Source organism: Stegodyphus dumicola, chromosome 2 (assembly GCF_044657685.1).
Source record: "Stegodyphus dumicola isolate Sdum_Otavi_A_Nest chromosome 2, ASM4465768v1".
Taxonomy (NCBI): domain Eukaryota; kingdom Metazoa; phylum Arthropoda; class Arachnida; order Araneae; family Eresidae; genus Stegodyphus; species Stegodyphus dumicola.
Window position 1 is genome coordinate 177,384,311 of NC_140769.1, and position 288,358 is coordinate 177,672,668.

A 288,358-nucleotide genomic window follows, 5' to 3' on the forward strand; every position below is an offset into this window, starting at 1 on the left:
CTGTCAAGTAGCAGATGATAATCAATGCTTTCAGAAATATAAGTGCAGTTAAAAAACAAATTTCCATGCAGACGAATTTTTTTTAAATAGTCTAAAAAGTGCGCTAAGAGCCTCTGTATTTGATAACTTTACACTTTCTGTTAATGAGCTTCGAAATTCCTCATTCTCAAATGAACCTAGCGTTATCGGCGAAAAGCTGAACAAGGTTCTGATTTGTGGCGTCATCTGAATCGAATGTTGTATCATAAAAATCAGTCACTATCAGTCGATTATGACACGCGTGGAAACACTTGCATCCAGATTCCAAGAAGTGTTTTCAATTCATCAAATTTGGGTATGATTTTGTTTCCAGTCTCCTACTAAAGAACCAACAAATGTTCGAATGTGTGTTGTCGCTAACTGGACAGTTTCAACGAATCCATTTTTCAGAAACCTCCAGAGCTCATTAATAGTATAATAACTGCATTTCATCCCAATAACGCGTGACCACACACAAGTTTGATCACCCGAGAAAACTTATTGAATTTTGAACGAAAATTGTTGCCACACGTATCATACTCACCTGATCTTGTGGCCTGAGAATTTTGCTTGTTTTACTCTCTTCAAAATTTCTTTCGTGGTATAACATTCAATTGAGAGGAGGTCGTAAATCAGCACGTTGTTCATGTTTTCGCTGATAAAGCTAGGTTCTTTTATGAATGAGTCTCTAAGCTCATTAAAAGAAATTAAACAGTTATTGAACAAAACGAGACATACACTATACTACTGATTTTTCATTTTTCTTTATATAAATAAAGGACCTATGACGTTTCAGACAACCTGATAAAATCGCAATTCGACAAAATCTTCCCGCGAACGTTTACAGCGAATCGCCACTGCTGTATGCGAAGTGAGGGCAGTCAATATTATTACGGAATTTTTCAGCTTCTTTTGCAGAAAACAAAATCCTTGTCTAAAATATGTAATTTTATATTTCCTGCAGTACATATCAAACTGAAAGAAGGAAAGAAAACTTTCAGAAGGGTGAATTGTGCTTTTTGTTTAAATAACTATAAGCAGAAATAGTTGATTGTAAAAGTGTTTATAAAACACGTCGTGTTTATAAACACGTAACGTTTATAAACACGTTAAAACACGTCATATGAAACGCGCTTTGAATGAAATATAATTTGCATCAGTTACATGAGCTATGCTAAGAAAATATTAGAGGTAGTTGGGCTTTTATAGTTATTTTTTCTTTGTCTCCACTTTGTTACTGAGGCCCACAAATGGGCACAGTTAAAGTTGTTGAACATTGGTAGTTCGGTGCAAGGTTCGAATCCCGGCGAATGGGTTGGCAGCATGGGCGGTTTCCGCGTTTTTCCCATGTATAATGTATATTCAAGCCAATGCCCCTTAGAAAGTCCTCCGCAAAGGCATCCCTTTCCTTATGCAGACAGCCCTCGCGTGCTTTTCGGTAATCAAATAAACCAAACCAAACCACTTCGTTAGTGATTGTTTTCGAATCGAAATCCATCTTCGGAATGCAGGCAAATGTTATAAAGGATACATCTAATGACGCATATGGGCAATATATTCTACAAGATTTCTACCACAGACCGTCTCTACTGTTATCTATACTCCTTATTATTGACTAGATTTTAAATTTAAGCATTTATAGATATCATAAAGAAATTTCAAATGCTGACAGATTATTTTAAGGCATAATTTTGTAATATATAATTTTCTTCTGTTGTTATAGTTATGTTCATTTTATCTTGTTAGAAGTAACGCTTCTGATTTCACCTGCAGAACCTAAAGATAACAGTCACCAGTAAGGTATATTAACAATATTATGTTTGTCTGGTGCTTGAAGGTAAACTAAGAATTTTGTTATTTTAATAAATAGTAAAATTTTGCAATGACAAGGGAGACGTTCCACAGGTACTATCAAGAATTATAAACATCGAATATGATCTACATTATTATGTTAATGAGCTTTAAAGCCAGAACACTTTAAAAATATGTTTGGATAAAATAAAATGAAGGCACTGAGTATAATAAAGTAAAACCATTTTTAGATACTTTTAGTATACTCACTGCTTTATTTTTAACGAGCTGCACTTACAAGGACACACTAATTTACAAAGAACTAGAATTTCCAGGAGTAATTTTTGGCGTTCTTTATTTAATCAGTTACTACATCTTAATATCATTGGCCATATCGGGAAACCTTTTTCATAACATGAGATCTGTAGTGGGCTGCAAAGTGGGCTCTTCTGGAAATACGCTATATGTTTCTACACAAATTTGGAGAGTCTCTTTCGATATCTGGAAAAAAAAAAAAAAAAAAAAAAAAGAACTGCAATAGAATGTTTGTCTCCTGGAACATTCTTTTTCGAGTAGAACTTTCTCATACTATTTTGTATTCCTCTATTGATATATGGACATTTTATGATTTAAGAATTAAAAGTATCTAATACAATTTTTTCAAGATATTACGTTTCATTAAATTTAATTCGATCACTTAATGCTGTTGCATCTTTTGCAGAGCTAGGCTTGGAAGGTTCTTTTTACTTCCTTGTACAGGCAAATTAAGTATTGTAATCGCGAAAAATTTTGGTGTCATACTTCAACGAAAATATCCGTTCTGACCGCTCTCGAATCCATTTGAATGATTTTTTTTTTCGTGACATTTGCCTGTACGGGCAGAACAGATTACTCATTTTTCCAAAACCTATTTTAAAATGGATTTACAATGAATTCAGAAGCGAATGAGCCAGTTTCTCTTAGAAAGTCCTCCACCGAGGCATCCATTTCCTTGGCAGATATCCCTATTGTGCTTTGCCGTAATTAAATAAACCAAGCCAAACCATTGAAAACTGGTAGTTAAACCCGGATTCAAAATCCGGCCAACGGGAATGGCTGAATGTATGTTTTCGTAGTTTTCACCATATGTAAAGTGAATATGCACCAGTATTCTTTTCAAATCCTTCACGAATGCAGGCGTACCAAAACTTAGATAGGTATCCCTTGAACGCTTTGTAATAATCTAACAAACCAAATCTATCTAAGGTAAATATTTATAAACCCTCAGAAGACTTTCTAATTTCTTATTTTCTAATACCTTTCAGATTTTTTTTTTTCGTCTTATTAAAAAAAAAAACAGGCCCGGTGGCGCAGTGACTAGTGCTTTCTCGCAGCAGCCCTACAGGTCCAGGGTTCGATCCCCGGATTGCGCAGTCGATTCATTCCTCGAGAGGGTCAAATACGAGTACCGAATTCCCTTGGGGACTAAACACCGGGGGTTCTGCGACAAGCTGACCACTTGTACAGGATATATGTTCATGCACCCTGAGCCCACGATCGAGAAAGCAGATTTCAGGGCACTGCAGGCGATGGGTAACTAATTAATGGTTGTTACGACACTGAGTTTTTTTTTTAATAAACCAAACAAAAAGAGTTTAATTTAATAAATTACAAAAAATAAAATCTGAAATATTCCATATTTTATATTACGCTCAAAGGAGCGTTTTTTCATGGAGGATTCCAAAGGAGATTTGATAAGTGATACATACATTCAATGTCATTCGTCGCAAAATACCGTTAGACACTGAAACGTCTTTACATTGCTACGCTACCAATATAATACTAGTAAGAAATATAAAGAAACCTCCCTCTTGTTTGAAGATGTACGCGATGTTAATTTTAATGGAACGCTTTGAAATCGTTGAGTTTATTAATCAAAAATTCATTAAAGGTTTACAAAATATGAAATAGCTAACAAAACAAATTCAAAATTCGGGCTTCCAAGTGCACATTTTCGCGTGGAGGACTACGTTATTCAAAATTTAATGTCTCTAGGTACCGTTGTTTTTTCGCAGTGCGAAAAACACACATTCGTGTAGATTCTTCATTATTTTAATTTCTTTAATTATATTTCAGAGTTCTAATATTTGGTGATAACAATTTGGAAAGCGATTCACTCTTATAGTGAACCAATGCAAAACCGAAATTAATAGCCCATATGGGCTAAAGGGCTTTGGCTAATAATTCCATTTGCAATATGTTACGCTTCATTCAAAAGCTTTCTTTATTGCTTCAACCAAATTCAAAGCGCATAACTGCAAATTCTTGACAAGCATTTGGGTACATTTTGGCAAATCTAAAACCTACTTTGCACTGATTCCGTGGAATATCATTAGTACTGTAGAATCGCAAAAATCTTGAAGCTGGGCGAATTTATGAACACTGATAAAAGACTCAGTAGATTTCCGTAATGCCTTAGTTTCATAAATTTTATAAATTATATTAATTAATTTTAACTCTATATCGATTCAGACTGCGGAATGCTCTCTATAATGAATGCAATATATTGTCCATTATTCTTAAAATGAGGCTAATTTGCACGAACGAAAACAAAACAAACTTTTGCACTATCATTTTATGACCGGATGGTGAGCCCTTGTGAGAAAGGTCAAGAAAACACATGTGCAAGTTTTAAAGAACTATCCGAATTTTAATCCATTTTCCATTAAGAGAAAATATTATTTCTTATTTTTATGAAATGAAAAAGTAAACAGCTCTTTCAAATTTTCTCATTTAATTGAAGAAATTATATTACTCCTTTCATTTTTCTTGACTACCGGCTGGGAGCGTATGCTTTTAATGTCGGCATTTCTCAAAAAGCAGAGTTATGCATCGCAGTTTGTTGTTGTTTGTAAAATTGTTTTTAAAATTTAGCTTTTTTTAAATATTACTTATATTATGAAGCTGCAATCTATTATTTTTCAGTGAGACGGAGGAAAAACCGACGAATGCGAGTAAAATATTAAGATAAAAAACTCAGATATAAATACGTAGTTTTCATTACTATCAATGTTAATTCGTTATAGTAAAAAATTACTTTCCACAAAAGGCTTCAAGATTGTAAAATTACTAACTTTTCGTCTGAATTTTGTTTCATGAGTTACTGAAATTCAAAATGTTTTTGAGTCCTCGCTTTAAAATAAACTCTGTAGTATTTCGTAAGTCTCGGTGCAGTTCGGCACCACGTTTTATTCCTTTTAAGCATCTTCAGCAGCAGCTCTTCTGTAAGATCATCTAATTCATTTTTATTGATACTCTCATTTAGTAGATACAAATAACATACTCGTATAAGAACCATTCGGCGAATGTTTAAGCACTAGCCTCAAGCTTTGTGGCCAAAGGGAGAAACCTTGATGGGTATTCGTAATAGCACATTCCTTAATATAATGTGTCAGGGATGGGGATATTTCCTAAAGTTTTTCTGAAGAGTCACTTGTGACAATACAACGAGAAGGACTAACTTGGAAATGGGGATTAACTTTGTTTCATTTGGATCTCTTCAAAATTCTTAGAAAACAGGGTGGGATTTTCAGTTTTTTGTGAAACGTTTTAAGAGAAAAATAATTTGGACCCGGCAAATTAATCCATCACCAGGGCCGGATTTAGACTTGATAAGGCCCTCAGCTATATGAGCTATCGGGCCTTTCATAATTCCAGATATTATACGTTAGTGAAAACATGATTTTCGGATACCTTATAAGGTTTCAAACCTAGAAGTTACTGCAACCTTCAGAACTGCCAACACCTTCTTAAACGTGCTAAGCGAATAATCGCTTTAGTTCAAAATGATAGAAGCGTAAACTTACGAAGGGTTGAATATCCTTTATTATTCCAAATAAAGTTTAACAGATGACTCCTTTCTTGGATCCACTCGGGCTTGAAGTCAGGAAACCAAGAACTAAAAGTTAACTAATAAAACTTAACTAAAAAGATATAGCCGAAGCTATCAAAATTCTAACAGAGTTGGTCCCTTAATGCTAACTAACGGCGAAGCTATCAAGGACCTAAAGTACAGCCAATCGTAATAATAGCTTGTGAGAGAGTATCGCCAAAAGCCTAACGGTCACTGATCAGAATCTCAGGCTCTCTAACGAAGTCAGTAGAACTTCGCAGTTAAATACTTCTTTTCCCCATTTGCATTCAACCGCGATTCTGAAAATACGTTCTGGCCGGAATTCGTAAGCTGAAATTCATTAAAGACAGAAAGTTACTTTTAACTAAAAATTAACTGTTAGAAAATTATGATAAACCTTACAACTTAGAGGGTTTTTGGTCCCTCCCCCCCAAGAAAGCGGGGGATCTAAGTTTTAGCTTGTATCCTTATACTTAAATCCTGAACTGTACATCACGGAGCCCAAAGGAGACATCTGATTGCGGCTTCAAGGCTATATACTCATTGAAGTCAGATGTCCCCAAAACATGAACTCCCTATTGTTTAACTCTAAACTAGTGACTTTAATGATTAATGACTATCAGATCGATACCACTGGAATTGTTATCTCCCATTTAAACTGAAGCATAGGCAATAAAGAGCGTTGGGGAGTGCCTCGATCTTCAATTTAGGTTTCTCTTGTCTCGTCTTACGAGTACCCACTCACGACAAACACTTGGGCATTTTTCTCTCCATGGAAACTACAGATTAAAGATTTGTAACAGCATCTCGCAATTGGACGCTCCTTCGAAGAGAAAAAGATAATTTCCTGAAGAAAAAAGATACTTGGGATTTTTCAATTATTTCAGGGAGAATTCCTGTCTACCAGCTTTGTTTCATTGTGAACACCATTTTTAACCTAAAATATGATGACAATTTGATCTTCCTTCTGTGGGAAACAGTAAGCTGCACTAAAAATAATGGAAAATCACTGAAAGAGAAAGGGACAACAGATTGTTTTATACTCTAATATTAACTTGAATAGATATATGCAAGTTAATATTAGAGTTTATCGAATATTAACTTGGATATTATATAATGAGTATAAAACAATCGTAAAGTTATCGAATATGCTTCGTGTTTGAAATTTTTTTTTTGTGCAGTGTATGAAAGTTATGAATCAGATCAAATGCTTTTATATAATCACATAAAAAGTCACTCTTTACAATACAAAAATAGTACAAAAATGAAAAAAGTAGTACAAAAAGGAATAATTTTTTATATTAGAAGAACAAAAAGTAAATTTTTGTTTATATTCATCCGCTAATTTAAGTCTTAAACTTGTCGCGCATTTCATTAAAAAACTATTTTATTTAAAAAAAGAAAGAAAGAAAGAAAAACTCATTCCTTATATGAAATAGTGAAATAAATACTTCGATTACTTTCTAAAAGTAAACTTTTTTTAACAGTTTTACGAAGTGCGTATACTTTATCTTACGACATACATAAACTTTAAAAATATTGAATATTGTTATTATGTAGTTAGATTGCAACGAGTGCAAAAAAAATTATTTTGAAATTTGACTTGACTTGTTTAACATCTGTGTGGAACAATATGTTATCTCCTGCTGAAAACATTTAATTTTTCGCTCTTGAGGCATAAATAGAATTGTGTTATGATTATTTATTTCTTATTCTTGTAAAATAAATCTCACACATTAGACTTAAAACAAAGAAATGTTGCTGTTGTTGTGACTAATCCCACTTCTGTGACATCAGAAGAAACCCATGAAATTCGTCGTCGGACCTTGGGACCTGCAGGTGAAGTTTGCTCAGTTCCGCCCTCAAATTGTGAAAAGGAGGAACGAGTCTGAGGGTCTTCCATCCCTCTTCCCCTATCACCAACCTCGCAAGAGGACTTTCAGCTCATCGCATATTTTGAGTGCCCTCATGCTTCACAGACACTATACATTTACAAACATCCCTACCTTCTCCAGGATTCGAACCCGAACCCTTTGGTACGACAGTTTGAATCACTGACCATTATCCAATTGGGTGGCAAAAAAAAAAATAAAAATAAATATGTAATTATTATAGCACAGCATAAGTTTGATTATAAAAACCTCCCTGAATCTCCTGGTCCAAGGCCAGAGAGCAAATTAGAATGATTTAGAAAGAAGCTCTTATTTATTCGAAAGGACAGGATAATTACAAACGTTTTTATGCAGTTCACTGAAGTAAAAATTTCACACCAAATGTAAAGAAGGATCAAAGAGAAGATAGAAAATCTTCTGAAATGTTATTAATTCTAAGTAATTACACCTTCACAACAACATGCAAGTTTTCTTTAAGGAACTGATGGATTGCTCAGTGTATTGTTCACAGATAGAAAAATGACAGGAACTGCTACACATTTAATAGAGATCAGGTTTAAAAAATGCTTTAGAAGTTTTAATTAATAAAAGAATGAGTCTGGTTTACAGATTAATGAAATAAAAGCTTATTTAAAATACTGCTGCAAATTCTTGAAATCTCGTAAAAATTTTTAGCTGAAAACAATCCTATTATCGAATTATAATTTGAAGGAAAGTAATAATTAATTTTAGCAACGTTTATGTATTGGGTGCGGCCTACACGTTCGTTGATGCCTCTTCAAATGATCACTCCAGATAAGCAGGAATAAATGAACAGCTTACCATAAAAATTCACGAAACACAGCATAATATATAGCTACAAATAGCACATGGAGCATGCGGATAATAAGTAATACTTAGTGCTTGAGAAATATCACCAATTATTAAAATCACTTACATAGTAGACTCCAGATCGCATTTTAGTTAACACTCAAATCGCTAAATCTCACAGCTGAATAACAACTAAATCGTCCTCTACTGGACTGGACCGTATACTGAACGGAGTAGCGAAAGACAAACTACCCTTGCTCCGTACGATATTCAAAGTATGTTTTAGGGAGGAAATTCAAAACTCATCTAAGTTCAAATTGTTCGGCCTAGTGGTAAATTAACTCGTCCTAACTTTTAATTCTTTGTTGTCGTTCTAGGTTTAGCCAGAGAGAGCTGAAAACATTCTCCGATTAATCTGGGATATGGACGATTGTCAGGTTATGACTGTGCCAAATTATGGATGTAAAAAAGAGCTAAAAAACATTCGTCCATCCGAGAAAATCATGAGACTAGAATAAATTAATTTGAATAAATTTGAAATTTTTATGATTTTATAGGCCATGTCTTCTGTTTAAAAGCATTTGTTAGGGTAGAAAGCCATCTCTGAGGATACGGGTAGTCTGTATCAAGAAGTTGGTATTCGAAGCTGTCAACGTCATGTTGTCTATAGCTTTGTTGAAGGAATTTTTATTCAATCTGGGAATGTGATCTACTATGGGATCAATTTTAATCTCTATGAAAAATTTTGCTGCTGACGAAGCAAGGTAATTTAATGATTTTCCTAAAAAAGATGTTTTGAAAAGTGTAAAACTTAATGAAATTTGCTTTGTCTCGGCACTTCAGGCATAAGAGAGAATAGGCGGGATGATTGTAGTGTAAATGCGCTTTTTGTATGTGAGGTTCGACACAGAATATCTATCAAGAGATACTTGATTTTGGAAGCCATCTTATTGGCTTAAACAATAGAATTGATGATATAAGCATCCCAAAGCAGAAAGTCACCGAAGCGGACTCTCAGACAGTTTGCTATGGCAAGAATACTTTCGTCAAAGAGAGTGAGATCTTGTTTGATGCGTCAGCTCCTATTTCTGTTGATTAATAACATTCTTTTATTTCGACGCCATGAGCCTACCGATAGCATGGTCAGGGTTTAGCGATTTCGAGAGTATGGCCAATGTATGTATCCACGTATAAACGGTGAGGCAAATTACACTCTTTTCGAACGTGGAAAGGTCCATAACATAAAGAAGATGCAGAACCGGGCCAATAATAGACATCTGCGGCACTCTGGGTGGAATTTCGATGTTGTCATAGTAGAAACCGCCTTGCTTCTCACTGAAGGTTCGGTCGCTTAGAAAAGAGTTAATCGAATGTCCATATTAATAAGTTTATATATCAGGCCCTTTCAAAAGCTTTCGCCACGTCTAGTATAAGGAAAGCTGCGACCTGGTGGCTGTAGATTGAGAGCGCGGACGAATTAAGCGACACGGATTCGGCACCAATGTAGTATAGAATCCTTTAATAAGTCCGAAAGCCTGATTGGGCAGTTCAGCTAGAATTGTATCTAGTGCTCCTCCGAGCTCTTAGAGCCACATTTATATAGTATAAAAAGAACATGGGTGTGGTATAGCACGGCTTCCAGATGCTTCAGGAAAAATCGGTCGCCAAGGCTCGTGAGGAGCCTGTCACAGAATGTGTGCAACTGGAGCATTTTACGGTTTGAATGCAACTGCGCTCAGAACTGAAAATTATACAGTTCTATGTAAAACAAAATATTCACAACATGTGGCCACAAATGCACAATAAACCCTAACAGCAACAAATAAATAAATAAATAAGTAAAATAATATTATAAAGCAATATTACTATATATAAGTAAAACAATAACAATACTATAAATAAGTAAAACAATTTATATTACAAAAATATAGAAAAACAACAGTGTCATAAAATGATTTAAGTATTTACTGAAATTTACAGCATTATGCATATCAGAAATGCATATTATATGTAAAAGGAGATTGTAATGGAAATGACTTTAAACTCTCATTAAAATCTGATGCAAAACCTCCTGGAAGAAAAATTTTAAATGACGGTGAAACAAACCATTTTTAAAGACGAAATGAAAAGGGATAAATTATTATGTAAAGGATAAAAGTCCGTCAAATACTAAAAAAAATTACGTTAGCGAACCCTGAAGCTCTTATCTTTAAATTACTGAAATCATCAAGGCTAAATTCTGAAGTCCAAATTTTATCCTTCAATGTCTGAAATGTTTTCTGTCAAATACTGAAACTTTTAAGTATTCTAAAGAGCACATTTAAAGGTCTCCTGCAATTCATGGTTATTCAAGCATCCTTTTAATAATCTTTTCCAATTACCTAACTTCGTTTAGGTAGTAGTTCAACTTGAAAGGAGATATAGATTTAGAAACACGTTTTGAAGGTTTAGGAAAAATTATTAGTTCTATGCTATTAAAAGATTTATGGAATTCTAACTAGTAAAAGAATTTGTTTTTTAAAAGAAGCACCAGTTCTGTGGTATTATATTACACTCATGTCCATAAATTAAGGATAATTCGGAGTCACGCGGAAATCGAACTCTAAAATAAATATATCATCTGTAAAATCACTACACATCAAAAATCTTATGCAAATTTCAAGAAGTAACCAGATGACACCGATGGTACGTCACAATGACGAAAGTGTAAGAGAGTGATATAAGGAATACAGGCAAAGAAGTAAAATTGTTCGCATAAGCTGCATAAACATTTCAGTGCAATAACCGAATAGTTATGACACAAAGGACGCATTTGGATGATTTTTTACGTGGTAGAATTATCGGCCGTCTGGATTATGGGCGCACCCAACTGGAAGTATCAGACGAACTTGGAACTGCCCAGAGTGTCATCTCCAGGCTTTGGCAACGATTCCAAGATGATGGTAATGTGAGTAGACGTTACAGCACAGGTCGTCCCAGAGTTACAACGCCGAATGAGGACCGGTATTTGGCAGTTACTGCCAAAAGAAACAGGCGGAGCACAGCTTCAGACCTGTTTCGTCAGCTCTGTTCAGCCACTGGTACGACAATTTCAAGGCAGACCGTGTGCAGACGCTTAGGGCAGCTTGGTCTATATGCACGTAGACCTGTCAGATGCGTTCCACTTACTGCAACTCACTGTCGCCTGCGGTTAGCCTTGGTAGAGAGCATGCATTGTGGACACCGCTACAGTGGGCTCGTGTGATGTTTTCTGACGCGTCCAGGTTTCGCTTGGAGTCTGATTCTCGCCGGACTTTCATATGGAGAGCTCCAGGTACCCGTTACCACCAAGAAAACATCATTGAACGACACCGTTACGGTGGTGCAGGAGTGCTCGTTTGGGGTGGAATTATTCTGGGTTCCAGAACTGACCTGCATGTTCAAATTGGAACCTTGACAAGCCAAATCTATCGGGACGCCATTCTGGAACAAAATGTACGTTTGTTTCGGGGCGCCATGGGCGCACAATTTGTGTTTATGGAAGGCAACGCCCGTCCTCACCGTGCAAACATCGTAAGCGAATGCCTTCAATCGGGGGGTAACACCCGTATGGACTGGCCAGCATTCTCACCGGACTTGAATCCAGTAGAGCACGTGTGGGAGATGCTTGGCCGACGAGTTGCAGCCCATCAACCTCCTCCTAGACGTCTACCGGAACTTCGGAGAGCATTGCTTTTTGAGTGGTGTAATATCCCCCAAGATCAGATCGATAATTTGACACTCAGCATGCCTAAGCGTTGTACGGACTGTATTGCGTGGTGTGGGAGACATACAATGTATTAACAATCATACCAAACATGTAATATTTTTTTTTTTTTTTTGTAAATAGTTTTTTTTTTGTAATTTGCTCCAGGGAGAAAAAATCGCTAATTTTTTTAATAATATCAAACATATAGCATCTTTTTTTGTTCTTTATCTTTCGTTTAATAAATAAGCTTTACAAATAAGTCAAATTTGTTTTGCTTCTAACTTTTCCTTTGCCTGATTTTGCATTATCCCTAATTTATGGACATGAGTGTAAATTCATAATTTAAAATGTATATAATTAAGCGGGAAGTTTTAGCGGAACGCGGCAAAATTCGTTCTTGTTTGGAGTTATCTTTCAGTTATTTATTTCGATACTAATAAAGACCAAATTTTACGTTTCCTGTCCTGTTATCTTAATATTTTAGATATCCAAAGTGCGTTGAGATAATCTGAATTCTACTGCATTCATAAAGTGTTCTGAAATCTACTGCTCACTATGGTTTAAAGAAACAAAACTAATCGATACTTTCGTAACATATATAACATAAAAAAGTTATATTAACATAATTGTTAATAACTAACTTGCGAAAGATGCCATGGCAGCCGAAAAAGCAAAATTTCTGGAACAGAGTAAAAGATCTGATATGGAAAAAATAAGAAATAGAGCCAAATTACAAGAGCATTCGGAAAAGAAAATGCTAGTCTGTAGTTTATCATTCGAGGAGAAGAACTGGAGATCAAACGACAAAAAAATTAGGAGCCGGCATTTTTTATACATGGTATATAGAGATAAGCCAGAATTCTAGTCAGTAAAAAATGGTGGAATATTAAAAGGGAATTTAGGATTGTTCATTCAAAACAGTTGTCAAAACTCAAGAAAACAATATGTGAATAACAATGCCGAAATTGAAAACGAGCAAACAAGTGTTGCAATTGTTTAAAACACGTAAGAATTGATCCATGTACAATAGAATCCATAAAATAAATATGTTTAAGTAAAAGAATAATGCATAGAAGTAGAAATATATACCGAAAGCAAAACTGAAGCAAAAATAAGGAGGGAAAAAATTACGTTTTCTGAAGTCGCTTTCATAGTGAATTAATAATGTAGAAAGAGGTATATTGGGTTATATTATAGCTAGAAACAGAGTAGAGATGTAAATTATTTATTATTGTTATAAAAGAATGGAATAAGAACCTCTATTTGGTTATATAAAATCTTAAAATGAAATAGGCCCAGTTATTACTGAAAGTAATAGAGAAGAAATTAATATATATATATATAAATTCCAGTACAGCTAGTAAGAATCTCTTAAGTAAGAATGGGTTAATATTTTTACATATATAAAAAACGTGTAGAGACAATCGGTACTTTTTGGAAGCATGCCCACCAGCGGCCGAGCGGTAAAGTCGCTGAACACTGGTAGTTCGGTCCGAGGTTCGAATCCCGCGAACGGGATGGCTGCATGGGCGTTTTCGCGGTTTTCCGCATGTGTACCGTGTATACGAGCCAGTTTCCCTTAGAAAGTCCTCCACGAAGACATCCCTCCCCTTAGGCAGATAGCCCTCGTGTGCTTTGCCATAATTAAATACACGTACCTTTTTGGAAGCAGGCAAGATGAAAAATTAGCAAACGCCTTCCCCGGGAATCGAACCTCGGACCTCTCAATTATGCGCTGAGTGTCCTGACCGCTATACCACGAAGGCATACTAAGAAGGCGGGGAGAAATACCTTATAAACGAAATCGGTTATAACGACCGAAGTGCAACTCTCAGTGTTATTTATTGATAAATTTAGGAAACATGTTTATTAATTGGCATATATTATTGGATACCTTCTATGTAAAAATCATTCTTATCTAATAATATGTTTGATTATTTTAAAGGAAAAATATTTTTTCATCAAAAAGTCTGGGTTTTTTATCTTTTAATTTTAATATCTAAGTAATAAATACTATATTTTAATTGTTTAATAAAAACTTTGCCACTTTGTTTAATAAAAATAAGTGGCAGGGAGATCTATGAATACTACTCAAAATTGCAATTCGAGAACTGAATCCGAATCTAACAAAATTTGATGCAGCTTCTGCAACTGCGATCTGACATAACAAGTGAATTCGGTATCCTGGAAGACGTAAAATTAATTCTGGTATAAACAATATCATACAGCAGAAAAGTGTTTCCGCTGAGAGGTTTTTAAATTGGATTTGATAGGAGTTAAGAAGTGTGATGCAACCTAAAACCAACTCCGGTACATAATTTTACGATCTGCGAAATCAAATCGGTTTCCTCGGAAATATAAAATATTAGCTTGAAATTGGAAAACGGTTGTGCCTAATTTAAGCTCTTTATGTATCTGCAAGCGTAAATCTGCCTTCAACCTGACAAATGCATCTACATCGCCCTCAGAGCATTCTGTAATTCTTCTTAATTTTGCTTCATACACTAAAAAGTCTGAGACATGTTGGCACTAGAGGGGTCTCTGAAAAGATTCTGTGCTAAGGGTAGAACAGTCCCATAATCTTGCCATGATTATAAAGATTATCCATTAAATTTTCATTTTCCTATAAAACGCATAGATACACTGCGAAAAAAAAAAAAAAAAAAAAAAAAAAAAACTGCGACAATTCTATATCTCGCGTTCTACTGGACCAATTGACAAAATTCAACTTGCATTTTTCATGTCAGAAAGCATGACTATATTATTCTAGCGGATATGTATTAGTTATATATATAGCATTGTTCTATTTTGACACAAAATCGGAATTTTTCTGAAATGACATGCCAATTTTTTTTCCATATTTCGATTCTACCACTCAAATTATACCAAACTCCCAAGTTTTGTAAAATCGCAGGAGTAGTTTTTAAAAAATTAGCTCTCAAAATTTTAGCTCCTTAATGTTAATTGAATCGATATATATTTATTAATACATCTTTTTTTATTAACTTACTTGATTCCTTCTTCCAGAATTCGAAGTTTAAGCTTAATCCAAATATAATTCGCACATTTTTATGATTTATTTTTAAAATTTGTATTTTAAAATATTTTTTATAAATTTTCTGAAAAAAATTTATATTATAACCTATAAAATTGTTAACATCATCTTAAAATAGATGTATTTTTAGGCACACCTACAAAAACGTAGAGTTTTTTATTCAAAATTTTCTAAGATATACGTGAATTTACATATTGGAGCGTTTTGAAATTTGGCATCGTTTTTTTGAGCGATAATAACGCCAAAGGTGGCTTACGCACTTTGTTAATATTAATTGAAAGTATGAACGATGACTTTTTTCCGCTCGATTGCAATGAAAGAAATGAATAGAAAATAGGTTGCTGTAAATTAAGTTCACCAAGTAAATTATTCCTGGCGCAAACTGAAAAAAATTCGCCAATATAAATTTTTGAATTTCTTCATAAGTTCCGCACCAAATTTTACAGAATTTAATATTTAGTCATAATTTGAATCATAAAATCGAAATATGGAACAACATTGGCATGTCATTTCAGAAAAAGTCCGATTTTGTGTCAAAATACCTATGATACATTAATGCTGTATATAAATCTAATATATATCCTTTTATTAGTATATCCCTTTATATAAGTCGCGCTTTCGAGACATGAAAAACGCAATTTGAATTTTGCCAATCGACCCAGTAGAACGGAAGGTATAGAAATGTCACATTTTTTTTTTTTTTTTTTTTTTTTTTTTTTTTTTTTTTTTTTTTTTGAGCAATGTACACATGATGGTAATCTGTTAATGGGATTTATTTTAATATTTCAGAAGAAATGAGTAACATCAGAAAATCGATGAGAAAAAATAGCTCATCTTGATACAAGGAAAGATACTAAACAAACAAACAAGGCTGTATTAAACAAACGATTTTGTACAAGTGTCGAACAAGCGTATTAACGTTTTTAAAATGTTAGCCAGAGACTTAATTGCAATGAGTAAATTATCCCGAGCATCGTTGATAATGATATTAAATAACATTTAAAATCACCTCTAAAGAGTACAATGCTATGTTAAAATTTGTGAATATAAATACAATTGCATGTTCCTTAAATTAATTAAAAAGAACATCTTAATCGTGATAACATTTTAAATTTCAAATTGCAAGTTATTTTATTTTAAAATTAGAATATGCTCTTAAAAAGAATATGCTATTTCGTTCTAAGTTTCCTATTTATATTGCCCTAAGTAGTTTTTCGTGTAAATCTAACCGTACTTTATTTGCAATATTATTATTTTTAATTTTCTACGATATGTGTGGCAAAAAAATAAATAATATACTCTTAATTCCCAAGACAGAATGAAAATGATGTATTAATAATGTATTGTTTTTTTTAATAATTTGTTATTATTCAAATTTTTATTTACCTTTAAAATTTTAACAGCTAAGTTGAATGAATATTCCCAAATCACAATAATTTAAGACAGGCTTCTTCATTTGTACTGTGGTTATAATATTGGTATTTCACATAAATGATTTCCAGAACATATAATGTAATTAAAAATACGAGCATCAGAGAGGAACTGCAAACAATCATAAAATTTCAGATTAGTTCTATGTATAATGCATTTTAATTCATTTGTCTTTATTTAAGAAATAATAAATGGTATTTCGTCCATACACATAAGTAAAGTACCGTGATTTCAGATCATTATAGATAAACACAATACCTTAATGGCATTATAGAATTTATTTCTTTCAAGATTGTTTGAAACGATATCTTCTATGGCACGTAGCTGTGGTTTCATTTCTAACTATTATAACAATATTTTCTGCTTTCAATATCAGCAGGTTGTAATAATAGCATAAGTTAATTAACATTAGTTACGGTTATCTATGATTCGGAAAATTCGATGAATATCACTTAACAATGTGAGAATTACAGAAAGAAAATTGTTAAGGTATAAAGTTTTTCTACCGCCTTCTTAGCATGCCTTCGTAGTGTAGTGGTCAGCATGCTCGGCGTGTATTCGAGTGCCCCGTGGGTTGAGTCCCGGCGGAGCTGTTGCTCATTTTTCATCTCTCCTGCTTCCAGAAAAATAACCTAATGTCGCTACAAAGGTAAAATATGAAAATAATTAAAATATAGAACTATAGCAATTATTAGGGATAATTTTCAGAAGCTTTTAGTTTTGATGGTCTATAAAATATTATTTAAAATATATTTATTGGCTTTACCAGAACTGAAATTAATGTATTCAAGTTTATTAAAATGTTTGTATTGGTTTTCCAAACAGTAGAACAAACGAAATCTAAATTGCATTGTACTTGTAATAAGTGTAGAATTGGCAACAATTTAAAAGTGGTGCTAAGCCTAACGAGGCCGTCATTTGTTTACATTTGAAACTCTTAGTAGAATAGTGAATTAAATCATTTTGTCCACCAAGTGCCTTTTTGACGAATCGGGCCAAAAGTAAATGTTTAATTCTGTACACGGAAAAATCTGTCTGTCTGCTCGCTGGCCGAGTTAATGGTTTTTGCATAGAAACTGGTTTTGCGTAGCATTTTTATTGTAAAAATCTTTTTATTGTTTTTCACTGCATTTAGTTTTTTATGTTTTTCTGTATTTTACAATTTTTAATGAAGATATTTTGCTTTTTTATGAATTTTTGCTTTGTCGCGAAGTGAGAACTGAATTTCATTGAATGAGGAATATATCTCTAATGAAATTTCTAAGAAGGAAGTTTCAATGAAATCCAGCAAACAATGTGTACAATTTAATAGGCCGTACAAGGAAGTCATGTTCTGTGTGCATCAGATATTATTAAATATGAAAACTAAGATATGTGCAAGAAAACATACAAATATTTCGCTCTTCATCTTAAATTAAAATTAATATGCGTTACTGCCAACTTATTAAAATAAATTCTTATTGCTGTAAAATACTATAAATAGAAAGATATAAACAAATTTAAAATGCATTTAAAAACTGAAATATATGCATTTATATGTTATGCAGTGTACATATTATATACATTACATACATATTACATATTACATTACATTCATTACAACGAAGAGATTTTGTTTTGAAGTAGGGGATAGCGTTGAGGAAAAAATAAATGCGTTTCATTCGACAAATTATAGAATATTAGCTTGGTTTATTGAGAATACGGAAAAGCACAGTAGGGCTATCTGCCTAAGGGTGGTGTGGTGGTGTATTTAATTAAGGCAAAACACACTAGGGCTATCTGCCTAAGGGGAGGGATGCCTTCGTGGAGGACTTTCTAAGGGAAACTGGCTTGTATACACGTTACACATGGGGAAAACCACGAAAACACCCATGCAGCCAGCCCATTCGCGGGATTCGAACCTCGGACCTAACTACCAGTGTTCAGCGCTTTTACCGCTCGGCCGCTGATGGGCTATATAGAAACCTGTGTTATGTTCGATACCCATGTAAAACATAACTGCTGTTTAAAAATATTGGTCAGGGGTCTCGGTAACATGACTTTTAAACTATTAATTTACCCTGCATAGAGCAACGTACTTTTGTAGTACTGAACAGAAATAAAGTGCACATTTTAACATAAATTAGGTATCGTTGAATGGGAGCAACATTTATCGCGGACACGAATTTATGGCCACTAAAACATTAAGTATATTGATTTCGTTTTTTGAGATGTTTAAAAAAGCTTTTAAAATTGTTAATTATTTTGAAATAATATATTCGGCAAGTCCACAAGCATTTAAAACGACGACTAGCGAGGTACATCAGTTTTGATAGATGTATATATCAGTTTTAAATATTGAGGTATATCAGTTTATCTAGCAAGGTACATCAGTTTTTAAATTTATCAATTTAATTTTTTATTAAAAAACTGAGATTTTAAATAATTAAAATACATTTTTCATTATAATTTTTTTATTGTTTTGATTTGAAAATAGAAAAAAAATCCCATAACTGTTTGAAAGGATGAAAAATTTCTCCTTCTCAAATACAGGTTTGTTGCAAATGAATATTACATTTCAAAAGTAATACTGATAAGTTGCTATTCTAGATCCGAGAGGCAATACTTTAGATAAGCCCAATCGCATCATCGGATGCGAAGGCATAAAAATGCAATGCAGCGAAAAGGACGCAATAGGTGGTAAGGATTTCGGCTAAAACACTCTCACGTGCAAAAACACGCTTTCTCTTCTTTGTTTGTCACCTGTGGCGTGAAAAGTACATCTCCTAATTGGCGACAAAACGCGCTATCTAGGAAACCAGCGCCAAGAAAACCTGACATTAAATCATCTTCGGCGGTAGATAATCTTTGAAGGTAAAGGTGGACTTAGTCGCGCTGCTTCAGTAGTTCTGAGTTCGTGAGAAAGGTCTACAATGTCCTCTGGTGTGTGGTTTGTGGTAAGCGTACCAACTGCATCTTTTGAGAGAAGGCTTAAAAATCCTGAGGATTTTAAGGAAAAAAAGGAGAATATCGGTATGTCTAACCTCTCTATTATATTGAGAATTAAAAAAAATCACATGTATTTATTTATAAAATTTTTAGGTTCGATTTCCTTTTCCTAAGTTTCTATAGGCCAAAGCAATTATAGTTTCTAAATAGGTGTAGATGTGTACAAAATTATCATGTTACGCTCTATAATCTCAACTGAGAATTACACATTTATTCATGTAGATTTTTGATGCAGAATAAAGTTTCTGTTAATCTACAGTTATTATAAATCGAAATTTTGTTGAACGAACATGAAAAAAATTAAATAATGAGCTCATTTTTATGTGGAAATTTCATTAAACCGATTCAAATTATTAGTAATCTAGTATGGAATAATTTCCAAAATAAAATAGCGATTATTTAAGATTACTTTATGATATTTAGATTCTTTGTATATTTACTGTTATCAACAAAATCGGATTTTTAGAATTAATGAATTTTTACTGTAAATAGGCGTTTTTAGTGAAAATGAAATATTATTTACTGTATTATTTAACTTTTTTTCGGAGGGAATGTAAATAATCTAATTTCTTGGTGCACAGTGTGCATTTATCTCTATCTCTATCTGTCTGTATGTAAAAACGAAATGTAAAATAAGTATTAAATTATAAATAATTATCAGTTATTAAGCATCTTAAGAAATTATTTTAATTAAAAGTAAATATAAAACACGCTAAAAATTACTTTTACATATCCCAATCCTACTCATCCTGCGGATGCCCGCAGGATGAGAAGGAGTCTATTCCATTATTTTATTTATTTTCAAGAGACATAAATTTTTATTCTCTAACATCTGAAAACACCCTTAAGGAATTTTTTTATTCATTTGTTTATTACTTCGTTGACACTTCTTTTTTGTATATATCCTTAAAATTTTCTTATCTTTGCGATGCGCAACTAAAGAAAACCTTTTAATTAAAACTAAAAAAAAGCTTTTAATTAAAATTTTAACCTGCATGAAAAGGCCCTATATCTAAATTATTACTTAGTTTTTCCCCACCCCATTTAAAATGAGAATAACTAAAAGATTAGATTAAGAATACATAAGTTGATTACCTTTTTGCGTGGATCCTTTGAGAAAGAAACATATTTTCAGACAACGAAGTTTCTTTTGAATAAAACAGGAAATTAATGATAAGAGTTAAACACGTTAAAATCAAAAAGAAATATTAAAGTTAAAAATGTCACAAATGAAGTAATAAGTTTAGATGTTACTCCAAGAAAACAGAACAGCATATGAAGTAAAATAATTTTCTTTGAATAATAAGAAAAAAATTGATTTAATGCCAGAGTGAATATTGAAAAATCTAAATTGTACTATCCAAACTTCTCGCGTATTACCGTAAAGATGTAAATTAAATTCTTATATTATTAAATCTCCGAATAATTTTACAAAAACATGTATAAATAAAAAATAGGTAATACAGCATAACAGACTGAAGTAAGAGTATCCTAGTTCTTAAAAATAATTGAGACGTAAATAAAAATTAGATTAAAAAATTTAGGAAATTAATGTGTCTAAGATAATAAATTCAGTGAAACGGTTGAGAGCAGTTTTGCTTTTATCTCCAGAGGATGCTTTTTAGAATTAAATGCTTATTATATAAAACCATATGCGGCTAAAATTATCGTTAATAATTACAAAAATAAATAAAATAAGTTTGTATAAAACGCGTGGACGACTTTAAGTAGTATGATGTGGTCGTTATATACGTTTCCTGGCCTTTTCTTTGTGTTTTTCGGTAACAAATAGCCGGATTTATTTGCTCGGATAAAGAGAACTGCAGAAATGATACAAATGACTGTCACCGAATAATATGCTTTCCCTCTTTCAACAAATTCTTTAATAAACACATAAAATAAATAAAACTGTGGATATCTGAACAAAATTTATATTTTCAATATATAATAAAAATTAAGTAACAAGGGTTTAAAAAATAATGTAAAAAAATAGAGGGAAGAAACGTTGGTCCAAATTTTATTTTCTCTATCTAATTATTGAAAAATAAGATTTTGCACGCATTGCAAAATTCAATAATATATATAAGGTAACGTAAATAAATTATCGCGAAGTATAAAAAAATAAGTGAAATTAAAAAAATAAGAATTTATCCAAGAATCTAATGTGGATTTGTTTATTAATTTTTAATGCGTTTACATTTAAAAAAAAATCAGATCTGTGTTCCCATTTTACGCTTGTACTTCACATGGTTTCATATTTGAATCCAGCGCCAAATTAGATTTACAGTTTCTCTCTGTTCCGTCACGGCTTTACATTTAAAAGGAAACCATCATTCTTCGTTCTAAACATTTGCACAGTAGTTAAAACTAATTCCTTGTAAAGATATACACTATTGTAATATATATTTTTAACATTTAATTACGACTGAACATCTTAAAATAACGAACATCATTATAATAATTTCCATGCGGAAAAACATGTATATTTTATCAATGCTTTTAAATACCTAATTGAATATGAGAAAATCATTGATTAAATTTTAATGTAAGTAAAATCTTTGATTATTCTCATATTTATGTTTCAATTTTTAATTACCGTTAAGCAATAAGATGTTTTGCGCTATGCAATTAAAGTCCATATGTAACTAAAAATACGTTTTGTTCGGTATTATTTCTATGACATTTTGCTGCCCCCATGATGAGAAGGAGATTTTTACTGGGTAAATATTATTCGTTAGTGCCCTCGAATAATAATTATGCTTCTTGTCAAAGAATTTGCTGGTAAAAATAGTAAAATATAGGCTATTGATTATTTGAATCAATATCAGTGTTTTCAATGTCCGGAAAAATAAATTGATATAAAGAGACTGAAAAATGAAATGGTGTACCTAAGTTAACGTAAATAAAATTAACATAGGAAAAAAATTAGCCGGTCCTTATTTAATTTTCTAAATTATTAAAAAAATATGCTTAATGCAGTAAAAATTAAATCGCCTAAAATAATACAAATTAATTTATTTTATTTACAATTAAAATGATATATGCAGTTAAAAAGATCTGATGCAAGTTTTTAAACCATTGTTTTATCTGAATGCAGAGCACGGTGAAGTTTTGTATAGTGTATTTGATTGAACATTGCAATTAATAATCTCCCGCAAGAATTATTTTTCCGAAATGTGTTTTAGAAGGTAAAAAAAATAAAGATTAAAACATTTGCAGCGTTAGGTGCCTAAGCAAAATGTAAATATTCGAACTTCGGAAATCAAATTTACTTTAGCATAAAATAGATATATTTTTAAATGGCTCTTAATATTTCTGGTTAGCGATAAGAAACATCATGGTGTAATATTTCAGTGCTAAAATATTTTGCAAATTAAATAAATAAATTATGTATTCCAATAAAATCTAATATAAATTTATTAACATTACTAACTCCAGAAGCAATTTTAAACTAAGGAATTAAAGATAGACATAATAATTCAAGGCACAGTCTTCATAAATTAAAAATACAGAACACAAAATTTAATATTTGAATTGAACTGTTCAAAATGGCAAACCTATATGGTACAGAAGAATTGCTATCGTATTATTTCACGGTCCATTTGTGTCATGTGGAAATTTGTATATTTATATAAAAGGAAAAAGGCTTGGTTTCTGAAGACTTAGTTCTGCATTTATTTTGTTTTATCTCTTGATCACGAAGGTCGCAACAAATGTTTCTCTCAAAAGGAAATACTTTTTATTTTGTGATGACATAAAATCTGCTTACTGAAAACAACAAGCACATCTTCAAAATATTTCTGTAACAGTGTCCTTTTTACTTCCTTGTTCGAAATAAAGGAAGTATTGTAATCACGAAAAATTTCGGGTATCATATTTCAATGAAAATATCTATTGTGACCGCTCTCGAATCCGTCTGAAGGATGTTTTGGGAGGACATCTGTACGTACCTACGTAATAAAGGACTACTGTTTTGAAATTATTATTAATTATAAAATTATAATTATTATATGATATAAATGATATAAATTATCATTATTATTATATGGATTATAAAATGGATTTAAAATGGATTCAGAAGAGATTGTTTGTGTGACATCTGTAGGTACGTACGTAAGTATGAATACTGCATAACTGAAAAATTAGTAGCCGTAGAACGTTGAAATTTTGTACACGGGACTGCTATAGCATCCAGTTGTGCACTTCCCTTTTTTGTTGCAATCAGCCCCACCAAACATATATATATATATTGTCGCTTAGCGCGGAGAGCTCAGTTTTTATGCTTATATGTTGGTAAATTGTGCATATTTTGCTTTGAAAGGGATTGAATTATATTGTTCATATGTTCCGTTTAAAGCTTTTATGCCTTTGGTTAATGTGCATGCAATAGTTGTAGAATTATCAACTTGCTGCACCAACTTCAGTGTATTTTTGTCTAGTGGGATCAAAAGTGAACTTTCACTTTTGTGCACTGAATATTTTGTCTTCCTGTAGCTGGCCACATATTTTTTTTATCTGTTTTTAACTGTATTGGGTGGTTTAGGTATTGTTGTACTTTGAAATTTTAAAGAAGATTAAGTTTTTACGTATTTTTGCATTGCCGTGAAGTGCGAACTGAACTGATTGAATTATAAATATATCTGTAATGAAATTCGAGGAAATACGTTTAAATGAAGTGCAGCAAAAAATGTTTATAATTGAATTGTCCGTACAAGGCAGTCATGTGGTGTTTTTATCAGATTTTTTTCTTTAGTTTTAATAAAACGTGAATGAGTAATGCATTTGTTTTATGTAAATAAACAATAAAGTCACTCCTTTGCTTTAGTATAGTAAAAAAAAGAAAAAAAAAACTTTACGTTTAGTTTTATACTTTATGCGAATGAAATTAATTATATTATTTTATTTTGATTGAAACAGAAATATATTACGTATTTAGAATGATAACTGTCAGTAAAAAATGTTTAATTTACTATAGAAATACAATATTTCATTTTTTAGCTATACAATTTATATATAAAGAATAGATGAAGAGAAAATAAAGTTCCATTACTCACATTAGCGTGGATATATGTTTGGGTTTAGAAAAGAGGATCACACAATTGTTCAAATTTTGTTAATATCCTGTTTGGCTTCAGTCCATAATCCGTGATACTATATAATCCGAAATAGCTATTGTAATTACATATAATTTAGGAACTAAAGGGAATTCTCATTAGGTATCACTATGCTTTCTTTTTTCCTCGTAAGGTATTTTCTCCTAACTTTCTGCATGCCTTCGTGGTGTAATGGTTAGCATACTCGGCGCGTTCTCGAGAGGTCCAGCTTCGAATGCCGATGAAGGCATTACATATTTTTTGCGTCTCCTGCTTCAAAAAAAAAATACCTAATGTCTCTATACTCTTTTATCTTTTAGCATTATGTTTGATTAGTTCACACAAGCATTTGCATAGCTTTTCTTTGCGTGCACTGAAACAAAATTTTATAACTAAATTTACATTACTTGGGAACTAAAAATTCTCTTTAGATGCTTTGAAACTGTTTTTAACATTACAAAGGTCTTTAGTGGAGCCTTCCATAGTTTTAGACTCTAACAGTACATTATTCCTCCCTTTATCACTCACAGAAAGTGGCAATCTATTTTGTGCCAAGCCATTTTAAGCCACTGTAGCAATTTTGAGAAACATGAGTTCTTTAATTTAACTTTCAAGTGGTCTACAAAATAACTAGTTTCCACAGCGTTGTTTTCAGTATGATATAAGATGGTATTAGCCCAAAAGGCGGTATCCCATAAGGGCTATCAGTCCCAAAGCGGCATTTTGTGGTGTTTTACTGTAAGTGGCGAATCATTTTTTAAATTGTTGCCACCAAAAATTATCGACCTGTACTATATTTAAAGAAATTAAATAATGAAGAATCTGCATAAATGTATGTATTTTTCCCGCTTTGCGAAAAAACGATGGTACCTAGAGCCATCAAATTTTGAATAATGTAATCCTCCACACGAACATGTGCACTTGGAAGCCCGAATTTTTAATTTGTTTTATTAGCTATTTCATATTTTGTAAAACTTTAACACGATAAAAAGAAAAAACATTTTTATCTCCAGCGCGCGAAACTGTGTATCGAAAATTCTAAAGAAATGCTCATTTTAAAATCATCTTGCCATTTTGCTGTTGAACTGAATTTTATGGTTTAAGTACGTAGAACATGATATTTAATAAATAAATTTAACATACAAAACGTTAAAAAAACGCCCCTTTGGACGTAATTTAAAATCTGAAACCTTTCAGACTTAAAAAATAAAACGAATTTTTGATTAATAAACTTAAAGATTTCAAAGCAGTTCGACTTTCAAAACAAGCAATGGCAACACTGTACGGAAAAAATAGCCCAAATGCTCTCGAAACGTGTATGTATATGTAAATGGAAAGAAAAACTCCCCTTTGGGTGTAATATAAATCTAAAAACTTTCAGATTTTATATTACACCCAAAGGAGTGTTTGGGCAAGCTTTCAGACTTTTTTAATTAATTTTTTTATTATTAGTCCAAAAGAGCTTTGTCCCTGAAGGACTATTGTTTTCATTTTGCGATTTTGCATTGGTTCACTATAAATGTCCGTTTCACTTTTCAAAACTATTGCCGCCAAATGTTAGAGTCCTACATTACATTTGAAGGAATTAAATAATGAAAAATCTGCATAAATGTGTGTATATTTCTCGCATTGTGATAAATAAACGGTACATAGAGACTTCGAATTTTGAATGACGTAATCCTCTTACGAATATGGGCCTTTCATATTTTGTAAAACTTTAACGAATTTTTGAGTAATAAACTCGACGATTTCAAAGTGAGCAATGGCAACGTTTTACAAAAAAAGCATTTTTTTCTCCAGTGCATGAGACTGTATCCGATATTCTAAAGATATGCTCAATTTAAAACTACTTTGTGATATTGTTCTTGAACTGAATTTTATTTTATAAGTGCGAAGAACGTGATATTTAATAAATAATGGTAACAGACAAAATGTTAAAAAAACGCCCGTTTGGACGTAATTTAAAATCTGAATTTTAAATCTTTCAGTTTTTCTTTATTTTAGCTGTATTGCTTAAAAATTCAAAGATTCAAAAGCAATAAACGCGCTTTTTATTATTTTAAATCCTTATTTAATATTTTGACAATATCAAAATGATGTAATTTGAAATCGAGCGATAATGTAATCAAGCGATAAAAATATGGTTTCTAATATCATCTACTACGTGCATCTTTCAGAACCATAATTTTGCTGTAAAATGTTTTAGTATTTATTACAGATGATTCAGAAAATCTTCCATCTGGTGAAGAAAAAGCTTCACGTAAATTATTATTTCAGAAGTAATTCCAAAAATGCATGTCTATAAACCTACCAGAAAATTAAGCAGAGGGAAAAGGAAACGTTGTAATAAAAATTCCTCTAGGATATTTATTATTTCCATATTAAGTGAGTATTGTTGTCCAGTAAAATGCAGGAAGACAAACCACAAATGCAAAGAAAAAAGGTAATCCCGAATTCACTGTACATTTTATTTCTCTTTGGATTATTTTACTACGAAAGAAGAAAACCACTATCTCAGAATATCTTTCCAAAAATGAGCGTTAGAATTTGATAACTCAATAAAAATGCATCATAAAAATAGCTACCATGCTTATATATAGGTATATAAAAACTGTGTTGTATTAAGTAGTTACGACTTAAAATCATAAGTCCTGACTTAGTCCTGAGTATCTGACTAAGTTAGTTATAAATTAAGAAATTAAATATGGATAAATAGGCATAAAATATGAAAAGTTAATAATCTTGTTTTTTCCTTAAGAGAGTGAAAATTAAATATTGAAATTAAAGTTTAAAAATTATTTTTTCGTTGCTTTGAAAATATTGTAATGAAGATAAGTTCGCTTGTGGCAATCGCCGTTGATTCCGCTAACGCATGCGCATGATATGCAAATTCTCTGCTGTGCAATACTTTTCTGTATCTAACGTCAAGATAAGTTCGTTTCTAATTTACTATTTTAGGCAAAAATTTTATTGCCTAAAATATAACTCGCCGGTTTTTAATTATCGGCAAAATTTTTGCCGCAACATAGCAATATATTATTTTGCCTCCTGGAAAGAAACAAACATCTTGATCAGAAGACGGAAAAAATATATGTAGAATGCGTACCCATAAAAGATACCATGCTTGTTGGTCTATATTTTAGCATTTAAATTGTTCATAATTTTGTATGTCTCTTCATTTCGAGGTTAATCAATTTAACATTGAGTTTATTCATTATTTTGTACGTTTTGACATCGGAAATATTTTTAGTAAAGTGTTTCCATTGTTGTAATTAATTAATTAAGAATTTAATTTTTAAATTATTTTGTACATTTTAACTTTAAAAGTACACTGCGCTAAAAAAAGGGGGAGGCAGTTCTATATTTCCCTTTCTACTGGGCCGATTGATGAAATTCAAATTGTGTTTTTCATGTCTCGACAGTGCGACTTAGGATATATACTAGATTTGTATATAGCATTGTTCTAACATAGATATTATGACCCAAAATCGGACTTTCTCTGAAACAACATTCCAATTTTTTTTTCATATTCGATTCTACGACTCAAATTATACCTAAATATTAAATTTTATTGTTTTAAATAATCATAACAATTTATTATTTTAAATTATAATAAATAAATAAAATATTATTATTTTGTAAAATATGGCGTGAAATTTACTGAGAAATTCAAAAATTTATCTTGACACATTTTTTTTTTTTCAGTTTTCGCCACTTGGCGCACTTCCTAATATATGGCAACCTATTTTCCTTTCCCTTTTTACATTGCGCACATCGTTCTTAATTTCAAATAATTTTGACAGAGCACCTAAACCACATTTGATGTTATTATTGCTTTCAACAAATAGGCTAAATTTCAAAACGCACCAATATATAAATTCACGTATATCTTCAGGAATTTTGAATAAATCTCTAATTTTTTGCAGGTATGCTTAGAAATACGGGCGAATTTTATTTGAAATACCCCTAAATTTCGAAATGTGAAAGGAAGAATCAAATAAGTGTAATAAAAAACGAGAGATTCGTAAATATCGTTTGCCAAATTCAATCAACATTGAGGAGCTAAAATGTTGAGTGCTAAGTTTTTAAAATCTACTCGTACGATTTTCACAATTTGAGGCAGTTTTGCATAATTTGAGTCGTAGAATCGAAATATTGAAAACATTTGGCATGTCATTTCAGAAATAGTCCGATTTTGTGTCAAAATACCTGTATTAGAACAATGCTATATAAATCTAATACATATTCTAAGTTGCGCTTTCGAGATATGAAAAACGCAAGCTGAATTTCGTCAATCGGCCCAGTAGAACGGAAGATATAGAACACTTTTTTTTTCGCAGTGTACCTATAAGGAAAGCTTTCTAGTTTGAAGATCACTATGTTATGTTGCACCATTGTTGTACATAAGATCAATGAAAAACTGCATATTGGCATAAAATAAATTCTTTAAATTGCCTTTCACGCAGTTTAGCCAATTATCAGTTTCCAGAGTGTTGCCATTCTATATGACATCCAATTAGTGGTAATTCGCGATAGCCCGTTATTAAATTTATCTGTAATTTGTGAGCCCCTTGTTCTGTTTTTTGACTACGTATTTACTCGAAAAGAGTTTCACCTCTTGTAGTTCATAATTATGCTTTGTCAGACACTAATTTCCTATTAAATTATGAAATAAAAATAAAATAACCCATTTTCCGAATTTCGCTGAGATGATTTTGACAGAGAAATTGCATAATGAAATTCTTAACAATGCCAAAAAAGAAAGTCACTAGGAAAACTGCCGCTATGCTGAAGCTGAAGTTAAACCAGTTTTTCTTTCATTAAACAATATTCTCTTAACAAATTCTTTCTCTGTATAGTATATATTTCAGATCTAACGAGAGTCTCCATAAAAAGGGAAAACTTTTGCAAGAATTTCATCCTAAACTTTTCACAAAAAATTTTAGAAATATTATTACTTGTCCTTAGAACTCCCAGAAGAAAAACTGAAGTGAAGAAGCAAAAAATAACGTTTTTTTTTTTTTTTTTTTGGTGGGGAGGAGGGGATTTCTGGTGCAAAGCTTGGCGCAGGCTTAAATTTATTCGTTTATATGTTAGTTATATTTTGTAATCTTTTTTATAATTTGAATTTTTTTTTAATTTTAAAACATTTATCTATTTATGCATATCTGTTTGTAATTTTATGATTTCGTAAAATGCGAAACATTTAATTAGAATTTTATATTTTGCTTTTCTAAGATAAAATTCGAACCCTTGTTAAAAGTTCCATAGCTTGCCACTACATAAGACCTTTAAATTATCTATAAAATATATATGTATTTCTTAACAAGCTGAGCGATGTAAGAGCAATAAATGTGTTTTTAATAATTTAAATACTTATTTCGTTTTTTAAATACATGCTCACCACATATATATAATGACTTAATTTAAGATATTGTATTTAACTTATGAAATATCCAACTGATAATTTATATGAGAATTTCCTGCGTTAGTTTAATGAATGGCAAAATGCTTCCGATGCTTTGATATCACGAATGGAAAATGCTTCTATATTAAGAATAGAATCTTTTGAAGCAGAATTTTTGGTTCCTTAATTATTTGCTAACCTCTTATTATTCGATATTTAATTATTTTAAAAACTGGGCATATCTTTTATACTTTTTGTAATAGAAACGTCATTAGTTGACTCTTTTCCAAATTTATGCCTTTTTATGATTGTTATGTTACCCCATCCTACAAATGACAAAATATTGCCATTGTGTGAAAGAGAAGATTTTGAATATATATTTCACGAAAGCTCGCAAGTAGCCGCGGCAAATAGCCAGTGTACACTTATTCAGAAGAGAGCAAATGCTTTAATTTATCTGTCAAATTTAATTCAACAGTAATTGCTTAAGAAACTGAGCAGCTTAAACAAACAAATCCTTATTAATTTACATCTTTATTTTATTTCTTAATCATCTATATATAAATTTCATAATTTAAAATGTATTTAGTTCGAACATCTAAATAACTTTCCTAAAAATTTTGAGCATTATTGTAGCTAACAAAAAATGTTTCTAACGTCATGTGCTATACGGCTTCGTAATAAATAGTTTTGTTTACTTCATACTTTCTTTATTTATTTCCTAGATTTGTATCCAAAATATAAGTGTATTTTTAATATTGTTTAAAAATTATATACAGACTTTAACTATTGTTTAAAACTTTTTTAATTATGACTTAAGGTAAAATTTATTTTTGAGACTTTCCTTTATGCCTCGTTTCGTCACGTCATCGCTCAGTCCCGAGGTTTATGGAAATTTTCTTGAAAGCTGCGTAGTTTAATTCAGAGGAAGAATCGTATACGGTATTCTTTGTAGAATAATTAGATTTTTTTTCAAGTCGAGAAACATGAAAAATCAGCAGTTCGGTCTTCCCGATTGCTAACCGGACGTACTTCCAATAACACCACGAAGGTACTCACTAAACAAAATTTTTAAAATTCTCTCTTACATAAAAAACAACTGCAAGGAAGGAGAACTGTGGGGTAACGAGTTATCGTCCATTGCATTTTAGTCAGGTGCCCACTGTGGAGTCTATTTAAAATTTTTCTGAAGCCGGAAGCGTGAGAAAACTAGAGATGAGGATCAAATCGGAACCCTTTGCTCATTGAAGTAACTCAGTTTCTTTTAACGATTCACCGCCCACTAATAATGATCTTAATGCGCTTGGAACAGGCGTGGATCAAGAGCGGTGAGCAAAGACGTGGGAAAAGCAGAAAGAATTGAACAAGAAATGGGATCGCTAGAATCAATTCAACCAAACCGCTCACTCTCTGGACCGATTTCTTTCAATCGTACTTTCGATATTCCTTAAAAATCTTTCTACGTAGAACAGCAATAAAAATTCTGGAATAAAAAAGTGCTAAAAGTTAAAAAATAGTGAAAACTAAACTTGCTTTTGTTAAAGATTACATTATTTTATTAATGTAATTGACATTTTGTTGCTACTACGAAGTACAGAGTAAAAATTAATGTTTAGATCGGCGGCAGATCTCAAAGAATAGGAAACTGTTTGTTGACAACACCGGCATTTTTCTTTCTTTTCTTTAATTTGACAAAATGATACCAAATATCGCTCGAGGTTCTTCTATTCTGTAGGGTCCAGATTTTGTTCTGCAACTTGAAAAAGTACGTTAAATGAAAAAATTTATGTTTATAAATATATACTAACTCTAAAGAAGACTGAAGAGTAATTCACAGCTCTTGATTAAAAGGCGTAGTAAAATAAGTAAATAAATAAAAATATAATTTATTATTTTACATAAATATTGCAATAAGATGGTATAAAAAGGTCATACCTAATAGACGTAGCTATACTGTGACACAGCGTTCAGAGAATTGAAATGGGAACTCAAAGGAACAGCTCATAGGAAGCGAAAAGAGCAAATAATCAAGACTCCGCAGGAGCCAGATTTGCGGCTGGAGCAAGAGAAATCCGTCGGAATCAGATTAGCAGATAGAGCAAGAGCGATGAAAATCGCGACTCCCAAGGCCCGAAATCTGCGACTAGAGACGGAGAACTGACAGCTAGAAATCCGAGTAACTAGTTCCTGTAATCTGCGTACTTTGAATAGATCCTTGCACTGCCAGATGAAAACAAAACAAAACAAACAAACAAACAAACAAACAAAAAAAAAAAAAAAAAAAAAAAAAAAAAAAAAAAAAAAAACCTCTATTCGTTTGCAAACGTGTTCGGGGGGAATCAGTTTCGCTGAGATGCATCGGTGTATTTAATGTTTTGTTTTTTAAATACTGTATGGAGCGCAAGCAAACCAAAAGCACGTATGTATACATAACGCACGTACACACATAAAAAATAGGTCAGAGACGTTTTCGGTAAATAACAAAGATAAGAATGCTAGTGTTTACACTAACAGAAAATAAATTTTTTTGTCCATCGAGAGCTTCCCAACAACAGCTCTCGATGAACTGTTAAAGAACTGTGTTCCGTTTCCTCTGGAGCGCTGATTATTCGTTTAGTAAAGAGAATCGGTTTCAGAGTGGATCTTCCATCTCCAGAAAAAAAAACAGCTCTTCTCTCACTGAGATTCGAACCTCGGACAGGGATTTTAGGTTTATGACAGAGATTCTTGACTGTTTTTATTGCGTGTTGCGAGAATAATTATTTTTATTAAAAATAACGGTGCCTTTTACTAGGACACTTTAAAAAATTTAGTTTCTTTAAAAACAAAATTATTACTTCATATACATTCAAAAAGCAAGGGACTAAAAATTGAATGATGTAACTCTTTTAATGCAACCTTAGTAGTCTCAAAAAGAAGTAAATTTTGCATAGTAGTAACAACATAAACAGTAAACTTGTAGTAAATATTTGAATTCATTTATTTGGAGCTTAATGGTAGCGCTTAATTGTAACTCTAATATGAAGCAATAAATGGTAATAGGTTATTTTTATTTTTAAATAACATGAAAACCTCTTAAAAGTGTTTATTGCTTTCATTTCTGGGATTTCGTATCCTAAAAAATATAAAATATTGTAACTTAAAGGAAATATTTGCTGCAAGCCTCAAGCACAACCGATTCGTTGAAAAACACTGCAGCTATGACTTGAATAATTAAGTGTCGTTTATAAATTAAATTCACAAATTTCCATGAAGCGTTTTTTTGCAATAAAATAGTAAAAATATGTAAGATTTCATGTTCTATATTTTTAACTTCTATAAGAATCGTTTCTAAATTAGTAGGCCTACTTTTCCTGCTTCGCTTACAATTTCTTTCCGGTCTTAGGATGAAATCTATATACAAAGACTATATTGCATTTCTTATTTAAACTTTTATATCTTTAATTTTTAATTGTTTTAAATTTTTTCAAACTTTATTGCTAACCTATTTGCTATTGTAGGACAAAAACCAGTTGAACATGATTGGATGTACTTCAAATGTGTAATTTTTTTCGGAGTTTTAAATTCTTGGAATTTTTCATTACTACTTACAAACTGAAATTTATTTAATTTCACGTTTAACATATTATTCATTTTATTTTTGTTTATTCCAGATTTCTAACCTGACTCTCTTAAACTAGTTCTTCATTCTTTTTTTCTGGTTCAGTACCTCTTTGTTTGACTATAATATTTTCTCCGTTAACAGTGTTTACGTCTTTATGATAAAGATATGCAACTACCAGTCACACAGAACTTCAAATTCTGAAAGACTAAATTCTTTTCTAACTGAAACTCTTTTCATCTATTTTTCTATTGCACAGTTTTACTTTATTTATTGATTTAAGTTATTCTCATTTAAGTTTCCATACACTTCCCACAGTTTCCATTTTGATTACTTCAGAAATGTAATGATCCACGTAATCTCCATGATGAACAAATTATTTTTCCTTACTTTTAAGCAATACATAGTTTTAAAGCACTTAACCTTCAAACAGTACTTGTTGGATTAACCTAATTTATTAACTTTTGCACAAAATAATTTCATTTACTTATTATTTTAATTTCTACTGATGTCTCTACCTATGTCTATTGGTATAGAACTCCACCAATAAAAATGAATCAATAAGTGAAAAGCTATTAGATAGGTTGTGTATGCAGGTATGAAGATCTTTCCCAATATTCCACGTAGCGACGTAGGCGAGCATGTTGGGCAAGTAGTACCTTTTAAATATGAGGTGTAATATTACGCCAACTGCGCCTCTTCCGGCAGAGTTACCCCCTAGTTAACCGTAATGTTTCACATCGTGTTCATCTCCCTGTAATAATTAAAAAGAAGACCACAAAAATAGATATATTCAGTGCCTAAAATTCAAAGGATGGGTACACGACTTAATACGCTGGAGTTGACAAGAAAATAAAAAAATATCTTTGTCATCAATTGTTGTAATTTGTTGCATAAATACACTAACTGAGAAAAAGAAAGTTTTATTAAAATTTGTTTAATTTTAAACATATTACGACTTGAGCTATATATGTAATACGATTGTCTAAGTCATATCAAGTTGGTGTTCATAAATATTTATTATTTTTATCCAAGTACAGAATTTGTATTGTAATAAATATCAGCAAAAACAACACAAGATATTATTACCACACGTAATTTTTACTTTTTATGGTTTCTATGATTTATACCTATTTTTTCTTGGGTACGGCTTACGCAACCTTGCTCTACTCTAACAGATGGCCAAGTCTGCAAAAGAGAAGCCTTGTTTTTATCATTTTCATCTAGATACTGCGACAATTGCAACTTTCACAAATTGAATTTTAGGCACGTCCGGAAAAATTTTCAAACCATAGGCTTTGAAATGCTACGATTTCAAGTTAAAGGCTTATTTAGCATTGCTGATTTTCTAGAAATTTATTAAAAGGCAATGATCAAATGGTGCTTCAGATATAAAAAGCTGCTTACGAGATTTAGTTCCAAAGAAACAACCCACAGGTTTTATCAACTTAAAATAGATTTCTTACCGAAATGAGTTTCTGAGGTTTGTTCAAAATTTGCATTGAGCTTCGGTGATACTGTTTTTTTTTTTTTTTTTTTTTTTTTAATTCTAAAATACAAAACACCTTTCCTACTGCAGAGGCGGCCCTTTTGTTGACTGAGTCAGCACACGATGATTGTCCGCATCGTCATACAAAATGTTGGAGAAAAAGCTTTATAAATGCACTCACAATATTCCGTTGAGTTTTACTGTAATGAATTTCACAATGCATTTCTTATAAATTATTAAAACTTTACACTTTTTAGTAATAACCATAAATTCTGATCGTTATGCCAATAGACTGAACTTCGCGATTGTTCTCTAATGGATTCGAATAAATGTATAACAGAAGTATTTAGGTTAATTCTAATGTTTCAGTAGTCAAAAATCCAGTACTTAATTAAATGTTTTTGCTCAAATAAATTATTATTATTATTATATAATTATACCAATTTTATAATTTCATTTATAATTAAATTTTTGAATTTTATGTAAGATGTTAAGATATCAGTGAATAGCGGAATTGTATTGAAACACGCTGGTACAGTAAGATGAAATGAGGCAAACAGTTCATATATATATATATGAGAAATGAGGAAATAATTCACAAGAACGCGCTGTGAGACGTAAGTATCGTGTTAAAAACATTGAAATTGCTTAGCTAAAGATGTTCATAAGGTCACCTCTCAATATATTCTTCTTATAAATAACAATGTTATTTTTGTTGTTGTCTTGCCCATGAATAACATGGAAGCAAGGTCTCCAGGGCCTCAGGTTGGACTTGTATTTCCACCCCAGCTTTGAGAAATAGAACGGTGGAACAAGCACGCTTGGAAATTTGACTGGTCATCAGAAATGCTACCTGCCAATACCACACGGGGTGCCGACTGCCCGATGTTATTAGGACTTACACTAATGACTTGTGCCTCTTCCCCCTGTGGGGTACCCAGACGAACCTGAGGAGGGAGAGGTAGACCGAGGATCTCCTCCCCCTACCCTATTACCAGTCCACACGAGAGGACGTTCGGCTCGCCATATGTTTAGACTGCCCCCATGCCTCAAAGAAACTTTACAAGCATGCCTTCTCCGAGATTCGAACCTGTACCCTTCGGTACATCAGTAGGCTTCCCTAGCCACTTTACCGTCTGGGCGGTGCAAATAACAATGAAATCACTGAATGGCAGTCGAGGTTCAAACAGCAAATATTCGGTTAAAAATCCTGTTATCAATCGATCTAAATATTATTTAGAGACAAGTTTCTGAGTGATTTCTTTTTTTCCCTTTTTCTTCATTGATAAGCTAAGTAATATTTATAGTTTGAAAAATGGATTAGAGAGCTTATGTTATGGTAGAATAGCAGCACGCTGTTCCTAGCAGGTCTAGCAATAAATCGAGACTAGCGCATATGTAAGAAGAGCAAAATTACCTTACTGAAGCTATTTCTAACATCCCTGTTTAGAAACAGTCTTGAATAATTTCATGTAACAAAATATTTGCGTTCCATAAATTTTCTTGAGATTTGTGCATATTATAAAGCATTTCAGTTTGTTCTAGTGTTAGAGATATTCAAAAATAAAAGAGTCGGTTGTCAGAACTCTGACAGCATAGCGACCAAACATAAACATTCTGCATGAACAGGTAACAGTTTGACTATTCGTGAGAGTCACCCATTGTTCTATTATGCGGTACATGAAATAATACCTAAAAAGATATGCATTTTTTCGCAAATTGGCGATTATGATCGCCAAAATGGTAACCTTTCCATAATGTAATCGTTGCATGGAAGGTAGTCCGGAGAAAGTGAATTTGTGTAACAAAAAAAGACCTGTTGTCGGCATCAGCAACGAGGATCATCACTCGTGGATCAGGTTAGCCGCCTCAACGAGCTTTGTGTCGCGTGTTGTTTGCAGAAAACAATCTCGTGAACAAAAATGTCCGGTGGTGTGTGGTTTGTGGTGTGCGTTCCAACGGAATCATACGAAAAACAGCTCAAGTATCCCGAAGAAAACGAAAATAAGAAAGAAATTACAGGTAAGAGTGATGAACGTCGTGTGTGTAAAGAAGCTTGCGTAAAAAAATCATGTTCATTTCGTGAGGAAATCTAAAATAATGCGAGATTTGGATTTAAAATGCATTGTTTTTATGCGGCTTTGTTTAAAAATTTTCTTTTCCATTTGGTATGACCTATACCTTTTTGCCAACAAACATGAAAAAATTGTAAATATATGACTTTTTAATTCTTTCTCAACTTAAATGAAGTATTTAGCATTTTTTTGTGTGTATTAGAAGGAACAGAAACTCCAAAATATATTTTCTTTATTTATTTAAAGATTTGCTTAATGTTTTGTCAAAAAACTGAAAAACGGATTCGCAAAGTACGAAACGATTTCATTATATGCGCAATAGAACTTTAGTTTTTAAACAAAATTAAATATGTAAAGATAAGATATCCTAAAAAGATGTAAGGGAAAGGGCAACATAAACAGAGCAAATGGTTTTCTAAAGGCGTGAAAACACAGATTTGAAGAAATTCGGAATTAAAAAAGAAAGAAAATAAACAAGTATTCACCTTTAAATAAAATACTTTTAAGATGCCAAGATACAGAGGTTATTTTTCCATACTAGCATTCAATTCATCAAGTACATCATATCGTAAATCTCTTTTCAACTGCGATAACATTCAGAATTTAAACTTATAATCCTATTTTTATATGTCTCAAAGGTAATACAAGTCAAAAATAACACTATGAGTCGAAGTTATTAAGTTTTTATAACACATCTTTAGGAATAGAAACAGTGCTACTTTTATACAAATAAACGTTTTAGTTAATGTTCTCTTAGTGTTTAGTTAACGTTACCTAACTCTGGAATACTTATCAGCATTTTCTTCGTAATAAGTATCAGAAAGTTTACATTCCGATTTTTCATGTCTGGTCATGAAGAGAGATATTTTATTTTACACGCATTTAATTGCGACTCGCATTTTGCTTTTCATTTTCCCTTTCAATGCTTACCAAGACTTAAAGAGTTGTCTTAAAACTCTCTTGCTATAATGTTAATGGTATAATAACGAGAGTAACAAAGTGCGTGAGGCATTTAAAAACGATATCAAAAACTTGTTAATAATGCATTAGTTCTTATAGATTGCAGCAGTATTGCTCATGATGGAGTATTCACCGTTTGACCTAAGCTTTTATGTGAATAGTTTTACAGATACCCATACCATCAGCATAATTAATAAAAGATGTTCCTAATGCCCTGTAATAGGTACCTCTACCTAAATTTTCGTTTTACATCTCCCACCTGTATGTTAACTTATGTGTGTGTGACTGGATCGAAAAAATATATAAAAAGTTAAATTTAAGATTTCGTGATTTTTACAAAATTAGTTTCTTGAAATTTAAAAACATTTATTTAGTTGTATAGTTGCATAGATACTGAGTTACATACTTGTATGAGTTGCTTAGTCATTACGATGTAAAATACGTAAAACTATATATTTAGTTGGCAGAAGTACTGACTCAGATACTGACTGGTTTTCAAATAATTTAAAGCATTTACTTACGTTTCGGTCTATTGAAGTACCTATACATTTATTTTCTTGCGCATTTAAATCGCTTTCTGTATTGCTTTTGTACCTTTCTTTTGAATTTCTGTCTCAAAATATGATTCAGAATCAACCATAAATTGCTAGCTCTCTAGAAACTGCTACTTTAAATTTTCTTTTCATTGTAGTAAGGTATTCTTTTCTTCTGGGTGTGTGTGTGTGTGTGTGATTATGGCAAAGCCTCGAGGGCTATCTCTTTTCTTCTGGGTCCGAATGTACCGATAATATTTTTTGCATGCGTGTACGGATTGCCATCTACTTTTGTATACGTAATACTCTATAATCTCTTATTTTATTATCTGAGCATTTGAGTAATTTAATACCTTTTGATAGTTTTGTGATACTTTCGTAGCTAAATTATAATGAAAATCCGGGGTATCAATTTTACATGAAAATGAGTAAAAGAGCAACAGTTTTAATGAATAGAATATATTCATTAAGTGAATATATTCATTAAGTGAATTCATTAAGTGGAATTCATTAAGTGAAAGAGTTATTTTATGAAGTTTCAAAGTAATAAAAATTTTAAAGCAATGCAAATTAAATATAAGATATGAAAAATTCAAAAATATGCCAAAACTAAATTATCATGCACTTCTTGCATGAGTCTTTTGTAAAAAAATATAACTTAATAATTATGTTTATATGTCATGTTTTTTGGTCCATTATACTATACCGTGACCACTTAAAGTCTTTACCAGCGTATATTTTTTTAACTGTTGGTTGGAGGCAGATACTTTCACTTGCAAATATGTTTTACGCAAATGTTCCCATTTTGGCATTTTTAAGTTTAAAGAAATCAATTTTATAAATATTACGAAATATAACTTCGTTATACGTTCCTTCGGTACTTTTACTTATGTTTAGAAACATTTCGTACTCGTTACAAAAATAAAACAAAAAAGTTGTAGAGCTATTAGATTTTTTGATGAACACTGCCTTCGCCGGGATTCAAACTTGGTTCAACCTTGGTAAACTCTCTAATGCCCGCCGAGTGTGCTATCATAACACCACGAAGGAATGCTGGAAGGAGTAGAAAATGCCTTATATACTCCCCTTTTTTAAGGGCGACTGGAGATTAGGGGATCTAGTCGCCAGATCTTAGTGATGACGAATTATTGTCCACCTTCCTTTTTTTTTAGGTAGGGTACCTCTGTAGTGTTATTAGGTTTTTTGATGCACGAGACATGAACACTGAGCAAGACCCTCCCCGGGGCTCGAACCTGAACATCTCGAATACGCGTCGAGTGTGCTACCGTTACACTACGAAGGCTTGCTGGAAAGAAGGAGAAAATGCCTCGAAGTACGACTCACGTGTGACAAAAATTGACCCAGATATTTGATACTAGAATCAGAGATTATACTTGGAATAGTACACAATCTGAAGAGCGAAATGTTTGTATTCAAACAATGTTTGCGAAATGTTTGTATTTAAACAATGTTTGCGAAATGTTTGTATTTGAACAACTAAGAATAAAATAGTATTTTAGGAAAAGGTTTCTGATTTTTTCAGACTTCAAAACTTATAAATCAATTGAAAAATATTCTTTTGGATTAAAAATATAACGAAATTATTAACTAAAGACGCTAGCAAATCACAAACAATGTCATTGATTGACATTTAAGGGCGAAAGTATCCACCTCCAATGATTTCAGTTTATTTATTAGCTGTCTCCCCAACGTAAATTGAGTATATGATGTCGTATACGTTCAAAAATCACAAATTTTTTTGAAATTAAATCTTTTTTTTTTTTTTTTTTTTTTTTTTTTTTGTCGTATGGGTGCTAAACATTCTGTGTTTTATTTTTTATAACGAGAAGAGAATTTTCGTAAGTATAGGGACAAAAATTTAGATTTCGTTATTTTTACAAAATTTATTTATTTAAATTTAAAACAGCCAAAACATGAATCACTGCTTTAAAAATTTTTGTAAGGGTAAGCATACATTTATGACCAATAGTTCCAAAAATAAAAGCCGAGTAAGGACTTCTAAGAACACGATGTGTAATCCATGCATGTGACTAAAAAGTAAAGATTTAAAAGTAAAATATTTTTTTACCACAGCTTTCTTGGTCACATCTGATTAAAAGTAAACCTAATGCATTGCTAACAATGACGCTTTTAAATCTAAGTTTTCAAATCCACTTAAGTCTGAATGTAATCATTCTTATGTATAATGATAATTTTTACGCTACCACTTCTACAAAGATGTCTCAATAATGTGCTTTCATAAAACTTCCAAGCTTTTTATTTGCATATGACTAAGAATGCTGTAATAGATAGTGCACTTAACTAGAGCCGTGTAACTTCAGTGTCTTTCGCATTTCTATTTCATAACACTTTATTTCAGATAAGGATAAAATGTTCTTGTTGTTGTTGTGAATAATCTCGCCTTTTTTATATCAGAGCAAGCCTACGAAATTCCGAGGAAGCAAGATTGCGCCTGTCGTTGGCAAGATCCTTTGCCATCAGACAGGTGACAGTACGACTTTGCTCAGTTGCATCCCCAGTTTTGAAGGAGAGCACCTCGGGAAGACCTGCCAGAGCGTCGCTTACCCCTCGTTCCCTAACACCAATCTCTCGAGAGGACTTTCAGCTCGCTGCATATTTAGAAGGCCTCCATGCCGCACTGTCACTATACAAGCATTTATGCCTTTTCCGAGATCCGAATCCGGACCCTTCGGAACGGCAATCAGCGGTGCTAACCACTATCCTGGTTGGGCGGCTACGATAAAATGTATTGAAGAAATAAAATCACTGTATCTGAAAGTATGAAAATTATGTCGCCTAGACGGTATAGGGTTAGGGGAACTTACTACGGTACGGAATAATCCTGGAGAAGACATGGATGTTTGTAAATGTATAGTGTCGATGCGGCATGGCGGCATTTTAAATATGCAGAGAGCCGAAAGTTCTCTTGTGTGGATTGGTGGAAGGGGAGGAAGGTGGGAGACCCCCGGATACCCCCACGTGATGCTCTTCCTTAAAATTGGGGGCGGAAAATAGAAGTCCAACGTCTCTTCGGAGTAGGCTGTGGCAAACATTGTTCCATGTAATATGGACAAGACAACAACAACATATGAAAATTATTTTCTAGGAATATCATTTCTTTGAGTATCATCTTATCTGTAAGATTACATTCGATTCACTTCAATTCCTGTTTAGTAATTTTGTCTCCGAAATAAATCCTTGTTAACAGCTAACAGCTCATCTACTAGTCTGGTAAAATTTCTTCAAAACTGGTAAATTACATTGATTCTATATAAGTAAGAATATCCGAGCTAGTCTCTTTTGGTAAATTATTTTCCGATGCAGCCTATGGCGAAACTTTAAAATTCTGCGGAGATTATTTTGATGGTTATGCAAAAACCCGCAAAAGCAAAGAAATCCGAAAAAATTCGCTTCAGTGTTAAACTTTAAAAAACTCTGTACATTGTGAAATATTAGACTGTTATCGCAAATATGTATGTGGGGAAAATTTTAAGAAAATCATTTGTTGAAAAATGGATCAAAAACTGTCTTCGACATTTAACCCAAACAAAACCACAGATCTAAATAAAACTTCGGGAAAACTGTATTCGGGTGAAAACTGCGAAAACATTAAGCACTAAGGAAGTTTTGCAGCAAATTTAATGAAATCATTGTACTGTTTTAAGGATTGAAAAATATAAATCTTTAGACTTTAACGATAAGTATTTACTTAAAAAATACCCACCTGGGATTTTTATATTGCTTATTTTTCTGTTTTTCATAACCTAGGAATAATGAGAAGGATTTTCAGGCATTGCATGCAAAATACTTTAGGAAGCAAAATAATGGAAGCGAATTAAAAATAAATCTCATTAATAAATATTATTATAGTGTTCAAAGGAAGTTAAAATATATATGGGGAACTCTTCTCCCTTTCAAATTAACTGGTGCCCTAGAAAACGAGCCCACCAGCGCTGAACCCTAGTAGTTCCAACCTGGGTTCTATTTCAGTGGTTTTCCCCATGTGTAACGTGTATACGAGACAGTTTCCCTTAGAAATTCCTCCACGAAGGCTATCTCTCCCCTTAGGCAAATATCCCTAGTGTGCTTTGCCATAGTAAACTAAACCAAACCCCTTGAAAATGATATCTTTTAACTGAATTGTATGTGTGTGTGTATTTAATTATGGCAAAGCACACGAGGGCTATCTGCCTAAGGGGAGGGATGCCTTTCGTGGAGGACTTTCTAAGGGAAACTGACTCGTATACACGTTACACATGGGGAAAACCACGAAAACGCCCATGCAGCCAGCCCGTTCGCGGGATTCGAACCTCGGACCGAACTACCAGTGTTCAGCGACTTTACCGCTCGGCCGCTGGTGGGCCACTGAATTGTATGAATTCATCCAAACTCAGAATTGCTTTTTTCCGTGGGGACATACCTCATCCGTATACTATATAAAATAACTTATAAAGAACTTAAAAGAATTTATAAAAATTTTAAATTTTAAGATACACAGTTTCCTAAGATACAAAACAGAAAATAATCCCACAAAAATTATATCGGTAAATGTCATCAAATGAAACGAAGGGTTTACTTTAATTAGAAGTACAGAAATATAGAAAGGACGGAAAAAAGTTACAATTTATACGTTGAAATAGAATTTTGTTTCTATTATAAAGCTTTATTCTTAGTATAAAATACACAGATCGAAGATCTATAGAGAACTTCCCTAACTGAAGCAGACGTTACACTCAGTTAATATACTTTTCTCAATTATCCGAGTAATGTAAGTGTCAATATAATAATTAATGCCAATATGAGATTTTGCCTTAGCAGATAAGCGTTAAATCTCAGTATGGAATTTACCTTTCAGACAGCAAATATTCTGTCAATAATCTAGCCAACTGAAAAACAGCTAAATGCTATTAAGAAATATAATATTTTTAAATGTTGCATTTCTTATAATAATATAACCTGACGTATGAATTTCGTGGGAATAAGAGCATTAGTAGGTAAATTAGTAAATCTGAGAATATAATTTCTGCTTACTCCATTATTTAAGTCTTAATGGTCTTGCCGACATTTTATGACTTTATTGATAATATAAACATCAGACAAAGATACAGTTTGCCCATAATAAGTATTTATACTTTGTATTCTTGGAATATGGTAAGTTGTAAGAAGGGGGAAGAGAACACTTGAAAGGATTATGTTAATTTTATTAACAGTTAAATTTTGAGTTAAATTTCTTTTCCTGTCGATTCTTAATTTTAACTTACCACTTCCGGCCAGAACTTAGTTTGAGAATCCCGTCTGAATGCTAATGAGGAAGAGCGGTATATAACCGCGAAGTTCTACAGTCTTAAAGAGAAAGATACCAGATATTCTGGCTGCACGCGTCCGCCTTTTTAAGGTACTCTCTCTTACTTACTTTATTTAAAAAGTATTCCTTCAATTTTGTTTAAAATAACCCATTTAATCTCTTAAGCTCTTATTTAATAAAAAGCTTGTGACCTATTATTACGCTGGGCCGTTCTTTAGGCCCTTGATAGCTTCGCAGCTAATTAACGTTAAGAGGCCAACTCTGTTAGAATTTTGATAGCTTCGGCTATATCTTTTTAGTTAAGATTAGTTTAGTTTAATTGTTTGTCTCTTAAGTTCAAGCCCAAGTGCCGGCTTTATTGTACCACACCAAGACGGAGTTTTGTTAAACTTTAGTTGGAATAATAAAGGGTTATTTCACCCTTCTTACTTTTTGTTTAATGTACACGAACTCAGGCGATTATTCGCTTACTAGTTCTTAAGCTTCTTCACTTTCAACTGTAACTTAGAATTACACAGTGGGGAATCCTACACATTATAAAAAAGATAACAGGCATTATACTCAAGATTAATCTGAATTCATCAATGCATGGGCATGCACGGATAACCTCAAAACACGAATATTCCAAGATCCTTTTGGTCCACCTTCCAGCATGTCTTCGTGGTGTAACGGTAGCAGATTGAGCGCGTATTCGAGTCCCGGCAAGGGCTTTCTTCATTTTTTAGGCTTAAAAAAAACTAATCATTCTATACTATATGCTGCATAAAACGAAATTACGTAAGACGTTTTAATTGCAGTAATTATGTAAAAAAGAGAAGAATGTTGTTAAAACAATTATAATAAGAGATTTTTCATTTTTTATCCTGAACAATGCCTGATTTCTTTTTATGCGCCCACCAGAGGAAATTGCTGAACACTGTTAGTTCGGATCTGGGTTCGAATCCAGACGAACGGTCTCGTTGATTGTCGTTTTCCTGTTCTTCCCTATGCGTAGCATCTTCATGAGCTATTTTTCCTTAGAATGTCCTCCACAAAAGCATCTCTCCCTTTAGGCAGATAGCCGTAGTGCGCTTTGCCAAAATAAACTAAACAAAACTTTTGTATTCTTTCTTTTTTGAGTGCTGATATTCTTTTAAGAAATATGATGAATACTACACAAAATGATAACGTCTTGAATTCAGTTTGTTTATTCAGTAATTTTATAGCATACAGTGTCTCACAGTGATTCGTTATAACATAAATGTCAGGCATAAAATAGTATAATACTCATATTATTCTCGCCGTCCTCTAGTGATTTCTTTAAATTTTCTTCATTTGCATTTTTAAATCTCTAAACTCCAGAGGTTCTGCTCATTTACAGTTGTTCACTACAAGTATGTTCACTACAAAAATTTACACTTCCTCACTACAGACCTTGTATGATATTTCATGATGATCATTTTTTTTTTTTTTTTTACTTCCTTGTGTAAATTAAAGGAAGTACTGTAATCGCGAAAAATTTCAGGCATCATATTTTAACGGAAATATTCATTTTTACCACTATCGAATCCATTCAAAAGATTTTTTTGCATGACATCTGTACGTATGGACAGAATGAAGGATCCTTTTTTTCCAAAATCCATCTTATAATGGATTCAAATGGATTCAGAAGGGATTTTTTTCGTAACTTGTATAGTACTATTTTTCTTCACTTTCCATTACTGAAGTCATTCGTGTTATCATATTGTAGAGACATTAGGTATTTTTTGGAACAAGATTGATGAAAAATGAGAACGCCTTCTCGAGAATCAAACCACGAACCTCTGGAATACACCCCCAACATGCAGATCACCATACCATGAAGGCACACTAAGAAGGCGGAAGAAATACCCTATAGGTTAAAATGATAACCACATTAAAAAGCTATACTAAGAGTATTTTCTGTTGAACAAAATATATAATGTCTACTAAGCAAATTACATTATACGCAAGTCTAAAACAAAATTCATATAACGGAAGTCAGAGTGACACAAAGCTCTAGAAACTCATTTGCTTCTGCGTATTTTAATTAAATTATAATCTCTTCCTTCAAACTTGATTTACTTAAAATGTTGTAACGTGATCAAAAAATATTTTATTATATGGCTTCTAAGTTTATATGCCCAGGTAACCTTTAAAACAGTTTATAGATGGTCATCGCAAGGTGTCTTCAAATTATAATGAAGTAAGGTCTAATAAGATTGCCAAAATAATCTTGCATTTTATACAGTTTTCGAAATAACGAGCTTTGTCAGCTCTTTAACCCTCTGAGCGGCCAGGGTTTTCGATAAGAAAGCACAGCTTTCACAAAACTACTATGAGAACAAATTAATTATTTTTATTTTAATGTAAAAATTCTCCTGGTATTTACATACCTGGATTTGTGTACTTTTGATATATTGCCTTAATTTCTTTGACATATTTTAATATGCACGTATTAATACGTTCTTACAGATATCACAAATAATATTATAGGCCGTATATATACGGCCTTGCCGCTTAGAGGGTTTTAATATATCCTATTCTGTAAGTCCCAATATTTCCTATTCTCAAAGTCTCAAAGGGATCTTCACTAACCCTATTTCAACTCACACAATAACGCCTTTTTTGAGGAATAAATGTAATGCTTATCATTCTCCATATTACTATGTGATTAAATAGCGCTCAAGACAAAATTGGTGTCCTTAAGTTTTAATGTTCCTCACTACTTTATGTATGATAAAAATTGTCAAGGAACCTAGTGAACTAAGTAGCGACTTAAATCTAAGTACTTACAATGTAGATCCGAGAAATGTCAAAATACCTTTTCTTTCACTCAAAGAAATACTAACAGATGGCCCTTTTCGGGCTTGCAGGAAAGCCTCCACTCAGACTTTTAAATTAGGATAAGAAAATAAGAAACACTAAAATACACTTAGCCGAAGCTAAGCACAAATATGTAACGTATTTGGCCATTAATTTAAACTAGCCGGAGATTATCAGCAGGAACGTACAATACGGCCGAGCGTGATATATTCAAGGACGAAGTAGCCAGAAGGCAAACACGCGCCACTAAACACTCCTTAAGCACTCCCTTTCGAAGTAAGTTGAACTTCTAACTCATTCATACTACTTCAAACTCATTTGCATTCAACGCGATTCTAAAAACTCATTCTGGTAGTGAGTCGTAAGTGGGAAACAAGAATTGAAAGAAAAGAGTTTCAAAATTAAAAATAACTGTTATAAAATTAACATGCACGTTATAAATATTCATTAATAAATGGCCTACCAGCAGCCGAGCGGTAGAGTCGCTGAACACTAGTAGTTCGGTCGGAGGTTTGAATCCCGCAAACGAGCTTGCTGCATGGGCGGTTTCGTGATTTTTCCAATGTGTAACGTGTATACGAACCAGTTCTCCTCCCAACGTCGTCCACGAAGGCCTCCTTCCCCTTCGCAGATAGCCCTTGAGGGTTGTCGTACTCACATAAACCAAACCAAACATTATTAAATGCGTATAGGCGATCACGTGAAGACAATCTTTTCCAGTGTTTGTCCTTGGTTCTTGCGAATAATACTGCAATGTATACTCACCCTATTATCTAAATATGGTTATTATCTAAATATGGTTCAGAGAATACGAAAATGTAAACACTCCGTTGTTCTCAGTCATCGAAACTAAATATGACCAAACCGTTATGATACCTCCAGAAACTTTAATTATGAGTCAAATATTCTCACAAGATTCTTGTGATTGCAAGACATTTTGACACAGAAGCAGAAAAAAAAATTGTTTATCTCAGTACTTGATTTCTTTTCATCTATTCTGCACCGAATTATTGCAGTTCTAAATACTCACTGAGATCCAGGCTCCTTTTAATTAAATTGATCATTCCTTCTAGTAACCATTTCAATTATATTATGTATTCTCTGTAAAAATATGCAAAAATATCATTAGAAGTTAAAAAAAGCAAGCATTTATCACATAAAAACTGAAATCAGTGCTCGTTTACTGGAAAAAAAAATTTCATGAATCATTCTTTAATGTTATGTTACCTGAATCATGTTTCGATTATTATATTAAAGACCGGTAAAACGGCCTTTAATATAATAATCGAAAGTTTGTAGATGAAATTCATTTTCATACGACTATGAATTATTTTTTCTACCTTCTTTAAATGAAATATTTTAAAAGTGTGGGATAATGCGTCACCGATGACCATAGCTAGTAAGACGTTTAAAACGTCTCTTATTGGTTAATGATCTAATGTTTCAAAATTTAAAAGATAAAGATATAAAATTATTAATTTTCATGTAAATATTATTGCCAACGTTGCTCTTTTAAATTTCTTATTAGTCCAGCAAAGTTTCGATCAGTGTTGTTAATTGACAGCAGTTTAATAGAACAATATAATAACAAGCAATATAATATAATAATATACATTAATATAATAACAAGCAATAAATTTTTATTTGTATTCATGAAGGCGAAGTCATATGACAATGTTGTTACTCCAAACAAAACCACATAAAAAGAAATAGATTCTATTATTACTAAAAGAGAAACGGGTAGAATGCAGAACCAATGCATTTTGAAAAATCCTTTAAAATATTTGAATATTATTGTATCTTAAAGTCTGATTCATCGCCTCGAAATTATCTTCAAACTTAATTCTCTATTACTGATATTTGTATTAGAAATAAATTATTAAATTATGTTTTGGAAATGAAGTTTTTGTTCGAAATGCAGAAATCCTCTAGACAATACTCCTCAGGCAGAAATAATGGGAAGAAACACAAGTAAAAATGAAATGCATTTCAAATACTAAAGACAAGCGTAAATTAAAAATACGAAAATTTAGAAACAGATTAAATACCTGGAATTATTATATAAAGAATAACACTCAAAATGTTACTTCCTTTATAGTTTATCTTCCAATTTTAATTCTTTCGTTCGTTTTCTCTTCCAAAAGACTTTGGGGAACATGACCTAAGGCGATAAGAAATAATTGTAATCCTAGATAGGACTTAAATAGGCCGATATACACTTTTCCTAGGACTTTTTCTAAGCGGATCGGCTGTCCTAGGATAGAGAAAAGCTCTGGATATTATTGAATTTTGAAAAGAAAAAAAGCAATTCAAGCATAGGATAAAACAGGCAGAAATTTCTTAAACATCATTAAACGATTTTTAAATTAAACTTTTAATACAAGATAATATATCTTTACAGCAAATTTCGTTTTTAAATGCAAACTTATCATGTTATTTGGCGAATTACCAAGAAAAAGTTAAGAAGAATGGAAACAACAGGTTAATCATTTCACTAGATTTAATGCATGAAAAACTGCGTTCATTCTATTTAATTTTTTTTCAAATAGATTTTTTTTCCAGGAAGGTAATGCTGTAAAGGACAAATAAGGAATAACATTGAAAATTTCTATGAATTCCCAGTTATATTTTTTTTACCTCTTTGCACCGCATTTCGGAAAAGAATCGAAAAAATATGTGTATAAAAAATTCAAAGTTAATCATTTCCTTGATTTTGCAAAGGATGTCTCAAGACCAGATTGAACTTCTCAGATCTCTTACGCCACGATAGGTAGTATTTCCTAATGCTACTAATGAATATCTACCTCCTTCCGAGTTTTGCCTCTAAATTCATTATTTTCTCAGTTTCTTGCGAAGGGATTTCCGCTTGAAGCTTGGTAGGTGAGTTATTTAAATGGGCCAAAGCAGCGGAGTTTTCGGAAAAACCGATTAACTTCAATAAAAACGATTTCATGTTACTTAGCTTTTCGTTGCAATCAATCCGGTATGCACCCACTGGATACTATTTAATTTTTAAACATCAGTAATTTATGGAGTTATAAAATTTATGATTACAGAAAACATTTATATAACAAGCAAAGTTTTAAGTCTAGCGTTATGTAAAACATTAAAGACCTCAGACTGAAAGAAAATAAAGCACTGAGAGAAAGCTTCTATGATGATACTTTTATTTTAAAAACTCTACAAATTCAAATATGTTGTTACAAAATGTCGCGTCTCTTCGATCTAATGCATTCATAAAAATAATTTTCCTTCCTGTGTCGTTCATTATTTCTGGACTTAAATGAAATTCTGTGTAAATAACTTTGCTTATTAAATAATGTCATGAATCACTTGAAAAGATATTTTGAAGAGAGCTACATGTTAAACTATTATTTAAACTTTTAAATGCTGTAATTTTTGTTTATTATTTGCGGTTACGTTTCTAATATTGCGACGTTTTCTAAACATTCAAAAGATGGCTGCACACTTCTTTTTCACTTGACACCTTTGGACTTGCATAGATACTCGATATCCATTATGAATTTCCGTTACACATGGAAGTTTGAAGAGATGGTTGGTTATTGCAGACACTGCGATGACATTTCCACTGAAATTCCAACACACAGGACATGTATCCTGTCGACTCAGTTGTAATATATTCAAACTCACGAATTTAGATGGCGTAGAAGTGTTGATCCATTTCAAACTGAGAAGCAATGATCAGGAAATTGGAGGCGAAGGTAGATTAAATCTTCAGTTTTATTTTCAGCAACATGTAGTGGCTACACACAAGTCGGCACATTAAATGTGCCTGTCCCAAAAAGGCTTACATTTTTGATAATTTTGCAGCAAGAAAGCAGAGCAGACAGACAGCAGTGCAGCTAAGCCAAAGCGTGGAAAGCAAGTGCGTAATGTTCAGGATGAAATCTTAAATCAAACTGAGTTAGTTTTAATTCTCAAAGCATTTTGATTGGATAGTTAATATTGCTCTAAAATTACTATTGGCTGGTTGAGTTTTACTTTCATTTACATCATCATAATTACGTAAGAATCCTATGGCAGAATAGTCTAGAAATGACGCAGTGCAGAGAGGGGTTACTATTTTTAGAATAGAGAAGGGAAATTTACATTGCTAATTTAATCTTTAACATATTCTTTATTTTTCTTACACATAAAAGGGGCTGCCCAGTAACTTCCCTCTCCGCCTCTGTATTGAATGACGCGCGTCTTTTTTTCGGTGTATGTATTTTGGTATTTATTTTTGTGTTCAAATATTTAACTTGGAACTGCCGCCAGAGCTGACAACACACAACAGCGTTTGAGGAACCAAAGGCCAGTTACTTTATGCAAGCAACGGAGGCCTTTTCAAGTAACTGCCTAGGTACCCTGGGCCACCAGTGCAGAGAACACACTGTTTAGCTCAAGAGGACAGCCCTATTGATGGATATGTTTGTTTAGAAGTTTTGCGAGGCCTTCCAGTTTGGTAAAATCAGGAATTGTAAATAAAAGATAATAAGAGTGAAACCATAATTTCTGAAACTGTTATTCATATTATATTTAAGGTGTTAAAATATAATTTATCAGTATGGAAATTAGTATCATAAATCTTTATGTGCATTACATTTAATTATAAGTAATGATTATGTAAAAGTTTATTTTGTGATATTCTGTGATAACAAGAACCTTCCCTGAAGAATTATGATTATGTGACTCTCAAACAAAAAGACTTTTGGACTGAAATGCTGAAAAATTCAATAGGACTCTAAAAATTAAAATTTATTTTAGAAAATTGATATTTATAAATTATACTTTACAGGATCAAAATTTTATGATTTATGCTTTTTCTTTTTCATTTGCTAGTGCTTTAACGTTTTCTCTTTAAAAAGAATTCTCTGTCGCTACGCCATTTTCATCTTGAAGGGGGGAATATGTAAGAAAAATAAAGAATATCTTAAAGATTAAATTAGCCACGTAAATTTCCCTTCTCTATTCCAAAAATAGTAACCCGTCTCTGCACTGCATCATTTCGAGACTATTCTATGTCATATGATTCTTACGTAATTATGATGATGTAAATGGAAGTAAAACTTAGCAAGCCAATAGTAATTTTAGAGAAATATTAGCTATCCAATCAAAATGCTTTGAGAACCAAAACTAACTAAGTTTGACTTAAGACTTCATCCTGAACATTACGCACTTGCTTTGGCCTAGATGCTCTGCTGTCCGTCTGCTCTGCTTTCTTGCTACAAAATTATTAAAAATGTAAGCCTTTTGGAACAGGCACATTTAATGTGCTGACTTGTGTGTAGCCGCTACATGTTGCTGAAAATAAAACTGAAGATTTAATCTGCCTTCGCCTCCAATTTCCTGGTCATTGCTTCTGAGTTTGAAATGGATCAACACTTCTAAATTCCTGAGTTTGAAAATATTATATATATAGGGTAAAGGTAAAAGTATGGGGAACACCAGCGATGTACCATAGGTCAACTGGTAATGTCTTCCCATACTAACTCTTAAAAAAAAAGGGGGGGGGATTGCAAGTTTTATAGGAATTTACATAGACTGAAGCTTTCCAAAAGGTCTAGAGTTTGCCTATTATGGTACATCGTGCAATCCCACAGTATGCCCTGCATCCAGTGTTTAATTAAAATAATGATGTAGGACATAAGTAGATTACAAAATAGTCGGAATACAGTTTGAGATTCACAAGATAAATTGAACATCTGATTTGGTGCAACAAAAATAGGAGATAAACATAATTAATAAACATTTTAACATAATGAGATAATTATAATTAGTACTGGCAACACAATCATTTTAGAATTGTAATAATAATGCTAAAGCGGTGGCTGTTCAAGGGTTATTTCAGATATATTGGTTTATTGCAGTTTATAAAGTTCAAGAGGTATATAATATATATATATATATATATATACCCATTCTGTTACTCGGCTTTTTTACTCTTATATGTCGGTAAATTGTGCATTTTTTACTTAAAAAATGATTCAATTGTGTTGTTCTTCTTATCTTCTGGTTAAGGTTTCTTGCCTTTAGTTAATCTGTATGCAATTTTTGAAAAATTATCAACAACGCGAGACACATAGATACATACGTAATGTATGCATCTCGCGTAACTCAAAAACAAGTAGCGACAGAACGTTGAAATTTTGTATATAGGACTGCTATAACATGTAGCTATACACCTCCCTTTTGGGTTGCAATCGGCCGCACCGAAAGTATATGAATATATATATATTATCATTATTATTGTTTAAGTGCAGCTAAGCCTAATTTTTTTTTTTTTTTTTTTTTACAAACGGAACTTAGCAAAATAGTAAATTAAGTCAATTTCTGCCCCTTTGGTGTCTTTTTGCCGAGTGAGACCAAAAGTAAACTTTCAGTTTTGTGCATCGAAAAGTCTGCCTTCTTGCACGCTGACCGAATTACTTATTTTTTGGGTAGAAACCCTAATTTTAATTGTAAAAATTGTTTTAACTGTATTTGGTGTTTTATGTTTTTCTCTATCTTTCAATTTTTAATGAAGATATTTTGTGGTTTTATGTATTTTTGATTTGAAGCGAAGTGAGAACTGAATTAATTGAATGAGAAATTGATTTCTAATGAAATTCGAGGAACAAGTTTAAATGATATGCAGCAAAAAATGCGTATAATTAAAAATTCCGTACAAGGAATTCATGCGGTGTCCGCATCAGATTTGTTTTTCTAATACAGTACTGATGTTTCTTAAAATGTACTTTAAATTATTGTTTGGAAGTAATTATCATCACAGTAATGTAATAGAAGATAAATAATGAGAAGTATATATATATAACCTGCACATATATATATGTCTTAACACTTGCTCTCAAATATCTATCAATCCTCTATTTCTTTTGTCTCGCCTTTCAGAAATATAAAAAAATGGCTTCGTGGTTTACTCAAAAAAACTCCTTGACAACACTGCAGGTTATTCAGTATTGCAAATCATTGTGTATAAAAATTCTTGTAAATTAAAAATCTAAATTATTTCTAAACTATAATAGGTTTGTAAACTCATATTATGAAGCAATTTTTGAATGATTCGTAAGGTCTATTATTACTAAAGTATTATTCTATTAAAAATATCACCACATTAATCTAAGGTAGGCAAATGTCAAATTATTCATAAAGTTCTTATTAGTGCATATTTGACGAGAAATAATATTACTGCATTTTCACGTACGGGCCAATTTTTAAGCGTCTACAACCGTTTTTTAAAATTTTAATGTAAATATATCAAGTTTCTCTTCCGTTATGTAATAAAGCGTCAGAAAAAAGGACTTTTTCATCAATGGAAAGAAACTGAATTTTAAGTTTATTCGTATGCTGATTACAAACCGGTCATGGGGTACTCTAAATATATGGCGAGCCCAAAATTCTCTCGAGAAGTTGATGGTAGAGAAGACCTTCGAAACCGTCCCGCGGAGTGTTCTTCTTCAGAGTTAGGGAGGGAACTAAGCAAAGTCGTACTGTCACCTGTATAGTGACCACGGCTCTTGCCAGTGACAGCCGCAATCTTTACTTTTTGCCAGGATGAATTTCGTGGGCTTGCTCTGATATCAGACAAGTGAGATTAGTGATAAAGACTAAACTTTCAAGCAGTTTATCTGCATTAATTTATCCTTAATTCTATAATTTAAGTGATTTAGATTTGCAATTAAATTAATAAAGGTTCTTTAATAAACCGTTAACTAGCTAACACGCGCCGAATGCTGCTGCGGTTTAGCAAAAATATAAAAAACATATAAAAAGGGAACATTTTAAAATCATATTCCATCGAAACAGTAGTATAAGACTAAGCAAAGGAGTAAGTAAATTATTGCAGAAAAAATAATAAACAAACTTGAAAAAAAAAATTAAACAAAATGTCTAAACAAGGGAGTAAATAAATTACCGAAGAAAAAATAATAACAAATCTTTAAAAAAATTTAAACAAAATATCATAAAGTCAAAGCGGTTTTTAGATTTCTCAGGAGCACCTTCATTACAAGGTTGGGGCTACAGAAATATAAAAATCATTACCCTTTTATGAGCTAATCAATGAAACTTGGCCAACACCAAATAATTTAATAGTACTTCAATAATAAGTTTTTTGATCAAATTTTTCAATAGATGTAAAATTCCTAAAGGTTCTGAGAGGAACAGAACAGCATTTAAATAAATATTATCTTAACTGTAGAAAAATTAAAGATAAAATTAAGGTGAAAATGGTCTTCGGGCACAATTTACGACACAAGAAAGAGTAACTTTGTTTTTGGATCATTTATTACTATTCAAACTCTCGTCTGATATGGAAATGTTTGGAGATGTTTAAGGAATAAAATGAATAAATAACATAACAGATATATAAGTAAATGATGAATAGTTACAATAATAAAGTACATAAAATATATAGTAAGCAAATGACTTGAGGAGTAATATTTAGCCTTTCATCCCTTGAGTGGACGATAAAATGTGTACCAACTTCGCTTGGGGACTAAACATCGGGGGTCCTGCCACAGGCTGACCACTTATCCAGGGCATATATTGACGCATCCCGGGGCCCAGGGTCAAGAAAGCAGATTTCGGGGCCCTACAGGTCGTAGCCCACAAGGGCTGTTGTGCCACTCAGTTTAGTTTATATATATATGTAAGTGGAATAAAAAAGGAATAAAGTTCGAAGTTTAAAAAGTAAATTTTCAAAATTTTGTTTCTGACTTGACAGTTTCTGACCTGAAAGAAAACAGAACTTGACAATTTTTGACTTTTGACTATTTTTATTTTTATTTATTTTTTATAATTTTGACTCATTATTTTGATTATTATTGCGATTTTTATTTCAACTTTTTTTTGTTATCCAACAGACTACTTTTCTAGTAATCTCTAAATTAAATTTGTTTTATTATCTGATTCATAATTAGTTTTTTCAATTGCGTATTTCATTCCGTCTGCTTATTTTAGGTTAGCTTGATTTTTAGAGTATATATATTTTACAGGAATTTAACAAACATTCTCTATTCATAAAAAGCAAATTTAAAGTTAATTAAATTTTAAATGAAATTGAACTAAAATCTTTACTAATTATTTTGAAACAAATATATTTTATAGGATCACTTTTTATATTTTAAATAGAGGGAAACTAAAAGGCGAGTAATTTAAAAAATAAAGAGCAATTCTGAAAGGATCCAGATTTTAACGATCACCGAAAAAGGGCAAAACGTTTAATGAGGTTTAACAATAGAGATTATCCATAAAAATAGATCAGGTTGAACAGCGAAGCATTTTGTAGGCTATTAAATTAATATGCATTTAGACTACCCTGGGGACGTTATATGTCTTCTTCATATTTGAAAAGGGAAAAAATGTATAATGTATTATATAAAAATATTTAATTTAAATTCATTTTTGTTTAAATTAATCAGATTAAAAAGCAAAATCTGCATCTATTGCTTTTAAATAATTTCTTTTGTTAATTAATAACAAGCAGATTACATATGGAAGAATTATAGCTTACGTTTATCCGAATTTCAACAGTCTCGAATGAAAAGTGAAAAAAACGCATTGAAAGGAAGCAACACAAAATCGCTGAAAATAAAGTAATAAATATGTCAAGTAATAGTTGAATAGACTAAATAATAAGGGATTTAAAAAATTCTGAATAAAAGAAAAAATAAAACAAGAATTAATAAATTGAATTAAATCCACAGTTGTGTTTTTGAAGGAATGTGGCAAAATAAACCAAAAATTAATACTTCACTTCTCCTCTCATCTTTTTATTTTCCTACTTTTTTGTCGTTTTTTGGTTGAATTTTGTCTGTATAATTTTTGCTACTCTGCAAAGAAAAATGCGTATGTCCTTTTACTAGCCATGTATGAATCTTATCCCTGGCTTAATATTCAATAAAACGCAACAAGCCCTTGATGAAACATTTTATAAATTTGCGTTTTCCCTCCTCCCTTGCTCGCAAAGCCTGTCTTCATGGAACTCCAGATCCTTTCATTGCGAAGCTACGAATTCATTTCAGCTCATTTTCTCAGCTCTGAGGTTCAATGGAGAGACGGAGAAAATTCAAATGGCAAACCTAAAACAAATGTCGCCATTCAAGCACATCTTTAAAATATTTCCTAAAACCTTGATTCATTGTTCGCTTATGTAAGTACGTTGAGAAACATGAATTACTGTCGTATTCTTTGTAATGTTATTAATCTCCAACAGTTAATTGGTGAGTCGTGGTTTCATAGAAATGTTGCCAACTTCTGGACATCGCTTTTACATTTCCGGATCCTAAAATTTCTGTTTTTGAAAGAATGACAGAGAAAGCACGTCTATCTAAGACATTAGATAATTTAAAATGTGCATTTTAACTTAGATTATAACATAGTATGCAAAGTAAAGTTATAAGATATTTCTCCCACTTACCTAGCGTGTCTTCGTGGTGTAACGGTAGCACGCTGGGCCGGTATTCCAGAGGTCCGTGGTTCGATTCCCCACGAAGGCGATTGCATGTTTTTCATCTTTTCTGCTTACCATTAACCTAATGACTCTACAAAGTATAATTTAGTGATTTTTAAAATATATACTCAGCTATGTTAGTGCAATAATGTGCACGCATACATTCTCTGCTGCTAATAGAAAGAGTACTAAACCAGTTTTAATTGTATAATTAAGAAAATTCAGCTTTAGACTGGAATTAATTTTAGAAAAATACTTCGTTTCCAAAGAATTTCACTCAGAGTTCTATTTATGAAGAAGCCGAGATTTTTAGCATATATTGCTTCCATTAACCAGTATTTCTAAAGCATATACTGTATTAGCAGTATACGTTATAAAGTGAATTCCAAAAAGAACTATCGATTTCAAATTTTTGTACTTTTTAAAAAATAATAGAATAATAAATATTATGTTAATGCGAATTGGAAAATACTTATGTAATGAATGGTAAATAAATAGCAGAGAGAATTTCTCTTTTAAAATGTACTTTTGCGAAAAGTAAAATGTGATCCAAACAAAAGAAAGTTGTTTGCATTCTGTCTTTTTCCCGGTGCCAATGGGAGGAAATGGACTAGATGACCTGGTTTTAAGCAGCTGGGTGTCATAGGTCTTCAGATTTTACCCTGAACGAATTCTAGGAGTTTGTGCAACATCAGGTGCTTATGCCACTTAAGCTCACAAGTATAAAAGAAACTTTAAAAAATGCATTTTTGCGGCTTTCTAAATAGTAACCATTGATATAATGAAACGTATCTGGTAAAAAATTATCACATCGCTTTGATATTATGCATGTTATTAAAAATCATATCGACCATTTGTAAATAATATTTAAGTCATATCTCTTTTATACCTGTTATTAATTATCATTCTGTATTATTTATTAATTTTCAGATTTATAAAAATTTGAAATCGAGCGATTCTTTCTGAATTAGCCTGTAGCATAATTTGTAGTTAAAAGAAAAATTCAATTTTACTTTTTTCGAGTCTTCTAATATCAAATTGCATAATATTGTTTGCGCTGATTTCTAGCCTAGTTACCAAACTTTTCTTTTAGACGTGGTTTTTGAGTAATCAGACGTTTAGCTTTGGAGAGATAAAATATCATAATTATGCGTGTGCAAGCTATTATTATTTAGGATAATTGCCTTAAAACAATTGTGAATGTTTTTGTTTTGTACCTGTATTACACCCCATTTTAGAATATAGAAGTGAATTGACATGCTGAGCGACATGCTGAGCAAGAATGCTTTATGATCCTTTAAAAGCACTGGAATTAGTTAGTATTTGCGATTTTCTGCTTCTAATTTGTTAAAAATCTCGTCTCTGCATTATTAAAACATTTACATGCATTACATTCAGCTTATATACATATATCTTCAAACTCAGAATAACACATTAGCACTTGATTTTAGGAATCCACCAAAGGTACTCTCCACAAATTTTGTGTCATTTATTCTGAAGCGTTTGCTTTTAAAAAAGATATTTTTCTTTTACTTCTCTTCAAAATATTTTCATTCAACCTAACTTATTGTGAAATGACAAGTTCGTTAGGGAAGCATTAAAAAGCTAGAAACTACATTTGTAATTCCTGAAGTAAATATTTCTCTTTTAATCCATAATTTAATAACATTAATAATTTATTCTTATTAATGTTATAAAATTATATTAGTTTCAAGTTATAGTTTCAAGTGGTACTTTCAAATCTTCACTAGGTATCATCAGTGTTTCCCTTACTTTTATTGTATAGCAAGACACTTCATACTTGTACTTTCAAATGGTACTTTTGCTTGTGCAGCGTGTGCGACTGATGCTAATAGATATTTATTTTTTTACGAAAGAGAACATTACTCTTATATTAGTTTTCGAATAATCTATGAACAGCTTACATTCTTCAGAATTTTTGGCCACGAAATATCAAGCAATAATTGTACGCCACTGCAAAATAAAATTCTATCCTTATTTAAAATAAATATTTTAAAACTGCCTCTTCCTGACTTTATAAAAAGCACAAAACTAAATACTTTTGTGCTTTTTATAAGATATCCTATCCTTTTCCTCTAGATACCATTATCTCAACATGACTTTTACAAATTAAGGTTAAGAAGAACGTCATTTAAGCCAGACTGATGAAAGTTAATATTGCTATGGGCTGGGAAAGGAAACTCATCTCACTTCTGATGTACAGTCAGAAACACGGTTATATGCTGGATCGCAGAGTTGTATGCCAGTATTAAGCTACGGAAAATGAGATAGCAATATTTAAAAGACAGTTCTTCAAACTGAAGAATAATACAAGGGTAGAACTGGATGGGTTACCATAATTTTTACATTAGTCGTATGGCTATTATTATCGCATTAACTGGGCAGCTACGAGCTTCAGGTTTGATGGAGACCCTGGGTGACGGATTCAAAGGTCTACCACCACTAAATCACTCATGAAGACCTTCGACTCTCCAGTATTTTAAGTGTACGCTTAGATACCACTTACTTACAAACATGCATGCTTTGATCCGAAGTCAGGCCTACCGTAAGCGCAGCCAATAGTGCTAGCCACTAATACTGATCAGGGAGGAAAGAACAATAAACTTTAACTACGTTCACGTTAAAGCTTTTTCCATGGCCTATTAGCGAATGCTTTCACGATCTCTTTGATGCTGTCATGCAGTCCGATCGCTGATACTGCCAGTCCTTTGCTGTTGTTGTCTTGTCCATATTACATGGAACAAATGGTTTCCAGAGCCTCCTCCGAAGAGAGGTTGGACTTCTATTTTCCGCCCCCAATTTTGAGAAAGACCACTCTGTGGGAGTATCCGGGGCTTTCCCACCCCTCTTCCCTTCCACCAATTCACACGAGAGGACTTTCGGCCCGCCACATGTTTAGAGTGCAGCCATCCTGCACCGACACTATACATTTACAAACATCCATGTCTTACCTGGGCCCTTCGGTACTGTAGTAGGCTCCTCTAATCATTATACCGCCCTGGACAACTTGCCAGTCATTTCAGAAGACTTTCTGAATGTTTCACATTGTAGGAATCAGTTTTCTCCATTTTCTTAGAGCCGATGAAAACAATTGTAACTCACATCTCACCGGGATCTCGGACGCTTTGTTTTCTTGTAATATAAATTAGACTATCATTTTACTATGCAAGTACCCATGCTGCAATGTTAGCTGACTGCCACCTCAGTTAATGATGTAAGTTGAGGCACCTGAATCCTGTACAATATAAAGCTAACACACTACTTTTATTTTAGATGTACAGCCATATTTGTGACTCATCCTATAGAAGAAAATGCCAGTATCAGTTTATATTATAAGAAAGCAAAGCCGAAAGGATATATTTTGAATTCATAATAAATACTAAAATATATTACACCATAAAACTGCTGTCCGTAGTCTTATTTACAAAACTGCTGTAATAATTTTATATCACTTTTCAAAATAGTATATTAAGTTAGTTATTAGCAATTTATATTGTCTGTGAAAGACTGCAAAAGTAAATATCTCTCAAATGATTAGTTTTAGCCCAGAGATTTGTAATTTTCAACCTTTTCCTCGCATGGACATGCTTGCTTTTAAAAGAATGATTTTCTTCATCGACTTCCTTACCTTTTTCTCTAATATACACCGTATAATAGAAACATAATTCAAATAATTGCACATAAAAATAACTTAAAGATTACAGTTAGACTAAGAATATAAAAAAAAGTTTTAAATAAAAAATTATAAAAAAATCTGAAAGCTTACAGTTTTTAGACTACGCCCAAAAGGTTATTTTTAACGTTTTGCGTGTTACTTTTATTTATTAAATATCATGTACTTCATAATGAAAGCATAAAATTAAATTCAACAGCAATATCACAAAATAATTTTAAAATCATAATACCTTTAGAATTTCCGATACACAGTCTTCCGCGCTGGAGATAAAAATGTATTTTTTTCGTATTGTCATTGCTCGCTTTGAAATCGTTGACTTTCTTAATCAAAAGCTAATAAATGCTTTACAAAATATGAAATATACAACAAAGCAAATTCCAAATTCGGGCTTCCAGATGCCCATATTCGGGTGGAGACGTACGTCACTGAAAATTGGATGGTTCTAGGTACCGTTGTTTTATCACAATGCGAGAAACATACATACATTTATGCAGATACTTCATTATTTAATTTCTTTAAATATAATACAGAGCTGTAATATTTGGTGGCAACAATTTGAAAAGTGAAACGCCGTTTATAGTGAATCAACGCTAAATCTCAAAACGAAACTAATAGCCCTTCTGGGCAAATTGCTACTAAATGATCCAATAAATCTGTTTTATTATTCCTTTTTTTTTTTACAGATATAAAAAAAATTTCAGAAACAGCATCACAAATTTTAATCTCATAAAATTTTCATTTTAATTAATATGATGGTTGTGATTGATGAACTAATGCAATTTTTTAACGATAAAATAGAATTTAATCCTTAAATCACATGTTTCAGAAATATTCAATCTGTTTCTTGTTTGCCCTAGAAAATTATTGACTCGACTAGAACCGGCTTCCACAAGGAATACGGAAAAGTCAGTAGCGTTTAATCGGTAACAACTCTTACTTTGAGGAAAAAAAGGCATATTAAATAATTATAGTGTACTTTTCCTTACATATTTTTATCCCCCTATTTATACAATTCCTTCTTCACTACATGATATAGTTTTATATCAATAAATAATTAATTAAGCATGCTAATTAATATATTCTTTTTGCAATCAGTGGCATCGTGATTGTGCCAGTCTATTGCAGAATCGAATTGATCATCATACACACCTTTAAAATTTTATCACCCCCAGCGGGTCCATACTGACCCAATTGATAACCACTGTCTTAAATCATTGTTTACAGTTTTAGGAAGAAATTAAAAGAGTAGACATTCAGAGTAAGATAATTTTGCTATAAGTTTTTTTTTTCTTCCTTACCGCTTGCCATTACTCTGTGACTGGACAGCCCGTGCTGCCAGCATCAAGTTTCAGGAGCTCCGAAAAGTTCTAAGGCTGGCGCCCAATGTAAAAGCTGGTTGGATTCGTTCCCACCAGGATTAAGCTACGGGGTCCCTTCCTCCCCAGTCGCCCTTTAACTGAGAGGGGAACGTAAGTGTTTCTCCCTCCTTACGACGCGCCTTTGTTGTGTAATTGGAAAACACGTTCGACTAGCAAGTGGAAGGTACAGAATTCGAATCCCGAAGAGGTAACTGCATATTTTTCACGCCTCTGCTCTGAAATAAAACTAAAAACACAATATGACACCTTTTAATAAAAATGTATAATATTTAACTTTTCACACGTGATCTGTTTTAAAAAACGTTATAAGGTATTTCTCCAGCCTCCTTAGCATGCCTTCATTGTGTAATGGTCAGCACGCTCAGCGCGTATTCGAGAGGTCCGAGGTTCGAGTCCTGGCGAGGGCATTGCTCATTTTTCATGTTTCCTACTTCCAAATAACCTAATGTACCTACAGTGGCGGCCGAACTAAAAAAGGTGGTGGATGATGATTCTCCGACACCAAGATTTGGCGATTGGGTTCCCTAATCCCTAGTCGCCCTTGAAAAGGGTCGCTTACGACGACCCCTTCCCTAGTCGCTCTTGAAAATCCCTAGTCGCCCTTGAAAAGGGTCACCTGGTCGCCTACGAAGGCATGCTAAGAAGGCGCCCTTTCTCCCGCCTTCTTAGCATGCCTTCGTAGTGCGTAGTGTAACGGCCAGCACGCTTGGCGCTTATTCGAGAGGTCCATGATTCGAGTCACGGGGAGGGCATTGCTCATTTTTCATGTCTCCTGCTTCAAAGTAACCTAATAACCTTTACAAATGTCGTTTAATATGTCGTTTTTGATTCTACTAAATATCTTTCTGTATTAAACTTAGTTCTGTAATATGCAAAATTTACACTAAAAAATTGTCAAATTTATATGGCATATCACTTATTGTTCGATAAAACGAAAGGCTAAAATATCAGTTTTAGAATAATGTTACGAATTTGCTATTTAAAAAGCTAATGTTAGTTCAATTATAAATTAAATGGTTTTATTTCTCGCGCAGTGCAGCGCGTGACGAATATTAAAAGAAAGCTAAGCCGGAAAAATTAAAAATACAAGAGCGCGTGCGTTAAATAAATAAATATCTCTTTTTGATTTCGAGAAAGTACTGGAAAATTCTAGCGCGTGATTTTAAAATCTTATAAAAGGAGGAAAACATCTCAGTTTGTAGTAGTTGCTTAGTTTGTTGTTTAGAAAACTACTGTTGTTGATTGTAGCGAATTCGCGGATTAGCGTTCTTTAGCTGTTTTGAATTACGTTCTATTGGACATTTGAGTAGTTAAAAGAAAACTACTGTGAGATATTGTAATACTGCATGATAATTTGAGAAAATTTAAGCATTTTTTTTGTTGTGATAATAATAAATTTTTGTTCATTTTTCATTGGACTTGTGCATTCATTTCATAACGAACCCGTACGCACGCAACAATTTTTGGTGTCAGGAGTGGGGTTTGAATGCCAATCACAAGAGCGATGGAAGAGCAATTAAGACAGCTGATATCAGCGTTTGCCTCGTTTAAAGAAGAAATGAAAGCAGAGATGAAATGTAATCAGGAAAAGATTGAAGCAGGACAGGAAAAGATTGAAGCAGGACAGGAAAAGATTGAAGCAAGACAAGAAGAGATGAAAAGAGAAATTACCAGCGTAATAGAAAACAAATTCGAGGTTATGGAAGGCAGAATTGACGCAGTTGAGAATAAAGTTGGAAACTTTGAAGAAAAAGTTTCTTCGGTAAAAGAAGAAATAGAAGAGAGAGTTTCTGCCGTGGAACAACAAATTAATGATAGAGTTTCTGCGGTCACCAAAGAAGTTGATGATTTAAAGAAATTCGTAGCGACGGCAGGTAGCAATCCGGAAGGTTTCAAATTTTTATCGATGCCTGCTCGTTCCGTTCTGAAACTGTCTACATATGATGGGAAGACCTCCTGGCAGGTGTATAGGACACAATTTTCTATCGTTGCGGATGCGAATGGATGGGATTCCCAAGCTAAGGCCTGTCATCTCGCCGCTTCTCTGAGAGCAGACGCAGCGGATATCCTGCAGACGCTTCCCGAAAATCAAAGGCTAGATTTCGAAGCTCTATCCGGCGCTTTGGAGCTACGCTTCGGCGAGAAATGTTTAAAAGACTAAGCAGGCTCCAATTAAAATCTCGTCAACAGAAGCTCACCGAAACGCTTCAGGAGCTCGCCACGGATGTTGAAAGGCTGTCACATCACGCCTTTTCGGAGTGCCCGACAGAAACAAGGGAAATCCTTTCCCTGCAATATTTCATCGATGGCATCCGGGACCCTGAAATACAGAAAGCACTGCGAATGGCGGATGTTAAAGATCTGAAAAGCGCTTTAGTGTACGCCATGAAATTTGAGGCAGCCCAGCAAGCCACCCGTCGAGACCGCCATCCAGTCAGAGCTGCTCAAGTCCAGGAGCCAGGGGATCAAGTCACTGTTCGTCTAGACGATATAACCAGACAACTCAATGACTTAAGAAGAAATATCAGTGAAAAGAAACCGACCTTAAAATGTTGGAACTGTGGAGCTGAAGGACATATACGGCGGAACTGCAGAACACCCCAGGGCACGGATGTTAAGACCGCTTCTAGCAAGCAGCAGGGAAACTAATGTATATGTAGCAGAGATCACTGATTCTTGCATACTCGGATTGGACTTTCTAAGGAAATACAATTTTTCCCTGGACTTTAAAAATAACGAATTGCATTCTACATCTGAGGACATAGCCCTATTCGGAACTAATGATGCAGTGAAATCTATCCACAAAATTATAGCTCAAGACGATATCACAATACCAGCAAGAACTGAGTTTTTACTTCCTGGATCCATAGCCGAAAATAGAAATTTCCGCTACGGCATCATAGAATATCCCAATAACTGTAATAGCCCAAAAGGAGTACTAGTAACGTCAACACTCGTCGACCTATCCAGAACGGTTATCCCGGTGAGAGTCGCCAATGTAACTGAGAAGGCGAGAGTTATTAAGAAAGGTGAAGTGGTTGCTGCATGTACTCCAGTAACCAGCGTTGAAAGAAAGAGTAACATCCAAGAATCCGTGTCTTCAGAAAGCATTACATCAGAGTTACTTCAGAATGCGCAATTAAGCGATGAAGAGAAGAATGCTGCCAATCGCGTCATTAAAGATCTTCAAGTTGTTTTCTCCCGCTCGTCTTCTGACGTGGGTCGAACTAGTTTGACACAACATAGAATAGATACCGGCGATCATCCCCCGATCAAGCAACATCCAAGACGTCTACCGTTTGCTAAACAGGAAGAGGTGCGAACACTGTTAAAAGATATGAAAGAAAGCGATGTCATCGAGGCTTCAGTAAGTCCATGGGCATCTCCCATCGTCCTAGTCAGAAAGAAAGACGGCTCAACAAGATTTTGCCTCGACTATCGCCGGTTGAATGAGGTTACGAAGAAAGACAGTTACCCTCTTCCTAGAACTGACGACATTCTAGACACTCTTTCTGGCAGCAAGTGGTTCTCAACACTTGATTTAAAGAGTGGGTATTGGCAGGTAGAAATACAGCCTGAAGACCGAGAAAACACGGCATTTACTACGGGACAAGGGCTTTGGCAATTCAAGGTGATGCCGTTTGGACTGTGTAATGCGCCGGCAACATTCGAACGTCTTATGGAAACTGTTTTGAAAGGCCTTTCCTACGAAGCCTGCCTCATATACCTGGACGACATCATCATCGTCGGAAAGAGTTTTGAAGAACATTTAGAAAATCTTAGGAAGGTGCTTCAGAAACTGAAAGAAGCCAATCTGAAGCTGAGTCCCGCTAAATGCAAATTGTTCCGAAAGGAAGTGACTTACCTGGGACATGTCATCTCTGCAGAAGGTGTGCGCACGGATCCTGAAAAGGTATTAGCCGTTAAATCCTGGAAACGTCCCGAAAATGTCCATCAGCTGAGAAGTTTTCTAGGGCTTTGCACCTACTATAGGAAATTCGTGAAGGACTTTTCTTCCATCGCAAGACCCCTTCACAAGCTGACAGAGAGCAACCAAAAGTTCTTGTGGACAAAAGAATGCGACGATGCATTTAACAACTTAAAGGAGGCTTTAACATCTGCTCCAATCCTGACGTATCCTCAGCTTGACCGACCATTTATTCTCGACACCGACGCGAGTAATGAAAGTGTTGGTGCTGTTTTGTCCGAAGAAATAGACGACCAAGAACGTGTAGTGGCATACTGGAGCAGGTGCCTGTCTAAACCGGAGAGGAATTATTGTGTCACCAGGAAAGAGTTGCTCGCCATAGTCAAAGCTGTAGAACAGTTCCATCACTATCTATACGGCAGAAAATTCCTGCTCCGCACTGATCATGCATCATTGACCTGGCTTTTAAATTTCAAGAATCCTGAGGGTCAAATAGCCAGGTGGATACAGAGACTCCAAGAATATGACATCACTATCCGTCATCGTAAGGGATCATCACACGGAAACGCCGACGCCCTGTCTAGAAGACCTTGCCAAGAAAGCTGCCGATATTGTTCCAGGGTGGAAGCGAAATACGAGCTGCTGACTCCGGTCGCAAGACAAATTACAACATCAACATCGGCTGATCGAGAACCGTGGAGTGATGATGAAGTCAGGAAAGACCAGCTGGAAGACCGCGACATTAAACCCATAATTGATTTAATGGAGTCATCAAACAGAAAACCTACCTGGCCGGACATTTCTATCTGTAGTCCTACAACCAAACAATATTGGGCACTCTGGGATTCACTTCACATTCGAAACGGCGTCTTATACAGGAAATTCGAATCGGATGACGGGAAGACGTTCCGATGGCAACTGATACTTCCAAGATCCCGCATTCCTGATTTCCTTAAAGAACTACATAACAGCCGTACGGGAGGTCACTTTGGAATAATGAAGACCTTACAGAGAGTTCGTGAGCGCTTTTACTGGAATAATGCAAAGGATGACGTGCAAAAGTGGTGCCGATCTTGCGATGCCTGTGCAGGTCGGAAAGGACCTAAGAGACGCAGCCGAGGCAAGCTGCAATGTTACAACGTAGGGGCGCCTTTTGAACGAATCGCCTTTGACATCCTGGGACCTCTGCCACGAACTGCTGATAGCAACAAATACATACTCGTTGTCGTTGATTACTTCACCAAGTGGCCTGAAGCTTATCCTATTCCTGATCAAGAGGCTGTCACAGTAGCTGAGGTAATGATACAGCACTGGATTTCCAGGTTCGGAGTGCCTCTTCAGTTACATTCCGATCAAGGAAGGAATTTTACCTCGGTAGTAATCAAAGAACTATGCAAACTACTCGGCATTGACAAGACCCAAACGACGACATTACATCCCCAGTCGGACGGCATGGTAGAGAGGTTCAATCGAACCATCCTTAATAACCTCTCATTAGTGGTTTCCAGAAACCAGCAGGACTGGGACAAGAAATTACCACTCTTTTTACTGGCTTACCGCAGTGCTGTCCACGAGACTATTCTCCATCACAGATGCTCACATGATGGCTATTCTCCATCACAGATGCTCTTCGGTCGTGACCTTCGTCTGCCTTGTGATCTATTGTTTGGCCGCCCTCCGGATGCTCCTTCATCGTCTGAGGAATATATTCAAGATCTCCAGGCCCGGTTTGAAGTGATGCACAACTTTGCATGAGAGCGAGTCAACTTGGCGACGGAGAAGATGAAGACCCGCTACGACACAAGAGCTACTGAACATCAGTTCCACGAAGGAGACAAGGTGTGGTTGTGGAATCCGACTCGACGGAAAGGACTTTGTCCGAAATTACAGTCACCTTGGGATGGCCCGTATACAGTCCTAAAAAGGCTGAATGACCTCGTGGTTCGGATTCGTAAGTCTTCGAACTCTAAACCTAAAGTCGTTCATTACGACAGGTTAGCTCATTACTATGGCCATAGTACATAATGTAAATAATTGTAAATAGTATAAGACCATGGTCCATTTTGTTTTTAAATGTGTATTTGATTTGATTTGTATTTAGTATTTGATTTGCATTTAGTGTTTGATTTGTATTTGATAGCATTTGATTTGTTTTATTTATTGCATTTATTGTTCATGTTGTTTAATATTGTAATTTAATGCTTATTAATGCATTTATGCCACAGTTGTAAGTTTAGCTTCCTGTCCAGGGATTGTACTGCCCGGGACGTGCAGTCCTTGGGAAGGGGGCAGTGTTACGAATTTGCTATTTAAAAAGCTAATGTTAGTTCAATTATAAATTAAATGGTTTTATTTCTCGCGCAGTGCAGCGCGTGACGAATATTAAAAGAAAGCTAAGCCGGAAAAATTAAAAATACAAGAGCGCGTGCGTTAAATAAATAAATATCTCTTTTTGATTTCGAGAAAGTACTGGAAAATTCTAGCGCGTGATTTTAAAATCTTATAAAAGGAGGAAAACATCTCAGTTTGTAGTAGTTGCTTAGTTTGTTGTTGTTTAGAAAACTACTGTTGTTGATTGTAGCGAATTCGCGGATTAGCGTTCTTTAGCTGTTTTGAATTACGTTCTATTGAACATTTGAGTAGTTAAAAGAAAACTACTGTGAGATATTGTAATACTGCATGATAATTTGAGAAAATTTAAGCATTTTTTTTGTTGTGATAATAATAAATTTTTGTTCATTTTTCATCGGACTTGTGCATTCATTTCATAACGAACCCGTACGCACGCAACAATTATAAAATTGAATTTCATCGGATAAACAGTTTCGAATTTTTGTATTTCTTCTTTTTGCTCTGTATTCTATGGAAGGAAGAAGAAATTTTTCGTACATCTTTGTATTATATAGAATACATTCTATGGATTACTTTGTATTTGTATTCATTGTAATTCTTTATATTCTATAGAAGAAAGAATAAATTATTTAAATATCTTCTTTCTTTTTGTTCAATTTATTCTTTCCATTCTATATTTCTTCTTTCTGTTCTACGATATTTAAAACCCATTCGTTGGTATTTAAGATCTTTTTAAAATAAAAGATAGCTCTTAAATTATCAGTTTTAGAATAGTATAAAAATTCAATTTCACCAGATAAATAGTTTCGAATTTTTGTATTTCTTCTAATGGAGATTTTACTTATTTAAACCTATTCTTTTGCATTCAAATTTTTACTTTTGCATTTAAAAACTTTATGCGATACAAATATTGTTAAAATCAACTAACGTATATCTGTCTGAAGCAACATTTGCATACAATCCCCATCAGGATATCTAGAAAACATTTACCGTTGGTATTTCATAGTCATTTTTACCCTGGGAAAAAAACTGCTTTTTGTTCCATTAATTCAATTAAAACATTTTTGTAACTCATGAGGCCCATATCAATTTCAGTTTTGTATATTTTTATTTAATTGTTGCACGTGACAAAATACAATAGTTAAAATACATATCTTATTGAATTGTTGCCCTTATCTTATTGAACAACTTATTGAATATTTATCTTAAATTGTAACAGTTATTTCAGGAGATATTTATTCTTAAGTATTTTACAATAGTTTCTTTAAACATCAATGTCATTTTTAACATTTAGTCATATTACTGAGTCAGCTAGTCCTAAAATGGCCTCATTTAACTCCAAAACAAGTTCAATCCTTCTAATAAATCTGAAATTGTTGTATAGTTTTAAATATAAGAATTAAATGCCATAGAATTACAGTTCATCCGGATATTCGTAAAATTCAGATAACGAATTTATTTTAAATTTTTTTATTAAATTTAATGGGCCCCTTACACTCTTACTGAAATGCAGAGTTAACAAATTTTGTTTTGTTGAATATTATGTTTTATTTGGAGAAACATTACACATTTTTTCGACTGAAACAGAACGTACGCTTGAATTATAATAAATGCAAACATATCAACAAAACCGTCGCATGTGTCATGCAATTAGTAGAATACACGTGGAGAGCTGTGAATTATCAACACTTCTAATTAGCTCTCCAATGGAGAAGAAACGAGCGGTAAAGCTTCAAGCGTGAAAAAAACATAGACTGATCTATAAATATAAATAAAAACAAATGCTACAAAATACAATAGCAAATAAAGTCATAATTGTTTTTCTTAATTAATCGAACATATATATAAATATTTATTGAAGAAAATATCTGTAGTTATTTATGCTTTTTTTGGTTTCTTTGCTTATGGTTTGTTTTCTCTAGTTTTCATTTCTGACGAAAGGATTTTAGCAGGTTTTAAGGAGAAGGATAAGTACATTTAATAAGAAATCGGTTATTTGTTCTGAATTTACTTTAATCTTTTATGAATTGCTTCTTAAAAAATTCAGAGGGATGCGAATAAAAAATATCTTCGAACTCAGTAGCTTCCATCATAAAAGCAGCTTTGACGTTTCATTCATATTTCTGTAAAGAGATCTAAGTTCAAATTTAACTTTCGAAATTATTAATATTACTTGAAAATTCAAAATATTTTGCCATTCGATACCTGGTTTTCCATTTTATTATAATAAGAATGTATACATTCAGTTTTAGGGTACTACATTTCAAAAATGAAGCTTCATTTACCAGCCCAAAGGGCAATTTTTCCATAGGGGCTATTAATTTCGTTTTGGCATTTTGCGCTGGTTCACTATAAATGGCGTTTCACTTTTCAAACTGTTCCCACCAAATATTAGAGCCCTGCATTGTATTTCAAGACATTACATAATGAAGAATCTGCATGAATGTATATATGCTTCTCTCTCTCTGAAAAAACAACGGTACCTAGAGGCATTAAATTTTGAAAAACGGAGTCCTCCACTCGAAAATGGGCATCTGGAAGCCAAAAATTGGAATTTGTTTTATTACGTAATTCGTATTCTGTAAAACTTAAACGAATTTTGGGTTAACAAATTCAACGATTTCAGAGCGAGCAATGGCAACACTGTACTGGAAAAAAAATTGATCTCCAGCACGTGAGACTGCGTATCAGAGATTCTATAGATTATACTCTTTTTAAATTATTTTTTGATATTTCTGTTGAATTGAATGTTATGGTTTAAGTGTGGAGAACTTGATATTTAATAAATAAAAGTAACATCCAAAATGTTAAAAAAAACGCCCTTTGGGTGTAATATAAAATCTGAAATCTTTCAGATATTTTGTTTTTTAGAAATTTGATTTCATAGAATTTATCAAAATTTGAGTATCAGAGAAATAGGGTTTTAAGTTTTTATTTTCTTCATATATTATCTGATAAAAAAAATTTATTTAATTTTTTCACTTCATCGCTCTAATTCTTTCATTTAGTCGTTTCGCTAGATTTAATTTCTTTTTTTCATTACATTTTAGCTCATTTTACTTTGCTTCCTATCATTCTTTGTTAATTTTATTCCTTCTGTCTGCTTTTCTAAGCGTTTTTTTTTTTTTTTTTTAAATTTAAACTGTCCCCTTGTTATGTTACTAAAAATGCTTGCTTTCAAATCTAGTTACAAATTTTACTACCCTCATAGTACATGAATCTTAATTTAGAAACCAAGTTATTTATCAGGACCACAAAATTTCTTACTCCCACTTTTTAACCATGCGTTCAATTTTCGGTTATTATCGCCACTCATTCTAACAATCTAGTTACAATAGATCACAACTTACTATAACTCATAGTTCTGTCTAATTTTTAATGTTAGACTGAAGAGAAATACATAAATTTTAACTTTCAAATTAAGCGATATCAAATATTACGTAATCTGATTTCACTGAAAAAGCTCACTATAATTTAAGGGATTCTTGACATTTGTCCATCTTAAAATAAATTAATTAAGTAAAAATACTCGTACTGTCAAAATGTATCATTTAAACACCAGTTGTATTTGTGTAATGTGCATCATACAAGTCGCTCATCGGGATAGTGGTTAGAGACGCTGAATGTCGTAATGTAGGACTCGTGTTCGAATCCCGGAGAAGGCATGGATGTTTGTAAATGTAGAGTGACTGTGTGGCATGGGGGCACTCTGAAGCACATTGATTCTTAAACTACTTTATCATGAGTCCCACTTGAACCCCTCTTAAAGTACATTGATTCTTAAATCACTTTATCATGAGTCCCACTTGAACCCCTCTTGAAGCACATTGATTCTTAAATCACTTTATCATGAGTCCCACTTGAACCCCTCTTGACGCACATTGATTCCTAAATCACCGTTTGTTTGAACCAAGTGAAATAATCACGCTTGTTTTCAACCTTTATGAAGAGAGGCTTAGTTCATATAGAACACGAAAGAGGTTTAGAATTTTGTCATCAGTTTAGTAAGTTTACTAATTTTTTGTCCATAATGATGACTAAAATATCGAATGCATTTCAGAAATGTTCTACATTTCTAATATTGTAAGCTTTATGGAAAATCTTTATCACTTTGATATCTTTAATATTGGCACATATATAACAAATGTAATTATCATATATAATTCCTTAATCCCGTTCAAAGCAAAAACAAATAGCGTTAAAATTTCTTTAATTTTTACTTATCCCCACGCTCTGATGTGTAACCACCAGAATGGATTCATATATCAGGTGTGAACTGATATACTTCGTTTGCAGGCATCTGTATACCTAAACGACTTTGCCCTCTATTATTCGAATTCTTATTGAAAATATCAACGGAACAGAACTCCGGAATCTTACACACATCTTTTATATCTATCATTCTGACGAGAAGACTTTCGGTTCCACAGATGTTAAGTACTTATGCCGCAAAATCACTCTGTAATTACGAGTATTCATTCTTCCAGGGCGGTCGGCCCTAGTCCCAGATACAATAGCTAGCTTTCGTAATCACCACGCTGTCCAAGATGGCGGGATAAAATTTAAAATATATATGTTCATATTTGGAACCGAACATTTTTCATATCGCAGTGCTGTCGTAAGTAGTGGTTTAATAACCTAGTTCAGCTATACATTCTTTATTTCTGTGTTAGACACTTTATTGTATTACGAAAACTCATCATGTTTCATGATCACCTTTATGCCAAGTGCTTTTAAATCATAAACACTAACGTAACTTTAACCATTGTTAGCATCCGATATGGAGTCTTTGTAATAATCTTTCCCGTACACTTGATAAATCAAGTGTTTCCCCTTTCGTTCCTCTTTGAAAGAAAATTTTCCGACTTAAAGCTATGCTCGTACATTGTTCATTCAGGCTTTATGAGAGAATCATGCAAATGCCACCATTAAAGTCATAAATTTGGTCTGGTATTCCTAGATGCGCAGAATTCTTGAAAATCGAATTTCACGCACTTTTTAAATTATGCGATTGATGGTTTCGGAAATGATGTGTACTTTCTTTCTTTCCGTCGTTAAATTGCCGTTATATCTTTCTGTTTTCAAACGGAAAATATTTTAAGTAACACATTTTTTGCAAATTTATTTATAATATAAATTATTATTAATTCAGTTACTATTAATTATTATTTATTCACATTTTAAATGCACTCTTGATTAACAATTTCTATATCTAATTAACTGCATTCAAATTAAAGTCTAATAATAACTAATGCATAATAAATAACATAATAATAGTACATAATACATAGTAACTAATACATAATAATTAATCTAAGTACTTAAAAAAACCAAGTTATATGTCTGAATTTTAAAGTGAACAAAACTCCGAAGAAGGATGTCTGAAATGTACTTCAATTTTCAGATGCAACAGATGCTTAGGAAAATTTACAAATACTTTTTGCGGAAAATTCCACTAGCTATTAGCATGTTCTGCTAAGATAACTCATATTAATGACAGCAAAAACCTGCTTTGAGTACTGTATGTACTATCAGTTCGATATTCCATATGATATGTAAAATATGTTTTATAAGAAGATTTCGGAACGATTTTTTTAAGCACTGCAATAAGTTGATATTACTGGTTCAAGTACTCATGAAATCCTGTGTATTATTGAATACAGACTTTTCCAATCAATGCTGCATAACTTTTCCCTTATCTGCGTTTTGACATCAACGTAACGAAGTTAATTATTAGGGCGTTAGCCCAGAAGGGCTATTAATTTCGTTTTGGCATTTTCCGTCGGTTCCCTTTTCAAACTGCTGCCACCGAATATTAGAGCCCTGCATTATATTTAAAGAAATTAAATAATGAAGAATCTGCACGAATGTATGTATGTTTCTCGCACTGAGGAAAAACAACGGTACATAGAGACATCAAATTTTCAATAAGTTGTACTCCATTAGAATATGGGCATCTGGAAGCCCTAGAATTTGGAACTTGTTTTATTATCTATTTCATATTTTGTAAAGCATTTATGAGTTTTTGATTAAGAAACAACTATTTCAATTCGAGCAATGGCAACACTGTGCCGAAAAAAGAAAACATTTTTTTTCCCCAGCGAGCGAGACTGTGTATCGGAAATTCTAAAGATATGCTCATTTAAAAATTATATTGCGATATTGCTGTGTAATTGAATTTTATGCTTCAAGTGCAAAGAACATGATATTTAATAAATAAAAGTAACACACAAAACGGTAAAAAAAACGCTCCTTTGGAGGTAATGCATAATCTGAAAGCCTTCGGATTTTATTTAAAATTATTTTTTTATCTAAGCTTCTCAACAGCATTCTGCATTTGATCTATATCCTGAATGTTGTTAAGAAAACAAGTGTCTAACATCTTATAACACATATGTTGTAAAATTCTGTTTTATGTTTTTGTATTTGCTGTCTTTCTGCATCTGGAATACAATGAATTTTTATTCCGGATGCGAAATGATATAGGAGGAAATTTTTTATTTGCGTATAATAGATTATAAACCGATTCTTTTCGCTTTGATCAAACTGGAATTGTTTTCATTTGAAGACTACTTTTTCTGCACTCATCTTGTGTTAGTAATTTCGACTGTTTTTTATGAGAAAATTTTTGTTTTCAATTTTTTACATTCCGTTTCTTACAAACGTTAGAAGATAGGTTTTAAATTCAGTAAAAAATTACGTTTAAATTTGTGGTGGTGTTTTATTTCAGGGCAATTAAGCAATAGCAATAGTTACACCTTCATAACACCCGGGAACTTTATGTTTCCAGAGTTTAAAATTAGTTTGTAAGTTAAGTTCTGTGCTTGTTATTTCTCATAAAATTTCACAGAAATGATTTGATTTTACCATTCATTGGCTAACGTAGAATGTTTCCTCTTGCATTTTGGCCTTTATATTCAAGAGAGTAAACACTGTTCTTACACTTTTTTGAATTATCAGATACTCCATATAATTAAAAGCGACTTGCTTCAATTTTGAAGGGTCCACCAGCGGCCGAGCGGTAAAATCGCTGAACACTGGTAGTTCGGTCCGAGGTTCGAATCCCGCGAACGGGCTGGCTGCATGGGCGTTTTCGTGGTTTTCCCCATGTGTAACGTGTATACGAGCCAGTTTCCCTTAGAAAGTCCTCCACGAAGGCATCCCTCCTCTTAGGCAGATAGCCCTCGCGGATTTGCCATAATCACACACACATACACAATTTTGAAGGAACTCGATCTTTGGTTATAAAAATAATGAATAATAATTGTAAGGGCAGCTCTAGTAGTTTTTGAAGTTCTCTTTCATTTTGAATTCTGTAAAAAAAACTGCTATATCAAGAACAGTTTAAATGCGTAACATCCTTACCTTCAATCCTGACCCTTCACGAGACTGGTGATGCAGAATCATTTTTCATTAGGCGCCCTTGAGGCAGTTACTTGCAAAAGCCGGAATACATCATGTAGTATACTCGATAATCATGCCATACAGATGAAGCTAGAGTTCAACTTTACATTAACCATTTCAAGAACTTTCCTAAACGACTGTTTTTTAGTCCAAAGGGGCTTTGCCCCTGAAAGACTATTGTTTTCGTTTTGCGATTTTGCGTTGGTTCACAAATATCCTTTTCACTTTTCAAACTGTTGCCACCGAATGTTAGAGTCCTGCATTATATTTAAAAAAATTAAATAATGAAAAATCTGCATAAATGTATGTGTATTTCTTGCATTGTGATAAAATAACGGTATATAGAGCCATCGAATTTTGAATGATGTAATCTTACTGCGAACATGGGCATTTGAAAGCCCAAATTTGAAATTTGGAATTTGTTTTATTATCCATTTCATATTTTTTAAAACTTTAACGAATTTTTTATTAACAAACTCAAGAATTTCAAAGCGAGCAATGGCAACGTTGTACTGAAAAAGCATTTTTATCTCCAGCGCGCGAGACTCTGTATCGGAAATTAAAAAGATGTGATCAATTTAAAACTTTTTGGCGATATTGCTCTTGAACTGAATTTTATGATGTAAGGGCGAAGAATCTGATATTTAATAAATAAAGGTAACAGACAAAACGCCCCTTTGGACGTAATTTAAAATCAGAAAACTTTCAGATTTTATTTATTTTTTTATAATCTTTTTTTTTTTCAAAATGATTTAAGAAGTGTAAATTATGAATTTCTTATTGTGTATGCTTACTTGCATCAGGCTTGGAAATAAAGTATTGAAATAACACAGATTTTAGGAAAAGTTGTCAAAGTATTTTAAAGTGTAGTCTGTTGCTTGGATTCTGAATAATGTCACAAATTTATATATTGTATTTATTACAGAAGAGCTTTTGCAATCTTCATAATGTTATTTCTAATATTAATTTCATTTATATTAAATATAAATGTATAATAAATAATATATTGTGATATTGTATTTAAATATGCATGAAGTGTTTTGTGACATGACTTTCCCGTTTAAGCCGCCGAGACGGTATAGTGGTTAGGGAAGCCAACTGCGATACCAAAGGGCCCGGGTTCGAATCCATGAGAAGGCATTGTTGTAACTGTCCATCCCTTCATAGGAGGCAAAGGTGGCACACCTATTAGGGGTCTGCATAAAAAATTACCATCGCTTCTGGCCTTAGTGGCCAACGTCTATGGACGGCTTGGGCCCGCCATTACGGAAAACACTTTACCAAAGGAGGTTAGAATAGACTCCTGTTCCCTCTTTATTCTAACCTCCTTGCACTTAATCTTTAAAAGGGATCATATTAGTTTCCGTATTGCATGATATGGAAAATTACTTGGTACCAAGAATAAGATAATGTAAACATACATTTTTTAAAAAAATATGTTATAATTTTAACTTAATGTGTTTAAATATTTTGACGTTAAATTTTGAAAATCTGCTTGATAACTTTTATAAGACATTATATTTGATTGAAATATTTTCGCTAGTTAATTGAATACATGGATTCTTTGACATAAAATCTTGAGATAGGAAAGAAACAGGCTTTCAAAATGTGACAGATCTTAGGTGAAAAATACGAAATAATTACACTCAAATGTGGATCATTATTGTATAAAAATATACTTGATTAAATGAAATTTTAATCCGTAATTAAGATTTCTTTTCCTGGGGTTCATTCTTATTATGTGTTTACCAGATGATGTGCATTTTAAAGGTGTAAATGGCTATTCATATAAAAATCCTAGCTAAGACTGGAGTTAAGAGCATATGCAGTAATTATTGTCTAGAATATAAGAAAACGACTTCTTAGTTTTGGTTGAAAGCAGTCACTTATTCTATTTTTTAAAAAATCTGATGTGTACACCACATGACTTCCTTGTACGGAATATTGAATTATACGCAATTTTTCTTGCATTTTATTTAAACTTATTCGATTGAAATAAATCTACTTCGCCGACAGCGCATAAACCACAATAGAATAAATGCATTCTTTAAATTTCACTCTATTTGTTTACCACAGCGACACTCTGGCGCTAGGTTCACGTAACAGTATTATATTTCGTTCATATTATAACACAGAATGCATAAAATTTATATTATTTAAAGAATTATCTAATCGTTGCCACATGTTCTATTCAAATACCATAATAAAGCTAGAACAATGTATGAAAGAAATTAAGCAAACAAAACAAAAACAAAAAATGTTTTCACAGACGATTCAGTATTTCTCATTCAATTAATTCAGTTGCAACTTCGCGACAAGGCAAAAATACATAAAAACTAAAAATATCTGTATTAAAAATTACGAAGTAAATCTTAAACACTTATTTCCTCGAAAAAATTCCAGAAAGGATAAAGCATAATTTAATTCGCAATAATAAATGAAGGCGTTATCTTTGTTGTTGCGAAGCTAAGTTTCTCTAGATTGGCAACAAATCCACTATCCTGCTGTTTCAAATGTAAACAAGCAATGGCCGCCATCAAAAAACTTTATTAGGCTTAGCGGCACTTAAACAACTTTAAAATTGTTGATAATTCTAAAAATATTGCATACAGATTTGCTAAAGTCATAAAAACCTTAACCGGAAGATAAGGACAATATAATTCAATCATTTTAAAAGCAAAAAATGTACAATTTACAAACATGTAAGAGTAAAGAAACTGAGCTCATTGAGCCGGGTAACAGAGTGGATATATATATAAATATATTTATATACATTTTGTGCCGCCGATTGCAACCAAAATACGAGGTGCACATCTACATGTTATAGCAGACCGATATACAAAATTTCAACGTTCTGAGGCTACTCGTTTTTGAGTTATGCGAGATACGTACGTACGTACAGACGCCACGAAAAATTCTCTTCAGAATTCATTTTAAAGCAGTTTTATAATTTTTTTGGAGGAAAAGAGTATTTTATTCTGTCCTTACGTACAGATGTCACGCAAAAACATCGTTAAATTGCATTCGATAGCGGTCAAAATGGATATTTTCGTTGAAATATGCTGCCTGAAACTTTTCGCGATTACAATACTTCCTTTTTACTTCATACAAGGAAGTGAAAACAATAACCATAAAGGTTTTAATTAATTGCAGACAGCAGTACATATCCATACAAAGTAATTAAAAAATAAACATCAATCATAAAAGTTTTAATTAATGGCAGAGAGCTGTAAGTTTTCTAAAAATTAATTAGTAAATAAAGAAGCAGTTAAACAAAATACAAATTTATTTTTTAAAACATTTATTACTTTCAGAAATTTTACAACAAATTCATTAGAAAAAATTTTTTGTAAAATTTCTGCATTCAATATTTTTTTTCTCTCGTAAAATTTCTAGTTTTTTATTTTTGCTTGCCCATCCTGTTAAAACGCTTTAACTCCTAAAAGTTATATAGATCTTTTTGTATACTTTTTAACGAAAAATATTTTTATTTAGATATTTATTACATAATTATGAAATACAGTACTCAAATATAAAATCCAGTTTTAACTACTCGTACACTTTTATGATTATTAACTTATATATATATATATATATATATATATATATAATTGAAAGTTGAAGTGAATGAAGGAGTTGAAGAAAACGATACAGGCTCCAGTTTCTTCATTCAGTTCAGGTTTCGATAGTAATATAGAAATAAACTTTAATATAGATCAAAATGACATAATAAAGTAAATCAAATAGTTCAGACTTGTAGAGAGTTGTGTATAAGTGATAATTATTTTAATGTCGACTTACACTTAAGTATATTTTCAGCAACATAAAAATCTTTGGAATTTATTTACATTCTTCTACGTAATATAGATCTGCAGTAAAGTTTACATAAATATATATGTATAATGTATTTCTTTAATTATAAGATGCACATCTACTTCCGCATAAATATTTCTAAAAGAGTGGTGCGTATAAGCATCGTAGTTTTTTCGGAATTTTCTTATGCTTTGTACACGGCACTTAAGCGTTATATCTTCAATGTTTTCGATGCACCGGAGGCGATATTCTCATGTACAAAAACATCATAGAAAATACTACTAAAGGAGTTCTGTTTGAAATGTAAAATATTATTGTGCAGTTATCTTCAAAGTAGCATCCTTTGGAAAACAAATACTCACTTCAGCGCTCCTGATATTCCTGGAAGCATTGGTAAAAATGCTTTTATTATCTGTCTTAGACTGCTCGTCGCCTTATTTTAGATAACTTAAATTGTCTTAAAGTATTAACCCTACAGAACCATTTTGATGGAGTACATCGGACGGAAAAGTGAGGAATCTAGTAAGTAAGGTGATTGTGGTATTAGAAAAATATGTTTCTGATGAAAGGAACCCCAGTTATTTTGCTTAAAATATGACATCACGCTCAATGGTCAAAAGATGTTTTAATTATGTTTGTGCTACAACACAAACAACGTTATTCTAAATGATTTTATTTCTTACTTTTTCTTTCTTTTTTTCTTTCTTTTTTTTATATAGAGAACGCTTATGCCTATCTACAGCCCAATTTAATTATTCCAAGCTTCCTGCACATGGGTTTAATTTTCCGCGAACGTTGTGTACAGTACAGTAAGACCCCGCTTAACCATGGAGGTAGGAAGTAAGAACGAGTCGCCCTAAACAAGTTTCTCCGTACCCTGCTCTGAAGCACCGGCGATCCCTACGTGGTGACCAAAACATTGGGTCATTTACCATTGAGTTCTATGGGATTTGACGCGTTTGGGTGTAAATATTTTGTAATTACGTCGCAAATATACATATAAATGTATATATTTTCTTTTTCTACAACACTTCAGAGTCCTAACTATGTGAAAACAACATATTTTTAAACAACATTTCATTCTGAACGGAATTAAATGCTATACTTTTCACAGGACAGTTTTCTCAGAATGGTTTAATTTGAATGAAATATTTTCACAAGTTTTCGTTAATTACATTAGAAAAAAAAATTAAGGTAATTCGATTTTATTCGGTTAAGGTACAAAAATTAAGATCAAAGTTTATTGTATTATTAATATTAAAATTATGCATTATTTCTTTTCTATTTATAGAGCTTCTTCCTAAAATACTTTCTCAAATATGACATGATTTTTTGGCTTCTTTTAAATCGAAAAATGTAAGTCAATTTATAATTAATGCTCTATTCGGTTCATTTTAAATTAGAGAATTATTAGGAAAATAGTATTTGACTTTCTCTGAACATTTCTGAAAAAGAATAAAATAAGATTTTTTTTTTTTAAGTATTATTTAAAACTTGTAACTGAGTTATTATAAAACGTAAAGGGAATAATTCTTTTAATTATACTTATCAGATTTTTTTTTTACCCTTCATTTCAACAATACATATTCCAAAACTCTTTATTACGTTCTTAAGTGCGCATCTCATGGCATTTGTTTTACAATACCTTTTAACAGATTGCTTTCCAATACGAACAATTCTTGCTTAAATAGTTTTATAACGTATTTGTGAACAGGATTTCAATTTATGTTTACAATTCAATATTAAGGTTATTATATATTTAGATAACATTTATAATCATTATAAATTAGATACATTTAATCATTAGATTTCTTCACAGTACTATCACAGTGAATAAATTCTTCATTTCAAATACATTTATTAATAATTTAATGAATATTTAAGTATTTTGACAAAGGCAGATACATGCTTTTTGCAAGCACATGCATAAATACGCATACATATTTCCTATTTATCATTTCCGGCATGTGCAAATCTTTAATTTCTGTGCATTCACTATATTTCTCGTGTAACGTAATTTACACTAATTTAGCATACACCCGAAAGTTTTACATAAAAAATATATATGAATATAATTTGAATGCAAATTATAAGTATTATTTTTAATACCCACTCAAAGGTCAGTTTTTCTTCAAAATTCCCCCACGATGGCATCTCTCTCTTTAGGCAGATAGCCCTTGCATGCGTTACTCTATTTAATAAAAACTTAATCTGACCTATGTGCCTAATTACAAATATTTTAACATACATAATTTTATATTTACATTTAGCCATCAAGTTTCAAACTTTTCAAATCTTCTAGAAAATAAATTTTGGCAGATCTCTTTTAGCAATTTTCTTAAAATCTATATTTTTGTAGTGCAACAGCTTAGAATTTTATAAAACAAATTCATAATCAAAATCGCTGTTGTTAGTTATCGAAAAATAACCAAGATGTGATTTTTGCGTAAATGTCAGTAAACTATACAAATTGCTATTATCCATCACACTATGAATGTTTCTTTCATGCGAGAGTGTCCCTTTTTCGATTTCTATGGAACTGTCGTGTGTTGAAATACTATCAGAATTTTGTCACGCGAGCTTCTGAATGTAAACAAAAAACACCCCGTCTGGTGACCCAAGCTTCAAAGCAGTGCTTCACTTCTAGCGCGGAATGGCCCCTCCTCCCTTTCCTACCTCCATGCGCTTAACGCGGGGGATACGTTCCATCAAAGTAGAGCGTAATGCGAAACAGCGCTAAACGAGGCTATCTTTACATGTAAATATTGGGGTTAGGGGAAGATGGCTAGGAAATTGGTTAGGTATTAAATTTAAAAAGTATGTTTTTTTAATAAAAATAAAACCAAACATTTATTTCTTAAAGCCCAAATTAATACCACATTATTATTTCTTGCAAAAATAAAAACAAAATATAAATAACAAAACGAATATTCTTATAAAAAACAAATAAACTTCTAAGTCAGTCATATTTAGTTAGCCTTCCGCGTTTTCAGTGTTCTGCCTTTTTGTGACAAAAGCATCTAATGTTGTTTGCCTTTTTCTTTTGCGTTGTTCTCTTAGAAGTTCTTCATAAACGGATAGAGCATCTCTAACACCACGCCTTACTTTTGAGCTCCTGTCAAAATTCGGATCATTTTCAATGAATTGATCCATTATTTCAGTTATGGTAGACAAACTCCTTTTTACAAACGCCATCGAAAGTGCTTTTTGCTCTTCTTCTGAATCACTGCTGTCAACATTTTTGTTTTCTTCTTGTTCAGTTAATTCCTTGAGCTCATCATTAGAAAGACTAGCCGCTGCTTCTTGAATTATTTCTTCGACATCTTCCACATTTACCCCTTCAAAATATGTCTGTACAATACCGCACCAAACAAGAAATACAAGTACACTCTTTCGGATATGTATTTGAAACCTATCGCTGCATAATATTTCGGGAATCCCCGTATGCTGCGAGCGATTTCGTGGAATCCCCGGGTTGAAATAAAAGAGCGCTAAACCGAAACAGCGTTAAGCGGGGTCTTACTGCAGTTATGTTATGGAGCAGTAAAGATTGAGTAAAAATGTACACTACATGTGAAGAACATTTGATAATGAGATACTAAATGGCTCAGAGGAATGAGTTTACGCTACTGATTCAGAAAAAAGTGAGGAGTAGGATATATGCTGATAATTAAGTACACATTGTTGTTTTTAGCGGAACGATTCCTCTTGTAATAAAAATATTTGAGAATTAATGAATCAATTAAATAAATTTAAATGTTTTATTGCAGCTATTTAATTTTCTAAAAAATCTAAGCTTTGTGTTTTTTGTCGGTGGTGCCTCTAAAATTAAGGGGTGCGTCTCACAATCGGTGACATATGAGAACCGAAGATTCTTACCATATATTTTCGAATATAAGCCGATATATTTGGAAGCTGACAGGTAAAGTTTTGTTTTGAAAATTCAACCAAAAGGGAAAAACTTAACTAGACTTAATTGAAAACTTAACTGAATGCTAACTTAACTAGATTCGTCAAATAAGCTTAAAAGTAGCAATTCACATTTAGCTTCCATTCGAAAAATAAGGGTGGAAGCATTATAGAAGCATTATAGAATTACATTATAGAATTATAGAATGCATTATAGAGACAGGAGCATTATAGAATGACAGGGCATTTTTGACGCGTATCTCTTCCTGAATTCATACATCTTTTGAGTATTTGTTTCATTAGCCTTTTAGGCAATAATATAATAATAATTATTCAACAGCGAGACAAACTCTCGCTTAGAAAGACTAGCCGCTGCTTCTTGAATAAACAACAACAGCGAGACAAACTCTCGCTGTTGAATAATTATTATTCTACTCTCAATTGAATAATTATTATCATGCAGTCACAAGAATTTCTCCCCCCCCCCTCAAATGCGCTCTCGCTTTTACGAATAAAATGCGATTTGTCATTTTTGCTATACAGTGAAAGTGCCCAGACAATAAAGGACGTCGTAACTTCGTATACTGTTAGTTTTAAAATAAAAGCTGTCACTTTTGTTCTGCGATACTACGACTGAATCTACAGATGATGTTATTTATGACACGAATGACAATAATGTTATTGGTGAAGTTGAGACCAATGAATATGACATTCACTCGGACTTACCTCAAACAAAGATTTCGCAGAATCGCTATAAAATTTCTAGTTGAATACCAATATTAAGAATTGGCTCAAAAATATTTTTCAATTATTTAAACACAAAAATCACAAATCACTTTAAATTGGTATATAAACAGAGCCCTAACTTTTAGCAACAAAAGCATTTTAAAAATTCTCGTTTTTCATCAATTTACTGTAGCTTATTGCTATCTATGTGTTTTTCCCCTGGTATGTCAAATACGCTGCATGATGCACCATAGTAAGATTTCGCTTAAAAAAGGGTTTCTAAACCTTGAGTGTTGTTTGGAATAAAATGGCATATTCTTTACTGATAATCTACTTAACACCATCTGTTTTCTCGTATGTATTTTTCGTTTTATTTTGAGCTAGTACACAATCCGTTTTTTTTTTTTTTTTTTCTTAAAAAGATAACCTTTAATCTGATCTTCTTATTTAAGTTATAATTTAATACCTGAAGGAGAGGTTTAACCTAAAACACAAAGAAACGCTGCTGTTACGATTAACAAATCATTGGTTGTTATGCATTTAAGAACGTAATTTCCTGGAGAATAAAGCAAACCATTATACGTCAAAATTCAGAGTTGTTGAATTAAATGATTCAATGTGTAAAACATTGTCATTCAGTCAAAAATACACTAGTGTTAAAAGTTTAAGCAACATTTCTGATTTTGGTAATAATTCGGCAAAACATCAATTAGGAGACATGAAATCCATAATACAGAGGCACAATACAGTACTTAAAAGATCAGGAGAGAGAAGTAGCATAAACATTAATAGGATGCTTACAGAATGGAACGAATAGAAAAAGGCTTTATTGATAGAATGGCGTTGGTACAAAAAGTCTGGCCAAGAGAACAATAAACCGAAGAACCTTAGTAAGGGATAGGACTTTCCCTTCAGGTGGAGGCCCACCAGCGGCCGAGCGGTAAAGTCGCTGAACACTGGTAGTTCGGTCCGAGGTTCGAATCCCGCGAACGGGCTGGCTGCATGGGTGTTTTCGTGGTTTTCCCCATGTGTAACGTGTATACGAGCCAGTTTCCCTTAGAAAGTCCTCCACGAAAGGCATCCCTCCTCTTAGGCAGATAGCCCTAGTGTGCTTTGCCATAATTAAATACACCACCACACCACCCTTCAGGTGGTTGCTTTGCACCGTCTGTCCATATTCAACACCAGACAGTTCTTGGGGTTAGAGTTCCCATTCCTTCTATTCCTTCACAGCATGAATGAGTCCTTTGTGACTGTTCATTGACATCCATGAAAATAAAATCTGAATCAGTGGCACCCCGGAAAAGACGCACGTCGGGAAGAACAACTTCATCACAGTTACGATTTTCGATAAGTGAACCTCTGTCCAATACGTGAAGTTCTGTCCGCCGTTCATAATACATCCCCATACAATCGCGCCAGGGCAACCACAACGGCGTTTTTCCTTGATGTTAGTGCGATGAAAGTATGCCCCACTCTCTCATCTGAACCATTTATCAGACTAAAATGACTCTCACCGGTAAAGAGGACGTGACCCCAGTGATGAGGTACCCAGTCTTTGTATTCTCAAAATCACTGGAAACAACATCGTCAATGGGCTGCTATCAATGGTACACAGCTTTCAGGACGGTGAGCGAATAGGCAATCTTTATGAAGTCGTCTGGCCACAGTAAACGCGACGCCTGTTGTCCATTTGCCGCGCGCAAATGCTGATTAATGTTACCGGCTGTCTGATTCGATCTCTTTTTGTCTGCAGGGTGTTTGTTATATCGGTCATCAGTCACCGTTGTTTTCCTTGACCGACCACCAATAATCTTTCTTAAACTGCACTTGGCGTTTGGAAGGCTTTCCAAGCTCGTGAAGTGACACTTCTTTCAGCTACAAACTCTTGACAGCAAACTACGTCCCTTCTCAAGCTTGCCAGTCATTCTGCTACGTATAAAGGCGTTTCATGCATCCTTGTAGCCATACTCTACCTACAGTCTCATTTTTACTTGCAGAAGAATGCCTGGAAATGCTCTCCTTTCTTCATTTTCAGTTGCCTTGCACTGAGGGTGCTAACTCCTCGAGTTTTGCGTATCCTGGCTACTAAGAGTTTGATCTGACATCTTGGTGCTGATATTTGCCTATGCGACACTTTTCTACTGAGTTGGTTTTTCATTGTACTGACCGCAAAACGACATTTCTAACAATTTGTGGCACGTTGGTTGGTTGTATGTTGTCATGGCTATATGTTGAAAAATGTTGCTTAAGTTTTGCATATCAGTGTAGAAATAAAAAGGAATTTGATTGCCACTTAAATGTATCATAATATTGTTAAGAATACTAGGATTTTATAATTTTGCACTAAATAAAGAATGATTTGATAATCTGGAATACCAGTTAAACACCTCCCTGTACAAATCTGGTTGAGAAAATATTCCACATTTTTGGCTCAATTGCCCAACTATGCCCACCAGCAACCGAGCCCGAGCATTAAAACCACTGAAGACTAGTAATTCAGTCGGGATTCGAAGAACTGCGAAAGTGATGACTGTTTTTGCGCTTTCGTGGTTTTCCCCAAGTGTAATGTGGATACGAGCCCTTAAAAAACGTCATCATATCAGTACTCCCTTTCTGTGTACTTTCTAATGGCGAAGCACATAATAAATAATAATAATTGCCCAATTATAAAGCTTAACGTCTCGACGACTTCTCAAATAATTAATTATCGAAATGGCTGCTCCGCTTATTTTTCGCAGAAAGCACATGTGAAAATAAAGTTCAATAGCTGTTCATTTCTCCAGGAGGTTTGCCTTGTAGGGATGCTAATCTACTACTAGGTGAAAACAATAACTCTTGCTTTCCTTTATTCAAAAGTGAAAAAAACCTGCACTTGAACACAGTTTTAAAAGATATGTATTTAGGATTACACTGCTACTGTATTTAGGATTGCATTAAAAATAAATATTAAGTGCTCAAAATGTTTCATTGAGGTTAAATTTGCATTGTGGTATGAAGAAGTTTATTATTCTACATATCCAGCCGAGTTCTCTTAAAATATTGGGTTAGCAAGAAAGTAATTTTGGTTTCACAAATAGATAGCTTTCTGTTCGTTTTGATATTTTCTGTCAGTCTAATGACTTTTTCTATATTTGGCTTTTAGGTTGCCATCGAAATAAGTCAGCACTGTGCGCTAGTGTTTACAATTGTTAGTTTACGGTGTTTTAATAAGAGATGCAAAATATACGTTTCCGACATATTTAAATTTTTACTTCTTTCTACGAAGTAAAGGAAGTACTGTAATCTCGAAAAATTTCGGGTATCATATTTCATGGAAATATTCATTTATACTACACAATCCAATTGGGCGGGCGTTTTTTTTTATTCCGTGATTTCTGAATATATGGCCAGAATAAAGGATACATTTCTACTTTTTTTTTCCAAAACGGATTGCAAAATGGATTTAAAAGGGAACCTGTAGTGATTTTTTTTCCTGGCGTGGTTGGTACCTCGCATAACTCAAAAACGGTTAGCAGCAAAACGTTGAAAATTTGTATGCGGAACCGCATCTAGTTGTGCACCTCTCATTTTATTGCAATTAGCCGTATCAAACGTATATATCTATAGGCCTTACCCGGCTAGGTGAGCTCTGTCCTTTTTTATTATTATGTTGGAATTATGTTGTTCTGATGCTCCGGTTAAGGTATTTATGCTTTTATTTAATATGAATAATACTAAAATTCAATTTTTTCTATGGAAAAAATTGAGCTTTATTTCACACTAAAAAAATGAAATTATTTTCTTGTCAACTTTGTAATTTCGCAGACTTTTCAACTAATGCTGATAATAGAAAAGTAAATTCTGGTGAATAAGTATATTTAATTGGCTAAAATACACTCCATAACAAAAAAATTGACGCGCCGAAAAGGAATTGTCTGATGGAGACAAAATTGGTGGATAGGAAGATTATATACAGAATAGAAAATGATTAAAATTTCAAAACAATTCAATGATTTATTTCAGAGTTACAAGTAACGAGCTCAGTAAGGTGTTGACCCATCTCTAGCCTAGATGTAAGCAGCAACACGGCGTGGCATAGACTGATAAAGCTCCCGTATGGTCTATTGCGGTATTTCTTGCCAAATTTTCTCCAACGTTCTGGCTAGGTCATCAACATTCCCTGATAGATGCAGTCACCTTCACATCGTATCTCAGACATGCTCGAAGGGAGAAATATCTGGCTATCTGACTGGCCAAGGAAGTGTTTGACAAGCTGCAAGACACTTGCCGTATGTGGCGCATATGCACATAGCAACACGTGCAACACGTACCTTACGTAGCATAGCTATACATAGCAACACCTGCCGTATGTGGTCTGGCATTATCTTGCTGAGAAATAAGGCCAGTGTATTGCAGAAGGAACGGTAGTAAAAAAGGTCTCAGGTTGTCGTCGACGTACCACTGTGCTGTAAAGCTACATTCAGACGGTGGTATAAATGTCATACAGACTTAGTCATAAAGGCATAAAATGCGAGAGTTCTGTTCACACCTGCGAGACATGGTTATAAGCCGTAGCCAATTGGAGAAACTGGATTTCCGCATGAGTGAATGTGTCTACAGCTTTTCCGCTCTGTTTTCCCGTTCGGGTTTCGCGCGTTCGCTCTGATTGGTCGACTCTTATACCGAATCCACATACAGTTCGAAACTTCAAACTTTATCCCAAATCCCTTAAACCAGTTTTTGTGATGTAGCAAGGTCTTTTGCCTAGCAACGAAGCTCGACTTAAACCAGTTATGACATTAATACCCTCTTATGAACGTGTGCTCCTAATGACAAACAAAGGGGTCCGGCTATCAAGGAAAATGGCACTCTAGACCATAACTCCTGGTTGAGGGCCTCTGTGGCTTACAGTAGTGAAAGCAGGATCGGCACGCTGCTCTGGGCATCTCCAGACACGTCTCGATGATCATCACGACACGGGCAGATTTCACTCTAGCAGCCGTCTGCGAATGGTTATGGTGAACACTTGTGTGTGGGTTGCACGTCTGATGGTTGATAGCGCTGAATCAGGAGCTGTGATGGCTGCTCTTACATTAACTCTATCCTCCCGATCTGTTGTGGTCCTAGTTCGACCGCTACCATCACGACGCTGAAATCTGCCATTGTCCACGCATTCTTGCCAGCATCTCTTGATCGCCGCATCGCTTCGACTCGTATGACGAGCGATTCTCGTGAGGGGAATAATATGTGTGCGTGGAGGAGAATGTTTGAGGTAATAAATAATTCTGCGAAGAGGATGGGTTCTATTCAATGCAGATGTGCACAAGAATGATAATCTAAAGTTTAGAGAAAAAAATTTTTTGGGTACGAATGTATTTCCGATCCGAATTCGCGGAATTAAGAGTCAGATGTTTTCTCTTTCTGTAGTCATTTGAAACCGTGATTTTGAAATGAACATCGAAGGCTTTAGTAAATCGGATTTGCTTTAGCTGAAATACAGTTGATCTAATCTTCCTTTTTGTAGCAAATATGGCTCCTGCCAAACGAGATAAACGCAGTGATGGTTTCAAAGTCATTCAATTTGAGAAAGAAAATGGAAATTATGCTGTAACAAAGATGTCTGGTATTGCGGCAAGCTCAATACGTGAATGGAAGAAAAATGTAATAGGCCAAAGAATGAATGTGCTTTGCTGAAAAGAGTAACGACATGGCCTATCCTAGAAGAAAGAGTTGAGAACTGGGTCCTAGAAAATCGCCAGAATAGCCAGTACCAGCATTAATTACTTGTAGAAATCAAATTTTCGTATGGTCATCTTTTCCTTATTTTTAAATCTAACGTTTTTTTACTTGCGGCGTATAACTCGCCCGCTTAAATTTCGATCTCATTTTTTGCATTAAAAGTGTGCATTATATGCCAAAATATATAGTATTCAAATTAACATTTTCATCCGCTGATAAAACGAATTTCTCCGAGGACCTTCAATAATCTTTCCCGCCTAGAGCGGACTAGTGTGTTCGCAGCATTAAGATTTCTCTGAAAAAGGAAAGAAAAGTGTTTCAAACAAAATAAATTTTATATTATTATGCTATTCATTTTAGAAATAATTGAATCGGCGGGTCTCATTGCTTTTAAATTTTTCAATCAAAAGCAAAATATAAAAAATTAGTAAGAAAATTGCATTCTCACAACTTCAGGCTAATGCCTCAAAGAATAATTTATTATTAAAAATGTTATTTTATTAAACATATATAAACGTTTTTAAAGTAAAACATTATTAAATTAAGAAATAAATGATTCTGTACCACTTAATTGTAATTATAAAAATTCAGATTATAAACATATTATTTATCATAAACATATAAACATATTTAACGAAGTTGTAAATTTTCATAAAAATTAACATTCGATTGTATTATAAATTAAATTCTTTTTGAGATTTTAAATGTCTAACGATAACTTTTCGGACCTCGTTTTAATTTTGTTTTCAATAGGGTTTATCATAAATTTTTAAAAAATACAGAAAAAAACTCTGTGTAAAGAAGTTCTGTATCATTTATCGTTGAAAATGCATAATACGAGATATAAGATAAGATATAAGGAATAATATTCAAAATATAGCCCTAAATATTTTTAATTTTCTTAAATTCCAAAAAAACACAAATTTACAGTAATTTTAAAAAAATCGATACAGTTTTAGTTACAGTTTGATACAGGTTGAGTTTTAGTTTTGACTTTTAGTTTTAGTATTGATAAAAAAAAAATTAGCAAATCAGGTATAATAACAGAAACAATTTCAAATAAAATATTTTTCTCAAACAATCAGCATCAATTTTAAAAGATTACAATAAAATTTATATTTTTACTTCATTGAGAGTAAATCTGACAAGTAAAAATAACTCACGAATTTTCATTTCTTGGCGTACATTATAATTTCCAGCAATATGTTACTTCTAATATTTACAGAAACGGGAGATCGAAAGAGCATTAACCTCACCAGTGATCCAATAGATAAGACCGCAAAATGCTGGTTGTATAACACACTTAGTTGGCTATATGGGCGTTTTCCTCGTCATACACGGGCTGGCCCCATGTGTAAAGTAGGCAAATTTATGTTAGAAAATCCCCCACGAAGGTGTCCTTCGCCTTAAGTGGATAACAGTCTGTGATTGTCATTGCCTTCTAAACAAACAAGAAAAATTATACCAAGACACGACGCAGTGGGCTACTGTTATTAAATGAGAAGAAACAGTACTTCAACAATTATTATTTTTTCTTAAAAAAAATATATCTATATTTGAAAACAGGGATTTCAAGAGATGTTTCGTCGTCTGTGCGATGGTTAGCATTTCATGTATAAGTAGGTGCTATTTTATTAATAGGTTTATAAGGTATTTCTCCTGCCTTCTTAGCATGCCTTCGTAGTGTAGTGGTCTGTACGCTAGGCGCGTAATCCAGAGGGTCGTGATTCGATTCCCGGCGAAGGCGTTGCTTATTTTTCATGACTTCTGCTTCCCCCCCAAAAAAATATCTAATCTCTCTACAAGTTAAATGATTAATATTATCACTTTGTATCACATAATACGACTTATATATAAAAATAATATCACGCGTACACTACCGTTCACAAATTTGAAAATCTCGCTTTTTTTAACCAATTTTAATAAGAAGTAGACCATAAAATATTGAAAATTTCAATGGTCTACTTCTAACCACTAGCAAGAGCTTTCAGTAGTTACATAAAAAAAAAAAAAAATTTTCATACTCTTCGATGAAGTTCGCTGACATTATAAACATGACGTCATCGTGCTTTCATGGGTCAAATTTTTGTCTCCGGGTTCAGGATTGCTACTCCATTGTTTCGAGCTTTCTCATTCTCTCTTTGTTTACAAATTAAACTCCAACATTATTTAAAAGAAGCTTTGGGTTAATGATTTTATAAAAAACAATATACGACCAAACAGACGCTTCCGAGATGGTAGTGGTGCCTGGGAAAGAATCTATAGCCTTCGTACTTATGCAACATGCCATTTGTTTTGAAGACTTTAACCAGCTTCATTGTCACACAAACAATCCTGTGCGATCTTAGATCACGTTTGTACTTGACCGTGGATATAGACTGATGCTACATCATTCACCAGCTAGTTCATGGACAAACGTTCTTCTTTTATTGAGAAACATTTCACATTTTTATTCTTCTATAAAAAGAACCTTTAATTAGCCTCTTTAGGACATTTTCTCCTGATTTTGGCTCCCAATAATCTCCTTTTTTGTCAAGAGTGCTTAGGTTTCTGCATTACTAATTTTATTCCTTCAAATCTTATGTTTACTGTGGTCTATGGCTATGGTGGATGACATACTATTCTGAAATCTAAGTAAAACTTAAATCTTTTTGTCAGCTTATGTTTGCATGTGATTCTGAAATGCTGATTTTCTTTTCTGAAGGTATATGAGGTCTATCTTAACGAAAACTCTTTCAGTTGCTTTTAGTTTCACTAAAACATTTTATTATTTATCCACAGTATCTATGGTCTACCAGCTGCAGAGTGGTGAAGTCACTGAAATCTGGTAGTTTGGTTTGGGGTTTGAACGCCTGTATAGACGTTTTCATATGGTTTTCTCCATATGTAACTTGTATACGAACCAGGTTTGGTTAAAATGTTCTCCACGCAGGCATTCCTCCTTTAAGAGAAATAGTCCTTCCCATAATCAAATAAACCAAATAAATTATTTTTAAGCAATTCCTTTGCGAAGCGAGATATAACGCTTTTTACTTCCTTGTACGAAGTAAAAAGGAAGTATTGTAATCGCGAAAAGTTTCAGGCAGCATATTTCAACGAAAATATCCATTTTGGCCGCTATCGAATGCAATTTAACGATGGTTTTGCGTGATATCTGTACGTAAGGACAGAATAAAAGACTCGTTTCCTCCAAAAAAATTATAAAACTGTTTTAAAATGAATTCTGAAGAGAATTTTCGTGGCGTCTGTACGAACGTATGTACGTACGTATCTCGCATAACTCAAAAACGAGTAGCCTCAGAACGTTGAAATTTTGTATATACGACTGCTATAACATGTAGATGTGCACCTCGTATTTTGGTGGCAATCGGCCACACCAAACGTATATAAATATATTTATATATATATCCACTCTGTTACCCGGCTCAGTGATCTCAGTTTCTTTACTCTTATATGTTTGTAAATTGTACATTTTTTGCTTTAAAAATGATTGAATTATGTTGTTTTTATCTTCCGATTAAGGGTTTTATGCCTTTAGTAAATCTCTATGCAATATTTTTAGAATTATCAACAATTTTAAACTTTTTAAGTGCCGCTAAGCCTAATAATGTTTTTGATGGCGGCCATTGCTCTTGTTTACATTTGAAACCGCAGGATAGCGGATTTGTTGCCAATCTAGAGAAACTTAGATTCGCAACAACAAAGATAACGCCTTCATTTATTATTTAAATCATGCTTAATCCTTTCTGGAATTTTTTCGAGGAAATACGCGTTTAAGATTTACTTCGTCATTTTAAATACAGATATTTTGAGTTTTTATGTATTTTTGCCTTGTCGCGAAGTAAAAACTGAATTAATTAAATGAGAAATACTCAATCGTCTGTGAAAAACTGTTTCTTTTTTGTTTTGTTTGCTTAATTTCTTTTATACATCATTCTAGCTATCTGAATAGAACATGTGGCAACGATTAGATAATTCTATTCTTTAAATGATATAAATTTTGTGCATTATGAGTTATAATATGAACGAAATATATACGTTAACTGTTATATAATTATTGGATTATATAACAGTTAACTTAGCTTCCGTTATATAATTATTATATAAATTAACTGATATATAATTATTAATACTGTTAAGTGAATCTAGCGCCAGAGTGTCGCTATGGTAAACAAATACTAGAGTGAATTTTAAAGAATGCATTTATTCTATTGTGGTTTATGCGCTGTCGGCGAAGTAGATTTAATTCAATCCAATAAGTTTAAATGAAATGCAGGAAAAAATGCGTATAATTTAATATTCCAATTTAATATTCCAATACAAGGAAGTCATGTGGTGTACACATCAGATTTTTTTCTTTGAAATTGTGAAAGAGATAAAATAAAAAAAGGCAGAGGAAAATCTGAAACTGTTCGGATTTTAACCATGGCCCAAAAGGATTTGTTAAAGTTTTATACGCTGTCGCAGAGCTCGCACTCTACTAGCCTACTGTTGTACTCACGCCAACTAGACCATTTCTTTGTGTCATTTTAGCTTTATTATTAAGCTTCATTTCCTTTGCACTTACGCCATATACAATAAGTGTCGGCATACATATGTCTATTTTTTTTAGCCTTTTCACAGTTTGTCATATCAATGTACAGTTTTGTTAGTAAGAATGGCTTGCCAATTTTTTTCTTTTCATTATTAACGCTTTGTGTGTTATTTATTTATTAATTATCACATTTTTCGCACTTACTACATAAAATTATTAAGTTCAACAGAAAAATCTTAAAATGTTTAAAAACAGCACATCTTTAGAATTTCTAATAGCCAGCCTCGTGTGGAGATGAAAATGTTATGTTCCGTACAATATTGCCACCGTTCGCTTTCAAATTGTTAAGTTTGTTAAACAAAAATTCATTAAAGTTTCACAAAATAGGAAACATAAAATACGAAGTTCAAGATTCGGCCTTCCAGGTGCCCATATTCGTTATTCTAAATTTGATGGCCCTAGGTAGGATCGTTTTTCACAATCCGAAGAACATACATACATACACGCAGATTCTTCATTATTTAATTTCTTTAAAAATAATACTGGGCGATAATATTTGATATCAACAATTCGGAAAGTGATACAGCCGCTTACAGTGACGATGCCAACTCCCGTTTGGAGACTAATAGCCCATTCGGACTAATAACCTTTTCGGCTAAAAATATGTCTGTTCTTATCGTAAGAAAAAACGATAGGCAAGTTGAATTCATTCTTTATTATATTTTCTGGAGATTTGAAGAATTCCATGAAAGGTGATACCTCGTGGTTGAGTTGACGTCGTTCCAGATCGTACAAGAATCGAGCCGCCGAATTCATACTCCAGTGGGTCCCGCGAATGGGTTTCTATATCGAGCGAAGCGTCTATTTGCAGCCGTTTGAAATACGGAGCCACCGGCGTGCAACACAATGGCAGGAGGAAACGCACACTTACTGGAGTAATTCTTTTTCGTCCAGTGTGGCGGCGACGAGCGTAAATCAGCAGATGATAGGCAGTATTCTTTTGTATGGCTGTTGCATACTTTTGGAAGCCGAAATTGCAACTGCTTTCGAAGGACATGCTCAAGATATAAAAAGGAAATGACAAACAGAACGAAATCTCTCTCTCTCTCTGCATTATTGTTTTTTGTCGCAATGGAAATTTTATCACATGCGTCAGGTTTGTTTCGAAAAGAGGAAGCTTTCATTTGGTGCTCTTCGGTTAATTTATTCGACTCTCAAAGTTGGTAATGGGTGTTTACGATATTTTGAAGTACCATCCGTATAAGATGTTGTATAAGATGTTTGTTGCCGTAGCGTTCTTAAGTTATAAAAGATGTGGCTTTTCAACTTCTCAAAGACCTTTTTCTATTCAAAATTACACAGATTCAATTATCTTAATTTGTATACACCAGTAAACATCTGAATCATGGGATACTCAAAAATTGGAATGGGTGTATGAAAACAATCGAACAGGAGCTGGGAAATTGAGAGACAGAGCTGACTAAAAAATCAGACAACAAATAAATTCTAGCAGTAATCATCATTTGAATTTAATTCTTTAAATAAATGCAGTTAAAAAATTTTTTTATCACCAATAAAGGTTGGAGATAATAAAAGGATATTATTGCAGTAAAACTGAAAATGTTTTTGTCCTTGTTGTCCTTGCTACTTGAAGCATTGATAGCAACTATCCCATAACTTTCTTTTAGTCGCCATGACACGTACTTTTACCAACTAGTGTAAAAAGTACTTGTGTGAAAGTACACAAGTATTTGTGTCATGGTGTAAGTACCTGTCATGACACAAATACGTCCGTTGGATGTTAATATATGTCGTAATACTCTACAAACATTATGAAATATTATACAGCGTGGGTCTTTCTAATGATACTTTGGTGTAAAAAGGGATACATTTCTTTACTTATGTTTGCATCATTAATCACGTAACTAGTAATATAAAATTACATTTTCAGATTAAAAATTACATTAAATTAAAGTAATCGAAGTCATTTTAAGTCATGTATGAATATAACTGAAAACTCTAAGAACAAAATAGAGAAATTAATTGTGCAATGAAAATGCGAATAGCTATATACTTCTAGGAAAAGAATTTAAACTTGCTATATTTAGCTTTACACTAAAAAGTGCTTAAATTATGAATGCATTTAAAAATGGTTTTCATGGAATACGTAACTTTATATCTTTTTTAAGTGTAAAGTTCTCATTTCAGTTTCAAGAACTATTATACTGAAATTTTCTTTTATTTTGGAAATATTAAAAGACTTTTCACTTGATCTCAAGCCGTAAGTACACGAATATACAACTCTACATAAAATGTTTGTACCATGATAAGATAAATGCCGTTTCGTGGTTTCCTTCAAATAGATAACATATCAAATATTTCGCATGCACATGATATTTAATACAGCGAGGTGCAAGATATTATTGTGCTAAAAAGAATTTTATTATCCTTTAAAATTTTTTTGTGAGAATTAGCATTAAGGTATTAAATTTCTGCCTCATTAATGCGGGCACTTTTTTTTTTTTTTTTTTTTTTTTTTTTTTCTGAACTCGGTTTCAGTTCACTTCATTCAGAAAAGAGGATGATGTGTGACAAACAGAATTAAAAACAGATGTGTCATTTTGAGGACATTTTTGATTAATGAAAATTAGTCTAAGACATTTTTATAACTGAAAATGTTTTCAAGAACAGTTTTATGTCTTTAACTGAACTAATAGTACATTTTTAAAATAAGATATTGTTACTTTTTTACTCCACTCCTGACACCAGTTGTTACGTTATTTTCTTCCTTCACGTTCGTACGGGGTTTGTAGATTTGGAGTGAATAACGACGACACTTGATGAATTATCGAAACACACTTTATTTAGCCAATATTAATCAGTACAGCTCCAATAACACTTTTTACAGTCGTCGAAGATCTACTACAAACACGCTGGAACAATCAGCGGCACAGCACTGGTAGGCAATAACGGTGGAGACAGCTTCACTGCATAGCACCGGAGTACAGCTCCCGCCTCTGCTCGGTTGCTCTCGAAACTCCACGTACTCTCGAAGCTCTCCACGCTACAACTCGCGATGCACTCGACGACACACGAGCACAGCTCCCGACTCTTCGGTTCAGTCGTTCCTGGAGCTCAACACGCTCTCTCGACGATGCACTAACCGCGATACACTAACAGACTCCTTCGGTGCACTCGACGACCCACTCGGCACTCGCTGCCCGGCTGTCAACTCGATCGACTCCGCACGGACTGACTCTCTAGACGAGGCGCACACTCGATACTATCTCGCAGTCCACACGAGGCACTATGACTCTCTCTCTGAGACACACTCACTGACTGCGGACCAGCAGGGTTTATATAGTTTTCGGCTTATGTTCGAGAACATGCTTGGCTAAACCGGTAAGAATTCGTTCCAGAAGGTTCTCCATCCGTCCATGGCATATCGCCAATTTTGTCGCCAAATGGGCGATTTCTCGCCGAATGTGGCAACCCTGCCTTTGCTTGCCATTTTATGGCAACCCTAAAACTGCTCTGCGGGGAAGCCATCTTACCGCTCCTGTACATTTCGTAACAATATCTAATTCTATATACATTATGTAACTATATACATTCACTAAATTTATGACGAATCTCACTTGCTTTTCAGAAACTTCTGCATATTAAGAATGGAGAGCGATTAAGGGATTCTGGGTCCTCCCTAATGCTTTCTTTTCCTGTTTTCATGAAGGAAAAATACACATATGAGAAGTTAATGACGGTTTTGGGGTCTTCAAAAATGTAGATCTTCTAAAGTCAATTAGTAACTAGGCCTTGATTAAGAATTCTGAATATGGCACTATTTCGGTACTGCAGATGCGGCAATATGAATGGACATATTGCAACAAGCATTCAAAGCACATTTTCAGTGGCTTACTAGCCTTCTATTATTCTATATGTTATTCCTAGTAATAAAAAAGCAGTCTATTAAAATTTAAAATGTAAAGTACAGTAAGAAATTTGTAACCATTTGTGAGAAGGAATGCTGAAATAGATCGAAAAGAAAATCTTAATCAAAACTCAGATGTTCATTCATGTGATATTATAAATCTCAAAACAAACGTTTGTAAAGTATTTATTGCTTCCTTGTGGTACCTTGATGTTTCCATATCAATAATTGCTGGTGTCTTACAGTGAGTTATCAATTCAGACATAGTTGGGTGATACTAATTTAAAATATCAAGTTATTTATTTTAAACCGTTAAATAACATGCATCATAAGAAATATCCTACAGCTAGTAGAATGACAAAAAGTTACAAACAAATATTTAAATAAACATAGTATCAATATATCGCTTTCCAGAGGCACTGCAACATGATGAATGTTTATATCTCGGTTGTGTTATGCAAGTTTCAAAATATAATTAGAGGAAAAATTTCAGCAAATATTTTCCTTTCTGTTAAGATAACTTTCGTTAAGACTTTCTCAAAATTTCAGTTATTTTTTTGTTTATATGTGGTGTTTTCTATATCGGAAAAGGTAGGTAACGTTGGCCTTAAACTGATCTCCTTAACGTTGTCACTGAGCTGTTGCCCGTAACTTTGTCACTGAGCTGTTGCCCGTAACGTTGTTATTGAACTGATGCCCACAACGTAGTCATTGAATTGATGCCCGTAACGTTGTCATTGAACTGACATGTTTAATAGCAATTTAATCACAGGCTTACGAAAAACCGATTGATATTTGTGTTTTATTGCTACAAAAACTTAATTAATGCAAAATTTATGGATTTATTCAAATAAAAATTAAAAGAACGTGATTTGTCAAATTGAGACTGGAGCGCAAGATGAATATCATGGTGGTACATGAATGCATTGAATGAACATCACAATAAATAGATGTTTTGAATGTCATCAATTAATATCTTCACGATCTTCACCTAACAGCATTCTGTGGGGTGTAATGTGCATGATTTTTAGGTTTCGTAAAAATTTAAATCAATACCCTTTGGGTCCTACCAGACTGAAAAGCGAGTTACCCTCTAGCCTGAATTAATACGACAAAGTACTACGAAGGTTAAAATAACCTTTTTATCAACTTCTTAAATTTAACAAAAGGTATCACTTGTGCTTGCAAACAAAACTTAATCATTTGTAGGTATTTAAAATAACTTGAGTTTGAAATTCAAATTCGAGGTAACGTAGTCGTATGAATACACAAAATGGTCTACTTAAACGATCTCAAATATTTTAAAGGAGCGTTTTGAACTTCAGATAGCAAAATGGCAAAAGCTGAATAATCTCTGGCAGAGCTGACAATAAAATGGTAACTGTAGATAATGCTTCCAAAATGTCTAACACTAAAACATTTAAAGCCTTTGACTTAAACCTTAACACTTTGCGGCACAGTGTGTCCGTTCTGGACACACCTAAAAATTTCCTTCTGTACGCACAGAAAAATTGAATGAAAAAGGATTTATGGGTTACTATAGGTTACTCTGCACCTTCTTTATTTATAGTGGATGGCAGCTCAACACAAACCAGTCCATATATTTTAGCCATGTTTAGTTTTTTAAGACCCTCATTTTTCAAAGAAATCTTCCAGATTTTTTTAGGGTATAAAAGAAATTGTTTGAAAAGAAATATTATTTTTTTGGCTGTATGCTAATCTCCTTATTCTATATTAGTTTTAAATTTTTACCTTGAAATCTTGCCTAAAATCAAACGGCGAACCCTAGGTGTACCCAGACCGCGCTCACCGATAACCTAGGATACTGAGAGTCTGTATTCTTTGTTTCTCCGCATCTCATCGGTCAGTTCATTGACAACAATGCTCGTTTCAGCACTCGTTTCTAAGCTCTATTCAATCAGTGTGCCCACTTTGGGCCAACCCACAGAATTAAAACGATAAGTGCTATCTTCACAAAATTTTACTGGTGTACTCCTCCAGGCCTAATTAGACTGCCTACCCTTTCTTTTATTAAAACTCCGACTTTAAAAGGTAGCGTGCCAGAAAGGGTTAAACAACTAAATTGTATTCTTATGAGAAAAGAAATTGTTTGAAAAGAAATATTATTTTTTTGGCTGTATGCTAATCTCCTTATTCTATATTAGTTTTAAATTTTTACCTTGAAATCTTGCCTAAAATCAAACGGCGAACCCTAGGTGTACCCAGACCGCGCTCACCGATAACCTAGGATACTGAGAGTCTGTATTCTTTGTTTCTCCGCATCTCATCGGTCAGTTCATTGACAACAATGCTCGTTTCAGCACTCGTTTCTAAGCTCTATTCAATCAGTGTGCCCACTTTGGGCCAACCCACAGAATTAAAACGATAAGTGCTATCTTCACAAAATTTTACTGGTGTACTCCTCCAGGCCTAATTAGACTGCCTACCCTTTTTTTTATTAAAACTCCGACTTTAAAAGGTAGCGTGCCAGAAAGGGTTAAACAACTAAATTGCATTCTTATGAGGACTATGGAAAGGAAGAGTTATGGTAAAAGTTTAAATCGTAATAATTGATTAATTAACATAAAATATCTTATAATTCTGTGATATCAATGTGCGTATGCAGCGATAGACTGCTTCTCATTGATCCGTTCAAGCAGTTTTGTAGTCAAGCCTTTCTTACCGAAGACTACTAGTTACTATCTACGCGAATACTTACAGCGAAGTCTCGGCTACCAGAGATGACGAAAAACATACTATAGTATCCAGCGTTTTTCTCAACTTCGTCTTAACAATGACGAGCAATGTGTATGAATCTCGAATCGGCACGGATTTGGGGCAGAATTTTCTGCTTCTAGTAACATCACATTTCTCATCAACGTGAATTATGAGTTAAGTGTTATGAACATTAACAATGATCCCATACGGCTTGCATAACGATTATGAACGTCGATGTATAAATTATATATTGCTATTCTCTGCCGTATACTCAAAGCGTACTAAATGACATCTCCCAGTAGCAGGGCCTATGCTAAGTGATTTGCCGTCCGGTGCAATCTTTATAGCTTCTAAATTCTATCACCCACTGCCTTTCTAAGTCTTATAACATTTGTCGCCCTTAAAGTCCAGTCTGGCGCCGACCGTGCCCACTATAACTCATGACCAGACACAGTTTAAATTATTAAGACAGGCACTTTTTGCGAGACGACTAGATTGCAGTTAATAAGACCTAATCAATAAGATTGCAATGTTTTTAATCAATCACGATTATGTGAAACATGATTTGTCATCTTATGAATATCCTCTAACGCCTTTCCAATGAAGATAAATTGAGGAATTTTGTCAATACTGTTTGATCCACAGTACTTATTGAGACAATTCAAGCATTTGCAGAATTATGCTGCACCACTAAGCGGTTACGTTAAAAAAAAAGCTTTGCATTACTTCTTATTAAATTCTCTGAATATTTATCATCAAGCACGTGACCTATAATTGTTTGAAATAAAAAAAAATTTTAGTTTGAACTTAATTATCTTAAACTACAGTTAGAAAATAAATAAATCTTATTTGTTTCTGCAGTCTTTAATAATTTTATCGACATGTTTACTGTGACAAGAGATGAGAAAAGAATGAAAAGCGATGTTATAGATATTCACATTTAATAACAGCTTCTCACATCAGAGGTCCCACAGATAGCATGAGATTTCTGGATATTGGCAGTAACTCTGAGATTCGATTTCTCGCTTCTGAGTTAACCAACTTCATGCTTCCCTAAGCATTCTAAAGGACCATTCACACTGGGGTTTATCTTTATTAACGGATAACTTCCACGTGTCAACTAGCTCCGCTATGAGGAAAAATTGAATTTGGAGCTGCGTCGGCTATGTCAGATGCCTGCGTTTAGCTCAGATAAACGTCAATATGAACAGCCCTTAAGAGCCAGTTTCATCTAAGATATCTACTACGAAACCACCCTTTCTAGAGAGTATAGCTTTAAAAATCATTCATACGTAAATAAAGATATATAAACAGTTAATTATTATTTTATTGTAATAATTATCTATTTATGTACTTTTTCATCAGATCACTTAATGGAAATGTTTCTACTACAAAGAATTTCTTGATTTAGAAGTAAAATCTATTTACTTTGGAATTAAACCTTAATGGGAGTACTTTGCAGAAGAAAAAGGAAATGAAATGTAATTCTCAGCAGGTCATTATGCATTATGTAGCTGAAAAGAGCTATTTTAATTGATGCTCCTGTTCAGTTAAATACCAGTATATAATTCATGACTATGTTTTTGTGTTATTCCTCACAGAAAAAAATTATACTCATCAATGTTTAAGCTAATAAGCTGAGGAGCTGTTTAAGCTGTTGAAATGCTTTTTAATACATTTCTGGGTAAAATAAGCGCTATACTTTTACTTTCAAACTTACCTCATGTTAAATTTAGCCTGGAAATGGTCGGGATTGCAAACAGGTAATTAAACACCTTTGTAACGTCTTCCCACTTCCGCTTCCTGAAATCAGAAGAGACGTTACTATGGAAATTTTCATGCATATTTTAAGACTTAATTTAATTTCAATTAAGAATCATTATTGAAATAGAAAAGCCCTTATGGACAAAAACATCACTAGGTATTTTGCCAGCACCAATAATCTGTTCATTAGGAATGTAGCAGTAATATAACAGGAATAATTTATAGCTTACGGTAATAAAGTTATTGGTTTGCTTTTAAATACTTAATTTTTGCCTCCAGTTTTCTTTTTAATTTAAAATTACAAACGCTGAAATCAGTTTAAAACTTTGAAATTAATTAAATGGGTAATTTTCCTGAAAATTTTACGTGTAAGTATAAAAGTAAAAGCTATTAATCAAAATCATTTATATTTACAAATTAAATTTAAGAATTCTGAAGAAAATTATGGCTTTTTAAAAAAGTTATTTAGTAAAAGAAAACGAATCCCTTCAGAAGCTTATTTGGCAGAAATATCATTTTGTATATTTACATGTTTTCATGCCCAGATTCAAAACTTATTTACCTATTAACTCTTAATAATAAATATTTAATTTAAGTGAATGTTTTTCTTTAATTCGGAAAACTTTCATGTATTATTTGAGTTTTTGTTATTTCCCTAATTTCTATTTATTCAATATTATTATCTATCAGACAGAGCGAAAAAAGTAATTCTATAGCTGTTTCTTAATTATGACGATACAGATTATAATACCCTTCTCGTTTACTGATCGTTTACTGATATAAGTTGACCACGAAATAAAAAAATTCACCATCGCGTGCATTTTTATTTATGTGCAGGGCTCACCGTTAGAGCTAAGAATAAATATACGCTTTTCGTCAATCTGGAACATCGCTATTCATAAAAGTCCCATGAACTGCAATACATATGTGCTGTTTGTTGTAAGTATATGTATTACGTTTGATATTGATTCAGCATGTTGATATCTAGTTCGAAATATATTGAATACCTTAATTTTTTAAATTATTCTAATTCTTTTCGCTTCGTAGGTATTAATCCGGTCTTTCGTTAATCATCCTTAATAACTTCGCAAGTAAGCGTGCATTCTACGCAAAAGAAATTTTATGTAGCTTCAAATATTAAAACAAATATTAAGCTCTTTCTAACGTATTCTTTTCATTTTCGAAGTATTTTATTTCATACTTAAATTCTGTCCAAAGAATAACTCAATAAACCTTATTCAATGAAAATAACAATACAATAAACAAAAATATGCTGCATTCAGTACAAAAGGGCTATACAGAGAAATATATGTATAAAAATAATACAATAATGTAATATATCGCATAAAGAATGTGTCTGAAGTTAAAAAATATCCAAGATTTAAGAAAGTTTTGTAAATCATTCTTTGCTAATTTCGATATGCTTTTATCATTTATTAGTCTTTTTATCATTAAAATAATTTTTATCAATAAAAAAAGAAAAGTGATGTGATAAATAAAAATTTCCGAAAACTGCTTTTCTTTTTCAAGTCCCTAGAGATTAATGTTTTAATATAGCGCAATTTACTCCTTTTCTTGTCATAATTTAACGCATTGGTATAATTTATAAGCATCCACCGTAAAATTTATAATTTAATAATTTATTCAAAACGAATTTCGTTTCATACATTAACTGTCACATTACCTTTACGAATTTTCCTAAAAATGTATTTCAACGCGCTCGCTATATCCAAGAAGACACACTAAGGCACATTGCAGTAACGTAATGGAAGTTTTTAAATTTAAACACTAATGAAATGGCAGATTTTTAAATTTAGCAAAGGTTGTACAAGTTGTAGAATATTTTAGATGTATTACATATTTTTGTATTCAGTAACTTTTACTTAATCTCGTAACTCTTGATTCTTACTATACTACATTTATTGTCTTATATCGCGTCTGGGAATAAAACATGTAGTTTGATGTACTGCAGAGTATGCTTGAAATCGTCAGTAAAGGCAAATATTATTTCACAACTTTTGCGTTTTATTGAGAACATCTATGTAAGACTTGCGTGACGTAGTACATCTCATTCCAAAATATCTATGGATGCCTGTCAATGAACTTTTGTAATGGTACAATTTTTGTTACGACAACATCGGTCTATAGAAATATTTAGCGAATGTAAAAGTGGCAGTCAGATACTGTCTTATATGGATTATGGGACACTGTTACGTACCTCTGCAAATAATTAAACTAGCGTCTATAAAATGGTCTAAAGTTAAATCTAAGAACACACAACCTGTAGGTAGGCCTTTTCATAGTTCTTTCCTCTGCTCTTGAACTTATATTTATGTCATGATCGTCATTTGATATTCTATTCCTTTGAAATGTGTTTAGAAACATCAAGTTCCTCTCATGTACTTATATCATTCGTCGTGCGAAATATGACGGATGCTTTTGCACAAATACAAATATATCCAATCGAATTACTTTGCGTATTTGTGCAGATGATCGTGGCATATAAGTCAAGTCTGATTACGCTTATACTTACAGCTCGAGCTTAAAACCCAGGTTTCATAATCCTCTTACCAAGCCTTACAACGTTGTTTTTATTTTCTTGAAACTATGAAAGCAAGCACTGGTAGCTTCTGAAAGGATAGTATGCCTAAGACCTCATATAATATCTTGGGTATTGTATCTTAGTTATATTGGTTTTCTCGATGTATTGCGAAGCTCACTTGTAGTCTATGACAAATTTTGATTGCATATGGAAACGTTATAACTGCAACAGATTTTCATGTTCATAAAGTAATAATTACATAATTCTAAGCATAACAGTAACGATAACAGCTTTTCGAAACTTTCTTAATACTGCTACGCTAACAGACTCAATTACTTCAACAGTTGCAACTGAAATTAAAATATAATATGGATATTCATTCATATTTTTAGCATTCGTTGATGACCTTAATATTTAAATATTTTAGGTTTACTCTATCAGACCCCGCAATATCAACATAAGTTAAATCCACACAAAATATACGTATATACTATGCCCATAAGAATTTTATTAGTAGTATTAGCAACGACTGTTTAATCATCTCTGCTATAATTGTTAGCAAGCACAAATTTCATAAACACCGGAAAGAATTTAAAAAATTCATTTTTGTCGTGTGAATAAGTTAACCATACACTGGTTGTGGAATTCAATTTAATGCCAGCGAGAAGTCAGAGATACACTTTTTATTCAAAAAATATCATCTACGGCAGTTCGCGCATCGCGCCTGACTGCTCGCGCTTTTGATGCGCATGCGCCATTTGCCACCGATTCACTTGTCGCAAAAATCATCGTCTTCAGGTGGTTGCCGGTGCGTTTCGGCGAAAAAACTAACTTGCATTTGATACTGAATATAAATCAAGAACTTCCGCGTGCTGTATAAGATTGGAAATGGAAAATCTTTTTTGCTCCGGCGATGAAGTATAGGATGCTTCAGAAAGGGGAATGACAAGGGAACGGAATTTTCAAGTCTTCTACGCATTGTTTTTTCAAAATCTGTCCGGAATAAAATGCATTGCTGTCCCTTCCATTTGATGTATTTTTAACGTCTGGAACGTGTGAATGTTTTGCGCTTTTAGGTGCGCTCGTGCAGAAATAGATTTCTTTACTCATGTTTATACCAGCGTGCAAGTCTGTTTGCAGCAATAAATTACACATTAGTTTAGGTGTAAGTGTTAACATATATATTACCTCTTACCTAATGAAGAGTAAAATGTACACATCTAAAGTGCATATGTAATAGTAACTTCAACATTTTATTGATCTAAAAATTTTCATATAAACGCTTTAAGAGAAGCTAAAACAAGACATAAAAAGTAAATTTATTAGAAGTATTCCTCGTTTGCCTGAGATTTAGAATGGAAACTAACAAGTTTGAAAGAAATTGTGACATTATAATACTTCTAATGTGTTGCGCGTTTCCAGAGACTATATGAAATGAAAAGACTTTAAGATGAACATCAAGAAAAATTTCATTGGAATCACATTTAACTTTGATTATGGTTCTTTTAAAATTATGAACAATGCTTTTAGTGTTAAGATTACGCAAGGCGGGCAAAATGTAAGTACCTGTCGAAAGGAGGTAATAACTGTAGTTATTCCTCTGTATTTGCCTAGAATTAAAACTCCAATTAGCCACTAGCGCTGTGCTCCGTTTCTCTAATCAACTGAGACTAGCTTGATCGACTTCCACAGGAACTTCCGTAGTACATTGTCGAGAACATGATGTATGCGATTCTTCAGATGGTACAGAGTTTGTGGTTGGTACAGTAAACTTCTTCCTTCACCACCTCCAGAGGGAACAGTTACCACGGTGTAATGCCTCGACTCAGCGCTGACTACTCATGAAGGTCACAACGACCCAACCAATACTCAGGAAACTTTACATGAAGCCAGTCAGGGAAAATCAGAGTAAAGCAAGATGCTACCCATCTTGCAGGAAAATCATGTCGTCGAAAATTATCCCTAGAGATACTACAGGCCAAACGTAATTCTTCAACATGTCTAAGTACCTTTCTGTGTTCATAAAGGAACGGATCTACAACCTGTTTAATGTTATGCCACTGCCACTCTTCACTATGATCTTCAGAGATGCTGCATTTTCTCATCTATCACTTATAGGTTCTCTTATGCCCATTAGTGACAGTTGTGTCTGTTTACAAAACCTTCCAAGTGGGAAACAGCTTCATTGATCTGAATGATATTGCTGAATATTTTAGGCCAGTCTTTGTGAACACTGTAAGATGATTTCACTTTGTTCTGTACGACGGTGATTATCTTCCTTTGATAGTTTCTGACAGTAATTCGGCATTCATAAAGGAAAATGTAACTTCATATTCTAAACCCAAAGCATTTTTTGATTTGCATTATTTTTGTCGTAATAAATAAAGTCCATTTGTATAAATCTGAGTAACATATAAAAAGTACGGCATTTGAACCATTTAAAGTTACTAGACTTACCCTTTGTACGGTCATAAAAAAGTTTAAATTCGATTTGACTTTAAGATGTTATTGCAAATTAAATGTCGAAAGCTTCGACATTCTTCAAGTCTAAAATAGTCAACGAAAGTTACAAAATGTGCATATACAGGGTGGGGCAGTTTTTACAAAATTTTCAAACAATCCTTAATATTTTATTGAATATTTTGACAGCACATTTGTCCGATTTATGTGAATATTTCAGTTTGAATTTCTTTCTCTTTTAATTAACGTAAAATTTTACTAAGACTTTTCTTGTTGCAGGATATTTAAAGGCTTAGGCTGCGTGAAGAATTATGCTTTGCATCTTTAGTTTTATATTTGTCACGCTTTCTAAACACATAAAAATTAAGAAATTTTACAGTTATACTAAATGCTAATCTTGCGTCAAATTCTCAAGCGATCTGTACTTTCGATACCTATAATATATGATATATTTACTGTACATACGTGGTACTTAACTTATCGCTCTTCTTAAAAGCAAGTTATGTGCTAAAAGAAATATTAAGAAAATTCAATGTTTTTGGCATTAATATCAACTGAAAAAGGTTTAATAAATTTTGAAAGACATAAACAATGGTCTCCCTTCTTTATCGGCAATTAACTGTAAAGCTACAGCCCAATACAGCTGCAGAATATCAAATCGAACTTCGTAACTATTTTTGCTCATTTGCTGTGGGCTTTGCCTTCATACTTTAAGATGATTAAACTTCTTTTCCCAACTCTAACACCATTATCTACAAACACATAGTAGTAATTAAAAAGTTATTGCTTTCAATATTTTGAATTAAACGTGTATATGCCAAAAGGTTTAAAAATGTGATATTTGTCAAATCAAGGTTCGACGCAATGGCTATAGTTGCAAACAACAGTCCGAAATATTTTATTTTTTTTCTGTCTCTTTCATTGTTTTTTTAAGTGTCCTGAAGATGCCGCTTCCACTGGTGCAATAGCGCCACCTATTGCATTCGTTAGTAAAGAATTTTCTGAAACAAAACGGAATACAGATCACGAGCGCACTAAAGCAAATAGTCTCTTTTGCACTGAAATGGTTAAATCATGACTCTTCTTCAAATGCTCGTGACGTTAGTCACGTTGCATGGACAGCAGTCAATTCCTGTTTTTTGCTAACAAAACCATTGTTTGAAAGTTATCCTGTCTTCGCTATGATTTTATTTTAGATTTTATAGAATACTTTCGGTACATAATAAATAACTGAGTGTCTTGTCTCAAAATAATACGAATATTTTTATTAAACTTATTTTTAAAAACACATAAAACTGAAAGTTTGTCTAAATGCTTTTTGTCCAATCACGAAAGGAAAGTTAACGGGTCGACTCGGTTCATATGTATGTTGTCCACGAATTTTTAGTAATGACATCAAAAAGCGCGCGTTCTTTACATTTATTGCAGGGCAAAACTAATGTGAAGCACCAGAAATAATATATTTAAATAATAATATCATTTAGCTAACAAAACATAAACTATATTCTGTGTCCGAAATGTTTCTTTTGATAAAATAAATTTTATCAATCAGTCATCGGACCTGTGTGCATTTAATCTATTGCGAACACGTACACACGCAACAGTATTAAAAATTAATCTTGAACAATTCCGTTCAAGATTTTTTTTTTCTTATTAAAACTGGAGTCTAAAAATTAAGATGAGATATTAGTAATTTTATGTGATATTATTTTTGTGCTTGTTTATCTGTTACACGTTTTGTCTTCAATTTTTGAAATTTTTTTTCCAGAAAACAACAAACCAAATGGGCTCATACAAGTGGACATTCACAATGAAGAGAACGCGAACAGAAATATCAAAGCGGGAGAATCTCCTAAAATCGCCCAGAAGATTGTTCCTCCGACACCAAAATCAGAAAGAAAGGAAAAGAAAGAGCAAGATGATGACGAAAAATCACTCGAATGGGTAAATTTTCTGCCTTAGTGATGCTAACCTATAAGGGCTGATTTGATTTATGTAATTATGGTAAAGCACTCTAAGGCTATCTGCGTAAGGGAAGGGATGAACTCTTCGTGGAGGACTTTGAGGAAAGATGGCTCGTATACACATGCTAACAGACATTCGAGCAACGCATAAAGATTAAGGCACATCAATGTATCTGATTTCTTGATTAGGTTATAATGTATTTTTCCCGCCTTCTTAGCATGCCTTCGTGGTGTGGTGGTCAGCACGCTCGACGCGTATTCGAGAGGTCCGTGGTTCGAGTCCCGGCGAGGGCATTGCTCATTTTTCATCTCTTCTGATTCGAAATAACCTACTATCTCTACAAGGTGAAATTTTAAGGATTCGACTCGTAATGGCTGTTCAATAGAGTAATAAGGAAAAAATCGTAAAAATGAGAAATGATATTGCTTTCATTCTCCCTCGTCAGACAGCTGTAATTACGACTCGCAGAAATTAGATATTAGTGTTTGAAACTCTAGGTGCATCTATTTTACTGTTATTGAAGGAAAATTCACGAAAACCATTAAAAAATAGTTTTTAAATGTCTTACATTTATTTTTGTTATTAATGTCTTTAAAAACATTTATGTAAATGTCAAAAATGTAAATTATATTTTCAGGATAGGTAAATGTCTGTTTTAGATTCGCCTAAATTATATAAGTCTCTTTCCTAACTATTTTCGCGATTGACAGAAATAAAATATATTCAAAATTACAATAAAATAAATTAAAACTAATTAATCTGTTTTAAGGCTGTAATCTAAAACTTGTACTACAACGACTTGCAGATCAAAACATTTTGTACAATGTACAGTAGTGACAAAACAACTATAAATAATGTTAAAATAAAGAAAGGTAACATGAACTAATATTTTTTTACTTGCAATTTAAAGAAATTAGAGTTTGTGATGTCTGTCATACTAACTACACCTTCCATACACTGAATATGATTCGTTGCCCAGATAGTGCTGTAAGACTGTCTAAGTCCACATAAACTAAATTATATCCTACAATGTATCTGGCGAATTCTAGCACAGGCGTGAATAAATTACCAGCACAGAAGAAGGGTGAAAAATAACCCTTTATTAATTCAAACTAATTTAACAGAAGGGCACGGACTTCGTGCGTTACAAACACCGTCCACTTGTGGTGGGAACTAAAACGTAGAATATAATACGTCAAACCTGAAATAAATAGTGCAAGAACGCACTTAAGTTTACGCCTAAGAGGTGGACTCACAGAAAATCTAACCGGCGTGATACTAATCTGATAAGGCCAAGAGACTTACTAGCGTGACCGCGAAATAACAACGAAACGTGCGCTTGGCTAGCGAAACACGCTCTGAATAAACTGAGATAATCACACGTTTAAATATCACTTCACTTAACTTTAAATTTACAGCCTGGCGAGAGAATGTGAGGGGAAGTTGAGAAGTTTATAACAGGAAATCAAACTTAAAATAAATTTGTTATGCAGAATAAAGAAAACCCTACAGTAAAAGCTTGATTCAAAGCGTTGGTTGAACCAGTAAATAAATATATCTTTTTTACGTATCGTAAATTACTGTACGCAAATGAGGGTAAGAAATGGAAACTACAAATGTATAAATTTAACACTGAAACATTACTTTAGTTCTGAATATGAATTATCATTATCTTTATGAAAGGGGGGGAGCCAGTTTCTCTTACGAAGTCCTCTATGAAGGCACCCCTTTGGCAGATGGCCCTCGAGGCTTTGCCGTAATCACATAAACCAAACCAATCCTTTCAACTAACTGTAATCTCATTGTTAATTTCATATATATATATGACCGTAATTATACTTCGATCATAATTTTCAAACTCTTTGAAATAGGTATACATATATTTTATAAAATTGCTTATGCTATCAGATAATGACATTGTTGTAAATATTGAATTTATAATTTTAATGAGCTACCAACAGCATTTATTTCAATTCAAAATTTTTCCAAACGCATATTAATAAAAAACTTTAAAGTGTCCATTCCAACAAGTATATGTGTTTACTCGAGAAAACGGCTTCTCAGTTGCATTTTTTCTCCGCTAGTAGCCAAGAGGTTAAGGACTGCTAAATACTGGTAGTTTATATCGAGTTCGAACCAGGCGAGCGAGCTGGCTGTATGGTTGGGGTTCCCATGTGTAACGTAAATACGATCCAATTTCACTTAGAAATTCTCCACGAAGGCATCTTTCTTCTTAGGCAGATAGCTCTTTGTGCTTTGCCGGAATCAAACAACCTAATCTCAGTTGCATTTTTTCATAGTTTGTTAAATGTTGCTTTAATATCAACATAATCCGCAATAAGCTTGTATTTGATAACTTTATAACTTGATGATTTTGGTATTGTTTTATAATGCGTTTTATTAATGAATACATGCGGAGAAAAAATAAAAGCATTTGATTTATTTAAAAAAATAGTTAGATGCGTACGGCATTTTTTTACTGCATTTTATTTGATAACTTTATAACTTGATGATTTTCTATTGTTTTATAATACGTTTTATTAATGAATACATGCGAAAAAAAATGAAAGCATTTGATTTATTAAAAAAAAAATAGTTAGATGCGTACGGCATTTTGTTACTGCATTTTAAATCAGTTTACAGACCAATTTGTATTGGGAATTATTTCCTGAAAGCAGCTGTGTTGTTCAAAGCGGTTTTCAAGACTATTTTAAAAGCCAGGTGTGTGTTTTTAGCATTGTCGTAGCTCTGCTACAGTATTTTTATTTTCCAGGTTATCTTTCTTTAAAATATTCGGTAGTAACATGTTTTAATATTCTGTTCTATATATTGTACGCCACGTAAAGATGAAAAATATTTTATTTACTCAACAAGCATAAGAAATTATGATAGCTAATTATCTGTATACAGGTATGTTAGGTAAATTCGATTATTATTTCATACAATTATAGCAAATGCATCTCTCTTCTCGGTTGGCCTTGGGCATAGATTAACTCTTTCTTGTAATAAGCACTGTCTGTTGTACTAGAATGAAAGCTTTCCATTTAATTAAAATATCCATTCTTTTGAATGTTTATATTAATTCCTTTAAAAAAGAAATAACAGGAATGGAACACCTTTAGAAGAAATGTAGACTATTATAATAAGGAATATTTGTTACAAAGTTTATTAAAGAATGTCAAAACTTGTAACGTATTTGGTATAACATTATTTTAATTCTACTTCTCAGCTATTAGTGAATCAAAAAGAAATAGCCACATATTTCTGAAATACCTTTATTTCCGGGTATTTAGTATTGTGTTAACTTTTCGTAAATGTCTCATTTCAGTAACTATGAGATTTCCTTCATCAATGATTCCATGCATTGAAGCTACTCGATCTTCAAAAGCGTGGCCGCAGACTCTTTTTCCTTAAAGTATTAATCCTAGACAGTATTTCCAGTCACCTAATTTCTAAAAATAATGCAAAAATACTTATATGAAAAAATCTCAACACCTTGGCGTTTAATTATAAAATTGAATTTTTATATGATCCCTGAAGGAGTACGCTTATTAAAGTATAATAATTCTTTCACTGAGTGGAAATTTCATTCTTTAGGGTCATATAAAATGTTATATTTTGTATTTAGGAAATCTCTCTCACCAGTAGTATTGAAACTGTTTTCCTAAAAATTGTGGCATTATTTTGAGAATATGCTGGACGAATACGCATGTTTGAGAATATGTACTTGGAAATGCATGTTTAAAATCAATAAGCATGTAACTTATGTTACGAATAACCTGCATAGAATGAGTGCAACAAAAAATTATCTTCTGAATAATTTCTGCAAAAAATTGGAAAGGAATGGTTTAGTAGTACAAAATACAAAACTGGATATTTTTTTAATATTTGCAAAAGACAAAAAAAGTCATCTTCTAAGCTAATCCTTTTTGTTGACTAAATTGAACTGCAATACCAAAAAAAGCAAAACTTAAACATATGTCAGCTCCCTGTCTTATACCTAATTACCATCTTTTTATTAACTATCATGTTCTTCGCATTTAAACCATAAAATTCAGTTCAAGAGCAATATCGCAAAATAATTTTAAATTGAGCATAACTTTAGAATTTCCGAAACACAGTCTCACACGCTGGAGATAAAAATGTTTTTTCTGTACAACGTTGCCATTACTCGCTTTGAAATCGTTGAGTTTGTTAATCAGAAATTCGTTAAAGTTTTACAAAATATGAAATCGATAATAAAACAACAAATTTGGGCTTCCAAATGCCAATATTCGCAGTCGGATTACGTCATTCAAAATTGGATGGCTGTAGGTCCTGCATCGGAATGAAGCAATAAGATTCCACGTTCGCTATCAAGTTCATCAGTCAGCAATCAATTATTTTATAACGTTTCGCAAGATATCTATTATGACTATAAATGCTTATCATATTTTAACAATTAAGAAATATAAATTAATGGTTAGTTTAAAAAATATTTTTTATTCATAATACTTAATCGGGCTGGAAAGCACACATAAAACGATCGGCGAGCACACTTGTGCTCGCCGAAGATTGGGCACAGCTGATCTAATAGATCAGTAACGGAGGAAAAATAGTATGTCTGATAGGAAATACAGACTCCGGCATCTAAAGTTGTAAAACATGTACATTTAGCATCCTTAAACTTACTAATAAGTTTAATTTATTTTTCACGATTTTTTAAATTTTTAAGGATTATGAGAGTGTTTATCTTATTCTTTTTTCTGAAAACAATTGCTTGATTGACAAATTTTCTTCAAGCGGTGAATTTTCTAGATATGTATAAAATCTCATTTAACTTGCGTTTACCTGGAAAGCGGTGTAAATAATAAACGGAAGAAATGGATCATGTATATTGAACTATAGTCTAGAAAATAGCCTTTTTCAAACTTTTTAGTCAGCTTTTATTCCTTTGTTTCTTCTTTAGAAGCCAATATATACAGGACAGGAACAAGTACAGGGGGCGCCACGCCATCGCCATTGACAAAAATGGTATAGCCCCCATGCACTACCTCTCTAGCGTACCGCCCCTTCCATAGGGGACCTGATTACGGTATACATAAGATATAGTATTAACAGCAAATAAGACATATCACATCATAGTGTTACAACATACTTCGACACATAGGACATAGCATTAACATATTGTTATAGATTATTTACAATTCAAGAAGTTATGTTCATTATAGAGCTTGTTGGTTTTGGCACCTCCTCTTCCACAGGGGACCTGATTACAGTAAACATAGGACAGAGCACTAACAACGTATAGGACATAGCGCAACATACTGTTACAACATACTTCAATACATAGGACATAGCATTATCATACTATTACAGATTATTTACAATGCAAGAAGTTATGTTCATTATAGAGCTTGTTGGTTTTGGCATAGCATATGCTTTATGATACCTAGGGTGTTATATTTGAATTATGTATTGAATGTTGTACTGCGGTAATTAGGTAGGTAGTGTTCCATTTGGTCCAAGTTCAATGGTCAGAGTTTAGCGGTCCATGGGTGCACTACTTTAACGTGTACTTTGATGAATTATTGCATTTGATGCACTGGTCAGCTGTTTCAGTACACATGTGAAATTAGTACGTTCTACCTGTAGATTCTGTTACCTGTTTAAGGTGGTGTTTGACGAGTTGTAGGTACGCCTGTGATGATACACTTCTCCTCTTGTGAAGTATGTGAACACTTTACCAGTGACACAATGGCATAGTACCAGCGGTTGCAGGCACAGGTACAATATAAATTGTTAACTAGCATTGTAGCTAGTCCTTTTTGAGGACAGTTATTATGAGATACAGTCTTTGAGATCACGTTGCCGTTAGGTGGTTTGTGCTTGTTTCTCATTCTGGGGAGCACAGCTCAAGTCCATATTGGTGTAGTGTGTCTATTAACTTTCGAAGGTTCTCATACACATTTCTCTGCTTAATTAGTAACCTTAGGAATTCTATTCCGGGGTTCGTGGTATGGCGCATATGATAAGTTGTAGTCAGGCGACATGTAGGCGTAGGATGTAGTGATCGGGGTCGCCCATCTCCCATATACACACACATTTATTGAAGAGAGATTTCTTTCGCAGAAGTATGTGGGGAAGAGACCATGACCGGATATAAATTGTGTGAGGAAATAGTTGGAGATTATGCGTTCTTCATTAACCTTGGGTAGCAGACTGTGTGTCCGACGTCCAGTATGTCCATTCGTCCATTCCATTTGCCAAGCCCTCGTTGGCAAGTTGTTTCAACTTTAGTTTGATTGGGGCTATGGGACGTGGATAAGGTCGCCTCGCTATTCTATCGCAGCTTGTATTGCAAGGGTGTCTGCCCTCTCATTGCCCTCGTAGTTGCTGTGACCCCTTGTCCATGTGATGATAAAAGCTTTATTGCTGGATGAGATGATATTTTGAATTTTATGTGCTAAGCCAATATATACAGTCGTATCCAGTGTTAAGAGAATTTGCAAATTACGTCTGTTTTGGTATTGAACGAAAGGTACTAATTATGCCAACGAAAATTATGCAAATACTCAGAGTCGAACATATAAGCATATATATGCGTGTCTGTGGAGCTGTGATTGTGGATTGTGGTGTGATGTTGACTGGTTAAATAATTTTGTCTTTGTTCAACTAAAGAAGCACTTGACATACTTGACATCATTCATTGCCACTATATCAAATAATAATAATCACCAAATGTTTTTAAATTTTGTCGTTTGTATAGTTAACTGTTTGTCCCATGTCTAATATAATTTTCCCCAAGTCCGGGGCAAATTCTAAGAGAAGAATAGTTTTAATAAAAATATTTCTTGGCTAAATTCAGCAAAATTACCGAATATTTGTTTTATGCATATGATAAACGAATAGTGTTGGTATAAAAAGCAGCAATTATAATTAAGGAATCGCAAACATATTTAAACATATAAACATTTTCTAAAAATTGTTACAACTAGCTCCTAGCTTTCCAGTATGTCAGATACATTTAAAAATAAATACAGGCGGAAAACCTATTTTGCCGGCGTTTGGAAGAACGTATACTATATAGTGGAAGATATACAGAAAAGTTGACGAATTTTTTAAGAGTGAAGGTTGAAAATGGAAAATTTGCTTTGAAGTATGCATAGATGGTACAAAAGCGATGACGGACGAGATAATGGTTTTCAATCATTCGTTAAAGCTGCTGGTAATGATCATGTAACTTCTACACAATCCTTATTCTCGGCAAGCTTATATGGCGCGGGATGTTAAATACTTTGCGTTCGCGATATATGTTGATTCTGGAATAACTTATATACCGAAACTGCAATGCGACAATGTAGTATTTTTTAATAAGCGAGTATAATATATATCTCAACCTGGCCAGTATTGCGACTTCATGATTGCGCTATACAGAAAATGTAATAAATTAAAGATAATGAAGGGATTGCAACAAGTATTTCTCTAAATTCATGTATTTGAATTTAGTTATATATAAAAATTTGTTTTAGAGCATAAAATTCGCATTTTTACTGCATGAGAACAAGTTTCAGAGGAGGAAGATTTCAATTTAAAAATTAGAAATAAACTAAGCAGTTATTTTTAGAGGATGTCTCTACTTAATCATATTTTTATTATGTTATTAGCTTGCATGTATTGGATGAAAGTTTGATATTTTTGGTACTATCAAGAATTTTAAATTCAAAAAGTTAGGGTGTCAAAACAGGAAACTAGTTTATTGTAGACAGTATTCTAATTTACGACTTCATATGATCCGAGATATCGCTGTGGTTATGGTAAATAGTAGTTTGCCGAAGTAACTTGGGTATGTTTTCAAAAATTCCATTTTATGATAAAACGTTAAAAACATGTTAAAGTAAAGTAAAGAATGGTGTATGATAAAAATCCCGATCTAAAAGGGAAAATTCCTTAAACTCCTTTTACATTTATGAAATAAATCTGAGTAACCAAATTCGTTTCTTTGACTTGTTGTAAAGTCTGCATATTTTAAGCTTACGTTATATTAATGACAATATATCGTCTTTTAACACATAAATTCTCGATATTAGCAAGCATAATTTTTCTTAATTGTAATTTTTTGGCGTATGTAAATATTTAAAATTTTGAATATTATGACTTCAGTTTCAGAAATGATGCGCATAACATTAGACTAAATTGAGAGCAAGATCCAATCAACTGTCATTTCCTTTCTGAATGAGACATGATATAAGACAAACTGGAAAAGGGCACGCCAAGAGATTAAAAATAAATTAATTCACGTGCCTTTTCTTTTCCTCTTTTTCGTAATGTCATGAAAAGAGATTTGGAATACATATTGTTATGAATTTTGTATTTAGTTAGCTATTTTTAGTAGAATTATAATTAAAATTGATTTATTTCCACGTGCAATACAACGTATGACGAGTTTTAAGACAAAGCTACGCCGAAAAAGTAAAAATACAGGAGCACGCGCATTTAATAAACAGATATCTCTTAATTTATATTTAAATTGAAATAATGCAATTGGTATGTTGACTGTAACTGTAATTCTACTCTTTGCTTTCCAGAAACCTCAAGAGATTACGAGAAGCTTCTCGTGACTCATGTATAAGCTTATAAAAGCCGGATAAAAAAATCTCAGTTCAGTTGTTTAGATAACTGTGTAGACATTATGTAATTGTTGGAAGCAGAAGAGATAAAAGATTAGCAAAGCCTTCACCGGAAATCGAACTACGGACCTCTGAAATACCGGTTCAGTGTGCTGACCACTACACCACGAAGGCACGCTAGGAAGGCGAGAGAAATGCCCTACATATTCCCCTTTTTAAAGGACTACTGGGTTTTTTAGGGAACCCAATCGCCAAATCCTGGGTGTGGAGAGTCATCATCCACAGCCCTTTTAGTTCGGGCGCCACTGTAGAGATATTACGATTTTTTTGGAGGCCGGAGAGATGAAAAATTAGCAACGTCTTCGCCGGGAATCCAACCACAGACCTCTGAAATACCGGCTCAGTATGCTGACCACTACACCACGAAGGCACGCTTAGAAAGTGGGAGAAATACCTTATAACTGTTGTTGTTTACTGTAGCGAATTCGCGGTGAGATCGGATTAGCTTTCTCTGCACTTTGAATTGTGTTCTATTTAGTAGTTTAAAATATAACTACTGTGGGATATTGTGACATTGTACGCATACCTCTCTTTCAGCATTTTGTTTTATTTCTTGTGATAAGAATAAATTTTATTAACTTTTCATCAGACTTGTGCATTCAATCTATTGCAAACCCGTGCGCACGCAACAATTTTATAGGAACCAGGTTTTAGGCTGTTTAAAAATAGAGAATGTTGCTACTAATTAAATGATGTCTCATCAGTTATTGCAAAATAAGTTCTTGATCACATCTGTATATAAAAGTGTATAAGGATTATATATAAGGGTATACAAGGGTTAATATCCTACATATGTACATAAGGGTTAATATCCTACATATGTACATAAGGGTTAATGTCCTACTTAACAGAGCCTAAAGAGTTACTAAAAGGTTAAATAAATTATAGTACGTACACGTGATGATCTGTGTGATGGTGTGGTTCTGAGGGAAAAGATAAAACCCAAATCATGCTTGACTCATGGACAAGAAAACTGTTTCTTAGAACTGGTATGAATCATAACTAGCTTGCTGGTCAAAGTATCATTTTATTTTTTACACGAATAATGATTCAGAAATATACTTCCGATTAAACCGGATACAGCACTAGGGATGCTAAACACTCCCCACGGTTTCGATAAGCGTAGTTTATATTTTAGACAACGAGAAAGGTGGCGAAGGGAGAAACGTAGTTCATTCAGGCAACAGCAAGTAAGAAAAAGCAATGCTTTACTTGAGCATAATTATGTAATCGACTTATGCTCCACACCATTATTTTTAATAAATACTGGATGCGGGGCGTACTGTGGAATTGCACGATGTACCATAATAGGCAAACTCTAGACCTTTTGGAAAGCTTCAGTCTATGCAAATTCTTATAAAACTTGCAATTACCACCTTTTTTTTTTTTTTTTTTCAAAGAGTTAGTATGGTAAGGCATTACTAGCTGACCTATGGTACATCGCTAGTGTCCCCCATACTTTTACCTTTACCTTTACCTTTACTTGAGCATATGTTGATGGAGTAACGGAAGCGAAGCTCACTTTGTTCCGTATAAGTTACAAAAGTACGTTTTAAAAATTCATCATCTGAATAGCAAGAATACATTTAAGAGAAACTGCAGGAGCAAGTACTTTTCTCCCTTGGTCCTTTTCATAGCCTTCACTTCGGTCCTATTTACGGCCAAAACGTCATTGTGTTAATCCTGAGCAGCAATTGGGCTACAGATGTCACAGTGCAACGAGATTGCAGGGAAGGAATTATGTAACATGCAGCATAGTGAAGCAACAAAGCGTATCCTTTGAAAGGGGGGATGCGTTTAATTAAAATTTATAAATCTGAAGATCTATTGCCAGTTTATTCCAATTAAGTTTAATCATTTTGTTTCAAATTTTATATTTTGCATAAATATATTTGCCATACATATAACTGCCGTCATAAAAACTGATATAACTGATTGTCATATTTTTAATTATCATTTTGAAACTTTTAGATGATAGAAAAGTAATAAACATTTTTTCTTTCAGCATTTGAAAGATTGCTTAGATAAATTAGCTATATACGATGCCGTGTGGATATTGTCCAAGGAAGAAACATTTTATCAGGTCTTCTTCCCTTGCGAAGGGCCAGGCATGGAATGCGATTTTGTTCTGCAGTCCATCCAAAATAGAGGCATTGGGGAGAAAGGCTTGTCCACTGTTGGGTGAGTTCATTCTTAATGATATTGTCCCCAAAATAATGTAATCTGTTTTACAGTTTTTCTGGAAATGCATCAATTGGCATTTAGCAAATTGAGGCGCTAGATAGATTAACGATGGGTGAAAACCTTATATATTATATTATCGGTGAAAGTGTTAAAATGTCTTTATACATATTCATTGATTTCGTATAAAAATGCATTACGTAAAAAGTTTTCCTTGAATGCCAGTACAATTTCTCCTCTTAATTTAAATTCTGAAAGAAATCTGCTTATTTGGATCGAAAAGATAAAATTTCGTTTGCATTTTTTGAGTTGTTTCTATTGATTTACTGTTTCCGATTTTGGGGAGCATTAACTGTCCTGTTATTTTCAAACATTTTAGCTGAATGACCTAACCTTATATTTCAGAAATAATAGTTATAAATTTTCATTATGATTAAAATACAGTAATAAGAAATAATAGCATTAAGCATACTTCAGATTTGCATTAGCTCGGTATGTTATGAAATATTATTCTTAAAGGTAGGCGTACATAGTAAAGTATAGTTCTAAAAGTGCTAAATTATTGCTGCATGAAAATTTAATTTACTGTCTAAACGCTTATCTATTCATTAAATTTTAAATAAATGGAAGATACCTAAAATCTAGATATTTTCAGAAAACAAGGACTTTCGATGGTGCAAAATTAATCGCGGTTAGCACAAAATGCTTTAAATTTTTTTAAGATAACTCATCGCCATAATTTTGTCAAAGTAAACCTATTTGTATTTTCTGCAAGCCAGATTTTCACATAGTAGTGTTCGCTTATGTATATATAATTATTAATATGTATATATATATATATATATATATATATATATATATATATATATATAATTATTAATATATATATATATATATAATTATTAATATGTATATATATATATATATAATTATTAATATGTATATATATATATATAATTCATATAGGAATTTAAATGATATTGTAGATTAGTTCGAAAATTAAATCTTTTATATGTTTGCACATTTTTTTAATTATTTTAAATTTAAATTTCCTTTTTTACGTATTTACATGTTTGTTAAAATTTAAATTTCATTCCTTGCAGCAATGGAGCAAAGAATTAATTAAATTTAAATTCAATTTATTCTTTTGAAACAATATATATATATATATAAATAATTTGTAAAGTATACTGAATTTTTATATTGATAAATAGATTTTCTTTCGGCTCTCCATTTTGAAACTAATTTAATGCTGAATATTTCTTCTTAGTATCATGCCATGTGATGTTTTCTATCGAGATTATGGGGAAGACGAAGAAATGCAAGGTGAAGATTCTGACAATGAAAAGTAAGTAATATTTTCATTATTGAGCCATTTCTTACTGGTTTACGTTAAACAGATGAATATTTAATATATCAGCAGTCTTCGCAACGATTTAAGATGTAATTTCCACTAAAAACTGTTTTGTTACATATTTCAAGTAACTACACAATTCACTGGGCACTGTTGACGGAGAACGAGAGCACCGTCTATTTAGTACAGGTTAGTCGCTTTTACCTCATGTTCCCACTAGCGAGTGAGAAAGGACCCGACAAGTCAAGCGTTCGTAATAGGAGGGTAAATGGCACTGCATATCTTCAATTATATTTTCATTATTAATCTGTTAGTGTACAGCTATAACACTGTAGGTTGCATATTTATACTGAATACTACTAAAGTTATATATACAAAGATATACGAAAGACTATAGTAACATACATTACGATTCTGTAATGCAAATGGGCAATAAAATACAATAGAATTCACAAAATAGATGGATTTATTTGATTATGGAAAAACGTACGATGTCTATCTGCCTAAGATTAGGGAGTCTTTCGTGAAGGAGTTTTTAAAGAAAACTGGCTTATACACACGTTACATAAAAGGAAACAACGAAAACGCCTATGTAGATAGATCTATTCCGTTCCCTGGAATTTAAAACCCCAGTCGAACTACCAGTGCTCAGTTACTTTACCACTCGGCCACTGGCGGACATTTCCGCAAGAGAACACAATATATATGTTAACACAAACATGTTAAGTTCATTGCGCATATGCAGCTAACAATTATGCGTAAAGTGCTAATTATGAGTGAATCTTAATGCTAAAGCTTATATTCAAAATATGAAACATCAGTTCGTATGTCCATGAACCAAGTCACATCGGTTGGTATTTCTTTTCTGTTACAAAGATTCTATGGTACTATGTATAAAATTTCTATTAACATACTGCCCACCTACGAATTGTTGTTATGCTAAAAAATAAATGCCCTTGTAAATTGTTGTACCCTGAGGTATTTTATTACCCAGAGCAGTATTCTCCGTGTATGAAGAACATATTTATTATCTTGCAGATTTTCTGTATTAAATGATGCTCCTTGGTTAAATATCATCTGAACCCTTGCGAACTGTTCATTTGAAACTTTATATGCAGTCCTCCTGTTATTTGACAATTTCTAAGTAGTACTCCGAGGTACCTTGTTTGCCACATACGCAACGGTCAGTGTTTGAAATCCCAAATACTGAAACACATTTCATCAAATCCCAACTTTATAATTTCGGTTATTTCCTGAAAGTATTGCATAATTCATAATTTTCCCTCTATGGTAAAGAATTGTTCAACTGTGTTTGAAATTGTAATGCAGAATTACATTTATCTGAAACAGAGTAAAAAATAAAATTTTATCACATACTCACACCAGAAATAGTGCTGATGAAAATATAATTCTCTGCCTCCTTACATATATATGGTACACCTACATTCACCCGAATTAGTAACATGCAATTTAAATTTATTTAAATGTAGCAATATAGTATAACTTTCATATATCTAAATTATTAATGTGTAAGAAATTCAAAAATTTGGAAACATCGGGATTTAAACATTGATCTAACATTGGGATTTGTTGAAAAGTGCTTCAGTGTTTGGGATTTCAAGCACTGACCGTTGCATATATGCGGTGAGCAAGATATTGATCTCAATAAGCAAGACATGAATCCCGATCCATTCGACAAATTAAAGACCAAATCAACAATTTTTTAACACGAATTGAGCCTTTTGGTTTCATAAAAACATATATTTCTTTAGTGAAAAACTTATAAATAAGAACTTTATACCATTTGCTAATACATTCGAAAGCATAGAAAAAAATGTATAAAACTTCCGTAAAATAGCAATAATTCTATCAAAACATTTAAATTAATTCGAAAGAATGTATACACATTGAACATATTCATCTGATTTTAAATAAATAGGGTTGAATAAGAAGGTTTTCAAAATGCGACCTATTTAAAAGCAAAGGGCAATTTGCTTTTAAGCGGAAGAAATATTCCCCTCAAAGTATATTCACTTCCTAATGAGAGATCGTTACACGTACCAAAGATGGTATGCATTAGTCAAATAAAATGGATTGTTAAAAAAAAGTAATATGTTAACAAGAAGCATTTTCGAAAAGTATGATTTCCTTTGCCTCAAGATATGTGATCATTCTCACATTTATCTGAACTGTCAATATGAAAGTGTTATTTAATCGAATTACTAAACTAATACATCATTAAATTACTATAATTAATCCTATTATACTTATCCTATTATACTTATTATAATCTTTATACTTATGTTCTTCCGCATTATACTTATGTTGAAATTGTTCGCTGAAAAAGGAGTTTTCTTGAAATTAGATCCTATTCATCACCAGGATCTGCCTATTTTTTTCAGAGCCTTTAGTACATCTCCTATCTAGAGTCTGTACGTTGATTCTTACTAACCATCACTCCAGTGGAGGCATGAGCAATATCTACATTATTTCAGTATACTTTCACGAGCTGAGCATCCTAGTAATGTGTGCTTTTTGATAATACGTGTGACCTTCTGTTTGACCTTGTGTTTGAAGCATCTTAAGAGCTTTCTTATCTTTAAGAGCTCATTGTTTGATTAAAGAACACTCCACGTCTAATGTGTCCGCCAAACCGGTATAACATTTTAGAATCCCACCTTGGAAGCACGCACAAATCCAACTACTTTATGCTTTTCGCGATCCCGAAAAAAGAAACACTAACAAAATTATATGCAAACAGTTTTTTCTCGATCACGAACATAAATATAGCAGTAATATTCTCATATGTAAAGGTGGAACAAAAGCAATTGGTCATGTTGGAACAGCATTTGCAATTGGTAGCCACTTGAAGCACAAAAGTTTGCATGACGCTTGCTTAGTCTTGACATCAGAACTAACTGCTGTATCAAATGTACTGTTATGTTTCCGGATATGTGGGTATTAACGGAAACAAGCTAGCAGACATCACAGCAAAATCTGCCTTTGATCTGTGCAGCCGGCCGGTTTCACTTAGAGATAGTCACAAAAACATCAAGAAGAAAAGCTCGAATAAATGACAGCTTCTGTAGGATGCTTAGGTCAGTAACAAGTTTAGAAGCATGAAAATTACAGTGGAATACGGGGAGGCAATTAGAAACCGGAAGGAGGAAGTAATCTCAGCCCCGTCTGAGAATTGGTCACTCTCGAGTCACTCACAGTCACCGTTTGAAGACTGAGAGTAAATCTTGTTTATTCATACTATGATAGTGTTCTGTCGGCACGTCATTATTTAATTGAAAACCTGTATTTTAAAATGGGTTCCTTATAATTTAATTTGATACAATTTTGATGTTATTTCCTGGTATTTTAATGCTACGTATTTAATGTTTCTCATGTTTTATGATTTTACTCCTGTTTAACATCTGAAATCGTAATGGAGTTTTATGTAATTGTTTATCTCATTATTCATCATTTTATTACTTCATTTGATTTTATAAACCTGCTGTTATTTTAAACTTATGTTTGGTGAATGTTTGTGTGTAGAAGAATCTAATATGCGTCTGGCATGCGCCAGACGCATATTAGATTAATAGATCATATTAATAATTATAATTATTATAATCATTAATATGATTAATGATTAATAATTAGATATTAGATAATTAGATATATCTAATATCTAATATAATATTAGATAATTAGATATTAATAGATCTTTTTCTGAGTTGTGAGGTATAAAATCCACCACAATCTTTGCTCAAAATACTTTTAGGACAGTACTATTTGAGCTATAAAGATACTATTTTTGTCAATCTTTAAGGGACGCACCACGCACTTGCTACAGTGTGCAGTGCTTCTGCTATACCTGGAAGCATTGAAAGAATGGCAGCAAAGTCTGTTATGGATGGTTGTCGTGTCATTGTGGATAACTTACTGCTGCAAGTTTACCCGTAGCATGATTTTTCCACGAACATTTTGAACAAAGAACTATCGGCTACTTCTCTTGTAGCTCACGTTTTTCTGAACCAAATGCAGTACAAATCGCAACTATAAAAATTATCAAAATTTTAAATCTTAATTATTTGATTCAATCTTGAAGTAGATTTTGACTGTCAAGTAAAATTCCTTGCTACTCCATGTTTGGTAAATTTGCTCTTTCTCAGTCTCAATGAATTCTCTGTTCTAAAGACTATTTCTTTTCTTTTTAGTGGGGAAGAACAAGCACCGGAAAAGAAAGGGAAGGGTTTTAAAGCCATGCAGAAAGAGTTTTTGAAATCCGTAACGGCTAGACTCACTGTCGCGCAGGTAAAATTCCTGTTTTTGTTTCAGTTCATTTCATCATACATAGCAGTCTTTTTGATTATTTAATTAAAACACTTGAATTAATGTAGAAATCAATTCTAGAACAGGACGCAAATTCGCCTCAGCACCTCTCAGTTTTTAGTAAAACCGTAGTTCTAACGAAAGGGCATGGGAACTCCAAATAAGCTGAACGTCACTTCTTTTTATAGAACTGAATCGCGATGCTAATAAAAAAAATTCTGTTATAATTTGTATCACATTTTATTAATTATTTAATAAAACTGATATTGAATGTTATTGTCACTTACCGCGGGAGAGCAAACTGCGCGGGAAACTTTAAGAGTTAAGGAAGAAAACCCCATGTCGAAATAGATTCCTTCAGGAAGGGATACTTTTATGGGGTGTACTTACTTGATTTGAAAAGCTGGTTTAATTATGTTCTAGGAAATCTTTAAACTTATCAAAAACTAAAACAAGGAATCAATTTTATCTGTCGACGAAGAATACTGTTTAAAATATTTAGGTATCTCTTATCCTGGTCCCATGTTTTGTTACAATTAATTTACTTGCTTTATATTTGTTTCAAAGTTCCATTTGAATTTGATAACTATCTCTTTTAATTTTGCATCAAGTTAACTCTTTTTCCATTTGTTTTATTATTATATTTAATTTTTATGATATTTTAATTTAATCTTTACTTGTTTGTAATTAATTTAATTTATTTATTTTTTCATTCATTCCTTTGCAATTTATTTAAATTTATTTAAACATTGTTAATTCTTTTATTTATCTGCTTTTGTTTAACGCCCCTGACAAAATTTCTGGCTTTAGAAATCAAGCCCAATCATGGAAGTAGTATATTTAAAGTAAAAATGCCAACCTTTTAAAAATAACAAAACTAAATGTCACTTCGTCTATGATTTCAAATTAATTTGGTGTTGATTGTGTAAAATCAATATCAAAACAGGGCTTAATTTAAAATAAGAGGTCAAATGTTTTTATATTGGCAATACTTTCATGAAAATTCTTTATGTAATGGAAGGGAGATATGCTCGTGGCCTATAAAAATACGTAAGTTTCTTTTTTCTTCGATGAAATGAATATCTATCTAGGGTTAATTTTTTCTGTAATTTTAAATTTGATACTGATGTGCTTTTCTTCCAAACGTGATTGTAATGATTAATTTTTACCCGCTGCCTATTAATTCCGCTTCTTAATTACTATACAGTCACCTAAATACCTTTCAATTTCAGCAAAATGGTTAGATTGACGTAAATCTTATAATATTTGTAATCTGCTTTTTCAGGTCGTGGAGCGAGTCAGAAATGACGGATCACTTTCATTCGATTTCATCATGTTCGTCTTTATTGCCAGGTAATATTTTTCTTTAAAATGAGAGGCATTAACTTCCTTTTAGTATAACATTTATATTTGGAACTTCTTACATGTTGGGGATTACATTTATATGTGGGACTTATTTTTATACTTATGTTTGAGATATTCTGAAATTCTGCAATCCAGACTTGCTGTCTTAGTTTTGCATTTAGACTTAGTACGAAATATCTAAACTGGAATTTATGCAGGGCAAAATGAAAAACGTTCCATGTGGATGGAGCCTTTACATATCTTCAACTGATCGCTACTTTTATCAGACTTCTCTGACTAGAATAATAACCCCATGTTGATTCTTGTTCCTAAAACAAAATGTAAGATTTAATTTATTTTTGAAGCTAGCATTTCGCCTTCAGCTAAACTCCCCATCTTTTTCTCTTTACTTTCATTCATATTGTAAAGTCTAGCGTTCTTAGGGAGGATAAACTAAGATTTTTAAAAAAGAATGTTGATGTTCAGAAACAAAAATCAAAAGAAGGTTGTATAAGACCCTTTAGTTTGAACACAAAGAAAATAACAATGACCCAACTTAGGTTTACAGAGGCCAGCACTTCTGCCTTAGCTTAAATATGTAATGTTGAACTAAATCAAATTTATTAGCTTAGCCTAACGGCTCGCAGGATAAAGTAACGCGCAAGAAAGGCTCTCGTTTGTAGAAAACCGGCGAGACAACCGCTTGGCTAGAAGCACTCAACGCCACAGAATCAAATCGCTAATAAGTCAACATACAACGTGGCTTGAAGTAGGCAGAATACTCTCTAAAATTAATACTTCCATTTGCCATTGTCGCCGCGTCTAGCTTGCAAAGCTTCATGCTGTGTACCGGCTATCTCCGTTTGGTTGCTTCATGTAGCGATGCTGGGACAAATGCCTAAGTGAGTCCTGGAGACAAGATATAATACGTAAAAATACAAATTTTTCTCATAAACTAGAAGACTATATACACAATATTTACAACCATTTGCTTTGCATTAAATGAGTGATGAGGATGAAGTCAAAATCATGCCATATACACATATTCAGCTGAGATTTTGGACAGAGCAGGTGTCTAAAATTAACTTGCGTAACCTTCGCTTAAATAGTACTTCTTTCTCCTTCAATCAGAATAAACGTTCGCTATCTCATTAGCATTCTGGCATGAAAATCGTGGGTGAAAAGAGAGTGACAGAAAAGTAATTGAACTTAAAATTAACTATTAGTTAAATATAACTAGATAAATGCAATATTATCGAAGAAGCATTTCTGAAATATTGTTATAAATTTATGTCTCTCACCACTGCACAGAGCCTCTGCCATGTAAACTCTTGAGAATTCATTTTATAGTATTGCACATGAGGAATATCCTAATAATTTTAAAAATATATACCTAATATTTCATGCTTTTGAACACTTATAAAATACACATAATGTGTATGAGTAAAATCCCTTAGTTATGGAATAAATGCATTGAAATATTTATTTTTGTTTTTAATAAACTTAAAATCGTAATAGGCGAGTGTAAAATCTAAGAGAAAAAGTTAAATATTACGAAAACAAATTGAATGTGTTACTTCTTGTAAATTTCCTGTCAGAGATGAATTTGCGCTATTAAGGTTGGCGTGTTACTGCATGCTGAAATAAGGCTTTCTAATTAATAAGCGAGTGTGTTTAATAAATATATATGGCATGCTGAAATAAGGTCCGATATTAAGTAAAGCTTGCATAACTTGGCAGGGCATGCTGGCTGATGTACGCCGAAAGTGCGGTCTACCATTACATCCATTTATCATTATGCGTCCATTTATCAGCACACCCTAAAGGACGGGTAGTCTAAGCGGCTGTAACACGTTATCCACGTTTTGTTGGGGAGTCATACTGCCAACAATACGGACTAGGGTGATCTGCTATCGTAGGTTAAGGTGCATCAGACCATGACGGCGCGCTGTTGCGCAGTGTGGCGTTCAGTAGTTGAGGCCGAATTTGACCTGTCACGACGTCTCCACCAGATTTGTACACGGTGATTGTTATTGCTTAAAGAAAATTATGTCACTTCAAGTTCCACGTGGCTCTATCCGGACACCATCGAAAACCAGACCCGCCTGTGATGTTGGCTCATTGGCAGCCTTCTTAACGAACACCATAAATGTAGTCCATAAGTTGAAAATCAACGAATAATGGCCTTAGTCGATACGAGAGCATCAAAAGTGTCCTGCACCTTCCTGAAAATGTCGACGGAAGTGACTTATAGGGTCATTACCGCATGCCTGCGGATACGTACTGAAGTCCGCATCTGCAGCCCGCATCAATCCACGCGTGTTGAAGTCACTCTGACAGCACCGCCATCCAATGAACCCGCTACATTCCTTTCTTCAAACCATTTTTGCCACCGTCGTTGCACCCTAGACGAGTATAAATGCCTGTCCGCTGCGATTCAGCACAAGGACCAACCTGCTATTCTCAGTCCGCTCACCATACACCTCGTGTTCTCTTCAGTCTGATGGACTTCAGTTCCTGCAGTCTGTTTCTCATCGTCTGCGCCTCGGCGTCCCGGCATTCTCCGTGCTGACGCTTCTTCTATGATAATAAAAAATCTCATGCGTACACCACATGACTTCCTAGTGCGGAATATTAAATTATACGCATTTTTTCTTGCATATCATTTAAACTTATTAGATTGAATTAAACCTACTTCGCCGACAGCGCATAAACCACAATAGAATAAATACACTCTTTAAAATTCACTATATTTGTGTACCATAACGACACTCTGGCGCTAGGTTCACTTAACAGTGTTAGATTTAGTTCATATTATGACTCAGAATTTAATCATTTGAAGAAAAATTTATATCATTTGAAGAATTGTCTAATCGTTGTCACATGTTCTATTCAAATACTATAATAAATCTAGAACGATGTATAAAAGAAATTAAGCAAACAAAACAAAAAAGAAACAGTTTTTCACAGACGATTCAGTATTTCTCATTCAATTAATTCAGTTTTTACTTCGCGACAAGGCAAAAATACATAAAAACTCAAAATATCTGTATTTAAAATGACGAAGTAAATCTTAAACGCGTATTTCCTCGAAAAAATTCCAGAAAGGATTAAGCATGATTTAAATAATAAATGAAGGCGTTATCTTTGTTGTTGCGAATCTAAGTTTCTCTAGATTGGCAACAAATCCGCTATCCTGCGGTTTCAAATGTAAACAAGAGCAATGGCCGCCATCAAAAACATTATTAGGCTTAGCGGCACTTAAAAAGTTTAAAATTGTTGATAATTCTAAAAATATTGCATAGAGATTTACTAAAGGCATAAAACCCTTAATCGGAAGATAAAAACAACATAATTCAATCATTTTTAAAGCAAAAAATGTACAATTTACAAACATATAAGAGTAAAGAAACTGAGATCACTGAGCCGGGTAACAGAGTGGATATATATATAAATATATTTATATACGTTTGGTGTGGCCGATTGCCACCAAAATACGAGGTGCACATCTACATGTTATAGCAGTCGTATATACAAAATTTCAACGTTCTGAGGCTACTCGTTTTTGAGTTATGCGAGATACGTACGTACATACGTTCGTACAGACGCCACGAAAATTCTCTTCAGAATTCATTTTAAAACAGTTTTATAATTTTTTTGGAGGAAAAGAGTGTTTTTCTGTCCTTACATACAGATATCACGGAAATACATCGTTAAATTGCATTTGAAAGAGGTCAAAGTGGGATATTTTCGTTGAAATATGCTGCCTGAAACTTTTCGCGATTACAATACTTCCTTTTTACTTCGAACAAGGAAGTAAAAGCATTTTCGGCTAAATGATTACTACTCTTCTCGATGGAGCAGAAGGACTATTTTCGATTCTGCAGATTCCTTCCCTTATTTCCCGCTTCACCTGGGTGAGAATGCGGGGCATTTTGTATCATTCGCACAACTACTTGCACTATGTTTGCACTGCAATTTGCATATTCTTCAAAGCATGCGTTCATGGTGGTGCAATTTCATTGTCACAGAATGTAATTAACCGTAAGTGGCGGGATTTTGTTTTGTAAGGTGAAGTGGTGGTTTCTGTTAAATTTAAAGAGCTAATGAAAAGACTACTTTAACTTTTGAAAGTCTTTATCATATTAATTCATACTGGAGATAAATCTCGCTTGTCAGTCTAGTAGGATTTGAAGGATATACATTTATGCTTATACACGGGTAAAATCCCACAAATTAAAACACTCGTTAGCATTAAATTTGATCGTTATTTATAATTTCTTGGGTTTTCTCAAATGAGCGGGCTGATACTAGAAGAAGGTACAATAGATAAAGAACTAAATGGACTAATTGGGCTGATAAAATTAAAAACGCACTTTACACGATAACCTTACATCATCATTATGCATATTAGAATGGTCTATAATAAATTTGAGAAAAGTAAATTAGATGTTTAAAGCGGATGCATTATATGTTGTTGTGTTATATGTTGCTTATATTCTATGGCATTTTCATTAATGATGACAAACAGTCATTAATATATTTACTTCATCATCCAACAGTTGCATTGCTGCTCTTGGACTCAGCGAGAACAGCGCCATCATAATTGTAGCTGCCATGCTCATATCTCCAATCATGGTAAGTTCCTTTCTGTCGCTTACAACTCCAAATTTACTAGTGTCCAAAGAAATAAATTTGAAGCTAAAATCACCTTAACGAATCCTTTTGAGGATGTTTTTGGCGTTATGCAGAATTTCTTCTCAAGGATCGCTCTGCCTGAGTTGTAAAAAAAACGCAATATATTCCAGTCCTGGCCAGACTGTGGGCTCGATTCTAGACAAAAGGGCTGGCTGCGTGGAGTTCTCGTTGTTTTCCCCACATATAAGCCAGTTTTTTTTTAAATCTCCTCAACGAAGGCATCTCTGATCTTAGGCAGACAGTCCTAGCGTGTTTTGCCTAAATCAAATAAAACCTGGCGAGGCTGCACTGTGGATGTTAAATGCGGTTCGCTTTGCTTCAAGCAGGAGTTGACAATTTGAAGTAAAAGTCTTTGCGATAGTTCCAAGTTTTTAACAAATAATAATTTAATTTTTTAAATTACATTATGCCTCTGATGATTTTAAAACATTTAGAATTTTAACGCTTGTGTTTATCTCCAAAGTAATACACAAAATACAAGTGATTTCGTTTCTGTGACTTGCTGTTCTTGCAATGGTATTTTCAAAACAATTACTGGCTATCAGAACAGCAGAAGCACACTAATACAGCTACATATTCGAATCTTACGGGAAGCTTTACGAATATATATTTGTATTGGATAAAATAAAGTATATTATGTTTAGTGTTGTGTGCAATAAAATGATTAAGTTTAACAGTGACCTCCATATATTGGTCTGAAGTGTAAAACACTAAACTCTTTTTACTCAAAAACTCTGGTAAGCTTAGAGTTTATTTTGAAACAGCTTTACGTGACTCCATTTTATTTTCTCGGTAGCTTTCTTTGATCCCGACTTCCTTTTTCTACCGCTTTATATATCTGGTTGTAACGAAAGTTTTCCGCCAAAAACCGTTCTTAATAAAGTTAGAAAAAAAACAACTAGTACCTTTATTGCGGGTAGTAATCGTTACCCAAACGTATGATTTTCTGCCTACATTTTTGCAGTTTTTCAAAGCCTTCGGCCCAGAAACTTTGTGGCCGAGAGTCCAAAAGGTGATCAACCTCATTTCGGACGTCCTGTGCAGAATGAAAGATAGCACCATCAAGATATAGCTACAGGTGTGAAAAAAGATAGAACACCGAAGAGTGATGTCGGGGCTATATAGTGGGTATGGCAAAAGATCCGATCCTATTCGATCCGTACAGAGTACAGCTGGTGAATGCAGACACATGTGGTCTTTCATCTTGATGAAACATTACCTTTTTGTGCCGGAACTCGGTTCGACGATTTCCTTGATAGCAGCATCAACTAGGACTAGAAACTCGTGGTACACCTTAATGTCGAGGTTTTTATCTTTCCCCAGATACTCTTTGTGGACAATACCATGGCAATCCTACCAGATACAGAGCATATCTTTTTGTTAGGCAAATTGCGCTTTGCTACGCTGCCGACGAGCTCACCGGACCCAGATCAACCTCCGTTTTGACCTGCGTTGTTGATGAAAATCGACGATCGGGTCGATAATTTTCTCCTTACGTTGATATTCGAGCAGATTAGTGCAAGCCCGAACACGTCTGCCCTTATCTGCTTGAATCAGCTCATGCGGCACTTAGCGATTGAACTTATACGTCAAGTTTATGCTATGCTTTGCGCGACTAATATACATGGCACTAACGTCTAACTCCTTAACAAGCTCTCGAGTATGGTTGTATACTGATCTTCTTTCACAAGTTCTCGCAGGCGAGCATCATCAACATCAGTATGCCGGCCAGAGCGCGCAGCTTTCTGAATGTCATAAACCTTGTTTTCGAGTTTTCAGTACCAAACCTTCATAGTGTCATATGATACAATATTAGTACCTAAAGCTGTACACATGATTTGGTGACATTCTGTAGCTGACTTTTTGCAACAGAACTGAAAGTAAATTATGGTTCAGATCTCGTAGCGTGATAGGTTCATTTCTCACATTGTACTTAATGTTTAAAACTTCAAAGCACAGTGTTTTAGAGCAAGTCTCTTTCTTTCAAATGCCAAAACTCATTTGAAAGAATATGGTTAAAGACGGCAACCCGAACTGTTTGCGCAGATGTTATTTGCGGTAGCGGGAACTTTTGTTAAATCCCGATATTATTATTATAAACACTCTGTATTTTCCATGCTTTGCAGTTTTCTACTGTTAAAATTTGATTTAATAGGCATTTAGTTATTTGATAATTATATTTCGGTGAAGAGTAGGGAAGGTACAGAAGATGGAAGTAAGAGGATAATACTGTATTTTTAACTGAAGGATGTTTAATAGATTATAGAGAAGTTACAAATTTTCATACCGTAGGAACATACCTCAATGAACATAAACAACCTGAATCTTATTTATTTATATTTGTAAACAACGGCAATTAATTATATTATGCTACAAAGCAATATATCGCATTAGTTATACGTAATGAATGCATTCATTCTCATTTCAGATATGCTTCTTTCAGTTTTGCTTCTGAAGTTTAGGTTCTGCAAAACATATTCCATTTTTATAGCTAATGCCTTTCTTAATCAAAAAATTTTGTATATAATTTTTTTTCTTCGGGTTAGCTACCAAGCACGTACGCCTGTGATGTATCCAAATTTGATGCATTTTATGTTGTTTTTTTCGCCTTATATGCTAATTTTTCCATTAGCGGTTTAACTTTTGGACATTGGTACAATTCCAATTTTGGACATGTAAAACAAATTTCGCATTTGTAAGGAAACTTGCGAAAACGAAATGGTAATGTTTTCTTTTATAAGAGAATCTGAATTATGAAACTACTCACGTAAATATACTTTTGGTGTGAAAAATTAGGAAATATTGTAGTATGTTAAGGAGTAACTAAATGTTTGCCTTGTTAAAACTGTTTTTCCCTTTCTCGTTAAGTAGCCGAGCGTTAACGTCTCTGAACACTGGTCATTCGATCCAAGCTTCGAATCCCGGATAACCGGATGGCTGCATGAAGTTTTCGTGGTTTACCCCATGTGCAAAGTTATTATGAGCCAGTTCCTTTAGAAAGGCCTCTACGAAGGCATCTCTCGTCTTAGGCAGATAGCCTTCGAGTGCTTTACCGTAATCAAATAAACCAAAACAAAACATTTCTTGTCCATTAATAATTTTTATTTCCTAGAACCTTCAACAAATGGTTTATACATGAAAGCCAGTTTCTCGAAAAAACGGTCAAGTTATTTATTTAATCAAATATGGCAAAGGAGGGTAGAGCTACTAGCCTAAAAGGAAAGGATATTATAACGGGGGACTTAATTATATCATTAGATATAACAACATTTTTTTATACTTATTACGGTAACAACATTTTTTTATACTTATTACGTGCTCTGCCCTTAGGCACTACACGGAAAGGGAGGAATGCCCCGTGAAGATCATTTTAAGGGAAACTGGCTCGTATCCACGTTACACATGGGAAAAGCCACGAAAACGCCCATGCAGTCAGCTCGGTCGCCGGGATTCGAACCCCGGATCGAACTACCAGTGTTCACCAGCTTTTACCGCTTGGCCGCTGGTGGTTCTAGTAACAACGTTTGTAGCTAAAAAAATTTAACATTAAATAAGAATCAAGAAATTTATAGCTGCAGAGCCATTGAAGTAATTTCAAGAAACTTAATGTATGTGCAATGAGCAAATCAAAGCTTAAGCAAAATAATAGCTATTGCAATTAAATATAATATTGCATTTTCATATGCAAAATATATCATGATATTGAACAAATCAAAGCTTAAGCAAAATAATAGCTATTGCACTTAAATATGATATTGCATTTTAAAGCATCATTTCGATTTTCTCTTTGATAATTATTAGAAATAAACTTAAATACGTAGATAAAACAATATAATATTAATTCTAATTCACTACTCTGGCAAGTTCTAAAATGTGATGAAATTTCTATATGTCAGTTTCAATCGCATGTGGAAGTATTTGTAAAAGATTGCCGTCGTTTCATTTTTACCCGACTTTTCAGCAAGTTATTGTTAACAAAATTAGAAAAAGAATCAAATTTTTAATCTTTGAAATAAGACTTTTTAAACTTAATTTACCAAAATAAACTAATAAAAAACTTAATACACATCTGGAATATAAAGTAATTCTAAGAATACTTTCTTTATTTAATAAAAGTAATCATTTTATTTATTCTGAAACCGGGCTATATCTTTGCCTTTAACGTGGAACATATTTTGTGGGTTATTTACTGAGTGAAACACTTTAAGCAGTTTTAATTGAATATTTTCTTTAAAATTTGTGATTAAATTTAAAACAGCTCCAATTCAAAAGCGGTGTTCCAGCTTTTGCGAAAAAAATTATTTTAATAACTAATTTTACATTGTTTCTAATTGAAAAGAGGAAAATAATAAAGTCTGGCAAGTAATAACCAGTAACTTACATTCAAAGAGTTATAAATCTTAGGGAAATAGAAAAATAACACTCTGGCTACCGCTCAAAGTTGTAAATAATTATCGAATACCAGTATTAGTAAATTTACTAAAGCAATCATAATGAATGATAATCATCGACTGGCATACGTTCCAGACGTTGCAGACAGCAAGTTGTATAATAAGACATAGCCTTGCTAGTTCATGTCAATTCCTGCATAAATAAGCATTTATTTTCCTTTTTAGGGTCCCATCATGGCTTTTACTTTTGGTTTGACCATTCGGGACAGAAAACTCATTAAAATGGCAATGAGGACGGAACTCATCGGGTTATCTGTGTGCCTCATAGCAGGTAAGATGTCTCTTCAAATTCTAAGATTTGAAAACCTAATAATTTATTATGTTTGTTTGAAGTTCTCTTTTACTTTACTGAGCAAACTTTTAATGATAATACACTGGAATAAAATAACATTTCATACAAATAATGTTCTTATTTCTCGTAAATGTCCTAGCAAATGCTTTGAAGAATGTACAGATTAAAGTTGGCGCAGTTTAGTGTTGAAGACTCACTATGTTATAATGATAAATAAATCACAGTGCCTAAGTATTACACTGGCAATTCATTGTTACAAAGTTATAGCCTAAAATTATAATTTGATTAAACCTCAGGAGGCTATAAAACTAAGAATGGTATCATTAGACTATATAACTCAAGAAAATAAGACATTATTTAATGTTTCTTCGCTAAATTTTGGTTTCGATTTATCGTAAAAATTATTCATCATTCATTAGTGATAAAGATTTTGTACAGAATATACCTAAATTCTGCTAATAATCATTTACATATATACGCAAAAGCTTCCTGGAGTTATTTGACTTTTCTTTATAATCTTAATCACTGATATAACATCGACTGTTCAACTAATATTTAATTTTACTGTGTTATAATATAATCATCTTTTCACTCCCACTAAAGTTGTCAAATTATTTGTTATATTGCCGATAAATGAGACCACTTCCATGCAATTGCTCTTCTATCTCTTAGTACTGCCTGAAGTATTTTCCCAAATTAAAATTCATTACCCAAAACTATAGAATTTCAGCTCAATTCAGTAAAACCGCTTTCGAATTTTATTTGTTCTGTATTGATGAGCTAGTTGTTAAAGTTAAATTACAATATTTAATCAAACATTTTTAAATTTTTTTTTAATTTTACATGTTAATATTAGTTGCATTTAACATGGAAAATTTTAATGAAATCCATCCCCAAAGACGAGTAACCTTTTAAAAATCTGGGAGCGATAATTTTGAATTTGTGTGCTATAGTGCATTAATTCTAAAGTTTCATATTCGCTATAATATTTTTTTAAAAGTAATACATAGCGACAGCATTATTTAAAAGATGATTTGACACAAGAATGAAACGGACCCAGAATTAAGAATTCATGTTAATTGCTTCATAACAAGAGATGGTCTTCTCAGTGAGCTTATTCCCGTCGCATTTGGCGTATTTCCAATAATGCATTTAATGCTTATAAATGTACACTGCTGGCCACCCAAATTGCAACACAAAGAAAGGCTATAGATATCACAACAAAATTTATTTAGTAGATAACATGTTGACCAAGTATCAAATGATTAAATTTATAGACTTCTGTGAAGTGTGGTTCCTTCCAGAATCAGTAGCCAGAGTAGCCGCCATTGTTGGAGATCACCACTGCCACACGCCTCGGCATTGATTCAAAGAGACTTTGGATGTGTTCTTGGGATACAGCAGACCAAGCAGCTTCCACACGTTGCCAAAGGTGATCTGGTGTGGCAGCTTGGGATGTAATCTGAGTCAATCATTCAGCAACCATGGACCACATGTTTTCTATCGGCGAAAGATCCGGACAGCGAGCCGACCAAGGAAGCATTTCAATCTGGTGATTGACGAAGAACCCTTGAACAATGCGTGCCACGTGTGGTCGCGCATTATCCTGTTGAAATATGACTGTGGGCAACCCCAGAAGGTAAGGAAGGATAACTGGCTCCAATACCTCGGAGATGTAGCTCTGGCTGTTTAAAGTACCGGCAATGCGTATTAGAGGAGTGCGAGAGGGATATCCAATACCGCCCCATACCATAATACCTGGTGCAGGACCAGTGTAGCGGTGCATAACGCAACTGTTCAGCATCCTCTCTCCACGGTGTCTCCAGACTCGAATTCGACCATCTTGGTGTTGCAGACAGAAGCGTGACTCGTCAGTAAAGACAATTTCATTCCATTCTGCAGTCCACATCCTTCTTTCATTGCACCATTGGCGGCGGAGACGTCTGTGGTTCTGCGTCAATGGTAGACGAAGCAATGGACGTCTTGCGGACAGACCACTCTGCTGTAAATGGCGTCGAATGGTACGCGCAGACGCTGGATGATGCGTTACAGACTGAATGTGCTGTGCTATGGTTCGTGATGTGACTGGGCGATCTGTCACTGCCATGCGCACAATGTTCCTGTCATCACGTGAAGTGGTGCACTGAAGTGGATGCGATCGAACACGTCGGTTCGTCGTACCCTCCTGCATCCAACGGTCACATATCCGCATTACAGTTGTGTGGTTTCGTCCAACACGACTACCTATTTCCCTGAAAGATAATGCACACTCTTGGTAGGCCGCTATCCTTCCTCTGTCAAACTCGGATACTTGATCAAACGATGATCGCTGTTTACTACAAGGTATAATTGATCGTCTTTTTTTAAAAAAAAACCACAAGAAAAACACAATTGTCGAACTTGAAATCGTCGAAAACTCCAAGCCTTAAATAGCGCTTTGAAGTGACGCCATAGGCGCGCGTGATGTGCGTCTGCGCTGAAATTCTAATCATTTGCATAGCTCACCTCCGCTAATGCATGTTGTAAATTTCATGTTATTTGCATACTTCCTTCAGGGTGTTGCATTTACGGTGGCCAGCAGTGTAATATTTTGCTCTAAATCACACACATATTTTAATTACCACATTTGGGAAGTTTGGAATTATCCCATAATACATTTTTTCAAAAAAAAAATCTCTTCATCTGTTCAGAGCTTCAAGTAAAATATCACTTCCGGTGTATGTGTTTAAGCCAAAGTTTAATATGTTGTTCAAATCGATATAAAAATTTTAAATATTGAAATTGGAAAGTTTTAGATTATATTTTAATATAGTTTTTTTATTAAAAACTGTTATGTACTTTACATAAAATTCTTCTGCAGACTGTCCATTAAAAACTGTTATGGGCTGCATGTAAGGTACATCTTCCGGTTGTCCAGTTTTACCCAAAATTTAATCAACTCTTTATGTGAATGCAGAAAGCTGAAATCCAGAAAATGGAAATTTTGGGTTTCTCATAATAGTTATGGTTGACGAAAAAAAATTGTCATTCAGAAACACACACACAAATAGACATACAAACATATAGCTATCATAGTAAAAATTGTTAAAACATGTTATGGCGACCCTAACTCGTGTTTATTTACTATCGAATTTTTGGGCCAAAAACATTACTTTCTTTACCTATGTCTAAAGGTAACAACCGATAGTTTTGTACAATGATTTACAAAATATTGCAAAATCAAAAGGTTAATCATTGAATACAAGCTCTCCTTTTTACTCTCTTGCAGGATTTTTGTTTGGATTCATTTGTGGTAATTTCAGCGAGACGTGGGGAGCTGGAAAATGGCCAACTCCTGAGATGGCTGGCAGGTTTGTCAAGAATAAATATTCATAGGCATTATCTATAATTTAATATATGCGTATTTCATCTATTTAATTAAATTATTCCACGGAATGCAATGCAGAGATTACAATTATCGTTAAACCCACTTCCCCTTTATCGGCAAATCTTAGCCTAAAAATATTACTTTTCAGCAGGAAACTGGAGGAACAATTGAAACAGTCTTAAACACTTAACAGAATTCATAAGAAAACGCTTTAAATGTTTTCTTCAGTTCCAAACTGACATAATTTCTAGGAGTTGTATAATATTAAGATAAGTTTTGTTTTCGAAAATAAATAAATCAAACTTTAAAATCAAACTTATTCACGTGTATTTTAAATTATTTAAAAAATAACAGACTGCGTCTCAAAAGCACCTTTTTACTAAGTTATAAGACATCGCGAAACATATTCCATTTCGAACATTTTGACTTCTACTAAATCTCCATTTCACTATGGTCATGGATCTTCATATTCCATGAAGGCTTTTCTCGGAGGTATGCTTGTGATTTTCTGAAATTCTTCATAAGAGTATCTCATTGGAAATTATTATATAAAAATATTTCATTCTAAGTTATATTATTTAGAGAGTTAAGCGACCTATGCTTGCAATTGACTCAGCATGGTTTTCTAAACTTTTCTAATGTGAACCTTTTTTTATGTGATGATTTCTGATGTGATCTTTCTGAATCTTTCTTCTTTTCTATTCCGAATACTAATAAAAAATTTCCGAGAGTGCAAAAGGAGTATGATACTTGCTGTAATCAACCATTTTATTTATTCCGTTCTTTAGAGTTAATTTATTAAATTAATAGTTAAAGAAAAATCTGAAAACTTTTAGATTTTATATTAGGCCCAAAGGGGAGTTTTGTTCATTTACGCATACATATACGTTTCGGGAGCATTTTGTATAACGCCCGTTTCGCGCTAAAAATATTTTAAAATAGCATAATTAAGAATAGCATATTCAAAATAACATAATGAATGTCCGACAGACAGTCTCGTGCGCTGGAGATAAAGAAATTTTATTCCGCACAGTGTGTTGCCACTGCTCGCTTTGAAATTGTTGAGTTTCTTAATCAAAACTTCGTTAAATTTAAAAAATATGAAATAGATAATAAAACAAATTCGAAATTCAAGATTCGGGCTTCCAGGTGCTCATGTTCGTGTGGAGGAAAAAAATTGATAGCTCTAGGTATCGTGGTGTTTTTTTTTTTTTTTTTTTTTTTTCGAGAAACATATATGCATTCATACAGATTCTTTAATTTCTTTAAATATATTACAAGGCGATAATATTCGGCGCCAACAATTTGAAAAGTGACGCAACACTTTATAGTGATTGTACGCAAAACGCCGTTTCGAGACTAACAGACCTTCTCTGCTAACGCCCCTTTGAGCTAATAAACACACAATTATAAATAAATTCAATTGAAAGCGCCCTGTTCATGCTCTCACGCATATAATGGTCGTAGAATCGTTAAAATTACTGTCGAAACAATAGCCTTTTTAACTATTGGATCCAGATAAAGTTATTAGATTGATTCTGAGCACTTCACTACATGAACGTAAAGAGCATAATATGTCCTAACAATAGTAAAAAAGAATTACATTGTACTGCTGGTTAATTAGTATGGAGAGACATATTGTTGAAAAGACACGTAAAGTTTCCTACTTTTCGCAAAAGCTCTAATGTTAGTTAGATGCAAAGAGATCACTAGAGCATCTCGCTTTCTACTTTTTTCTAGGTGACATGAGATTTTAACTTTTATTTACAAAGGCTAAATCTTGCTCTTGTCATTATCAACTGGTCGATGATTTTTCTTCAATGTGAAAATATTTAGCAAATGCATTGGTTATCAAGCAAACATGAATTCAGTTGAACATGTGTGGAAGAAAAATTCTGATTAGAAAGGTATATTTCAACTCTTTACGTCTACTGAAGACCATTCCGGTACATAAAAAATATTGTACTTTTTAGAAGCAGAACATTTAGCCTACATAAGTTTATGGGTAATCTAACAAGATACTTACGTAGTAGCGCAACCAACCTAGGTGCAGTTTGGCGATTCTTTACAGAAGAAAATGGTAATTCAGTGAATTTTAGGATTGCAGCTTATAATGGATATTGGTTACCTAAAAGAATTGTTATGTACACCGCTCAACCGGGATAACGGTTAGTGATTCTGACTACCGCACCGAAGGGCTCGGGTTTGAATCCCGGAAATGACATAGGTGTTTTTAAATGCATAATGTCTGGGCAGCATAAGGGCATTCTAAATATGCAGGGTGCCGAAATTCCTCTCGAGAGGCTGCTGATCCCGGAGTCTCTCTCTCAAAATTAGGGACGGAACTGGGCTAAAATCGAGCTGTTTTCTTATATGGTGCTCAAGACTCTTGCCAACGACAGGGGCATCTGACTCCTTACCATTATGAATGTCGTGGGCTTATGCTGACCATTATCAGACAAACGAAATTAGTAACTTCAACAACTGCTATCAGCATGATTACCAGAATTTGGCGACTTCTAAGGTGGTTGCGATAATACGATAGTACCCCTAACAGAAGGCATGAAAAATCGATCTGAGAGTTTCATAACTAAGTCATTATTAAAACTTATTAAACTCATTCGTATTAATATTTTTGAGTGAAAAACGCAAACTGTATTTCGACATCTTTCTTTCCCGAATATTTATCTTTGCGTCCTATTTCTATACCAGCATTGCTTCATTACATAACTTGCCAATTCGAACTGGTTCGTGAAACATTTACAAATGTAAAGATTGTGCTTAACTTCTGGAGACCATCATATATTTTGGTATAAAAAAGACATTAAATACTTTGACTATCATTTGAAATGCTTTAATGCAAACTGAAGTAGCAGTCTTTTAACAAAATAGAGCACCAAAAATATATTTTGCATATTCTAGGGGAATGGTCCGGAGTTTGTGGTCTGGTTGTTTAATTGCATTGCCATCAGGCGCAGGTGTAGCAATGTCAGTCTTAGGTGGAAATGGAGCTTCTCTTGTAGGCGTGGCTATTTCTGCATCCTTGTTGCCGCCTACTGTAAACTGTGTAAGTATTATATTTTTTAATCTCACCGAGTTTCGTCGCTTCTTTATATCAGCAAAGCTTTGTACACTTAAAAGTTCTGTGACAGATTAATATCAATTATCGATTGGCAATTTCAGAACATAAAATTGATTGCAGGTTATGAATTTTTATATCCTGAGATTATCTTGGTTTAGTTTTCCCGCGATTTAAATATTTATTTTCTGCATCATTTGTTTCTTGGAAGATAGAAGGAAGTGCGTATTTTTCCTCTAGAACATTTCGTTGATATTTTGTCAAGTAAAGGTAATACACCTTACAGAATTCATGGATTTATTTTTGTTTTTAGGGTTTACTATGGGGATTAGGTGCCATAAAAACAGTCAGAAGCTTATACCAAAGTACATATGTGGTAAGCATAATGTTTTTGTTCTTTCATGGATATTTTAATAAATATTTATACTATCATTTTAAGAAGTTAAAAAAAAATAGCCTGAAATTCCATTTCTTCTTGTTTTAACTCTTTCTGTAAATCTTTTACTTCTTGCACAGTTTTGATGCTTTAACAGATGTAATACTGATATTTATTATTTTTATTTTTGTTTATAAATGCGTACCCAAGATGAAATATGAGTAAGTAATTACTAGATTCTTCTTCGTCTTGTTTTCCCAACATGCTTTCTGTTTCTACATTATTAGAGTTTATTATAAACTCTTCAATCTTTTATATTACTTTTAGCATCCTTATCCATCTTTTCAAAAGACACTGACCCCCATAAAACTCATTCTGTAACTTTCTTAGTAGGAAAATTAGTTTCTTTTACAGAAATAGGGGATATTCGAAAGCTGTAATGTAATTAAATACTGAATTTTTATGGTTAATACTGCTAATACATATAAGTCCTTTCTTACCGTATCAAAAAGCAAACGAGAAGCGTATTCCTGCAATTGGTGTTATTAATACCGTTATCAAAGTTTCTTGAGGTCATATTCAAGGTCAAGTGTTAAATAATAAAATGTTCTTGTGCGAAAACGTTTACTAAATGCAATTCAAAATGTCATTATAGTTTTCCTAATTGTAACAGTTAGGTTCATATCACATTTTTGTTACTACTGTTCCCTGGAAAAGTGTACTGTATTTTATTCAGCATTTTACTCTACCACTTTCATACCCATGTTTTAGTAACGATCTTTTTATGACTCTCGTGTATTATCTAAATAGTACTACGCAATAGATAACTTCTTATATATTTAATAAATAGTATTTATCTATGATATACAATGCCTACGAGAAATTATATTAAAAATTACATATTAAATAACATAGGCAGTTCATGCTTTCGCTGAAAATGCCCACCATTCTCTAGATTTCCTAGACATTCTAACGCAATTCCTGCTTTTCACACATTGCCGCGTATTACATTAAAATACAAGATTAAATTATTGCTAATAAAATATTCTAAAACAAGTTAAAATTAAACATTGGTAAGGAATTCTCTTAAAAATATTAAAAGGAAAACTTACGATTTATTTTTCTAACGCCAATTGAAAAGTTTAATGCTGCCTAAGTATCAGAAAACTAAAAGACAAATGGTGTGTTGGCCAATGTATGGCTTTTGAAATAAAAAATCTGTGAAGCATTAATTTAAAATATCTAGTGTTATGATAACAAGAGAGAAACATGGTTCTGGATACCTTCAGTGTTACCGTATTGTTATCCTGCTATACAGTCTTCCTTCTTATAAACAGTATCAAACTATTATTTCATACACTAAGCTAGACAAGAGCTTGTTTATCTTTCATTCGGAAGTGATTTAATATTTGTACCGGGAATTGGTACAATGTAATTAAAACTGGTTATTTTCTTGCATTATGCCAGTTCTCATTAATCATTTTCGTCCTGTTTCGAATGAACTTCATTTGTGGGTCGAGTTTTAGCATACTGTTACGAAATGCCCAGTCGAGGTAAGATAGCTTCTCCGCAAAGCGGGTTTAGAGGTTTCCAAAAAATTACAACGAAAGACAGGTTGCCGGATCTGGTGTGAAATCACACATTTGGTGACGTTTTCGAAGGCAGGTTAACAGTTAACAGACCCTGCCCGTATATGAAGTAGAAGTTTAACCTGTAGAGTATCTTGAGCGTGTTGAGTTCAGTAATAGTGCTTTCAGTTCAGAGATTAGCTTTGAAAGCGATCGATCGAATCGGGAGCTGTACTTTAGTGCTTTGGCGAGAAGTTGCCTTTACCAACATAGCCTGAAGACTGTGTTGCTGATTGCTTCAGCGTGTTTATCGTAGTTTTTCGACGACTGTAACGCGTCTTTGGAACCATCCTGTGTAATACTGACGAACAAATTGTGTTTTGATTCTTCATCAAGTGTTGTCATCAATCACTCCAAACCCACGAACCCATAGAACGTAACAATACATATGTATTGTTACATAAATACATGCGTAACAATACATACGTAACAATACGTATGTATTGTTATATAACGTACATACACTAAGTGAACTTTTAAGCTTGTTATGTACTGATTGAAAGACCTCTCTTAGTAATGCTTTAAGTTAACCACTTTCACAATAATTATGAAATAAAATACCAGGAGAAACTAATAATTCATTTCTTTTTCTATTACAGGTTTATGATATTTATAATCATACGGTGAAACCGGCCCTTCTGCCGCCTGATACATATACTCCTACTTACTACCCCCTCATGGATAGAGAATGCGCAGTACTGGGAATCATCAGCTTTTTACTGACTGTAGTCAATATCATTTGCATTATCATCGCTGCTCTCATCATTCTTAAGGTTAGCATGTGTTTTCTAATACTTCAAGTGCATTAATTTTTGCAGATTAGCATGTAGAAATTAGCACTAAAGATCAACATTTATTTACGTGGCGTAAAACATCAAAAACAACTGCCAACCGGACGGCTCAAAAAGTTGCCCGTATCTCAGATGGGAAAATAAATTGCGGCTTCATGGAAACTAATACACTTAGGAGCCCAAATGTTTCAAATCATGCTCTATTTCTAGGAAGAATCACACACGTGCAAGAGGCTTCAAGACTCACCTCGCATCACCCTAAAGTAGACTGGAGTGATTCTGGTAATGACATGCAGTAATATGGTTGACTATGACTATTTTCATTAATATGGTATCATTATATGCAGTAATATGATATGACTAAATGCAGTAATATGGTATGACTCTATGACCTATATGCAGTAATATGGTAATATGATTATATGCAGTAATAAGGTTCTGTTTTTTCGTGGTGGGTGAGAAAATCATCTCTATGGCAGAGATGCGATTGAATTTTTGTTAAATTTGAATGGTTATAAAGGAATAATTGATATGTATTTACAGTACATACGATGTAGCATTTATCCTTGCTTCAATATTTCGGTAATGGAGACACTTCAATGCAATAGCACGCGAATGATCTGCAAAGCAAGTTCTGGAAGCTTATTCACTGCGGTTACGGATATCAGCATTGCACACGAATAGACATATAATGAACAATTAACTGTTATGTAAATATTTTACTTGGTGGCATAGGGTTTAAAAAAAAGGGATGGGATTTTCTCCAGAATTTTGCTCCGGGACACTACCTGAATGCACGTTTCTGCTTTGGATTTGGCAGATCTGTCTGAAAACAATCGGTCAACATCTTACATATAGACTAGACTAGGTGATATGTGATTCCTAAGTGTTCTTGATATTGAAACGGTCAACACAGTATTTAAATACCCTGTATATAGACTATACTAAGTGGCATGTGATTTTTAACATTGAAAAGATAATCATGTGGAAAGATATGCTCTTCATATGAGAAAATAAAAAACGCCCTGTCCTCATTGTTAAAAAAAATGTTACAGAACAGCCTACTTTATGTTTTTGTATAGTTTACAAAATTATGTTAAAATAGTAATTCAGTGTAAAGGACTAAAATTTAAAAAACAAAAAACATGTAGTTTGCGTAGAGTCATCTGATTCTAAATAAAATAATCAGTCTTAAAACTTTTCTTTCAGGCCATGAAGTTTAAATGGTGTTTCTGTTATTCGAGGAGACATTTTAACATGTAATTTTTTGTACTTTTGATCAACAAAATAGTTAGATACGTGACTTTTCATCGATTTAATTTGTTACTATTTGATAAGGCTTCGCAAGACTAAATATGTAAAAAACAATTAAAATTGAAATTAAGTTCAATCATTTCTGTTCTGATTTTAAAATAAAATTGTGTATTTTGATTTCACTTTTCTTTTCCTACTCTGAAAGACTTTTCAATTGATTCTTTTATTACTCCTTTTTCCTTTAATTCAGAATGTCTCCTTAATAAGTGAGAATGAAATTAATGCGTTTTTACTTGCGTAGGTGAAAGAAGTAGCTCCGAATACGACAGACGCAGCAGTTTCAAGATTCTGGAAACATGACGTAAAGGTAGAATCATCTTTTATGCCTTTAAAGTTATTTTAGTATATATACAACAATGAAATTTTCCTTTCAGTATATTTCGTCTAAATTACAGCTTTTATAATTGTAATGAACAGCTTTAAAATTATTACATGACTTCCAAATTCATCCCACTTTCAAAGTTATCAAGTCTAAAAATCATAGCATATTTTCAATCTTCATATACATGTAAAAACTTGAATTGCTAAAACTATTTATACTTAATTCATGTCTTTTACTACTAGTAGTAAGGAAAGATAAACTGAATTTGTATAAATTTCATAATGGTTAAATATCCACATTCCAAGAAAGTATGAAAATGTTCATTGCAAGAGGTAATTTATAAAAACACTTATGTTACTTTTACTACTCAATATTTTAAGTGAGCAGAACTCCATGAGAACCCATTTCAAGTTTTAGATATTATCACGTCATTTAACCAGAAGTATTTTTAAACATTTGCTATAATTTCAAATTTTATGCAATTGGTTATGCAAAATTTTAAATACATACACAATAACAAAATAAATTTAATTTATTAGAAACATATTTCATTATACAAATACAGTTTTGGAAAATTTTTGCTCATGGTGATACAAAAAACTTTTCAAAAGGCTTTAGAAATTTAAAAAATGAAGGCTTCCTTTGTTGGAATAACTAACAAAGTTTTTTTTAATACTCATGTGCGAAAAATTTCCTTAAATCGATTTTCTACTCTGTTAACTTGTTGTAGCTGGAACTACAGGATATGCTCATTTTGGAGTACTTACCAAACTGCTTATGATTCTTCATCACAGTTAGAATTAAAATTGAAATCAATTTTAAAAGCCTATATCTTACTGAACGAAAGAAATTCTTGAAAAATCGTTGCCCTTTTGTTTTGTGCTTTTACCATCTAGCACAAAGGTCTGCAAAGAAATTAGATCTACAGGAGCATAAACAAAGCAAACTAAAAGGCAGGATAATCAAATTTTTATCAATGAATAGCTAAAAGAGATATTGAAACTGATAATTTTGTTTTATCTACTAAGCAAAGAGTTAAAATAATTTCAAAGAAGCTTTATGAAATTTTCAAAATAACAATTGGCTATCAAAAAAGATTCTAGTAAATCAGCGAATTATTTATGTCTTATTTCCAAGGATTGTAAACAGTTTAAACGTTTGAAGAATTAAATTCCACTTTGTCATATTCATTATTGCTATCATATATGTTCAAAACGCAATTCGTGTTAAACATCTAATACTCGTTTTTCTAATTAAAACATATTGAAATCCCCGTCTTATATAAAACAAAACTGAACACTAACAGAAAGTTTTGACATTAATAGGGATATAATCTCCCCTGATTCGTGCACAAATGTTACAGCCTGATTCCCTATTTTCAGTAAGGTTATTAATTAGAGTTTGGAGTAGTAAGTTCTATTTCTACCCAATATGGTCTCCAAGACATTATCGCTACGAACATTCGATAAACAATTCCTTCAAGATACTCCAGAAATTCTCTAAATGATTCAAATCAGAATCAAGAACTTCGGTACGCAACCATTACTTCAAGATGCCCTAGAAATTCTCGAAGTCATTCAAATCAAGATCAAGAATTTTGATGTGCAACGATTCCTTTAAGATGTCCCAGAAATTCTCTAAGTGGCTCAAATCAGGATAAAGAATTTCGATATGCAGCAATTCCTTCAAGATACCCCAGAAATTCCCTAAGTGATTCAAATCAGGTGATTAGCCAGGTTTTATTAATATGGACAGACATTATCATCCATAACGTGAAAGCGAAATCTACATGCACCTCTAAAAGGCATTACGCACAAGACACACATTTTCTGTCAAGGAAAGGGAATTACGCCCATTGTTATTCTTTCTCATATCACAGCATCTCAATAATCGTAACAGTATTATTCCCCAATACTGAAGAAAATATTTTGTGTTTCCGTTTCCCTGCATATGTAAACGTGTATGGAATTACATACTAAATGCAACCAGGAAACTCTTCCTACATGAAGCCTCAATTCGTCACACAGGCTATTCGCTATAGGCTCTTGCTCTGAAGTATCCATTTCTGTAAGAATTCTTTTATTATAAGCTCAACGAATATAAATCACTAGCTTTCTAGCATAAATACCTTTCTCATAAAGACTTCTGTATAGAGTTTTCCGAGATGCAAAAGACAGTGACATCAATAAGTTCTAAATTCAAGTGCTTACCAATTACGTTTCTATTTCTAAAAGCAGTTTAATGACAGCAGTCTTCAAAACTGTTTCTTTTCTACGACTTCTGGTTTCGCTTTGTCTTAGATTTTCTGAAGTTTTTTAATTATTTCCAGAGAATAGAGACTGTTTTTCGTAAAATATATAGTTTTCTTGTCACATTCGTAACTATCTGCCTTGCTCTTTAATGATTGACAATTTTACATCTAAAAGATTCTTCAAAATGAAATATATACTATTTTTTTTTTGTTGTTGTTAAATTAATTAACAAAAAAATATAGTATACAAATTTAAAAATTCCCTAAAGGTACTAACTCTTTGTGATGCCATATATATTCGAGATAAAGCATTCAGAAAGATCCTTTCCTTGTCAAGTGATAACAGGAAGTGCTGTTCAACACTAAGATTTGGCGAAGAAAAATGAAGTAGCAACACAGTCACTGGCGAGTTTTCCCTCTTTTTCTCTCACAATACCGAATTAAAACCAAAAAATTTCCATAAATGGGTCTTCCTTCATTTTTAACTTGTGGGAATGGAAGAAGGAAAGAAGTTAAAGATTAAAAATCTGTAAAATTACTCAGATTAAAAAAACGTTAAATTCCATATCCGGTTTTCCATTAGTCTGCTTAATTTTTTTTCGTTTGATAAGTTAAAATTATAAGACATGAAACCTGCTGAAGAACTCGCATAGTATCATGATGTAATGCAATAAAGATAACTTTATTCATAACAATTACAAAATACTTTGTCAGATGCATGCGTTAAAATAAAAACCTAATGTATAGATTGCATGACTTCCTTGTACGGAATATTAAATTATACGCAATTTTTCTTGCATTTCATTTAAACTTATTAGATTGAATTAAATATATTTCGTCGATAGCACATAAACCACAATAGAATAAATACACTCTTTAAAATTCACTATATTTGTTTACCATAGCGACCCTCTGGCGCTAGGTTCACTTAACAGCGTTATATTTAGTTCATATTATGAACACAAAATGCACAAAATTTATATCATTTGAAGAATTGTCTAATCGTTGTCACATGTTCTATTCAAATACTATAATAAATCTAGAACGATGTATAAAATAAATTAAGCAAACAAAACAAAAAAGAAACAGTTTTTCACAGACGATTCAGTATTTCTCATTCAATTAATTCATTTCTCACTTCGCGACAAGGCAAAAATACATAATAACTCAAAATATCTGTATTTAAAATTACGAAGTAAATCTTAAACGCTTATTTCCTCGAAAAAATTCCAGAAAGGATTAAGCATGATTTAAATAATAAATGAAGGCGTTATCTTTGTTGTTGCGAAGTTTAGTCTCTCTAGATTGGCAACAAATCTACTATTCTGCTGTTTCAAATATAAACAAATATGTCCGCCATGTTATTTAAGAATTAGGCTTAACCTCACTTAAACAGCTTTTAAATTAAGACACAATAACATGCCGAACAAATACTAATTCAGAAGTCAAACAACAAAAATCAGCGTTATATTTTCAAATTTTCAGCTTTTTAACGGATACGAGGCAATACCTAAATTTGATACACTGACTACCAATAAGTATTTGGACACCTGTGGTAAAAAAGAAAAACTAACTTTATTCAAAATCAATAGTTGGTAGAGCCTCCACGAGAGGTAATTACAGCGTGGACCCTACGGGACATACTTTCTACAAGTCTTTGTATGACAGCTAGTGGTATTTTCTTCCACTCGGCTTGGAGAAGACATAGAATTCCTTCACCGATTTTGCACGGGTAGTGCACCCCTGAATTCGGCGATGCAACTCGTCCCAGAGGTTCTCGATAGGGTTCAGGTCTGGACTCTGGGCAGGCCAGTCCATTCGATGAACTCTATTGGCACCATACGAAGCCTTGGTTAACGTCGAAACATGACAACTGAAAGTAACAGGGGTCCAACCCGTAAGACTGCCACAATGTAGGAAGCACGTTGTCATCCAAAATAGTGCAGTAGGCATCGGAGTTGAGCTTACCATGAATGGGGACCAAGGGTCCCAGCCCATACCAGGAGAAACACCCCCAGACCATAATTCCACCTCTGCTGAACTTGACTGTTGGCACAATGCATTCTGGTAGGAGACGTTCTCGAGGTAGACGCCAGACCCAGACCCTGCCATCCGAACGGTAAAGGGTGAACCTTGATTCGTCACTCCAAGGAACCCGTTTCCACTTATCTACGGTCCAATTTCGATGTGCTTTGCACCACATTAACCGAGCAGCGCGGTTGGACTTTGTGATCAAAGGCTTATGGGCAGCAGCACGACCATGAAAACCAAGCGGATGTGCTTCTTTACGGATGGTATTCATTGAAACAATACTCCCGGATGCCTATTGAAACTCCTCGCGGATGAGGGCCATCGGTTGGGTGCGGTTCTTCCGAATTTCTCTGGACAGCACTCGTCGGTCTCTATCTCCCAGTTTCGTTGGTCTGCCGACTCCGAGGCACATTCCGACAATCACCGCTCACCTTCCACTTAATCACATAGGCCACTGTCGATTTTGGGTACTTCAGATCGCTATATATGTTCCTTAAGGATCGGCCACATTTGTGATACCCGATAATTATACCTTTCTCGAAATCAGAGAGCTCCGAACTGCGAGGCATTTTGCATGCGACTAAAGCCGACGCTGTTTCCTACACGATATATACCGGCGGAGTTCGTGACGTACCTTAGGACCGCAGATATCGTCATTTGCATAGGTGTGCAAATACTTATTGGTAGTCAGTGTATAATAGGGCGCATAGGAATACCACTTTTATGAATTTTGGGAAGAGCATATAATCTGACACAATTCGCAACAGATGGAATAAGCGAATGTTTTAAGTTGCTTGAAATGAATGACTGTAAAAATTTGAAAATATAACGCTGATTTTTTGTTGTTCGACTTCTGAATTAGCTTTTAAATTTTTGATAATTGTATAAATATTGCTTGCAGATTTACTAAAGGCATAAAACGTTAACCGGAAGATAAGAACAACATAATTCAATCATTTTTAAACAAAAAAAGGCACAATTTACAAACATATAAGAGTAAAGAAACTGAGATCACTGAGCCGGGTAACAGAGTGGATATAACGTTTGGTGTGGCCGATTGCAACCAAAATACGAGGCGTACATCTACATGTTATAGCAGTCCTATATACAAAATTTCAAAGTTCTGAGGTTACTCATTTTTGAGTTATACGAGATACGTACATACGTACGTACGCAGAGACGCCACGAAAAACTCTTTTTAGAACTCATTTTAAAGCAGTTTTATAATTTTTTTGGAGGGACAGAGTCTTTTATTCTGTCCTTACATACACATGTCACGCAAAAACGTCGTTACATTGCATTCGATAGCGGACAAAATGGATATTTCCGTTGAAATATGCTGCCTGAAACTTTTCGCTATTACCATACTTCCTTTTTACTTCGTACAAGGAAGTAAAAATGATATGAACATGAAAAGGAAATATAGTATAGTAGTATTTAGTAATCTATTTTACTGAAATTACCAAACTCACACAAAGCATTTCCAGAAAAGAAGAACATCCGTTCGGTTTTAGTTGTCAGTTTAAGCTAAGTCGTACAAATACTTTGCAGTCTTATTGTATGTCCTTGCATTGCATACAAAATAATACATATACTGTAAAAAGAAAGAGGAATTGCATATATTAAATAGTAATATTTAGCCTTTAAATTTATATTGAGTGATTGGCTTGTTTTTCAGGTTGCCAGAGATTACAACAAAACTTTAGGAGAAAATGAAGGTGAAGATCTTGGAAAGCAGTTCCTCCAAGAATGGGCGGTAAGGATTTCAGCGTTTCCTAACAATCTTTCGTTTGCATAAAATCGATAAAATAATGCTGTTTACATAAAATATTCTGTTCTGTTCATTGCCGCCATATGTGCCTTTCTCAGACAATTGAAATCGTGCAATTATTAATGCTTTTGGAATTATAGTGTGCGTAATTATTGATTTCGGAGATATTTAAATATTTTGGACATTCGGAGTATTGATTTCTATATTGAATTTTAAACTATCGGAACAAATGTTTATTTTTGTATAAATATTCAGTAACATAAACACAGAATGTATGAGCATCATGTACCATATTTAAGAAAATAATTTCATTTGTAATTATAGAAAATGTTTTTAATGGCAGACTTAAATTCCTTTCGTCAGTCATTATTCACAGTTATGATCTAACTTATACTTATTTAGAAGCTTATTATAATTAAGTATCCTATGCCAGGATGCATTAATTTCCTGAAACAGCACAAAAATGAAGACAGTTAAAAGTTATAGAGTTTAGATAATATTGCGAAGACAAGAGATCTAGAAATTCTGCAGACAAATTGCACTAGGACCATTGTAACTTTAAGGAGGAATAACCAGTAATCTTCAAAAATAATGCTTCTGAAAAAAGAAATTGTTTTTCTTTCAGAATGCAGTGAAAAATTTGAGATGATATCAGCGCTAAATACGGGTATAATAAGTCATTAAAAGTTGCATGATCAATCAAGATTTTTATAGAGTTTTCTTTCAGGATTAGCAAGAATTCTCAAATATTTTTTAAAAAAGTGTTTGTTTCAGACGTTACTAGTTATAAGTCATCTAATTAGAAAAATATTTTAATATACTTCGTCGTTATTACCGAATATTTTAAATCATTATTTCTTTGTGTTATTTAATATATTTCATTTCTTTCATTTATTTCGTTTATAGAACCTGAATGGTATAGACCCAAATACTCTAAACACAGATAGCGAAGAGAGTCGACTAACGCAACTGCAAACTCTTATGGATATTGTGGAGGTAAGCATAAAGTTGTGAGGTTTTTTTTTAATTTGAATAACCAGTTATTTTACGTTTCGAAGTTTCACTGTTACTTCTCTCTTTCCATTTTCCGCCAGAATGCAAATGCGATCCCGTGTATTTTACTGAGGATTTGAGATTGTTAAGGCAGAGCGTGTTTTGCCTCTTGAAAGCCACATTACTAGGTTTGCTGCTTTCAGATAAGAGTTTTTGTCTTCGGCCTTGCAATAGATTGCGGATAGTTAAATTTACGCCAACGAAGTCCGGGTCAAAGAAGAATTCCCCGATGAAGACCAGGCCGATGAAGTCCGGGCCTTCGGCTATTAGTTATTTAAGTTTAGCTCTAACATTTGAATTATCACTTAAGAGTTTCTCGCCATAAGTACTGGTAGGCGCGTAAACACCAGGAATGCCTCCAATCATCTTTTTGAGTTCAAAAAAGGGTCTTTTACACTCTTCGCAAGTTTCTATTCTTACTTTCAAACTTAACCATAAGTCGTTTAATGTCCACCAAATTCACTATTGTTATTCACTATTGTGACCAACCAAAGGTTGGTCATAATAGTGAATAAATTACAAGGGAAATACTAAAACCTAATAATGTAGAAATTCGTTTTAAGCCAGTTACAGAGTGAAAAGAGAATTCAACGTATTCAACAAACATCAATAAACAAAAAAAAATCATAAGTTTTGAATCTGAAGCTAGCACAGCATTGAAATAAATTCTCTCAGTAATTTATTTCTCTGTTTTAACTGAAAAATTAATATTTAACTAGAAGCTTTTCTTCAATAACAATCCACAGTATAAATTAAAGGCATCTAGCCTAATTTGCTTTGTGTTTTAGTTATCATCATCTCAGTGCTTCAAAATCTGCTCAGTACTCCAAAGCCCCTTCCCTCAACTTCAAATCCGGGTAAGGGAATAGTTTCTTTTGCAATAATATATAGATACAATTTATCATCTTCTTTGAAAAATGCGTTGCTAAAGCTTATGGCATATTGTGGACTGTCTCAGTGTTAGACGTTTTATGTGTCCATTACAAATATTACGATAGGTACAAGACCTTAAAAAGTCAAAAACGTCTTTAAAATGGAAAGTTTTAAAATCGAAGCCCAATTTGAAGAACAAAGGAATAAGGGATAAAACTGATGATTGAAAAATTTAGCTGAAAAAAGAAAGAATAACGAGGGGGAAAAGTGATGTTTAGTAACCTATGAATAACGAAGAAAAGAATTTTGCCCACCTTTTAGTGATTTTTTCCATATTCTGAAACGCGTTACTTCTATATGATTTTTTAAATATATACAAAATTATAAAGAAGTCTCACTGGAATTTCCTTTGAATAAATATGAAGAAAACTCATATAGTAACTCATGTAGTATTGAATAAATATGAAGAAAACTCATATAGTAACTCATGTAGTATTGAATAAATATGAAGAAAACTCATGTAGAACACTCTGTATATGAACTATATGATCAAAACGCCAATAATGATAAGCATCGAATGTTTAAAACATTTTTCTGAGAGTCGTAAATTTTATAATTTGTAACAAAACGTTTTGTAGCACTCCTATTGTCAGTTAAAACACACTAGTAATGATATTATTCCCTGGTAGAGATGATTACATAAATGTGAGTATAAATCGTAACAAGAGATATAAATTGAAAATTAGCTTCACAAAAATTTCGTTAATAGTTGATTTGAGACGATTTCAGAAATACATTATATAAATTTTAAAGAAATTACGAGATTTCCTGCTATCAAAAAAAGGAAAAGGGAAGTAAGCGAATTGTCTGTTATAATCTGAGCTCGAATTAAGGATCTAACGTTCCGAAAGATTCTACTGAATAAAATATCGATGCCGTCAGCGTCTTACTCATTAAATTCAACGTTTATAATAGACGTAGTATGTTTCTTAATATAGCAAATACATTTTTATTATCGGATATTAATTCGCCGCGGCGCAGATATCTCATTTTCTTGAGAAAAATGAATTTAAACTTATAAAACATCTAGTTTAAGTTGCCTTGCTTTCTTAAATATCCCTGAAATCGTAGGGGAAATAACGTATTTTTCCTGTACAATATAGGTATAGATTCAAGGGGGCGGAACACCAGAATTTCATCACTGGTTATGTAGATGTAGCCCAATAGCACTAACTGTGCAGCTCCTTCCAAGTTTTGATGGAGAACATCCCGATAGATAGTCCAAGGATTCACCACTCCTCTTTCCCTACCATCAAAACACTCGAGAGTACTTTTGGCTCGCCTATGTTTTGAGTGCCATTATGCTACAGAGAAGCTATATCCTCTTACAAACATCTATACCTTCTCCGGAGGTTAGAATACGGGCCCTTCGGTAAGATAGTTAATGTCGCCAACCATTACACAGACCAGGGCGACTTCTTTATAATACAGTGGAATAGTACAATTGGAAACTCATTTATTTAATATTACTAAATGCGGAATCTGCATTACAATTTACATTCCTCAAATCTCTACTGTCCTAATAACTTTTACTCTATCGTCATAAACTCCAAAACTTAAAATTGTTTTATAATATTAACATACACTTTTGTGATACATTGAATTCTTATGTCCCAGCATTTAAAAAACACTTCTCAGTTAGTTAAATTACTGTAAAAGAAAATCTTTCAAATTTTGTAACACAGTCACTATTTTGGATTTGTTGTTCGCTGCATGCATCAGTATTAGACAAAGTGATATTTAACATCCAATTCAGCATAAATCTAATTACGTGATTCGAAATGAAGTTTTTCAACCTTTTCACTTGTCAAAACCTAAGCGTATATAGAGGCACTCACTCTGTCCTAAAATTCGCCTTTCGTATCAATCTGTTTGCCAATTACGCATTTTATCAACTAAACCACACACATATTTGAAATACTTAGAACCTGAGATAAGATCACCACTTAGCTCTTAACTTCAGCGTTATTTGACGGAACAGATCTAAAGATTATACTTTTGCCTTCTCGTCATTAAAGATGTAGTTAAACAATCTCCATCCGACGCTCAACGTCGATGAGAAGCCTGTCTAATATTAACTCAGGGTTCTGTTCATAGCTCCCTGCGTAAAATGTTACTTGGTCTAAAATACGGACCACCATAGCCTTTGTAACAGACTAGTAAAGGTCTTGGATAACATATCGTTATATTTAGTAAGACTTTAAGCAGGACACGTTGACACGTTTTGATTCCCTCATTGTTATACTGGACTTTGCTAATATAGAATACATTACATTTCATATTGCCGAATGGATGTAACATACATTTTTCACAAATTCTTACGTTTGAATTCTTTTACAGGATGCACAAGAGGACGATGTTTTCAGGTCCATATCTATGAATACACCTGCACCAGCTGTCGAGGTGAGTGTCTGTTTAAATTTTAATAAATTGAGCCATTTCAAGAAAACAATTAACTTCAGAGAAAAGTATAAAAGAAAAGATGGAAGAAAGAGCAAAATAAAAATAAAAAAACGCTACGTATATTAAATGAAAGCGTTACGCGCATTAACAAATGTTATCTGATCAACTAACCAAGTAAAAGAGCAAGCCTAGTGTAGAGTGGAAAGCAAAAATTTCCGAATTCAATCCAATACAGCTAATTAATAAATGGCACAAATATGGTCTACAGAGATGATCATATCATCTTTACCTGAAGAAATTATTTAGATACCATTTTATCTAGTTTTTTGGCATTACTTATATACTATAAAGCAACCTTAGGTCTGCTATTTTAACTGTATTAATACAACTAAAACTTAACGACAAAATAAATTGAAATGGTTTTCAAAAACGGAGAAATAAAATTTTTGCCCAGTGCTTCGACTCATGTTTAAATGCCCGACGTGTGCCGAATTTTAAAGCCACAAAACTTTAGTAGATATCTTCAATTATTATTTCCAGCGGTACAACATAGACGCTAAATGAAGTTTTGTTCATTCAGAATTACTTAAGATAATCTACATTAATATGTTGCTAAACTCATATTACACTGAAGTGACAAAAGTCCTGGGATAGCAATATGCAAATACACAGATGGCAGTAATATCGCGTAGAAAATGTATAAATGCGAAGTGCTTTGGCAGGGCTTTCATTTGTGTTCAAGTTATTCATGTGAAGAGGCTTTGACGTGATTATGGCCGCACGACAAGAATTAACAGACTTTGAACGCGGAATGGTAGTTTGAGCTAGACGCATGGGTCATTCCATTTCGGATATCGTTAGGGAATTCGACATTCCGAGATCCACAGTGTCAAGAGTGTGCCGAGAGTATCTAATTTCAGGCATAACATCCGACCATGGACAACGCAGTGGCCGACCACCTGCACTTAACGACCAAGACCAGCGACGTCTGCGTAGAGTTGTCAATGTTCACAGATAAGCAACACTGCGCCAAATAACCGCAGAAATCAATGTGGGACGTACGAGGGACGTGTCCGATAGGACAGTGCGGCGAAATTTGTCTTCCTTGGGCTGTGCCAGCAGAAGACCGACTCGAGTGCCTTTACTAACAGCACGACATCTCCTGCAGCAACTCTCGTGGGCTCGTGAGCATATCGGTTGGTCCCTAAACGAATGGAAAACCGTGGCTTGGTCAGATGAGTCACGATTTCAGTTGGTAAGAGCTGATGGTAGGGTTCGAGTGTGGCGCAGACTCCACGAGGCACTGTTCAAGCTGGTGGTGGTTTCATAATGGTCTGGGCTGTTTTTACATGGCATGGACTCGATCCTCTGCCGCAACTGAACCGATCATTGACTGTAAATGGATACTTCAGCTACTTAGAGATCACTTACAGCCATTCATGGACTTCACGTACTCAAACAACGATGGCATTTTTATGGATGACAATGCGTCATGTCACCGGGCCACAATTGTTCGCGATTGGTTAGAAGAACATTCTGGACAATTCCAGCGAATGATCTGGCCACCTAGATCGCCCGACATGAATCCCATCGAACATTTAAGGGACATCATCGAGAGGTCAGTTCGTGTCCAAAACCCTGCACCTTCAACACTTTCACAATTATGGACGTCTATAGAGGCATCATGGCTCAATATTCCTGCAGGGGACTTCCAACGACTTATTGAGTCCATACCACTTCGAGTTGCTGCACTTCGCCGGGCAAAAGAAGGACCGACAAAATATTAGGAGGTATCCCATGACTTTTGTCACTTCAGTGTATTTTACTGTTTCGTATTAATATTTTGATCTCTTAATTAAAAAAGATCATTTCACCTCGACGTTTTTAACGTACTCATTTCAGAATCTACAAATTCTAGTTCTTACTACGATTTCTTGATATTTCTAATTTTCTTTACTCTGTTGAATTTTTCTTTACTGTTAAGGATTTTATAATATTTTCAAAAACATGATTCTTCAAGCCAGTATTAAATTCTTTTCGGTTCTAAATTTTTTCTGCCATAGTTCTATACATTTATAGACAAAGAGTTACTGCTGAGCGCATCTTGACGATCTATGATTTAGAATGGTTTAGAATTTTACTATTCATGTTTTTAAATTATATGTACAAAAATTCATTTATTCTCGAAATCGTAAGGTGGCATTATTTTCATCTAAATTCTACATTTATTTCGTATTCTTTTGTCTTTATATATTATATTTTCATTCCAGTGAACCAATATAAAGTTTCTCTTCCGTAATTGAAAAGTTAATAAATACAAAGGGATCACTTAAAATTAACAATACCTAATCAAAAAATGTCCCCGATACTTTTCTCGCTGATGTTTGGCAGTTTGTTTCCCACTGACATTTTGGATGCTTTTGGCATTGATCCTAAGGTCGCGGTTTTTGAGTAGCTTCTTTTGGCTCTGTTCTTAACGGCAACAATCATTCGAGATAATGCCAAATAATAAATTCAGAATAAACTCATTATATCATGGGCATTTTAAATAGAAATAATGATGAATCATTTATGATCATGAAAGGTATAAGTAGCTTCAGCCAATGAAAGGAAACTAAACTCAAATGAGACCACAATGGTGCAGGACAAACTGTATATTACTTCGCAATATTTTTTGTCAGAACATTTTCAAAAAAAGTGATAAATAATTAAAACTCATAGTTATTAATAGTACACTGACAATACAATATGAATTAGCCACTTATTTAATTTACAATAAATTAATAATTTATAATAAGATGTTTATAAAGTATGTTAAAAATTATTAAGCAATTTTGATATTCAGTAAATTAACAAATTATTATTTCTGTCTATTTAAGATTCCATATTTACGTAACATTTACTTCCTAGTTTAGCTGTTGTTGTAAAGGTTGCGTATTGAATTAATACAACTTTTCCATACATACTTTTAAATTCATACAAAGTCAAAAATATAGTTTGGTTATATACATTTTCCTCCCTTTTGGTTTGTGAAATCTGACTTCTTATGTCATAAATATCAGCGATTCTTTTTTAAGAGAGAAAATAAAAAGGATCCATTAAATCCTAGAGGAACGCAAGACAGAGCCTCAGCAGGAATACATGCAGTCTTTAGACGAAAGCTAACTTTGCGGCACTTCTTCCATCTCGTTAAAATTAAATTATGTTACAATTTCACACATTTTAAAACAAATATTTCATTTCATTTAACCTTTCGGCGGTTGCGAGATTAAGCAAATACGCGCGATGTCAGTCGTAAAATTGCAGTGGAAGCTGTGTTCGTTTGGGCCCACTGCATTGCGTAACTGGGATGCCAGAGGGTGAATAAGGGTTCACGATGCCTTACATGCGAGTCAGCCAATGAAAATGTGCACGTAAATTTCAAGGAACAATAATAATAATAAAAAAAAAAAAAGAAGGTGAAAGAAATCGATGATTAATAAAATATTTTATGAATGAAGTCGGTTTTTTTTATTATTATTATTTTTATCGCAAACGCTGTGCATTGAGGGTGGGAATTACTTAATATATACACTTAATGGAAGATGTGAAGTCGCTAATATTCATTTGGAATGATTTCATCCAAATTAAGTTTCAACTCTCTTACAGAGATCCTTAATAGCGAATGTAAGTTTTCATCAGTAATTCCTGATCGATACTTATTTTTCGCACGTGATCAAAATGCTTTGGGGATTTTTGAGCGAAGGATACTGCGTTGTACTTGATCCGTGAGCGTGAATGGATCGAGGAGAAGAAAACCTAATTTAGAGCTATACAAGATTTATAGACAAATATTCTTTTGTGGTCCGTGCGTGCGAATGATCGTGGAGAAGAAGATCTAATTTAGAGCTATACAAGATCTATACACAACATGATGTAGTAAAATTCTTCAAACTACGGAGACTTAAATGGGCTGGTCATCTCGTCAGAATGCATGCAGATCGGTGTTGTAAGAAAATCTTTTTAACAAAGCCCATGAGAACCAGACCTCAGGATAGATCCCGGTAAGATGGATCGATTGTGTTGAAAATGACCTAAACATTCTAAAGATCAGAAACTGGAAAAGAGTTGCCAAAAGCAGAGTTACCTGGAGAAGACCAGCGCCCACCCTGGACTGTCGAACCAATGAAGAAGATTTATTTTTCGTGTAATGAAACGTTCTTTCACATAAATACATCCATCCAAATAAACTGGCATCTTGCAATTTCGTCTAATATGGAATATAGCTGACCACTAGTACAGTCGCGTTTATACACCGCTTCTACAAATGTCTTTACCTCTCTTTATTTCTGCAACCGTTGGTCATAGATGTATAGTTCCAATTACAACAAGAAATTCCCTCGATGAATTAACAGTAGGTAACAGAAGTTTGATAAGGTTCTGAAGAAATTTATCCTGCAAATACTTTAAATATTTTAATGTTCGTTAGAATCAAGTATGTTAGATTTTCAGATTGCCATAACATTGGGTTGGTGACTCGTTATCACATTTATTTTCTCATATCTTTATTTAATTAAAAATTAATTTTCTATTAAATACGAAATCTAAATCTTAACGCGATCTTCCGGGCCCTATACTTAATCATAGAAAATTTTGTCCTCGTTATTAAAAAAAAAAAAAAAAAAAGCTGTAAGTATGAGCCGGTACAACAAAATTTGATCGAGATAGTTGCTCTCAAAATTCGCGATGTTTGACGTCGGGTTGGTTAATAGATAAATTAAGATAATTCGAGGTTGATACCTCCCCCCGTTAAATGCCATTTAGTGACATAATTTCGAGATTTATTACTGTCTTTAATTTAAAATGTTGTTGCATTTGGTACCTCGAAAGAATTTTCACATAAAGGTTTCACATCAATTTTCACTTAAAAGTTTCCAGAGTAATAACGTATATTATTATAGGTTCGATACCTAGCAAACGGGTTTGCGGCGTGGGCATTTTCGTGGTTTTCGCCATGTGTAATGTTAGATATGAGCCAGCTTCCCTTAAAACGTCTTCCACGGGTCATCCTTCCCTTTCTGCGTAATACGCTAAAAGCGGAGCATGTAATACACAGAAAGCAAAAATATCCGCATGAAGTTTTATATTTTTTTAGGATCATAAACTGGCAACCGTTAAAACCACTTCTTTAATTGCCTTTACCTCTCTTTATTTCTGCAATCGTTAGTCATAGATGTACAGGTATAGTTTCAATTACAACAAGAAATTCCCTAGATGAATTAACAGTAGGTACCAGAATTATTTGATAAGGTTCTGAAGTAATTTATCCTGTGCAGTAAAATACGTATCATCAAATATCCATAGATATTTGTGAAAATATAAATCCGACGAATCTTTGGAATCAGCGAATATGTGTCTCGAAGTTCAACTAACCGCCGTTCCATAGATATTTGGTGTATACGAGCCAGTTTCCCTTAGAAAGTCCTCCACGAAAGGCATCCCTCCTCTGAGGCAGATAGCCCTAGTGTGCTTTGCCATAATTAAATACACCATAGATATTTGTAGAAGTATAAATTGGCGCCTAGCCAAATCCCTTTAACAGGGAAAAACCCAACAAAGTAAGTGAAAATGTAGGGGAAAAGGAGTTTTTAATTAATATCTACGCTAATTAAAGTCGTACAAAGACATTTTATAGCCTATAACCTTCACATTATTCTATAACACGAATTCAATAATTTTCTGTGAATAAAATTTTGTTTTTCTACACTGTGGTAGTGCGCGTAGTGTAGAAAAATGAAATCAGCAGCACGATCAATACAGTAAAATACGTATCATCAAATAGAAAATGCGACAGCCTAAGATGCGTTTTACAAAAAAGCATTCTAAAATTATCATATTGTATTTAAGGAAACAGTGATAAATGTCAAAGAACGTAATTCAAAAGCAATTAATATATTTTTAAATAATTTGAAAAATACTACAAATGCAAAATCTTGCTTATTTTATGAAATAAAATATAATATTTTACTTCTCAAATAAGATGTAAAAAGTCGACGTTCCAAAAATCATCACACTTGAGATAAAATTATTAATGTTCACAAATTTCTTAAAATTCTGTCTTTTCACTTTTCAGAAGCGCAATAAAATAAGGAATTATCTTTGAAATAATTCATGCATATAGTTTTATAGGTCTCGGAAACATCCGTTTAATAACTTACTTTTTTCCTGTTTGCGCAGGATCTTTTTATTTCCTTGTAATTCTGACGCAGGTGTTATTAAAGTTTTATCAGCTTTTATGAAACGTTGAACATCTAGTCACGTAAAGGCTTTGCAGGATGAAGTGATTTGGAATGGTATCTAGTAACTCAGAAACTTGAAATTAAACTCTTAGAAAGCATTATTCTATCCAGTTTCATGAAGTTATTTTTTGCAGTCAGTTCTACAGAGCCACTAAAGCAATCGTTAAACCTTCTGTGTTTTTTTTTTTTTTTTTTTTTTTTTTTTTCCCCATATAAACAGGCTTCCTTTTGTTCAATATTTCATTGGTTTAACGCAATATTTTGTTTAGCTTTTTTATTTAACTGTCTTCTAATAATTCCTGAACTCTATACCATCTAACTCTATAATAAGGATTTTTCTGTAATATCCTATTAAAATTAAATTACCCTAATTACGAAAGAAATTTTTAAACAATAACTACTGAAAACTTCAAAATAAATTAAAATGAAATTACACCACTGGTTTGGCTTTGCATGCCATGCATAAACTGTAATGATCCCCAATTCTAATTTATGAGAACATAGATTTCATTTGGGAAATAAAATTTACCACGTTTTGCTAGATTTAATTTTGGAAATAATTTTTTAACTAAATATGATAAATTTATCTATAAAATATTTTTAATGTCTCATTTTTTGTACTTATTGTTGTTTAAATCATCACGTTTTATCATTTTTAATCATTTTTGCATTTTTAAGAATAGTTTCTCGAAAATTGATGTTAGTATACAATATTTGTTACAGCATTGTTAGCACATGATATACGGGATCTAACAATAATATTACAAATATTAATTTTGTAATTAAGAACATTTTTAGCTGATTAATTAGCTTCAATATCGTTTTAAAGCTGAGCGCTTGTAATTTAATACAAGATCTCAACTAATTATTGCAAGCTAACAATTATAATAAAAGTTGAAATTTTCATTATATTTAATGGAAATTTGAACAGATCTCATTAATACAGTATTATCAATTAAATTATAATACATATATTCTTTTTAAAAAATTATTTATAATAGCGTATTAAACAAAAAAATTATTTATAATAAAAAAAATTTTAAAAATTATTTATAATAGCGAAAAAAAAACATTAAAAAATGTTTGGCCGTAATAATTAATAAATGTTTAATAATAAAAATATTATAAGTACAAAAAGCAAATGGAAATGAAATTATCAAGTGTGGGCTTGAACATACACATTGTTGTTAATTCAGTAACTAATTTTGAAAATAAGGTATCAGGAAATGGAAAATGCCTTTATGGACTATTTTAATTACATTGAACTTTTATTATTATCAAAGAACTTAAAAAATTAAATTACTTTTAAATAAAGTATATTATTTAGTTATACAGGTTTAATGATGGACTACTTTGGTCATTTGTCTTTTCTTAACTATTTTAATGATAGAAAAAATTTAAGGTAGTATAAGAATAAAAATGCAAACATAAGTAAAAAGTGTCCTGATGGTTTTTTAAATAATGCATTTTATGAATATGCTTTGTGTTTATATAATAACCAATATAACCACCAGAAGTTTTCCTTACAAATAAAACTGTTGCTTTTTATTATCAGTTAACAAATATGATGTTGTATACATCATACTTTCTATAATTAGAGAAAGGTATCAGAATTTTCAAACTTTAAGAGGAGGCAAATTGCAGACTCCTAACCTGCTTGGAGCATCCGTTCCCAGAAGCTCTGGAATACTGGGTGTTTGCCGAATAACAGCAATGAAAGTCATAACAGCATGTAAAGTTTACAATAGAACGTTTTCTGAAGAATACAATTATGTCCGAAAGAGAAAGTTGGATGAAAGAGATCAACAGCTATTAAAGTGGACTGTGACATCAAAGAAGAGAGTTGCAGCCAAAGTGAACGCAAAGCTTCATAAACAAAATAATCATGGCAAAGTATGAAGTCTCATGCATCTTGTAACAGAAGTTAATATGAAATATCGTTTGTGGTGCAGCTATGATGCTAATCAAATATGTGGAAGGAAGTAGTTTGATCAAGTGAATCATGTTTCATGCTTTTTTCTATAACCCTTCCAAAATAAATATTGCCTCATACTCGCATGCATGGAAACAGATCTGTCATGATCTGGTAGATATTTCATCGTTTTCTTCAGATTCTTTAATAAATCTAAAAGACGCAATATTCTCCAACGAGTGTGCCGAAAATTTTTCATACCACATCCATCCTATAGTGTGAGATGGCATATCCTGCAGAATATGGCATCTTCCAAGATGATAAGCTCATATCCATGCATCTAGAACTGTTCAATAGTAGTATGAGGAACATGTAGAAGTAAATACCTTCTTTGGCCGAAAACAGTCCTCCGATCTCAACATAGTTGAAACATTGGGATATGTTTTAAATAAAGATTAGGAGTAAAGATGCACTGTTAACGTTCTCTTTGAACTTGCACAGTTTTTCTAAATTCTTTTAACTACTATTTATACCTATAAAATGTATAATTTTATTCCACTAACTAACACTAATATATAAATCTATTCCTCGTCGAATTCAGGCACTTGGTCCTGGTCATACTACTCGTAATAAAAGATTGCACATTAACACTGGTTATTTACATTCTTCTGATAAACATTTGTATTTGTTTGTTATCTGATATCTGATAAGTATAACATTTTACTGAATCTGAAGTTAGGATAAGAAATAAAATATTCCATTTATGTAGTATATGTTTTAATTTTTTTATTTCTGCCGCCCTTCTAAATGAGTTCAAATCTCAGCGAAAGGACTGGCTGTATACGCGTTTTTGTGTTTTTCCAAATGTGTAAAGTGAATACGAGCCAGTTTTTCTTAAAACGTCCTCAGAGTAGTATCCCTTCCTTTATACAGATAGCCCTGTGCTTTGAAGTAATCTAAATGATCCATTTTGCTGTTGTTCTGAGCCTGGCACATCTAGACGAACATTTCGTAGAAAAATACGTTTATGACAATTTTATTTCAGGCCCTATTTTTCTAATTATTTACCTCTTAGATAAATAAGCTTATTTTTAGCAATAAATATTATAAGATATTTCTTCCCTCTTCTTAGCATGCCTTCGTGGTGTAATGCTCAGCACGCTCGGCGCGTATTCAAGAGTTTCGAATCCCGGCAAGGGCATCTTGATTCAGAGATAATGAATATTATAAAAATATTGTCCTACCAAAATTATACTGTAATCACAAAATCTTCCATCAAGAAAAATATCAAATATCATGCATGCTTTCAATTTAATCAGTATTTATTTTTCTCTCTTCCAGAAAGTGTCTAGGAGACTGAGCATTGCCCCTGGCCTCGGATTGGCGGATGCAGGACCAATGCGCAGAGCAAGTGTATCTCAGTCTGGAGTTGCCGCCCAACTGAAAAAAAGGAGACAGAGCCGTCTACCTAGTCTCATGGATGCAGTAGTGAGTTTTCACTGCAATTTTCCTATTTTTACATAGATTATCTTAAGGTTTCATTATAAATGTTGAATAGTAATTTTTGCACATGCTCACTGATTTTTTTTTTTCATAGAAGTTCGAAAAAATTACATTATATTGCTACATTTTAAGATTTTATACATAGTTAATATAATGTAACATAGCAAATTATGCTTGCTAAATGGAAGCAATTGTATGATTATGCATCAATGATATGATCGATATCAATTAGAATTGATATGAAATTAGAAAGTGTTCTGACTATTGTTTGTCTTAAAAGCAAAAATGAATTCAAGATAAAACGAATCCAAACTGAAAACACTATCATCATACATATATATTACTTTTAGAAATACATTAACCTCATTTCGTGATCATCAGTATGTCTCGATTTTACGCCTAACAAGATTTTAACTAATCATCATACGCTAATTCCAAATATATATTCATTATTATTCTGAAATATTAATTATTATTCTGAATCAGAGCTACTATTCTGAACTACCCTTTCTGTAAAGGCTAATTTACATGATTCTGGTGCAATTCTGAAAACATACCGTTGATAAAAAAAAGCAAATGAACTAAACTTTTAACTGTTAAGAAAAATAAATAAAACCTCATATTGGTTTTTGGTAATGTTTCAGACACATTAGTCCAGAAGATCAAATTACTAATGTAATCACTAGATATAGCTTTTACCATTCTTTATAAAATATTCGTTTTTCAGGCAGAAGACGAGAGTGAAGAGGGTGCTCCTCAGGTGTCCAGTGTGCCTAGGAAGAGCGTCGTGTACAATCGACCTTTAACCAATGCTGATAATCCCTACTCCTTATGGCCTTCAAAATCTCGCATCCAGGAAATGTCAAGATTCAATGTATCACCAGTAGGAGGAGATGATGTAGGCCCTCTACCAAATGTGAGAGGTCCTAGATCCAGAAGAAGGAGTTGTTTCCCTGGTCAGCAGCAAGGGCATCGTCCAAGTGCACATTCTCCAGCCCACAAAACAGATTCAAGTGAAGGCAAGACAGAATCTACTGCTTTTTGAACAAAAATAGTTACTGAAGAAGCTTTTTCAACAAAGAAAAGCAAAATTCTTCTTGACGAGTCGGACAACTTTTGCAATATAAATGTGATACCATATACTTCTATTTTTGTGTTGGTATACAGCTGAATGAATGTAGAACATTCGTTGAACAACTATTTTTCTTCCGACATTCCTTCCTGCAGCCGTGACAGAATCACCATATTGATGGTATTTCGAAACATCTGCGGCCCTTTCTTTCGAAAGTTGGTGATATGCCCTAGAAACATAATGCTTTGTCATCACGGAACTTCACTTTATCATTAGTGAACTATATGTGCATCTTTTACATTTCATCGCTCTTGGTATTTCTCTCATCTACCCAATACATTACTTCAGAAAGGCGCATTGGTCCTGCATTACTTCCAAACTTGGTTCGATTAAAAAGAAAAGAATATATGCTTAAGAAAGGAAAAAAGGACATCAAGAAGGCATTTTATAAAACACTTTAAAAATTAACTCTTACATACTTGCATATAATTTTTCCGATAAAGAAATGCACCTTAAGATAATGATTCCATTAATATTTTGATTTGTCAATGTCAGTTTCACACAGTGCGAAAGATGAAAATATTGAAATATTTTCAGTAGTTGGCCTAATAAATAAACAATAAAATCTAATGTTTTCGTTTTCGATTGCTTGCTGTATATCTTAAAATATTTTAAATTATATCAAAATGCATTTCTTATTCAAACTGTGGTTGCAGCGAAATGACCTTCATCATTGACAAATATTAGCCACATTGTTGATCTGATCAAATTTACCGTAAAAGAAGAAGAGCGATCTTAAAGTGGCAAAACAATTAAGTATGGAAACTGGATATTGACAAATCACTGTAAATATATTTAAAAGACATATCATGCCCACATTCAACAATATAATTTGACTGTTATAATGGCAATGTTACGCATCAAGAAATGAAAGTGAACAATAAGAAAACTTTTATCAAAATACTGACTGAGATCAAAACTGCTGAGCGTTTCATTTGGCCTTTCATAGTTCCAAAACAATTCAATAGTGAACAAATTAAAAATAAAGCTAGTAATCTCTTTTTAGGAATATGTATTTAAAAAGGTTTACTGAAGTCTTTACGAGCAAAATATAAAAATGATGTTGAGGACGTTCACCAAAGTTTCTGCACTTTTTTTTTTTTTTTTTTTTTTTTGTGTGTGTGTTCCTTTCATAAAAGAACACCTGCCTATAAAGTAAGAAATGAATAATAAGAAATAAACTTTCAAAAAAAATAATATTATATTAAATTATTAACATTATTTTTGCGTAGAATGAATGTTGAATAGTGAATAAGAGACCACTTCAGATTATCAATTTTACATTCTATATTAGTGAAGAGGTAAGAATTTTTTCTTGTAATTTCTTCAAATTTAAATAATTCGTAAATATTTCATTAAGTTGGCTTGGAATTAAAAATAAGAGGCCTCATTCGCGTAATAAGTGACTCAGTTGTTATTAACAAAAGTACGAGATTTTAATGTGTAATACACACATCCAGAGAAATTAATTAAAGGATGTGTAAGATAGGCTGCTGTTCGGGGCATTGAACTTAATTGAGCATCAAATGTTTAAATTAATTTAAATATACTGCTTTCTTATCTATAATACTATATTACAGCGCGCTAGACACCACCTGTCCAGGACATGGAAGTACAGCGCGCTAGACACCATCTGTCCAGGACATGGAAGTGTCTTCTTACAGGACTGTACACCACATAATGATGAAACTACTATGAAGAATTTGAAATTGTATTTAAAAACTACTGTCTACACTTTTAATTACTCCTACTACTTTTTTTGTGCTACTCTTTATTTTATCTCTTTTTCAAATCACACTACAATCTTAGAGTAATCAGAGTTTCAAACTTTTATTCAATTTAATCTCATTCACTCTGTCATATGACGAAGGAAAGACAGAGACACAGAATCAAAATTATATAGTATCATTGAGCACCAAGCTCCTTATTTCAATGCTCAGATTTTATAAAATCTAAATATGCAGGCAACAAAGACATAACTATGTCATTTATATATCTCACTGACGTTAAATGTTAATTTTGGAAAATTTAAAATATAGCAGCAGCGTTTGCAAAAGCTCAGTTTTTATAATACGTTTTTAGTAGAAATTTAATTTTTACAAAAATTTTTTAGAAATTTAGAAAGTGTGGTGTGTAATAAAATCTTAAGATAAATTATTATTATTTCAATGCATGTGTTATGTTGTATTATATGATTTTCTCTTTGAAGATATGCATCATTACATTGAACATTTTAGTAATTTAAACAATTTTTTAAAATTATTTTTGCAGTTAATGCATACTAAGCACATTTTTCTATACACATGCAATAAATATATTAGCGTACTCCATTTATTAGTTTACAAATAACATTCAGTTTTAACAATTTATTCATTTTGATCGAATGAAATAATTTGGGATGAAAATGTGAATGCTTTAATAATAGACTACAAAGCTGCAGTAAATGTAAATACTACTGCTTACAGTAAATGCAACTTCTAACTTACATTCATTGCAGATTTCCCAACATAATCAATGACAAATATGTTTCATTACGTAAAGAAGATATGAAAATCTGTGTAATTTGAATGTTTTATTATTCAATGACTAGATGTTATTCAAGTGCCAAAACAAAACAAAAATGCTAACTCTTAATACTCTTATCACTAAGAAATAGAAAATAAGTTATTGTTATTATTAAATACACTGAAGGTATTTGAATCTATCAATGAAACTAGTAAACTTTATACATTTTGATAACAGTTTGTTTAACATGTGCCAGTCACAATGCTATGATGTTTTTTGAAATATTAAGGACTATGCTATTTAATGTATGGTTTTTCAATTCATATTTGTTGTGATAATGTTAAATTCATATTTATTTCATCTTAGATTCATTTTAAATGCATCTTATACTTGTACATAGTTTACATATAGTGGCTGAACTTGTATTTTTGTTTTCTGACTATGTTCTCAAAATAATATATTTGTAATAAACAAGAAATAAAGTTTCTTTGAAATTATTTTAATTTTTCCCCAATAAAATACTGTATTATCTGATATTTAAAATTGTTCCTTAGAACATATAAAAACTGTCTGATATTAGGTTGGCTAATCAACAGTCCAATTAAAGAAGTGAAGCTGTCAATACACCTTATATTTGCAGAGTGGAATTTATTTTGATAATTTGTTTAACTGGGTTTAGTGCATAGTAAAAAAATGCAAAAATCACATTTCATAGAGAATCCAGATTAACGAAATTAGAACACTATAAAAGAAGCCCTGGATTAGATGAAAATTTACAAAATAAGCCAGCTAATACGAAGGATACAAATGATTGCACTCTCAGTCGGACCGACTCCAGACTTTTTGCCACCAAGTGCAAACTCCGAGAATCCAAAATTCTCCCACCCGATTCCTTCCTCCTAAATTCTAAAACTTTTGCATTCGGGTGTAGCTGCACCGGTCGCACATGCTCTAGCGCCGATCCTGCTCTCTGCGCATATTAAAAAATTCTGCTTGCATAAAGCAAGCAAATATAACTAAAGCTTAAATGAAGGCATCAGCCAGAAAAGCTCCCATTTTTGCTAAAATAAAGCACAATGCTTAAACTTTCCAAATAGAAATGTATAAATAAAAAAGTATTTATTCCAAAGAAAGGCAATTCCTTGAGGCAGGAAATGTTTAGATTAGAGTCCGTAAATATCATAATAATTCACAATTTTAAGATATGATAACTTGATGTCACAAATGTTTCATTGAATTGTATAGCTTGCGTTGTCTATATGGCACATCTAGTTGAATTTTTAAGTTTAAAAAAAATAGTCATACATAAACTACTTACTAAATCTATAAAAAAACAACACTTTAAAACCTTCTGGCTAATCCCAATACCAAGAAGATAACGGTGAAATATAACAAGATTAATTTATGAACATGTACAGAACTTAGGACTCAGTGATATTTTTGCGTACATGGAAAAATTATACATCAATGGTTAATTATTGTTCCTATTTCTTTCCTGGTATTTAACGCAAAGCGATAGCTAATAACATGCTGGAAGTGATAAATCAAAGCAACCGGCAGCAAGACTTTTGCAGAATAATTATACACAAAAGTTGAACATGGGTGGCAGATGGATGAAACGTTTTTGCTAATGTCCAGGCAATTTCACGTTCTCAACGAAGAACTGTGATGCAGAAATCACAATATCTTATCTTGATATGTTAAAGTGATTTTAAATAGCTGATGCGGGTTCCTCCATTCTTCCGTTACAGCACAGGTAAAGCCTTGCTTGTTTTTCGGCAAAGTGTCATTTCATCTCACAATACTCCATGCATGTCCTCAATGCAGTAGCATTCAGGTCCAGGTTGCATGCTGTCTGACTCAACATGTACTTTTCGCTTCCAAGGAGATTCACCACTGCTGTAGTTCAATGAGGTATTACATTATATAAAGAAATGCTTCGCCAAAGGCACCATGGAAGAAGCATACGTGACGCCCAATAAACTCTTTCAAATATGACTATCCATCATGACTAATACCTAAAACTTCATCTATCATTTATGATGTTACCTCATACCATCATCTAACTAACGAAACAGTACTTATGAATTTTCCTGTTGATATGCCTTACACTTTCGAGCCAGATGAACTAATACCTGGAATCTGACTACAGTTGGAAATGACTGTAATTGGATAACAAAACATTGTCCTATTCCTACATCATCTAGTTCATACCAGTGCATCCTTTCCTTATGTTGTCAGGATAATGCCACCTGAATGATGAGTCTTCCGCCATTTAACCCATTGAACAGCCCTATGTTAAACATGTCAAACTACAGTTTGGTGAAATATACTTGTTTCTGTACTGCAACAGAGCTGAACTGTAAGCTAGTCGGGCTGTGTAATATGAACTGTATTGATGTGAAATTCGTTTCTTTTGTGCAACCACAAGGCAAAGGCAGCCTCCTGCAGTGCATCCAGAACATCATTTCAAATTCTACTTAAAGCTTCAAGAAAATTCTTTTTGCAGTTTCAAACTATATTGCAACTTTCGCGATACTGAATTCTGCAATAATATCTTCTAGGTATAAAACCTTCGAGATCCAAATATTATGGTATCTTTGAGACAAGACAAAAAATTCACCCTTGCGGATTTATACTCTCATGTTCAGAATATTTAGAATTTCTGATTAACATAATTCATTGGTAGCATACATTTACTTCTGACTCTTTTTCAAGTTACCATGCGATTTTCTAAAAGTAAGAATTCGAAATTTGCATAGTCACCAACTTTCTGTCGTACGTTTGTAGAGCCATTAGGTTAATTGGAAGCAGAAAAGATGAAAAATATGCAACCGCCTTCGCCGGGAATCGAACCACGGATCTCTGGAATACCGGCCAGCGTGCTACCGTTACACCAAGAAGGCACGCTAGGGAAGTGGGAGAAATACCTTATATACTCACCTTTTTAAAGAGCGACTAGGGTTTTAGGGGAACTAGTCGCCAAATCCAGGGTGCGGAGAATCATCATCCACAACCCTTTTAGTTCGGGCGCCACTTGTAGAGTTATTAGGTTAATTGGAAGCAGAAAAGATGAAAAATATGCAACCGCCTTCACCGAGAATCGAACCACGGACCTCAGGAATACCGGCCCAGCGTGCTACCGTTACACCACGAAGGCACGCTAGGAAAGTGGGAGAAATACCTTATACGTTTCATCTATGAAATTGTAACAAATGATTAACTGAAGTTTGCAACAATAATTTTACCTAATGATATTCATAATCATGTTTTAGACAACTGTGTATTTATAATGTAACTAGAAAGCCCGGCGATCAATGCTATTCTAGATATTATAAATTGTAATTAAAATGATTTGTGCAAAGGTGTCTGCTAATTCAAACTGAATTACCCAGGGCAGGCGGCGAGGAAAACCCTTTTTTTAGGACCCACGGGGTTTCCCCCTTCTACTTGCTTAATTGCTTAAAGTAGAGTGCAATGAAGGAAACAACTGGCGATACATTTCTTAAGAGCCACCACTAAATAAATAAAGGTGATTAAATAATAAAATGTTAAATCACATGGCTAAGATCTCTTTGTACACAACATTTCTTGTGTAGATCTTTCCATCATTTTTAAGTTCGCCTTGCAGAGGACCATCAATTATTTTTAATTTTACGTCCGTTCGTTCACGAACTCTTGAAAAGGCAACATAAATTTGACCGTGTCTAAATGCAGGCTCAGGTAAAAAAATGCTAACACGCTTAAGCGTTTGGCCTTGAGACTTATGGATGGTCATAGCAAAGGCAAGTTTTACAGGAAATTATCTACGTCACAATTGAAACGGCAACACTGTGCCGTGGCAACTTCACCCCATTGGCTAGTACAGTTACGCAAGCAACCAATAAACTATCGGCGACAAACAGGCACTTAAGCCGCATATATATATGGGTGAATACATCATCTCCTCCGAAACGGCTGGCTTCCGAGCTTAGCGAAGCACACCGTTCGATTCCGCAAGTCCGTGGCACGCCATTTCGACCATTCGCGTCTTCGTGGAACATTAATTAGCCGAGATATTAATTATAAACTAATTTTCCCCTACTTTTTCCACTTTCTTTTTTGGGTTTTCCCTATTAGAGCGATTTGGCTATACGTTCCAAATTCTTTTTTCTCGAATATCTACGGAAGGACGCCGAGTTGAAGTTCGACGCGCGTATCATCGGATTCCAAAAATTCTCCGAATAAATCGCTACCGTTCTCATCTTCGTACGACTTTAATCGACCGAGATATTAATTAAAAACTATGAAAACGTTAATTTCCGCGCTCATTTTTCCAAGTGGCAACTATAAACTATCACCGACAAACACTTAAGCTGCTTATATATATTGTTACGGAAATGTACAGGCGAGGTAAGATGGCTTCCCCGCAAAGAAGTTTTAGGGTTCCCATAAAATGGCAAGGGAAAGCAGAATTGCCACATTTGGCGAGAAATCATCCATTTGGAAACATTTGGCGACAAAATTGGCGATATATTATGGACGGATGGAGAACCTTCTGGAACGAATTCTTACCGGTTTAGCCCAGAATGTTCTCGAACACAAGCCGAAAGCTATATAAACCCAGCTTGTCCGCAGTCAGTGTGTGTGCCTCGCATAGAGTGCGAGATAGTGTGTTTCATCGAGAGGGCGAGTCATAATGCCTCGTCTGAACTGCGAGTTAGTCAGTATCGAGTTGGTGTCTCGTCTAGCGAGTCAATCGCTGCGGAGTCGATCGCGTTGACAGCCGGCCAGCGAGTGCCGAGTGGGTCGTCGAGTGCACCGAAGGAGTCTCTTACTGCATCGCGAATTAGTGTATTGTCGAGAGAGCCTGTTGAGCTCCGGGAACGACTGAACCGAAGAGTAGGGAGTCGTGCTCTGTGTGTCGTCGAGTGCATCGCGAGTTGTAGCGTGGAGAGTCCCAAGAGTACGTGGAGTTCTGAGAACGACCAAACAGAGTCGGGAGCTGTACTCTGGTGCTTTGCAGTAAAGCTGTCTCCACCGTGATAGCCTGATAATCTGAAGGCTGTGTCGCTGATCGTGTCAGCGTGTTTATGGTAGTTCATCGACGACTGTAAACCAAGAATTTGGAGCTGTCCTGACAATACTGGCAAATGCAGTGTGTTTCGATACTTCATCAATTAGTGTCGTCATTATTTTCACTCCAAATCCATACAAACCCCGTACGAACGTGAAGGAAGAAAATAACGCATCAACTGGTGTCAGAAGTAGGATTTGCGAGTGAATGCCAGTGACCCACCTGCAGAGGAAAGCCATGGCGGAAGAAACGAAGACTTTGTTGGACTTCCTAGCCTAGATAAAAGCCGGATATGAAGAGATGAAGGCTGAAATGAAAGCCAGACTGGCTGAGATAAAAGCCGGATATAAAGAGATGACAGCTGAGATCAAAGCCGGACTGAAAGAGATGAAAGCCGGACTGGAAGAGAAGAAAACCCGACGAGAATAAATAAATGTCGGCCAAGAAAAGGTGCAAGAGCAACTCCGACACGTAAAATGGGAGCTTAAGAGAAGTGGCATCTGAAGAATCAAAGGCTGAAGAAATGGAGGAAGTAGCTAATGAACTGTCTGAGAAAGATCAAGAAATGATGGATGAAACATCTAACGAGATTAAAGAAAGAGAACGAAAAGATGAAGAAAAAGACGGGGAAGACTCTTTTCATCCTCAGGTGTCCGAAGTTGAACTGGAAGACAGTGATAATCCTGTTTGTAAAGATTGACCCACATTGACCCCACATCATAGGCGCCAACGTCTGCAACGGTCCCGGGCTCGAACGATGTGGCCGACGGAATGGCACAGGGTCGTGTTCTCTGATGAATCACGCTTCAGTTTCTCCAATGATAGTCGCTGCGTACGAGTGTGACATCGATGTGGAGATAGGTGCAATGCGACAGCAATTGTGGAATGCCCCACGGCGCGACAACGCGGCTTGTGGCGCTATTGCGTACAATTCCAGATCACCTCTAGTTCGTATTTAGAGCACTATGACGGCCCAAAGATACGTGAATGATGTGCTGCGGCTAGTGACACTCCTTTACCGTCAGGGAGTGCCCAATTCTCTTTATGAGCAGGATAACGCCCGACCACGCACTGCTCGCATCAGCCAACGTGCTCTGCAAGGTATACAGGCCACCATTTTCTCCTGATCTCTCACAAATCGAACACATTTGGGATGCCATTTGCAAACCCTGCCATCGCCGCGTTCAGAAGACGAACTGTTGGCAAATGGTTGACGGGAAATGGAGAGCCATTCCTCAGGAAACCATCCGTAGTCTCACTTACTCTGCACCTAAATGTTTTGCTTTGGCTATCGCCGTCCAAGGATGTCCTACAACTTACTGACCCGACGCTGTTCTCGCTCTGTATTATCCATATCATTTCGAGATAAAGATAACTTATTGTTCGTTGCTGTCTCTCTCTGTTTGCCAAGTTTCATCACGTTCTGCAAACTCTTTCTGGGGTTGCCAATGTTGCTCAATGTCAGGTAGTGAATGTATCCATATATGTCGTATTGTAGTATTCAAAAGATATATATATATATGTACACACACTTCGAAAGGCCCGAGGAAAAAATAGCAATTATTAAAATATATTAAAGTAAAAATAAAACCAAAATATTTTTCAAAAAAGTAATTTAAATTGAACTGAAAAGGAATGCAACTGGTACGAAGGTTTATGAAAATGGAATGCTTAGACCGAATTTGGCTGAAATTCGTAGCCGAAAAATATAACGTATTAAAATGTTTCGAGCCCATACTTCGTCAGAGAAAAGGCCAAACTCAAACATTTCAATCGGTTACATTTATAAAACTTAGATACCTTTCGGTGTTCTGCGAAGTCTCTAAACAATATTCTCTAAATTAATAAAAGACTACATCATTCACAAAATACGCCTTCAACATTTATGGATTGTATTAGATATGAAACAGAAAAAATTCAAATTTAAACAGAGCCATTGTGTTGGAAATAAATCCAAAGTTCATATCGTAGTTAGAAAAAACAGAATATGTTTCTTTAATTTATTAACTTGCAGTTTAGAAAAACTGGAATTAATTACCAGCTTTAAAAGTAAAAGTTATGCATGATGCTATAGTTTAAACTGTGATTAGGTTACAGGCGTATCAGTAACTTATATAAAAATATAATATATATGTTCTCCGTATGTATAATATATATGTATAATAATATATATAATACATATGTATAATATATATGTATAATAATATATATAATACATATGTATAATATATATGTATAATAATATATATAATACATATGTATAATATATATGTCTTCCAGAGCAAAACGCTTTGACTAACAGGCCAATTTCGCTTCAAATCCCTTGTACCTTAAAAGTGTGAAAATTTTTCTTTTTCTACTATCCTTACTGTTTCCCTTTTTACTGTTGTTTCATACTGTTCAGAAATTTAACTTCCTTCGAAATCAATTAAAGAATTCACTCTTTTAAAAGAATCGTAGTAAAGTATGTTTTGTGGCTGTTTACCACAATTGGCACAATTTGCTTCTCGCCAAATAAAACCTCATTTAGTCTTTTCGCCAAAGGAGGCAACTCTTAACTCCTCCAACCACTAATTGTAATTGTAAAACTGCATTGTCCTCTCTACTTTGTCTGTCTGTAAAACTGCATTATGCCATACTTTCAAAATGGCTACAATTATGTGTATTAAATCTCCCTATTTTCCATCTTTTGACACAAATTGTTTATATATATTAATTATTGAACAAACTTAGATTTTTTTAAATTCTGTTTTATTTTTATTCTGCCTATTTTGTCTTTTCAATTAGCTTTATTGCTGACATAATGATTCTGTTTCAATTTGAATTTTTTCGGATTTCATATTTAATAAAATCTAGAAACGGAGAGGGTGGGTTTTGTGAGTGATCTATCTTTGCACAAGTTGCCGTCGTTGAATTATTTTTGTGAAAATATTTTGGTTCCAATTTTATATTCTTTTATTTATTTACTTAATTATTTTAATAGTTTTCATATATTTTAATTATTATCATTTTTTCTCTTGGTCTTTAAGATTTAATTGAAGTTGGTTTAACATTTGATTATACTATTTTTGAATCTACCTTTCATTACAAAAACATATGTATATGTTATCGCGAAAGACCGAAATTGGAGAATGTCGACTTTCACCGGAGAATGTCAACATTCACCAAATACGTCAGTGAAAGATCGAATATTTCTTTACATTCTTGTACATTCGGACCCTCACCGGTGTATGTCGACAATCACAGATATGCTCTGGTGTAGGTCGAAAAGAGAGGAGTATATGTACACGCTGCCATTCCAAAAGGAAGTGTTCCACAAATAAATGCAGTTGTAAAAGCAAGAGCCTCTTGTGCAATTCAAAGTGTCAAAATAGTTTAAGTTGTTGCAATAAATAAGATTTGAATCACATAATTTGGTAAATTTATAACTTCTATTATTTTCCTTTCTCATTTTGAATGTACTGCGTGTTTTAAGTTCTTATTCTGAGTCTCAAGTGCATTTTTTCGCGAATGAATTATGGAAAAGGAAATATAATATTCCATTAGTACATGATTAGTACCATTAGTACCATTAGTACATGGTGAATGTCGACATTCACCGGTTAAGTCAGAAATAAGAGAGTATTTGGAAAATATTTCGGACATACACCAAGCGACTATGTAAATGTTGACATTCACCGGTGAAAGTCGACATTTTCCAGATTTCGGTGTTTCACCGTAACATATATATTATATATAGTGGTATCATTAGAGTTGGTGTCACCCCCATAAACCCTAAATTAAAAGTGAAACTACATAAAAAAATAACATTTGACGTTTAGTGTTTAATATCTGTATTAAAACTTTCATACATATATGAAGATTTGAAATCATATTAACAAATAATCACTTTTATAAATAATTACGAAAAAACAAACTACTATTTTGATGCTTAGAAAACATGTTAAATAATTTAGAACTTTCCTTTTCTAGCCTTCTTAACTGCGAAACATTTAATCACTTCGTCGAAATCAATGCTTTGCACCAATTTGTTTTCTATAGATAATATGTCAGTATCAGTAAGCCTTGACTGTTGCATGGCAGAAAGTAAATAATTTTTAATATGTTTCAGGTTGTAAAATGCCTCTCACATTAAGCCACTGATACGCAGATTGTTAAAAATAATTTTGGACTTAATGAAAGGACTGGAGTTCTAGAAAGTTCCATTCAGTTATAAAGTTCAAAATGTATAATATTCCGAATATCTATTTGAATGGACACCTTTAACACTTCTTCTTTGGCATATAAAACATTTTGATTAAACACCGTCAAATGTACTTGCTGTTCCATTGACAGCTCCTGTTCTCGTGTGGAGTTCCGAACGAAAATGCATTCAGACATTTGCTCTTTTATTTCTTGCAGAGTGAATATGCCATCTATTACCGGATCTCCTGTCACCCTTTTCTAGAATCTTGCTCTTCTCTCTACAATAAATCCACATTCATTTGATTTTATTCCGGTTTAATCGCATTTTTTATTAGGTTATTGAGCTTCGTGTCAAGGAAAAGTCTTAATGCTGCTAGCTTTGTAACCATTTTATCAAGTGTTCAGGCTTTGGTTCACCAGGTGTTCCTGCATTATCTTTTCTTTTTCAAGTATCTTACACCAAAAATAAAATTAGCATAAAAAAAAATGAAATCACAAACAACTGAAAAACACATGCGTGTGCAAAATTAAGACAGTCTACACATTATGTTGAGTTTCTGAAAATCTAATGGACAGATTTTAATGAAATCTGGTACTTGTATAACAGAGAAAGAGATGAACACTGCTCAAAAAAAAAAAAAAAAAAAAAAAAAGGGACAGTCCTATATCTCCCGATCTACTGGGCCGATTGACAAAATTCAAATTGCGTTCTTCATGTCTCGAAAGCGCGACTTAGGATATATATTAGATTTATATACAGCACTATTCTAACATAGGTATTTTGACACAAAATCGGACTTTTTCTGAAATAACATACCAATTTTTTTTACATATTTCGATTCTACGACTCAAATTACGCCTCTTTTTTGTCAGTTTGCGCGAAGAATACTTCACTTGGCGAACTTCTTAATATATGGCAACCTAGTTTCCTTTCCCGTGAGAGGAAAAAAAAGTCACCAGCGTTCCTTTTTTCCAAATAATATTCTTTATATTATATTTTAAATTATAACTTATTATTTTAAGTAATTTTTTCTTTTTCGAATTTCATTTTCATTGTTTAAGTTGCACGTTTTTTTTTTTTTTTTTTTTTTTTTTTTTTTTTTTCGAATAACTGTTTTAAAAATTTCTATTTACCTATTCGAACTGCGTAAATAAAGGTGCAGCGTTTATTTTTTTTTTCAAATAGTTTTCTTTATATATATTTTTCGTCATAGCTTTTATTTTAGGTAATTTTTAAATTTTTATACTTTTATTTTAATTGTTTGTGTTGCATTGTCTCTTCAGATAATTGTTTTAAAATTTTCTATTTATTCCTTCGAACTGAGCATTTTAAATATATTTATTAATATCAATTTTCCAGAATTTGATTTTATTTATTTGAACTGAGTTTCTTTCGGAAGAATACTTTGTAACCCAGACTACGATGAGTTTGAAAACTGCATACTATATTAAATGAGAAAATACAGTAAAGCACAGTTTTACACGCCTTTCAATGTTCCGTTCAGACAAGATATATATAAATAAGAGAGATGTATAACCGACATTTTAACTTAGGATGCACACTGCTTTAAACAGTTTTATCATTGTGCCCATTGCTTTACACAATTTTATCCTACATTTGGTTTCTTAAAATGTTATTCATATTTTAGTCAAATATTTTATTTTTGAAATCGCAAGAATCAAATATCATAACATTGAAAAGTTTTAAATTAAAAAAAAAAAATACAAATACTAAATTTTACGAAAAAATTTATTTTTCTTCTCTTTTTCTTTAAGCATTCTGAAAGTATATTAAAAAGTATCCAACTTTTCGAAACATTTTGGTATTTCTGACAATCATTTTAAATAAAGTTATCGCCTTCCATTTCATAAAGGCCCACAAACGGCCGAGCGGTAAAGACGCTGATCACTGGTAGTTCGGTCCGAGGTTCGAATCCCGCGAACGGGCTGGTTACATGGGTGTTTTCGTGGTTTTCCCGATGTGTAACGTGTATACGAGCCAGTTTCCCTTAGAAAGTCCTCCACGAAGGCATCCCTCCCTTTAGGCAGATAGCCCTCGTGTGCTTTGCCATAATTAAATAATCCAATCCAATCCTTAATTAAATATAATTGATTTGTAACTTCTACTAGAACTGACGTTAAGAATTGAAGTGCAAATAAATAATATCGTGTGCAATCTTGATTAATATAAAATTAAAAATATTTGCACAGAAAAATATTTGCATTCAGACAAAGTTTTTTGAAATATTTGCAATTACTTTATAAGAAGGATTTATTAATAACCGTAATAATTACTTATTATATTACTGATGATTAGGAATCAGTTCTTGACAATTACATTCTAAATTAGAATTTTAAGAATTATTAGAATTTTAAATTAGAATAATGAAAATACGCTACACACAAAAATACATTTTAGGATAAAAAATGAGTTGATTTTTTATGTTTTAAAACTTCTTGAATTCATTTAATAAACATCGTATCCTCGTTGTTAATTGAATTCAGAATGCTGGGTGTCGTTTATATAATTATTCTTACTTGTCCACGAAATCTGCTGACTTATCCGGCGATTAAGTAGCTGCAGATTATAACGAAGTAAAGTATTTTAAACGAATTCGATTTAAACGATTCGATTAAATTCGATTTAAACGAAGTAAAGTAGCAGACGATAAAACGCCGAAGGTAAAAATTTACTCTTACAAAAATTTACTCTTATTTAAAAAAAAAAAAAAAAAAGAGAGAGAGAAATTTAAAAAAAATATTAAACAATTTATTTAAAAAAATAGCTTTTCATATAGCATTAATAAATATTTATTATGATCATTGAGGGAAAAAATGTCATATAATTAATTCTTCGTAAAATTTTACTTGAAATTTAAGGTTAAAAATAGCTGTGGCAATACAGTGTAACAAAAATCCATAGACCACATTTGGCGTTATTATCGCTCAAAAAAAAGATGCCAAATTTCAAAACGCGAAAATATGTAAATTTCTGTATATCTTAGAAAATTTTGAATAAAAAAAGTCTAATTTTTTTCAGATATGCTTAAAAATATACCTACTTTATGATGATGGTAAAAATTTTATAGGTTATAATTCAAAATTGTTTTCGAAAAATATATAAAAATTATTTAAAAATAGAAATTTAAAAAATAAAACACAAAAAATGGGTAAATTTTATTTGGAATGAACCTAAATTTCGAAATGTGAGAGAAAAAATAAAAAAAGTTTAATAAAAAAAGAGATATAAATAAATATTTGCCAAATTCAATTAACATTGAGAAGCTAAAATTTTGAGAGCTAATATTTCAAAAACTACTCGTACGATTTTTACGAAACTTGGTATTCTGGCATAATTTGAGTCGTAGAATCGAAATATGTAAAAAAATTGGTATGTTATTTCAGAAAAAGTCCGATTTTGTGCCAAAATACCTATGTTAGAATAGTGCTATATATAAATCTAATATATATCCTAAGTCGCGCTTTCGAGACATGAAGAACGCAATTTGAATTTCGTGAATCGCCCCAGTAGAACAGGAGATATAGCACTGTCCCATTTTTTTTTTTTTTTTTTTTTTTTTTTTGAGCAGTGTACCATACAAAGTAATAATTATCAATAAAATGCATAGTGCAGGGATGTCCAAAATCTACATTATAATATTGAACTCAAAATGGGTCTAATATGAGGTACGATCCCCTCTCACAGCCAGACAGGTCACGCAGCATGATGATATACTCGACAGGAGGTAGTTGAGAAGTCCCTGAAATTTTGGATGCATAATATTTGTTTATTAATGCCTTTGTGGACACTGGAGTTCAAAGGTAGATAGTTTTAACAGAAAAATTGGGTGACTTTTTGGACAGTATCTTAAGTGGGATGTATATGCTTACAAAAATTGTCCTAATAAAGTACCTCCACAGTGTGAGAGTTTATAAGAAAATCATTTTGTGATTGTTGGTTACATATACTAATACAACATTACAACAACAATAAAAGTAAATAAATAAAAATTATTTTGTCAGAATTAGCTAAAATTGTGGCTAATTTGTTTCCCACTATATATTTTTAATAACAAAATTACACTATTTTATATAGTATGGTATGATCCAATCTGTAGCATTTTTCTTTTAAATATTGCACATTTTATTCCAAATTTTCAATGACTGCTTATTTTTTTTTAAGAAAATCAATAAATTTTAAAACGTTTTTAATGTAGAATACATGATAATCTCTTCTACATGTTCTAAAAGATGCTTAGAACTTTAAAAATGTTTCAAGCTGTCCTTCCAACTTACAGTAGAAAATTAAAACATATGTTACTTTAATAGCTTTAAGCATATGTTATTTTAATTCATAAGTTTCATTTTAAAATTTTATTCTCTGCCCACTCTGTGTATGTGCATAAGAGCAATAATAATTAGCAGATATTAAAAATTAGATAAATGCAGCTTAACCTTCTAGCCAGCCATATCATGCATTTAAATATATATACAGTCAAAAGTCGTTAATTCGGACACCCATAATCCGGAATGATCTATAATCCGGACCTCAAAGCTACAAACTTTCTGCGCATGCGTCGCGTTCACGCATGCGCACAGGCGTTTACGAGAGCGCATTAGACCCTCACAGCTGCGAATATGTTTGTGCGCATGCGCGTTTAATGTGTAACGGAATTATACACTAAGCTAAAGTTATCTAATTCAGTTAATGTTGCAGATTGCGTTGTTCCTTAATCTTCGAATTGGATCCAGCTTATTATTTTTTGCAGACTGTTAGAGCAATTTTATAAAAGTAAGCTTGAACTTTTGATTATGTCAAATAGAATTTCCGATATATATTTACTACAAAGCGAAAGTATGTTTTGAAATCCGAAATCTGTTTATCAATTTCACGCTGCTCTGCGGCAGAGGGGGGGGGCATAAACGTCATTATTAGATTATGATAGATTAGAAAGATTATGTCAAATAGAATTTCCGATATATATTTACTAATATGTAATTTGTATCTACAAAGCGAAAGTAAGTTTTGAAATCCGAAATCTGTTTATCAATTTCACGCTGCGGATTGGAAGTTGATCTGTCAGCACTATCCTTATCTTCAGAGCAGATGTTTTTATTTTATTTGGTTTATAATTCCGTACTAAGTGTAGTATTTCATCTCGATATACTCCGTCTTCGATATGATTTAAATCAAGTTCCTCGTCATTATAATTCGCTTCCGATAGTGAAGAAAGTGACCCAGAGGTTATTGAAAACGAAAACATTTCGATTGACAAATTAGTCGGTATTCTAAACACAGCAATTATAGGACTTGAACAGCGGAACTTTGTAACTAAACAAGAAATTATGTCTGTTTAATAGAATTAAAGAGAAAGTATTATCACATGAAACGAAGCAACTTACATTGAAGGAAATGTTTAATAAAGTAAACAAATAAATATTAAGCTTTTTCTTTTTGTAAATTTTGATACCCTTTAGATCATAATTGTTCTTTATTTCATAAATTACGGTTTCATATTTTTAATTTTGTAATTTCTGCATGCCATCTTACCAGATTTAAACTGATGATTTAAACTGATGATCCGGAAAAATTGATAATCCGGAATCGCCGAAGTCCCGACGAGTCCGGATTAACGACTTTTGACTGTATATATAATAATTAACACATTTAAATAATATGTGTGATCAATAATAAATGTGTATTTATTTATGATTAAATGACTGCATGGATGTTTGCTTATGCAACAAATACGACAACATATCCATAGAAAAAAGTTCAGGTAAAAATATGTAATATCAATTACTGAAACATTGGAAGACTTAATATCCTATGAATTAAAGGTTGATCTTTCGATTATGGTAACTTGGCGATTTTTTGGCGAAAATTTGGCGACCAACTCTGCTACAGTAATATATAGTGCTATAACAGAGAAAAACAGAGGGCTGTTTTTTTTTTTTTTCCACCTCCATTTTGTCTTCACGAAGTAAAGACATGTTTCTTTTCTTTTTATTTACTCAACACTTTTCCAACAATCTACTAGCTGAATTACTTATGCTAGAAATTTTATGGAACAAAACTGCTTAATCATGATAAATATTAACTGCAAAATTGGGAAAAAGTGCAGAATCGCAAACTCCTTTTTGCGTTTTTCAAAATCGCACATACACAGTAACCATGTACACGTCGACTTATTTTTACTTAAAAAAACATCCCAGAATTGCACAAAAATGGCATTGCGCACACTCTTGACTTTATCCATCTAAACTGTTATTTTCTCATAAATTACAAAAATTTGCACGAAAATGCAGGAAAATTTTGTGAATCTTTAAACTTGGTAAAATGCACATATATGAAATTACCTGATCGCAAAAAAGTATATACCCTTTCCAAGGATGAACATTTCCGTGTATAAAATAAATAAAATATCCAAAAACGTTTACCTCTAAATTATCTATTATAAACATCACCAACGAATCTATAACAAAACTTTAAAAATGGTTACAAATACTTAGTCTCAAATATTTAAATTATTTCCATGCACGTTTACTTCCACTGACACGTTTACCAAATTGCTACAAACATATAATTCACAGAATAACTATCATTTAATTAAAATATAATTAAACCATGTACACGTCGACTTATTTTTACTTAAAAAAACATCCCATAATTGCACAAAAATGGCATTTCGCACACTCTTCACTATATCCATGGACACTGCTTTTTTCTCATTAATTCGAAAAATTTCACGAAAATGCATGAAAATTTTGTGAATCTTTAAATTAGGTAAAAAGGACATATATGAAATTACCTGATCACGAAAAAGTATATACCCTTTCCAAGGATGAACATTTGCACATATAAAATAAATAAAATATCCAAAAACTTTTCCCTCTAAATTATCTATTATAAACCTCACCTACCAATTTCTAATGCAAACATTAAAAATGGTTCCAAATACTTAGTGTCAAATACTTAAATTCTTTCCATGCACATTCACTTCTACTCAAACGTATTCCAAAATACTACAAACATATAACTCTCAAAATCACGATCATTAAATTAAAATATAATTAAATTAAAAACCACTACTTAAAATATAAATAAGCACATACATTAAATTAATAAAAATTAGCTTACTATCCTAATTACTTTAAACTAAATCATTGCTAATAACAATTTTCCAATAATACCAAATTAATTTATTTATTCCTTACATTTAGAACAAAGCATAAAAATAATATCCTCAAATAATTAAAAATACTAACTGACCTAATCTTCTACAGAATCTTGAGTGCATGGCGGATCACAAAATGTCCATTTTCACCAGATTTCTTGCACCACCATTCAAACTATCTGTAATATCCTTCCTTTCACACAATCTCATTTCATACCCACATGTTGGACATTCATACTTATCCGCAATCAAGCAATTCTTTTCAATTACAAGTAAACGGAATAAAAATGTCGGATTTACTTTATATAGGGCCATGGGATCCAAATATTGAACAACACTGTTTCACAGAACATAGGATGAAACTAATGCTGTACAGCACATATTTACACCCTTTTCCGAGTAAAGAACAGTGATTCGTCCATTAATGTCGCATGACATATCTCATGATCTCTCATTTCCCTCACACAAAATAATGCGTAATCGGAACTGAGTACTTCTCACATTATTCCCAAAGTCCTAGGTAATAACCTGTATCGCCTCCAAAATGTCGCCAAACTACCTGTTATCATATTCCAAAGATTAGCCGAATTAAATTATGAAGTTGAAGGGTAAAAGTTTACAATTGGGTGCCCCTTGTTTTCTGGCGATTCTTTTTTGACGCCAAGATCGGCGCCAGGAAGGCACAATTCAAGATGGCCGCTATTCAAAATCAAAATAAGAAGTCAAAGAATTACATAAACTCTGTGTCCATGTACACATCGATCTGTTTTCACTTAAAAAAACATCCTAGAATAGCACAAACTAGGCATTGCGCACTGGCTTAAATTTGTCCATGTACACATCAATCTATTTTCATTTAAATAAAATCAGGAAGCTAAAACAAAGTTAAAACTATCATGGTAACCAGAAGTAAGGTTTCATCGCCGAAATTTGAAAAAAATTATCGCGCTAATCGAAGGGGCACCCAATTCTACACTACAGCTATGAAGTTTAAACAAATACATTTAACTGTAACATTCCAGTGATGAGGAAAGAAAAACATTTATGATGTTTAAAACTTTACATTAAAACCTTTTAAAGACTAATCTATAATAGTAATTCACTGACGGCTAATTTCAATCAAATACTGAAAATGTCAAAATATTTTTTACATTATAAGACTGTGATACAGTCAAAAGTCGTTAATTCGGACACCCATAATCCGGAATGATCTATAATCCGGACTTCAAAGCTAAAAACTTCCTGCGCATGCTCCGCGTTGACACATGCGCATAGGTGTTTACGCTTGCGCGTAAGACCTTTACGACTGCGCATATGTGTGTGCGCAAGCGCAGAATACGTTTTCGCGTGCGCGTTTTATGTATAACAGACGGTATATGCTAAAATTATCTATTTCAGTTAATGTTGATGATTGCGTTGTTCCTTAATCTTCGAATTATTTCCGGCTTATTATTTTTTGCAGACTGTAGGAGCAATTTTATAAAAGTAAACTTGAAATTTCGATTATGTCAAATAGAATTTCCGATACTGGAGCTCCCAAAGGATCTACAAAACGAAAGTATGTTCCGATGTCCATCAAACAAAAAGTTGAATTGCATCAAAAAATGGATAAAGACACGAAGAAGGTGACACAGAGGTTAGTGAAAACGAAAAAATTTCGATTGACAAGTTAATCGGCATTCTCGGCACAGCAATTACGGGACTTAAACAGCGGAACTTTGTAACTGAACAAGAAATTATGTCTGTTAATAGAATTAAAGAGAAAGTATTATCTCATAAAACGAAGCAACTTAAACAACTTACATTGAAAGAAATGTTTAATAAAGTAAACAAATAAATATTAAGCTTTTTTTTTTTTCTAAATTTTGATACCTTTTAGATCATAATTGTTCTTTATTTCATAAATTACAGTTTGATATTTTTAATTTTAGAATTTCTGCATGCCATCTTACGAGATTTAAACTGATGATCTATAATCCGGAAAAATCGATAATCCGGAATCGCCGAAGTCCGGATTAACGACTTTTGACTATATAAGCATGTGAAGTAAGCAAATATAATTGGGAAATTGGTACTGGCTTATTGCAAAATTGCCATTAATATTTGATCTATAGAAAATAAATAAAATAACATACATATGTATATACTGCTAAAGTCCTAATAAAGAAAAATAAAAGAGGAAAAGCATTAATTCCTGTTTAAATCGCAATTATATAATAATAGTAAACAAGTAAAAAAGTTGAACCACAAATATTTTTAGGTACTTTTTTACGTTACGCACCTACCATGCATTTCGGGATGTATGAGCATAACAGAAAGTACTGTGTGTGCATGCATAAAGGTTTAGTTTGGTTTGGTTTGTGTAATTATAGCAAAGCCTCAACGACTATCTGCCTAAGGGGAGGGATGTCTTCATGGAGGACTTTCTAAGGAAACCTGGCTCATATACACATTATACATGGGGAAAACCCAAAAAATGCCCATGCAGCCAGCTCGTTTGCGGGATTCGAACCTCAGACCGAACTACCAGTGTTCAGCGACTTTACCGCTCGGCCGCTGGTGTGCTTCTGCATGCATAAAGGAAAAGTGCTTTTGTATGTGTGCCATCTGCAAAAAATATTCTTGTAACTAAAAATTATTTACACACAAAAAAAGAAAAAAAACCTGCCAGACTGTGTGGCAGGTGCATAACAGAAAAGTACCTTCTCACTTTCTTCATATAAAAATAAAGATAATGAAAATAAACTTTTATTTAATAAGTTAGTGATTAAAACGAAATTTGAAATCTACATCCAATGAACAATAAAAGTAAGAAAAGAAATTTTTAAAAATACTATTAGCACAATACAACACATAAATAAAATTTAAAAAAAAGTACATTATTAAATCTTCTGAATATTAAAATTTACTTCCCTCCACATAATTTGTGCAAATAAAAAAATAACAGTTTCAAATGTTTTACACTCTTCTGAAAACTCAAACATGAAGTGAAAACATGGATAAAGGGAAAATGTTATTTCAACATACAAACACAATACTAAATTTTCTCCAGAAAATTCAGAGTGCAGTTTAGGATTGGTACAAAGTACTACTGGTGTATCAGGTCCACTGAAACTGCTACAAATGCCCTTTTTTTATATTTTTTTTTTTTAAATATAAAATATATAAACATCATTAAACCTAATTTCCAAAGTTTTGAATAAAACATTCAGTAATTTTTTAGATTAGGATTCAAAAATTTCAAATGGTAAAAGACAAATATTTGAGTTTTTTTTTAATCTCAAATCTTTTTTTTTTTTTTTTTTTATTTGTGGTTTTAAAGATTTCAGTGCCCTTTTAATATTTAAATTATTTTCAACTCTCATAATTTTGACTTGCATTATCCCACAAGTCCACCTCTGATTGCTTTGTTGATCATCATCGAACATAAAAATTAGGATAAAAATGACATTCCAGTGCGAAATTGTTCTCTTAATTCTTAAGAGTGCAAAAAAAAACCAAACATAAATAATGATGTATGAATATATTATATTATGTTGCAGGTATCAGTTGAATTATGTATTAAGAATTTTTTTCATAATACTTCCATATCAATGGAACAAATTCTGTTTATTAAACAAAAAGTTTAAAAAAAAATTAAAACATAAAACATAACTGCACTTATCACAGAAGTGAAAATTTTCCATCACTACATGCAAATTTCACAAGACTCAAATGCATACATGTTAAAGCTGCCTTATGAACAGCTTAAATATAATAGCATCTCTTACTTCCTAATTAAAAATTGGGGGTTTAATCCTAGTATTCGGTGCACAAGGAATTTGGCTACTTTTGGCGAGTTTATGATGAGCAGTAAACAGGACATATACAACGAGTAGGATCATTTTGGTGTTGGTGATAATTTTCAAAATTGCGCCAAGGTTGCACTGTATACTAGGATTTTACCAAATTGGGTACCTATGTATTATCCTGTCCACAGCTGGTAGAAACTGCAGCAACAGTTGTCAATCATGACAGCAGAATTCTAAATTATGGGGCCATTCATAATTGGTGCTAAATTGCACCACTTGGCCAGTCAATGGGATAACACTTAAGTACCAAAAATTGCTACTAAAATTGTTCATTATCAGATATTTAATCTTAAATTACAAATATTTATATTATGTCATTCAGACAATTTTTATATATATATTTTTTAGAAATATGTTTTTAATCAAACAGAAAATGTAAACCTGCCTCAATATTAAAGCACTATCAGATATATCTATTTGCTGCTACATTTTTTTAACTAAGCACTGTTTTTTGGGGTATCAATATGAGACAAACAATGTTTGACAAGAGCGCTTTTATATGGAAACCGTGCATCACACAATTCACACCCAAAAGGTTTTTCTCCAGTATGGAGTAACTGATGCTGTCTCAGAGAAGTTTTTGCACCAAAAAATTTTCCGCACATTTCACACAGAAAAGATTTTTCACGACAACAATATCGAAGATGATTCCTCAATCTACTTTTCAAATCAAAAGTTTTATCACATTTTCTACATGCATACATTTCTTCTTTATTGGAAGGCTTTGAATCCACAGATGCAGTCTTTATATGTAGGAGAGAATGCTTTTTAAGAGCACTATTTTTGTTGAATCGCTTTCTACAAACTTCACACTGATAAGGCTTTTCTCCAGTGTGAATAAAATAATGCTGAGAAAGGCTGCTTTTTTCAACAAAACCTTTCCCACAGATTTCACATACAAATGGTCTCTCACCAGTATGAAAACGACTATGCCTAAGCATTGCCCCCTTTTGCCTAAACGTTTTATCACATACATCACATTTATAAACTTCATTAAGATTACTTTGTGTACCAGATTCGAGAGATTGTTTATTCACATTATTAGGGAGCAATTTTTTAATATGTACCTTACAATGTGTTCTAAAGGCACCTAAATTAAAACATTTCTTTTTACATACCGAGCATTCAAAAACTTTTTCTTTGATGTGCACACTATAATGAATAGAAAAGGCATTTAGTTTGAGAAAACATTGGCCACATATATCGCATTTATATGTTGCCTCATTATAATGAGTACTACAATGTTCGTTCAATAAAAATTCACTAGAAAATACTTCACCACATTCAGAACAGATTTCATGTGACTTGGTCACAGCATTAGTAAAATCTTCTTTAGTATTAGAGATTTTTGAAACATTAGTGTCAACCTTAACTTCCATGTTGCAGGTTTCAAGTGCATTATCAGAAAATTCTTCTTCAGAATTTGAATACTTAAATACATGGTTATCAACTTTAACTACAGCATTAGAAGTGTTCAACACACTATGGGAAAGATTTTCTTTAATGTGGGTACTGGAATGTCTTCTCAGATTGCAACTTGTGTTGAAAACTTTTCCACACGCTACGCAAACATGAGATTTAGTAGCCTCACAATGTTTGTGGAATCGGAGTTCACATTCAGAATTAAATGTTTTACTGCAACTGTCACACGTGTATGCATCTTTGAATTCCTTTCCAGTATGGCAAACTGTAAGCTTCTGTAAGGTAGAGGCAGGCTCATCCAAATTAGTTTTATCCGTAAAACAAATTTTGCATGTATCACAGCTGCCTGTCTTCAAACACTGTGCTGAGAGATGATTACACACTTTGGTACCGTCATTAAATGTTCGACTGCAATTTTCATACTTACTTTCTTTTTCATCAGATGTGTTACTTTCCATTCCCAATTATAAAATCAAGGTAACCGGTTTACACTTCGATTATCTGACAACACTCTTTTTGCACTATCATTAATAGCGAAATAAATAACTTTTTGGTCCGTCTATAACGGTAATAAATTAATTTAGTTACACCAAAATTTCGGGATATAACACATTTATAATATGGTCTTTTTCAGTGTATGGAAAAATTTATTAATTATATAAAATCAAAACTCCACGTTACACCACAAAAACAACTTATATCACGAGACCCAGACTCCAAAAGTAAACAAATACAGACAATACAACAACTGCAAACTATTCGAACGCAAACCGTCTGCCATCCTGTGCGTAGGGTTACCATAATTAGCAGTTTAGCGCTCGCACATAGACAAAATTGTAAAAGACATTATTTACATACTTTAGTGTACAAAACTGATACCGAGAACCGCTTGATTTCTGCAGACTACAGTTACGGCGGTAGCTAGTCTATTTCTACTAGAAACATTTTTTACAATCTCATTACCTTTCTTTAAAGAAATTTCAGATTCCCAGACATACAGACAAAGTAAGATGTCTCGTTTTGCATCCGCTAAGTCTTTTTGCACCGATGAGCGAAAAATCAATCTTAGGTGCGAAAGAAAGGTATATAGAAAGAGGGTAATTTCATATTTCAGAGGAGAGTAAAAAGGAACTTCGTACATTTTTATACCAGTTCAAAAGGCCAGGACGAAAAGAAAGGACAAAATAAAATTAAAATAAATGGCCCAAAAGTTATAGCGAGAAAAGAAAATTTCCTAAAATACGACTGTGTCCATGAGTGTAGATAAAAGGGAAACAAGCTGCGTTCATTTGCAAAAATTAGTGTCTTAAGCAAACTTTAGCTAAGTTAAAAAAAAAAGTAAGTCCTAACATAGCAATGTGTGTGCTTTTATCTTGAGATCTAAGTACAAAAGACACATAACATCACAGAGACGTACATATTATTTTACCTAAAGTAGCATTAACCATTACCGTTCCCAAAAATTTATGTATATTTCAGACAAATCATCAGCAAAAATAAATAAATAAATTATAGGGTTTATTCTATTTCTAATTTAATTAATTTTTTATTAATTAAATAAAATATTTATTTATTAGCTTAACTGTCCTAATTTAATTTAGTACTAGTTAAACAAATTCAAGCACACTGTGTTTATATTTGCTCATAATTCTAAATTTGGAAATTGAAAAACGTCGGGGATTTTAGTTACAAATATCACAATCTGTATTTATCAATGTTCAAGAGATCCCCACTTTCCCTCTAAATTCCTAAGCAATAAAGGGGCTCTGAAGGGTGTGACTACTGATAAGAAGGGCTACTGATAAAGAATGTGGCGTCTCTACCGAATAGTTAAGAAAAAAAGAACCGCAAGACTTAGAGTAATTACTGACTACTGTACAGTGCTAGAATCTGAAAATAATAAACAGAGAAATTTAAAGGCACTACATTTTGTTTACAGAACAAAATGATACTTATCTGAATATTCCGTGTCAGGGTTTGTTTTGGATATCTCCACATCACAAGAGCCATAAAACGCCACATACAAACGCTTTTTAAATATTTCATTTACATGGCAGCAGAATTACAACAACAACATTTAACATCCGTTTTGCGAAATTTCCAGAAATTGCATTTCAACACCAAGAGACTGCATCTGCGGACCGACAGCCTCCTAACTAAGTCGTAATAATTCTCAGATTCCCAGATTCAAAATTTGAGGTCACCGTGATCAGTCAGAATTGCAAACTTAATCACCAAATCTGTAATGTTAATGATTTCGCAAAGTTAATTTTAATTTTCAACAGAACTGGTCAACTAGGGTTAAATTAATATCTAATCAATGCAAATACTGATACTAGATAACATAAATTTTATATCAAGAACGGTTATTTGCTTATTTAATGAATAGAAACGCAATAGCTGAGTGAAAAACATAACACATTTAACTAATTCAAAATTATTAAATTTTACTTACTCACAGCAGAATAACATAACAGAAACACAGCCAGATTCGCCTGATGCAGCTTTGCAGCTGCAATGAAATGACTTAATTTTCCATCTGCTTTCATTTTTAATGAATATTCCATTAACCACGTGTGGCGTTGAAGAAGTCGAACCTGATTGAAGACATAATGCTTGTATCGCGACCTCTTCACCTTTCCTGGCCTTAATACCGCACATTATCAATCGTTTCGAAGCCAAAATTGCTTCCCTTTCTTTTATACAATTACTCGAACTGGTACCTTGTATAAATTTCAAAATTGTTGAAATCTGCAGTTTTTTATCCATCGTAATACTAGAGCTTCAAGAGCAGCTAACTCAGTAAGAACAACTCAGACTTCAGGTCTATTAGCAGTTGCAGACGAATTTGAAACGCCCTCTATCGGTCTTTCAATCGCCAATAGCCTAATACTCGTAGAAAAAATTTATTCCTATGCCTCCCGTTAGGGAAACACTTCAATTCATTTTAATTGCCTGGTAGTACACAAATTTAAATAATTAAGTTTCTTGACAGGAAATAAAAATTGGTGCATCCCAGATACACTTGAGTACTGGTGCTAGAATATATATTTCTCACAACTCTTTTGTGTAGCTCTATTTTAGTAACATAGCAGCGAAATGGTGGGCAGTGATTCTTGTCTGGAAGGGCCGGATTAACCATGTCGGGGCCCCTAGGCAATGCAATTCTCGGAGCCCCTTTCCAGCCGTTTCAAGATCATAAGGACTTTTTAAGTTCATGGAGGGATGTGAATAAAATGAGACGTGGATGTTTTAATTTTAACTTTATTCTTGTTAAATGCAACAAAGTACAATAAACGAAAGAAAGCAGTTTTGTCAAGTATATTAAGTTTAAATATTTAACTTTTTCGGGTGCAAAATCGTTCATACATCTTCAAAATTGACTCTTTTCCAATATATCGTTTTGAATCGTCATTATCGACAATGAATTTAAACGGCTCTGAGACATTGACGAACGAAGGCAGTTTTTTATTAGTTTTAATTTTGAAAAGTTACGTCCACCCGTTGCATTTGATATCATCAAGCTTTTATATATTTGTAATGCTATCATTACATTCGGGAAAGTTGATTGTACCATAGTATCAAAAATAAATTTAATCGATTCCTCGGCAGGTGCAATTTTATCTTTCCCCACAGTCTCCGCATCCTCTAATTGTAAGATGAAGTACTTCAACACACCATCTCGTTTATAAACTCGGCTCAATGCCCTCGGAATAATATTCGCTAAATTTTGTACAAGCCTCTTTAAATTCATCGTTGGTCTTTGTCATGAAATCTGTTATAAATCCAAACGCAGAATTAATTTTCCTATAAGCTTCTAGTCGCCGCGACAATTCTACATACAGCATGTCTAGTACAGGTAAATCAGTTTCAATCTTTAACTTATCTCATCCTCTGAACACAACTTCTTCTGCAGATCCATCATCGTGATGCCTTTTTCTTCTTATCACACGCTGATTTTCATCACTATATTCGGTATCGGTGTTTCATTTGCCTTCATCTCGTAATCGTCAAATAATTCTCGCTGTGATAGCAAAAAAATCTAAAAGAGATTTTAAAAGATCGACTGCCGCTCGAAGTTCAATAGTTGGATTTTGTAAAGATATATTGACACCATTGATTCGATCTAGTACGGCAGCCCAAAATATTGCCATTACGGTATGTTCTTTCCCCCTCGAGTCCTTTAATAGACATCGAGCCTCGTGAATCGCTTGCGATGCCTCATCGTCACCAAATAGATTGAAAAGCTTTCTGGACATTCTTGTCACCTTCTGACAAAGCCTTGGTCGCATCGGCTCTTGCATATCACCTTGTGTCGGCACCTTTTTCGAGATGTTTCTGCATAATTGCCAAACGATGAGTTGAAGCCGAACAAAAGTTGCATAGTTCCTGTACAAATCCGAAGAATGAGATTTCTCCAACGCAGCTCTCCGCAGCATGTACTCCGTGAGTGCGCTGCACATGGAACGTAGTATGTGAGATGATTTATTTTCTTAATATGCACCTGTAGACCACTGTAACAACCAGACATATTTGACTCATTATCGTAAGACTGGCCTCTCGCATTTTTTACATCAATGTTATATTGATATAGGTGCCACATTTGGCAAGAAATCCCCCATTTGGCGACAAAATTGGCGATTTTACCATGGATGGATGGAGAACTTTCTGGAACGAATTCTTACCGGTCCAGGTCAGAATGTTTTCGAACACAAGCCGAAAGCTATATAAACCCTGCTGGTCCGCAGTGCGAGGGAGAGTGCGAGACAGTTAGTGTCTCGAGTCGATCGAGTTTACCGAAGGAGTCTCTTAGTGTATCGCGGTTAGTGCCTCGTCGAGAGAGTGTGTTGAGATCCGGGAACTACTGAACCGAAGAGTCGGGAGCTGTGCTCTATGTGTCATCGAGTGCATCGCGAGTTGTAGCGTGGAGAGTACGTGGAGTTCCGAGAACGACCGAGCAGAGTCGAGATCTGTACTCTTGTGCTTTGAAGTGAAGCTGCCGCCACTGTTATAGTGGCTATGTCGCTGATTGCTTCAGCCTGTTTATAGTAGATCTTCGACGACTGTAAAAGTGTTTTGGAGCTGTCCTGATTAATATTGGTAAATAAAGTGTGTTTCGATATTCCATCAGGTGCTGTCGTTGTTATTCACTCCAAATCCACACGAACGTTAAGGAAGAAAATAAGGTAACAACTGGTATCAGAAGAAAAAAACGTAACAATATCATACAATATGCTACGTAACGCATCCATATTATTAGTTTTACTACTCGATACTAAATGGTTCTGTTCTGTAAGCATGAAGTATTTCATTAACTGACAGCATGCATTAAAAAAAGCATTAATAATACCTATTGTCATTGAGGATACACATTTTCCAGTTAAATTTTCACTTTTATGAAACATTTTGAATTTCTTTTGTGCGCGCGAGACCCCTAGCCATAGGCAGTTGCCTACTCTGCCCAATGGTTAAGCCGGCCCTGGTGTCTCGTGTTTGTGTAAATTTCATATTTTATACAATTTATTTTGTGCATCTACAGTTGCAAGGAAAATTGAGATCTGCAGATGATTAAAATTCACAGCTTCTAAAAGAATTCATTATTAATCCTGTTCTTGGTCATTAATTACAGTACATGTTTTCGAGTAACATTTTAATTCCAGCCTAAACTCGAAATAATAAATAAGTAATAAAGTAAAATAAAATACATTTGAAAAAGGAGGGGAATCTGTAAGTTCTCAGATTTTATATTACGCTCAAAGGGGCGTTTTTTAAACATTTTTGTGTGTTACCTTTAGTTATTAAATATCATGTTCTTCGCACTTAAACCACAAAATTCAATTCAACAGCAATATCACAAAATAATTTAAAAAGAGCGTATCTTTAGAATATCAGATACACAGTCTCGCGCGCTGGAGATAAAAATTCTTTTTTTTCCCCGTCCAGTGTTGCCATTGCTTGCTTTGAAATCGTTGAGTTTCTTAATCAAAAACTGATAAATGGTTTACAAAATATGAAATAGATAATAAAACAAATTCCAAATTTGTGCTTCTAAATGTTTACATTCGGGTGGAGACGTACGTTATTCAAAATCTGATGACCCTTGGTACCGTTGTTTTATCAAAGTGCGAGAAACATATATACATTTATGCAGATTCTTCACTATTCATTTCTTTAAATACAATACAGGGCGATAATATTTGGTATCAACAATTTGAATAGTGAAACGCCGTTTGCAGTAAAATGCCACAAAATACCAAAACGAAATTAATAGCCCTTTGGGCTAGCAAGATGACTACTGATATTTTAATTTATTATTTAACATCTTGTCATTGTTTTAATTTATTAATTTTCTGCTTGTTTTGTTACATTTTATTTAATTTTAATTATATATTATTTTATTTATGTTTGTTCGTTTACTTTTCTTGATAGCCCTTTATACGGCTCAAGCGTTTCTAATTTTTCAAATTTAACTTCATTAGATTAGGAATTTTTAGATATAATCTAATTTTAAATTTTCTAATTTTATAAGCTCAAATCATAAAATTCCCTAATTTGTCCTGACAAGCAATTGCAGCCAATTTAGCATCTGTGATAACTACAGAATCTTCACTTTGTACTTTGTTGGCTATTGAGCAGTCTTTTTTTTTTTTTTTTTTTTTTTTTTTTTCCTCAGGAACAGGCAAAAGGCACTGGTGAAACTTTCTTTCTGGCTACATGAACTTACTTTTATTAATTCATCAGCTAAACAATTTCACAAGCTAAACTTACTCTTATTATTTTGTAAAACAATTTTCGTCGTGCTCTATAATTTAAAGCAATATGCTGATGTCGTATGTCCTTATAGCAAAGCTTTTTAACATATCTCAATAAAATTATAATTAATTGATAACATCTGTAATTATAATACTGATTTTTAAAAACAATTGACAGATTTCTCCATTTCTAAAGCTCATCTGTTATTTTTTCCCCCTTTGTAAAACTCACAAAACACAATTATATTCCTTAGAAATGCAGACTTTTCTGAATTACTCATTATTCTGAAGTAATGAATTATGACAAATAACTAATTTAAATTAATCTTACTTCTGTTAATAAAGTGAACTCAGTAATTAGAAAATACCGGCTAATTATGTTTTAATTTTCTATGCCATTTATTTTTATTTCGAAAATCGAAGTCTTTTATCCTCTTCGTGGAACTGAAATTAAGGGCACCTTAGCATTGAAGAAATAGCCTAATAAAAGATTTGTAAAAGTAACGTATGCCCTTTATGATTTGATGACTTTTTTAACTCCATTTTAATTGGCTATGGCAAGCTAATGCAAAAACAAAACCTGAGTAAATATTATTTTTTCTAATAAGATATACTGAAAGTGTGGCCAAATGGTTAAAGCAATGAAACACTGATAGTTTTTACCGATTTCTATGCCGGAATGACTGAACAGATTATCAACATTAGGTTTTCATGTGCTTCCTTTCCTCATCTCCACCCTGTTTGAAATAGTGGTTAAGGACACTGGCTGTTATATCATTGGGCTTGGATGTTTGTAAATGTATACTGTCTGAGCAATGGGGTAGTACTTAAAATAATACTAAGCTGAAAGTCCTTTGAAGATGTTTGGTGGTACGGTAATAAGGATGGGATACTCTCGGATCCATTTCCTGGGTTTTTCCATTAAACCTGGGACAGAGCTGCAAAAGAACAGTGGAACTATATCTGTAAAACCATTAGTGAAAAATCTCAGATCTTGCCCAAATCTTCTTTTCCTGTCTAGTTTCATTCACATGTATTATAAATGTAAGCCCTTTTCCATTAGAAAGTTGCTTCTCGGTGGAGATAAATAGTTCAAGCGTACTTTGCCATAACTGAATAATCCAATCAAAAACCATACATAACGTTTTTGTCGCATTAGAATAAAATACAGGGTGTCTCACTCAAAAGGAGCTGCAGAAATTATTGCTTAGAAAGGTAATTAGGGAGGAAATGAAATTTGAACTTGAAGTACCTGTACTTGTGATAAATGAAAGTAAATCGTAAGATGTGCTGAAAATGGCCTCCCTCAATTATTAAATACAGTTTGACACGGTACTGCAAGTTCATTAATGTAATTGCCAGAATCTTGGAGTGTAAGTTCGAATGTTTTCCCGTAACTCATCGAGGGTTCATGGTTTGTCCCTATAGACCTTTTCTTAAGGGTTAGCCTACAAGAAAAATTCAAATTTGTCAAATCCAGTGACTACTTCCACGCACTGAAATAAAAATGTCAAAAACAATGAATAAGAAAAGTTGCGTGTTGACACACTTCTCCGTTGTTTACAGAGTACAGTGTTGCCGTGTCATTTCTTTCATAGAATACAATGTTTTCTCACCAAACTTCAGTGCATTCAGTGAAATATTTATATAATGACATTACAACTTCCGGTGCTCCTTTTAAGTGGGATTCCCTGGATAATTAAAATATTATAAGATTGCATCAGTTGTGAACAATATATACACAGTAAATCCCGATACATACACCGATGGTAATGAGCAATAATATCCTTGAATCAAAATGCTAAGTGGCATCACAATGTTCTACATCAATATGTGTGTTATACAGTAAAGTTCGAGATCCGGACGTCCAGTACTCGGAATAATCTAAAATCCGGACCTTAAACCATCAACAAAGAATTTTTTAGGAATCTTTTTATGCTTTATGCATGCGCAATTGACTTTTTCCCCGTAAGAAAACATGTGGAGAATCCCAATTCTTAATTTCACTTCGGCACTAAATAAAATACCTCGTTCTTGAAGAAACTACCAATTTAGCATAAATTTGTGTAAACAATAATGTTCTGAGGGCGCTGGTTAGACTATATACTAAAGCAACAACAAAAACTTTACAGCAACAACAGCCAATTTTATTTTGTTGGACTGTAATATAACTAAAAATCTAAATCAAAATAATGAATTCCCGACCATACGGGATCAAAACATGTATGCTAAGCTAGAAGTCCGAATTTTAATTAACTGACAATGCGCTGTGCATAGTAACTCTGAAGTTCCGTAGAAACAATGCGCTGTAGATAACTTTTATTGCCGCGTAGGAGGCAATATACCGCCCTAAGTTGCAATATCTATGAAATGCACACTAAATCTAAGCATACACTTCAATATCAAATTTTAAGAATTCAGCTATTCATTTTTTTTAAGCATTAACAAAGACATAAAGTTAGTAAATCATTTACAGAATATAAATAAACAATTCAGAGAATTTGATCAACTACGGTTAAAAATTTTTCATAGGTAAGTTTAGCATCGGAAATAGTTCTTTTAAGATGAAATTTAAAAGATTTGATTCCAGAGTCCCAAATTTCACCAAAACTGGGGCCACGAGGAGGAATGAATTTCCAAGAAATATTTTCAGATGCCAAATACTTACCCAAAACTTCATCAGGGACACTAACTAAAGAAGCAAGTTTCATTAACTCTTTGTGAGCTCCTACAAAATTAGTTGCATTGTCACTAAATGGACATGAGCTTTTACCTCTAAGCGAGAAAAATCGTTTTAAACATGCAGTAAAGGCTTGAAATGTTATGTCAAATACTATTTCTATGCCTACCAGCGGCCGAGCGGTAAAAGCCGCTGAACACTGGTAGTTCGTTTCGGGTTCGAGTCCCGGCGAACGGGCTGGCTGCATGGGCGTTTTCGTGGTTTTCCCCATGTGTAACGTGGACACGAGCCAGTTTCCCTTAAAAAGACCTCCACGGGGCATCCCCCCTTTCCGTGTAGTGCCTAAGGCCGGAGCACGTAATAAATAAATAAATAAAAAAATACTATTTCTGAATGACTCGCTTTTGTAACTAAGCAAACAAAGATTGCTATATAAACTTTATGCAAACTACCTTTTCTTTGATTTCTATATTTGATTAGAAAAGGGCCAGCTTGTGTTATGAAAGGTTAGTTTTGGATTTACACGTTCAGGAGGTAAATCCGCCATTAATTGATCTGAAATGATAGGTTTATGACTAAAACAAATTAAGCATTCGTGAACTGTTTTTCTAGATAAGTTCTTGCCACCAATGGGGCAAAACCTTTCCCTAACAAAATGTAACAATGCTTGAGGACCAGCATGAAAATTTTTCAAATGATAGTGAATAAATATAAGCTTAGTGAGCTTATGATTTTTTGGTAATAAAATTTGATGTTTAGAATCATAATTAATTGTGGCATGAGTTAAGCAACCGCCCACACGTAATATACCTTTTCCATCTAAAAATGAATATTTAAAGTTTTTAGCTGACTTTTGATTACTCTCTGATCTTGAAGTGATTTAATATCCTCTGAAAATTCTATTACCTAAACCATTTTTATCAAGCGTGTTTCCGCATCTTGAAACTCAATACTACTAACAGAGCCTGTTTTCTTGGACCTTTCAGACTGGACCGAAAACTGAAAATAAGACTAAGATTCTAATTAGTTTAACATAATTATTTGTTGATTCAAAAAAGGTATTTCAAAGAAAGTTTATATTTCAGTTAAAATTAATGTCTAAAGGTTTTTTAAGTTCATCCTGATAGCAGGAGAATCTATGAGAGTCTTGTCAAGTTCAAATAAAGAAGCATCACAAAGTTCTCTCTGTTCAGGACCATTCCACCACGAGGAAGATGTCACAAGTTCATGAGGATAAGCATCACAGGAAATCAGATCTGCCGAATTATTTGCTGATGATACGTGCTTCCAGTTTCGGGGCTCTAACAGTCTTTGGATTTTGGTCTTAAAAAGATGAGGAGAAGTCTTCAACCGTGACAGTGCTATCATTGAATCAGTGTACAGAATGATGTCATCTAAATGCATCTTCAATGAGTTGCTAACTTTCAAAATCAGATGAGCCAATAACAAACATGCACAAAGTTTCAATCTAGAAATAGATAACGTTTTCAATGGAGCCACACGAGATTTGCTGGCTAGTAGATGAGATGACGAGCCGTGATCTTCATCGACACAATTAAAGTACATAACTGCACCATAAGCGGCTTCCGAAGCATCTGCATATCCAATGAGTGAAATCTTGCTTGGATGATTGGAGAGGATGTAACGATTAATTTTTATGTTTTCAACAGTCTTTAAATTTGAAACTATTTGTTGGCATTCGTAAGCAATAATTGCAAAAAGTGGTTCATCCCAACTCAGTTTTTGAATCCATAATTTCTCTAGAAATATCTTGGCTTTGGTGATCACCGGACCAATCAGTGCTAACGGATCATAAAGTCTGGGAATTGTCGATAAAATGTCTTTTTTGGTTATATGATGATTTCTCCTTGATTGAGAGTTTAAAGCTGAGTTCATCCTTCTAAGAATTCCATGTAATACCTAAAGCTTTAACCATTATCACTTTTGGAGAAGGGCCCACCAGCGGCCTAGCGGTAAAGACGATGAACACTGGTAGTTCTGTCCGAGGTTCGAATCCCGCAAACGGACTGGCTGCATGGGCATTTTCGTGGTTTTCCCCATGTGTAACGTGTATACGAGCCAGTTTCCTTTAGAAAGTCCTCCACGAAGGCATCCCTCCCTTTATGCAGATAGCCCTCTTATGCTTTTGTCATAATTAAATAATCCAATCCAACCCACTTTTGGAGAAGAATGAAAGCTCAGAGATTGTAGAAGGGCTATCCAACAGTTCAGGAGAATTAGAGTTCCATTTATGCAAAGGCATTCCACAACTATGAAAAAGCTGTATAAGCTGATTTTTCAATTCCCGTGTTAAGTCTGATGAACCAGGGATGACATCATCAACGTAACAGTCTGACAAGACAGCTTTGGCAGCTTCAGGATATTTATGCATTTCGTCATATGCAACTTGCTTTATGCATCTAAAGGCTAAAAATGGAGCACTTTTAGTACCATAAATCGCCGTTTTGAGTCTATATGTCACAGGTGTTTCACTAAGGTTTCTCTTCCATAAGATTCGAAGTAAGTCTCTTAGGGATTCATCAACCAAAATTTGCCGATACACTTTTTGTATATCCACAATAACTGCAACTTGATGTTTTCTAAATCTCACAAGAAGATCAAAAGTATCTTCTTAGACTGCCCCCCAGGCCCGCGCCAAGCCTAATCGGTGCCGTTGTGCAACTGTCTAGCGAGCGCCTTTATGTAGTGACGATATTAAAGGGACATTGCTTATGGTTAACATTTAAAATAAAGCATTATTAACATAACAATATGAAAAAACAAAAAAACTTATATTTTATCTTTTGTCTAAATTTGCAAACATTTTGTCCTTTGTTAAAACCCACACTCAAACATATTTATTGAAGGATTATACATACATTTATGTTATAAAAAAATATAAAGTTATAAAAAGTGTGTATGTGAACGAAAATACGTGATGCCGATGCATATGCAAGGGTGTAGGGGGCGCTGTAGACGAGTTCCACAGATTGCTTAGTCCTTATTTTGTGTCTACTTTTGCAATCGTAGTAATTTGGAAAACATTTATCTTTTTCGTGATTTTTTTTTATTGCTTGTTGTTATTGTTATTCTACATAAGAAAAGGTAAGTGCAGTTACATACTATGTTAACCTTAGGTTAGCTTTTCAATTCAGAAAAGAAATAATTTGAGTATAATTACTGGAATTTTTTTTTTTTTTTTTACATGGACGATTTGTTTATTAAACTAAAAATTATTATCTTTCGAGAAGAAAGGATTGACATATTTACGGAGTACCACTGAATTTAAAATATACTTGTTTAAGATTTGAAGTAAAGTAAAAACATACAAGGTATTCTGAAATCAAAAACTGGCCATTTTCCGATTTTTAGTTATAAGAAAAACCGAAGGAAAATGTTTCGTTATTTCATTACGTCTTAAATACATACTTTAAATTTGATTTATTTACTTTAAATAACAAAATACCACCACCTCCTTGAATTATGTGGTATTGACCTAATAGTTCATATATTTTCCAAGCAATGTTTTAAGATGTACTCACTTTTTTCAGAAGTAAGATAAAATATTTCAAACAGTGACTTTCCGAGTGTTTTAAGAACAAATGTTTTACGCAGTGAGTTCTTATAATAGTTATTTTCTACTTTTGATTTTACTTCCACTTTTTCTGTTTTCATTTTTCCCCAGATGTCGGAAGAAAAACAGAAAAAGCTATTTGAGTATTAGAATATAATGAAGAAAGAAAGCGAAAGGAAGACTTAATAAACCAGAACTTTAAAATTACTCAGATTTTTCCAAAACCCAAAGAATACCTAAGCTAACACTAATTGTCTATCAACGTCTCAGCTGCCATTGAAATTATCAAAAAAACCTAATAATCGGAAAAAAAGTGTTTTCACCCGGGAATTATCTTTTAACTTCAGTTCAGCCGGTCGAAAAAATTAGAAGAAATACTATTCAAATCTACAATTTCTGCAGTAGGTACGCATTTGCCTGCGTCTGATGATTCCAGATTATGTCCAAGTCCATTACTGCCATCCCAAGTTAAAGCTTTAATAAAAAATGATCCTGGAAAATACAAAAACCTGGTTTCGAGTTTCAGTTTCCCAAAAGACAAAAATGGACGTACATTTTTTTAGATGTACTTTTGTCGAATCTTGCCAAACAACGAAAGAGTTAATTCCATTTCTTAGAAAGATTACGAAAAAATAAACCTGTTAATTCGGAATTTCGAAATTTATTAAAAAAAGAGACCAAGCATTGGCGCTATGTTATTGAAAGAATTATCTGTGCCATTCCAGTTTTTATCCAAACAAAACAGCCTTCCGTGGTCTCAGTAATAAATTATTCGAAAGAAATAACAATTTTTCAAAGTGTTTAGAAATGACCACAAAATTTGACCTTATCATTTCTGTAGATATTAATTAAAATCAAACTTTAAAATATATGCCTCATTACCTTTGTTTACGTTCCTGTGTTAGAATGGCTCCAAAATGGATGATGCAGTTTCGACTTTAAATATACTTAATAAATTCAGTCACTCTCAGTCTATTTAAACCAATTTGAATACATTTAATAATATAACATTCACACGTAAATATTTAGTAATAATTCAACAGTACAGATAAGCTTTAAAATAAGAATTACAACCGTTACAGGCCAGCTATGCTTTTAGCGACCGAATTCTACGAACGACAAAGTCTCAAAAGCGTGTTGCCAACGCAGGGCAACGAAAAGGTGGAAATTAATTCGATAGGCGTGGAAGTGAACATACTCCAACCCTATCAGGTTTAGTCCTGATACACAGGCAAAGGTGAAAGTTTATTAATTGGTCTTTTGAAGTCACCAGTTTTAGTTTTGACTGCAGCTACGCGAACTAAGCCGTCCTTGCCTGGATGGACATCGATGATCCGTCCTATAAGCCAAGCTAAAGGTGGAGATCCATCTTCAATGACAAGAACCACCGTGTCGACATTCAGGTTGGGTTTAGTGTGCTGCCACTTAGATCTCTGCTGAAGATAAGTCAAGTACTCCCTTTTCCAGCGATTCGAAAATCCGCGACGTAGATTCTGTACGAGTTCCCACCTAGAACTCCTTGTGCGAACAGACTGATGTGTCTCTGGAAAGGAAGTAAAAGTATCACCTGTAATAAAATGAGAAGGGGTTAAAACATTAATAGAGTCAATATCAGTATTTCACGTAAGTAAGTGGACGTGAATTCAAAATAGCCTCGATCTGGGTAAGTAGCGTTGACAACTCAGTAAATGGCTGCTGCATAGGCCTGTGAAGATGCATCACAAAATCCATGTAGTTGGATAACACTGTCCGTTGTAAGTATGACACATCTCGGAATTTCACAATTATTGATTTGACTGAATGTCTCTTGAAATTTAAACCAATCATCTGAGATATGCTGAGGAACAACTGAATCCCAGTCGGCTTTAACTAACCATAGCTTTCGATAGAATATTTTAATCAATATAGTGCAAGGAGATAAGAGACCTAAAGGATCGAAAATGTGAGCAGATACTGCCAATACGCATCTCTTTGTTATAGGTGCGTTGATGTGCAGTGTAGCTTTAAAACTAAATGTATCAGTAGTTGAATTCCAAAAAAATCCTAAGACTTTCGAACTCGAATGAGGAGATATCTCGAAATCAGAATTCAGTGAACAATGATCCTTAAATTCAGTTAAGAATTCTACAGAATTTGAATTCCACTTCCTCAAATCAAAACCACGGGCATGTAAAATTGAAGATATTTTCTTGCAGACAGATACTGCATCATCAACTATATTTGCACCCGACAACAAGTCGTCCATACACATATCCTCTTGCAATATACGAGATACATCTGATTCCTCTTTAGAATCTAACGCTACCTGCTTCAGACATCGAGTTGCTAATAATGAAGCAGAGGAAAGACCATACGTAACTGTTTTCAACTTGTACGTGCGCATTGCATCACTGGAATTGTATAGCCACAGTATCAATTGATAATTCTGATCTTCAGGGGCTACCATCACCTGACGATACATCTTCTCCCCATCGGCTGTGAAAACAATTTTAGGAAATCGAAATTAATCAAAATCTCAAAATTATCTCTTTGTAATTTCGGACCTACCCCTAAAAGATAATTCAATGATATACCGTTTTCAGATTTACAGGATGCATCAAAAACTACTCTTAATTTTGTCGTTGTGCTAGAAGGTTTAATGACCGCATGATGAGGAAGATAAAACTTTTCTATATCCGATCTGTTAGATAAATCATCATTAATCACAGTCATATGTCCTAACTGTTCATATTCATGTATAAAATCTTTATACTGTCTTTCAAATTCCGGATTATCTTTGAATTTTCGTTTCATAGAACGCAACCTGTAAATTGCTGCCGGTTTTGAATTACCCAACTTCAAATGCGATTTATAAAAATGGAAGTTTTACAACAAATCGCTCATCTGAATTAACAGAATGAGAGTTTTGAAAATATGATTCACAAAATTCTTCCTCGGGTGTCAGAAATTCCTTCTTCCCAACATCGACAATATCCTCCATTTCCCAGAAACGCTAAGTTCGTAATCAATATTTATATTATCTTCTAGCTTTATGAAGTGTGAATTTGCTGTTTTTAAGCCTTCCATATTATTTCCGACCTTCCCAGCAATCACCCAACCCAAAATTGTATTTTGAGCTACCGGCTCATTTTTCGAACCATATATTTGGCCAGATCTTAAAACGGAGAAAAAATAATCAGCTCCTAAAATCAAATCAATTTCTTTGGGTTGAGCAAAATTCGGATCCGCTAACGGAATAGATTTAATGTATTCTATATGCTTTACATTAATCACTTGTTCCGGCAATGGCAAAGTTAACCTATCCAAAATGTATGCGTTAACATCAATTATTCCATTATTTAACCTTGATCGAATTTTAAAATCAACAGAACCACGAGTTTTGGAAGCTGGCACTCCGCCAATTCCACGCAAATGTAACCTTTGATTCGTTCTTTTTAATCCTAATCTTCGAACAGCTCGTTCAGAAATAAACGAACTTTCATTTCCAGAATCCAGTAATAATTTAATTTCGATAGTTTCGCCACTGGACGAAAATGCGAGTGCGAGAACCGTAGGTAAAATCGCCGAGTTGCAATTTTGAGTCGTATTACTGACAACTACCTGACCTTGACCCTCGCATGATTCATTCGAAATTCTCTCTGGAGTGCTTTCAATTTCATTTGGCGCTGTTAAAAGCTGTACGTTGTTAGCTTTAATATCTTCATGCAACAAACTATTATGCGTTTTTGCATTACACAAATTACACTTTAACTGTGAATTACAGTTTTTGTTTAGATGTGAATTTAAACATAAAAAACACAACCCTCGTTTTCGTACAAAGTTCTTTCTAGCAGTAACATCCAAATTCTTAAATTTAACGCATTTATATAATTAGAATTCTGTAACGTTTTAGAACTAACATTACTATTTTTATGAACGACTTATTTCCGCTTCTTTATTTATGATAATTTCGACAGAAGAACACCTTAAATTTAAAAATTCAAAAAATGTTTCCAGTGTAGGAAAATCATTTTCCACTGTTTTCTGTGCCCATAACTTTCGAGTTTCTGAATCTACCTTTTGAAGCAACATAAATTTTAACCATGGATCCCTAGAAGTTGCTTCGTCACCAAGAGCTTTTAAACCTCTGATAACTTCATCTGAAGTATCAGCTAGTTGCCATAAATTAACATTATCAACCTGTGAAATACATTTTTGATCCAGAAATGTTTTAATTAACGATTGTACAATTTGTTTCTTTTTATCGTACCTAGCAAGCAATTTTGCCCATGCTTCTTCATAAGAATTATTTGATAACGGAATATGTTTAATTATAGAAGCTGTTTCATCAGCAAGTGATCCGATTAAATACTGAAATTTCTGTATATTCGATAAAGAAGTATTATGCACTGTTGCAACAAATAAATCTTTAAAATTCATCCAGTCATTAAAGTTACCCGAAAAAATAGGAATATTCAACTTAGGTAACTTAAAGTTACTAATATTAGAATTTCCTGAAACATTTGGCACATTAGCCACATTCAATACATCTAATAGATTTTGATACTGAAGTTTCAAACTAAAATACTTCGATTCAAAATCTTCAATTTCTGACTGCTCTTCTGGTAATTGGGCATCAAATTTATCAAAATCTTAATAAATCCTTTCCAAGCGCTCCAGATGCAAAATTACTTCATTTTTAAATAAATCGGAAGAAATAGTATTCTGAAGCCTTGTGAAGGCCGCTTTTGCCCTACCACGCAATCTAATGACAGTAGCTTGATCCATAATAAGTAATCGAAGTATTCAAGTTCAAAATCAAAATCAATACAAAATAGATATAAAACTTCAAGAATCAAATTCAGATGTAAATCGAAATAAAAAGCACTTATCTGTACTTGAACTGCTGACGAAATCCCAATCTCGCCGGTGCCTCCAGAAATTGTTTACGTTCCTGTGTTAGAATGGCTCCAAAATGGATGACGCAGTTTCGACTTTAAATATACTTAATAAATTCAGTCACTCTCGGTCTATTTAAACCAAACTGAATACATTTAATAATATAACATTCACACGTAAATATTTAGTAATAATTCAACAGTACAGATAAGCTTTAAAATAAGAATTACAACCGTTACAGGCCAACTACGCTATTAGCGACCGAATTCTACGAACGACAAAATCTCAAAAGCGTGTTGCCAACGCAGGGCAACGAAAAGGTGGAAATTAATTCGATAGGCGTGGAAGTGAACAACCTTGGAGACAAAATTCAAAAGAAACAATTAGCTTATCAGGGGATAATATTAAGCAAATTATTTTAAGTAAGATCAAATAGGCAAAATACTTTTCTGTCTTACTTAATTGTACTCCTGATGCCAGCCATCAAGAGCAGATATCAATTTATATGAGGTATCTTAATTTAAAAAATACAGACATGAGTACTGAAGAAAGGTTTTACGTGTTTTATGGTACAACAGATACGACCGGTGAAGGAAGAGCAACATTCTTATTAAACACTTTTGTTGTGTACTAATCGTTTTCATTTTCAAGCTTAAGTTTGGCTTATTATTTCAGTTTTGATCTGTAATTGAAGTTCTAATTTCTTTTTAGCTTTTGTTGTTTAAAGTTGGTTGTAAGTTTAAACTGTAACTTTTGTAAACTTTAAATTTAGGTTTGGTTGCTTTAAAAGTTTTCTTGAGTTGAAGTTGTTTAATTTTAATTTGAGTTTAGGGACTTAAGATTTTTGGTTTTTGTATCTTGTTGTTTTGACCCTTAAGGTTGTTTAACTTTTAACTTTAATTATTTTAAAGCCTTGTTGCTGCACTTTTGGGTGTGTTAAATTTTTCTTAACTTAAGGTAACTTAATTTTTATCCCTCTTTCTATTAAAGTCAGTGGCGGCTCGTAATAAGCACTGTGGAACTGTAGCACCCCCAATTTCCACTTATTATTATTTTTAATATTTAATATAGTGTGCCCTTTAGTCTTTAATTCTTTCTTTATACTTTTACAATACATAATCCTTAAGCTTTATGTCAGTAGCCATCGCCCACTTTGTCGATAAGGTACGAGTCTTTGGAACTACCACGCTTCACAGTTCCAGCGGTGTGGTGTTTGGCTGTTCTGCGCATGCGCACACAGAAAGCACGCGAGCCGGGCAGAGAGAAGAGCACTGTCGCTCTCGCAGTGCCGAAATTCTGGCATGTTGTTCGAAAAGTGATTTCTTTTTACTCCGTGCGTGTGGTATTCCTTCATAAGGTGGAACTTCATCATACGATCATAAACAGAGTTCATGAAAATTTGCAACCTTTTAAAAATTTGCCTTAGTGAAATTCAATCAACATCAAATGCAGAACAACAACAAATGAAACAACTGTTCCTATTGCAAAAGCAATATGAATTTTAAAATGTCTAAATGATGATAATTTCAAGTTTTGGTTAGAGCTTTTTATCAGATGCCTCATGTTGAAATAATATACAATCAAATGCAACTCAGAGAAATTAGTGTGTTTAAAGTTAACGAATATATAACAAATTCCAAAACTGCTAAGAAGAATTAAGAAACTCAAAGTACTCTGAGAATTTTCCAAAGACACCAATGGCAGAAGAATAGAAGAAGGAAATATGTGACTTTATACTATGTTGATATAATGCAGAGATATTCTTCCACTAAACACTTAGCAGCTTCTAAACTGTTAAACAAGAAATGCTTCGCTAGTTTTAGAAATGAACATTCTACATAAGAAATAGCACTGACCGCTGAAGCATATCCAATGATTGACAAAGGAAGGCTTGAAACTGAACTAAAAGTATTCTATTGTAGGTCTGATATCCATGAATACTACAAATTAAATGAGCTACCGAAATTTATCTTCGAAAATAATCTAGATGATGTTCTTAGTGGAATTACGAAACTGATAAAAATTCTCTTGAGAGTTCCCATGACTACATCAGAGGCAAAACACTGCTTTTCAACAATAAAAAGAATGAAAACTCTTCTAAGAAGCACTAGAATTCGGAAAGACTAAATGCGCTTGCATTGCTTTCAATAAATAAAAATTTCCTCCGTTGTCATCCAGAGATCAAGGAGAAAATTATTGATTGTTTCGCGCAAAGTAAAACAAGAAGAATGGATTTCATTTTTAAATGAATAGACAAAGAGCGAACTGTAAAAATTTTGGTTAAAGTCAATAAGAAATGTTTAACTTTTTTATTGCAAGATTTCCTGATGTTTAAAAATAAATTTTCTTTTTATACATGTTCGTTTTCTTTCAGACAATTTTAACACCCCCACTAATTTTAGCCACGAGCCGCCACGGATTAAAGTTAAACGAATACATATTTTCTGACTGGCGATAGGAAAAATCTATTGTAATTGCAATTCAATCTGGATAATAAGTGTGTATACTTTATATTGCTGCTGAAGAAACAATTTATATAGTGCTGACATTTTTTCTTTTTTTTTTTTTAATTATATTGTTGTGTAGATAGTACTTTCATTTTTTAATTCCCAAAGTCATTTTGTGTTAACTTGGTTCTGAAAATTTTCACCCCTTGCCGTCGGCTTGGAATTCATTCCCGGAATCCCTTATCAGAGGATTTATTGCACCCGAAAAAATTCTTTCGCCCAAGCGAAAAACCATATGTACAGATGACATGTTGGATGGATACACCATATGGAGTTTCCCGAAAAGAGGACCCTATTTTGCTGGACAGGCGAGCAAGGAAAAATTCTACAGCGTATTTTATGAAGGGGGAAATATTCTTTAGGGAGGAAGCTCTACATGGTCGAATGGGACCTCCAGCGAGGCTAGTTTATTCCCCCCCCCTTGTTTTCGTCTGCGGAGCTTGTTGACACATTTGGTGTGGCCTTGGAAGCTGAATGTATGAATGGCGATAACTGGCTCTTCTGGTAATCGGGAAACACCTCCCGTGAAGATTTCTCTGTTTGGGTTGCTGGATTTGTCTTCTTGCTGATCACCTTCTACTCCAAATTTTCAAAAGAACGCGCCAGCTATTAAAGTGGATGCGAAATGTTTTCAGGAGACACGAGGAAACTATTTTGAATTACACGCGTCCTTTTTTAAGGAACCAAGGAGACTTTTTCGTATGACTTCTAAGATGCAGAGCGGAGACCAGCTGTCGGTGTTCCTGAGAAGATGAAACATTAAACAACCTACCCAGAAGGGAGGCTTAGTGGCACCAGACTTGCAGAATGGCCAGCGTTTTGGGGATGACCGGAGTCTTGCCGGTTGGAAGCGGCTGTGGGGTGGAGAGCCTGGCCTCCGAAAGTGTTGCACATTATCAATTCTCAATTGATTTTCTTTTTCTTTTACAGAAACCTCTACCGACGAAATTGTTATTTCCAGTTCGCGTCAACTGTATCATATACCCAAAATATTGTTTGATGCCTCCCAAACGGCACTAAAATTGTCAAATTTGTAAGCAGGTATGTTATTTCATTTGTTTCTTCAGATTTAAGGCTGACCTGCCGCCACCCTTGTTAAAAATGTAAATTATTCATACTATTTGCTCATTAATAAACGTTAGATTAATTTTACCTACTTAGCCTTGTAATTATTGTAGTTAATTCCTTACACTGGACCGTAGTCATAGAACGTGTTTAGCATACACTATCAGGTTCAATGTTTCTTCTAACCTTCTTCGGAAACATACAATGACCTGACTAGAACAGAGAGCTTACTAAAGCTATGTTCACTAATTGTAGTAAGTAGACAGGATACAGACGAAGGGTATACAAAACCCTTTATTTTTTTCTTTATATACAATGACTTCCGTACTTCGGAATACAATGACCCTCCACTCGGGGTCTAACTTAAAAGATATCAAAATAAAACTAAACTCTAATTTAACTTTAGAATAAGATTGGCCTTATAATAACAGGAAGCGTATGTAGCACAGAGACTGTGAACACTACAATACGTTTAATTTATCAAGAGGATTAAAACCTCTGGCCTGGAAGGCAAAGTAGCAACTGCGTAACTTCTAAGGTAAGCGGCCTGCTTCGAACTCACGGCTTCCTCTCTTCTGCTTGGCAAAAAGGCCACACTTAAATACTTGGCGTTCGCCAGACAAACTTTGCATAAAATCCTTAACGCTTATAATTCTGGCCGGAAGTAGAAAATAAGAAGTGATAGTAAAGATTTAAAATAAAATAAACGTTAGTAAAACTTAAGATCCTTACATACTTCCCGCCAGAGTTAATTAGTTTGAAACTGAGGTCTAAAACGACCTTGTTGAAAACTTTTAGCTCTAGAAACTAACGCGAGGCCAACCTTTTACAATCATAACTTAGCTAGAAACTAAAAAATTTTAAAAGAAAGAAATTTGTTACAATAGCAGCTCCCGGAATATACAACAATCTTTTTTCTTTTTCATCTGTACTGCATCTAAACAGGAGCTTTATTCAATTCTGGTTCCTTCCAGAGATCTGGAAAGAAAACTAGTTTAATGAAATGTTACAGAATGACATTGCAAATAACATATAGAATATACTTTTTCTTAACATTCTTATTTCATTCATGACTATTTTAATTATCTCTCCCCGTGCTCTCTGACATGTGTTGTAAAAACACCAAACACGAATGTGTTTCTGTCTATGTGTTCAACACTTTCTCCTACAATCAAAACACTAACGTGTTAAAATTCAACATACGAGACCTCTTAACACACCCTAATTTCAACTCTAGACCCTGAGGTACTATTCTGAAAGTGGCTAACTCTAAAGTGTAGCGTCAGAGAGCCTAACTACATCATTCAACCTTTAACACATATTCACCATGATTTAATCTTTACAGTCACACGAATAACAAATTTTTAACATTACTTTCACTTTTACCATATCACGGTATTTCTAAACATTCAAAATAACAGTTCACATGTATACAAGAACATATCAAGATGCCGTTAATTTTACACATTTGAAAACATACATTAGTAGTACATTGTTAACTTCTATTCTTTTCAAAGCAAGTGCCAATTCTTTCTACATTGAAATAATACTACATTTCAAAAAGTCTTTCAGACTAAAACTTCTTTCTTGTTAGAATGTTTTAAATAAAATTTATACAATAACTTTTTACAATATTTAAGTCTTTATACAGCGCTATTATACATCAACTTTAGTTTTACGCGCGAGTAATTGAAAAACATAATAAGAAAATCGGTCACAACTCATTTCTCGTCCTTTTGGCGATAAAGGTAGACCTCGCATGAGGTAAAACTTCTTGAAATCTGCCACTTGCAGTAAGAATGAAAGATTAACTTAAGTTTGTAAAGTAACATAAAATTTTACTTATCTTTGTAATATTCAGACATCCTTTTCTGGGCCCAGTCTTTAAAGGTGCTGCAGACCGTAGCTTGGTTGATCCTCCTTCTTGTACGGGCTCGCCCTTCAGTGCTTTCCTCTGGAAGCTTCCGTTTTTCACCACTACGGCCACCCTTGAACATCTTCCTTCTGTCCTCTGCTTGTGGTCTTGGCCGTTTGAAGGCAGCTGGTCTTGGTGGAACCGGGAAACTTCTGTCGTGATCCTGCTTGGACCTCGTTGTTGGCCGTTCAAATTTTTCTTGTACTTTTTCCTCCGCCGCTGATGGCCCTTCCGCAGTTCGGCGACTTTTGCTGCGGAGAGTTCTGTCGGATGAGTCAATCTTCCGTTTCACAGCCGGGTTATAGTTGCCGTCCTTTCTCCCGGTCTTTTCCACATACGTCGTCCTTCTCCCTTCTTCATTCTGGGGGTGTTCGTGAACTCTGTTTTTTGGACGGTGGAACGGCTTCTTTTTCTTTTTACCTTCAGTTTTTCCGCGGGGCAATTTTCTTTTCACTTGCTTCTGTCTCTCATTGGCTTGCCCTTGTACCTGTCGTTTTCCCACCTCTGGAACTTGTACCTGCGGTGTCTGCCGTACCGGATCCTGCAAAAGATCTGAAAAGATTTGCATTTTATTACGATCGAAGTAGGGCTTGATTTGATCAATGTTTGCGGAACAGGTTTCACCATTTCTTGCCTTTAACACTACAACAGCGTGAGTTATTTTTTCTATAACATATGGTCCTTCAAAGCGTGGAAAAAATTTGGCAGTTTTATCTTCTGGTGCTGAAGAAAGTGAATGCTTAATTTTTAGTACTTCATCCCCTACTTTATAAGTTACTCCCCGTCGTTTCAAGTCATAATACAATTTTTGTTTTCTTTGTGCTACTTCCGTATTCTTTTTTGCTTCTTTTATTAGTTTTTCTATATCACCCATTTTAAATTCTGGGGCTCTTTGTTGCACATAAAATAGTTTATCTAACGGTGTTATAACCTTTCTGCCTAGAAATAACTCAGCAGGAGTTTTGCCCGTTGTATCATGTTTTGCGGTCCTAAGGGCGAAAGCAAATTCATTGACATAGTTATCCCAGCTTTTATGAAAATTTTTAACATAACTACGGATAATTTTCACTATATTTCTGTTGACCCGTTCCGCTATATTTGATTGCGGCCGATACGGGACCATTTTTAAATGACGTATGCCCAGTTTTTGGCACATGTCTTCAAATATATTACTTACAAATTGAGGACCATTATCCGATATAACTTTTATGGGCGCCCCGTATTTTAAAATATATTTATTTAAAATAGAATCGGTAACTAATTTCGCGGAGGCTCGTTTTAAGGGAACAATTTCGGTCCATTTACTAAAATGATCAACTATAACAAGGAGATAGCGACTTTTGTTTAACTGACTTTTTGGGAAAGGGCCCAATAAATCGATGCCGATTATTTCATTTGGAAATTCGGATTTAATACTATTTAGAAACCCGGCCGGGCGGAAATTAATATAATTAACGGCTTGACATGTTGGGCAGGACTGGACATACGCCCTTGTTAACTTTTGCAGTTCAGGAAAGTAGACTGCCTCGCGTACGCGTTGAGTAGTTTTTCGAATACCAGCATGAGAAGCTAAAGGGCTGTCATGGAGCTCTTGCAGGATATTTAATCTAAGACTAGCTGGGATAACAGGTCGAAATTCGTTGTTGGAATTCGTAGTTTTTGTATAAAATAATAGACCATCTATTAGTTCGTAATGGGCCGCCCTATTTCTTATCGCCACAATATCTTGGTGGCTAAAATTTTCAGGATCCTTTAAATACTCATAAATACTTCCAAACTCAGGATCCTTACCCAGTTCGGTTATTACAGTTTCTCGGGAATTTATTGTACACGCTGTCAGCATTGCAACTTTTACGGTATTACCCTGTTCGTCTAATTTAATTCGTGACAGGGCATCTGCTACGATATTTTCCTTTCCGGGGGTATGCTTGATTACCAGATTATATTCTTGCAGCTTGAGTGCCCATCTTATTAATCTTGGGGATAAATTTTTCCCAGAGTACAATCTAGTTGCCGCCGCATGATCAGAATATACTGTTATCGGCGCCTTTCCAAAATAGACTCGGAACTTTTGCACTGCTAACAGAACTGCAAGTGCCTCTCTCTCGGTCGCGGAATAGTTTCTTTGTGTTTGATTTAAAGTTCGGCTAAAAAATGCCACTGGCTGCTGATTTTGCGAAAGTACCGCTCCTACCGCATAATCCGAAGCATCCGCTGAAATTTCTAAATTTTCATCCTTTTCAGGAAATTTCAACACAGGGGCTTGCGTTAATGCTTGTTTTAATTTTTCGAAAGCACTATTGGCTTCGGCCGTCCACGAGAATCTTGCCTTTTTCCTTTTTAATTTTAACAATGGCTCAGCGATAGCCGCAAAATCTTTTATAAAGGACCTATAATATGAACAAAGTCCTAGAAAAGAAGAGAGCTTCTTTGCCGTGTTTGGAGTCGGATCCTTTTGTACAGCGATTATTTTTGATTCATCTGTCTCGATCCCTTTTTGCGATATTTTGTAACCTAAATATTTTAATTCAGGGGCTGCAAATTTGCATTTTTCGACATTAACTTTTAGACCGGCCTCATTTAATAAAGAAAACACCTGTCTTAAATCCTGTACATGTTGGTCTAGATTATCACTAGTAATAATGATATCGTCTAAATAGTTAAATGTGGACTTTCCGAGAACAGGTCTTAACACAATGTCCATGCATCGCTGAAATGTTGCTGGGGCGCCTGAAAGGCCAAACGGCATTCGCAAAAATGCATAAGTGCCAGACTTGGTTATAAAAGCAGTCTTAGGCACGTCCTCAGGCCTGATCCCTATTTGAAAATAACCATTCGTTAAGTCTAAAGTCGTCATAAATTTGGTTGATTTTATGTTCCTTAAAATTTCTTCTATAATCGGTAACGGATATACCGGATATTTCGTTATGGAATTTAATTTACGGTAATCAATAGCGAATCTCCACCTTTTTGGATGCTCCAAAGGATAATCATTATTTTTCTTACATAAAACCACCGGACTAGCATAACTACTTGAGATAGGCGTTACGATCTTTTTACGTAGCATATCGGTAATATGCCATTCTATAATTTTTTCCTTATTCTTATCATACCGGTATGGTTTTTGACGAACCGGCAATGCATCTCCGGTGTCAATACTATGGTTAGTAACCTGGGTAAATCCTGGAATATCACTAAATAAGGAAGCAAATTCACTTACCACTTGTCGGATTCTATCTTGCTCGTCATTAGGCAGGTGGTCAAGATTTAACCTTGGCGGTTCAACCTTTTCTACACGCACTGGTTTCATCGTCAGCTTAAGAGACGCTTCATTAAAATCCAGTGTAGCTTGTGCGTCTGAAAGAAAGTCTATTCCTAGTATTAAGTGTGCTTGCAAATTCTTTACTATAAAAAACATCACCTTTACTTGTTCGTCCTTGATACGGATGTACAAAGGTACTTTACCTACGCACTTACATTGTTCTCCTTGCGCCGCTAATACTGTTGTATTATCCGCATTATATATGCGGTATTTGCGAAAATACTTTCTAAAAAAGACTTCTGCCACACAGGAACACTGCGCGCCGGTATCCAGGAGTGCGGTAGCCGGGATATTATTTACCAAGACTTCAATCTTCGGAAGAGTTAAATTTTTCACCATTACTGTATTTAACTTGTAGGAAGAGGGGTTTTCGTGGCCTTCGGATTTCCGCACCCTCTCGTCAGCAGAAATCCGTTTTAGTTTAAATTATTTTTCCTTTCGGTGCTTTCCTTCTTTCTCCACTGGCCTTGAGACTTTTTTCCTGGGTTGCTATTGAACTGTCGACGTTCGCCGGCTGTTTTTGAATGCTCGGGTTTCCTTGCCCACTGATTCGCTTTTTCTCCGTAGCCATGTGCTTGAGTTTGCTGTAGTCTTGGCGTACCAAATTGGTTTCGCTGTTGATATTGGCGTCTTCTTTCGACGTCCGCCGTTCTTCTACTTTCAAACTGGATTGCTAGCTCAAATAATTTTTCCAGTGTAGTCGGATTTCTCAATTCAATAAAGTCTTGCACTTGGGGTAGTAACCTCGGCAAAATCACTTGAATTATTTCAGGATCCAGACGGTTTCCATACAAGAGCTTGAAAACGTGAATTTTTCTTAAAATAAAACTCGAGAGGTTTTCCATTCTTTGTTGATATATACTGAAAAGTTCTGTTTCTAATTTCGCACGATCCCTTACAACAGGGAAGGTTTTTAGTAGGGCAGTCTTGAAATTTTCGTAGGTATAGGTGGGACTTCCTGCTTGACCCAAGAGACTTCTGCCGATACATTTGAACCAGTTAAGCGCTTGGCCCCTCAAAGCGCTGGTAGCTAAGGTAACTTTTTGAAACTCGTGCACGGGGTAGAGCATGAAGTGGTCATCCAATTTTTCCAAAAAACTGGTTACCTGTGAGTTTCCATTAAACGTTGCTTCTGGTTTCATCGAAGCGCGCATGGTCTGGACAATGTACCCAAATCCTTCCAGGGCGGCAGCTGGCATTTCTGGATTCTGAGCTGTTTCTGCAGGCAGCACAGGTTCTTCTTGAAACTCGGCCATGGTTATTCTTCGTCGGGCGCCACTATCAGGTTCAATGTTTCTTCTAACCTTCTTCGGAAACATACAATGACCTGACTAGAACAGAGAGCTTACTAAAGCTATGTTCACTAATTGTAGTAAGTAGACAGGATACAGACGAAGGGTATACAAAACCCTTTATTTTTTTCTTTATATACAATGACTTCCGTACTTCGGAATACAATGACCCTCCACTCGGGGTCTAACTTAAAAGATATCAAAATAAAACTAAACTCTAATTTAACTTTAGAATAAGATTGGCCTTATAATAACAGGAAGCGTATGTAGCACAGAGACTGTGAACACTACAATACGTTTAATTTATCAAGAGGATTAAAACCTCTGGCCTGGAAGGCAAAGTAGCAACTGCGTAACTTCTAAGGTAAGCGGCCTGCTTCGAACTCACGGCTTCCTCTCTTCTGCTTGGCAAAAAGGCCACACTTAAATACTTGGCGTTCGCCAGACAACTTTGCATAAACTCCTTCACGCTTATAATTCCGGCCGGAAGTAGAAAATAAGAAGTGATAGTAAAGATTTAAAATAAAATAAACGTTAGTAAAACTTAAGATCCTTACAACACAACGCAATATTCCTGAAATTTAGAACTGTTTGCATTTTTTTTTCTTTCTTTTTTTTTCTTTTTTTTTTTTTTTTTGTGTGTGTGTGTGTGTGTGTTACACTCTGATAATTACTCATCTCCTATGTTATGTGATTGATACAATATTGGTTGAAATGTTCTGTTATGTTACCTATATACATACAGTTACCTACCACATAATCTGGTATGAACATTGATAATAGTAATTACACAGTAATGATGTTCAGTAGTAAATAATACGTATGAATTTATATTTTGCAAAAATGATATAACATTATTTGGTGCCGTGAAATTTGGTGCCGTGAAGTCTGGTCCAGTGTACTTAAAATAAATTTCTGTGCTTGTAGTGGTCGCAGTAAATTTAATTGAATGCTGAATTAGTTTAAGTTTTGATTTTCATAATTGCTTTTGTTTACTGTTTTTATTACTGTTATGGTTTGTGATGATAAATTGTGTTTAATTAAGTTTACACATATTATTTTGTTGTTACACTTTTATATTGTAATCAGTTTAACTTTCACAATGCCTGTAATTCATAAATTAGTAAGGAAGAATACCAGAGCACCTACCAGAATGGCGGTGACTAACAATTCTACTGGGAATCAGACTACACAGCCTACTACTAGTAAAATCTCGGTTTTGGGGGCTGATCCCCTTGTGTCTATTTCCACTTTTAGTGTAGCTGAAGGTTCTACACAGCTTAGTGATTTTATTGACAGAGTTAATTTAGTTGCAGCACATGTTGGCTGGACTAATTCTGATAAGTTGACTGCCATTAAAGTAAAATTGGAGGGTGAGGCGGCTGCATTTATTCGCAGTAATCCTCGTCTCAAGAATGAGAGCAATTTGGTTGCTGTAGTGGATGCCTTAAAGGACAGATTTTCGACAGTGCACAATTTGCATGCTCATATTAGGACATTAATTCAGGCTTTTCAGAAGCCTAGAGAGACAGTTAGGCAGTTTGCTGCTAGAATAGAGGCACTCTCATGTAAAACTGTGTCATTGGATAAGATGGAAAATCCAACTGTGGAGAGTCAGAGACTTGATTTACTTTTGTCAGTTTTTCTAGAAGGTCTCCATTTACATTTGATGCGATTGTTGTTACCTCAGAACCACAAAACATATGCAGCTGCTAAAAGACATGCTATAGCTGAAGAAGAGGTTTGGGTTAAGACTCATGCAGATGAGCTTAACGATGTGCACACTGTTGAAGTTAATGCTGTTTCCACTCCTCGTGTCATAGTTAAGGCTGCATAGGTTAATAGTTCGAAAGACGAACTAACTGCAGCTATCAAAGCACAGCAAGAGAACATTGTTACTTTGACTAACATGTTAGGAAATTTGCAAACGCAAGTACAGTCGTTGATGTCTAAGTCTACAGTTAATAGTAGACAAGTAAGTCCTGTTGTTACAGATGTAATAGGTTAGGTCACATAGCTAGAAATTGTGTGGTCAATTTATCTCAGGTTCCTAACAACAATGTCAGAGCAAGACAGTTTTCACGTAACATTGCTATCCAGCAAGGTAATGCTAGAGTGACACCTAACACACAACAGGTTCCAGGACAGGCTAATACAAGCAACACGACTCAGTTAAATCCTCAGGCTCAAAACCTTCAGTTCATTTTAGGAAGCCCTTTTGAAGGTACCTTCAGTGTATTCAGTTTCTTTAGGTGAAGCACCTCTTCCAATAGTGAATGGCTCGATTTTGGGTAATAAACTCAAATTTCTTTTAGATTCAGAAGCTACTGTTAACTTGTTAAATGCTAAATACTGTCAGTGTTTTGGGAAGAAACTAAAAGTTCAACCTTGTGAAGTTTATTTAAAAGGGATTTCAAGCAACAATGTGTTAGTTAACAAGAAGGCCACTTTGCCTGTTAAATTTCAAGATCAGATCTTTGAAACTGAATTTCTCAATTATTGATAGTTTGTCTGATCAGTATGCTGCATTGTTAGGAACTAAATTTTTAAGTTTAGACAAACTGTGTATTGATTTTAATACATCTAATTTGCTAGGTCAACACATTTTAGTGCCTTTGCACCTTCACAAGTCTGCGTCAAATGTTGATATTTCTAATAATTGTACTTCATCTCCTATTAACCCTACTAATGATATCTTTTGCTACTCTGTGACAAAACATAAACTTCCTCCTTTCTCTGAGAATATTCTCAAAGTCTCATCTCCTCTTTTACCTTTTCCATAGTCTTCTGTATTTATTGAACCTCTCATTCACCATCAGCACTCTAAATTTTGTGTAGCACATTTAGTCAATAGTAAACATGATAGTAATGAATTTTTCATTAAGGTTACAAATTTTTCTCCTGACTTCATACACATCAACAAAGGTATGAAATTAGCCACTTTGGCTCCTGTTAATGCCAGTACACCTGATATTCAGCCAGTATTTTCAACGAGTCTTGAGACTGGTGATCAGTTTGAACCCTGGGGAGGTCAGTTTGACTTAAGTCATTTACCTGAACAACAGAAACATGAACTTATGAGTCTCTTAGACAAGTATAAGCATATTTTTGCTTCTTCAGTTACTGAACTTACTGGTTGTGATACTATTTTGAATAATATTAATTTAAAGGACAATATTCCTGTCAGACAGAAACTTTACAGAGTTCTTTATCATTTAAGACACGAGTTAGATAAACAGATTGCTGAGTTGTTAGAGGCAAAAATTATAGAGGAAAGTGATAGTGCTTATTCTGCCCCTGTTATTTTGGTTAGGAAGCAAGATGGTAGTTATCGTTTGGTTACAGATTTTAGAAAATTGAATGAAAAGACTGTTGAAGATTCGTTTCCTCTGCCAAACATGTTTGAACTTATTGAGGGTTTAGGGAATGCTATTATTTTTTTACGTTGGATTCAACCTCAGGTTTCTTCCAAATGAAAATACACCCTGAAGACACCTACAAAAGTGGTTTCACTACACCTTCTGGTCATTATCATTGGACACGTGTTCCATTTGGATTGAGAAATGCTCCTAGTTCCTTTTAGAGACTTATGTCAATTGTGTTGGCTGGCAAATCTTTCGCCTTTACAGATAGGTATTTACATTGAGAACATAGTTATAGCTTCTAATACATTTGAGGAACTCTTAAACAAATTAAAAATTGTCTTTGATAGACTTGATGCACATAATTTCAAATTAAAACCTTCTAAATGCAATTTTCTGAGAAATGAGATCACTTATTTAGGCTTTAAAGTTTCTGAAGGTAAAGTTAAGCCTGATGATAAAAACCTTAAGGTTATTAATAGCTTTCAAGTGCCTAACAATAGGAAGGAAGTGAGAAGATTTTTAGGTCTTCTAGGATTCTATCGTAGATTTATTCAAAATTTTGCACACAAAGCTTTACCACTAACTGAATTAACTAAAGATAAAGTAACTTTTAGTTGGACTGATGAAACTCAACAGGCTTTTGAAACTTTAAAGACTGAACTTTTAACACAGCCTATTTTGGCTTTACCTGACTTTGTGTACAGATGCCTCGAATTTTGCTCTGGGAGCCATTTTAGGTCAAGAGGATGAGGAAGGATTTTTACACCCTATTTGTTTTGCTAGTAGAAAGCTGAAGGGTCTGAAATTAATTATAGCACAGTTGAGAAAGAGGCTTTAGCTGTAGTTTGGGTGACTGCCCATTTTAGACAATATCTCTTAGGCAAAGGTTTTACTGTTTATTGTGATCAGGCTTCACTTTCCCATGTGTTAAAACTAAAAGATCCAACATCTAGGATTGCCAGGTGGATAATGGGGTTGTCTCAGTATGATTATAAAATTGTTCATAAACCAGGAAAATTGAATTCGACTGCTGATTATTTATCCAGATCTGTCAATGTAGCGGAACAAATACAAACTTCTACTACACCTGATCTTATACACACCATTAAAGAACAACAAGCTCTAGATCGTTATTGTAAACAATTAAAAGAAGAATTACTAAACAATAAAACTCCAAAACCTCTTTCACAAATTTTTTTGATTGAAAATGATATCTTGTACTGTAAATTTAAGAATCCTAAAGCACGTTGGCAAAAACAAAATAGAATTGTTGTACCACAAACATTAGTTCCAAAAATTTTGCAACAGAATCATGATTCACCTGTAGCTGCTCGTTCTGGTTTTCATAGAACACTTCATAGAATTCAGAAAGCTTTCTTTTGGAAGAGCATGCATAAACAAATTCTAAATTACATAAAGTCTTGTCATTCATGTATACAGAAGCGTGGTTTTAAACCTTCACAGAAAGCTTTTTTAATGAGAGTTTCAATAGCTAATAGACCAATTGAACGTATTTCCATGGATATTGTAGGCCCTTTGCCTTTGACAGTTTCTGGACATAAATATATTTTGGTTATTACTAATTATTTCATTAGATGGCCAGAGGCTTATGCTTTACAAAATTGCTCGTCTGAAACAATAATTGAAAAATTGGAAATGTTTATTGCTTCTCATGGAGTGCCACAGCATATAATTACAGACAGAGGTACAAATTTCATTTCACAAGCTATTACTGATGTTTATAAAAAAATTGGAATTTGTAAGCACACCACTACAAGTTATCACCCACAATCAGATGGTGTTGTGGAAAGGTTAAATGGTACACTCATCAATTCTTTAACTCATTTGGTGTTTGAAACACAAGAAGATTGGGACAGGCATTTACCATTTGCTTTGTTAGCACATAGAACTGGGAAGCATCAGGCTTTGGATGATTGTCCGGCTTTTCTTTTGTATGGCCGAGATTTAACGTTACCTGTTGACATTTTGACACAGTCAAAATTTAAGACGTATGATGATACTAAGACGTATTCAAAGGATCTGCTCATAAGACTGCAAAAATCATTTCAAGTAGTAAAGACAAATTTAACTACTGCAGCTGAGAAACAAGAAAATACGAGAGAGTCTAAAGCTTATCACAAGAACGTAGAGTTAGGTGATACAGTGTATTTATATACTCCTGTGGTACAGCCAGGAACGGCTAAGAAGTTATGTAAATTTAACAAGGGACCTTATCGAGTAGTAGAGAAGTTATCAAAGGTTAACTTCAGGATGGAGTTGGTTTCTAAACCACATACACGTCAGGCAGTACATGTTGATCGTTTAACCAAGGTGCCAGATAGAATTATATTTCCTACTTTAGAGATCTCTGATCAAGATCGTTGTTCTGCTGGTCAACTTAGTGACACTACTACACAAGTGCCTTACAATTTAAGGTCTAGAGACACCCATGGTTTTGTAAAGAAGTAACTGAGCTTTGATCCGTGGCTCGTGACAAAATTGGTTATTTGTGGTATAGACATGTGTCTTTAAAAGTTGACTTTCGGGAAGAAATGTACGTCCCCCCGGTATCATCTAAATACCGTTCCTGTTCCAATTTCAGGGTGGCTTTACACTTTGTATATATTGATAGGGTTAGGAAGATATTTATTCTTCATCACAAGTTTTGTTTGTGTACGATTTACTGGATCCAGTGTATTTGTTATTATGTGTGCAGCGCGATTGGTTAGTAGTTTTGGGGTTGTTTTGGCCTTATCCAGCTCACGTTTTGTCAGGATTGTCAACCTTCTTGTCTCAATATTTTTTTTTTTTTTTAGATCTTGGTGGCTGGACCACTTGGTTTCTTCTTCAAGTTAAGGTTATCGAAATTTTTTTTCCCCTTTCTAAGCTGCAACTTAGGGCTTTTAGGCTTAGTATTGACTTGTTGGTTGTCGTTTCTTATTTTACGTGTTGCTGAGTTTTGGGTTATTTCACTTTTGCCTACCTTTTTGCATCTATTTGGGTAGGTTAGTTGAACAACTTGGGAGCAACTTTGTGTTTTACTTTGTAGTTTACTGATTTTATTTTGGAAGACGACTATATTTCGTCTTTGGTATTGGATTCATTGATCTTTGAAGTTTCGTCGGGTTCACCGTTTTGCTTCGGTGAGGTTAGTTGCGTACTAAAGTATACAAGTTGAATTCTTGTGTGTGTTTTTTGTCGGCTTGTTTTGCCGTTTGTTTGATTAATACTTTGAGTTGCTTACTTTTTGAGTGTTTTGTTGTGCTGTGAGTTTTGGGTGATTCTAATTCTCATTAGAATTGGTAGGTTAGTTAATTGTGTTTTCACTTAAGTGTTTTGCTAAAGCTTTGTAATTTCTGCCCAGTTTAAGAGCTGGTTTTGTTTCCAAGTAACTCTTAAAATTTTGTCACTGTCACCACTACTTAGCGTGTATCTTGCAAAATGAGTGTTTGTAAAGTCAGAGATTATTGATTCTAACCAAAATTTTTCTTTTCGGAACGGGGGAGAATTTGTTGTGTACTAATCGTTTTTATTTTCAAGTTTAAGTTTTGCTTATTATTTCAGTTTTGATCTGTAATTGAAGTTCTAATTTCTTTTTAGCTTTTCTTGTTTAAAGTTGGTTGTAAGTTTAAACTGTAACTTTTGTAAACTTTAAATTTAGGTTTGGTTGCTTTAAAAGTTTTCTTGAGTTGAAGTTGTTTAATTTTAATTTGAGTTTAGGGACTTAAGATTCTTGGTTTTTGTATCTTGTTGTTTTGACCCTTAAGAGTGTTTAACTTTTAACTTGAATTATTTTAAAGCCTTATTGCTGCACTTTTGGGTGTGTTAAATTTTTCTTAACTTAAGGTAACTTAATTTTTATCCCTCTTTCTAATAACGTTAAGCGAATACATATTTTCTGACTGGCGGTAGGAAAAATCTATTGTAATTGTAATTCAATCTGGATAATAAGTGTGTATACTTTATATTGCTGCTGAAGAAACAATTTATATAGTGCTGACATTTTTTCTTTTTTTTTTAATTATATTGTTGTGTAGATAGTACTTTCATTTTTAAATTCCCAAAGTCATTTTGTGTTAACTTGGTTCTGAAAATTTTCACCCCTTGCCGTCGGCTTGGAATTCATTCTCGGAATCCCTTATCAGAGGATTTATTGCACCCGAAAAAATTATTTCGCCCAAGCGAAAAACCATATGTGCAGGTGACATGTTGGATGGATACACCATATGGAGTTTCCCGAAAAGAGAACCCTGTTTTGCTGGACAGGAGAGCAAGAAAAGGTTCTAGAGCGTATTTTATGGAAGGGGGGAAATATTCGTTAGGGAGGAAGCTCAACATGGTCGAATGGCACCTCGAGCGAGGCTAGTTTATCCCCCCCTTGTTTTCGTCTGCGGAGCTTGTTGACACATTTGGTGTGACCTTGGAAGCTAAATGTATGAATGGCGATAACTGGCTCTTCTGGTAGTCGGGAAACTCCTTCCCGTGAAGATTTCTCTGTTTGGGTTGCTGGATTTGTCTTCCTGCTGATCACGTTCTACTCCAAATTTTCAAAAGAACGCGCCAGCTATTAAAGTGGATGCGAAGTATTTTTAGGAGGGACGAGGAAACTATTTTGAATTACACACTTCCTTTCTTAAGGAAACAAGGAGACTTTTCCGTATGACTTCTAAGATACAGAGCGGAGACCAGCTGTCGGTGTTCCTGAGAAGATGAAACATTAAACAACCTACCCAGAAGGAAGGCTTATTTGCACCAGACTTGCAGAATGGCCAGCGTTTTGGGGATGACCGGAGTCCTGCCGGTTGGAACTGGCTGTGGGGTGGAAAGCCTGGCCTCCGAAAGTGTTGCACATTATTAATTCTCAATTTTTTTTTTTTTTTTTTTTTTTTTTTTTTTTTTTTTTTTACAGAAACCTCTACCGACGAAATTGTTATTTCCAGTTCGCTTCGCCTGTATCATGTACCCAAAATATTGTTTGATGCCTCCCAAACGGCACTAAAATTGTCAAATTTGTAAGCAGGTATGTTATTTCATTTGTTTCTTCAGATTTAAGGCTGACCTGCCGCCACCCTTGTTAAAAATGTAAATTATTCATACTATTTGCTCATTAATAAACGTTAGATTGACTTTACCTACTTAGCCTTGTAATTATTGTAGTTAATTCCTTACACTGGACCTTAGTCATAGAATCGGTTTAGCATACACAACGCAATATTCCTAAAATTTAGAATTGTTAGCATTTTTTTTTTTTTTTTTGTGTGTGTGTGTGTGTGTGTTACACTATGATAAATTTTCATCTCCTATGTTATGTGATTGATAAAATACTGGTTGAAATGTTCTGTTATGTTACCCATATACATACAGTTACCTACCACATAATCTGGTATGAACATTGATAATAGTAATTACACAGTAATGATGTTCAGTAGTAAATAATACGTATGAATTTATGTTTTGTAAAAATGATATAACACTTTAGAGGAAAATGGTTTAGATATTAGCAATTTACTCGGCCAACAATACGACAATGATTCAAACATGGGAGGCAAATAGTTTTCGAGTGATTATGCTCAAATCGTTGCTTTTCCGATTAAAAATGTTAACTCAAGTTCAACATAATATGTAACTGTATTTATTTATTTATGTAAGAATAACAATAACAACAAGCAATAACAACCAGTGATTCTCAACCACTGTGCCACGGCACTTTTGTGTGCCGCCAAATTCTAAAGTGCGCCGCCAAATTTTATAAATGTATATAGTAAAAATTATAATGGGTTTAATCCTAGTATACAGTATACATGAGAATTGCCGAAATTCGGTTTTTAAGATATTAATAAGCGCGCCTATTGTGGCATCCAAGCCGATTTTGGTGCCGGATATTTCTGTGTCTGAATTAACTTTTGAAGAAAGAGGGAGAACTAATTTTGCTTTCTAATAATCGAGATTTAATTTTAAAATATTCGGAAGAATCAATTAATTCATTTTGGATTAACATTAGATTCGATTATCCCATGATGGCCAAAAAAGATTTAAAAATATTATTGCAGTTTTCTACATCTTATTTGTGTGAATTCGGATTTTCAGTTTTAAACAACATAAAAACGAAAAAAAGATCGAAACTGTTTAATATAGAAAACGATATGAGAGTATCATTGTCATTTTTCGACCAAATATAAATGAAATTATCAAAAATATCAAACTCAAATTTCTCATTAAAAGTATTATTATTAACTTGTAGTTAATCCTTTAATAAACGTACTGCTGTTTTTGTAGTAAATATTTTATTTTACATTCAAAATTACTATCATAAACTATTTTACACAGTGTATTATAGGTAACTAAACAATTTTTAAACTTATCTTTTTCTTTGTGTGCCGCCAAATTTTGAAATCGGTAAAAAAAATGCCGCGACAAAAAAAAAAAAAAAAAGGTTGAGAATCACTGGATTAAGCAATTTGTCGAATGCGTCTACCCTTACATACGCATCGGCACAAGTACTTTTACGTTCAAATAAGACAGAAGAGAACACCAGAGACGAACTCCTGTCCTGGTTATAACTTTAGGTCAAATAAAACAGTGTGCTAGGAGAAAGGGGCATTCAGACCTAGGAAGCTTGAGGCTGCCTTAACACAGTTCAGAGGCGTAGCTAGAGGGGGGCAAGGGCGGACATCTGTCCCCGGGCGCAGAATCCAAGGGGTGCCAAAGTGATGTTACGACATTTTAGAATTAAATGTTTTCCATCCTTGGCGAGCAGCAGGGGGCGCGAAATCCTCAATTGTCTCTGGAAGCTGAAAACCCTAGCTACGACTCTGACACAATTAAACTCCCAACCTCTAGAAGCTGCTAATCTATCCGTCGAGCCGACGAGCTAAGACTAAGCTGAGTCCACAGGAATACTCAGCAACTCATATTCCACGTCCCCGTTCTGGAGGAATGGTAAAAACATATGTCATCAGCAGGGGCCAAACCCCGGACAGCAGGATAAAGTCACTTAAACACTGTCATACAGAGCGGATCATCAATCCGGCCTGCTAACACTACATCATGGTATACAAATGTCGGCTTTAGGCGCCCCCCCAGGGGAAAACCAAGGAAGAATATGAATATGCAGTTTTGTGGCTCCAGGCGCCCACTGGAAAGCTCAAGCAGTTTAAAGGCTCGCTGAATTCGCCAACGCCATCAACGAGAGTGTTTCACTCCCGGACAACCATGAATATCTCACTATATAGCTCCATCACAACCAATGGAATAAACAAGACAGAACCATACTCTTCCTGACTAGCCTGAAACAGCCATCGCCAGCGATGACTCCAGTCCTGTGAAGACTGATTTTAAACACCCGTGGCCGAGACTGCCTAGGTACAGATACTAATCAATAGCTTCTCAGGTTTTACCTCAGTTACGGAGGGGCGTTCAAATAAGATAAGAATTTTCCTGTTCAGGCAGGCAGCGAGACGACTTTTTTTAATGATTGCCCGGCGTCTTTTTGACTCGGCGCCGTCGTGCGCCGCACGACCTTGCACCTATTGTCGCCGCGGGCCCGCTGCCCGAGCTTCAAACTTAAGCCATTTGAGCTTGGGGCTATAGCATTAAACACAACTCTTAATTTTGTATTTGACTTACCTGGTATATATACTCCATAATGAGGGAGGTATTATTCAAGTTCCGGTTTTGAATTATCATCGACATTTTCCATATGATTCAAATTTTTATATTCTGCTATGAAATCTTGATATAAATATTGCAATGCAGCGTTTTTGCTAAGACGTTTAACTAATTAAATGAGTCTAATATTTGCTAAGTGCTTTGAATTTCCTAATTGTTAGTCTTTCATAGGCATTTTTATGATAAATCTACCATCTTCATTTCGTCTGCAAGTGTCTTTGAAATGTTGTTCACAGAATTCTTCTTCTTGAATAAGAATTGACTTTTCTTCACCAATATTTTCCACTGACCAAAATTTTTCTACCAAGCTATCAATATTATCAAGATAACCGAGAAGTCCCCAATAATTCTGACAGTTTTGAATGGATGTTTTCAGGGAACCAGTAGCTATATAACCAAACACAGAATTTCTGAAAACGAGTGATTTCGTAGAAGATTTAAATTGTCCATAAAAGTGTCATAAAATATTTCTGCTCCTAAAAGCAGATCTATGCTAGATGGAGTTACAAATTCTAGATCAACCAAACTTGATGTATCAGGAATATCTATATTTTCAATATTTAATTTTGTAGAAGGTACTAAATCTGTGATTTTATTTACAACTAAAAAAATTAATGAAGCAGAGAGCGAATTATTTCCATTAAAAATAAAAGCAAATGTACGAGATTTAATGTTTGAAAATTTGCCCATCTAAACTAGAAACAGGAATATTTATTCTTTCCTTTTAAATTTGCACGCTCACAGAAATCATTAGTAGCAAAATTTGACTGTGAACCTGAATCAAGAACACTTCTTGCTGTAACAAATTGGCCATAAATATTTCTAACCGAAACAACCGCAGGTGAAAGGAGAACAGTTTTATTTTCCGATAAGGCTTTTTATGTTGATTCATTGCTATTCAAAACATCTTCGGTCTTCCGATTCTCTGGGGAGGGCGTAGCTTCATTTTGCTTTCCTCCACTTGTTGAAGACGGCATAGAAGCGTCATTCCGATGAAGTGAATTATGTTTTGATTTGCAAACTAAGTAAAAGTGTCTAGACTGACAGGAAGCTAATTTATGATTTGACTGTAAACAATTAATGCACAAAGAAAGCTTTTTAATCATTTGGTATCGTTCCGTTGGATTTAATGCTAGACATGTTTCACATTTAAAAATTGCGTGATTATCTTTGCAAACCGAAAACATAAATTTATTATTATTCGTTTTTGTCAGTAGTAATCGAACTTTATTCTGAGGAATGTTTTATTTTGGTTTTGCATATACAGTTTTGTTTTGCATATTTTCCAACATCTGGCATCGGTTTTGAAGAGATGTCATGAAAGATTCCGTTCATATAAGTCATTACTATTTAATGACATTTCAAATTGCTTACGTGATTCTTTATCTATTTTACTGAGAATAATATTAATCAGCAAAGCTTCGCTTAATTTATCCATATTAATTCCATAATTTTTAATGCTCTTAAATGTTTCTGAACTTTATCAATAAATGAGTGTAAATCTTTAGGATTTTCATAAACTATTTTTTCAACAGAAAGTCATTCATTGATATGAGAATTTACAACCAGTCTCTTATTATCATATCTTTCTTCAAGTGCCTTAAATAAGGGAGAGAATGTATCATTTACAGTCTGTATTTGCTTTGCATTACCAATTAAACAAGATCGTAAATAAAACAGTTTCTGAGAATCTGTCAACTGTCTATTAGATGAAATTAAAGCTACAAATCGGTTTTTAAATAAATTCGAGTCTTCGAAATTACTAGAAAATTTAGGCAATGTTATTTCAGGCAATTTAAAATTCAATGAATTACTTCTTGTTTCAGGGACGTCATTATTTGGATATTCACTATTATTCTTACTACATAATGAATTATAAAGATATTTGAGGTTTTCCTCAACATTGATAATATCCGTCTCGATTTCTTCAAAATTACCTTCGATGTCTGATATTTCTTCATCTTTGCACACTTTGTAATAATCCAAGCGAAGTTCATCAATTTGTTTATTTAACTTGTGCACTTTTTCTTGCAGTACTCTATTTGTTCGAAACCAAAATCATCACTTTTTCCAATGATCGATGACTTTAATTTGGTTATTTGCGATTTAATATCGCCACATTTTCTGTTCAACGTGGTAATGTCTTCATTAGCCATTTTTTTTTTTAAATTCTATTTAGCTGTGGCCGATCGTGATCAGATGTTCTGAGGGCGCTGGTTAGACGAAAAACAACTTTGTAAAAAACAACTTTGTAAAAATAACAACCAATTTTATTTTGTTGGACTGTAATATAATTAAAAATCGAAATCAAAATAATGAATTACCAACCATACGGGATCAAAACATGTATACTACGCTAGAAGTCCGAATTTTAGCAAACTGAAGTGCATAACTCTGAAGTTGCGCAGAAACAATGCGCTGTACATAACTTTTATTACCGCGTAGGAGGCAACAAATAATTTGTTCCGTAGCTGTGTATCTGCTTGGCATACATCTCAAACCGAAACATTCTATTTAGAAGCACAGTTCATTTTACAACTACTAATATTTATTATCCTAGGGAATCATTATTTATTATACTTTGCTGTCCTCACCGTATGTTTATCAAGACATGGCAACTTGAGTAATGACTCAAACAGTTTTCTTAAACTCTAAACATTTTTTTTTTTAAATATATAACGCGCCAAATGTTGACGAGAAAAAATGTAACAAAAATTTCTTTTCATATGTTAAAAACAGATTTTGTTAATGATGCTTATAGGCCAAAAGATTACCATTTAATGCTATTAACTGATTTTTTATTCACATAAACCCAGAACTGGGACCAGAGCTCGCATGGCTGCACTAAGCGGCAAAATTTAGGGAATTTAGAGAAGCACCGAGTAACAAAATTAAGGGACGATAAAATTTTTAGAATTTAGGGAAAGCATTGGGACCCAAAACTAAGGAGCGGGGAAAATTTAGAACTTAGGGAGTCGCCTGGTAGCAGAACTTAAGACCCGCAGAGACTAAAGTCAGCAAAATATCTAGCGCTGGCCCTCAGTAAGCTTAAGCATATGTGGGAATTTATTTATTTAGGACTGAGATAAGCCTTAAGCATGTGCAACAATTAGACGTAAATATAATAAGCAACTAAATTAATACAATTCAGGCTTAATTATCTCAGTGTGCGATAGAAGCAAGACAAAATATAATGGAACATTTTGTCTTTCGTCGCCAGTCTCATGCTACATATCCAATAATGTATAGAGAACGCTGGTAACCTAGGCTAAAATTACACCTCACTGATTCCAAAGAATTTCAGTTAATATAGCAGATTGCGCTGTTCCTTAACTTTCTGATTTGATCCAGCTTATTATTTATTGTAGGCTGTTATAATTGCAACAATTTTACGAAAACTAAAATCTGAACTTTTGAATTTTGATTAGGTCGATAAGAGTTTCTAATTCTGAAGCTGCAACAGGATTTACAAAGCGAAAGCCTGTTTCGATGTCCAATAAACAAAAAGTTGAATTGCTACAAAAAAAAAAATGGATATCGGTATATCCCTCTCCAAATTATGCGAGTAGTATGGAATTGGAAAGTCAGCTGTATATGACATAACAGAAAAAGGAACTTTATAAATATTTTGTGGATTCCGACATCTCACTCGCAATGACAAACAGAAAAATTATTCGCTATGCTAAATATGACGACCATGGCAAAGTGATGATTGAATGGCCAGACAGAGGCGCAGCAAGGGCGTGCCATTGACGGGTTCAATGCTAATGGCTCAAGCCAAAATATACCAGGTAGAAATGAACTTAACTGAGTGCACATATTCGACAGATTGGTTAACCAAATTTTAAAATCGCCGCGGTATAATGCAATTAAAAATTTTAGATGAAAATCCTTCAGAATTCATTGAACTCATTAATAATGAAACGTTATCTTCCATACAAATTTACACTGATGAACCTGGTCTTTTCTGGCAATATGTACCGCGAAATACCTTGGCAACCTCTACAAAAAAGGCTCCAACTGGTGTCAAAGATTTCAAAGCTAGACTAACAAATGTAGCATGCGCAAATGCCGCAGGGACACCCAACTGTAAACTTTTCGTAATCGGAAAAAATAAACGACCTCGGCCATTTAAAGGAGTAAAGATTTACTCCGTTACATATGATGCAAATAAAACACCACGGATGAGACGAGCGTTAATGTACGATTGGTTTGAAAATCATTTCATACCCGAGGCTCGCCAAAATTTGAATCCGGTTGGTTTACCTGATGACGCAAAAATTGTCCTGATTGTAGATAACTGTTCGGCTCATATCTGACTTTAAGTTTTAATGAAAGTTAATGTATCTGTGTTATTCTTTCTTCCAAACTGTACGTCCATCATTCAGCCTATGGATGTGGGAATAGTGCACGCGCCGAAATGCAAATATGAAGTAGCATTTTTAAAATCCATGTTAAATTTCTCACATAATGGCACGACTAATTCAAAATTATTTTTTAATATTTTAGCGTAAAATATGCTGTATGGAGCATCGTAAGATCGTGAGAGGATGTGCCTCCAGATACTTTAAAAAATGCTTGGCATAAATTATAGCTAGATCCTTATTTCATGGTGAGGATGATGAAGATGATAGCAGCCAATTTGAAGGCTTTCGGATGTCGTAAACCATAAGTGAAATTTTCCAATTAATGGATTTTGTACAGAAATGTGAAGAAGCGGTGATGAAGATGATATAACAGAAGTTTTGAAATGCGATGACAGTGCTCCAGTCATCAATCAATTAATGGATGGCGAAATCTGTAATATGGTTCTAGATCCAAAAATTACGACTCCCGGTAGTGAAGAAAGTGACAGAGAGGTTACTGAAAACGAAAAAAAATGTCGGTTGACAAATTAGTTGGAATTATCGACACAGCAACTACAGGACTTTAACAGTGGAACTTTGTAACTGAATAAGAAATTATGGCTGTCTATGGAATTGAAGAGAAAGTATTAGCACAAAAAACAAAGCAATTTGAACAATTTACATTAAAGGAAATGTTTAATAAAGTAAGCAATAAATATTAAGTTGTTTTTTTTTTTTTTTTTTTTTTTTTTTTTTTTTTTTTTTTTGCAAATTTTGATACCCTTTAGATCATAAATGCTTCATTATTTCATAAATTTCGATTTCATATTTTTTATTTTGTAATTTTCTACGTGTCATACTAGATTTAAATTGATGATCTAATATTCCCAAAAATCCTAAATCCGGAATTGCCGAAGTCCCGACGAGTCCGGATCTCGGACTTTGTATTGTATGCATTTTGTAGCAATGTACGTTAGCTCGTTCATGAATCTTAACTTGAGTAGAAAGCAAACCTCAAATTCCTGCATGAAGTTTGAAAAATTGGTTGCAGAAATGCTTGAAATGTTCCAATCGCTAAATGACAATGAAGATAGAAATTAACCTGGCCTTTGTGTTTTAGGAATATGGGCTGGAATTCGATAAGACAATGAAAAGTCTGGACAACCCTATATAAGTACAGGAATGGAAAGAAAATCAAAGTCATCAGATTGCCATTAAAGTAACTGTTGACACCACAAATCTGTAATTTGACATAGTGCAAATGATCCTTATGTGTATTCGAAAATACATCATGTCACTGCCAAGTTTCTAATGAGATTGGAGACCTGGAACATGAAGAGCACTGTTGAAGTCTATTAGGATTTCCATCAGTATCCCTAGGATCACTCTATTTTTATATCCCAAATCATAACCAATAATAACAGTTGGGTGTATGACAGTATAACTAAGCACCAAATAGCAGTTGTGACTACTGAAAAATGTATACTTTCTAAGCACTGAAGAAGCACTGCAAGCTATGGGTGTGCGTGATATCCTAAAACAGGATGGTGATGGTTAAAACATCTCGATTAGTTCATTTTTAAACATTTTATTGCCCATTTACATTGGATACAAGTCCAGGAATATTTATAAAGAATGATCCATTATGATTTCAAAAATATATTTGTTAAAATATTTCACTCAGGTGTTCTTATTAACACCTACACCAGCTAAAAAAATATTCAAACTCCATGTAAACATCCTACAAAAGTTATTGTAGATAAATCCAAACTTTAGATGTCTCTCTCTCTCCTGTTGCCTTATCACATTTTCTTTTCTCCTTTGCTAGCACTGAGGAAAAAGCTGCTTGACTGACAATGGTACATGACAGTGCAATTAAAAGTTTGCTTGTCCAACCTCATAGTGTACCATATATGATAGACTTCAGTTTCCCTTCATAGGCCCTCCCTTTCAAACATAATACATGAGAAAATATCATTGGGGGCCCATTATATACTAAAATGGAATGTTTTATTTCAAAATTTGGTACTTGCATATTACTCCGTTGACCATGAAATTTGGCTGTCGATGAACCATGAAAATTGGCAGAAATGCTGCCAAAGTTACACCAAATTTTTTTGCAGAATTCTTAAGCAACTGATGCTCTTTATGTAATAAACAATCACACTTCACTCTATATTTACTTTTATAATAACAGATACAAAATACAAATTGAGCACATTAAAATACCTATATAAATACTAATTCAAACTTTTAGATTTGTAATGTTGCGCGCTTCCAACCTGCACGCAACGATAGTGGTGACTGCTAAGAACTGAAAAGTAGACCAAAGTCTTGAAAAGGGTTTAAATCCCTTTTTATTCAACTTTAGAAATTACAAATGCGTGCTCTTGAAGCTCCTAAACTACGCCGACCCGGCGGTAAAATAAAAATAAGAAACTAAAAAGAGATAATAACAAGTGACTAACTACGAGGCTCTCTAAACTTAACTAACCTCACCACGTTCTAAGATACCGCTGATAATTCAGCAAACTTCTGAATATTACGTTGAAAGATTAACAAACTGCCGAGGCAAGCACACAGGCCGAAACGCGTGGTTCTTCAATTTCTAACTAGCCACCTCCACGCTCGTGAAGCAAGAAAGCACACCTTCGAACTCGTTTCCCTTCTATTTAACTTAGATTACTTCCGCTGACAATTTGAATCCTTGCGCGTTCTACTAGAATTTACATACTCTGGCTACGACAATTCCAGGGTAAAGTAAGACTTGACAGGAAAAATAATTTAAAATAAATGTTAGTTAAAATAAATATAAACCCTACATTTGCCGCTGCCAGAATTTGGTAAACTTAGAAGCAGGTCCTAGAAACGACCTGTTGAAAAGTTTCCACAATTTTGAACTAAATTTTAAGAGCCTCGTTTACATAAAAAAAAAATGTGTTATCTCACAAAAGGTAGAATAAATTTCTGGAGATACTTATTTAATTCTCTCTTCTTACAGCAATCTTTCCTGGACTTCAGCAATCAATCTGTTCTCTTCCTTCCAGCATCTGGAAGGAATAAGTATCAGTATCTTTCTAAATACATTATAATTTACACTTTCTTGACACTGAATAAGTTTTTGTTTTTGAACGACTTATTTTCCTTAGTTTCTGCTTAAATCACATTCATTCAAGTATTCAAACATGAATTTAACTTTAGCCTGGCTCTCCACCATGTGTGGTGTCAAACGGGAATATTCGTGTTTTAGTATTGCAACACTACCTCTAACCACAATGATTTGTTAGAATTCAACAACCAAATAGACACACCTTACTCGACATGCTACAACTCGATGAGCTACTTTAACATTCTTAAAATTCAAGTGTAGGTGGAGAACCCTACAAAACACATTCATTCTAACTTCCCCCTCATTCATCTTTAGACATGCAGGCTTGCGCTCTAAAGCATGATTTTATCTACAGTTTAATACTTAAATTTGAATTCATTGCTTTTGAGCATTTACTTTTAGCATCTAAAATTTTATGCTTCTAGACTAAATTCTACTTTTACATAACTTTCAAGTATTTACGTATATTTACAAAATTCTAATACATATGATTTTTACAATTTACCATAAAATGAATAAGAGAAAAATAAATTTTTACTTTACTCATTCTTCGCCAAGCTGGCGGCACTGAAACTAAAGTTCTTATTAATACAAGAATATGAAGTTATTTTTATCTTCGGCCAAATTTTGGCTTTAACGTAACAGAATTAGTCTTTCGTCCAATAGAAACTGCTTGTTCTTAGATTTTATACTTAAAGAAAATAATACTTTTGCCTTAGCTAAATAAAATAAAACAAAACTAAGTCTTAACCGAGACACATTGACTTCCGTCAAAGCATAGAACTTCGTATTTACGCATAACATTTCGGAACAAAAGAAAAAAAATTATAGAAGATTTTAACTTATCTTTGAGTTTTCGATGATTGGAACTCCGCCATCCTCTTCTGGCAGAACTGCTCCCACGTTATTGGTTTCATTGACGTCAGTCTTCTCCTTAATGTCCTCCGAGTGTCGTCCACGTTGCTTTTTCTTTTTCGCCCTCTGCATGCTGGCCTCTTGGGGTGGTAGTCTTCGGGTTGCTGTCTTTTCCGTTTTTCCTCTTTACGTCTGGTCTTGGCGTCCTCCGGTCTTGAATCATGCTTGAATTTCTTCTGTTGATGGTTGTCTTTTCGTTCCTCCTGCTGTCTTTTCGTTCTCGGGAACGGCATCCTTGTTTGCACCTGACTCTCTGGCCCTGGAAGCGTTCTCTTCGATGTAGAATTTTTACTGCGATACGTTGCAAGTGGTGTTTTCCTCTTTACCAAAGTTTCTTTACGCGGCGGCGTTGCTTTCCTGTATTTCTTAAATGCTGGAGTCTGACCGTTTTCATTTCTTCTTTTCCGTACCGTCTCATGGGTTGTAGAAGGGCTAGGTTTCTCTTCAGTTCTCTGCTTCTTGGGTGGTGGAACGGGTGACGTTACTTCTGGACCTTCTACTTCTTTTACGCTTGAGTCCTGCAAGAAACTTTTAAGGATTTCAAAATCATTTTGATTATAATATTTTTTCACCTGGTCGGGACTTGCTTTACAGATTTCCCCTCTCTCGTTCTTAAGGTACAATACGGCTCCCTTGATTTCCTGAATTACATAGGGGCCTTCAAATTTTGGAGCTAACTTTGCAGTAAAATTGTCTGGGGCACTTGATAAAGAAAATTTCCGCTTCAACACTTTATCTCCAACTTTAAAATCTGCTTCACGGCGTTTTCTATCATAATATAACTTTTGTCTATTTCTTGCCGTATTTGAGCTTTTAACCGCCTGGTCAATAAGTGTTCGCACGTCTTTCTGTTTAAATTCTTGCTTTCTTTGTTGCACAAAGAATAATTTATCTAAAGGCGTAATTAACTTTCGGCCTAAACATAATTCTGCTGGAGTTTTTCCCGTAGTATCGTGACTTGCCGTTCTTAAACCATAAGCTAATTCATTTATGTAGCCATCCCAGCGCTTGTGATGTGTGCTAACGTAACTGCAAATTATTTTTACGATGTTTTTATTCACTCTTTCTGCGATGTTTGCCTGTGGTCTATACGGAACCATTCTGATATGGCGTATGCCAAGTCCAGCGCATATGTTTTCAAATATTTGACTAATGAATTGTTTACCGTTATCGCTAATGACTTTTATCGGTGCACCGTATTTTAAAATGTATCTGTGTAAGAATGCATTTGCAATGTTTTGGCTGACGCGCGTTTAAGTGGAACAATTTCTGTCCATTTTGAAAAATGATCTACAATTACTAAAAGAAAACGATTTTTATTTAACTCACTCTGGGGGAAAGGTCCAAGAAGATCTATGCCTAAAATTTCATTCGGAAATGTAGCGCGAATGCTTTTTAAGTACCCGGCCGGGCTGTAATTAATATCATTTATTAACTGACATTGATTGCAGGACCTGACATACGCAGTTACTATTTTGTATAATTGTGGGAAATATACCGCCTCGCGTACCCTTTTTAAAGTCTTTCTGACCCCTAAATGACCCGCTGTTTTCGCGTCGTGTAATTCCTTCAAAATGCTTAAACGAAGCGAGGCTGGGATGACTGGTTTATATTTGAAATTTTCGTTTGTTGTTTTCGTATAAAATAATAAATTATCTATTATTTCATAGTTTTCTGCTCTATTTCTTATTGCATCGATATCTGTGTGCTCAAAGCTTTCGGGGTCTTTCAAATATGCATAGATACTTCCAAATTCAGGATCAGCTTTCAGTTCAGCGATAATTGTATCTCTAGAATCTAAAATTTTTGAAGTCAACACAGCGCATTTAAGTTCGTTGCCTTCATCGTCCAGTTTTATACGAGAAAGTGCGTCAGCTACATTGTTTTCCTTACCCGGTTTATATTTGATTATTAGATTATATTCTTGGCCCATATTAAAAGCCCATCTTATTAACCTGGGCGTTAGGTTTTTCCCCGAGTAAAGTCTACCAACAGCCGCATGATCCGAAAAGACTATTACTGGCGCTTTGCCGAAATAAACTCGAAATTTGTGTACAGCCATTAATACGGCTAATGTTTCTCTCTCTGTAGCTGTATAATTCCTTTGTGTATGATTCAACGCTTTACTAAAAAATGCCAAAGGATGGCCATTTTGCATAAGAACCGCACCCACAGCATAGTCCGACGCATCTGCTGCAATTTCCAGGTTTTCGTCCCCCTCCGGGAATTTCAAAACAGGGGCATTGATAAGCGCTTCTTTTAACCTTTCCAATGCGGTATTTGCTTCTGCTGTCCACGTGAATTTACTTTTCTTTCTTTTAATTACTAACAAGGGTTCAACAATATTAGCAAAACCTCTTATGAATGACCGATAATAAGAACATAACCCAAGGAAAGAAGAAAGTTTCTTGGCGTGCTGGAAGGTGGGAAATTCTTGATTGCTTTTATTTTTGAATCTTGAGTTTCTATGCCCTTTTGCGAAATTTTATAACCCAGATATTTAAGTTCTTTAGTCGCGAACTTGCATTTTGAGGCGTTAATTCTAAGACCGGCCTCTTTTAATAATTTAAACACTTCTTCTAGATCTTTAATATGTTGTTCCAACGTACTACTCGTTATAATTATATCATCTAGATAGATTAAAGTCGATTTTCCTAGGACAGGCTTTAGAACAATGTCCATCGCTCTCTGGAATGTTGATGGGGCCCCACACAACCCAAAGGCCATGCGTAAAAATGCATAAGTGCCCGATTTTTTTATAAACGCGGTTTTATGTATGTCTTCGGGTCTCATAGCTATTTGATAGTAGCCAGACATTAAGTCCAAAGTAGTCATGTATCTTGTAGATTTAATCTTTCTAATAATTTCCTCTATAACCGGCAAAGGGTAAACTGGGAATTTAGTAATACTATTAAGTTTTCTGTAATCGATAGCAAACCTCCAAGCCCTTTTATCCGAAGGAGGAAACTCGTTCTTTTTCCTACATAGTACGACTGGACTCACGTACTCACTATTTATGGGCGTTATTATTTTGTTCTTTAACATTTCCTGAATATGTTCTTCTATGATTAGCACTTTCTGTTTATCATAGCGATAAGGTTTAGTCCTACAGGGTTTGTCGGCAGTTAACTGTATCTCATGCGTAACTATTTGACAGCTACCAGGAAAAGTTCTGAAAACAAGTTTGAAAAAGTACTCACCACTTGCTGGATGGCTTGACTTTCATGGTCATTCAAATGGCTAAGGTCAACTTGCGGTTGTTCCACTGGTTCCACCACCCTCCGGTCCATCTCCAGCACAATAGAACTGTCCTGAAAATTCAGTTTGGCCTTCACGCCTTTTAAAAACTCCATACCTAAAATAGTTGGACTTTGCAAATGTTTTACTACAAAAATTAATACTTTAAGGCTTTCATTTTGGACCTGTATGTTTAAAGATAGTTTTCCGATACATTGACAAGTTTGTCCTTGTGCTGCTATGATTTCTGTGTTTTTATTTTTAAATAATCGAAACCTATTAAAGTTCTTCTTAAAAAAAATATCACTCATAAAATTACCTTCTGCTTCTGTATCGATGAGGGCTTCTACTGGTACATCGCGAACCAGGACTTGTATAGTTGGTAACTGTGAGTTCTTTACGATAAACGTATTTAAGTGTCTTCTTGAGGGTTTTTTTAAAACTTCCGGGGTCCGGACTCTCGCTTTCACAGGCACCTCTACTCGTTTAAACTTTCCTTTCAACTTCTGCCTTCTGGGTACGCGGACGGTTGTTTTCGAATTTCCTTTTTGGGCCTTGACCTCCGAGGTTCGATGAGTTAGCTTGATAGCTCTTTCCCCCATAAGAGCGGTTTGCATTTCTGGTTTGCTCATTTGAAGATTTCCTTCGGGTACTTTGAGAATACGATGCCCCTCTAGCTTTTTCCGCTATTCTGCGATTTTGAAACTTCACCGCCAATTCGAAGAGCTCCTGCAATGTGCTTGGGTTTCTAATTTCGAAGTAGTCTTGAACAGCAGGTAACAATCTTGGTAAGATTATTTCAATAATCTCCGCGTCGGGTTTCTTCCCATACAGCATATCCGTCAGCTTAATTTTTCGCAGAATAAAGTCCGTCAACTCTTCTATATTCCGTTGATGAAAACTATATAGTTCGGCTTCTAGCCTTGCTCGATCTTTCACTATGGGGAAGGCCTTTAATAACGATTTTTTGAAATTTTCAAATGTATATGTCTGGCCTCCGAATTCCCCTAATAAAAATTTGCCTATATTCTTCCACCATAGCGCGGCCTGTCCTCTTAGTGCAGATGTGGCAATGGCAACTTTTTGTCTTTCAGGCACAGGGTAGGCTTTCTAGAAATATCTCCACCGACTTTTTTCCGTCGAAATTGACGTTTGGCTTAATTGACGCTCTCATCGTCTGGACCAGGTATCCAAATCCTTCCAATTGGCTTGCCATTTCTTGTTGTTGTCCAGCAGTTTCCATTCAATTTTCGGCCATTTCAGTTCGACAAGTGTTCGGGCACCAATGTAATGTTGCGCGCTTCCAACCTGCACGCAACAATAGTGGTGACTGCTAAGAACTGGAAAGTAGACCAAAGTCTTGAGAAGGGTTTAAATCCCTTTTTATTCAACTTTAGAAATTACAAATGCGTGCTCTTGACGCTCACAAACTACGCCGACCCGGCGGTAAAATAAAAATAAGAAACTAAAAAGAGATAATAACAAGTGACTAACTACGAGGCTCTCTAAACGTAACTAACCTCACCGCGTTCTAAGATACCGCTGATAATTCAGCAAACTTCTGAATATTACGTTGAAAGATTAACAAACTGCCGAGGCAAGCACACAGGCCGAAACGCGTGGTTCTTTAATTTCTAACTAGCCACCTCCACGCTCGTGAAGCAAGAAAGCACACCTTCGAACTCGTTTCCCTTCTATTTAACTTAGATTACTTCCGCTGACAATTTGAATCCTTGCGCGTTCTACTAAAATTTACATACTCTGGCATTGGCAATTCCAGGGGGAAATTTCAGTGCTCGCTACTCGTAAGAAACTTCTCCTCTAGTGTTGCCACACTTATCGGAGGGCGCAAGGCGCGCTCCTTATCGCCATCACCACAGAGTTTCCCCCCAGTTCCTTTGGATGCTATTCAAAGGAACGACATCAGGTTATGAAATTATCTCAGAGGATCCGTACTGTCGGGTTTTTTTTTATGATTACAAAATTATAATATAAAATTAGAAAAGATCAAAATGCAGTTCAACATGTAATAAGGTAATGACACATAAACATGAAATAACAAAAAACATGTTACGATATGAATTTCAAAAGAATTAAATTGTTATGTAAGAAGCAAGTTTCTTAGGGAAGTGAACGTGTCTTCCCGATTTGGTGACAGTTGTCTTAGAGAGTTCGTTTGCAGATTTATTCTGCTGAACTGTCTTTAAGTGTTTATTTGTTTTCAGTCCAGGCAAATTACAGTCCGAAAGCAAATAGGCTGGTTTAACACGGTCTATAGACTCAGTAGATTTCAGACCGTTAATATCAATTGTGAAAGTTTTGTCCGTTCTAGAAAGGACTTTATGCGGACCTGTATATTGTTGGCACAGAGGTGGCTTTACTCGATCGACACGTAAGTATACATGCGTACACGACTTTAAGGTAGCACTTACGTAACACTTTTCTTGGCAATGTGCAGATGTTGCTATTGGATTCGATTGTTGCATTCTATGCCGAAGATTCGTTATAAATTGAGTGTCATACGGAGCATAACAAATGGTAGTGTTTCAGTCCAGTTATTGGTCTCGTGAGCCTTGAGAGAAGATTTTAAATGTCGATAAAGTCGTTCAACGATGCCGTTAGACATTGGATTATAGGCTGTTGTTGTGATTCTGTTCGTACCTAAAATGCGCGTAAATTCTGCAAAAAGTGCGGATCTCATTTGAGAGCCTTGGTCTGTTGTTATGATCGATGGGCAGCCAAAACGAGATATCCAACAGTTGAAGATGGTTCTGCAAATGGTTTCCGTTTTCATATCCGGGATGGGAATGGCTTCAGGCCATCTGGAGAATTTATCTATTAGAGACAAAAGGTACACGTTGCCTTCTGATGGAGGTAACGGTCCGACGATATCCATATGGATTTCCGAAAAACGTGCATCAGGAAGAGACTATGTGCCCAGTGGTGCTTTAGTATGCCTAGTAATTTTCGATTTTTGGCAAGATTCACAGGATTTCACCCAATTTTTGATATGACGTTTCATATCGGGCCACACATAACGAGAACAAATAAAGCTTCGTAGTAGCTGCAATTCCTGAATGTGACAGATTATGCAGATGATTAAATATGAGTCTGCGAAAAGAATTCGGAACAAATGGACGAGGAATGTCTGTTGACATGTCACAAAGAATATTACCATCAGAATACTGGCACGGTTTAAATTCTAGTTTCAAAGATGGTGTATTATTTTTGAGGTCTTGTACCTCCGGATCATGCCGTTGAGCTTCCGAAATTTTTTTGAAATCCAAAAACGGAGATTTTGTTATGGAATCAATTTCGATTCTCGAAAGAGCGTCAGCAACGACGTTTTTTGAACCTTGCACATGCCTAATATCAGTAGAGTACTGAGAAATAAAATCTAAATGGCGCAATTGTCGAGGTGAACATTTATGAGGGTTCTGTTTAAAGGCGTATATTAACGGTTTTTGATCTGTATAAATTATAAAATTTCTACCCTCTAACATGTGTCGGAATTTCTTAATTGCAGAATAAATTGAAAATAATTCCCTATCGTACGCGGACCATTTCTGTTGACTTTTATTGAGTTTCATAGAGAAAAATGCTATAGGTTCCCATGTTTGTTGAGACAGCTGCATAAGTGTGCCGCCTATTGCGACGTCTGAGGCATCTACCCAGATGCTTAGCTGGGCTCCGGGAATAGGGTGTCTCAAAAGGGTAGCTTGAGCAATGGCATTTTTGGCAGAATAAAAGCTTGTTCAGCATTCTCGTTCCAATTTAATTGTGGGGATGAATCCTGAACACGAGAACGAGATTTCTTTTTATTAATATAGCCTTCTAACAATTTTATTAAAGGAGAAAGAATATGTGCTGCTTTAGGTATGAAACATCTATAAAAGTTAAACATGCCAAAAAATCGGCGAAGCTGAGTGAGTGTGGTAGGTTGAGGAAAATCTAAAATACATTTGACTTTGTCAGGAAGAGGTTCAATTCCGTTTTCACTAAGGTGAAAACCTAAGAAATCAATAGACGTTTGACCAAAGGTGCATTTTGAAACATTTATGCAAAGTCCATATTCCTGAAGTTTGGAAAATAAAGCTTTCAAATGCCTGAAATGTTCCTCAGAATCTTTAGAGGCTATGAGCAAGTCATCGACGAAAGCGTAAACAGCTTCTAAATCCCGCGTGACTTCATCTATAAAACGTTGAAAAGTCGCGGATGCATTGCATAAGCCGAATTGCATACGGGTACTTTCGAATAAACCGAATGGTGTGCATATGGCGGTTTTGTGGATGTCGGCTGGGTTAATCGGTATTTGATGGTATGCCTTAATCAAGTCGACATGACTAAAAATTTTAGTACCGTGCAATGCAGCAGTAAAATCGGCTAAGCATGGAATAGGGTGCTTATCTTTTATTGTTTGAACGTTCAATGCTCGATAATCTCCTACAGGTCTCCATTCCAGACTTCCCTTTTTTGGAACCATGTGAAGTGGGGATACATAATTGCTGCTCGAAGGTCTCAAATGCCCCAATTGCATCATAGTTTGAAATTCTTGTTTTGCTATTTTTAAGCGATTTGGAGCTAACCGACGAGGTTTTGCAACCACAGGTGGACCTTTAGTTATGATATAATGAACGGTGTTGTGTTTAACAGGTTGGTTAGGATCTGGTAATTTAGTAATTGAAGGAAATTCTTTTAAAATTTTGTGATATGGTGTATCATTAAATACAGGTTTTACTGAATAAATGCTTGCATTTTTCACGCAACCGACGGTTTTAAACTGCGTTTTTAAATCTTTGAGACATTTGTTTCTGAGATCAGGCACAAATTCAAAGAAATGGAGAAAATCTGCTCCAAGAATGGGTGTACTAACATTTGCTATAAGAAAAGTCCATGTAAACTGTCGTCTTAATTTGAAATCCAAAGAAAGTGTTTTTTGACCATAAACATGAATAGTGGAGGAATTAGCAGCGAAAAGTGTTTGTTGGGACGAATTCCGTTTTTGAGAATTATTTGCTGGAAGTAAGGACACGTCAGAGCCGGTATCGACCAAGAATGAAAGGTTTGTTCTACGGTCACGAACGAACAGGCGACGTGAAACTTGAGGCAAAGAATAAGTCGCCTCTATTCTTTGCTGGTTTCGTTTCCCTGCCATGAACAAGGTTTTGTACATTTGTCTTCTCTACACTTTTTCCCAAAACGTCTATGATACCAGCAAACAGAATAATCTCTCCTTTTGGAATTGCTTCTTTCCTTATTGCGATCTCCTCGATTTGGCGAGCGACCACGAGAAAGAGAAATGCGATCAATACGTTTGTTTAATTTTTCTATTTCTTTAAATAATTTATCCTCAAGAGACTGATCGACTGTGCGAAAAACGGCACAAGTCCCTGGGATTGGATTTACTTCTAAAATTCTGTCGGCAATTTCTGCAGCTTTATCTACAGTTAAATTGGAAACCGCTGCCAAAATAGACTGAACAGTCGAAGGCAAACGTTGAAGGAATAATTCTAGCATTAAGTTATCAGGAACATTTAAAGATTCTGCTCGACGTTTCATATTTCTAAGCAAATCGAAAGGTTTTCGAGAACCTAATTCTTCTCCAGATAATAATTGGCGAATTTCTTGCTGAGAAGATTCTCCTGAACAAATTATTAACTCAGTTTTGAGCTTTGTATATGGATCAAAAGGGTCTGGTTTCATAAGTAAATCCCTCACTAGTGATGCGATATCTGGAGGAAGATGAGAAACTACATAATTATATTTACTAATGGATTCTGTGATAGGTTTGGGGGTGGCAAGAGCAAAGGTACTTTCATACATAATAAACCATAAAGATGGGTCTGATCGGTTATAAACCGGAATTTGGATGGCATGAACATCAGACATTGTGCAAGGTTTTTAAGCCAAAATAAAAGCAAAAATGTAACTAAAGAAAATGAAATTAAATGTTAAGTAGAAAACAGAATTATAAAATGATCTATAATTACTACTCATCTGTGATTCGGAGGATGAAAACCGATGTAATCCATTACTTCTGGTTTGGAGAGCTTGAGTGATGGCTTGTAGTCAAAACCGAAAGTGCTTGAGAACTGTTCATACGCTTGATTTAACAAAGTCCGGGTTACCATTACGGTGATTTCCTATATGTTTTACTACCAATCCTCGAATTCCATATCACAGGTTATGTTCTTACTGCATTAATATAAATATTAACAAGATATAATGTACAATAAAAATTAAGCTTTATTTAGGAACTTCGCGCACACTCCCCGACAGCCGGCCTGTTTCGCTCTCTGCTCGCTACTCGTAAGAAACTTCTCCTCTAGGGTTGCCACACTTATCGGAGGGCTCAAGGCGCGCTCCTTATCGCCATCATCACAATGTCCATCAAACAAAAAGTGGAATTGCTTCAAAAAAATGGATAAAGGAATATCCTTTGTTTCTCTAACCATTCCGAAATCTGTTTATCAATTTCACGCTGCTCTGCGAGGGAGGGGGACGTCGCGGCGCGCAATGAACTGGAAGTTGATCTGTCAGCACTATCCTCAGCTTCAGGGCAGATGTTTTTATTTTATTCGGCTTATAATTCCTTACTAACTGTTGTATTTCATCTTGATGTACTCAGTCTTTGATATGATTCAAATCAAATTCCTCGTCATTATAAATATCACGAATACACATCAAATAGTTTTGTGGTTGCAATTTTCTAATTTCTACTATGCGCAATGTATGATTTACGCATGCGCGCGTTGAAAGAAATGTTTAATAAAGTAAAGAAATAAATACTAAGCTTCTTCTTCTTTTTTTTTTTTTTTTTTTTTTTTTTTTTTGTAAATTTTGATACCCTTTAGATCATAATCATAAATTACGTGTTCGCGCCTGCGCATCTGTAATGTAATCCACGCATGCGTATCTGTAATGTGATGATCTAATGAGTTTGAGAATCGCCATCGACGTGTAAGAAGGCTGGTCACAGCTATGAGTTAATTGTGATTAATTATGAGAATTAATAAAGAATCGAACCAGCGAATTTATTTAGTGTGTGTTATTTGGGACGAGACCCAAACATATCTGGTCGTAGTCGAGCCGGAGCGTGAGTAAATAGTGTTTCGTTTTTGAGAACACAGGAGTGTTTGTGTTTGCCAGTATTCGCAGCTTGTTCTTTTCAACGAATATCGCTGATTTGGGATACGGATATTCATCAAAAGAGAATCACTGCAGAGGTAAGTGATTCCTCTCTTGTTAATTCTGTACTTTCTGTGCTTGTTCTGTTATAAATAACAATGTTATTTAAGGGTGCTAAAAAAGAAGATTTAAGGCTTATTGCCTTAGAAATAAATCTAAATGTTGACGAAAAAATGACTATAGCAGATTTGACTGATATTATTGAGAATAGTGAAATTTTCAAAACTAAACAAGATCTAGTAAAAGAGATAGCAAACTCTATTATCGAAAATAGAAAACAGGAAGAGCAAAAAGAGCAAAAACTTGTCGAGTTAGAAAAAATAAAACTTGAGAGATCAAAGAATGAGTTAGAGTTGGCTAAGCTTAAAGCAGAAACTAAACTTGATGGTGTAAGCGAAACCGAAACAAAATCAGAGTTACTAGATCAATTAATAAAAAGTATCAGAACCTTAACTGTAAAAATTCCTATACGGCCTGAGAGTTGGGGATTTTTCTTTTCGTCATTAGAACGAGCGTTTATTACAAAAAATGTTTCGGAGGACTATAAAGCAGAAATTCTGTTAAATCTGTTAGGAGACAAAGCTTCGAATATAATAACCTATTTACATGATAAGGATATCGCGAATTAGGAAAAAGTAAAAGTAGTAGTTCTGAAGGAGTTTCAGCCAACACCATATTCGTGTTTAGAAAACTTTAGAAAAACTGTTAAACAACCACATGAAACTCATGTGCAGTTTGCTTCTCGCTTAGTAACTACTTGGGATTATTATTTAAAATTAAGGAAGGTAACTGACTTCGAGACCCTCAAACAACTAATAGTTTCAGATAGGTTATACCAATCTTTAGATGCGGGAACAGCTTCTCACATTGCTGTGAGGCAAGGTGATTCATGGTTTTCACCTAGTGAGTTAGGTAAAGAAATAGATTTATATTTCACGTCACGAGGAAAACCTCTTACTGAGAATTCTCATGTTAATCGTAAGTATAATAGCTCAAAAAGTGTAGCTAAAGTGTTTTTATCAGATGTTAAAACAGAGAACTGTATTTTATGCCACGAGAATCACGGATTGGCAAAATGCCCATCGTATTTAAAATGACCGGTACAAGAAAGAGTACAGGTTGTGAAATCTAATAAATTATGTTTTAACTGTCTACATATGCATTCAGTATCAAATTGCCCATCGAAATATTCTTGTTTAATAATATCGTAAAGGAATCGGAACAAAATAAAAACAAAACAAATGTATCTGACTGCAACATTCCCAAACGAGATGACTCATCGACCTTGAATGTTAATGCGCAGGAGTTCGTTCAAAAGGCATTTATTAGCAATTATTCGAATAAACAGAGTACAGTTCTACTTTCAACAGTCGTATGTTTTCTAATTGATAACGAGGGGAAAAAACACAGAGTGAAGTGTTTGCTGGACGGGGGCAGTATGTCGAACTTTTTGACACGGAATTTTATTGAGCATTTGCAGTTAGAGAAAGAAAAAACAAACATTTCCGTTTCGGGAATAAATGATGCTACTTTAACAATAAAGCATAAAATTAATGCTTCGATATGTAATAAAGAAGGAACTTTTATAAAGAATTTGGACTTTTTAGTAATTCCAAAAATAACTGCTGATTTAACACCTTCGCGCAAAATTAAAATTTCAGTGCAAGATCTTCCTAATTTAAAATTAGCAGATGAAGGATTTAATGTTCCAGAAAGGGTAGATATGTTGTTGGGAGCGGGAGTTTTTTATGAACTTTTGAAACCGAGTCAAATTCGATGAATAATCCGGATCTTATTTTTCAAGATACAGTTTTTGGTTTTATCGTGTCTGGAAGTATTCCAACAGAGACTGAAAACAGGGTTCATTGTGGGTTGATAAAGAAAGAAGATAACTTAGATAAAACTCTTAGAAAATTTTGGGAATTGGAAAATATTGAAACTGATAAACCCAAAAACAAAGAATTTTTAATTTGTGAGAAACATTTCGTAGAAAATTATACACGAGATAAAACCGGTAGGTACGTTGTTAAAATGCCATTAAAAGAGGATCCGGACACTTTAGGAAGTTCTAAACAAATTGCAACGAGTAAATTAAATTCCTTATGGAAACGCTTAGTAAAGAATCCCGAATATTTAAAATTATATTCAGATTTTTTAAAAGAATATCAACAGTTAGGACATATGGTTGAGGTGAGTGAAAGCGAGGAGGAACGAGGTTCATATTACATTCCTCATATTGGAGTATATAGGGGAGAAGAGAAAAGTAAGTCGACTCCCTTGAGGGTAGTATTTAACGCTTCTTCTTTGACAAGCAAAGGAAACTCTCTAAATTCTATACAGTATAATGGAGGTGTGATACAAGATGATTTATTCTCAATTATGCTGAGATTCAGGAAATATATTTTTGCTTTCACTGCTGATATACAAAAGATGTATCGAGCTATTTCTATCCATCCAGATCAATGGAAGTTGCAAAGGATTTTATGGAAAGAAGCCATTGATAAGCCAGTTAAAAACTTTGAGCTAACCACCGTTACCTATGGAACTGTGAGTGCACCATTTTTAGCAATGAGGACACTTGTACAGCTGTCAAAGGACGAAGGAGATAAATTTCCTTTAGCAGCACCTGTACTGAGAGAAGACATGTACATGGACGATATTCTATCTGGAGCTGAGTCGCTAAGTTCTGCGTTAGAACTTCAAAATCAGTTAATAGGCATTTTGAAGAGTGGAGGTATGTTACTCCATAAGTGGTGTAGTAATGCTACTGAACTGTGTCAAACAAACGACAAAAACATATCCCTTTGGTAAATCAGAAGAATCTAAAGCATTAGGTATTTTATGGAAGTCAAAAGGAGATTGTTTGAGCTTCAACGTTAAAATCGAAGACAACGTAAAGGTTACGAAACGGCAAGTGTTATCCGTCATATCTCGCATCTTTGACCCATTGGGTATAATTTCCCCAGTTATAATTGTAACAAAAATATTTATGCAGAAATTATGGCTGTTAAAATTGAGCTGGAATGATGTTTTGCCAGAAAAGGAGGCTAAAGAATGGAAAGAATTCTCCACTATCTTGCAGCTAATTAACAACATTGAAGTCCCTAGATGTATTTTATTACCAGATAGAATCAAGATTGAATTACATGGTTTCTGTGATGCCTCAGAGGCCGCCTATGGAGCAGTTATCTACTGTAAAGCAACATCAGCAACAAACCATACATCAATGAGGTTGGTGTGCAGTAAATCGCGTGTTTCCCCACTGAAGAAGACTACAATCCCAAGACTTGAGCTTTGTGCAGCAGTGCTATTAGCTAAACTAATGCATCGAGTGAAATCATCGTTAAAATTGGAGCGTATTGCTATCCACTTTTGGACCGATTCTATGATTGTGCTGTCATGGATCAACAAAGAGCCACACCTGCTCAAGACATTTGTTGCAAACCGGATTTCAAAGATACAGGATCTGACTGAAATAGCACAGTGGCATCATATCGCTTCTGAAGAAAACCCATCAGATCTCATATCTAGAGGTATGTCTGCCAAAAAACTGCAACTAAGTCAACTGTGGTGGAACAGGCCTGACTTCTTAATGAAGGATGAGTACCCTATAAGAGTTATACCTGCAGCAATTACTGAAACGGACAGTAATGAACTTAAAAACTTTGCTGATTCTGAACTATCTACATGTTTAAATCTGAATGTGAAAAATTTTATTAATGATTTATTGAATTGCAGTAATAAGTATTTAAAATTAATTCGTATTATAAGTTATTGTTTTAGGTTTTACAAGAATTGTAAGCAAGAACAAAAGCAGGTAGGTAATTTACAAGTGGGAGAATTGAGAGCAGCTGAAGAAACTTTAATAAAATTAGTACAGGGTGAGTATTTTATAAATGAGATAAATGATCTTAAAAAATCAAGTATTGTTCCAAGAATTAGTTCTATAAAAAGTCTTAACCCTTTCATTGACAGTAATGGACTGTTGAGAGTTGGAGGTAGATTAAAAAATAGCAATTTAACTTATGAGAAAAAATTTCCTATTATTCTGCCTTCTAAACATTGTTATATCATATAAGACAAAAATTTTGGATTGTAAGTGGTAGAAATGTTTGTAGAAAAATTGTAAAAAATTGTATAATATGTTTTAAAGCTAATCCCATTGTAGCTCAGCAAATCATGGGTGATTTACCCAAAGAAAGAATCACAGCTAATCTTACATTCAATTGTACTGGAGTTGACCTCTGTGGCCCATTCTTAATTAAGTACAAAAACCAGAGAAAAGGTACATATCAAAAAGTTTATGTGTGTATATTCATTTGTATGGTTACTAAGGCCATTCATTTAGAGCTTATAACAGATCTAACATCTGAAGCATTAATAGCTACCTTGAAACGTTTCTTTGCACGAAGAGGTAAAAGTTTAACACTATTTAGTGATAACGCTACGAATTTTGTAGGTGCAAATGCAGAATTAAAGAGGTTAAACAAACTAGTGAACGAACAGGATGAGCTTTTAGCTGGTTATTTGAGTTCTGAGAATATCGAATGGAAATTTCTCCCTCCCAGAGCAGCTAATTTTAGAGGCCTTTGGGAGGCTGGAGTTAAATCTTTTAAGTACCATTTCAAACGTGTCGTAGGTAATGCAAAATTGACATTTGAACAATTTTTAACAATTATGATTCAGATTGAGGGAATTTTAAATTCCCGACCATTGACACCCTTGTCTTCGGACACTGATGATTTAGAGGTTCTAACACCTGGGCATTTTTTAATTGGTAGAGCAATTAATTCGATCCCTGAGCCAGATATCACGGAAGTTAACATTAACAGGTTAAAATTGTGGCAACAGATCACAAAATTAGTACAAATTATCTGGAAAAAATGGAACTCCAATTATTTAAGTCATTTACAAAATCGATCTAAATGGCAAAGTTCTAAAAACAATATACAAGTTGGAGACATGGTCTTAATTAAAGATAATTTGCCTTGTTGTAAATGGGCGGTTGGTCGTATAATAGAAGTATTTTATGGTAAAGATGGAAAGGTTCGCGTGTGTAATGTAAAAACTCAAACTGGAACTTTCAAACGACCAATTATCAAATTATGTGTCTTACCAATACAAAAATGAGTATTGTCTTTATAGTTATTGTACAGTATTGAATGTGTTTCACATAAAATGTCATTATGTAACTGAAATGTTATATTGTATTGCTTTGAGTTGTACGCTAATGTATATGGTAAATGTCTAATTATAAAAATGATTTTTATGTAATAGTACTTATTCAAAATTGTTTATGATATACTTGTTTAATTTTTTATGCTATATCTTAATTACAATAGTTGAATGCTAAGCATTGCAACGCGGAGCGGCATGTTCGCGCCTGCGCATCTGTAATGTAATCCACGCATGCGCATCTGTAATTTGATGATCTAACGAGTTTGAGAATCGCCATCGACGTGTAAGAAGGCTGGTCACAGCTATGAGTTAATTGTGATTAATTATGAGAATTAATAAAGAATCGAACCAGCGAATTTATTTAGTGTGTGTTATTTCGGACGAGACCCAAACATTACGGTTTCATATTTTTAATTGTATAATTTCTGCATGCTATCTAACCAGATTTAAATTGATGATCTATAATCCGGAAAAACCCCTAATCCGGAATTGCCGAAAAGAATATGTATTGTACATAAACTTTCTTTGGGCGAAGTCCCGAGTCCGGATAAAAGACTTTGTACTGTATATTGTGTTACTCTAGAATGTAAAGTGTACTCTAAAATAATGCTGGTCAATGTATTCTTCAGAAATATTTCACCTAGTGGAAGTACTTTTCATATTTGTATAGATATATCAGTAGAATATAATATGTGTGTTCATTTGAATTCTAAGTTTTCTGCTTCATTAAAGTATAGATAATTTTAATGCAGAAGCATAATCATTATTAGCAATACTGCATTTTCATACTGTATACTTTTAAGATCGCATTCATTTAAAACTGAACCTGTAGTAGCTTATTCTGCAAGAATGAAACTCACTAAATACACATGGATATCGATATCACCTGGATTCATATATTACAGATTGCGCATGTAGTATCGATTGTTTAGTATAATATAAGTTAGTATGTATAGCAATAATTAATAAATAATAATATAAATTTTTACCATCATCTTGAAGTAGGTGTTTTTCTAAGCATACTTGCAAAAAATTAGACTTTTTTATTCAAAATTTTCTAAGATATACACAAATTAACATATTTGTGCGGTTTGAAATTTGGTATCTTTCTTTGAGCGATAATAACGCGAAATTTGGTTTATGGATTTTGTTACAGTGAATTGCCAGAGCTACTTTTAACCTTAAATTCCGAATAAATTTTTACAGAGAATTAATTATATCAAATTTTTTCCCTCAATGATGCGTAATAAATATTTACTAATACTATATGAAAAGCCTTTTTTTTTAATTACAGATGATATTATTCAAATTTTAAACTTTTTTTTTAATTTCTTTCTTTTTCCTCTTTTGTTTTTAATATTTGTAAGAGTAAATTTTTACCTTCGCCATATTATGGTCTGCTACTTTACTTTAATCACATTTAATTGTCTAAAACTGAGAAACGTTCTTTGATGTTTACTTTCACAATGTTTTTAAGCAAACATGACGTTGACACTTTGGCTCATGCCCCAGCTTTAAAAAACATATACAGTCAAAAGTCGTTAATTCGGACACCCATAATCCGCAATGATATATAATCCGGACCTCAAAGCTACAAACTTTCTGCGCATGCGTCGCCCATAGGCGTTTACGCATGCGCGTAAGACTTTTACTGCTGCCCATACGCGTGTGCACACGCGCATAATACGTTTAAGCATGCGCGTTTAATGTATAACGGACGGTATAAGCTAAAATTAGAATTTCCGATGCTGGAGCTCCCAAAGGATCTACAAAGCGAAAGTATGTTTCGATGTCCATTAAACAAAAAGTGGAATTGCTGCAAAAATTGGATAAAGGCATATCCTTTGTTTCTCTAACCATTCCGAAATCTGTTTATGAATTCCACTCTGGTCTGCGGGCAGGGAGGGGGGAAACGCCGCAGCGCGCAATAAATTAGAAGTTGATCTGTCAGCACTATCCTTATCTTCAGGGGAGATGTTTTTATTTTATTTGGCTTATAATTCCTTACTAAATGTAGTATTTAATCTCAATGTACTCCACTTTGATATGATTTAAATCAAATTCCTCGTCATTATAATTCGCTTCCGATAGTGAAGAAAGTGACACAGAGGTTATTGAAAACGAAAAAATTTCGACTGACAAATTAGTCGGTATTCTCGACACAGCAATTATAGGACTTGAACAGCGGAACTTTGTAACTGAACAAGAAATTATGTCTGTTTATAGAATTAAAGAGAAAGTATTATCGCATAAAACGAAGCAACTTAAACAACTTACAGTGAAAGAAATGTTTAATAAAGTAAACAAATAAATATTAAGCTTTTTTTTGTGTAAATTTTGATACTCTTTAGATCATAATTGTTCTTTATTTCATAAATTACGGTGTCATATTTTTAATTTTATAATTTCTGCATGCCATCTTACCAGATTTAAACTGATGATTTATAATCCGGAAAAAACGATAATCCGGAATCGCCGAAGTCCCGACGAGTCCGGATTAACGACTTTTGACTGTATTAGAAAATTTTTATTAGCAATAAATTAATTTAAAGTGTAAGTAAGATTTTAAGCTAATTTTTATTAATTTAATGTATATGTTTATTTATATTTTAACTAGTGATTTTTAATTTAATTATATTTTAATTAAATGATAGTGATTTTGTGGATTATGTGCTAGTAGCATTTTGGAATACATTTCAGTGGAAATAAACCTGCATGGAAATAAGTTAAATATTTGACACAAAGTATTTGCAACCATTTTTAATGTTTGCCTTATAAATTCGCATGTGACCTTTATAATGGATAATTTAGAGGGAAAAGTTCTTGGATATTTTATTTATTTTATACGTGCAAATGTTCATCCTTGGAAAGGGTATATACTTTTTCGTGATCAGGTACAGTCAAAAGTCGTTAATCCGGACTCGTCGGGACTTCGGCGATTCCGGATTATCGATTTTTCCGGATTATAGATCATCGGTTTAAATCTGGTAAGATGCCATGCGGAAATTATAAAATTAAAACATGAAACCGTAATTTATGAAATAAAGAACAATTATGATCTAAAGGGTATCAAAATTTACAAAAAAAAAAGCTTAATACTCGTATTTATTTGTTTACTTTATTAAACATTTCTTTCAATGTAAGTTGTTTAAGTTGCTTCGTTTTTTTATGTGATAATACTTTCTCTTTAATTCTATAAACAGACATAATTTCTTGTTCAGTTACAAAGTTCCGCTGTACAAGTCCTATAATTGCTGTGTCGAGAATACCGACTAATTTGTCAATCAAAATTCTTTCGTTTTCGAAGAAAGTGACCGCTATCGGAAGCGAATTATAATAACGAGGAATTTGATTTAAATCATATCAAAGAGGAGTACATCGAGATGAAATACTACATTTAGTAAGGAATTATAAGCCAAATAAAATAAAAACATCTGCCCTGAAGATAAGGATAGTGCTGACAGATCAACTTCCAGTTCATTGCGCACCGCGACGTTCCCCCTCCCCCCCCACACACACGCGCGCAGAGCATCGTGAAATTGATAAACAGATTTCGGAATGGTTAGATAAACAAATCCATTATCATTTATCCATTTTTTGCAGCAATTCCACTTTTTGTTTAATGGACTTCGAAACATACTTTCGCTTTGTAGATCCTTTACATGTTAGTAAATATATATCAGAAATTCTATTTGACATAATCGAAAGTTCAAGCTTACTTTTATAAAATTGCTCTAACAGTCTGCAAAAAATAATAAGCCGAATCCAATTCGAAGATTAAGGAACAACGCAATCTGCAACATTAACTGAATTAGATAATTTAAGCTTAGCTTATACCTTCCGTTATACATTTAACGCGCATTCGTCAAAGAAAGTGGAATGTATGTAAAGAAGGAAAGGCTCCATAGAAGTAATGTAAACCAGTTTGTCTTCTGCGCCGCTAGAAAGAAGAGGGACAATTCGCCAAGAGATTTGGCGACGGAACCTGTTGGCGAGAACTTCCCCCTTTCTGATGTATCTGGCCGAGATTTTCCACCTCCGCCACGTGTACAGGAAATTGAAGAACACGGGTTAAGATGAATCTTTTTTTTTTTTTTTACTTTTCGCGATAATTTAAATTCGAATTTTCGTGCTTTTTTGCTTTACTAGTTGAACTTGTATTATCCATATCGCAGTTTGATGTCTGATTTTATATCTGTCAATATGTAGGAAAAAAAATGGAGTCACACAGCTTTAAACTCTTGATAAACGTGACCGTCGAAATTGTTCGAACTTCGACATCAGCTTCGAGCTTTGGCGTATTTTGGCGACAGATATTCCACGCATGCGCAGTTGTGTCCCTTTTCCTTCGGAGGGAGCCACTCCTGCTGCTGTGAAGCTTTCCTTCTTAACAATACATATTCTTTGCATTCGTAAACATATTTTGCGCATGCGCACACGCATATTCGCAGCCGTAAAGGTCTTACGCGCATGCGCAGAAAGTTTGTAGCTTTGAGGTCCGGATTATAGATCATTCCAGGTTATGGATGTCCGAATTAACGACTTTTGACTGTATACATACTTTTTCGCGATCAGGTAATTTCATATATGTCCTTTTTACCGACTTTCAAGATTCACAAAATTTTCCTGCAAATTTTTCTAATTTATGAAAAAAATTATTTACATGTTTCATATATAAATTTGACCTGTAAAAATAAATTTCTGTGCAAGTTTGTTCCACTACTTTCCGGAAAATTCCGATCGTGATTTTAGCTAATAAGAACTTAGAAGCAATTTCGCACCTAATCTTCGTCATAATTAAGCACTTTTGTTCCATAAAAGTTTCTAGCATAAGCGTAATTCGGCTAGCAGATTGTTGGAAAAAATGTTGAGTAAAAAAAATGAAACATGCCTTTACTTCATGAAAATAAAATGGCGTCCAAAAAAAACTAGCAGGTTGCTGTAGCAGGGTTGGTCGCCAAATTTTCGCCAAGTTACCATAATCCAAAGATTAAGCGATTTAACAATTTCGGAATTGCCCATGATGAACAGTCTGCAATAGAATTTTGGGTAAAGTGCAGAATCGCCCACTGCATGGACGCGTTTTTAAGAATAGCACATACTCGGTATCCATGTACACATCGACCTATTTTCACTTTAAAAAAAGTCCCAGAATTACACAAAAATGGCACTGCGCACATCCTTGACTTTATCTATGTACACATTGACCTATTTTCACTTAAAAAGTAAAAGAAAATTGACAAAAATCCAACTGTTTTTACCCCTGGAAAAAGCAGCAAACAAATAAGTGGGTGATTCTGCACTTTACCGTGAATTTTTTCAAAGAAAAGGCATCAATTATAGAAAATTATGTTTGAACAACCAACAAGATGAAATTATGCTTTAGCGATAACTCGGTAACGAAATAGCGATGTAGGCATCCATTCAGTTATGTTTAGCAATTTTTATATACATTATAACAATGATCTGAAATAGTTATTTACTCTTATGCTTCTATTCAGTCATGTTTAGCCTTCTTTATATAAATTAAAATAATAAAAAATAAAGTATTACAGTCAAAAGTCGTTAATTCGGACGTCCATAATCCGGAATGATCTATAATCCGTGCCTCAAAGCTACAAACTTTCTGCGCCGCATGCGTCGTCGACGCATGCGCGTAAAACCTTTACGGCTGCGAATATGCATGTGCGCGTGCGCAAAATACGTTTACGAATGCGCGTTAAATGTATAACGGAAAGTATAAGCTAAGCTAAAATTATCTAATTCAGTTCATGTTGCAGATTGCGTTGTTCCTTAATCTTCGAATTGGATTCGGCTTATTATTTTTTGAAGACTGTTAGAGCAATTTTATAAAAGTAAGCTTGAACTTTCGATTATGTCAAATAGAATTTCTGATATATATTTAATAACATGTAAAGGATCTACAAAGCGAAAGTACGTTTTGAAGTCCATTAAACAAAAAGTGGAATTGCTGCAAAAAATGGATAAAGGCATATCCTTTGTTTATCTAAACTTTAACGTTTGTTTATCTAAACTTTGTTTATCTTTAACGCCGCGGCGCGCAATGAATTGGGAATTGATCTGTCAGCACTATCCTCAGCTTCAGGGCAGATGTTTTTATTTTATTTGGCTTATAATTTCTTACTAAATGTAGTATTTCATCTCGATGTACTCCACTTTGATATGATTTAAATCAAATTCCTCGTCATTATAATTCGCTTGCGATAGTGAAGAAAGTGACACAGAGTTATTGAAAACGAAAAAATTTCGATTGACAAATTAGTCGGTATTCTCGATACAGCAATTATAGGACTTGAACAGCGGAACTTTGTAACTGAACAAGAAATTATGTCTGTTTATAGAATTAAAGAGAATGTATTATCACATAAAAAACAAAGCAACTTAAACTGAAATAAATGTTTAATAAAGTAAACAAATAAATATTAGGCCTTTTTTTTTTTTTTTTTTTTTTTTTTGTAAATTTTGATACCCTTTAGATCATAATTGTTCTTTATTTCATAAATTACGGTTTCATATTTTTAATTTTATAATTTCTGCATGCCAAGTTAGCAGATTTAAACTGATGATCTATAATCCGGAAAAATCGATAATCCGGAATCGCCGAAGTCCTGACGAGTCCGGATTAACGACTTTTGACTGTATATGAAATTAACCTTTCATCTAAATTAAAACATCAGTCTTAACCCTCTAATGGTAGCATATTTGCTACCATATATTAAATGCCACGTGTTTATACCAGGAACGCCATAAAATGTAATTTTTATGTCATAAATTTATAGATTGAACCTTTTTCGTGTATTATTAGCAAGTTTTAGGCATAGATAGCAGCACCAGCTTAAAGGAAAAAAATTAAAAGAAGCATGAATGCAGGAAACAATACAAGCAACTTTTCAGACGTAAGTTGTTTATTTTACAAACATTTTATTAATAAAACAGTTAATAATTAATATTTATATAAGTAAAAGAGTTAGTGTATCACACAGTATATAAAAAAACTTTTACAAAATTATCGTTTTTAATGCTAAAAAGTATTTTTGAAATCATGGTAGCAAATCTGCTACCATGGGCATTCATGTGTCTAAACCTAGCAGTTCTCTGAAGAAAATGTTTTTACATTGAAATTTGTTCATGATCTTTAATCTTTTTAATTTTACAGATAATATATCCTTAAATACAATTTATGGATTTAAATTTTATTAGTTTAAATTTTGATATTTTTCAATTTAAAAAATACTTTAAGATTTATTTTTCTTATTAAAAAGTCTCTAGGAAAATTCATTTTGAGATTTATGTTGAAGAATAAATTTAATCCTCTATTAAATCTCAAGTTCTTTTTAATATATTTGTACTTTATTTATTGAAAGAAATTTTAAAAAATAATTTAACATTTTTGGAATTTTGAATAAAATTTTGAATTTTTTTCAATCATGCACTTCAGGTCCCTTTTTCCACACAGTAAGAGGAAGAAATGTGTATAAAAAATGAGAACATGCCTTAGCATATATGAATGATTTGGAAAGTGATTTATCTGATATATCTGATGACGACTCTGATGATGAATATATGCCTACACAAACGTCTGATATCTTCCATGAAGGAAGCTCAGAGATTCAAGACTAAGATCATAATGAAGATGTAGAAAATGACCAAAATGCATCAAATATTGAAGAAAGTGTCTATCTATGCAAGAGCTATAAAAATTTAAAATTATCTGGAGGAAAAAAGAACCTAATCTTATGCCTTCATCAAATGATGATAAATTACTTATCCTACAGAACCTCTTCCATCTGCTCTTGCATATTTTCAGATTGTCATATCAACAAATATGATAAAATGGTACAACTCTGATATACGCCCTAATTTCACCAAATGTGGCGATATGTGTTCTGCGCTGGTTTTTGGTGCGATTGTGTGTTGCATGGCAACCCTGTTGACGTTGAAAAATCTTTCGCTGGAATTCATTGGTTCCCGTCATGCTTTGTGTCTGAGAAGCTAGGGGGGAAAGATTTAATGGTGAAAATTGTTGAATTGAAGTTCGGCATAAGGAAATATGGTCGTGGCCTTCCTGTTGAGGGGCAATAGGTATTTGGAGGTGTGGAAAGAAGGTATGGGAGATTATTTTTAGTGGCTGTGCGTGATAGAAGTAGGGATTTGTGATTATTTGTTATTTTATTTTATTTGTGAACCATAGTATGAATTTTCTGGATAGTGTGTCTGGCTGTCATATAAATACGATAGTGATTACGTGGCGGTATGTTAAAGGCGATATGAAATTGGTATTTCTGTTGTTCAAAAAAGCATTAATGGTAAGTGCATTTTATTTTATTCTTGTTCTTATTTTGTAGAATGTTATGTTCATTGTTTTTTTAGTATGAATTTCTGTCGTTATTGTTGGTTTTTTGAATTGTTTGAAATTTATTTTAGTTATTTTGTTGATTAGTGCGTACCGTCCAAGTTGTGCAATTTGTAGATTTTTTTTAAGTTGAAACAGAATGCTGTGTACATGGTATTCTTTGAAATTTATTGCTGTTATGTTAATTTATTAAAGCAAGGTGTGCGTAGTTCATAAATTCGTTCGTTGCCTAGATGGTGCCATTCGTAGATGTGTTTTTAAGTTAAAACATATCGCTGTGTACACGGAATCTTGTCAAATAAATTTGGTTAGAAACTTCACAGTTTTGCTATCTAAATTTTTTGTTTTTGTTCCAGATTTTTAGCTTAAATTGTGTGTTTAAAACGCGGTTTTTGCATTCGCAAAAACCATGTTTTTGGAGACATTTTAGGTTTAAAGTTCGAAATGTAGACAAAAAATTTAGATAGCAATATGGCAGCGTGGAGTTTCTCGCCAAAAATATTTGGAGAGAAATTTGGCGCCTTAAGGGCGCATATCAGAGTAGTTCCGATAAAATTAGTAGTTGAACAAACAAGTCTGTATAGTGTTCAACAAACAGGAACTTCTCTTATGATGACGGCAAATGTGAAATACAGCAAGTAATAGGAATGATTATCAGAATGGGATTAGTCCATGTACCTCAAGTGGAAATGAAGTATGAACCAATCGCAGAAGTAATGTCTAGACACAGATTTGAAAAATCTCAAGATTTTTGCATATTGCTGATAATTCACAAATTGATGATAATGTTAGAAGTGACAAATGCTGGAAAATGTAACTGTGATTGTTTAGACTTAGAGAAAACATGCTATCCGTTCCAAGTGAGACCAAGCAGTCTATTGACAAAATAATGATTCCATTTCGTGGGACAATCCATATCAAACATTATATGCCTAAAAAACATCATAGTAAATGGAGTTTAAAAATGTGATCCCAGGCTGGACATTCAGGCACTTTTTAAGATTTTGATGTTTTTGATTTGAATGTACATTTTCTTTCTATTCATATTTTTTACTCAAACTTACAAATAGCGCCAACCTGGTTGCGATAATACGTAAGTACCAAATTTTTATTTGGAAATTTCTTGTGGTGGGCATTAGAGGGTTAAATAGTTATTTTCTATTATACTATAATATATATATTTTTTTTTACATATATGCTGTACTTCTTCCTCATATATTTAAATATTCATGTAATTTCCTCCTTCCTGTACTGCACATAGCTTTCACCTCTGAGAGCTATTTTATTAGCAAATTGTATTCCCTTGATTATTATTTTTATTTAGTGTACTGAATTTTTATTTTCATTTTTAGTGTACTTTCTTGCGTTAGGGTTGCCGCAATTATTTTTGGCAGCACTGGCATCAACAACAGTTTGGCGATTTTTTATGGCCGTCAAAACCAAATAGTACCCAAACTTCCTGTATATAAGCAAAAATTAAATAATATATATATTTTTTTACATATATGCTGTACTTCTTCCTCATATATTTAAATATTCATGTAATTTTCCCCTTCCTGTACTGCACATAGCTTTCACCTCTGAGGGCTACTTTATTAGCAAATTGATTATTATTTTTATTTAGTGTACTGAATTTTTATTTTCATTTTTGTATTAGCATTACATCCATTTTATTTACCCTTGCATATATTATTTAAAATGTATTTTGTGCATATTCTTCATTAAGCTACCTGGATGTGGTTGGTGCACTTACACTTAAGAAACTTTTGAAACATGTAATTTCAGCATACTTCTGTTATTTACTTTCCAGCTCACAACAGCTTTACCTATTGCTGATGTATTCAATCTTTCGAGATCTGTTTTTTTTTTTTTTTTTTTTTTTTTTTTTTTTTTTTTTTTTTCCCCCTTCCTCTGATGTCACTCTTGGAAACTGCAATCAAGACTCATTCATATGTGGTGTTCCTGGAGCTTTACTTGGCCATTGAACCAGATATGTTCTGCTCTCTACGATATTCACAGCTTTAACATCACCGATTCATTTGATTCTTAGATCAAGAACTCATAGTTTAGTTTATCAAGTTTGTTTTGATGTGTGTGTATCATGAATGTATTCCCTTGATTATTATTTTTATTTAGTATACTGAATTTTTATTATACCACAAATTTTCAGAACCATGGTGAAAGAAAATAATTATAGTAAAATTTAAATTATGAGTTTTAAAGTTTGTTAAAATGAATGATGTTCAACCTACTTTATTTATATGGATTTGATATGGGAGGAACAAGAAAGGAAGATACATTGAGGAAAATAAATTAAAAGCAAAGATCATTTCAAGGACTAAAAACCAGAAAATTCTGAGAAATTGATAGTGAAGTGCTGAATTACATGACCGAGCACAGAAAACATGGCTTAGATTTGTCAAGTGAAATGATACAAAGAGATTAAGCAAAGAAATGTGATATTACACCACAATAATTTAAAGCAAGCAAAGGATGAATCAATTGATAAATGAGCAGAAATGGATTTAGTTTAAGGAGAACAATGCCTGCACGATAACTACCAGATGCGGTTTTGCAGCTGAGGATGGTGATTCGGTAAAACCATCGAAACTAGTCCTGTGAAAATTTTGAAAATATAACGCTGATTTTGTTTGACTTCTGAACTACCAGAGGTATATGAAGAAAAGCTGGTAAAATTTTACCTGCTAATGATCCAGCAAAGAAAAAACTATGATTAGGGTCTTGGACATGTATGAAATGCAAATCAAACTCCTGTATTTTTTTACATTCTAATAATCAAAAGGGGGCATCTTCTGTATTATTAAAAACTACAGGAGCCGAAAAGGTACATTGCACAGTAATATTAGCAGTGACTACTGACAGTAAAAAATTGCCCCCTCTTGCAGTTTTTAAATAGAAGATGATGCCAAAACTCCCTCATGGTATCATAGTTGGGTACATGAGAATGGTTGGATGTCATCTGACTTGACTCAAACTTGTATAGAACTGTTGACCAGACACTCTTCTACATAAGAAGTCACCATTAGTCTTGGACAGTTTCTGCAGGCATCTCATTAAAGATAAACAAATGAACTGAACAAACATGATTCCTGGAGGACTAGCATCACTTCTCTAACCATCAGATGTATCAGTGAATACACTGTTTAATTTTATAAAGAGTGGATATCAGGAAAGTCGCACAATTTTATTACAACTAGAAAAATCCACAGACTATGCAATAAATTGATTTGCTTATGGATTTTAGATGCCTGGGCTCTGACTCATGAAGCGATAATAGCAAAGATTCAAGAAAATGAGAAGATCTAAGGATTTGATAATCACTACACATTTGAAGATGGACTTAACAGTGATAAACACAATGGTGGCAACAGTGATACACACAATATGTATCACAACAGTCATACACACAAGATGTATCACAACAGTGATAAACACAAGCTGTAGCAGATGATGCATACAGCAGTTCCAGTAACACTGAATAATTTGAGTAGTGGATAACAATAAGAATAGACGAAATTCTAGTTACAGGGAAGCAGAAATGAAGATATCTTATTAGACACTGTAATGATATTACTATGTATTCTTACTGGAATACAGGTTTCTTTTAAAGAAATAATATTATGATAGTTACCTGTAGATTATCCATGACTATTTTTCATTTGTTATGTTCTTACTGTAATCACATCCTTCAGAAATTAAATTACTCGCACAATTTTCAGATAATAAAATTAGTTGTGAGGCTCCTTTGTTAATCAACCAGTTATTTTATGCTTCAGATCTTTACTTTCACTTCTGTTTTCCCACCTGAATGCATATTAGTTGATGCATATTTAAAAGTGAGGTTTTTAAATTGTAAGACCGAACATGTTCTGCCTCTCAAGGCCACATTACTATCTTGGATATGATTGTAGTTGCATTATAATTGTTGATAGCTGAATATCTGCAGTGGTTAAATTTTGAACTAATTTTGCATTAACCGATTTGCGTAGCCTTCAGCTACAAGCTTATTTGAATTTAAATTTTACATTTGAACTTACTGTACTTTAAGTTATCTCATCACAAGTGGCTGGCTGAATTGTAAGCACAAAGTATGCCTACTGTTCTTAGTGAGTTTTAAATAAAGGGTCATTTACACCCTTCTCGAGTTTCAGTTGTTACTTTAGACTTAATGATAATCTGCTGCCAATCTATCTAAAATTTTGTTACAGTTTATGATTGCAAAGAAGATTTCTAAACTTTATTTGGTAAAAAAAATAGGGGGAAACACACATGAAAAAATATGGTACATATAGTTTATGATACTAAAACTTTAGTGTGAACTGACTGATGTTCTGCAAAAGTATTTTCAGAGGAAAAAAAATTCCCACACATATCACAAAGGATAGATTTTTGATCAAAGCAGTTCTGTTTATGGTTTAGGAAACCATCATTATTAGGATCTTCACCACATATGTACATACACTTTTGTTCCTCATAAGAGGAATCTAGAGCCTGATGACACGTTTTTCTCTCCTTCTCAGACAGAAAATTGTTTTTACTAACAGAAGAAGCTTCTTTCATATGAATTTTAGAGATTTGAAAATTTTCTTCGTCAGGGAGTTTTTTATTTATTTGATCTTCAACTTGAAAATTTTTTTTCTTTGAACTATTCGATGATTTCCTATTCAATGATTTATTCTGCTTATTTGATGATTTCTCTTTAATGTGCATGCGACGACGATGTGTCGCCAGAAGCTTTTTTGAAGAGAACCTCATACTACATATTTCACATTCATAAGATTTTTTTCTGATATGTACCGTCTCCTGATGCTCCATTAGAGAACTTTTACACCCCAAAAATTTTCCACATAATTCACACAGAAAAGGCTTTGCCTTAGAACAATAGCGATCATGGTTTCTCAGTGAACTCTCTTTTTGAAATTTCTTACCACATACATGACAAGCAAACATTTCTTCTTCTGGAAGGTCAGGTGGTGGACAAAAATTCTTTTCCATATGACAAAAAGAGTGTAATTTAAGAGTACTTTTTTTGTTAAATCTCTTTTTACATATCTCACACTCAAATGGTTTTTCTCCTGTATGGATTAAATAATGTTGAAGAAGACAAGCCTTCCAAAGAAAAGTTTTCCCACAGAATTCACATTCATAAGATCTCTCACCAGTATGAATACGGCAATGTTTTAGCATAATATGAGACTGTGCAAATTTTCTGCCACATGTTGGACAGGCAAACATGTCATTCGCATTTCTTTCTGTCACATGGCAAGATTGATGCACTTTAAGATGGTAGAAGCTCTTGAAATGCTTCTTGCATAGTTCACACTTAAAATTTTTTTCATTGCTTTGAATACAAGGATGTCTTAAAAGGATCTCATTACTTTCAAAATTTTTTTCACATATATCACATATGAAGCATTTTTCTTTGTTATGAAGTTTGCAATGGGTAGAAAGTAAACATTTGCTATTAAAAGACTGATCACATACATTGCATACATAAGAATCTGTTCCTGTAAGATTGGAAGGTTGTTTTTCTTCAATGAAATCTTTACTGTCTATTCCAGTCTTCTGAAAATTTTCTTTTATATGTACCTCATAATGCTCAGAAAGCTTGTTTTTTGTAAGGAAATATTTACCACATACATCACACCCATGAAACTGTTCTCTGTTATGAATCATTCGATGTCGATAAAGTCTCTTTCGTGTAATAAAACGTTCACCACATTCTTCACACTCGTATTTTTTCTCTCCAGTATGAATCAAAAAATGTTCAGAAAGATGATCTTTACGTGTAAAACCTTTATCACATACACTACAATGAAAGGCCCTTTCTTTAAAATGAATTTGGTAATGCTTAGAGAGTGCTGCTTTGTTTAAAAAACTTTTATTACATACATTACAAACATGACTTTTGATCATGTTATTAGAACACTTTTCTTTATCGAATAGAGATTTAGAATCATCATCTGAATTCTCTTGTTCATCATCAGATATGCTTTTCTTATTTTCAGTCAGTATTTTATCAGAATGAGATTGTTTTTTCAGATTATCAACAACCTTCGGCTTAAGGTGCACAAGCGAGTGTGATCTAAGAGTGGCTATCTGAGTAAATGTCTTTTCACATATTTCACACTTAAACGGTCTTTCTCCAGTATGAGTACGACGATGTATCACGAGATATGATTTTCTTTTAAAACCTTTGCCACACAAATCACAAAAAAAGGAGTCTTCAGCATGACATGACTTATGTCTAAGCAGTTCACTTTTAGTTGTAAATCCTTTTCCACAAAAATCACACAAAAAGGATTTATCTGCATGACATAATCTGTGTTTTCTTAGTTTTTCTTTTGTTTCACATTCTTTTCCACATTCATTACATGGATATAACTGTGATGAATTCTTGGCATATTTTGTTTCTTTCATATTATCAGCAGGCACTTTTGTGTGAACAAGCGAGTGTATATTTAATGCACTCTTTTGAGTGAATTTCTTCTCACATATTTTACATTCATATGGCTTATCTCCTGTATGTATCCTGTAGTGTGTAAAAAGATACCGTTTTGCAGAAAAACCTTTTCCACATACTTCACATGTATGAGATTTTTCACCATGAACTTCAATGTGTTTCCGAAGACCATTTTTTAAGCTGAAAGTTTTACCACACACATCACAAGAATATATTTCTTTACATTTATGAGTATGTTTCTCTAAATTTTCTTCACCAAGATATACTTTTCCACAGCTTTCGCATTTTAATAGTTTTATTTCAGAATTTGCCGAGTGATATTGATCATTATTAACAAGATGGGTTACAGAGTGTACAGAAAGATTCTCATTAGTACCAAAATTTTCTTTATGTGTGTCAGATTCACTGCTCTTTAGTAAAGTTCCATTATTTATTTTGCTATCCATAATAATAACGCCCACAAATAAAATCTTGGAAATGAATGTATAAACGCACCTTGACTATTCCTGTACAGCCACAAGAATTATGACAAACTTAAGACAATAAATAAATTACAGTCACTAAAATGCAATTAATTAAAGATGCTTTAACTTTCAAAACGTAATGCAAGAACAAATTCGAAATGACGCAAATGAAAGTTACAGAAAACCATCTAATTGTAGTCCAACATTCACGCTTTTGATTTAATACTCGCATTTCACAAATTCTCCCTAATTTACTTTTTTCATGATTTAGTATACACGGTACTCTTATTTGTATAGCTATTTTGCAACACGTCTATTGAACTCTATTTAGCATATTACAAGGCGGAAAAAATTGCTTCTATGCTTCATGGTGCCATCTATGGACGCAATGTGCAATGAAAATAAACCTTCAATCAATTTGTAACATTTTTACGTTCTTACTTTTTTCAGACGAATCGTAAAGCATTTAGACAATGCGGGCTTTAGCCTGTCTTTGAAACTGCTTCTTAGCAATTGGTGGTGTATGGATAATAAGCGTAAAAATGCGCAGCCATTAAATGGCGATGGAATGGGGCTGTTGAATAACTTAGTGACTATTTTGTTATTATTCTGGCATGCAGCGGGGAATTCCAATCCCTGCTAAATTAACCAGTACGGACAATGAAAGTAGATAGATAAATGTCTTGTTTTGCACCCCTAAGTCCTTTTTCCCGGAGGGCGAAAAATCAAGCCTAGGTACGAAGGGAAATTTTGTTTGAAAGATAAATAATTTCGTAGCGTTTGATAAGAAACTATTAAAGCTACGTTAAAAAGAGACCCAGATTAAATAAAAATAAGGATAAGGTTCGGAGAATAGCCATGTCCTTAAAGGAGCCAAGTTGGCGCAACCAAGGCTGTTCTCCGGACTTTATCCAACCATGATATTTAATAATGATTATATTTGGTTGAAAGTAAATAATGAAATAATAATAATTCTTTCTAATTTAATAATGACGATTCTTAGTTTAGCCTATATAGTTCAGTATTAATAACTCTGTAACTATAACATGTGTATATTTACCTATTAAATTCGCCCATCGGTGCAAAACAAGACATCTGTCTATTTTGTCTGTCTGTCTTAATTCTGCTAAGATATGTATTGTTTCTTATAAAATATCAAGTGGATGTATAAAAGTTAATAATTTATTAATTTTAACAGTTTTTATTTAATTCATTTCATCTTCCTTTGCTTTCGTTGTCTAGTTTGTAACATATACAAACACTTATCAAGTGTGATATTCCTTTATATATATGTGGCGTTCCGACAAATACTTCAACTTCTATTCATGAGATGGCGCCACGTGTAAAATGCAGTTCTTAATCGGAGCAGCAAAGCGACGTCATTACTCCACTCTCCAATTTTCTGATTCCCACAATCATTAAAATTCAATACTTTGAAAGGGTTGAAAAATCTTAAACTATGCACCTGGAATGCAAATGGCATTCTTTCCAAATTCCATGAGTTTAGATACTATGTAGAAGAGAAGGATTTTGATATCATTTTTGTCCAAGAGACCAAACTCCAGCCAGGGAGAGCTCCCAAGCTTGTAAATTATGCATTGTATAAAAATGACAGACAAGCTTCAGATACATGTGATGTTTATCATGGTGGCACTTGTGTCTACATAAAAAATTCAATACCACATAGAAGAATTGACACACCGAGTATGAGCAAACTCGAAGCAACAATTATCGAAATTTTTATTCAAAATTCGCCTTCCCTAGTAATGATCTCTGCCTATCTCCCACCAGGTGGAAATTTTCCTGTGGTAGATTTCAACAAACTGCTCAATTTTTCAAATAACCCAATCATAGCTGGTGATTTAAATTGTCACCATCAGCACTGGCGTTGTCGCAGATCAAACCCTGCTGGTCGTGGCCTCCTAAAATGGGCTCAGTGCGCCCAAATTAAAATCATTGCGCCGGATTCCCCCACTAGATATGGTTCACGGGGTGCCACCTCATTCATTGACTTGGCACTTTTTAGAAACATCCCTTTTGGATACAAAGTGACTGTTGAAAATTGTTTATCATCAGATCACAACCCCGTGATCATCGACCTTAGCTGTACTATTTTTACTCAAAATTTTCCGGCACTCGTCTCTACAAATTGGGACAATTTTCGTTTTAAACTTAATACTAAAATTTTACCCTCCCTCGAAATTAAATCCAGCCATGATATAGACACGGCAGTAGATCAGTTAACGAACACCTTAACTGATACTTATAAGGAAGTATCAAAACCCACCCTCAGACCCAATTTTCGTAAATTACCTCAAGAAATTAAACTCAAAATTAAAGAAAAGAACAAAGTACGGAGACTTTGGCAAAGAAATAGAAATCCTGGCTTAAAAATTCAACTCCGTACTCTCCAAAATGAGATCAAGGCATCATGTGACCAGTTCTTCCAATAACAATACACGAATTACATTCAGTCCTTAACGACCAATGAAAACAGTCTTTGGCGCGCATCTGCCCGCCTACGCAAACACAAATCTCACATTCCGTCCTTAGCTACGGACGCAGTGGTGGCTCACACAGACGCTGAGAAATCCGAACTAATTGCGGATTCTCTTCAAACACAATTTACACCACATAATGAAGGAATTTTTGCGAACAACGCAAATTCTTTCCCACAAGATGTTGAACGTTTTCTTTCCTCTCCTTTTGCGAGAGAAATACAGTACACTTTCATGAGCGAGGTAAATGATTACATTACCAAGCTCAAACCCAAAAAAGCCCCTGGTATGGACTCTATTTATAATCGTATGATTAAAAATTTACCCACCAGTTATCTATTTTTCTTAGTAATGCTTATAAATTTTATGATACAGCATTGCTATTTTCCTCAAAGCTGGAAACGAGCACTCATTGTGCCTATTCCAAAACCAGGCCAAAGCCTTTCAAATCCTCAAAATTATAGACCTATCAGCCTCCTATCTTCGTTATCAAAGATATACGAATTTGTGTTACTTAAACGCATGAATGATTTTCTCCGAAATCACAACGTTCTAATTAATGAACAATTTGGATTTCGAGCAAAACACTGCACTACGCACCAGCTGCTGAGGACAGTGGAGTTCATTCACGAAGGGTTTCGTAACAATATGCTTACTGGCGCTTTATTTCTTGATATAGCCAAAGCATTCGATAGGACTTGGCATATAGGAATCATTATCAAGCTCATACGACTTGACGTTTCGGCCCATTTAATTCATATAATTAACTCGTACCTCACTAATAGATCTTTTTCTGTACGAGTTAATTCTTTCATTTCGGCACCCCGTCCTATACTAAGCGGCGTCCCCCAAGGGTCACTTTTACACCCAATTTTGTTCAACATTTTCATAAATGACATACCAAAATCACCTAGTATCACTCTTGCACTTTATGCAGATGATACGGCCATCCTAGCTCAAAACAAACGCCTTAAAAACTTGTTCACATCATTCAGAGATATCTCTCCAGCCTTGAGCACTGGCTCATCATTTGGAAAATTAAAATTAATGTTGCTAAATGTGCTTCTATGATCTTCAAACGTAGCCCCCTCCCGTACCCTTCCATTAATTTAAAGTTTTTCGACGACTATGTTCCCTGGTCAAATTCTTACAAGTACCTAGGAGTTGTACTTGATTCAAAATTACACTGGCACCTTCACATTGAAAATGTTCTCAATAAAGCAAAAGGCGCTAGAGCCCAACTTTACCCTCTCTTAGCTCGAAAGAGCCATCTGTCAATTAAAAACAAAATTCTTCTCTATACATCAATTATAAGACCTGTCTTTATGTATGCATGTACAATCTGGGGTACTGCTGCAAAAACTCATGTGAAAAAACTTCAATCTTTTCAAAGTAAGACCTTACGTATGGCCCTTAATGCAGCCTGGTACGTCCGTACAGATGTGATTCATTCGGACCTTAACATTAAACCTGTTGATTACTATATTAAAAAACTTAGTCAAAATTTATTCCTCAAAATTGAACAGATTGATAACCGAGCACTCCAGCAGATTCCAGCATACGATCCTGCTATTCGCAGCTCACAGAAGAGACCGAGAGCTGTGATTGGGGGATTCCGAGGATGGACGGCGAGGGTGACGGTCGCTCGTGTAACGAGCTCCCGCAAACGCAGGACAATTTTGGGAATTTTTGTGATAATAATGAAATTATTGATCATGATATGAGTGAGATTAGGGATCAGGCTCCCTCTGTGCAATCAGCGTCGCCAGATGACGAACGCATGAATCTTGTCGTCCAGTTTTATGACCTGAAACAACAGTTCGAGGCGATTCAGCGGCAGAAGAGCTTCATGAAGCGAACTCCTATTCCATTAGATGCAAGTGGTTACGACCAGCTCGACCGGGCGGGTAAGTCACTTTTTCACAAGATTAATGATATTGCTAATGCTCTGGATGTACCCATTTTTCACCTTCCCTCGACCAGAGAGGAATTTCTAAATATATTGGAGAGCGAGCGCTTAGCCAAGATGGCTGCCGCCCAATCCACAGAAGATCCTCGTGAGCAAGAGGCATACCGGTCCAGTCGACGTCATCGCGGAAGCGAAAGACGCAGACAATCGACTCTGACGGGTTTATCACCCCCGCGGCTCGAAAGCAAGGGAAGGCGCCTATTGTGGATCTCACAATAGATGATTTGGCACAAAACGCTAAAGAAACAAATGCTACTATTCCAAATTGCCAACCAGTTCAAAAAATGCTACTCCTAAAAAGGAGAGGAGTACTAACAAGTACGAAAAAATTAAAAATTTCTTAATCAACGATCAAACCAATGACGCAGAAATAGCTACTGCAAGTACTACAGAGGGAGTTAATTCCGAGCAGGCACGGAACGTATCCACCCACCGCAGTCTGAGATTCCGGCAATACATCTCAAAAGCAGCAAGAACTGGAAGACACAAGTGTCTTTCATGAGAGAAATTGCCCCTAATTTACGGAGCATCCTGACTGGACCCTATCTAAAAATTTTTGTTCAGACAGAGCTGGAGTTCAGGGAGGTCACCCGCTGGATGAAGCAAGCCGGCATCCAGTTCAAAACTTTTGATCTCAAGCAGGACTGGCCAGTCAAAATTGTCATCAGAGGCCTCCCTGTTGAAACAGACGTCGGGGACATCAAAGAGGAAGTTGAGGCGATGGGATTTAAAGTGCATCGCATCGTTCGGCTTACTCAGCCTGGCTCCAGACACCCAATGCCACTTGTTTATTTACAAGTCATCCCACACCCCTTCCTCGACCATCTGTTTGCCGTCACTGACATGTGGGGCACAGAGATCAGCATTGAGCGTTACCGCAGCCGCAAGGGCCCTACTCAGTGCTTTCGGTGCCAGGGCTTTTTCCATTTCTCGGAACTCTGCACCCTTCCAATCCGTTGTGTCAGATGCTCTGGACCCCATTGGGCACGTGAGTGTACCAAAGGCTTAGATGTACCTGCCACTTGCTGCAACTGCGGTGGAGATCATCCTGCTTCATATAAATCTTGTCCCGCTACCCAGGTAACAAACGGGCTCGTGGTAAAAATTCCGCGCCTAAGACCAGGGCAGCTGCTCAGACAGCCCCCCGCAGGGTTCTTCTAAGCCCCCAGCAACTGCTGAGACAAGACGTCCCATGCCTGCTCCCCCAAGCAACGTCAGTTCACCATCTTATGCACAGATGGTGAAGAACACCACCGAGCACGGATTCAAATCCACGAATCCAAGACTGCCGGCTGCAGAAGCCCCAGCAGTGTCAGCCACAGCAGAGTGTAGCAATGATTCCGACGATGTCTTTTCATCTACACTAAAATGCTTAAATGAAATCTCCCGCGACACAGCGGTAGACAAGCATATTCTGCTCCTTGCCTTCAAAAAAGCAATGCCTAAACTCAGGCAAGCAGATGCTTTAATGAAGGCATTTTATATTTATGAAAGCTATGTTGAGCTTTCAACCTAATTTGGCTTTTTTAGACCCATGTCTTCTGTTTTTCAGTGATGAACCTCTAATAACGGCTTAAAATTCAATTTTATGAATAACAGTTCAAACACCACCAGAGAACTGACCATTTGCACGTGGAATGCCAATGGATTAACATCGAAAATTCACGAAGTTCGTGATTTTGTAGTAGAGCACGATATTGACGTGTTTTTAGTCCAAGAGACTCACCTTACCCCAGGGAATACTCCCAAAATTGGGAATTATGACATTTATTGTACTGACAGGGTGTCACAGGGCAGAAATCCTGTGGTGGCACTTGTATCTATGTGAAGCGTTCGTTAAAGCACCACATAATACCGTCCCCTGATTTAAATTTTTACGAAGCGACAATCATCAAAATTTTCCTTCAAAATTCCTCCCCGCTGACAATAGGCTCAGCTTATCTACCTCCACTGTCTAGAGCACGTGGAAGGCCAGCTTTTCCTTTCAGTGATTTTGATAATCTTTTGAATATTTCAAATCACCTAATAATTGCTGGTGATCTAAATTCACGCCATACTGCATGGTTTTGTTCTAATAGGAACAGGTATGGTATTAGTCTAAATTCATGGTGCCAGAGTAACCATGTACAGATCATAGCTCTTACCCTCCCGACTTTTTACCCTGTTAGAGGGTCCCCTGCAGTTCTTGATCTGGCTGCCTTTTATAATATATTTTTTCGGCATGAGATAAAAGTGATTCAGGAATTGGACTCTGATCACTACCCCGTTTTGATAAAGCTAGATATTCAAAACCGATACTCAAAATTAGAGGAGCAAGTCTCAACAAATTGGGACGACTTTAGATTTATTTTGGAGAAAACTTCACTCCCTCCCATCAAAATTTCCAGCAATTCGGACTTTGACAGGCATATCGAAAGTCTGGAGTCTTTACTGAAAGAAGCGAGAGCTGCGGCTTCAAAAGCACACAAACACCCAGGTGCTAGGCTCCCAGCTGAGACTAAATTCAAAATTAAGCAGCGAAATTACTTGCGAAGAATTTGGCAAAGGTCACGAGATCCCAATATCCGTGCCCAATTTCGCAAGATACAGAACGAGATAAGGACCGAAACCCGCTTATTAAAACAAGCGGAGTGGAAAACATACATTGAGTCCCTAACGACTGAAGACAAATCGATTTGGCGCGCAGCCGCCCGATTACGCAAACATAAGACATACATTCCGCCCCTTCAAACGGCCGATGGCGCATAGATGGCCTACACTGACTCAGAAAAGGCGAATGTCATAGCTGACAGCCTTGCAATTCAATTCACACCAAACCACGACTCCTACTGTAACCGCCCGGTTACACAGGGGCGCATACAAGCACGGGTTAAAGATTTTTTAACACAACCTATCACAACTGAACTCAGGCCAACGGACCCTACTGAAGTCATGGTTTTCATAGATAAATTGAAACCTGACAAGGCACCTGGCATAGATTCTATTTCGAATCGCATGATCAAAAACTTCCCCCCTATGTTTATCGTATGGATCACGGTACTCATAAATTTAATGCTCAGGAGAAGCTATTTCCCCGACTGCTGGAAAATTGCAGCAGTCGTCCCCATTCCAAAACCGGGATAAAATTTAAACTTGCCCGTCAACTACAGACCCATAAGTCTGTTATCTTCTCTCTCTAAGATCTATGAATTTGTCTTACTTAATCGCCTGAATGAATTCTGTCGGGATCAAAATTTACTAATCCCGGAACAATTCGGCTTCCGACCTAAACACTCCACGGTACACCAGTTACTCCGTGTAGTGGAATTCATTCATGAAGGCTAAGTAAGTAAAGCGAGAGAAAACTGGAATTGTCTATCTGGACGTTGCCAAAGCCTTTGACAGGACTTGGCATGACGGGATTATTTACAAGTTCATGCGGCTTGGTTTTTCGGCTCATCTCATTAAAATTATTAACTCGTACTTGACCGGACGCAGTTTCCGCGTGCGAGTTAACCACGAATTCTCCTCTCCCCGCCCAATCTATGCTGGGGTAGCTCAAGGTAGCCTCCTCGCCCCTGCAATCTTTAACCTTTATGTAAATGATATTCCTAAGGCCCCAAATATCGATCTTGCGTTATACGCAGACGATACAGCCATCATTTCACAACACTCCAACAACCTCCAGGTAATCTCACAATTGCAGAGTTACCTTTCGACCTTAGAACTCTGGCTCGGTCTGTATAAAATCAAAATTAATGTCGCAAAATGTGCTGCCACTATGTTCATCCGAAGAAACATCCCAAGTTTACCTAATTTAATGCTCTTCGGTGAACCCATTCCCTGGGTCTCTTCTTACAAATATCTAGGTGTTTTACTAGACTCAAAATTAACTTGGCAGCCTCACATCCGCAAAATCATAGCGGGTGCGACAGCTGTCAAAACCGCCCTACGCCCCCTTTTAGCTAGTCATAGCGACCTGTCAACTGATAACAAAATCTTGCTCTACAAATCAATGATTAAGCCGGTTCTTACGTATGCGTGTCCCGTATGGGGCCCATGTGCTTTGACTAACAGAAAACATGTCCAAATTTTTCAATCTAAAATGCTTCGGCAAATTCTAAAAGCTCCGTGGTTTGTACGGAACGAAAAGATTCATAACAACCTCAAAATTATGCCCATTAATCGCTATATACAGCGACTTTCGGAAAAATTTTTCAAAAATATTCAACGTGTTGCAAATCCTGTGCTTCATATGCTACCCGTATACGATCCTGCTGTTGCTTCTTCCCGGAAAAGACCCAGAGCGGTTCTTAACAGGGAATATTCAGCTCTGCCATTTAAACGGGCTAGATATGAGCACACTGATAGCCACGTGAATAACTACATCTCGTTCCTTAACCCCCCCCCCCGCCTCTAAAGTTCTTTAATGCACACGGCATTAACTCGAGGAACCTCCTTTAACGTTTCTTTAATATGAAACATCACAGTCAAATAGGACTGATTTAAAATACTTCAACCTATCAAATGAAATAAAACTGAAAAAGATTTTTAAACTATAGCTTCTCTCTTCCTTTAAAAAGGAACTTTCTTAGGCGCTTAACAGCGTCCTTTTTGGCCTTTAAAAACCGCATTGAATAGCGGTCAAAAATGAAACTTCTCCCTCCCAGCTGATCACTGGCAGAACTACTTTTTCGACCTGTAAACAGGTTGCCCCCTCCCTCCCACCTCGAAGAACGCGCATCGGAATTCCCCTGCGTATTCTTCATCTGACGTATGCAAAGAAAATGATTATCAAGGTTCAAGGAAACTTCACCTTTTATTTTTCTAGTCAAAATTTTTATGGCTGCCTCGATCTAAATTATTCTGGCCCTTTTTCGGCGCAAAATTAAGACCTTCTGAGTTTTTTTGCCTTTTTTTTGACTCAGTGTGAAGGCACTTACTCCAAGTCATTCGGCTTATCAAAATTTTACCCTATTTGACAATCCCCTCTTTCGGATGATTTAATTTCCTTTGAAGATGTGGAGGTAAAGGCGTAATTGCCTATGAACTCCGTAAATTGCACTTCCTTGATCCTTGATCCTTGAGCCGTGATTGGCCGAGAGTTCGGCATCTACCCTCCATCCAAAAGGGCAAGACACGCCCTCTCAACTTCTAGGCTTGCGGCTTCTTTTGTGTGTGTTCACTACGGTTTTGTGCTGTGTGAATTTTTCTGCTAATTTTTTCTCGCTCTATTGGAATTCATCTCTGTGTTTTAACCAACGCACTCATGGAGGGAAATGAGTTTCCCCCGCTAAACTCTGATATGGATACCACCCCGAATGATAAACAACCGGTACTCAATCTGGCTATGGAAGTTATTGAATATGGAAATAATATACTCGATGATCGCTGGCAAGAGCTTCTAGTGAAAGATATTTGGGATGTCTTTGATTTTATACGAGCTTCGCATTTCATCGAAATCACAAATGCTGATATCAAAACGCGAGGAATTGTGCTTCAAGGACAGTTTCGAACTTTCCAGGACGTTACAATCCGCGCTGATATGGAAAAGGACTTTCAAATACATCGTGCATTTGGTGAAGGTCTAATCGAAGAATTCCAAGGTAAGTGTGAATTTTTTGGTGCCAATAATCCTGAACATGCTAATTTAAATGTACATGAATTTTATGTTAATCGATTGCAAGATGAAATTGTTATACGAAATAGTACTTGTAATAATGTAAATAATGTTGAAATAATTACTGTAAAAAATTCTGAAATTCAAACTCAGCCTAAGAGGCCATCAAAAAAGAAAAGCAAAAGATCTATTAATGATGACAGAGATGAAGACGGTTTCATTCTGCCTAAGAATACCGTCAGACCAAAAAAATTAATCAAATGCAATGTTGACCTGCCTTTAACTAACAAGTTTGAAAAATTAAGTACCAAAGAAAATGATGATTGTAATGATAATGATGTGCAGATAATTAATGATAATGCAAATAATGTTATTGATGTGAAAATTCACAAACCAAGACCAATTATGGTCAAACCTGACATTAAATTTAACGATTTCATGAAGAAATTAAAAGATGATGTACAATATGAATTTGCTGGTAAGGTCAATGGGGACTTCTTAAAAATATTTCCAGAAAATGAGGATGCCCACCGGACCATCACAAGTTACTTAGACTCAAAACAAATTGACCACTATGTAATTCTGGCCAAAATGGACAAACCTTTAAAGGTTGTTATTCGCGGATTACCAATAGACTGCCCTGTCGAAGATTTACATGAAGAACTAACTCACCAGGGCTACAAAGTGCGTCGTGTGGCGCAGATGCACAAAATAAAAACTAGGGTCCCCATGCCCTTATACCAGGTTCAAATTGAAAAAGCCCCAGGGGCTGAAAAAATATATGATTTGACTAAATTTCTTGGTTTTTATGTTTCTGTTAAAGTGTATCAAGTGAACGGAAGTGTTGCACAGTGTCATAACTGTCAACACTTCCATCACTCCTCTGACACATGTAAACTTAAACCTAGGTGTGTGAAGTGTGCAGGGGCGCACAAAACTGAGGATTGTACAGAAAAATTCCTAGCCAAACCACGCTGTTGCAATTGTCTACAAGAAGGGCACCCGGCTAACTACCGTGGTTGTCCTAAATTTCCTACCAACCAGCCCATTAAAGGAGCTGACAATGTAAATAAGCACGGCCCTAGTTCAAAACCAGCCCCAGCTGGGGATAAAAAAATTAAGGACTCTAGTATTAAAGCAGGCATTTCATATGCCAGTGTTGTCAACAAAAGTCATAACACACAGCCTGTCATTTCAGATATGAATGTCAGCAAACATAATGACAATACACGTAACGCTGTTCAGCCCAATGGCTCTAACGACAGCAATAATGATCACGGCCTTGCAGGCCTGCTCGATGTTGCAAAATTAATTAAAGAAGTTGTCAATATTTTTAAAGGTTGTTCTCTTGTAAATATTGTTGCGTACGCACGGGTTCGTTATGAAATGAATGCACAAATCCGATGAAAAATGAACAAAAATTTATTATTGTCGCAACAAAAATGCTTAAATTTTCTCAAATTATCATGCAGTATTACAATATCTCACAGTAGTTTTCTTTTAACTACTCAAATGTCCAATAGAACGTAATTCAAAACAGCTAAAGAACGCTAATCCACGAATTCGCTACAATCAACAACAGTAGTTTTTTTAAACAACAACAAACTAAGCAACTACTACGAACTGAGATGTTTTCCTCCTTTTATAAGCTTTTAAAATCACGCGCTAGAATTTTCCAGTACTTTCTCGAAATCAAAAAGAGATATTTATTTATTTAATGCACGCGCTCTTGTATTTTTAATTTTCCGGCTTAGCTTTCTTCTTTTAATATTCGTCACGCGCTGCACTGCGCGGGAAATAAAACCAATTAATTTATAATTGAACTAACATTAGCTTTTTAAGTACCGAATTCGTAACACTTCCCCCTTCCTAAGAACTGCACGTCCCGGGCAGTACAATCCCTGGACTGAAAGCCAAACTTACAGCTAAAGCATGAATGCAATAATAACCATTACATTACAATAATAAACAATATAAACAATAAATGCAATAACTAACTTGAACAAATCAAATGCTATCAAATACTAAATACAAAACAAATACTAAATACAAATCAAATACTAAATACAAATCAAATACTAAATACAAATCAATAACTAAATGCAAATCAAATACTAAATACAAATCAAATCAAATACACATTTAGAAACAAAAAGGACCATGGTCTTACACTATTTACAATTATTTACATTACGTGCTATGGCCATAGTAATGTGCTAACCTGTCGTAATGAACGACTTTAGGTTTAGAGTTCGAAGACTTCCGAATCCGAACCACGACGTCGTTCAGCCTGTTTAGGACTGTGTACGGGCCATCCCAAGGTGACTGTAATTTCGGACAGACTCCTTTCCGTCGAGTCGGATTCCACAACCACACCTTGTCTCCTTCGTGGAATTGATGTTCAGTAGCTCTTGTGTCGTATCGGGTCTTCATCTTCTCCGTCGCCAAGTTGACTCGCTCTCGTGCAAAGTTGTGCATCACTTCAAACCGGGCCTGAAGATCTTGAATATATTCCTCAGACGATGAAGGAGCATCCGGAGGGCGGCCAAACAATAGATCACAAGGAAGACGAAGATCACGACCGAAGAGCATTTGTGATGGAGAATAGCCGGTAGTCTCGTGGACAGCACTGCGGTAAGCCAGTAAAAAGAGTGGTAATTTCTTGTCCCAGTCCTGTTGGTTTCTGGAAACCACTAATGAGAGGTTATTAAGGATGGTTCGATTGAACCTCTCTACCATGCCGTCCGACTGGGGATGCAATGGCGTCGTTTGAGTTTTGTCAATGCCGAGTAGTTTGCATAGTTCTTTGATTACTGCCGAGGTAAAATTCCTTCCCTGATCGGAATGTAACTGAAGAGGCTCTCCGAACATGGAAATCCAATGCTGTATCATTACCTCAGCTACTGTGACAGCCTCTTGATCAGGAACAGGGTACGCTTCAGGCCACTTGGTGAAGTAATCAATGACAACGAGTATGTATTTGTTGCCATCAGCAGTTCGTGGCAGAGGTCCTAAGATGTCAAAGGCGATACGTTCAAAAGGCGCCCCTACGTTGTAACGTTGCAGCTTGCCTCGGCTGCGTCTCTTCGGTCCTTTCCGACCTGCACAGGCATCGCAGGATCGGCACCACTTTTGCACGTCATCCTTTGCATTATTCCAGTAAACGCGCTCACGAACTCTCTGTAAGGTCTTCATTATTCCAAAGTGACCTCAGGTAGGGCTGTTATGTAGTTCTTTAAGGACATCAGGAATGCGGGATCTTGGAAGTATCAGCTGCCATCGGAACGTCTTCCCATCATCCGATTCAAATTTCCGGTATAAGACGCCGTTTCGAATGTGAAGTGAATCCCAGAGTGCCCAATACTGTTTGGTTGTAGGACTACAGATAGAAATGTCCTGCCAGGTAGGTTTTCTGGTTGATGACTCCATTAAATCAATTATCGGTTTAATGTCGCGGTCTTCCAGCTGGTCTTTCCTGACTTCATCATCACTCCACGGTTCTCGATCAGCCGATGTTGATGTTGTAATTTGTCTTGCGACCGGAGTCAGCAGCTCGTATTTCGCTTCCACCCTGGAACAATATCGGCAGCTTTCTTGGCAAGATCTTCTAGACAGGGCGTCGGCGTTTCCGTGTGATGATCCCTTACGATGACGGATAGTGATGTCATATTCTTGGAGTCTCTGTATCCACCTGGCTATTTGACCCTCAGGATTCTTGAAATTTAAAAGCCAGGTCAATGATGCATGATCGGTGCGGAGCAGGAATTTTCTGCCATATAGATAGTGATGGAACTGTTCTACGGCTTTGACTATGGCGAGCAACTCTTTCCTGGTGACACAATAATTCCTCTCCGGTTTAGACAGGCACTTGCTCCAGTAGGCCACTACACGTTCTTGGCCGTCTATTTCTTGGAACAAAACAGCACCGACACTTTCATTGCTCGCGTCGGTGTCAAGAATAAATGGTCGGTCGAGCTGAGGATACGTCAGGATTGGAGCAGATGTTAAAGCCTCCTTTAAGTTGTTAAATGCATCCTCGCATTCTTTTGTCCACAAGAATCTTTGCTTGCTCTCTGTCAGCTTGTGAAGGGGTCTTGCGATGGAAGAAAACTCCTTCACGAATCTCCTATAGTAGGTGCAAAGCCCTAGGAAGCTTCTCAGCTGATGGACATTTTCAGGACGTTTCCAGGATTTAACCGCTGATACCTTTTCAGGATCCGTGCGCACACCTTCTGCAGAGATGACATGTCCCAGGTAAGTCACTTCCTTTCGGAACAATTTGCATTTAGCGGGACTCAGCTTCAGATTGGCTTCTTTCAGTTTCTGAAGCACCTTCCTAAGATTTTCTAAATGTTCTTCAAAACTCTTTCCGACGATGATGATGTCGTCCAGGTATATCAGGCAGGCTTCGTAGGAAAGACCTTTCAAAACAGTCTCCATAAGACGTTCGAATGTTGCCGGCGCATTACACAGTCCAAACGGCATCACCTTGAATTGCCAAAGCCCTTGTGCCGTAGTAAATGCCGTCTTTTCTCGGTCTTCAGGCTGTATTTCTACCTGCCAATACCCACTCTTTAAATCAAGTGTTGAGAACCACTTGCTTCCAGAAAGAGTGTCTAGAATGTCGTCAATTCTAGGAAGAGGGTAACTGTCTTTCTTCGTAACCTCATTCAACCGGCGATAGTCAACGCAAAATCTTGTTGAGCCGTCTTTCTTTGTGACGAGAACGATGGCAGATGCCCATGGACTCGCTGAAGGCTCGATGACATCGCCTTCTTCCATATCTTTTAACAGTGTTCGCACCTCTTCCTGTTTAGCAAACGGTAGACGTCTTGGATGTTGCTTGATCGGGGGATGATCGCCGGTATCTATTCTATGTTGTGTCAAACTAGTTCGACCCACGTCAGAAGACGAGCAGGTGAAAACAACTTGAAGATCTTTGATGACGCGATCGGCAGCATTCTTCTCTTCATCGTTCAATTGCGCATTCTGCAATAACTCCGATGTAATGCTCTCTGATGAGGACACGGATTCTTGGATATTGCTCTTTCTTTCAACGCTGGTTACTGGAGTACATGCTGCAACCACGTCGCCTCTCTTAATAACTCTCGCCTTCTCAGTTACATTGGCAACTCTCACCGGGATAACCATTCTCGATAGGTCGACGAGTGTTGAGGCTACTAGTACTCCTTTCGGGCTATTACAGTTATTGGGATATTCTGTGATGCCGTAGCGGAAATCTCTGTTTTCGGCTATAGATCCAGGGAGTAAAATTTCTGTTCTTGCCGGTATTGTGATATTGTCTTGTGCTATGATTCTGTGGACAGATTTAACTTCTTCATTATTAATCCAAATAACGTTATGTCCTCAGACGCAGAATGCAATTCGTTATTTTTAAAGTCCAAGGAAAAATTGTATTTCCTTAGAAAGTCCAATCCGAGTATGCAAGAATCAGTGATCTCTGCTACATATGCCGTGTGATGGTAAGCGGCACTTCCAAACGTGATGTTAACATTTACTTTCCCATTGATGTCGATCTTCTCACCGGACACAGTCTGTAGGGTAACGCAGGGCGGCGTCCAGATAAGTTTGCTTTCCAGTTGTTGAGCCAAATCTTTTCGGATGATGGTAACGTTGGCTCCTGTGTCTATCGTCATATTGCAGGGGACTCCGTTAATATGTCCTATTATGAAAAGTCCATTACTGTCGCCTCTCACTGCAGAAATCTGAAGCGCTTTAAACTGGGGCTTTTCATTATCTGGCAACCTCCGCCCCGCGAGATGGCCACTAATTAGTTTCCCTGCTGCTTGTTAGAAGCGGTCTTAACATCCGTACCCTGGGGTATTCTGCAGTTTCGTCGTATGTGTCCTTCAGCACCGCAGTTCCAGCACTTAACGGTCGGTTTCTTCTCACCAATATTCCGTCTCAAGGCGTTCAGTTGTCTAGTTAAATCGCCTAGACGAGCGGTGACTTGATTCCCTGGCTCCTGGACTTGAGCAGCTCTGACTGGGTGGCGGTCTCGACGAGTGGCTTGCTGGGCTGCCTCGAATTTCATGGCGTACACTAGAGCGCTTTTTAAATCTTTTACATCCGCCATTCGTACAGCTTTTTGTATTTCAGTA

At 34.1% G+C, this 288,358-nt stretch overlaps 2 protein-coding genes and 1 long non-coding RNA gene across 6 annotated transcripts; 1 reads left to right on the top strand and 2 right to left on the bottom strand.

Annotated features, from left to right (window-relative positions):
- Positions 1–2,066: 2,066 nt before the first annotated feature.
- LOC146998662 (uncharacterized) lies at positions 2,067–194,880 on the bottom strand. 3 transcript variants are annotated; one of them, XR_015039661.1, is made up of 6 exons: positions 194,716–194,880; positions 103,194–103,276; positions 42,508–42,547; positions 20,700–20,751; positions 17,123–17,257; positions 2,067–2,310 (listed from the first exon to the last, which is right to left on the bottom strand). It is a non-coding gene; the product is annotated as an uncharacterized LOC146998662 (long non-coding RNA). The 3 variants fall into 3 exon arrangements; XR_015039662.1 differs by lacking the exon at positions 42,508–42,547; XR_015039663.1 differs by lacking the exons at positions 17,123–17,257; positions 20,700–20,751; positions 42,508–42,547.
- Positions 19,299–172,697, top strand: LOC118205589 (uncharacterized). Of its 2 annotated transcripts, none has more exons than XM_085811474.1 (18): positions 19,299–19,628; positions 110,008–110,183; positions 120,879–121,054; positions 122,325–122,402; positions 126,617–126,713; positions 128,017–128,084; positions 132,638–132,713; positions 137,390–137,495; positions 140,785–140,866; positions 143,806–143,950; positions 144,276–144,338; positions 146,566–146,739; positions 148,313–148,378; positions 154,354–154,431; positions 155,353–155,442; positions 158,773–158,835; positions 168,367–168,513; positions 169,256–172,696. In XM_085811474.1, the coding sequence occupies exons 1-18, from the start codon at positions 19,529–19,531 to the stop codon at positions 169,571–169,573; spliced, it is 2,103 nt and encodes a 700-aa protein (XP_085667600.1). In that variant the 5' UTR covers positions 19,299–19,528; the 3' UTR covers positions 169,574–172,696. The 2 variants fall into 2 exon arrangements, with proteins under 2 accessions (XP_085667600.1, XP_085667601.1); XM_085811475.1 differs by lacking the exon at positions 19,299–19,628 and adding an exon at positions 37,019–37,216 and having other exon boundaries at positions 169,256–172,697.
- A 68,716-nt stretch (positions 194,881–263,596) lies between the features above and the next one.
- Positions 263,597–272,932, bottom strand: LOC146998663 (uncharacterized). The gene has a single exon (XM_085811476.1). The coding sequence runs from the start codon at positions 272,150–272,152 to the stop codon at positions 269,537–269,539; it is 2,616 nt and encodes an 871-aa protein (XP_085667602.1). The 5' UTR covers positions 272,153–272,932; the 3' UTR covers positions 263,597–269,536.
- Positions 272,933–288,358: the final 15,426 nt, after the last annotated feature.

Excerpts from the sequence above, each read along its gene's own strand:
- LOC118205589 (XM_085811474.1), top strand. The coding sequence starts at position 19,529 with ATGTCCTCTGGTGTGTGGTTTGTGGTAAGCGTACCAACTGCATCTTTT. Across the intron at positions 137,496-140,784 it reads ATCTGTGTGCCTCATAGCAG|GATTTTTGTTTGGATTCATT; the intron begins GTAAGATGTCTC and ends ACTCTCTTGCAG. Across the intron at positions 155,443-158,772 it reads CTCTTATGGATATTGTGGAG|GATGCACAAGAGGACGATGT; the intron begins GTAAGCATAAAG and ends ATTCTTTTACAG.
- LOC146998663 (XM_085811476.1), bottom strand. The coding sequence starts at position 272,152 with ATGGATAGCAAAATAAATAATGGAACTTTACTAAAGAGCAGTGAATCT.